This window comes from Ictidomys tridecemlineatus, chromosome 10, assembly GCF_052094955.1.
Source record: "Ictidomys tridecemlineatus isolate mIctTri1 chromosome 10, mIctTri1.hap1, whole genome shotgun sequence".
In the NCBI taxonomy this organism is placed as follows: domain Eukaryota; kingdom Metazoa; phylum Chordata; class Mammalia; order Rodentia; family Sciuridae; genus Ictidomys; species Ictidomys tridecemlineatus.
In genome coordinates this window covers 10,492,323-10,780,680 of record NC_135486.1, presented here as the reverse complement: position 1 = coordinate 10,780,680, position 288,358 = coordinate 10,492,323, and the positions used below count along the sequence as shown (strand labels likewise).

At 44.1% G+C, this 288,358-nt stretch overlaps 1 long non-coding RNA gene across 1 annotated transcript; it reads left to right on the top strand.

Annotated features, from left to right (window-relative positions):
- The first annotated feature begins 74,690 nt into the window (after positions 1 to 74,690).
- Positions 74,691 to 253,544, top strand: LOC120887389 (uncharacterized). The gene is made up of 3 exons (XR_005730624.2): positions 74,691 to 75,062; positions 226,995 to 227,139; positions 253,283 to 253,544. It is a non-coding gene; the product is annotated as an uncharacterized LOC120887389 (long non-coding RNA).
- The last annotated feature ends 34,814 nt before the right edge of the window (positions 253,545 to 288,358 follow it).

Sequence of the window (288,358 nt, the reverse complement as noted above, 5' to 3'; positions counted from 1 at the left end):
GAGCTCTGCCCCGCCAGTCTCTGGGTTAATTCTGACTGTTGAGAAGGACAAGGGCCCATCTTCTCTGTTTTTGTTTCCCAGCATCAACCCTATTCCTGGCTCCCAGGCTCAGTGAGTGTGTCTCTGCTCGGCCAGGGGAGGCGCCTGCGATTCATCTTTTTCTCCTATTTGGCTAAGCCCTGAACAGCCAGAAAGGCTCCAGGTGTCAGTCATTCTGAATGCCTCTGGCTTGGTTCATGATTGGGATTCTGCCTCAGTTTCCCTGCTTAATATTCCGTGACCTGCTGAGGCCTGGAAACTCCAGCGACCAAGTTGATGAATGCCTTCAGAATGAGAGACAGTGTCACACACTGTGAGGACAGGGTGCAAAAACACCAGAAGACATGTCACTGGTCACACGTGTGGAGTGTCTGCAATAATTTAATATGCTGGCTAATCATTAATAGTTTAAAAGTGTGAAAATCATCTTGTATTACTTCAAAGGAAAAGATGATACTTATTCTAAATGTGACACTTTAGCAATCTCATTCTTTTAAAAAACGTGGGTCTTTGTAGTTGCCAAGGATTGCTTCTTCCTTTTCCTAGTTGACAATAGCTGTTTTAACATTCATTACATTTTTATGTTATAAAATCCACATGAGGCAAAACTTGGCACTGGTTAAGGAGATAGTGGGGTCCAGAGTCCCTAATTTGATCCTCAGGGGCTGTTGCCGGCTCACCCCAGCCTCCTCCTCTCTCCCCTTTCACCTTCTCTTCCCAGAGACCTCTTCCCTTCTGTTTCCAGGAGATTTCCACATCCTCCTCCATCTTGGACTTCCTCCCCTGTCCCTGGCTCCTCCTGTCCCCTGTTCTTCTTTCCCATCTTTCACTTGGTCCCCTGCTCACACCCACATCCTTGTGCATCAGCTGTGTGTGGCTAACAGTGATTTTTGAGAGCTGCCTTAGAAAGCTAGCCACAAACGTCCTCCTGATTGTATGATTGAAACCACTCATTTTCAAATTTGGGAGATATGGAAAGTAGGACGAATCCGAGGACCACACCTGACTGTGGAGGAGGGTCCAGATCACAGGCCTCCGACGGCAATGTGGCTGCTTTGCTTAGCCTGTCTGAGCCTTGGCGTTCTCCTGTGTGAAATGGACATGACCATGTGGGCTATGAGCATCTCGCCTATGTTACATGTCAAATGTTTACGCACTGTACTTAGTATACGGTGTCTGGCAAGTAATAAGTACATGACACTTGGTAGCTATTTTTATTATGATAACCCTCATAACATGGCAACCATGATAATAACCACTGTACCATTTTCAAACTGCTGTTTATAATTTCTATTAAAAATGGTTACAAATGCCAGACAACATTCTTTCTTTCTTTTTTTTTTTTTTTGTGTGGTGCTGGGGATTGAACCAAGGGCCTTGTGCATGCGAGGCAAGCACTCTACCAACTAAGCCATATCCTCTGCCCCCAAACAACATTCTTACAAGAAAAATTTGGATCCTTTCTACTATCAATCTGGGACTGCTTTTTCTTCCCAGGGCGGACTTGCCTTACCTCCTAGAAGGTCAAAGGAAGCGTCCACAGATGCCACCAGGAAATGGAGCAGACTCCTTTGTCTGTGCCTTGACAGTGTGTTGGGCAGCGGGTCACAATCACTTTGGTGCGAAACTGGCAGAGGTGGGCATGGAGGCAGCAGCAGATGCTGTTTATAACACCCATGCTCTCTGCTGAAGTCTCCTCCTATTTGTGACACGCACGAGCCGAGTGCATGCTACATTGTGTCACAGCGTGACACACTGATGGTAGAACAGTCTTTTGGTTTAGATGATGTGATGGAACCCTGTGGGCTGAGTATGGGCTTCTCCTCATCCCGTCCAACCTGCCACCCCATGTCACTAAGCTGGTTCACATCCCGTTAGGAGGAATTACCATGATCACTAATGGAGAGTTAGGGACAGTTCCAGTTTAAAGGCTTTCCTGGGCTGTGAGAGCTAGTGAGTAAATAACCATTTATCAGCCAGTCACTTAGAGGACGATGCACTGAATGATATTCTTGGGCTTCCAAAGACACAGAAGCCATATATCATAATGGAGCATAAAAGTTTTGTGTGAATAGGCTGTAAAACTGAACAACTGTTTGCCTTAGTGGAGGTTGTGTTTACATGCCCTCCAGCAGATACTTCAATGTGCCTGGGTCAGAGGCTGCTCATCACAGCTCAGGCAGGGCTCGGCGGAGAGGGACACACTGGGTAGATGCCAGATGCTGTGTGATTTCAGGGACCTGGGAAGGCCCCTCTGGCTCCCTCCAAAACTCATTTTACCTGATGGATGCTTAAAGTTTCTTGAATGGAAATTAAAGCTGAATTTCTATAAAAAATAGAGAATTCGATTTGCTAGATTCTGCATTGGGTGCAACATGAAATACTGCTTAATGCACAAAGAGCCAACATTGCTAGTGCCCCGGAACACTACCATATGCACAATCTCTTTTATTCTTAAATGTTCCAATAAGTTTAACCACTGCCCCCAATTATGAAGAGGACCTGAGACTTGGAGAAGTTAAATGACTCTTTTGACGGCATGCTCTGGTCACGGCAGGCTGGTATCCTGCGTCTCAGATGAGCTTCTTGTCTGTTATCATCCTAATTGTGCCGGAGCTGGCCTTGACTACCTGCAGGAGCCAGTATGGAAAAAAAGGAGAAGGGAACGGCAGGGTGGGCTCTGCAGTCTCCCTGTGCCATGCCCAGATGGGGAGGATCTCAGAACTCCCTGCCCATGCCTGGCCTGATCCTGCCCAAGGCTGCAGTGCCTGGGAGAGCTGCCCCCACCCAGCCCTTGCATTCCCTGCTGGGGTTGGAGTCCTGTTGTGACCCCCAGTCTCCTGGGCTGTAGTCCTGGAAACCTGCTGGCCCTGCGGGTCCTTCCCCAGGAAGCTGAGCTCTTTGTCCTCTGCTCTCCTCCCCAGCTGGACTGTTATTCCTCTGGAGGGACCTGCCCAGATTGGATGAAGATCGTCAGAGACTCATTATTGTTTCATTTATGGGAAATATTTTTTTTTTTAATTTTTTATTTTTTTTATTGGTTGTTCACAACATTACAAAGCTCTTGACATATCATATTTCATACATTAGATTGAAGTGGGTTATGAACTCCCAATTTTACCCCAAATGCAGATTGCAGAATCACGTCGGTTGCACATCCACAATTTTACATAATGCCCAATTAGTAATTGTTGTATTCTGCTACCTTTCCTATCCCCTACTATCCCCCCTCCCCTCCCCTCCCATCTTCTCTCTCTACCCCATCTACTGTAATTCATTACTCTCCTTGTTTATTTTCCCATTCCCCTCACAACCTCTTATATGTAATTTTGTGTAGCAATGAGGGTCTCCCTTCATTTCCATGCAATTTCTATGGGAAATATTTTTATTGAGAACCTACTATATATATATGACACCATCCAGGGTTGATCCCCTGTGGCTGTGGAGGTGACCCTAAGGAAACATGGCTGTGTCTCACACCTGCTTTGTGCTGTCCTCTACTTGACAAGATGCTTTAAAACTAGGCCTTGGTTCCCTACAGTTCTCTGCCATTGGTCAACCAACGGGAACTAATAGCTTAGTGGGGGAACTGAATGGTTGGGGACATAACATGGGGATTTCTGAACAGTCCCAAGGTCTGGATGGCCCTGGCTCCAGGTGAGTCAGTGAGCAAGTGACTCTGCTGAGTGACAGCCCATGAGCCAAGAAGTGGGTTGATTTATAGGAAAGGGTTACAAAGAATGACCTTCAGAGTCCTTGCCTAATGACATTACCTCCACAAGCTACCATGCTTAGTTTCACATGTATCAGTGGCAATACCTGAATGGATTTTATTTGAACTTCTACCCTATTTATTTCCCTGCAAGCTACATTTCTGAAATCATCCTTTCTGAATGACAACTCAATCAGTTCCATAACGTGCAGTTTTACACAATAGGAACCTCTTCCCGAGTCCCCCAGAATACTCGTAATTGTTGGCTGCTTTTTGGAAGAGCCTGTGTGTTTCAAAGCCAAACTGTTGTGATCTCTGGGCTCCAAGGAGGTTGGACACTGTGAGATGGACATGATCCTGACTTGGGGCTGAGACTCTCCTCTTTGCCTTCGTTCTGCACCCGCATCTCTCGTTTGTCACGCGGACCTGCCAGTCCTCCTTCAATCTCCCATCAGTTCAGCTGTGGTGAGGAATCATCAGCTTGATCAGCTTCATTTTAGAAGCTTTCTGAAATGCTGGGATTTTTTTTTTTTTTACTTTGTTTCTCAGGCTTTTGGAATTCTGCCAAGGTAAATGAAGGTGAAACGAACATGTATATTTTGGTTTTATTTTGCAGGGCTCACTAAAGTGATGGACAGGATAGTATTACTGGAAGAATTAAGCAGGGGTGGGGGGGTGATGGGCCGCACACATTAGTTGATCCACAGAGTCTGTGGGTAATGAACTGGAAAAAAAAAACCCTTCTGATTGAAAATTTGAATCATTAAAAGCTTTGAAACCAACAGCTTCTTTTAGAATTTCACTCTTCTATGATTTGCTTAGAGTCAGGGCTGCAGTGGTCTAAGCCACAAGCCAGATTGTCAATCAAAATGAACAGCGTTTGCTGGTGGCCTCGGTTGTTTCAGAGATTCTATTAAACACTTTAAAGAGCTGCACTAACTCTTTCAGGGCACTGGAGTGGTCATCATGGTACAGTACTCCCCGGACTTTCATTGATTTAGAATTTGCATTTCTCATTATTTGCAAATGACCCTCCAGGTTCAAAGTTGTATTATAATTTGTATTTTTACTGAAGCATGAATTAGAATCGTACTTGCCGGCTGGCATGCTGGAGTGTCGTGGCGGGTTGGACAGCTAGTGAGGGAGTCTGACACTCTGCCCCCGATCACCAAAGAAAAAAATGTTTTTACTTGTTGCAAATGTATAATATGGGGGGGAAATTATGTGACATAGTGGTTATTTGTGAATTGAGGGGATTCATAAAGGTCGTAGATAGAATTACTCACGAGTTCCAGGCTGTACCCGAGGTATATCTTATTGTAATGAAATCCAGCACAGTGATGCCTTTCTTATCTGAGGATGACTTATCTGACCATTAAGAAATGAGTTATTTTGTAATCAGCATGTAAAGAAAAAGTGCTGCTGGGTAGACAGTGTAGACGCACTCACATTTATCCACGGGCTCTCATGCACTTGGCCCAGAGGTGATCTGCTTCAGTGCTATCCGGAATCACCTTCCCCCCTTTCTTTAGTTGGGACCTGGGGTGCAAGCTGAAGCCATCACCCCAAGGAGCTCACACCTCTGCCTGCTTACGGCTTCTCCCGCGTGCTAGTCTACTTGAGTATTTTCCCTCCGCATGTGCCATCCCTCTGCCTCTTCTCCCCCATGCACTCTAATGTATTTAGAATGCGCCACCAAAATGTACGGCTTTTAAGTTTATAGGAACGTCAGTTTATTTTTCTTTACTCTTTTCACTTGGCACACTTTTCAGGATCTATCCACCTTGGTGGATGTGTGTCTGGTGACTCCTGCTGAGTTGTGTTCCAGAGTGCTCATGCACATTTCCCTTATACCCCCAGGTGGGGACCCTTGTGGTTTACGGGCTTTGCTGCCACGGATACTGCTGTAAGGACCATTCTTTCTGTGCTCCTCTGGGGTCCTGGTGTGTGTGTCTGGGCGTTAGCCCTGGAGTAGGACCACAGGTGGGGGGTTGGCCATGTGCTTGGTCCAGGCTGCTCCCCAGAATGAGCCTTTTTTCTCTTGAGGAGGGTGCTGGGTGTCCCTATTTCTCTACACTCTTGTCAATGCATCCCCCCCCCATGAATGTAAAGATATGTCTTTGATCTTATTTAGCATATTTCTGGTTATAAAGGTTATTTTTATACATTATTCGGGTTTCTCTCCTGGGACCTGCCTTGTCCACATCACATTTGGGTTTCTTTCTCTTGATTAGAATTTCATGTATATTTGAGACTTTCATTTTTGTTCTTTTTGGTTGACACGAGTTTCTTGTGTCTTTTATTGAAGAGAAAGTCTCATGTGACAAATGTCTTACTTGGGTATAATTTTAGTTTACAGGAAATTTCAGATTCACAGAGTTCCCTTCCGCAGGCTTCCCCTAATTGCTATCATCTTACATAACTGGGTATGTTCGTCGGGCCGGATGCACGGATGGGGTAAAACACCATCAACTAAAGCACAGATGTGCTCAGAACGCGGTAGCGCTCCCCTGGATGTCCTTGTGCTATCTTCGTCCCCATCCGTGATGCTCCCCTGCATTTGGTTGCCGTATCACTTCCGTCTCTTTTGATCATGCCTGCTTCTCAGTCTTTGCTTTTGTTTTATGACCTTCTCAGTTTCTTAAAGTCCTGGTCACACATTTTATAGCATGTCCTTCAATTGTGTTTGTTGAATGTTTTTTTCTGCTTAGACTGGGCTTCTGCATGCTTTTAGAAAAAGCCACCAAAGCAAAGGGTGCTTCTCATCAAAGAGTACCTAATAGTAACAAAATTCATCACAGCCGTGCTAACCTTGAACACTCGATTAAGGTGGTATTTGCTAAGCTTCCCATGCTTAAAGTTTTTTTCTTTTTTTCCTTTTCATGCTCTATTTTTTTTTTTTTTAACCACGAATCACTAGATTGAGTCCACACTCAAGGGGAGAGGACTTAAGCTTACCTTCTGGACAGACAAATGTCTACATATATTATTTGGAGTTTTATTGGGAAGAAGAAATCCTTAATTTTTATGTAATCAAATGCAATTTTTTATCTTATAGCCTGTGATTTTGATGTCTCATTTTTTTTAAAACATAATACCTTTATTTTATTTTTATGTGGTGCTGAGCATCAAACCTAGTGCCTCACATGGGCTAGGCAAGCGCTCCATCACTGAGCTATTACCCCAGCTCTGGGATTTCTTAAGAACACTTTTTCCTCTCTAAAGGTCAAAAAGGTGTTCTCTTTCTATGTTATACACACACACACACACACACACACACACACACACACACACACACACACACACTATCCAACCATTAGTATCTGTTTTTGACTTACTGGAGATTGAACCCAGGTGTACCCTACAACTGAGCTACATCCCCAGCCCTTTTTATTTATTTATTTTTTTTCTACTACCTTTCCTATCCCCTACTATCCCCCCTCCCCTCCCCTCCCATCTTCTCTCTCTACCCCATCTACTGTAATTCATTACTCTCCTTGTTTATTTTCCCATTCCCCTCACAACCTCTTATATGTAATTTTGTATAGCAATGAGGGTCTTCCTTCATTTCCATGCAATTTCCCTTTACTCTTCCTTTCCCTCCCATCTCATGACTCTGTTTAATGTTAGTCTTTTCTTCCTGCTCCCAGCCCTTTTTATTTTGAGTCAGGGTTTCACTAAGTTGTCTAGGCTAACATTGAACTTGTGATACTCTTGCCTTAGTCTTCTGAGTAGCTGGAATTATAGGCATGCACCATGGTGTCTAGCTCCATTCATCTTTAATTCTTAAGATTCTAAATTACCTGGATTTTACCTTTGTATAAGATGCAGAAGACCCAAATTAAAATTATCTCCAGAATTTTAAAACCCAGTTTCCTAGAATAATCCTGCCCCTCTGATTTATCAGCTATCTCATATACCCAGCTTATAATATGGAACACTTTCTGACCTCCATTTCTTTTTCCCACTGGTCTTTTACTATGCTATCATGCAGCACGATAGACCTAGGCTCTGGCTTTCTCGTTTCTGACAGAGTGAGTGAAGTCAGTGAAATGGTGCCCACCTGCTCCAAAGAGCTCCACATCCGAATCTCTAGCACCTAGAAATGTTTGCTCACTTGGAAAAGGGGTCTTTATAGATGTAATTAAAGCCCTTGAGATGCAATTATGCTGGATTAACTGGGTAAGCTTTGAGTGAAATGCCAAGTGTCCTTATAGGGAGAAAGAAGAGCAGGCGCCACGGACACACAGGAAAGAAGGTTATGGGGAGGCGGAGGCCAGGATCGGAGGGTTTGTAGTCATAACACAAGAAGGTCAGGAAATGCCAGCAGCCCACGGGAGCTGCAAGAGGCAAGACATGACTTCTTCCCCAGAACTTGCGGAGGGAATGTGACTCCTCCGTGTGCGGGTCTAGCCTCCAGAAGGGTGACAGTATGAATTTTTGTTGCTTTAGCCACCTAGTGTGTGACAGTTTCTTACAGCAGCCCCAAAACTACGGTCAGTGACTGCTTCTGCTCCTTCTTTTTCAAGATTATCTCTGTTATTCATGGACATTTATTCTTCTCTACTTATTTTAGAAACAGTTTGATGAGATGTTAAAAATTCCTGCTGAAATTTTACTTATAATTTCATTTAAAAAGTTTACTTATTTATTGGTACTGAGAATTGAACTCAGAGGCACTCAACCGCTGAGCCACATCCCCAGCCCTATTTTGTATTTTATTTAGAGACCAGGGTCTCACTGAGTTGCTTAATGTCTTATTTTTGCTGAGGCTGGCTTTGAACTCTTATCTCAGCTTCCTATCTCAGCCTCCCGAGCCACTGGGATTACAGGTGTGCACCACCATGCCTGGCTCATTATATTTATAAATTACTTTGGGGGAGAATTTATATCCATACAATGTTAAGCCATCTCATCCATGAGCATTGGGCTTTTATCCATTAATCATAACTTATGTGATTTTTTAGGTTTTAAGATTTTCCCTATAAAATTATCATGCATTCTTTGTGATTTGCAATCAATGACAATCTTGCTCTTCTCTTGAAGTATCTGTCTCTCATTGCATTGCCTAAGACATTGAGGACTATGAAAAATGATTGCAGAAGTAGTGAACATTTTTTGTCTTATTTTGGATGCATTAAAATGAGGCTTCTTTTGGGCCTTTCAGTAGATCTCCTTAACTGACTTAGGAAATTTCCTTTTTGTTTCTGGTTTTCTGAATTATGTTTTTAAAGCTGAAAAGAAGACTGAACTTTCTTGTACGTGTGTGTGTTGTTTTTTTGTACCTTAGCAGGTATACTAAGGTAAATAACATTTTATTTTAAAATTCTTTATTAATGTCTACATTCAATTCTGATCTAGGGACCAATGACCCCCTTCTATGGTTGTAAACATTATTTTAGAGTCCAAGCCAATTGTCTTAATGTTCCACAATCTGGATTTTTCTGATTGTTTCCTTGTGGGGATCGTCAAAGTTATGTTATTACCAAAGCATTACATGAGGAGGTGCATAATATCAGTTTGTCCCCTTATTAGTAATTTAGGTGGAATGCACTATATCTTTTTGTTATAAAGGTGTATTGTTTTCCCACCTTGAAGTCAATGAGCAATTTCCATTTTTATATCTGTTTGATGTTACTTTAAGACTATAAATATGGTTTCTTTCTCTTGTTATTTATTTATTTCACCTGGTAATGGGGATTGAACCCAGGGGTGCTTCACCCCTGTGCTACGTGTCCAGTCATTTTTTATTTATTTTTTATTTTAAGACAGGGTTTTGCTAAGATGCTGAGGCTGGCCTTGAACTTTGGTCCTCTTGTCTTAGCTCCCAGAGCAGGTGGGGTTATCGGCATGTGTGGGCCACCACCCGGACATAAGTATTGTTTCCTTGTAACTTTTTCCCCAGTGGTTTTGTTGTACATTAATGATTCTTTCCTGAAGAATTACACTGATGGCTTTAGATGGTGATGTTTTTTCTTCTGTTGCATTTACTGCATTTGTTAGTAGTGTTCTATTAATGAGAGCTCTTTCTCTCCTTTTTTGAATGATATAGTGGAGACAAGCATCCTTTTTATATGCTCGAGTCAATAGCTTTTGAAAGGTGTAATTAAAATTTTTAACTGTAATGGTTGACTTACTTCTCCCTTAGTTTGTTAGTTATTGTCTTATGTTCATTTTAAGCTGTATTTGTATTTACGATCATGACATATTTGTGCCTCAGTGGCCTCATGCATAAAATGGTGATAATAGCAAAACCTGTATCATTGAGATGTGAGGATTAAAGGAATGAATAGATGAGAAGGTCTTAGATTAGGACTAGACGGGTGCCTAGCCCTCAGTAAATGTAAATGATTTCTTTTGGTAATACTATTTTCATATATTTTAGAGCCTTTACTTCTTTTACCAATATGTAGTATCTCTTTGTCCTTTGTTGTGTCTTGTACTGTGATTTCTAATTGTCTGAGATGCAGATTGCTACTCCAGTTCTCTTTGGTTCATAATTGCCTGGAATATTTTAAAAAATATTTTCTGCTTTCGGAAAACTCATGTTTAAAACATAGCCCTTATAATTTTTTTATTCCTTGGTGATTATATTCTTCAATCTAGAAGTCTCTTCTTTTGTTCACTGAATTTAATCCATTTACATTTTAAATTACCATTACATTAGTATTTGTTCTTACTAGTTTAATACATGTTTTCCTTTTACCATAATTTTTGTCACTTACCCCTTCTTACCTTGCTTTGGATACTCACTGAGATCTTTAGTCACTTTTTGCATATTTCATGCCAACCATCTGGACTAAGATCTCTTCTTTTGGAGGTAAGGAATGTTTCAATGATGGGTTCTGTGCAGCAAATATTCTCAAGGCTTCTATGCCCATGGATAGCTTTATTTTACCTTCACACTTAAATGATAATTTAGTTAGCTATAAAATTCCAGGTTAAATCGATTTTTCTACAGTTTAGAACATAGTCATCTATGAATTCTTTTTTTTTAAAATTTTCTTTTTTAGTTGTTATTGGACACATACCATTATTTTCTTATTTATTTTTATTTGGTGCTGAGGATTGAACCCAGGGCCTCATATGTGCTAGGTGAGTGCTCTGCCACTGAGTTACAACCCTAGTCCTATGAGTTCTTATATACATTATTACTATTGGGAAGTTGGATGTTAATTTCATTTTCTTTTCTTTATAGGCTGTTTCTTTTTTCCTTTGTGGAAGCTCTTTGAATTTTCTCTTTAATTTTATGAATCATAATTTTACTATAATATTTAGTATTTTTTCTTATTGAATTTATTTGCTACTGTATGAGGCCTTTAATTTAAGGGCTCATGTCTTTAATTATTGGAAAATTATGGTTATTATTTTACTGAATATCATTACCCCTTTGGAGTTTGTAGTAATGTAGATTCCAGTAATATGGATGTTTATGTTTATTCTCCATGTCTCTTATATAAACTAGATATAATACACATATAGTTTATAACTATAAACTATAATAAATTATGTAAATTATAATTATAATTCTATAATTATAAGTGGATTTTGTGTGTATGTATGTGTGGTATGTATGTGTGTGTGTGTATGTGTGTGTGTGTGTGTGTGTGTGTGTGTGTATGTATGTTTCCCTGTCTGCCCTTTTAGTCCAGTATTATATGTCATGGGAAAAATGATTTTATTTTATTTCTTGAACTTGACATCTTGTTCATTTTTCCTAAAGCTCAAATGCTCTTGGGTTGTTCTCTATCTCAGCTGATCACATGTTTCTAGGGGGAGATAGTAAATCTGTGTTACCTATGTGTGTGTTATCTCAGGGTGAAGTGTTTCTGGTGTTATATTCACTTAGAGTTTCTTTAATTTGGAGGACTTTGAAAAATTACACATGTTTCTATGGTTATATGGCTTGGTAGCATTGGTAAACTGAAAGAGACAGAGGATCTTCTGGGGACAAGCTCATGCCACAGAAGCAAGAAATGGTGATGATATCTTAAAAGGCAAGGAGGGGTCCCAACAATATGCATAACCACAGACATGAATATAGAAAGCAAAATGCCCAATAGGCTGCAGTTCCCCCTGCGGTCAGTATGACATAGAATTTAGGAGGCATTTTTAAAATTAATAATGTCATCAAAGAAGAGTTAAGTATAGCATTCAAAAATTATGCTGGTATATATAGCATAAATGGACATACAGTGTTTAATAAAGATTACTATATAGTGATCTTAAATAAAATACTTATATTTTATCAGGAAAGCATCAATTATCTGAAAATTACTTATATGTTTTAACTTAATCTTGATAATTCTAGACAAATGAATTGAATGAAAAACAACAACAACAACAAAACAGATTTTTAAACATTACCTAAAAGGTTTAAATTAGTTTTCTATTGAGTTCAATATGGTTTAAAAAGACCTTTTAAAATCATTTATTGCCACAATAATGTCGTGTAACAAACCATCCCAAACCTAGTGCCTTAAAACAATAACCAAGAGACAGGGTAGTCGGGTAGTCAGGTGACATGGGATGAGTGGAGAACTGTGACCATCTGTAATCTATGTACCATACTCTCAAAGGGTAAGTAACCAGTTCTACTTGGCATAGTAAATTTCTGGTTGGAAATAGATGAAGGAAGTGGCAGGTGTGGAATCAGGGACTCCCTAATCATGAGATAAACATCCATGGCTTAGAGATGGGTGGGGTGAGAGGAAGCTATTTGTGACAGAGGGCCTCATAGCTTCTGAGGTCTTCAAAGTTGGTAAGGTTTGGTGAGGATTTATTTCAAAGAGTAAACTTTTGGGCAAAGATCACAATCCCCAGTAGGTACAAGCTGTTATTCCATGGAACTGACCACCAACTTGATTACCAATTCGTCAACAAATAGTTGCTAAGTAATTACCATAGACCAAGTACCAGCTTGGGGGAATATCAAGAATAAGACAGTTTGCCTTCAAGATACTTTCCATCTATTAGCAAGATATGCTATTTCCAAAAAAGTGAGCCAGTCATACAAGTCATAAAATATAACAGACATGAAAAAGTGACCCATAAAGTTTGCAATAGAACATTTAGTTCTGTAAGAGAATTTTAAAAAATATGAATATGTCTTAAAATATGAATTTTTAAAAATATGAATATTACAATGAATCCAAAGAAGGAGATTCACTTTTCCTAACTAGGCCACCAAAGTACTTAAATTCCCCAAAGGAAGGGATGTTTCTATTAAAATTTGTTCACAAGGGGCACCCTACTAAGTGAATTTCCAAGAGAATTGAAAGAACTATTATGAATTTGGAAATAACTTCCACAAATCTGACTGTGTGAAACTGTGAGAAATGCCGACAGGTTGCCAGATCTTCTCTCCGTGAGTCTCCCCACCTGCAAGCTCCTAGTAGCCAAACTAACTCTGTGCGTGTGTTGACATGAGAATCAGCTGATCGAAACCATTGCAGAGCACTGTGAAAATCTCAAGGGCTGTGGAACGAGGTCAGTAATGGACATTGGCTATTTTCCAGTTGCTCCTGAAAGGGAGGAGGAGGTTGATGACGTGGAGTGATCACTTAACCTGCTAATCAGGCAGCTGGTGGGGTGCCTGGTGGAAAACAGAAGAAGAAACATTGTCCGAGACAAAGATAAGGGAAGCAGGAGAAAGAGATGCCATGTTTCTCAACAGGGACACTGGTGGCATTTTGGACAGGATTGTCCAGCTCTTGGGATGTTGGCACCACTGGCCCTTGTGGAACTAAATGCTGTACCCTACTTCCCCCAACTTTGAGCAAAGAACAACAACCCCTGTAACAAGTGCCAACTCACTTCCATCAACTCACTTCCACATCCTATGTCCCCTCTGGTTGAAAAATTACCGAGAAAGGGAGCCAAGAGCCCTTAGTAGCTGGAGTTGAACGGCACCAGAGGTTGAAGATGCAAAGGGGTAACTGAAGGGTCTAATTGGAAAGACCCTTGAGTAGGTTTCTGCACGTCGATGGGTTTTTCACAGGGGTTTTAGATGATTATTTTGAACGTTTGCTTTCAGTTCGTCAGCCTTCAGGGACTCCCTGTGGTTTACAAATGTAATCACGGTTCCTAGGCTTGACACTCACCTGTCTTCCCAAACTCATTTCCAATTCCTCAGTCTCCTTTTCCTTCTGGGGACTTTCCTGGTTCCAGTTGAGAGAGCCAGACCAAAGAAACTGGAATGATCTGGAATGACCAAGATGGGAAATGGAGCTGCAGGAAACAGAATTGTCACGGAGACCTTCAGATGGGATGGGCTCCAGCGCATAGCACCCTGGGGATCTGAAGTGGGACGTGTTGGCAGGAGCGTCCCCACATTGCGGCCGTTCGGTGTCTCTCTGCTGTTTTTGGACTTGAGATTACCTCTCCAGTGTTCTTTGGATCACAGTTCTCCTATCTGGACAATGGACATTTGTCCAGTACCTGCATCTTTTATTCTGTGTGTATTCCCCACCTCTTCAGCCGGGTTTTCTTAGCAGGTGGTCATTTCTGGGACACCAGACTGCAGTAGTAGATGCTTCAGTGGAGGACAGGGTCTGTCACAATGTGAAAAAATTTCCACAAAAACCTGCCAGAGGGGTCTTTACCTCCTTTCACCAACAAGAAGCAGTCTCAGAAATATTAAATAACTTGCCCACATTATATAGCATTAATCAATCTCTGAGCTGGGATTTGAACCCAGTTCTCATGGATTCTAAAGCCTATCTTTTTAACCTGTCCCCAAGGCCCCGCCTATGTAATGCATTTTGCTTTTTTGTCTCCCCACCCCTCATTTTCTTTCTTTTTTTAGTAAGCAGCCTCAAGAGGATTGAACCTAGAGGCAGTCTACCACCGAGCATCATCCACAGCCTTTCTTATTTTTTATTTTGAGACAGGGTCTTACTAAGCTCTTGAGGTTGGCCTTGAACTTGCCATTTTTCTTCCTCAGCCTGCTGAGTAGCTGGAATTACAGGCGTGTGCTGCCAGTCCTAGCTTTTCTTTTCTAAAAAATAGAACTCCTATCTGAATCACTGGAGAGACTGTGAGCTTATCCAGTGGATTACACAGTGGAAACACTTTCTCACGATCTAGGGGGGACATCAGAATCATATGGATTGTGATATTCCTGGTTAAAAAAAATTAGTGCAAGTTTATTTGTAATCCCCAGGGGTCTGCACTGGGTCTGTCTCAAATTCTGTCTTTCCTTTCCTAACGTTTTCACATGCCTAGGGAATCATTGTGGGCACAGAGCCCAGAGCACCTGCTGTATGTCTGGAAAGGGCAGTCACGGGGCAGTCCTGGGATGCACCACCAGCTGCTGAGGCTGGACAGTGGGGCCCCTGCAAGCAGTGAGGCCAGGGGTGCCCCTGCCGCCAAGGACACTGTAGAGCACCGCTCCAGCTCACAGAACTCTCTCTCTCCCCATTGCTTCAGTTGGGCAATGATGAAATCCAGACGTATTTTAAGTGGGTTATTCTGGAGCCAGGTACCTAGTGGATGGGGTTGGGAGAGAGGCTAAAAGATAAGGCACTGCAGGGATGGAGACAGCGTGACAGACACGGGGCTGAAATTAGACAATGGAGATGGAAGCTAGGAACAGATGGCATAAAGACACTCCAGAGAGAGTAACAGGACTCACTGGATAGGGAGCCGTGATGGAGGGCGCCGTGAACAGGGAAGTCAGACGTGGAAACTCATTTGGGGAGAAAAAGTTCAATTTAAAACAGTTTTAGCATTTTGGATTTTTTTGAGTATTTTCCCAAGGACCAAGTGGTAAACGTTTCCACTGTGGACACGATCCCATCTCTTGCCTGCCAGAGATGCTGTCATGTGGGAAAAGTGAGTCTCTTACCTCTCTATTCAGGACTCCTGAAGACAAGACAAGCCTTCTGTTCCCAGTGATCTCAGGGCCCCGGGATGAAGCCAGCCTCAGGATAATAAATCAGGTAATTATCTCCATCCTTCCTATGACAATAATGGTGTCGAGGCAGGCAAAAATTCATCAGAGGCAGCTTCACAAGTCCCCAGGGAGACTCGGGATGAAGGAGCCGATTGTCAGAATTGCCTCTGCAGCATCACACCCGGGCTCCGCGGTGACGGCCGAGGGCCACATTGTGCCTCCAGAGGAGAGGATCGTGGAGATGAAAGGAAGAAAGACACCTCCATCCTAAGCCTGGTACCCCCCAAGTCTGCGTGGATGGTCTGGATCAGTAATTAGAAGCATAGTGCAATAAATATTGAAAGAAGCTTCTGTAAACATTCTAGAGGACAATGAAATTAGAAATAATAAGCAGATGGGCTTTTATTCAAAGCAAATCATGCCAGATGGACCCAGTACCTTTTTTTTTTTTTGATAAAAGTACAAAGTTGGTAGATGAAGGGAAAATGGCATGCTTGATGTCATATGTTTGAAGATTGTTAAAACATTTGAGTCTTCCAAGAAGTCTGATTTTGCAGAATTGGCTCAGAATGCCTGGAATAGAAGCACATTACCTGGCCAAAAAAAAAAAAAGTTGGATAAAGTGCTGCTAATTGGGCAAAAAGAAAATGTTCCAGAACCCTGAGCTGTCCCACAACCTCAGAAGGACTTCCAAGGGGCTATAGAGCTTTGGATCCTGAAGGGACTTAGAAATCATGAGTTGCAGCCCCCTCATTTAAGGCTGAGCAATCTCAGTTGCCAGAAGACAGTGATTTCACCAAGCCAGGGCTAGGACAAGGGCTACTGGACACTTAGTTATGCAGCACGAGTGCCAGGCCTTCTCTCCAGGGTGTTTCTGTTTTCTGGGAAGGAAAGCAATGTGGTCAGGTCCAACCAGAAAAGGAGCCTAACTCAGGATGCAAACAGAGCCCGAGACCCAGATCATGTCTCCTAAGGAGGCCAGCCTCGGACAAAGTGGAGGTAGAGGCTGGGAACGACTGGAAGCTTCGCCCCAGGCCGCACCCCTGAGGTCCCCGTTTAGATTTGGAGCCACTTTCAATGACATGAAGCCATTCTTGCTGTGAAACACACATCACCCCTTTTGTAGGTGTGAAATGGCAAACCGACAGGGATTCGGTGACCTGCTGGTTGAGGTCCTAGATCAAGCATGGCCAGCACAGGCAGGCCTCTGCTCGGGCCTGGGGTCACCTTTGCCTCACCTGGTTTTTGCTTTTGATAACATTCTGGTATAGTTCCAGACTCCCCGGCCTTCCCTCCCTCCTTGGGCTGGACCAGTCATTGTCCCCGACACTAGGCCTTCCTAACGCCTCAGCCTCGTCCTGGCAGGAACCCTCCTGACCTTCTCCCATTCCTTCCACTCTTCCTCAAAGCACATGGCCTCCTGGCCTGTTCCTACCAAGCTCTGTGCTTGCCATTTCACCCTCAAAATCAGCTCATCTCCCAAGGCTGTTTCCTCATTTAAAAACCCCAAATCAGGCCCCACGCCTGGTCTGTGACATACAGTGACAAATCACATGTTGAACACCAGCTGGTCCATGCTGAAAGGGAAGTAGATGTTGGGAATGTATCTATGAAAAGGAATTCAGGTTGGGCCCTTTCTTCAAGGCATCTCCCAGTGGCTCTTGCTTCCTGATGCAGAATAATTAATCGCCCCCAGACCCATGCCTGAGCACCCTCACTCAACCCAGAGGACAGCTGGGATCCAGTCTTTTGAATGGGAGCAGGTTGAACTTGAAGGTGGATTGTTAATAAACGACTTTGTTCCTTTCACACATCACTTTCCCCTGTCATCGTGTTAAAGAGTGTTTGCAACAGGCAGGTCTTTTGGAAAGAGAAGTCTTTGAGGTGTAGGAAAATATTAAAGTCCATCTGCCTTTCTTTCTACTGCCAAAAACCAGCAACTCATTGGTTGAGGCTTTCTGCTCTGGGTGACCCATGAAATAACCGGTTAAATAAAACCTGTTTGAATTTATTTTTGCCTCTTTTTTTCTTTCTGTATCAAACCTCAATGCATCCATATTGGGAAACACTCTGTTTTGCCACTCAATGACTGTAGTATTGCTTTTTTCTCTTACTTACCTTCCACGGAAGGAGCACAGCCACTAAAGAGATTCTCAATTTTCCTCCCCAGGAAATGTGAGCCATGGGGACGAGCGGCATCTGGAAGTGACCAGATTTGTATTTTTGTCCCCCTTCTGCCTCTTGGGGGCCTCAGGCAAGTGTCTTAACCTCTCTGGGCTCCAGCTGGTCCTGGCTCTGTTAATTCCATACACCAAGACTTCCCTGAAGGCAGGAAATATAGCTTATCTTTCTGTCACTTGACATAACAGGAACAAATTTTGTAAATATTTGTGAATCATAACTCTAAGTGTTGCTGAAACATTGTCATATACGTAGGCACATCTATCACTAAGAAATATCACTTAATAGAGAGCCAAATGTGTGTGCTACATTACTTCACCTAATCAGCATAACTCTGCAATGGCAGCATTATAACAACTACTTTGTAGACAAGGAAACTGAGTTAAGAAAGATAAGTGATTCAGCTCTCTCTATTTTTTTTTTTTATTGTGGGGGTGGTTTACTAAGGATTGAACTCAGAGCCTCGTGCATGCAAGACAAGTGCTCGACCGCTGAGCTACATCCCCAGCACTTTGTATTATATTTTGAGACAGGGTCTTTCTAAGTTGCTGAGGCTGGCCTTGAACTTGTCATCCTCCTGTCTCAGCTGCCGAGTAGCTGGGATGACGGGGTTGAACCGTAGCACTCAGCTGAGTGATTCACCTCTTTGCTAGCTGGTAGCAAAGTCAGGATTTGAACTTCAGCTGACTGTCTCTATTCCATTAATCTGCACTCAGGATCTGTGCTCCTTATGTAATAACAAAACCTAATTGTCATAAAAGGCTCTCTGACTTTCTAAAGGTATTGCCAAGAGGATTCTTTGTCCTAAGCAGAGTAAGAAGAGGCCACAGATTCCAAGACGGAAGCTCCAATGAGCGCTGATGGGCAAGGGGCAAAATCTTTTCTGGGACTAACTCTCTGGTGCTCCTTGCTCTCCTAGCCCCTGGCCTTGTTGACCTTGGCTGATGGGCTCTTTCAGGGTTTTCTGACTCTTGGGTAGAGAGGCTCCATTTTTTCTTACCCAGCTAGAGACTTCAAGTAGGCACAGATGTTGAATCCCTGAAGTGCCACACATCGTGTTGGCTTTGAGGGTGCCCCATCAACAAGGTGAGCCTTTTCCTCTTCTCGCTGTCTGGCAGGGGACAGAGCTGCACAAGCCCACACGTCACCTTCCCTGGCCTTGGAAGCTGAGGGACTCGGGCTATAGGAAGTGGCCTGGGAAGGGGACCAGATAAACCAGGCCTCAGAGGCTACAGGGAGCATTTTAGATTTAGAGACTGAATTTTGCAGTTTTCCCTTCTGATCCAGAGCTTGAATGTACCAGAAAAAAAAAATACATCCTCCTCCCGTCCCTCTGGTGTCCTTCAATAAGGCCACTCACTGTGCTCATTGTCTGGCTGTAATATCAGGCACGCCAGATCCTGCCCCGGCCCTACCGCCAGCAGTTGCTGGGGTCCAGGCCTCCTGTGGCTGGCTCCTGAATGAGGTCACTGTAGTACTTTAGAAACTGAAGGACTGTGTGCTGCACTTGCTTTATATAGAATCCAGCCTCAAAACAAGCCACGTTGTATCTGGGAGCCACCAGTGTGTTTATCTGCCATATATTTTTACTGAGTATCAACAGGGCATTTAGACAGTTGGGTAGGCTGTGTTGCTCCCTCAGTTTCTGTTGTTTATTCAAATAAGAACACCCCATGTGGCTTTTAGTTACTTAAGTTTCCTGTTAATCTTCCCATGGTTAATGGTGAGCAAATGCTATATATTTTTTTCCTCTTAAATCTTTCATTGCAATCCCCAGTTGAACAACTGATCTCCTCCCTCCTCCCTCCCTTCCTTTTTTGCACTCTCTCTTTCTCCCCCCACCCGCCCTGTCTCATATGCATTTTTGATAGGTTTGATCAATGTCTCTAGAGAAAGAATAGATTACTTTTTTTTTTTTTACCCCATAATTAGCATTCCTGCAGAGGGAGGCAGGAGCCCATGCAAGGTGGCCTGAGACACTGGCTTCAGTCTGGTTTGTGGCCCCAGACCTGAGCAGACCAGAAGTTATGGGCAGTCTCACATCAATCCTTAGGTCAGTCCTGTTACTATTTTTGCAGTGAAAGAGAGCAATCCTTCTATTTTCCCCAATGCTAGGAGAGCTCTCTCCAAATGTTCTATCCATTGTCCCCAAAGCAAAACTATTCCTTACATGGTGAAATGTGGCATGCACAACCTTTTCTGGCTTTCCTTGTCATTTTCCCCTCTGGGTTTTGCAAAGTGACTCTGAAACCAGCTTCTGCTGAGGTGCGTATGCCCAAGGGATACTCTTTTACCCTAAGTAACAACTCCTCTAAGAACCCAACAGCTTCTTTTTGCAGAGCTATGTATTGTTATTTGGGACTGGTGGACCATCAGTCATTTCTACCAGGAACAGAAATGCTCCTCAGGGCCCGCCGTGTGATGGGACGGGGCTTACACTTCCACACTTCACTTAGGCACATGAGGACCTGGTTTTGCTGAGTCTTGTTTTTGCAGGTCCTCCTGGAGACAAAGCTGAAAGAAGCTCTGGCAACGGAGAAAAGCTTGTTCCAATGCAGCCCGTCATAGGACATTTTCCACCAAATTACATTAGCATATAAAACTTGGATTATTGGTTTCTTCTTTACTTGTTGTGGTTTCTGGGCAAAAATCCAGTTTATGGAAACACAGCGAATATATGCACCTTGAAGTGGAGAGTAGTTGATGACTCTCTGGAATTTAGAGGCTGGGGACATGATCCAGGAAGGAAGTATGAGTGGACAGCTGAATTTTCTCCACCCAGCACCCTTGGTAGGCTTCACTCAAGCCTGTTATGGTGTAGACCTCCCTTTCCTCACCCTGACTGGAGAGGCAGGCAAGCACAGAGGACCACCTGTGGGGACAAGAGGGTACCTTGCTGTCAGTAGTGGGTGGCACTGTACAGACACTGTTAGAGTCTGTAAACAAGTCTGGATGGCGCCTGGCATTTTGCAGAGGGAGTGGTTTGTGAAGTAACGCCAGCCAGCCATTAAGTGTGGAGATTCCTTATTGGTTGACTGCTGTATCTATTTTATGTTAATTAAGATAAGCTGTGTGGAATGTATATATACCACTCCTGTCCTACAATAAATGGCTCCTACTCCTGCTGTATCAATCTACACAAGTTGCTTATCACCCCCTGGTTATTTTGCTGCAGCCGGCCTGCAGCAAGACACAACCTCCCATGAGACATGGTGTCCTCATTTTGAGATGAGGAAATTGAGGCTTAGTGAAGCTAAGGGACTTGTTCCAGGTTGCCTAGAAGAAAGCACAAGATAAGTGGCTATTTGCTTTGGAAACCAGTTTGACATTTCCTCAAAAGGTTACACACAGAGTTCCATAGGAGCCAGCCATTCTACTCTTAGAGATATATGCACGAGAATTTGCCTACACAAAAATTTGTAGGCAGATGTTTCTAGGAGTATTATTCAGGATGACCCCAAAGCAGAAACAACCCTGTATTCATCATCAAAAAAAATGGATAAATAAAATGAAGACTGTACACTCAATAGAATATTAGTCATTAGTAAAACAAAAAGAATACTGATACATGCTAAGCCTGGATGGCTTTGAAATCATTATGCTAAGTAAGAAGTGAGTCACAAAGACCACACGTGTTGATTCTGTTATATGAAGTGTCCAGAATATATAGAAAATAGATTAGTGGTTGCCAGGGGCTGGGAGCAAATGGATTAATGTTTAACAGATAACAAGGTTTATTTTTTGGGTGATGAAAAACCTCCCAGAATTGATTCCAAGTTTGATTTTAAATTGGTTCTAAAATTGATTATGATAATAGTTGTCCAACTCCGAATATGCTAAGATTTATTGAGCTGTATATTTTAAATGGGGTGCATGGTACAGTCTATGAATTGCATCTAAATAAAGGTATTTTAAAAGTTAGTGGCTGCTGGCCACTGCTCATATGGAGGGAGGTACTGACCACTCAGACTGGGTTAGCAGGCGATATGTTCTTGTTGACAGAAACCCAAATTGCAGCAGCAGAAACAGCAGCTGCAGCAGCAGCATGTAACTTTTATCAGGTGCTTATTAAATGCCGGGTGCTGTGCTATGTACTTTATGTACATTATCTAATTTAATCATCACACTAACCCAGGAGCTCAGTGGTGCTGTTTAGTCTTATTTTCTAGAAGAGGAAACTGAGATTTAGAGAGCCTTGGTAACCGCAGTGCTATAGCTGCAAAACCTGGGGAGCAGCTGTGTTTATTTGTCTAAGTCCCAGCATCGTATAGTGGAGGCTGGGGAGTAGGACTTTTAGCTAGAAGGCCTGGGTTTGGATCATAATTCTGCTGCATGGGTCTGTGTAAATGCAAGCAAGTTGTCCAAACCCTGTGCCCCAGCTTCCTCATCCGTGTAATGGGCAAGGAGTATCCAACTCCAAGGGTCCAACAAAGATTAGGCATAGTTAGCAAAAGCCCCAGAACAATGCATGATGCAGGAGTGCTCACCACAGGTACGCTGTTGCTAGGGACCATCTCTGTGGGAGGTGGCGGTGCAGGACCGATTGTGGGCCAGCTACAGCCAGAGGGAGACAGATTACAGACATAACTGAATCAGGGAACATGGTGAACGCAGGCAGGAGGCAGAGCGCAGGCGGAGGGAGCAATATTCCTGAGGCCACCGTGCGGTCCTGGATCTTAGGTCTTCACAGCAGCAGGATTTTCCTCTTTCCCTCAAAGATTCAGGCACACGTAAGAATTATGAAACTGGTTGGAGAGTTTCATGATTGTGTTCTTCCTGACAGCTTGGTAAAAATTAAACACTTGAAAGGGCAGCGCAGAGAGAGTGGAGGAATTCTTTTATTTGAGCATCTTGAATATTTAACAGTAGTTAGGTCCTTGGGCTATTATAACAGAAACTTGATCAGGAGATGAAAAGTCACAAGAGGGGAGTGCAAGGGGCGTGCTCACACGCGGGCGGGTGGGGGCTATGTTCTCCATTCTGGTTACTCTGAACCTCAGGAAGACGTCGGTGGTCAGCTAGCTGTCGACGCACATGAACCCGCAGGCCAGTGTGTCTGGGTATGTGTGTGACACTTGCAGGTGGATGTTCTGTTATGTCATATAGAATGTATATAAAGGTTGAGCAAGGGAGGGAATCCAAAACAGAAACCAGGCCTCCAAGTGTGACGAGCAGAGGACAGCATGAAATAGATGGCGAAGCTGGCTCCTGTTCCCGGCGTGGTGTCTGTCCCCTCTCGGTGTTCAGCAAATATTTGTTCAACTTGACGGTGTTTGTTCTAGTTGGTACATTAAGGATGACCTCGAATGCCCTTCGGATTCTAGCTTTCAGTCTACCTTCTTAGAGTTTGATCACGAAAGTCACTGAAAAGTGAGACCACCTTTTCCAGGACTTAACTCCGAGCTTTACCTATCCTGGTAGAGAATGACCTGGGGGACGTGGAATGTGACCCAAGAGCCCACCCTGGCTGCACACAGAATTACCCAGGGAGCTTCTGAAACTCACGGTGGCCAGGCTGCAACTCACCCCTGACTGATGAGGCCAGAATCTTGGGGTAGGCCTGCTGGTGACTGTGACAGGATCCAGGGGTGAGACCCACTGGACTAAGGCATTTGTCGATGGGAGGGCTGGTAGCATCTGCCAGAAACTTCAGGATACAATTGCCTGGAGGTAAACCTCAGATGTCACCTGAGCACGTGCAGAAACGTGTCCTTCATCCTTTTAGATTCCCAAGGCCATTCTCTGAATGGCCTCTCCAGTGCAGGGCTGAAGATGTCCCAGGCCAGGGCAGGGTGGGTAGCTGGCAGGATGGCTGCTGAGTGGGCTGCTGATCCCTCATGTTTGGAACAGGCTTTGCCCTCTCAGATATTTAACTTCTATAATTTAGAAATTTCCCATAGCCTGAGGCGACCTATCAGGGCAGGGCATTGGAGCCCCCAGGCCTCACCTCACTGAAGACGCTGGGCTGGGCCAGCAGAGGACGCTGTGGCCTATTGCACAGGCTGCCAGGTTCTCCTGAGACCGGGCTCCCCTGCGGTGCTGGCCACAGCCCACCCCAGGCTCTGCGGCTCCCCAGCAGGGCTGTTAAGGTGATCAAAGAGTCTCTGGAGAGTTTGTGGAGTGTGACTGTGACCACGGGAGCATATTTTATTTTGCCCTGAACAGAACTGCTGAGGGAGGGAGGGCTCTGTTCTCTTTCCAACAGGAAGAGGGTATCCGTCAGCCAAATAGCTCTGAGCACTCTTCCAGTTAGTGAGCGGCATCCTGCAAAAATGCACCTCCAGTGTCTAAGCAGCCGTCTCCTTGGAGATCCAAGCTTGCTCTCAGTGAAAGATGTTGGGGGTCCTGTGCTGAGTTTGGAGACCAGGGGAGAAGCAGGACTCAGGAGGTGCCCATCTGCATGCTCCTTGAGTCAGGAGGGTCTGACCATCCACACGATTCTCCTCTAACCCGCCCAGGCTCCTCCTGCCTCCTCCTGCCTCCTCCCCAGGGAGGGATCGTCTCCCCCAACCCCGACCCCTTCCCCTCCGTCCCTTTGTCCTGCCTCCCTCCCTCAGTCCCACCTCAGCCCCACACGAGTGATAGAATCTTGCACTCAGGCTTATTTATTATTGACCAGCTTCTTTATCTCAGGTAGTATGTCACCGGCAGTCAAGACGGTAGCTCCTGATGGTAGTTTCACAGATTTAAGATGAAGAAACAGGATCCATAGAGTTCCCGAGTCACAGACGTCTGATAGCCGGGCAGAGAAGAAGGGGAAAAAAAATGCCACGAGACTCTTGGAGAGTGGAATTTTACTCACTGGAGCTGGCTTGGACCTTAGATATGAAACATTTGATTTATAGTTTCTATTTCACTCTGATAGAAAACTCTGCTTACCCTTATTGGAAGGTCGAATGTGTGGAGTTCTTTAGCTAAGGTAGCTGCTAAATTTATTTCACATTCAAGGGAAGGGGCTCTTGTTATTCACCGTGTTCTCATTTTAATTATGATTTTCCTGGCATCATTTTTAACAGGAATAACCTCAGGCCTGTGAGGAATGATCTCCCCCAATCAGTTCTCAACCCCCCTCTCCCCAACGAGCCGCTCGAGCTGTGGCCACACAGATGAAATGAAATGGAGAAGTGAGCAATTACAGGTGAATCTGAGCAGTGTGGAGTCAGCAGTCAATTAGAATAGTTCAATTACAAAACCCCTCTTCCTTTCTTCCTTTTTCTCTCTATGATTGCAACCTTAACCCTTCCTGCTCCTTCGGCACTTCGTGGAGGCTTGCTTTCTTGTCCTTCTGCTCCTGCGGACCCCAGCCTCTGTACAGGGGGTTTATCACTTCTGCTGGCTTGGTCCTCATCACCAGTCCCTTGGGGAAAGGCCTAGATTCCTCCTCCCCCAGTTGTGGGCTTGGGATATGGTGCCACCTCATGTTGGGCTCACCCCTGGCTCTCACAGTCCTCCTCAGAGCACCTGCACCTGCCCCCATCCCCCTGGTCCTCCAGGCTGGGCTTCTGCTGAGCCTCAGTCTGAGGTTCTCTGCACTTACCCTCTGGCTCCCGGGGTCCATATTCCTATGGAGATGCTGTTTACTCTTTCCAGCAACTGATGCCTGATCCCAGATGAGTTTGGTGAGCCCATTCTAGGTCCAGGTCTCACAGAGGGCCAGCCAGCCCAACAGGCCTCCAAGCACAGCTGTGCTCCCACCAAGAGGGTCTCCAAGAACTTCCCCTTCACCACAGTGTCCAGCACTGGTCTGGGTCTTGACTGGGATCTTCAGTCCCATGTTTGCCGAGTCCCCACTTCCAGCTGTACTGAAGTGCCTGGGAGAGGCCTCACACTTCTCTCCTCTGGCTGGGCATATGAGCTGCTGCACCAGACATTCCTTCTTGTATTCATTCACTCAACACTTGTTTATTAAGCACTCACTATGTGCCAGACACCCTGCTAGCCACCAGGGACTTAGAGTTAAACAATATGCACACTTCATACGCTTAAGGAAAAGGTGATCATCTGCAAGTGCTGCTGCAGCAAGATACCACAGACTTAATGGCTTAACCACAGAAAATTTTCTCACAGTTTTGGAAGGTAGAAGGCCAACATGAAGTTTCTGGCAGGATTGGTTCCTTCTGGTGAAGGATCTGTTGCAGGCCCCTCTCTTAGACCTGTCAATGACCTTTGGTCTCTTCACATCACCTTCTCACTGTGTGTGAATATGTCCGCATCCAAGTGTCCCCCTCTTACAGGGACATGAGCTACTGGATCAGGGACCCACCCTCCCCGAGTGTGACCTCATCTAAGTGTGACCTCATCTCATCCTTGCTAATTTTATCTGCCGTGACCTAGTTTCAAATAAAGTCACAACCTAGGTACTGGGGGTTAGAACTTCAGCATTCTGAGGGACACAGCTCAACCCCAGCAGTATGGCCCATGTTAGCAGGGAGTAACATTAGTGAGAGGTGCATGTGGATGCTGGAGACCTAGTGCCAGGCACAGCTCACTTACCTTCACTTTTCAGGGCAGACACAGCCTAAGCTAATATTTTCCAAGCCAGAACTGTATTCCAGAGACTATTGACCATCCAGTGATTTATAGGCAGCGACACAATCCTGTGTAGAAACTGAGGCACAGAGAGGTTAAATAAATAGCCTGCAGCCATCTGGTAAGGGGCATAGGAGCAGCTCAGGTGCATATTGTGGAAACTGAATCACTTACACCTTCTACTCCCACATCTTTGCAATACTAGGCTTTGTCCATGGAGACCTCCCGAGGCCCAGTTCATGTGGATTACTAGGTGGGGAAGCTCTCTGAGTGGGGCAATGCAGCCGTCGGACATCTCTGAGCGTCTTAGTCCCCACTGTTGCCACCTCCACTCCATGCGCCCCTAGGACAGGCGCCGTGTGTGCAGGTTTCTATCGCCTTCATGTGCGGATACACTCGTCTCATTGAGTCGCTAACTTACTGTCCTTTTCACTAGAGGGTAAGCCCGGTGGAGGCAGGGCTGGTGTGGTCCTCCTCGGGGCACACTGCCCGCGACCAGCTTCCTGCCTGTCCCACAGAAGTGTTCCAGAAAGACCTCCTGGTAGATAGATTGTGCTACAGATAAAGCAGATCTCTTGGAGGTTTTCTCAGGAGTGAGGTTTTAATTTTTAAAAAAGCCCGAGGCACAAAATGGCTGTAGGGAATCATACATTCCACAGACGAGTGAAGCACGAGGCATTTAAAGCACCATGGCTGGTCCCCCCACTGCAGAGGACACTGATGACCTAGCTGTGTTCACCAAGGTTGTACTACAGCATTTGTTGGTCATTACCACCCTAAGCGGTGCCCAGAACCCTCGCACAGCTCTAGCAGCAGAGCTCAGGCTTTGGTCTCATTGGCAGCATTGACACCCCCCGCCCCCCCCCCAGGGCCATCAGTGTTTCCTTCTGCACCAGCAGCCCCCTTCCTCCACCTGGCTGAGGGGCTGGCACTTTTCGGGACTGCTCAGGTGACGGTGGAGGGTGGAGTTGGAGTGGAAGTCCTGTGCTATGTTGATACTGGGCGTCCTGACTGTAGAAAGGGGTGATTCCTGCCCTTTCTGCCTTGGAGACGTGACTTACAGGTCCAGTTAAGATGACTCACAGGGAGGTGCCTTAGACCATCCTGAGCCAGAAAGATCACCTGGAAGCAGCATGGTGGCGCAGGGCGGGAGCGTTGGCATCTCACAGACCTGGGCTCAAGTCCCAATCCTATTTTTTAGCTGTGACTTTAGTTATTTAAAAATTTCTGTGCATCAGCTATGTCATCTGTGAAATGGAGAGAATAATGCCAACCTTGCACGGCTCTAGGAGTTCAGGGACACTTGGACCATGTGGCTGCACTAGTAATATTTTTGTCACTCCTTTTACTTTGTCACTTAATTAGATGATATTGTCATATTAGTTTTCTATTCTATAACAACTTCAGTGGCTCAAATCAACACAAATTGATTATCTCATAGGTCCATCGGTCTGCAGTCCAGTGCTTGGCGGGTTCCTCTGCCTGAGTCTCACAAGATTGAAATCAAGCTTCCCAGATTGGCAGGCACTGGGGGATCACCAGCTTCAGGGCTCATTCAGCCTGTGGGTGGAGCTGAGTTCCATGTGGTTGCAGCGCTGTAGGTGGAGGCTGGGGGTTGTTCTGAGCATCTGGAGGTCACCCACCTTGCCTGGCTCCTGGTTCCCTTTCTCCATCTTCAAAGCCAGAAATGCCAGTTTGTTTCCTATAAATGTGATATGCTTGGAAGGTCTGCTCTGTCTCTGTCTTGTGCTGCTTCTAGCTCTTTGTCCCCTTTCCTGTTTTTGAGGTCCCCATAATGACTTGGGTGCATGTGGATAATGCAGGGCTGTGTCTCAATATCTGGTACCTTAATTTCATCTGCAACTCCCCTTTGTTATATAGGCATGTTGTGCCCATGTAACCCACTCACAGGTTCTAGGGATGTAAATGTTGGCATCTTTGGGGTAGCATTACTCTCTCTGCTGTGGCTAAATGTCAAAATCCTTCTTTTCTATATGTATTGACCATGTTTCCTCAACACAATCTAATATTCAAAATATTCAGCTTTAAGGCTCAGCATAGGGTAAGCACTCAACCAATATTAATTTTTGTTGTTGATAAGCAGATGACAATAAGTCTCCTGTTTTCTTCACAGGTCCTGGCAAACCACCTGGATGAGGGATTCTTCGTTTACTGTTCATTTTAAATTCTGTCCAGCAAGCCTTTCCTATCCCAACCTGTCCTTGACCGGGCTAGGTCAGTGCCAGTCTGCTGTGTTTCTGTATTGTAGCACTTATTCATTCAGTTATCCATGTCTGTTTTCTTCCAGCTCTGCTAACAGGCCCTGAGGTTTTTGAGTATAGAAGCTGATGCTTTCTCTGATAGTTTCTGGTATACAGTACATGCCCAATAAATGTTTATTGAAAAAAAAACCCAGAAAATCTATTACCCACTTAAAAATAATTGATCAAACAATTGCTGATTGGAGTGCATCTCTTAAAAAACATGAACACTGGAACAGTTCTCTAGGAAGGAAAGAATAAAAAGCATGTATATCAATGCCATTCTTCTAAGAGGATTGTCTTTACCCAGAGGCTTCTTGAAAAATAAATATCCTTTGGGTCTGTGAGTTGTCCAGGCCCAGATCTTGTGGAGGAAGGCAGGTGTGAAATAGTTTCAGACTCCTTGTAACTATTGTACTTAGAATTCACGAAATGATTTCGTCCCCTTCTTTCTCTGAATGCATCAGGGGAGAAATAAACACTATTGAAATAAAGCTACATCAGCTTGGCTTACTTCTCATTTGCTTATTTACTGGGACTTATTATATCTAACAGCAAAATTGGGCCCCAGTGTTATTCCTCCTGGAAATTCACAAGTAGCTCTTCCTTCTGCTTCTTGGTTGCTGTTGGTGTTATTTCCCTTGCATGGTGAATACTCATTTTCTATTCATTTTGTGAAGCGTCCTTAACGACACTGCAAGTAGTTAGTGGTCAATAACGATCAAATAAGAGCAATGTTCACAGGGCAGTGAGCATGCCATTGCTGTGTGCGTGTTTTCTGTAATTCTCCAATCTTCTCTCTTTCACTTTGTCACCCTGCCCATGTGACTCCATCAGCCAGGAGGCCAAGCTCCTCTTGCCTGTTCCAGGATCCCTTAACAGCTGTTTTGAGCTTGGCTGGTCCTTTCGCAATAATTGCTCCCACTCAGGGACTTTGGTCTTTTGATATTTATTTTTAGATTCAATATAGGCTCCATTATTTTAAAGGAACAGTTTTATTATCTGAAACAAACAACCACAAATGAAAAATTGAAGCCAAATCACAGGCCTCAGGACCCAGATGAGGAATAAAGAAAAATTGTTTATAGCCATAAATGCTTTCTTTGCAGTTTTCCTTCTGTCCGTTGGGCTGGGACACATTTCCTACCATCCCAGACCATTGATTAGACATCAGATTATGTGGAATGTTATAACTGTGCTGCCCTCGAATGGAAGTCAGGGAATGCCAAATTTCCTTTGGATTTGGTGCTCCATTTTGGAATCATAATCCAGCTCAGGTCTGGGGCTGACGTGTCCCACTGAAGGATTTCCATGCCACCAGTTCTTAAAGGTTACCCCTGATTGATTGGCTTCCCCTGCGCAGTCACTTTCAATTCAGCAAATACTTATTGGGCACAGAGCGTGTCCGGCATTGCCCAAAGTGCCTGAGAGATGCAGACATGCCTAAAATAGTTTTTATCTCAAGAACCGTATGACTTAGAACCTGAGACAGACTTACACACAAATAAGTAGAAAGAAAGCTGACTCCATGAAGTGCCGAGGCCCCCAGTGCTGTGTGCACAGGAAAACTCTCAGGAGAATTAGGATTTAGTGATGGACCAATGGTTGGCTCATCTCCTGGCATATGGTGGCTACTCCATGCGTGCGACAGGCATGATTCGGGGAAGGTGATGTAATTAGAATGAGGTGTCTAGAGGGTTGTTCAAGAAGGGATGAAGCTAAGGTCTCATTGGCACCTTCTGCCCCTACTCACAATCTGAGTGTTCCTAAAACCAAGGGGGTGACCAGCTATGGCACAATCAGGAGCAATGCTCACAGAGTGCCCATCATCAATCAGCAGATGGCTAGGCTGCACTGTAGCAGGGCTGTGTGAGCCTGGGTATGCACATGTGGTGGCCCTGCTTGTAGGCACTAGGGACCCGTTTATAGCAGCCACCTCTGTTTCATGCCTATCCTAGTGTTCTTGCTCCATTGTGACCCTCTAAAGAAATTCACTCCTCCACTGAGTTCCAAGCTCAGAGGTGGGTTCGCAAGGACTTCCGATGCCATCCGTGACTACCCCCCTTCTCCTCTCCAAGCACTCCCCTTCCTTTCTCCAACTCAGACAAGCTGCTACTAGATTCTACTCCCAGCTACATGCCTTCCCACTGCTTTTCTCTCTGCTTGGCATGACCCTGACAAGCCTGGTTTGCACCCCAGGTTCTTACCCTTTAAGCCTTGGCTCAAAGGTCAATCCCTTGGAAAGCGTCCCTGGCCTTTGCAGACTGTGAAACATTCCGCTGAATCTCCACGACACGGGTCCTTTGTGGTCCTAGTACTTAACATTCCCCAACTGTTTGGTTCTACTTCTCTCCCCCGAGGTCAAATTCTGTGTCCTATTAGATACTTTTGCCCCAGCAGCCTAACATACTGCCTGGGACATAGCTAACGTCTAATGAATAATTTTTACATTAAAATAAAATAGCGGATTTTGTAAAGAACTCGAAGGAAGATATAATGGAATATTTTTTATCTGTTACATATAAATTTCTTTTTAAAAAAAAAAAAAACTTATTTATTTATTTTTAGGTGTAGATGGATACAACACACTGCCTTTATTTTTATGTGGTGCTGAGAATGGAACCCGGGTCCCGCCGTGCTAGGCGAGCGCTCTACTGCTGAGCCACAATCCCAGCCCTTCCCTAGTTTACCAAGGTAAACTAGGCGTATTTTACGCAACCTGCACTAGTGGATTTTAAGAAGTGGCAAAGGAGAGATGAGGTCAAGCAGACAGAGCAGGGATGGTGGAAACACGTGGTCATAACGGGTCCTGTGAAATGTCCCATGGAAAGAAGTCTGTGCTGAGTAATCTCGGGAAGTGGCTCACTCTTGCTATTCACTTCTTGTTCATTCACCCTTCATTTAACAGTCTATTTTAATGCCATTGTTCCAGGCTCTGGAGCTGCAGCCGTGAGCTACACAGTCACAGTTTCCACCTGTGTGGGGCTGACGCTCTCGTGTGGAACACAGGAAAGAACCCACACTGGATGGTATTTTAGCGATGAGGGTTAATGCTCTGGGGGAAGTTAAAATGGAAGAGCCCACCGTAGGTAGGGAGGCAGTGTGGGAATTTTGAATGGGAGGGCAGGGAGTTCTCACGAAAGCTTTCATTTGAGGGAAGACCTGAAAGTCAGAGAGGGAGGGAGGCAGATCTCTGGCTCAAGCAATACAGAAAGAGGGGTCTGCAAATACACCGTGGGTTAGAGGAGCCAAGGACAGGCCAGTGTGTTCGCAGCCCCGTGAGGGAGGCCGAGAAGGTGGAAGGCGGATGTAGAGCTCTCTCGGAGGGGCAATAGTGAGGCTGCTGGGTCATCGTCAGGACTTTGGCTTCCGTTCTGAGCCGACGGGGAAGCCATGGCAGGGTTTTGAAAGGAGGAATGCTGTTGCCTGATAAAGTAAATGAAGTTTTAACTCTAGGTGTTGGGTGCAGAATGGAGTCTGCAGGAGGGCAGAGCAGAGACGCAGCTAGAGGGCTCTTTGAACAGTCCCAGCAAGGGGTAGAAGCAGCTGAGACTAGGGTGGGAGAGTGGGGTTGGCAGAAGGGGTCAACTTCTGGATCTATTTGAGTGTCAAGCTGATAGGATTTGCTGATGGATTAAACAGGAGGTGTGGGGAAAACTATAGAAGAATCAAGACCAGCTTAAAGATTTTTGGCCTGGGTAACTGGAAGGAAGAAGTTGCCACTAATTAAGAAGGAGAGCCAGGCATGGAGGGGCTGGCGGGATGTCCAGTTAAGTTTCCCAGGTTTGTTAGCCTTCTGGTGGAGATTGTGCCCAGGCAGTCAGGTGACCTAAGGAGAGGTGTGGGCTGGAGACATAGACCCAGGAGCTGTTGGTTTAGAAACTGTATTCAAAGCCAGAGATGGGTGAGCTGACCCAGAGTTCAAGTGTAGGCAAGGAAGAGACAAGAGCTAGGACTGAGCTTGAGATTCATTTAGTTACGTTCTCAAATTCTCAGTTCTGACCATCCCTGAAGAACAGACACAGGCATAAGGTGGCTTTCCCCTGGTTTATTGGACTATGGAACTCATGTCTCCCCACCTAACTGTGGAACTGATGTCCCACTGAACAGTTTGGAGAAGGCCCCTCAAAGTCTTTGGAGATGGATGAAGGAAGAAAGCTTCTCATTCTTTGCCCAAATTTTATCCTCCAGGTGATGAGAGATCCTTGAGGGATGTTAAGAGAAGTGACAGGATTGTATGCTTTGGTGTTGGGATGTGTGTGTGTGTGTGTGTGTGTGTGTGTGTGTGTGTGTGTAGGGGGTGGGAGGGTGTTGAAGGAATAATACAAGGGAGGGGTGCTTGCAGTAGCCCAGGTAGGTGATGATGAAACCCTAAACAGTCACTGAGACCAGAGAGAGAAGATCAGGTCAAATGAATATTTAGGAGGTTTAGAATCTAAGATCTGATGACCAGTTACCTACAGTGGGTGATTAAAAAAGTTCTCTGATGACCTGGGGTTCTGGCTGGGTCAGACTTTCTGTAATTACCTGCGTCCCTTGGAGAGGTCTGTCAGCACAAGCCACAAACCAACATTCCGTGTCATTAGCTTTTATTTTAACTCTGTTCAATTTATATTTTAACAAACACGTGAATTGATTTAATGCTCAGACTATGTTGTCTTCCATTTTTGTTATCCATAATTATATTAGTTTTTTTATCAATACAAAAATATTTTAAAATGGTGCTTACTAGAGTGAGCTTAATGAACTGCTTGTATAGGGAGTTAGGGTGGTATTTTCTTTAACGTTAATAGTCAGGTCGGAATTGGTATGGTCTAAGCATTGATGTGCAGAGTACCAGATTTAAAAAGAAAACAATTATGCTGGCTAGAAAATTTTCCCTAGTGAGTGCTTTCAGGACCTTGGATACATGCTTGGGCCTTTTCTTCAACAAGGAGAAGAGATGGGAGAAATTTCCAACATTATTTGTTTTTTCTGTTTTGAATGCTGGTTGAGAAATTCTAGAATTCTTCTGGATTTGCCAGGGGGCCTGAGAAGAGAGCTTATTTCTTTATTTTAGCTATGGCAGTCACTCAGGTTTTTACCTTTTCAAATAACTTCTTGCCTGCATTAGTGGTGTCTGCAGAACAGCTGGTTCCACACATAGAATTGAGAAGCAGAACCAAGTTGTTTAGGGTTTCGGGGATGATGCGTGATATCATTTCTTTACGGCTAATGTAGCCCAGAGGAAAGACCTTCAGTATGACATCTAATGAATTCTTAAGAAAAAAACCAACATTGTTTTGATAGTAAATATTATGGCTCTGTTTACAGATATCTCGTTCTCCTTGCTAGATGCACAGTAAGATTGCACTTCTTTATCTGCATTATGTGAAGTTGGACAGGTGACTGACTTTGAGCAGTGAACTGATAGTATAAATGCCATGTGTCACCTCTGGATGAGGGTCATGAGAAGCCAGGATATAATTTCCCATGTTTTCTGTCCCTGTCATGGTGATGAGTGACACTGTGTTAGTTTTTGTTGCCTGGTGAGGTGATGTGGGCCTGAGTCCCTGCTGGCTTCCAGTGGACCTGCAGAATGAGTAGGAGATAAACCTTTATTGTTTTAAGCCACCTAAGCTTTGAGATTTGTTAGAAATCCATTCTGATTAATATACCTTTAATCATTTGTTTACATATTTTAAAAACACTGCTTATGTTTTCTATAATATGTTCATTGTGGAGAATTTTGGAAAACATGAAAAAAAAATCCATTGAAATCACCTACATAGAAATAATCTGTTCAGGGCTGGGTTGTAGCTCAGTGGTAGAGTGCTTGCCTGGCATATGTGAGGCACTGGGTTCAATTCTCAGCACTGCATATAAGTGAATAAATAAAAAATAAAGGTCCATCAACAACTAAAGAAAGAAAGAAAAAAAAAAAGAAACAATCTGTTCAAGTTTTGATGTGTCACTCTTTTTCTCCCAATTTAAAAAATTGGGATCACATTTCACATATGATACTACTTTTTTCACTTCCTATGACAACAAAAATCTTAAAATATATAAACTCACTGTATAATATGACTTGGTAAGGGAATGTTGAAATTCATTTTTTATAATTATATTATATTATTTATAACAAAGTCTTTTTAAAAAATTTTTTATACTTTCCTGTGTTGTAAATAACATCCCAGCGAAAGCTTTGCACCCAAGTCTTTGTTAGAATTGCTGCTCTTGACCTCCACGGGTATGCATGTTTGTAAGACTTTCGCTATGTGCTGCCAAGAGAAAGCTTCTACCAGCTGGCATTGCTGCCCTGAGAGGTGGGTCATCTCACCACCCTGTTAAGTTTAAGAATTCCTCTTAATCCCCAGTAACTTGATAGGTGAAATGCTGTCTTGTTTTGTATTTGCATTTCTTTGATTACAAGGATGTCGAGCATTTATTTCATATGTTTATGAGTCATTTGCATTTTTTCTTCTGGGAGTTGTCTAAATGGATTCTCAAACCCCCCAAACACCAACTGTTAAACAGAAAGCAACACAGCAAGCGGCCGGGTGGTGCTGTTGCCCTGGAGCCTGCACGGGGGGCTGTGAAGTGTGAGGGGGTGCAGGCTCCTCTTTCCCTCTCATCCTCCTTGTTTTGATTATTTTCTCTCCAGTCACTCCAGCCACAGCCCACATCTCTTCTGAGCCTTGGTCTCCCTCTAGGCATTTTCTTGCTCTGGCCTGTAGTCACAGCTAAACCTAAAATTGAGAGAGAAAGACCCAAATGTGATCAAAGTCAGTTTTGCATGCAGGGCATCACTGCACAAAAAAACAGGAAGCATCTCCCCCGCGGGCCCCTCCCACTCAGGGATGCTCCCCTGGCGGCTGTGGAGGGGCCCCGTGTCCTCTCCTCGGGGTCCACTCTGGCCTGGGGCTGGAACCAGCCTTCCTTCTCTTGCTCCTGGAAGCCTTCTTGTTTATTTCACAGACATGGCGTTACCCTCTGTTGCCTGCTTGGTGTTTCTAAGAGAGGAGAAGAAAGAATCTAAATTTCCCCAAAGTAAGCATGACTTTTAGCTCGTGTAAGATAAAAGACAGATTGAAATGGAGCCGGAGGGACCTGCACTTCACCCTCCATCTTCGTCGGAGCTGGAACTCACATTGGCATGTCAGGCAGCAGCTGGCGGGCTCTTTTATCATCATTAATTGTCCGTGGAGTTGTCACAAGGAGAGACCGGAATTCAGGTTTAATTACATCTGTATCATCTCGGATGAAGTTCAGGAGAGTCTGGTGGTGCAAAACAGGAGTGGGCCGGAGAAGTGCCAAGGATACTCTGTGAAGCAGAGCCCCTGTGTGTCCCTGGGGGGAAGAGGGAACTCACTGGATCCCCAGGGAAGGAAGGCTCCTCAAGCCTCCTGGGATTGGATGATGGGCAAGGAGGCTGCAGGAGGCACCATAGCTGGGTGAGGGCCATGGGGTTTCTGTGGGGCAGGTGTAGCACACCTTAGCAGGAAATGCGTGAAGATTCATCCTGGGGAAACTGTTTTTTTTTTTTTTTTTCCCACCGTGAATGAACAGTAACCTACTGCCAGACAGGGAGCAAGGAAATGTCTAGTCTTAGATCAACAATAGCACTCCTACCCCTGCTTTCTTTATGAAATATGTCTCTTTCGATGGTCTCTGACTTAGATCTGGTACAGAGTGAGGCTTAAGTGATAATAAGGCTGGCTTTGGTTAAAACTAGAACTTAAATACAGCTTAATAGAAAGGCAAGGGGCAGGTGGCAGGGGAGCTGGCGGTTCAATAGCTCATTGTTTCATGAAAATCAGCCAATAAGTGCTAAGTGCCATCACCACACTCATGACAATGACCCTCTGCTCAGCTAAGCCCACAGGTCTCCTTCTGGTCTCTTATCAGGCCTCAGGGACCTCTCTATCTGCTTCCTGTCCTTTTATTATCGACCAACACCTGAACTTGGCACTTCAGAAGAGGCTTTGGCCCCACGCTCCATTTCCCCATTAGGGCATGGATCGAGTGCTTAAGATTGTTAACCACTGGCTTCATCTTAACTCTCACTTCCTAAAAGAAAATCTGAAACCATTCCATGAGCATCTCTTGTGGAATTAAGTGTTTTAAAAGAAGCCTATAGATTGGCTGTCTGGCTCTCTGCTTTTCAAAAGGGTAATTTCAATGCTACTCCTATATCTCAGGAAGAGCAATTTATTTTAGTCCTTAGGTCCTCTTTCAGCCTTTTTAAAAAAAGTACAAAATCCTAAGTCATATGAATGCAAACTGGAAATCCTAAAAATAAGTGTATGGTATGTGTATGTGTCTCTGTGTGTATTATGCACAATAAAAGAGGTTTGCACACATTCTAAATCTCCAGTAAAACTTTTCTCAATCTGAAGTTTGTGGCCTTTGGTATTAGGCCTCTCATTCAAACCACAAAACTAATCTTTGCTCTGATTTTTATGGTCAGGAACAAAACTCACAGGGGTACGTTTGGGAAAAAAAGAAGAAATCAAATTCAGAGCTCTCAGAATTTATAATATAGGCCAACTCAAAATAGATATATAAGAGGATTAAAATGCAGTACAAGAAGATTGGTATCCCAAAGCTCACATGTGGTTCTAAGTTTCTTGAAGCCAGAGCCTCTATCTTTGCACTTCTGTCCAACAATACTAGGAACAGGGAAGATGCTCAGTAAACATGTACTCAATGTGTGAAGCACTCACTGAGTGTGTTAAAGAGCTTTCAAGTTTCCATATGCCCTGATGGGCTAAGCATGTTAGCTAAAGTGTGAGCAGAGGAGGAAGGGGTTGCTGTCTGCCAACGTCCTGAGCTATGTGTGAGCTCATTCCAGCTGAGGGAGCCCATCAGAGCTGCCCTGAGCTGCAGTCAATCCAGGCTCAGCCCCGAGCCTCAGGCAGAGGCTGGCTGCTGGCATAGCTTTGCAGGTCTCTGCGTGGAGAGTCAGGGAGTAGCTTCTTCATTCTGTCTTCCCCTGACCTCCTAAGTCCACTCTGTGGGGCTAGTGAAGTCCTTCTGTCCCCAGATGAAGCACAGACATGCCCTGTGAATTTTCTGTCTGTACCCGCGTGATACCAACACTGGTCACTCCAACGCACACATCACCATCTTAGAATGCGAATGAAGATATCTAGCTTCATGTTCTAGCTAAAACTGGCTTTGTGTTAAAATAATAATAAAAAATAATTGTTCCTTTCTCCTGTTTTGGTTTATTCTAGGCTGGAGACCATGGTCAGGGAAAGGGTGTTCAGCCTCTCCTCTGTGTTCACCAGCCCTCTAGCCCTCCTTCCACATCCTCCCCACCCCTGGGTCTGATTGGGGAGGCTACACATCCTGGTTTCTTAGGAAGCTCCCCCTGCTGGTTGCCAGGGCCTGGTTGTTCATAGTTTCACTTTGTATCAGACAGGGTTCTCACATTTTATACATGTGCAATATATAGTAACATAATATATGTTACATAATTTATATTACATATGTATTAGAGAAAGAGAGAGAGATCGAGGTTGATTCATTTTAAGAAATTGTTGTTGTTTGTAGGATCTGGCAAATCTGAATTTGTAGGTCTGACTGGCGGATAAAAACTCAGGCAGGGTTTGTGTGTTGTTAACGTCTTAAGGCAGAAGTTCTTACCTGGGAAGCCTTGGTTTTAGCTTCTAAGATTGTCAACTAATTGGATGAGGCCTAACCACATCATTCTGGTTAATCATCTTTTCTCAAAGTTGACTGCTGGTCAATGTGAATCACATCTGCAGAATACCTTCACGGCAACGTCTAGGTGAATGTTTGACCAAACAGCAGCCCTGTAGCCTAGCCAAGTGACCTGCAAGATGACCCATCAAGCCTTTTCCCTCCTGAAAGTATCCATGAAAATCAATGAGGTGGCTACCCCCAGCCAGTTCTAACCCCTTGCTAGGGGGCACAGGACAGAGTTGAGGTGGGGAGAGTGGAGACTGACATCTAGAGGGCACTTCAGGGCACCCGGCACTGTGCTTGCAGGTGTTAAATCTGTCCTTGCTCTGAGAGGCATGCTTTGGTTCTGAGGAGGTGTCACCCCCTCCTGTAACACTGAGGATCTTTGATTTTTATTCCCAACAGGTCGAGTGCATCTCTGTTCTGGTGGTGCAGAGACGTACCTGAGAGTAAGAATTTGCTTTCATTCTGCCACCAGCCCAGCTGGGAAGCCCATATCTCCTGCCTTTTAGATTTTCCATATGGGAGTCAGGTGTGTGCACAAGAATCACAAATTAGGCCCCAGACCTGCTGAGGAGTTCTTTTGAAATCTCTTCCCTGAGGTGTGAGGTGAGGGCAAAATCCCACCTTGATACTGACTTGGGAGGGAGGTAGGGCAGGCTCAGAATGCAGACAAGTCTTACCACAGGCTCTTTCCAACAAAAGAAAAAAAGAAAACACATAAAACGCCAGCCCCAAATTGCCTAATTATTTCTTAGTTTTGTAAACTTACATCCTGGATATGAATAGGTCTTTTTTTGTTCAACCTCATCTGAGATTTTGCACCACAGAAACTATCTGGATTTCAGCCTAAATTCCATCTTAATATTCTGTACTTTCACCCAGATATCCATATTGGTGTTACTTACCATTATTAGTCCATTCATCTGTAAATATCAGTCAAAGAAAAAGTGAATTGGGGGGTTATGCCTCATGTTGACCCTGTGTGCCTCCTTTTTCAATTCAGTACCATCCTGGGTGCTCATTATTACCTCATTTTGTGAGAAAGCGACAGGGTGGGGGTATCTGCTTGGAGGTGGTGAGGAGAGGGGCACAGTATTATTCTTCTAGAGTGTGCTTCAGATGGGCCCACTTATTCCTCTGAGTTTGACCCTGGGTCTCATATCCAGCGGGCTCTCTGGATGCTCTTTAAATGAAGCAGGAGAATGAACACTACTGTTGGCATCACCCTTTGCTACAAAGGCATTTAAAATAAGGCCCGAGGAAATTAGAACGTCAAATAATCCTACTGCTCTTATAATACCTGGATATTGAATATGTATTAAAAGGTAAGCAGGCTTGAAATTTGAAATAGAAAGAAAATGTCCCTTTAAGTCACTAAGGAGTGTTAGGAGCTCTAAGCCTTTGAAAAAAAGTTAGAAGTTTGAAGCATTTATAACCCAGAGGAACTTGGGTTGCTTTTATAAATATGTCAAGCTTAGGGGAATAACATTAATAAGGGTCTATTCAGAGGTCCCTTTAGGGAGGTGACCAGAGGATAATTAAAGCATCTGCGTTCATGGCAAATCTGGAATTCTGTCTCTAGGAAAATGGTTACCACAGACCACGTTCACAGACAACCAAGAGGAAAATGAGCATAAAAAACTGAATAGAAGAGGAAAGAACTCACAAAATATATATGTGAAATGGTGAAGAGAGCAGATTGGAGGGTGGGAGAGAAGGACTGCGTCTTAATCCTGGTGACGTGATGGCCCGGGTGCCCTTTGGATGCATGTGGAACTTTTTACTACCTGAATTTCCTCTCCTGTGAATTGGTAGCTATTACACAGAGTAGTTGTAGAATGCCAGCTGTCCTTGACATAGAGTATGTGCTCGATAAATATCAGCTATCATTATTAAATTTAGCTACTTCCCCTTAGAAGTCTGATAAGAAGATGAACATTTCAAACAAAGAGTTATGAGTCACAACCAATGGATTCTAGGTATCTCAGAGGAAGAGAGTCATTCAGATTTTATATTGATGTGGATTTGATTAAGTAGGCACAAAGAATTGACTGTTTTAGACATAAAAGGGACAAATGTTCTAAGAAAGTGTTTAAATCCACAGAGGGGGTGATTTCTAGTTTTATTTTATTTATTTTTTGGTTAGTGTTTTTGTTTCAATCTCTCTCTCTCTCTCTCTCTGTATCTCTCCAATCTCTCTCTCTCTCTCTCTCTCTCTCTCTCTCTCTCTCTCTCTCTCTCTCTTTTTCCAGATTAGAGAAAAAAATCCCACAAAGGCTATTTCACGTTCTGATCATTTGGTTTCATATTGGTTTTTAGATATGCATATTATGAATTTGATTCTTTAGTCATGACGACATGGCTCATATTCATTAGGCTAACCATATGCTGTAATCAACAGCCCAAGTCTCAATAGTTTAACTGGAGAGAAGTCCACTTCCTGCAGAGGCCATGGCCTCTCTTCCAGGGGTGATATGGAGACATAGGCCCGTTTTACCATGTTTACCTGGGCCCCTTGGGTTGACAATTTTCCCACGATGAGCTAAGATACAGAATGGATAAGTACACGGGGTGTTTTATACTTGACTTGGAAGTGACAATTATCATTTCTTCTTTTACTTTTTTGGCTAGAACCAGACTGTAAGGATAGATAGGAAGTGTGGTGTTCCTGAATCCCTGAGATGGGAAAAAAGGACTGGAGGGCGTCTTCTCAGGCTGGCAGATGACTGGTGTTGATGGGGAATTCAAGGACAGTTTTCATATCAGGAATAGATAGAATGGTTGCAATAAGGCATATTGGGATACCTTGGCCAGTAGATCTAGGCAAACACTTACTTCAAAGTATGAGTCTCTGCTCATCTGCACAGCAGTGAGAAACTCTGGTGGCTCCTGACCTACTGGTAGGCAGAACTCAGTTTTGTTCCCTTAGGTCAAGAAGCTGAGGCAGTGGTAATGACGTTCTGCTTGCTTGATATTCCCACAACATCAGACCCGTCCCAGTAAATCCCAGGGGCCATTAAAACCCCTTTCCTCTGGCTGATCTCATTTAACTTGATGTTAACTTGAAGTAATTTCCCTTAACATGTTTCGATTTTCACATTTAAGTCTGGATCATCAAAAGAGGCCTTGCCCTGTCCTCACTCATGGATTCAGACACCAATTCTCAACCATCTATTATGAAAACACAGTAAAAATAGGTTTTGGCAATGTCTTCAGATAGTAAGGTGGCTTTACAAAGAGAGAGAAACTGTTAGTGCATGAAAAATGCATTCAACAATAACAATTTGTAGAAGCATAAAGCAGTGTCCTAAAGCAGTAATCACCCCAGATGCCTGCCAGCTTCTCCCGTGAGTAATCGGCCCCATGGAAGGATGGACGCATAGGGCAGAGGGCTCAAGTCTACTCTCTCAAAGTTTTTGGGTGCTAATTGGGTGGTGTTGTATGATTACATTCAAGACTGGGTTGTCGATGACCCTTAACTCCTTGTTGTGTTCTTTCTCCATCTCGGGCAGCAAGTAAGTTGGACCAGGTGGACAGGAGCGTTCATTTCAGCTCTCAGAGTCTGTCGTTTGTCCTTTCTGCTCCTTCACCCCCAGCTTAAGGAATGGCTTTGCCTGTTTCTTCTTCCTCTCTCCTCCCCTTGTTGTGGGCCCAACAAGAAAGAAAAGCTATTTAATTTTAATGTTATCTGAAGTCAGATGTGATTATGAAGACAAATCTTCTGGAAAAAAAAAAAAGGGTCTGCCTGCCAAAGCCAAATCCTGTCGGGCTGGCAGTCAGCTCAAGCACCAAGCTGACATATTAGTTGTGCTCTTGGAGGCTTTCATAAAGCTAATAGTTATGTTTCAAGAGGGCACGATGTGACCTGGGGTGTTTCCAAATGCTTAAGAGTAACAAGCTGTAAGAAAACAGGAGTTATTTGAATGCATGAGTTTTAAAAGTCATCTTCTGGTTTTTGCATGTGAGGATGAGTATCAGACGGGTCAATGCTATCAAAGGGTCAGATTGTTAAAAGTACAGATTTCTGGACTTCACCTCAGACTTTCTAAGTTCAAATTCCTGAGTAGAATCCAATACTCTCAATTTCTGACTACCTCTCCAGTTTGAGAGCTCATCAAAAGTGTGGCTACTATTAGATAAATTAGTCAAATCACAGAGGTTTCTTTATTTGTAGAAGGAGACTATCCACATTTGCTCTGTTTGCCACACAGAGCTGCTGTACAAATAGAAGGAAATAATTTGCCACCAAGCCCTTTGCTGAATGAAAACACCTCTGCAAACATAAGCCTATGTTGTTATTGTCAGGGGCAACTAAGGCACAGACAGAAGCAGAGGTTTGCTTTTGAATTTTCTTGAGAATGGCTCAGGTCCCCTTTCTCTTGGGAGGGGAGCATGGGCATGGAGTATTTGAGTGTGATGTGTTTATTCTGGACTCCCTACTTTAGTTGAGCTTATGTCAGCTGCAGCTCCAAAGTGCATGTGGAGTTAACTAGAAGCAAGTTGCTATTTGTGCACTTACAGATTTTAAAGGAGACAAGCCTAGTGTTCTCTGCTGTTGATCAGGGACACAAACAAAGCTATTAGCTCTAGGTCCAGGGAAAGGGGGAAAAAAATCACTTTTCATATTGTGCAACCAACCCTAAATCAGGTCAATCTCTCCTTCATTGCTGGCTAATATCCAAGTCACAGTGAAAAGCTGTTGTTTTTGTTTAGAATGGATTTTTGCAGAGTTTATAAACCAACTCTCCTTGAAATTTTCATTAGGAGGATCATACAGTTCACCTCTTGTCCTGCCCTTTATCCTTCTGCTGGAAGAGTTGAGTGACTTTGAAAATTCTCACTAGTTTAATTGATTAGAAAGGAGAGTTGTTATTTTTGAAAGTCACCTTCCGAGAGGCAGAAACGAGACTGACATCCAGTCAAGACTCTGTGACCTTGGTTTATGCAGCACAGGGAATGATGAGAACGTGACCGTCATTACAGCTTTGAACGTGTGAGGGAGGGGAGGGAATGGTCATTTGGTAACTCAGTAATGACACTTTACTGGGCACACAAGACCTTGATGTCACTTTATTTATAGGTGAGGAAACTGAGGCTCAGAGTTTTCCATGATAGTAATGGGCAATGGAGCCAGGACCATTTCTGTTTAGCAAACACTTTACGATGGAAACCATCTATGACTGCTCAGATGTCTACAGGCAGCATCAGTTGGCAGGTTAGGGGGGCAGCTCTGCATACCCTTGGCAAATTTTGGTTAAACTTGCTCATGCATCTGAAGTCAGTTGGCTGTTGGTTGCTTTGTGTGAGTGTGAATGTGTGTGTAGTGTGTGCATGACCGACTGGTTTAGGAGAGCCCCACTCATGTGTTTGACAGTTGGTGGATTGCTGGCTAGAATGATGGGGTGTGGCAGGTTGTGCTTCCCAAAGATAACTATCATGGTTTATTTATTGCACATATTCAATGTGACTCTGACAGATTTCATCTATATGTCCCTTTCCTTGAATCTGGGAAGGTCTTGGTGACTTCTGTGACTAGTAGAAAATGGTGGAAGTAATGCTGGGCCAATTTCCAGACTGAGCCTAGAGAACCTGGCAGCCCCTTTTTCTTCCTTATCTGTTGGTACGGACCACAGGGCTGTGTGGAAGCTGAGATACCACGTGGAGAGGCCATATACAGATGTCCAGCCAGTGTCCTAGCTGAGGTCCGACTGTTCACCATATGCTTGAGTAGGTGGGGGGGGGGTCTTCAGATGACTCCACCTGTAAGATTCAAGTTGTTCCCAGATGTTGAGTCACCCCCAGCCTTTGAGTTTTCTCAGCAGGGGCCAGGTGAGCAGAGAGGAGCTGTCCCCGCCAGGCCCTGCCCAAATTGCTGATTTGTAGACAGAATAAATGATCATTTGAGGTGGTTTGTGTATAACAATAGGTAACTGGGATCGAGGATTATTGAGCCATGAGTCTCACATCGCTCATCAGGCTAGACTGGACTGGGCTCATTTGCATGGTAGTTAGCAGTGTTGAGAGAGAGAGAGAGAGAGAGAGAGAGAGAGAGAGAGAGAGAGAGAGAGAGAGGCATAGGCCCAAAACTGGCATACTGTCATTTCGACTCAATTCTGTGGTGCTCCTGTGCAGACAGCTCACAAGGCCAGCCCCATTTCAAGAGGAGGGGAACGAGACTCCCTTTGGATGGAGGGAGCTGAAAGGCACTTTGAAAAGAGCTTGGATAAAGACAGAAATGAAGCCTTGGGGTCTTCCTTGTAACCTGCTGCCACCTTCTAAGGGTTATAGACAATTCAGATCCTTAAGAAAGGTGAAGAGACACTTTAAAAACCCCAGAAAGCTGAAGGCCTCTGTTTCATATGCCAACACACAGAAGGTCATACCTGCTGGTCGACAAGCACAAGCACAGAGGATGTCACTGTGTAAGGGTTTTCGACTGTCCCAGGACTGCCGCTAAGGCCTGTGCTAGACCCCAGATCGTGACCTCCACCTCCGAAGACGGGTCATGCAGGGAGGCGCAGGAACAGCTTCGCTCAGGGGCAAACAGCGTACTTGGTAATGGCTTGACTGTGGGGATGCTTCAGTCACCACCTTGCTGGGCTGACAGAAGTGTCCTCTGGGCTGGGGTGGAGAGGGTGAAGGTTCTTTGGACCTCTAGATTAGACTAGCCGAACCAGATTCACGCCAGAGCTAGTCACATCAACACGTAGGCCTCAAGTACCTACTAAGCGCCAGTCACTGTTGAGGCAGCAGGAAGCTCGGAGCAGCTATAGGGCTGGGCCTTTCTTCAGAGAGGCTCTTGTAAGTCAGCAGACCAGTTCTGTCCAGCGTGCTAAGTACTCTACTATCATATCAAGGGGACATGCTCAGGGAGCACTGGAGAGGGACAGTGGGCATAGCTGTGGGTTTAGGGAAGTCTCCTGGAAGGAATTACCTAAGAGAAGGGCCCAGGCATCAGACAGGGAACAGCACTCACAAAGAGCTGCCAGCCCGCAGGACCCCAGAGCCAGGTGTGTGTAGGAGAAAAAGCAGGGAATGAACCACAAGGGAGAGAGGAGCCCGGGGGAGAGGTTTTAGAAACCAGGAGCATGGAGAGAGGACTACAGGGAAGACGGACGGGGAGCTACAAAGAAGGGGTTGTGATGATCAGGCAGCAGTGATGAGGACCCAGGCCCAGACAGGAGTCGTGGATGGGATTGGAGGACATTTGAAGGATGTCCTGTCTTCTGGACTGGAATCAGTGGTGGAGGAGTCCAGGGTGACACCCAGAGTTTGAACAATGGGTGGCTGGGGCTGCCACTGTCTGAGAGAAGGATCAAAGGAAGACGAGCAGGCTGGGGTTGGGGTGGCTTCGGAGGTGCAGTATTGGAGGGGTCCATGAGACTGTAGTCTGACAACACATACCCTGAAGTCTTCAGGCTGTTCCCTGGGTCGTTACAGGTCCCGCTTTCTCCCTGTCTTTGCCTGTTTTCTTCCCTGCCTCCCATATCCCTGTAAACACCAAACTCCCAAACCAAAGCAGTGAGGGATGCATTGGATGAGGTTTCTGTGTCCAGATGGAGCATCGCTCCTGTCTGTCACCTCCTAGGTTACTCTGGATCCTCCTTTCAAGGATCCGCACCATGTGTGTGCTGTGGGACCTGTTTTCACAAACATCATAGCCCAGGAAGTGAGCCCACCCCACGCTCCTGTCACACACATCCAAGAGAGTGGAACATGAGTTGTCGCTGCCGGTGTCTGTCCCCAGACCTGAAAGCTATCGTACAGTTCTCCAGTTGCAATGAAGGAATGTTCCTTCTTATGGCTTTACACAGGTTTATAATTTACAAATTAAAACTCTAATCTGAATTTTGCAACCATCCTCCAAGGTCCGTGGGAAAGATACTACGAATTCCATTTTATTGATAGAGGAATTGAGACTCAGAAAGTGCCTGACGTATTTACCACAGTGGACATGGAACGTGAGCCCAGGTCCCCAAGTCCAGTGTTCCCCCTGTTCCAATATCTTGGCCTCCTTGGGCAGGAATAGCCAAGAAACAGGCACACTTCACACTTCCTCTAAGCAAGCATGATAGGATCGTGCAGAGGCACATCAGGCACGATATGATCTGGTGAGGGTGATATCAGCGTCCCTGAGAGATGAGCCTTTGCCGTTTGTATCCTGGTTGATTTTCAGGTCAGAGGCTTTGTGTGGTTGTCACATTTGTCTGCTGTGCCCTTCACTGAGGCCTGGTGAGGGTGGAACTGCTACTGTTCTTTCAGGAGCCCTGATTTTTCTATGATAGTTTTCTACTTCTATGCATAAGTATTTTTCCTGTCCCTTCACATTTATTTTGTGTGTGGGAGGACTTGGTAGTTCACCTGCCTGGTAGGTAGTAGGCACTCACCCAAGTCATGTTTGGGAGGGGATGTTTTAAAGGGCATCTTACAAACATTTGCTGACCACCTCAATGTCCCCAGGGATAAGATGGGAATGATATTACTCAATGATCAGCTCCTTATGGAAGCAAGAGTACACTGTGTTCTCTCTTTATTAGATCCCCTGGAGCTGATGGAAACATAATTATAAATGACTTTAGAAGGTATAAATAAAGAATGTTCAATATAAAAAAAGAAAAATAACATATATAGGTAAAAGTTTTAGAAAAATGGTTCCCAAGAGGGGTTCTTGAATAAGTGCTAGGCCATATACAAGTCACCTGAAAGATATAACACCATGTTCCCATGAGTGAGTGGACACATCGTCCTGGGAATGAGTGGCATTGGTTTTATTCATTCTGGGGAGAGATCCTCTGCCTTTTAGGAAATAGTCGGGCTCCTTGTCCTGCCCAGGATTCCCTCAGAGCCTTGGAGGTTGAGGGCCCCTGAGCAGATGGTGGTAGGACATGATTGCTGAGCCAGGAGTCAGAGAGCCAAGACCTGGGTCTTCTTCAGCCATGGGCTTGTTTTATGATCTCCTCCCAGTGTTTCCTCTTTTGAGTAGGGCTGACCAGGATCCCTGAGAGCAGCCTGGTGAGGGAGGGTCCTCTTGGATACCTGGAGGAGGGATGCAGAAAGAGGCAGGGCGACTTGGAAGCCTTAGCAGCTGCTGTGCACAGGACCCTCAGGGATGGAGGCACCTGGAGGGGGTTCCCAGCCACCTCCCCTGAAGTGCCTTCGGGTTGACATGGAGCTGGGAAACAGCAGAGGGCAGGACTGTGGCTCCTCAGAGTCCAGGGCCCCTGACAGCAGGGGCTCTGGCCTTTAGAAGTCCCAAGCCACATACTCTCCAAGAGAGTGGTTGGTGTTTCTGTGCTGTGGGCTCCATTTTAGCTTGATCTGAATCAGTTTAGAAACTCCTGGTTTGTGGGGAGGCGGGAGAGCTGCAAAAACAGCTTCCAAACTGTGGCAGGAGAAGTCTGTAGGTTCGGGTCCCATTGTGGACCGAGTGACACGAGACCAGCCAGTTTGCTGCCCAGAGGTAGTTTCTACATCTGCAAGGCTGGACTTGAATAGTTGTATATGTAAAATTCCCACCTTCGTGTTTGGCTGCAGTCAGAATCACAGCAGCAGTTATGATATTATTATCATGGTTGTCTAATCCATAGCATCCCACGAACTGAGGTGAAGTTGAGGCAAAATACCTGCCCCGCCACCTCCAGGCTCCAAAACAGAACTGGCTTTCTGACTTTCCCTAATGCGCACCCGCCCCCCACCCCTACCTCCACCCCCTGTCCCCACTGCTCACTCTCACTACTGGATGCCACTTGACAGTTCCTTGAGGGCGCTGACAATTCTTGTCACCTTGATAAATACACTCCCCTGCTCTGGTTGCGCCCTGCTGGCCTGTCCACAATGCTCCCAGACTTAGCTATTGTCACTCATCCCTTCTACATCCTTCCCTAGGCTCCAAGGTTAAAGCAATACAGATGGTGGAATGGCCGATACACAGACAGAAGCCTTTTGTGCCAGTTGTAGATGGTTTTAATAACAACAGCATAACACTCACCCATGAGAACATCTGGTATGGGTTTGGGTAATTCCCCTCATCATTTCGTTTAATCCTTATTGTAATTCTTTTGAATCTGAGGCCATGTTCATTTACCAAACCTTGACCAGGCACGGAGGTTGATCCTCCTGCCCTTCCCATGCACCATTCGTTCTGGAGGATTCCTAAGGCCCAGCGTTTCAGAGTCATTTCTACATTTAGAGTCACCCCAAACAGTATGTCTCATTATCTGATAATCTCCCTTGGTTACCTTTTTATATCCGTCAACATCCCACAGAGTACTGGACAATTTATGAATATTTTATGAATAACAACACGAGTCCCCACAGCTGCCCAGTGGTTCTCCGTTCCCCGAGTTCCTCTCTGATCTTCAGTAGCCGCAGTCAGGCCTAGCAGCAGGGACTGCAGAGAAGGTCAGCTTGGGAAAGAGGTTCCCTTGGGTACAGACCCCAAGACCTGCCTGGGCCTGGCCTCCTGGGCCTTAGGCTCCTTCCTTAAAGCTCAGGCAGTGGGGCACCCTCTGACCTGGCCATGCTCATGTACAGTACCCACGAGAATGGTCAAAGAGGAGGTGTTTACGTGGGTGTTGGTGGGAATTGGCAAGTTGTGCTACAGGTAGATGACCCATCATCCCAGTTTACCTGGGCCACAGGGGTTTCCTGGGACACAGGAATGTTGGTGCTAACACCAGGACGGTCCCAGGCAAAGAGGATGGTTGGCCACCTTGGTTGTGGGAGGGGGTCACACTTATTCAGTCATCGTTTTGGGAGGCGATGTACTGCTTTGGTTAATAGTTTCGGGGTTGGAGTCCGAGCTGGTTCGAAGCCCAGGTCCACCACGTTCTATGAGATCTGGCGCTAGACAGATGCTGCACCTCGGTTTCCTCATCTATAAATTGGTGAGGTTACTCCATAGGGTTGCTGTAGGGTTGTTTGCGGAGATTAAAGGACACACCAAATGTAAAGACCCTGACGTGTAGCCTCCGATAGCCATTGTGCTATTTTCTCCCCTGGGAGCAGAGCCCCATCCCCGGGCACACAGTCTTAAATCTGTTCTACCCAGGATGCCCTGGTGTCAGCATTTGGTACAGAGGGCCATCTGCATGGCTGTATGACCCCTTCCTGTGGAGTGTTTGTTAACTGTCTGGAGGGTTTTGTGCCAGACCAAGAGCCTGAGGGTGGGGCAGGGCTGCCCAGATCCACATCTTTCCCATGGACAGAGTCTGTGTTCTGAGCACCAACCGTGATCAATGTCCCAGCTGGAGAGCAGAGTTTGAGGTGTCACCAGGCAGAGGACCCAGGTCTCCATGAATTCCCTCCTTGCAGAAGGAGCGTGCAGGGAGAAGACGAGGTGGGCAGTGTGACTCTGGCAGCTGGCAAACATTAGGGCCAGTCCCCCCAGGCACACCAGGCCAGTTTTGTTATGTGATAGTCCCACTGCTTATGTAAGGTACCCCCACCCCCACAGGCACCGCCTGCCGGTCCAGCCATCCTCTAGAAGGCAAGGGTAGGGCTTGCCTTCCCAATTCCTGGTCTCCCTCCTCATCTTCGTGAGATGGTGCGAAGTTGCAGACCTCCTCCAGTTTCCTCTGGGCCTCTCTCGGCCTCAGTTCTGGGCCATGCCTGGCTTTTCTTTCCTTCGCTTGGAGGAGTGGGGACCCTGCTTTGTAGGATAACAAATAGAACTGTCAAACCCATCAGTGCTGCCGCCTGCAAAGATAAATGGGGCGACACGTGGAGCAACCTCCGTGGATCCCGGGGCCCCAGCAGGAACTGACATTGTGACAGATGGGGGACAAGTGACGCTGACACAATCAGGTCGTGTGAATGTCGAGAGGGTGAGGATGGTGTCTGCTCCCTGTTGGCTTCCTCCTCCCTCTCTGCCGTGGACACACTGTTGTTGCTGGGGATCTTGAAGAGAGAGCAGGCGGGTCTCTGTTCCTCCCCAGACCATGTGAATCCTCCTGTCAGTGGCACAGGGCGAGGAAGCAGGCTTCCTGCAGAGTGCCCTGCTGTCTTGGGTGACAGCTGAGTTAATTTGCAAAGAAAGCTCTTCCAGGGCAAAGAACCAGAGCAAAATATGTCTTTACCTTGCCCCTCGCCTTCCCCAGGCCTGCACTCCTTGCACTTGGTGAGTCTTCCCATGTACCCAGTAGGCTCACCCCATCTCGGGCTCCCACCAGAACCCCTCTCAGGCCTTGTCTACCAGCATCGCGCTAGATCTTTCCTCTTCTTCCTTCTATACCATAATGCACCCATTTCCATGGGGGATCTGTAGGGCATCCTATCAATGAACCCCAATTTCTCCCTCTTGCTGAAGAGTGCCATCCTGACCCCATTCCCCAGCATGGACGAGGCAGGGCATGTTGAAGCCCCTGACTGAGATGTCCTGCAAGATTGGAATCTCCACTCCAATTGGATCCAAATGCTTTGGAGTATTTAAGGGCACACATTCTGGGTGGTAACAGTTCACTTTCAATTTCCTTTTCATTCTGCCTGAAGTGAAGCTTTCATTTGAACAGATGCAGTTCTGAGCTGGAGCTTCACTGGGCCCATGCCTTCAAAAGCCCAATGTTGCTAATGGGCTGCCAGGGACCCCAAACAGTCAGTCCACTTCATTAAACATGCAGCAAGGATGCACTCTCTCTAAAGCAATGTGCTGACCTCTAGGAGTTAGACAAAGCCAGGGAGTGGCTGCAAAGACAAATCAGACGTGGCCTGTTGCATTTGGGAACTCACAACTTAGAGAGGCATGTGAATGAGTGACTTTAAGAGCAGGTCAACCACGAGAAAGAATTAAAGCAGCAGTGTAAGAACAGGAGGAGGAAGACTAATCCTCAATTGAGAGGAACAAGGACTTCCTTTAGGAAGAGATGGAATTCAGCAGGTCCTTGAAGGAGGCATGGGGCTTTAGTCAGATTAGAATTGTGGGGGAATTGTAGAGGAAGAAGAGTGTACAAATTCAGACAGATGGGAGGTGCAGCGGGTACTCGAGTCTGGCCTTAGATATGACTAGGGCACATGGGGAATGTGTGAGAGAGGGTGGGGGAGAGAGAGAGAGAGGGAGAGACAGAGAGAACATTATATGGTTGGGAGAAAAGGCTGGGCGCAGACTTAGGAGTTTAAATTTCCTTTTGGGTTCAGCTCTTGGTGAGGGGACAGAATGGCTCTTCACCAGCCATTTCATCTTTCATTTCAGAACTCTCAATATAATTGGATTCTGCCCTCTATGATGAATAAGGAACTACATAATCAATCACACAGTGCTCTTTGATTTCTCAAAAAACCCGGGGGTGATAGGCAACCAGGGAAGAAAGCCCAGGAAGGAGGAGCCAGCATAGCTGTCTTTGAGAAGAATGAATGAGTTGGTGTCAATTATTTAACCCCTTTTAGCCTCCACCTCCCTGTCTTTAATAGGAATGACATATGATACCTGGCCTAGAATGGAGCTGAGGTTACTCCCCCTGTTGGTCGTTGAGAGAAAATACATGGAAAGTGTTTAGCATAAACCTCTCACACCTGCTGGCTATTATCATGATTATCCCCTAACTCCTGATCCATTTTAGCAGACAAACACTCTCAGACAGTATTAATGGGTAACTGTATGAAAGGAACACGTGGTTTGTCCGCAGGAATGATGCAGCCAGAGGATGCTCAAAGTCTGGATGATGAGGGGACTTAACAAGATCAATACCACTTTTGGAAAAGATTATATGGCATACTAGGCAGCAAATAGACCATTGAAACTGGATTTGGAAAGCACTTATGGAGTCTATTAGAGATGGTTAAACACATGAACACAGAGAAAAATAAATAGCGCATTACACACACGCAGCTCACTAGCACTGGTTTTCTTTGCATGTGTCTCTCCTTCTTCCTGTTCCATTCCCATTTTCAGGATAAGGTAAGTAGGACTGACCTGATAACTCTTTCGGGAAAACTCTACCCAGTATTATGTGTTGCTGTGTAGATCTGGCCTATTTGGAGAAAATGAGATTTCAGGAGTTGAAGAGGCAGAGAGATGCCTCCAACTATAACAGGCAGTAGTTGAGTTTTCTCTGATTAACAAACTGATAGGTTTCTGCAAATAACCCAAACATTTTGGTTAGTTTCTTTTTTTTTTTTTAAGGTTACTAGTGAGCAATTTAGTGCACTGGAGCAGTAATTCTGTGATCCCTAGTGGCTTGAAATAATTAGATTATTTTGTGTAATGAATAAATGAGAAGTTAACTCACTGGCATGGATCAATGTGGTAACATGATTTATTTCTCGTAAAGGTGATTGCTCCAGAGTCTCGACCCTACAAATAATTGTTCTGACTTCCTCCCCTTTCTCATTTATAATATGTTTTGGGTCATTTTGTGAGAGAGTCTGCCTAGTGGGGTGGGAAGAGCATATGGGCTTTGGGATCAGCCAAATCTTGATTCAATTTTTACTAGGGATGTGACCTTGGGCAAATCACTTAACACGCCAGATCCTGCTTCCTCACCAGGAAAGGGTGGAAATATCACTTACCTTTTATGGGAGGCACATGAATTAAATCAGTTATGGACAGGAGAGGACCTAACACAGCTTCTAGCCACCTCAGAAACCCAGATAAACAGGAAGGTTCCTCCTCCTCTGTCTCCTTCCCGCCATAGCCATATTATTTTAAAATGATGAATGTTCATAGCAAGGAAAAATAGCACATTCATTAGTTCTGGTTTTACTTACTTGTTAGGTTAAAAAGAAACTCTGCCTTGATGAAGTGCTTTAATGAAAATGTTTACTGAGGATAGGTTTTGGGTGTCGTGAATGATGCTTGAAATCTAAATATTGTTGTGGAGATCTATCTCAGCATCGTGCTGTAAGTTGTGTAATGTTTAAGGCAAAACCTTTCTCTTCAAACACAGCAATGATTATCTTCATATGTGAAGTTCAAACAGAATCTTGATTGGGAAATTGGCTTTGCTTTCTCTTCCTTCATTAGTAGTTTGTACAGTGGACATTATGCCACACTTAGGTCAAGTGCAAGTGTGAAAAGGAAATCAATAGTCCCCAGCATTTGAAAGTTGGAGGATCATTACATCTTGGTCAGTTGGTGATTGAAGCAGATTTTACTTTTCTTAAGTTTGCTGGTTTGGGATCTAGCCGATTGCCCAGCGCACAGTGGGTCCAAATTAATTCAGCAGGGTGGGATAGGCATGTGTGCTCTTGGTTCCTGCAGGAATATCACAGCATTGGAGTTCTTGTTACGATTTGTGCCAAGCCTCAAATCTGTATATCACTTATCCACTGAATTGAACAAATTGAAAGTGATCGCATTTAGGGACTATTTAGGCAGGAGGTTGGTGCTTCCTCCTCCTTAATAACATCCTGAGAGTTAGCGGGGTTCTCTGATGTTCCTCAAATCCATCCTAGCTCCCTTTGCACAAATGAACTCAGTTGGAGCTCGGGTTTATTGACGTTTGAATGAGTATATTTGGCTCACTGTGGTGTCTATCTAAATGAACACTGCCTTGACGCACTGAAACTTAATGATTTAGTCTGCATCCAGGTGAGAGAGGGGACTGTGGTGGCACGTGGGTGAGGAGGAGGACATATGGAACACATGTCTTCCAGCCCAAACCCGAGCGAACTGAATTGACTCCTTGAATATATCATAGAAGGTTATCCTGACCTTGGGATAGGGAACTTGGGGAATGTCGTACTGAACAAAGAGAAGCACAGAGATAGCTGGTGGTGGGGGTGGGGGAATCAGGAAGAATGGCCAGAAGAGGTTCCTGACGCGGCCCTGTCAGGGTTTTCCTACAATTTCAGCTTCTTTTAGGAGACAAAAGACAAAACTCATTTTGGCTTTGAGGATCAAGGTCAGAATTTCCAAGGTCAGATCATGGAACCCAGTGTTCCTTCTTCAACTCCCTCGGCCATCATGGCAAACTCCTTCCTTGACCCCACGTCTTCCACAGTCACTGTCCCGTTTCTTACTTCAAAAGAGCTGTCTAGACACATTATTTCCAGGTCTTCTCAATCTCTCCTCAAGCTCTTCGTGTCAAGCCTCTGACCCTATCCATCGATTGAGTTCCATTTTGTCAGGATTACCAATGACATGCTACTAAATCCAATGGCCGGTTCTCTAGTCTTACGTTGTTTGAACTCTCAACAACTTGGGGCAGTGTTGACTATTTCCTCCTCCTTGAAGTAGTTTTTTTTTTTTCTTGTTTTCCATAACATTTTTCTTTTCTCTCTCCTCTTGGACCTCACTGATTGTACCTCTCCAGTCTCCTTGGTTCTCTCCTTCTACTCAACCTCTAATTCTTCTTGGACTCACTACTTACATTTTTGTCTCTCCAAAGTCTCCTCTTGGCCAATCTACATAAGTTCCATAGATTTAAATGTATCTTCCTCACTGATGCTTCCAATATAATATCTTCAATCTCAGCCTGAGTTCTAGATTTGTGAGTCTAATTGCTGTTTGATGTTGCTGCTTGTAGACATTTCAAAGCAAGGGGGCAAGGTAGCCTGGGTGCCTTTTTCCACCTCCTCTCCCACCCCTCAGCATCATCTCCATCAGAAGATCCTACTAACTCAGATTTGACAATACACTTCACTATCCTTAGTCCTTTGATATATTCCATCTGGAGGTAAAACCACCTCCTGGTTGGTCTTTTCTTTTGTTTTTACCATACAATACTGTTGTGGTACATGGAGCAGTAACTTTCTTGCACGAACCCTCTCCAGTTTTTCAAAATTGGTGCATATCAATGATAAAGAATGGTAGGTTTCATTGGGGCATATTTACACATATATAAAAACACAGTTGGTTAATTTCATTTTTAGTATCACCCTTTCTTTCCTCCCTCCCCCAACCCCCTTTCTCTAAAGTCATGGTTATCTTGCTGATTTCTTGGCATTCCTTTCTCCCCTGTTTTATCCCTCTACTACCACATGGAGAAAACATGATCGTTTTCAATCTGAGTCTGACTTACTTTGCTCAAAATTATGATCTCCAGTTCTATCCATTTTCCTGCAGATGACATAATTTTATTCTACTTTATTGCTGAATAAAACTATATTATGTACATATACCATATTTTCCCTCTTTTTTTCTTTTGTGGGGCTGAGGACCAAGCCTTCCACACGCTAGGTAAGTGTTCTGCCACTGATCTATATCCCCAGTTTCCCCATTTTCTTTATCCACTCATCTGTCAGTAGATTCCTAGGTTATGACTTTGCTATGGTGAATTGTGCTGTGATAAACATGAGCATACATGTTATCTCTAAAGTATGCTAATTTAAATTCTTTTAGGTAAATACCGAGGAGTGGTGGTATTACTGGATCATGTGGTGGTTCCATTTTTAGCATAAAGAGGAAACTCTTCACTGATTTTCATAGTAACTGTACTCATTTACATTCCCATTTACAGTGGATAAGACCCCCCTCCAATCCTCACCAACACTTATTGTTATTCGTATTTTTGATGACTATCATTCTAACTGGAGGGAGAGAATCTCAGTGTAGTTTTGATTTGCATTGTCCTGATGACTAAAGATGTTGAACATATTTTTTTTTCATATGGTTGTTGGTAATTTTCTTTTGAGAGGTATCTGTTCAGTTTATTGGCCCATTTATTGAATTGGGTTATTTGATTTCATAATGTTGAATTTTTGAGTTCTTTATGCATTCTGGATATTAATCCTCTGTCAGAAGAGTAACTGGCAAAGACCCTCTCCCTTGTGTCAGTTGTCTCTGAAATTGGTTTCTTGTGCTGTGCAGAGGCTTTTTAATTTGATGCCATCCCACTTATTGATCCTTTTTCTTATTTCCTGAGCTATAGGGGTCTATTCAGGAAGTTTTTGCCTGTGCCTGTAAGTTTAAGTTTTTTTCCCTATTTTTTTTTTCTTACAATAGTTGCAAAGTTTCTGGTCTTATACTTAGGTCTTTCATTCATTTTGAGTGGACTTTTGTATAGAGTGAGGAATAGGGATCAAGTTTCATTCTTCTATATATAGCTATGCAATTTTCTCAGCAGTACTTGATAAAGAGGCTGTCTTTTTTCCAATGTGTGCTTTTGGCACTTTTGTCAAGAATCAGATGATTGTAGGCATGTGGTTTTGTTTCTGTGTCTTCTCGTCTGTTCCATAGGTCTACATTATTATTATTATTATTTTTAATGCCTGTACCATGCTCTTCTATTACTATGACTCTGTAGTAAAATTTGAAATCAGGTATTGAGGTGTCTTCAGCCTTGCTCAAGATGGCTTTGGCTATTTTTGGATCTGTGGTTCTTTCATCTGAATGTTAGTATTGTTTTTTTCTGGGTCTGTGGAGAATATCACTGGTATTTGGTAGAGACGTCTTTGAATCTGTAGATCCCTTTTTTGGTAATCTGCCCGTTCTGACACTAACAGGAATCCTGCCTGTCCATGAACACGGGAGACCTTCCAACTGTTCACCTGGAGTAAAGTCCAAGCGCTTCCCGGGCTTCCCTGGACTTACTTGCTCTGGGCCTTCTTACTGCCCCACCTTTTCTGAACACACTGCCCTCCTCTTTCTCCGTGTTCTGGTCAGGCCAGTCTTCTTTCCATCCTTTGACCATGCTGTGCTTCCTTGCATACCCAGGGGTTTTCATGTGGGTCCCTTTTGCCTGGACTGGTCATTTCATCTCCAACTTAATGTCACTCTCCCAGCCCCCACCATGAACACATCCTGTCAATTCACACCCCGCAACATTCCTTGCTGTGTCCACTACCATGGGCTAGGCCAGCACCACGTGCTTTCCGTGGATCAACAGATGAAGTTCTCACATCACCTATACAAGACAGGAACTGTAAGACCACAGTTTAACAGAGGAGAAAACCCACAATCTGCCCATTCCCCTTTTACATGACAACTTCCTTTTTTTTTTTTTTAGGTTTTTACTTCTGTATAACTCCTCACAGATGCTCTCCTTGACTCCTCGACCTCTAACATGTTAATTTCATCCTCATCCTCCTGTTAACACGTTCATGACTGTATAGCTTGTGATTTCCTTGTTCACTTGTGCTTTTGTCACTGTGGATTGGGATCAGGTCTCTCTCATTCGCTGCTGTAACCCCCATGACTCTTCACAGCACCTTACCCTTAAACCCCTGTTGAACGAGGGAATGGGGGAATGAATGGAACCTTCCGTAGAACTTAGGGAGAGGGAGGGGAAGGGGTGAGAGGGTACTGGGGACACTCAGTGAATCATAGATGGGGTGTCCACATCCACACCACTTGCTCCACCCCATTCTAGTCCTTCTGAAACAACAGAATGATCATAAAAAGTTAAATAAAAAAGAGTGTGAAATTGCTTAAGATGAAGACTGTTTACTTGTATTTATTTCTGTGACCATAACCTGGGCCCCCACATAACAAATACCCCTGGGGCACCTACTGAATGGCAGAAATGGTCTAGACCAACTGAGGAGGCAGAGTCAGGGTTGAGCAGGTGGAGGTGGGGGGGATCACCTTACCTGCACCAGCCTCTCTGGATGGGATTTGGGGAGCCACTGCAGTGGACGGTCACTCCAGGAGTCAGGCTGGGCCCTGAAGGCCAACCTGGGGAGTATCCATGTGTATCATGGAGAGAGAAATTCCACCAAAAATCTTTGCACAAGTAGTTTGGGGATTACTGAGCATCATAAACCCTCAATATAGGACAACTGTTAAATCTGTGGCTTAAGGGCTTTCCTATGATGCCCTCGGCTTGCTTTAAGGGAAGTCACATGAAATGTAGCTTCTCTGTGCCACTACCCTCCACGAGGACCCACAGTTTCAGCATCAGTAAAGTTATGCTAGATAAAGCTAGTGTATGATTACCTTGTAGCTCATTGCATTTTTACCTTTAGATAGGTCCAAAAGGAATCTGGACATCACATTTAAGCTACTTATGTAATTGTTCAAGTCTTTTCATCTTGCATTTCTCTATTTTATTACTTCTGAACTTCCTATTACTCTTAGGTGTTGAGTTTTTCTTTATTTTAATGTTTTTCTTTTTATTTTTAGTATTCTATATTTTAGGGATTTTATAATTTCCCCCTAAATACTTTTTGATATTTTTTCCCCTAAATACTTTTGATTATGCACACAAGAAAGGTTTCATAGACTTAGAAATATTTTTAGGTGTTCTATTTTTGTTTTTTTCTAGTGAGAAGGTGACAGTATTTTTTCTTTTTTTTTTTTTTGACGTGGAATTGGTATTGGTGTATGGATAGTAGGTTGTCCATTTTTCTCTAAGCCAACTCCCTTTAGAGTCATTTGGTCCTCAGGAGGACTAAGTCAGATTAATGGAGGGGAAAGACTGGTATAGCAATGATCCTGCCTCAAATTTCATGAGGCCTGATGTGGAGAGTATTAAGAGTTCCTGGAGAGTTGCCGTCCAACCTTAAAAAATCATTAAGTGACTATAGGGGGAGGCTACATCCCAGCTTGACTCTCCGAATGCTGAATGGGCACCTGCTCAGAGGCTGACGCACCTGAGTGTGAGCACTTCATTTTCTTTTATCATTTCCCACCCCTACCTTTTCCCGTTTCAAGGGAAGATTAAGTTATATGCAGAGTGGTGGTTCTCAAATGTAGTCTAGTGATTGTTGGGGGTGTTTTAAGACCTTTCAGGGGCCCATGAGATCAAAACTAGTCTCAAAACTAAGGCTAAGCAAGGCACAGTGCTGCACACCTATCAGCCAGTAACCAGGGAGTTGGGGCAGGATTGCAAGTTCCAGGCCAACCTGACAAAACCACATCTCAAAATAAAATAAAAAGGGCTGGGGACACAACCCAGTGGTAAAGTGCTTGCTTAGCATGCCTGAGACACTGGATTCATTTACCAGTGCTACAAAAAACAAAAACACTAAGATGTTCTTTGCTTTATTCACTCCTCTGTCTCCTGGTGTACAGAGGAGCTTTCCAGAGGCGACACAATGTGTGCTACCACAGAGTGAATATGAAGCAGATATTTTTAAAATGTTAGAAATGACATTCTTTTTTATCAAAATTACTTTTATTTTGAAAAAATATGCTTTAAAAAGTAAAAAAATGGATTATTTATTTAACATGTGGTGCGATGATAATAGTTATATTTGAATAAATATATATTTTAAATAGTCCTCATTTGAAATTTTCATCAGGATGGATATTGTTAGTATTGCCAGTTCTTATGGAAAATGAAAAAGAGACGGGATTAAATGACCCTTTTTTTGTAATGTTCAAGAACATGAAGAGGTCCTGAGAACAAACTGCTTGACCAACCTCTTTTGCTTTGTGCAGGGGTGGTCACTGAATTAAAGGTACAGCCTACCAGGTGCTATTGGAAGAGAAGGTGGAGTTGTGTGGGGTCAGTTCACCCTGGACTGAAGGCTCTCCGAGGGCAGAGGCTGTTACTTCCCGCAGCCAGCGTCGTCTCCCCCAGTGTCCAGCATTATATTCAACACTTGAGAATAACTTGGTAAAATTTGGGAATTGAATAAACTGACATTCAGAATACAACCTACCTTGGTGGACAGAGCATTGACGTGGCATAGAGGGCCTAATTAGGGGCACTCCTACCATCTGCGGTCTGGGCCAGCTTTCATCCGCTCAGTTTTCAGCCCATTCGTTTATTCGCAGATATTTATTGAGTGCCTATTATGCACCAGGTGCTATGTCAGGCCTGACTCAAAGTCATATTCCTTCTCCCATTGTCTCATCTCTGAAAAAGAAGCTTGATAACCCATGAATGCCCTTCCAGAAGAGTCGTCTTCTGGGTAACTCAAAACCTCCTCTCTGTCTCTTTTGGATGCACTAACATAAGAAGAAAGGTAGCTTTCCTCGGGCAAGAAGCATGGCTGCTGTAAGTGCTCCTGCAGACCCTTAAGTGGCAGATGGCCGACTGCTTTGGCATTTTACAGATTGAAATGGTCAAGTTCATAAATGAAAAACGTCTAAAGCACGCAATCAGCTAGCTCAATCATATTTCTTGGGTTTACTCAGTAATAGACTTCAACTGAATAATCTCAATAAAGGGAACTGGGAACCCTACCAGTGTCTCTCCCCTCAGAGAAAGATGAGGCTGAAAGGTCTTCGGTGAGACATCTGAGAGATTCCACGCAGCGTATGCAAGTTAGGAAACTATTCACTGCTCTAAATGGGCCACGGCTCTGAAAGAATGAATCTCCTTCTCCTTTAGTCGTTTGTCTGCAGCTTCCATTCTGGTTGGTGAAATCTGAACATTAAAGCTCCATGTGCCTGCATCCTGGAGGCCTGTATGGCTAGATGCCCGCCAGGATTAGTTTTCTGCAGCTTAGGTTGCAGTATCAAGCAACCCCCGAAGCTCAGTGGCTTACAACAAAAAGTTAATTTCTTACAACAAAAGTTAATTTCCTGATCACATTTTGGTTTGGTTGTGGGTTATGAGGGCACCTTTCCTGCTCACATATCTTTTTTTTTTCCTTTAAGAATCAAAGTGGAAAAAGCAGCCAACATCTGGGATAATGAAAACGAAAGAGACACATTTTTGAACAATACCAATACCGTGACTTTTATGCATAATGCGACCTATTGTCCCTTTGGTTCGCATTCAGTTGGCCAAAGCAAGTCACATGAAGTCCAAGGTCAACAGGGAAGGGACAATACTCCTTTCACAAGGAGGTTTTGTAAATGGCCTGGCAATGGTCAGGGACGTCTATTTCTCTTACGGGGAGAGTAAACAGTTGGGAATGAGAATGCCATCGATCTCACTGTTCTTTCTTTGCAAGATGTTATATAAATGGATAGCTTTTCTTTTTTTTACCCGTTTCATTTTACTCTGTGATAGCTAAGAAGGAAAGTGGGTATTCCTTGACTTCATGAACTTAAAAGAGATGCTTATGGCTTGCTGGAGCACAGTTCTGGGTCATTTCTCAGCATCAAAGATGTGTTTTGGTCTTTTCTGCAATGGAATTAGAAAAATGTAGGAAAATGATAGAAAACAACTCTTTTCAGACACATACCCTCCCTGAAGACGGTTTTCCTCCTTGTCCCTGACATCTCATAGAAGGGAGGCAGTGAGCAAAAGGTCTGGCGAGTAAGAACTCTCTCCTTTATCCGGGTGCATTCCTGGGAGCCTCTCCTGTCCTGTCTCTGAGCCCTGCCATTGAACTCTAGAAACAAAGATTGGAGGAAATGGCCCAGAAATGCAAAATGTACTCATTATCCCCCACCCCCAACTCTCTCATCTCTCTGCTTCTGCTGTAATTCAGGCCATTAACACTTTGCACCTGGACTGTTACAATTGTTTTCTAATTGGTTTCTCTGCTTTCATATTTAAACCCCGATAATCTATTCTCCACTTGAGGAATCCTTCTAAAGCATAAACTAAATCATGTTACCATTCTGTAAAAAATTATCCCCCATTCCCTACCTCTTTGAGCCACAGTTTAATTACCTGAAAAGTGGGATAATATCCGCTTTGTGGGCATGGGTATGAGGATCAAAGGAAATGGCAGATCCGAAGTGCCTGAGGCAATATCTCAATAAACGGCAGCTAATAATTATCTTGATGAAATTCAGAGTCCTTTCTCAGGACCTCCTAGGCCCTCCAGATCTGGTGGCCAATGTCATCAGCTACATTTGCTACCTGTCCCCACTGCTATAGCTCTGCCAAGCCGCACTCAGCCCCCTGACTAGCCACCTCCTCTGCAGCTCCAAGCACTGCCTGTGTGCTCATGTCTGGATGCTTTTCCTTGCCCACTCCACCTGGCTTCCCTGCTTAGAATGAAGAAGTGATTCAAAAGTTGCACCGTGTTGCTGCTCCCGACCCCTCTGGGAGAATTACTGCTGAGTCAGGCCACTTCTGCTTCTGTATGGCCCTGTCTTGATTTTGTTTGTCTTTTCTGCTGGTCTGTGATACCCTTGAGTGGGGAAAAGACTGTCTTAATGATCTCTCCATATGGACCACAGTGCCTGGCAGGTAATAGGTGCTCAACGAAGCTTTTTCAATGAGAGAATGAATGAATGAATGAATGAATGAATGAATGAATGAATATGCTCAATAGTTAAAACAAATGAGAGTCTGTAGGAAAGAACTTAATAAAAGAGAGATTATGATTAAACAAAGGACACTCTAATATAAGAGGATTTGAGGCTTGGACTGAGGAAAAAAAGAGAGCAGGTCCATATCTTGTGTTGTGAGGGGTCTACACAGCTTCGGGTAAAAGTGACTGTAGTACATATGTCTTTAGGAAGGTAAGTTCATCATGAAAGAAGTTCTGAGTTAAAAAGTTAAAAAGCTACACATGGGCTTTTTCTTGACATAGTAAGTAGGTCCTCTGTAGATGGGATCCTTAGTATCCTAAATCTTGAGGTGTCCTGCTGTTCCTAGGGTTAGCCAGCCTCCTTGGGCTGAGTAGGCAAGCAAGGGTGAGATTAAACAAGTAATCCCATTTGCTTGCCGTACACATCACTGTTTAGCTAGAAAAAATTAAATTCCTATTCAACCTCTCAGCGTGTTGAATAAATGCTTTGGGGCCATAGAACCATGAGTGAGGCAGCACAGAGCAAAGCCCTTCCGGGAGTGACATATTTATTAACCTCACTGAGTCAGCAAGCTCTGCTGCACCCGGGGTGCTGGTTGGGGACCAGGCAGGCGGCAGCACAGAGAACCTGGTAAGCAGGCTCACCTCTCCTTGCTCCGGTGACACAGGACACAGTGCCACACAGAGGACGCTGCTCCGGTGTCACTCTCAGGCAGGCCGGGTTCGAATGCTGCTTCTGTCACTCTGAAGGCTTGTGAAGATGGAGTTGTCACTCATGACCAAAGCTTCCATTCCTGTTTCCCCCACAGCTGCCACTTACGGAGAACCTTTTCTGTACTGCGCAATGGGGTGCCTCTGCTTGAACCAGGCTCTTCATTACATCACTTTTATTGTGGCAAAATACACAATAATGTGGAATTTACTCTTTCAACCGTTTTAAGTGTCCAATTCAGTGCTGCTCCATAGTCTCACTCTGATCTTGTCACATCTTATTTAGTTTTACATCATCCCTCGGAGGATGGCCTTATCATCTGCCTTTCACAGCTAGGTAAACTGAGGCTCTGGGAAGTAAGTTGTGATGACTCTTTTAAGTGAGACCCCAGGACACGTTGGGTACTAAGTACATGGGTGCTGGGGTTATTACTTTTCTTCAGGCTTCAGGCCAGGAGGTCTTATCAGTGTTGTGTAGGTCTTATTAGTCCTTAGGAAGGGAAAGGAGGGTGGGAGCTCTGGAGCAGGGATCCCTGCACCAGGCCAGGGAGGCAGGGAGAGCTCCCTAGACTGGCCCCTGGGCACAGGCCCTGGCCTTAGCATTCATGGCTCAGGGCTGACCCTTCCCAACCAGAGCCCCGGGCAAGGAAATGAGTTAAGCCTGTCTTCAGACACGTTTGTATTGATTCTGTCAGTTTCTTGCTGCTTGCTGACAGGAGATAGATGGCTCATAACGCAGCTGGGCACAGCACATTACGTCCCCGTCTCGGGGCTCTTAAATCATTTCGAAATTTTAAATTCCCTAATCAATATTTTATCCGCAGCCCAAGACAGTGAATGGGCCGGCTTATCTCAGGGGTGTGTGCTCATGCCCTGGGACCTCAAGGCCAGCCCAATCTGGAGGGGACAGCAGGCTGTGTCCTCCCTGGGGTCTGTCATTTATGTCTGGCCAGGACCAGAATGGGCCTTGGAAGTCACATGGTCCCAGTGTACCCCTTTCAGATCTCAGCCTAAAATGTCTCTTGTTCAGAGAGGCCTTCCCTGCCTGCCCCCCCAGACAGTCTACACTGCCCATCAGGATGGGAGCTCCTTTTGAGCCAGGACCTTCATCCCAAGTGGACAGTTAAGTGATGAACAAATATCGGCTGAATGAGAGAAGGGAATTAGGGGGTTTTGAGAAGAGGACTGCATCGAGGAGAGTGGAGAGGAAGAGGAAATGATAGATCAGCTCCACCAGAGGGCCAGTGGCCCTTGGGTTAGTGGGTCCTGGGCTAACTCCCTACCCACTAGAGTCGTGGCCCCCTGTCTGGGCAGCTCTGACGGCTGCACTGTTCTTCCCTGTTTGGAGATGAAATCTGACCCCTTATAGCTTCTACCCTTTGGTCTTCAAATCCTGTGGCCCCCTGGAAGCCATGCTCCATCAGCAGGAAGGCCTGGAGGCACAGGAGCTCCCCGTTCCCCCTCCTGGGCCAAATGCACTGCAGAAACCAGAGGGAAGAGCTGTGGGGATCTAACGGCACACCGCGTGGCGAGTTTTGCTGTCGGAGTTAGCTTGCTTTTCTAAGGAAACATGCAGGGAATTCTGGGTCAGCATTCTTGAAATCTTCCCAGAGAGAAAGGAGGTTTTGCCAAGAGCAGAGCAGAGAAGCCAAGTACTTGGCTGTTTCCCATTTTGAGGGCTGTGTTATAGACGCAGGGGCGACGATAATGCTCTCTTACGCATCCCCACTGCTTTACACATTGCAGAGCATCTAAGCGATGCTCACCTCACTCTTGTATCTAGGTTAGCTGTTACTACCTCCAGAGAATAAGGGACTTGCCTAAGACCATTCTGCTTGCAAGAGCTCAACACCCTTGTTCCTCCTCAGATGCTGTGTTCACACACCATGGGTGACTTCAGGCTTATCTGTGATTATATAGAGCAGTGCTTCTCAAACCTGTGTGTGCATAAAAACCATCTGGAACTTTGTTAAGACACAGATTCTCAGAGATTGTCATCCCCCAGTTCTGAGGCAGGAGTCCCTAAAACTTGCAGATCTAACAAGCTTTTGGGTGATGCTAATGCTGTTTCTCATGGGTCCTGCTGGGGGCCGAGGCTGGTGGTAGAACACTGGCTGTCTCTGAACCCTGGTAGGTAGCAGGTCAAGCATGTGGTGAAGCTGCTGCAGGCAGTGTCTTATTTGGTCTTGCCACCCATCATGAGATGACTACATCTATTTTTCCTTTTTAGGTTCAGAGGTGTTAAGTGGTTTGCCCAAAGTCCCTCATTTGGTAAGTGGCTGAGTCTGACTTTAGCTGGACTTCAGCAACAGATTGAACCCCAAGGACACGGGGTTTGTATAAGGAAGAGAGATTGCTGGCTAACAGGGTCTTCTGTGCTTACTGTCCACTGGGCACTATGATGAAATCGGATGTCCCTTGGGTTTGGAAAGAGCCTCCTCCTCTGCCTAGGAGTCTCAGGGATCCTGGAAGCTGGGTGCACCCTCTACTGCCTAGTTCATGAGGCATCAGAGCCCACCCACAGGATCACTGAAACTTCGGCCGGCTTTCAAATGCCCTGGCCCAGGCCAGAGCAGCCGGGGGAAACTTGCAGAACGGTCAGGTTCACCGAGGGACCCAACTAGAGCATTTGTTGGGTGCTCTTCAAGTTTTCCTGCTTTTTCATGTTTGAAGAGGATGAGAGGCATTAAACTCCCCCAATTAATATATTAGCCGCTTCACGAACTCCTCCCACAGGTCTTTGCATTTAGAAAAGGATTAAGAGCGAAGACAACTGTGAAACAACGGACTTCATTTCAAAATGCTGAGGATGTGACAGTGTCGGCAGGCAGGAGAGAGGACTTGGGACGGGGCCTTCCCGTCTTTCCCCTCACAGCCCTGAGTACAGCCTAAGTAAAGACAGGCTTCCCCTGGGCGCGAGGCTTCATGGAGGGCGGAGACTGCATCTGTTCTCTCTTAGAGTTGCGCCAAATCAAGGCAGGCAGTGGGTTTTCACTTAGGTACGTCTCAGATGTGCAGGCACATGACATCGTTTTTCTAGAATCATAACTAGTGCCATGTTTGCTGTTGTAGAAAGACTTAATCTTGACATTTAAAGGCAGCTCAGTGAAATTTAGGCCTAATTTGCAGTCTTTCTTCAATGATATTTAAACAACAAAAACTCGGTCATTTTAAAATTCAAACTTCCTATCAGGACCATTGTCCCCTGGCGTGTGACGGTCTGTGTCTTGGCGGACCTCCGGCGTGCAAAGGCTCGTCTCTGTCCTTGCTTCTTGTTGCAATGGTTGCCAAGTGTCTGCTGTGAGTGTAGCATGTGCTCTGTCCTCTGGGGTCTGTCCCTGCAACTTTGCCCACTGCCCAGCCAGATCATGAACTGACTCAGTTCTTGCTACCCCCAGTGCTCCCCTGAAATGTCTAGAGGGAAACCTGTGTGTGTGTTGGTAGTGCACCCCCTCCCTAGAGTTGAGGATCACCTGAGGAGAGAAGGGTCCTTTCTCCCCACTTGGTGTTCTGGAAGGAGACCCCTGGATAGGCACTGGGAAGGGGCAGGCTGGGTCCTTTCAGGACACTTGGTCCCTGGAACCCTCTTCTCTGCCATCTCCTGAGCTTCTCCTCCTCCAGTAGAAATATGCTGCTCCCCCGCCATGTCTTCTGCTCTGCCCACCCTGAGGGGTGTGGAAAGACTCTCTTTTTCTCAGATGCCTGGCACTTGCACTAAAAAGCCAGGGCTTTCAAAATTATTGTTTTTCTTGTGAATTTAAAAAGTCAAACTTGAATGTCAAACCCATTGCTTCTTAGAAAACGAATTCCTGTTTTCCCTCCCGCCCCACCACCCCAAAGCTGTGGATAACTCGGAGGATGAAGGGCTGGTGGCAAACAGGCTACTGAATTGCCAGGGATGGAAATGACAGTCCTGCTTCATTTCTAAGTATTTTTTTCTTACAGACTATTTTATTTTATGGTTTATTCTTCATTTTATTCAGCAATTACATTGTTCAAGGCAAAGTATTAGAACATGTTTCCTGTGCAAGGGAGCAACATTTATTAAATCGAGGATGCCTACAAATTTCCCTTTTCCCATCAAAAATAATCTTGTCATCTAGCTCAATTTTGTTTCTCCTTTTCCTTCCAGAGAAAAAGAATTCTTATTTGTTATTATTATTTGTTGAGGGGTCAGGCTAATCTGTATCATAAACTGTTGAGAAAGGGAGCAGGAGGATTTGGAGCAAAGAAACTGTCCCCCCTCCACTTCTCCCCCTTCCCCACCTTTCCCTTCCCCCTCTCCTCCTCTTCCCCCTCCCCTCCCCTCCTCGGCCTTCTCTTCCCTTCCCTCTCTTTTCTAGGGATTTTCATCAAGATTTCGGGTTCTTTTCTTCATGCCCTGCTGTGGGGGACACTGGGCACTGGCCCCGCTGATGGCAACACGGTTCCTCTGTCCCACTGGGCCATCGTTCCGCTCACTCACAGCTCCTTCTAGAATGTCCTGGGTAAGGAGCCACAGTCAGGCTGGAATTTAGGCTGCCCTATGTTAAGCACTGAGGTCCCAGGTGATCCCGGCAATGCACCCAAACCTCAGGGAGGTGGAGAGGAACGGGAGCCCAGGCAGTCAGGGCTGAGTGGTGAGTGGTGTCACCTGGCAGGTGCTCGAGGCCCTGGCTGCCCTGGAGGCTGCCCGCAGGAGGAGCCATGGGAGGCACTGAAGCCGGGGCGCTGGTGTGTGGGTGGTCTGAGGAGGATGCTGTTCAGGGGCGAGGTGAGTAGAACTGACGGACGGTTCTCAACAAGGGAACTCGGGTCCGGAGCCAGGAAAAGGAATCAGGATCAGGTGGAGATGGGGCCTTGTTCCTGGAGGGACAGTGGAGGTGGGGAGGGAAGGGAGGCCGGGCAGGGAGAGGGGGAGCAGAGCACCAGGCTCCATCTGGGTTCTGGGGGGGACTCTGCGTTTTCATGAGGACACCCCAGCCTGCCTGGGAGTTGAGGTGCTCTGCCTTCTCGCCCCGCCGGCTGTCCACTCCGTCCCTCCTCTCCTTGATCCTTCTCTGACGGCTGGACACCGCAGGCTTTGTCTTGTGGCGCCAGTGCGCTGCTCTGTGAGGACAGGAGGCGGGTGCTCAGAAGTCTCATTAGCTTTGCTCGGCACGTCGGTGTGGCACTTGAAGTTTTTCAAAGGAATGGCTGATGAGGGGAGGGTTGCTGTGAAGGAGCCAGGCAGCCTTTCCTTGGTGACACTCTGTCCCCAAAGATCTGGCGCTGGGTTCTGTATCTGCCGCTCCCCAACTGTGCCCATTGGATTCAGATCACTGTGAGCCTGTCATTCTCCCTGAGCACACACAGAGCCCAGCGCAGCCCCCCTACACCCCCCACAACGGGAGGTGATTATTCCCCTTGCCTGCATGTTCCTAGCGTCCACGAGCCGGGAACGGGAGAGAAAGGTACTCGGTGGCTGTTGAGTGTTGTGGCTGGTTGCTGATGGACAGGAGCATCGTTCCAACAGTTGCTTTTTATTTAGCACCTTCTGTAAGCCAGGCACTGTGCCAGCTTTCATGATTCCCATTTTGCAGATGATGAAATTGATTTGGGGGAAACAAATGACTTGCTCAAAGCCACATGGTTAGTAAGTGGCTGAGCTGGGATATAAGTCCACATGATTACATGTTTCCGGAGAAAGGGCCAAAGGGCCATAAGTCAGCCTGCTTCCCGCTAAAGTTGATGCTTTTCCCACATTGCCTCCTATTCAGACTCGGGGTTCCTAATTTCTCTTGGTCAGAGGGTCAGATTTGCCCAGTGTCCAATCTTTTGCAAAGTTTTAGTGTAGTGGCTCTTAAATTTTGGCACACAGCAGAATCAATGGGAGGTCTTGTTAAAATACAGATCCGCTGAACCTGATTAATATGTTCAATTAATGCACATTAGTAAAACAAAACACAAAAAGCATCCCAAAAGCTACCCATCCGGCAGTGCTGGAGTGGGGCTGCAGCATTTACACTACTCGCAAGTTTCCAGCTGCTGCTGGCACAGGCTGCGCACCGAGGACCACTGCCCAGCGAAGCAGGGGCGGGTCGGCAGGAAGCTCCCGTGGCTCCGTCCCCTCAGCCCATGACTGCTGCCGGGCAGTGCTGCTGTCACACCTGTGCTCATCGATTGCTCCCTGGACATTGTTTCTCAGGCTACTTGTACCTGTTCCAGTTCATCGTCTCCCTTTCTCTAGGCAAAGTTTAGGGGAGGTCCCCTTTAAACTCACAAGGGTGGTCACCTGTTACTCAGTAACATAGGTCAAGCCTGGAATTGGAATGCATGTTTATTTGTGGCCATTTTCCAGGAACCAGTAATCTAGTTTAGAGAATTAAAGAGCTCGGGGCATCCTAGATGGCTCATCTGAAGTTTGAGATTGGCAAAAATCTCATAAATGGATGAACTTTGCATCTCCACCCGGGACATCCAATGTAAATGGGAGGATTGTGAGGGGTCCTATCTGCATAGAAACCCACTGGGCACTGTGGCAGGTACATGAGCTCTGCTGCTAAGAGCATGGGCTATGGGGGTGGGTAGAGCTGGTTACGAATCCTGACCCTGTTCTTTGATGGCTGAGGGTCTGTGTGCATATTATTTAACCTTGTCCTGAGCCTCGTTTTCCCCCAGAATAAGGAGGATGTAAAAAATATTTAACCAACAGATATGGCCCGAGCATCTAGTCATCATAATGGAGAGAGGCCAAATCAGAAGGAAGGCCAGCTGTAAGCAAGCCAGAATCGCTGTGGACTGCTGGCTGGCGTCTCCAAGTATGTCAAGGTCGCATCTGTGGTTTGTCTCTGTGCAGGGGAAATGTGTTTTCCAAGTAAGGTGGAGGGGTGAGTGTGTGTGTGTGTGTGTGTGTGTGTGAGTGTGTGTGTATGTGTGTGTGTATGAGAGAGAGAGAGAGAGAGAGAGAGAGAGAGAGAGAGAGAGAGCGCACTCATGGGTGTGTGTGTGTGTGTGTGTATGTGGTATGTGTGTGTGTATGAGAGAGAGAGAGAGAGAGATATTGAGAGAGAGCACTCATGTGTGTATATCTGTGTGTGTGTGTATGAGAGAGAGAGAGAGAGAGAGAACACTCGTGTGTGTATCTGTGTGTGTGTGTATGAGAGAGAGAGAGAGAGAGAGAGAGAGCACTCGTGTGTGTATCTGTGTGTGTGTGTATGAGAGAGAGAGAGAGAGAGAGAGAGAGAGAGAGAACACTCGTGTGTGTATCTGTGTGTGTGTGTATGAGAGAGAGAGAGAGAGAGAGAGAGAGAGAGAGAACACTCGTGTGTGTATCTGTGTGTGTGTATGAGAGAGAGAGAGAGAGAGAGAGAGAGAGAGAGAGAGCACTCGTGTGTGTATCTGTGTGTGTGTGTATGAGAGAGAGAGAGAGAGAGAGAGAGAGAGCACTCGTGTGTGTATCTGTGTGTGTGTGTATGAGAGAGAGAGAGCGCGCGCGCGCACTCGTGTGTGTGTGTGTGTGTGTGTGTGTGTGTGTGTGTGTGTGTACTCAGAACAGCTGAAAGCTTTCCTGGGATGGAGCCACACATCCGGGGTCAGGAGGGAAGCCTCGGAAGGAAGCCTTCCATCACGGCCAGGTTGGCCTGCCACACCCTCTCTGACAGCCTGGATGCCGTTGGATGTGGAATCAAGACTGAAGAGAGAAGGACTCGTTGGTTGGCTTTTCCTGCTTTCTATCTTTGGGGAGAAACAAGACCAGAAGCCTATGGTTGCCTGAAACCTCCAAAAGTACAGAAGATTGTGCAAAGTCCTTTCAACTCACATAGCAGGGAGGACCTGAACACCCGGTGCACACTTTACAACTTTTGGCCCCCGAGTTAGTCCTGATAGGAAGTTTGCACTGAACTCCAAGACAGATGAGTTACGTGTCATTCTGGAAAAGTAAGTCAAAGAAAAGTATCGCCATGCCAGGCAAGTTCTGTCTGGGGCCTCACAAGAGAGATCCAGGCTTGTGGGGAGGAGTGTACCCTCAGTGCAGGCGGACAGCCTGGGTGGCTACAGAGCCTGGTCCAGGGCTGGTAACCTGGAGGGTGAGAGGGTCAGAGTCTGGGAGGGTGAAGCAGGGTGGCTATGGGCAGATGCACATCCCAACATTCTCTCCAAGGTCAAGTGTGACTTTCAACACCTCCTTCAGGAAAGCATGGCTGCCATGAAAGAGTATGTGAAAGTGTGTCTTAGACCACTTTGGCTGCTATAACAAAAATGTCATTCTGGGTGTCTGATAAACAGAAGTAAGTTCTCTCATAGTTTTGGCATGATGTCTAAGACTGAGGCTCAGGCAGATTTGGTGTCTGGTGAGTGTCTGTTGCCTATAGATGGCCCCTTCTCGTGTATCTTCACATGTGGAAGGGGTGAGCTCATTCTCTGGGGTCTTTTTAATAAGGATATTAATTTAATTCACTGGGAGGAGCCTCCCATGAGGAAGCCTCCCCTCCTGAGTAACTGCCCAAAGTCCCTACCTCTAACACCATCACCTTGGGGGTGAGGATTTCAGACTCTGAATTATGGGGGGACACTTGCATTCAGATGGACAGGGAGCTTCTTTACTTCAGCTCTAGGGAAAGCCAGTGATTCAGGCTCTGTACCCCCTGGAGGACCTGGGGGTGGTGCAGGGACCAGCCTTGGGGCAGGTTTGGAGGCAGACCTTCTGTCCTGGTGCACTTCTGAGCTGCCAGAGCCCAGACACCATCACTGACACACTGGTGGACTCTCTGGTGCCTCCCTTGGTTACTGCAGACCCTACAGTCCTCATTTCGACTGGTGCTATTTTACAAGGTGGCTGTTCCCTCCTTCCCTCCACCCTCTTGGCTTTTGAATAATGTGATGCTGTCCTTTGATGGTCCTCTTTCCCCAAACGTGTCTCCTTTGCAGTTCTTTGCTCCACCTGCATCTTTACCTTTGGTTCCCACTCTCATTCTCACCCCAGGTAACCAGACACTTTGATTCAGTAGCTCCAGGTCTCTACTGCCAGCCAAGAACTCTTTCCTAAATATTTGAATGGCCTCTGGATATTTTCATTTCAATTTCTGCCTGGACTATTGCACTGACCTCCTAACTTGGGTCTAGCTCCAGGCTCACATTTCCTTGCTGCCCAGATTTCTTTTCTAAATGACCCTTTAGCTCATATCATATCCCTGGGCAGTTTCCGCAACTCGCCTACATCCGCCCGACACCACCTAGTGGGGTTTGGAAGAGCCTTGCTCCCGGGCCCTGATTCCTCTCCGGGTGGGTTTCTGGCTCCTCTTTTACCCTGATCTCACCCCCTGGCCTCTCTGGACTTGTATCAATGTCCCAGATACACAGTGTGCTGTCACTCCCCCCACGGCAGCACGTGCATAGCAGGTGTGATGCTCACCACATGTCGTGCCGCTTGTTATTCTGTCTGTGGACTCCCTGAGGGCGGGGGTGGTGTCCTGTTCAGCTGTATCCCCGATGGATGCCTACAGATGGAATGAATCACGTCTGGGGACCCTTTCTTTAAGGTGATCGTAGTCCAAAGAACTTCAATCCAGGCACCAGAAACTTGGAGCTCTGGTTACGCTGACTGTGTTAAGCTTGGCACTGGGATCCAACCTGACTGTGTTCACCTCTCAGGGCCTTAGTTGCCTTCTCTGTGAAACGAGGGCATGACCACCACCGTGGGGCTTTCCCTCCCACACCTCCACCTCCGTCTCCTTCCCTAAATTCCGGATCCTTCCTTCATGGTGGCCTTAAGCACCCTCAGCCTTGATCCTGCTTTTCTTATCTCCTCTCTCACATTACCTTTCTTTATTTCGCCAGCAAAGGCAAGGCCACACTCTTCACTCAGCAAAAGCAGTATTTGTTGACATTTGGAGGGAAAAAAAATGAAGAGAAAAGTCAAAGATCCTTCAACATCTTGGTGTTTGAATATTTAAAGGCTGCGAATGTTGGAAATGCTGACAGGTGCCTTGTCAGGCTTCATTCTGATCCCTAGGCCCATTATTTACTCTCTAAAAGAGAAAGTCGCTCACTTCAAGGGGCCTTCTACAGAACAGATTAGTGATTCAACTCTCCTGCTGCCCTCTCTTCCTCCTGGACAAGTGTTTTCAGACCAGGGCCTCAGGGCCTGGGAGAGGGGTGGGAAGAGAATGAGTTGGGACAATGACTAAGGAGAAGGGCCCAGGGCTCTGGGACCCCTCTGGTTTTTTATCCTGGGATTCTGCATAAGATTTCACTGGAAAAAAAAAATCAGTCAGCAATGCTAACAAATGCATGAAAGCATCTGTCTGCTGGCCTGGAGTTAGAGCTTGTCTTGGTGTGCAGCCCTGGTGGGTTGTACTCACTCTGTGGCTGGAGTTTTGTCAATAAAAAGAATAGAAATTATTAATGCTTCCTGTCCTTACTCTCAGCCAAATTATTTTTGAGGAGCAGGGTTCCTGAACTGGCCTCCTTCCCATTTCTCCCTGGCCACAGGCTGGGTCTTGGCGGGGCGTCAAATGCCTTGGCAAAGGCTGGGGCAGAGCTGTTGGTGGCATTGCCACAGATGTGACATGGCTGTGGAGCCTACTTCTTTGTCTCAGGGCCTGGGCACTGGCTATGAGGCCATGCCTAGCAGGCAGGGGTGGTGTCTCTGCTGGCTCTGAACACCCCTGCCTTCCCACCCCCAGACCCACCAGATTCTCACTGTTTTCCCAGAGGCCCTGCTGGCCAGCGCCTTGGAAACAGGACACTCTCCGCTGGGAGGCTGCAGAACAGAGGAAGGCTGAGCATGGAGCAGAGGTGGGGGAAGCCTGTAGGGTGGCAGCCCTGGGTCTCGGTCCTGGCTGTGTGGCTCGGCCAGCTCTTAGGGAACTCTGTGTGCCTGACCCCGTGTAAGTCCCAAGGCAGGGAAAAAGGAACTTGTGTTCTTGTTGGGGAGAAAAAAAAATAACTTGTTTGGGTAGCAAAATAGTTCTCTTACTCCAAAACAAGACAGGGAGGGACCCAGGATTGGCAGGGGCACGGGACATGGGGTCCTTTACCCTCCAGGAAGAGTAGGAGGGCACAAAGACCTCTGGAAGAGTACTTAGCTCACCATTAGAGTAACAGGAGAAATCTGGGTCTTTTTGATTGCCCTGGTGATGGGTTTTGGCAGGAAACTAACCCTTGCTGTTTGGGATGTGTCCGTCGTGTTTAGTATTTGGGGAGAGAGTGACTGCAAACTGGAATGTGGAACTTGAAGTCCTTCTTCCTCCACATGGACCCTCAGGCCCCAGGTACATCCCCAACAGCAGAGATCGGGGGTGGAGTCGACCCACCTTGACCCATCGCCGGCGGCAGAGTCTGAGCAAGTTACAAGACCCCAGGTGGATATGGTGAAGGGGGTGGGTTCCGAGAGTAGAGGCATGGGGGGCCCAGAAGCAACGGGAACCTCAGGGAGGGATTCAGAGAGATGGATCTGGAGGAAAAGCAGCTTTGTGGAAGAGTGCGGAGTCCTCCAGGAGACCCCAGGGAGCATCCACGGGCAAACAGCTGGTGTCTTGGAGGCCCAACCTCAGAGAAGCGAGGGGATCTTGAGGCAACTGGGAATGCCTCGAGGACAGGCAGGGTTTGAGCCATGCCTGGAAGGAGCAGAAGGTTTCCGGGGACAGGTGCAGGGGACTGGTGAGGACATTTCCTGTGGAGACGGATGGGCCAGTTTTCACGTCCAGCCTCCCCGCAGCCTCCTGTCTGGTGGATGACCCCTCTTCTCCAACTGGGGCTGCTAAGCCCATAAATTTCACTGTGAACCACAGGGGCCAGGGACCCTCTTCCCACCAGCAGGACTGGGGCATTTATTCAAAATCGGGACTGGCCTTTTCTGGGGTCTGGCGGCAACAGCGGGCCTCACTCAGCCTCGAGAGCGGAAGCAGCGGAAGGCATATTTCACATTTCCAATTATGACACAATCTGGTCTGTGTGGAAGTGGGAGCCTGTTGACTTTAACAGCCCAGCTGTTCCTGTCTTCCGGACAGCAGTCGAAATATCTTCCGAGCAGGGGGACGAACAGTCTGAAGTTCTAATGGGAGCGCCGGGGGACGCCGCAGCAGAGCAGTGTGTTATGGTAATGTGGCTCTGGGGACCTGCGTGTTCCCTCCCCACACGGTGCAGACGGGAACCGCTGAGCACGCCCGTGTCGGGAAGGATGTCCTAAATGTCACTGTTCTGTGACAGGAGTACGTCCGTATCTCTTAAGTTGTCTTAAGGCCTATGTGACGGGAGTGTCATTTATCGGGTGTCCCACTGCCTCCCTCCCCTTTCCCTTCCCACTCTTAGCCTCCTGATGAGGAAAAATATGCAGGACTTTTCCTGATCATGGCAGCCTTCGCTCAGCCTGCTCTCCCCAGACCCTCAGCCCTTGTCATGGTTGGGATGGGGAGTGTTCCCCAAAGTCTCCTGTGTTGAGGGCGCCGTTCCCCCAACAGAGGTGGGGAGGGGTTGGATCACGAGGGCTCTGGGCTGGTCAGTGGTGAATCCACTGATAGCTGCGTGGACTACTGGGGGGTGGTGGAAACTCGGGCCTGTGGGGCATGGTTAGAGGAAGTAGGTCACTGGGGGCATCTTGGCCTTTGGAATTACACCTCGTCTCTGGCCCTTTCCTCTCCTTCTCCTTCCCAGTTGCATGAACTGAGCAGCTTCCCTCTGCCACTCCCTTCTGCCATGGTGTTTCTGCTTTGGAACTGGCCAACCGTGGACTGAAATCTCTGAAACCATAAGCCCAAATCAAGTTTTCCTCTTTTAAGTTGTTTTTCTAAGGTATTTGTTGTAATGACAAGAGCCGACCACACAGTCCCTTCCCCTGTCTCCCTCTGATTCCCTGTGAGGGGCTTTGTCTTGCACCAGGAAGGGGCAGGGCCTTCTAACCACCAAGGTTTTAAGATGTGGTTCCTGAGCCCACTTTCGGCTTCTGGGTTTCTAACTTCTGCTTACATTGTAATGCTTCACCTTTTCCTCCCCACCTTTCAAACCCCATCACTACTTCCCAGCCTTGTGGAAGAGATGGTTTCACAGAGCAGTGGAAAAAATGGAAATGCAATAGAAAATCTGATGCACCCTCTTCTAACACTACTGTGTGGTCAAAACGGCTCACTCGGTTGAGGCCCAGTCCTTTCTCTGGTTAACAGCTCAGCTGGTAGAGCAACTCTGGCTTCCCCACCAGAGTCAAACCAGTAGTCAAACCTCACATCTGATGTTTTGCCATAGTTCAGTCCCCATAAACAGACACAAACAGAATTTTGAGAAATGAAAACCAGCCTCATGCAAGCCGTCAACTTTCAAGTACTTTGCACATGGCAGTTGTGTGTCTAGGATTGTGGATGCAAAGGTTCTCCATCGAAATTTCAAAGTTTTTATTCTTGTGCCAGAAAGCCCGCCATTTTAGCAACTTCATTCTATTTGCAATATAGCCTCTTTTACTTGGAAGTGGTTTAAAAAGACATTGTCAGCTTATGTGTCCCAATTTTTAGCATCTGAAGATATCACCACAGTAATCATACCTGCATTCCCAGGATGCTGCCATTTGGTAAAACCATTGATCAAACTTCCAGACAAATTACACACAGGGAGATCATGCCATTTCTCCACTGTAACCCACATATTGGCCTAAATGGCTTCTACCTCCTTTGCCCCAAGGATTCTTGACTATTTCATGCTTGGAAATGAACCTTTACTGTAATTGAAGGTATTCAAAGAATTAGCTGCAGGCTCTGAATAGGATTCCCAGAGAGGAGCTCAAAAGTGCTCTGAATGGGGGCAGCATTGCAAAAGGAGACTATGTCCCAAAGGGTCCACTTGAAGGACATGGTCATTAGGTTGGGGGCAGAGGAGGCCTCTTCCCCTGGCTTTACCCACATGTGTGGAGGGCTGTGCTTCAGAATAACAGGGCTGGCTATTCTCTATCCTCTCCTTTACTCAGAGGGCAATAGTAACTGAACCCTGAAAGGCCTGGGCACAGGTGGCTCAGCCCCTCCTTGGCTCTACTTATCCACTAACCAGCCTGCAGATCTCCTGGCATGAACATTGGGAAGGTCTGTGCTGGGGGGTCTGATTAATTTTAAGATAATGCATTAGTGAATCCTCCTGGTCACAGATTTAAAACCTCATGGCAATGACACTGGTGATATTTTCAATTCTATCTATATGAGTCCTCAAGTGTCTCATTTGATTTTAATCTCCAGTTGAAGAATAAAGAGGTGCTATTTATTAGCCCTCTGAAACTCCATCAACTATGCTCATTTGGATGTATAAATTTCTGTTCTCTTTGCTATGCGGCCAGCTTCCTTGCTTTACAGTGGTGCCTGATGGAGTAAAACATAAGGAGACACAAGAGAGGAAATCTTTCTTGGTCCCATCCCTTTACTTGATTAACTTTAAAAATTCCTCTAGAAAATATGGGAAGAAATAGTTAAAAGGCCCATTTCCTGTGTGTGGAACTGGCCCTTTGCAAATGAGGGAGATTTTTCATGATGGGTTATTTGTAGATAGGATGAAAACAATTTTGAGGCAGTTCTTATTTCTCCCTAGATTTTAAACTCCACAAGGGCAGGGCCAATGTGACTTCTTCTTTCACTGTGGGGTGTGTTGCAGTTTCTCTTTGTCCTCTCGTTGGGCTCAGGCGTGGTTGTATTCTGAAGACAGATCCCAGAGTCTGCCAGTCAGCTGGGCCAGTGTCCCTGCTGAACCCTGGGAGGAGCCTCTTGTCTTCCTGGTCTCCATGGGTCCTTCTCGCCCCAGGAGGAGAGGGGACTCAGCTGACTTTTTCCTGGGGGTTGAGGAGAGCAGGACCTTCACTTAGGACCAACAGAAGTCCCCTCTCACTGGGATGTGCAGCCTGGGGAGAGGGTGTCCATCAAGCTTTGCTAGATTCTATAGGATCTGACCCAGGCTTCCTGTAGTCCCCAGGATGTCCCACCTGCTGCTTCCCCCAGATTCACCTTGGTGTCTAGAGATGTCAACAGCGACTTTGTTCAGAAAATCAAGATACATATGGAAGTAAAAGGGAGAATTTTGTGGTCAAGCCATCATTTTTTCAAGAATCCTCTTGACTATAGACTATCCCAACCAGGTATCAGGTCCTGGTCTGCCCCTAAGAAACAAGGTTCATCATGGTTTACAGATCACCTTGTAATCCCCAGGATGCTGGAGAACATCACACCCTTAGTGGGGGTAAAGAAAAATTCTGGCCCTCAGCCAGGGCTGATTTGAGTCCATAGAGAGTAGAATCGGGCCTCATCCGAACCTGGTAACTGATCCAGGCTTCTTCCTTGAAGTGGCCTCGCAATCCCCTCTTACCTAGTCCAGGTGCATTTCTCTGTGGACTTTCTCAAACCTCTGTGTTTCTCATTTCCCAGCCTCTGAGCCATCTGGTCTCTGGACTTGGGTTTGAATCTCATGTCTTCCTGGTCCCTGTGATTTTTGTCCCTCTAGATCTTATCTCTACAGAACCCAAACCCAGCCAGGGGGCCTGGGCTAGGGACCTAGATTGGGGCCAGCTGTGCCCTCTCTGGATGATAGAATTCCAACAGTGGCTTTGATGTCTAAGGTGACAGAACCTGGGAGTTTTGCCTAAATAATAAATAACCTGGGAGTTTTGCCTGGGATGGTGGCTCAGCAGGAGAGCGCTCGCCTAGCATGTGCGAGGTGTTGGGTTTGAGCCTAAGCATCACATAAAAATAAATAAAATCAAGTACTGAGTCCAACTACTATTAGTAGTCCTTTCTTATTAGCAGGCCTGGAACTGAGGGGCTACATCCAGTGACCACATTTCCAGGGTGGGTTTGGAGATAATGGTCTTTGGAAACCCCTCGGCATCTCCAGCATGTTGGCAGCTTTCATGAAGTTCACATCGACTTCTCGAAACTAAGTTCATTTTATTTTTATTTTGAGAGCAGAACAATGAGCCATAAAACATGATGTGCGGAAAAAGAAGTAGGATTGTCAAACAAATTGGAGACAACTTCTGTAAGATTCCTTTCTGACCTACTGTCCTTGTGTATATTCATGCAAAAATTAGGCCAAAAGAGGCTTAAATAGGGGAAAGGATCTTAGTAGTAGAGAAGGATTCCTCTTGATGTTTAATATTCTCCCTCCTCAAATACTAAAACCAGACCCCTTGGTCTAGGGGTTTAATTCCTGTTTCTAGGACACAGAAGGAAATCCAGAGTTTTACAGCTACAAGAAAATTAGAAGGGATTTGATTAAAAAACTCATTTTATACACAGGTAACTAATCAGTGAGGTCAGATGGTGGCAGGGAAAGGAGGCTGGAGGAGTGGGAGAAATGGGTCCCCCTGTTCCTGCTCTCGGGTTGATACCCAGGAGGGTGCTTGTGGAGGCTGAGAGCAGGGGAATTCTGGGAATTTGTTAAAGCATGGTGTGGCACTTTGAAATGTCAAGCTTAGGTCAGCTCGCCGAGCAGAATTCACACCTAGGTGTTCACTCGTTTCCTCCGGATTCTGCAATATAAGGTGTGTAAGTTATGTATTTAAAATAGTATCCAAAAACCTCACAGAAGCAGTTATGAAATATTTTGTTTTACTGGCAATGGGACAAAAAATAATTGGGCATTAAATCAAGGAAATGGGGAAAGGGAGCAGCAAATCACAGGAAATGGTGGAAAATTAGGTCTTAGTGGAGAGAAATATGTAGATATGAACTGCCTGATGTTTCAGGGAAAGAATTATGGCCCATTAAATCTCCTCTTTAACCCTTTCAACACAAGTGGTGCTTGTGCGGCTGCCAGTTGGGGGAAGACGGCCACTCTTCCGGGGGCCTTGGCTTTTCCCTGTCCCATATGGTCAGAACTGGGACAATATGGGACAGATCCATGCTCTGCCCAAAAGGAAATGCAAATGGACTAGGTAAGAGGGGATTGCGAGGCCTCCTCAAGGAAGAAGCCTGGATCAGTTACCAGGTTAAGATGAGGCCCGATTCTACTATCTATGGATTGAAATTCTGGAGGGCCAGATTTTTTTTTTTTTTTTTTTACCCCCATGAAGGGTGGAAATGTTTTCCAGCATCCTGGGGATTGCAAGGTGATCGCCAAATCATGGGGTCACATCCTCCTTCCTCCTGTCTCCAGCTGGGCAGAGGGTGACAGAGGGTGGCAGCTTAGACCAAGGGAAAAACAGAAAGACCCTTCTCTGGAGGCCACCGAGGCCCTGCTGACGTGCCACCTGGCTTCATTAATTCATGCCGAAAGCGCCCATTGTTATCTGTCTGCGAGATACATAATTCCTATAAATTATAAATTAAAAAATAAATAATAAACACCTTTTTAATTGCCTCTCCTCTTTTTTCCCTTGTCAATTAAAGTGAACTTGCAAAAGCTGCTTAACACAGAAAAGCTACACAGGCATCAACTCTTGTTAGATGTGGCACAAGCCGTTACACTGACTTTCCCAGAGCTGCGAGGATTAATCACAGATAATCATCACAAAAAGGATCACACCCATATAAATAATATAAAAATAGCAAAATGCCCAAAACCGAACTACAGAGAATGAAGAAAAACCACTTAAAAATGAATAGCTCTGAATTACTCTGAGGGAGTATGGGGGACAGAGAGGAGAAGAATAGATTCTTGATTTTGAAAGAGCCTAGAGGTTTGGGACCAGAGAAGCAGTCACCTGACTGGCGCTGGGTGTAGGTGGTCTTTCAATCCCCATCCTCCATATTTGTTGGAAACAGCCTTTACCTCTTATTGACCTGTGAATTAGGTTATTAAATCTTACTAGAGACAGGTAATATGTACAGCTTCTGGGAATGGTGCTAGGAGAAAGGACTCAAAGCTTTAAGAGTTCAAGTTAGACACAAGAAAGAATTTTTTTTTTTTTTTTAAGCGAAGGCCAAATTGGACTGAGGAAATCATGGATCTGTTTGCACAGAAATCTTTAAAAGGAAAATCAGTTCTCTTCCATGACTTAGGTGAGGTCTGGGGTGGTGGGAGGGATAAGAGAGCATCTCTGATGTCCCCATGTCCTGGATTCCGTTATGTCTTGTTCTGGGGCCACATGGCAGCACTTAGGTCCTTATGGAACAGCTGTGGAATACTGCCTGCGAGAATCTTTGGGCAGAGCATGGTGAGTAAAACCCACATGTGATCTGGGCTGTCACAGTTGGGAAGAGAGGAGGTAGCACCAAGGGGCTGCAGGGAGAGAGCCCAGCAAGTGGGTAGGCCACCTGAGAGCAAGGATGTCACGTTCCCTGTTGCTGTTGCTGGGAGGCAGCGGGGCCTGACTAGGGCTGGGTCCTACGGGGCCAGAAGCTCCATGAAGTGCCAGGGAGGGTCTTTATTCACCTGTCTTGAGGCTGTGCCCCCCTCTTGCTGAGGTTTCACTTCACAGGCTCCAGCTTTAAGCTCGCCACATGCAGGACTGCCCTTCTTGAAGAAAAAGTATTTGTCTTTCCACCATGACCTCAAGGATTCAAAAAGAGGTGGGACCTGGGGCCACCGGGTTCGCCACCTCTGAAGCGTCAAAGTACTGACCTCATTGTGCTTAGAACCAGGTGCGCAGGGGGACACCCTTTGAATATCGCTCTCAATTATTTGAGGCTATCATTCCTATTTCCCCGTGTAGCAAATGCAACGCAGTCGGGGTGCAATCTCAGCAAGCTAAATATCCCTCCCGAGGTCTGGAACTCTTCCCTCCAGGCCACGGATGGGAATCATGCTTCTACTCTGAAGGAACCCACTCGGCGTGTGAGTTTGCAGGGCTGTGGAATCATCGTCTTCCCTTGGCCCTTGAAAGTTGAAATTGACAAAGGAGAAGGCTTTGCCCCTGCATCCTGCTTCCACGCACCTGCAAGGTTGGTGGTCGTGCTGTGGGTACAGAGTTTCAGAGCTTCCCTGCAGCACAGATTGGGGAGTAGCTGCTGTGCCCACGGAGCTGAGCCCCAGCAGAGCTCACAGTGGGTTCTGTGATCACCCTGTGCTCTGAGCAGCACAGAGCGGGCATCTCCAGCTCTTCTGCGGGTGGTTTTCCATTTTAACCTTCAGGTGGTTCTTCTCTTCCTCCTTCAAGTCTCCTGCTTTGCTGTGCTTTGGAGCTGTGCGGCTGTCAGCCCCGAAGACGGTAAGGCGAGGCATCTGTGGGCTAATGAACAGCTGCGGGGAGATGATTAATGCTCTCTCACCTTCCTCAGCCTCCACCGCCTCTCCATGGCAGCGGTAACACCTGCGCTCCCAGCAGCCGAGCTGTAAACCCCCTTCCCTGGGCTTCGCCAAACAACTGTCAGATGAGCCGGTGCCCACGTTAAGGGCAAAACCTACAAAATGCTACAAAAGACTAGCTGTGTTATTCCCAGGTCCCAGATGTTGAGTGTTCCCAGGAAAGGACCTTAAAGAACTCGGCGGGGGACGCACCTAGTCCTGCGGGTTTGGAGGGAGGTGAGGGGAGGGTGGGGACACTAGGAGCAGTGAGAGATGCTGTTGAACCCAGGCATTTGAACCAGCTCAGACTGCTTTGTCAATCACCAGAGGGAGGCGGGACAATCTCAGATTTCTTGGTTTCACGGGGCAATATTCAAAAGAATGACTTGAATAGCGAGGCATCATTCAGAGGGGCCAACACTTGGTTTAGTCTTTCTACCTTGGACTGGCTGCTACCCTACCCATCCTCATATTCCCTCATGATCCTGCTCCAACTACCAACCTGATATTTATTAAGTTCCTGCCTTAGGTCCTAGGTGCTTTTGATAATTTTGCACAGGAAGGGTGTTCGAGGTGTCTGTTTTCTGTTATGATAACGGAATACCTGAAACTGGGCAATTCACAAAGAATAGAGGTTGATTTTGTTGATGCTTCTGAAGGCTGAGAAGTTCAGAGCATCTGCTGGGCTTCTGCTGTGGGCAGCTGGCGGACTCAACTCCTGGCAGAGTACGGAAGGGCAAGTGGGCGCCCGTGGAAGAGGCAGGACACCAGTGGGCCTCACTGGATAAGACCTGCGCTCGAGGCAACGAACTTAGAATTGTGAGAAAGAGAACTTGCTCCCCCGGAAAGGCCTTCGCTCCTCTTAACAACCTCGTCCCCTTTCAAAGGCCGCGCACCTCCCAGTGCTGTCACTCAAATTTCAAAATGGCTTTCAGAGCCGGCAAACCACAGCCAAGGGGGTGGCTAACATGGCCTCAATAACCACGTTCATTTTTCCTGGTTTGTGAATGCTAATTCGTCTGTGTAAGACTTTAGCCCCAACTGCATTCGTAAGATCTCGGCCTCTTTGAAGTCTTGCCCTGGTTGCCCCACCATTCAGATATTTCTGGCTACTCCAAGGGGGTTTTATCATCAATGATCAAGGACGGCCCTTTCATCTGTGTCGTCCAGGGCGGGCCTCCTGTTGATGTCTTTTACTCACAGACCCTGGAGGGAGGGTGCTGGCTCCTGATGAGGTGCTGTCTTCTGAGGCTCCCCATGCAAACCCTCCAGACAGCGCATCAGATCCTACTTCGTCCTCTGTTCCTCGAGTATTAGCATGTTCCTGTATTATGAACATGTATGAACATGTATTAGCATGTTCCTGTGAAAACAGCTCCTTCACTTCTGCTGAGGCCCCTGCTGGTATGTGCCAAAGCCCAGCTGGAAATCTGGCTCCTGGGCTCCTCCCTATTCCCTTGCTTCCCTGTTTCTGTCCTTCTGGGTGCTCAGCCTCTGTCCAGGTGCATGGCTTCCTTCTCAGGCATGTTCACCATGGAACTGTCTGGAAGGTTTGGTGGGCGTGCCGGGAATCCCACTCAGGCCCCTTTGGCCTTAGCCAAGGTCACCAGCATCAGGTAATAAAAGTAATGTCAAGTCTCAAATTGCCTTGCCCAGGGGACATTTACTGGTGTCCTGTAGGAGATAATGTGTCATTATGCAAATGTGGTCCAATAAGTTTGAATCAGAGCAGGAAAAGACTCTTTTACCAAACAGTTTCTAAAACTTTCTTTTCCCAGAGGGAAACTGAGCCTTCTCAAGCAATCTGCTGGGTGGAAGAATCAGAGACATTGAGGTCAGGATGGGGCTTGGCGTCCCGTGGTGACAGAGGCACGAGCACAATTTGCAGAGCAAACAGAGTACTGTCTTCCTAGAAATCGAGAGTGAGATCTTAAAGACCACTCCATTCCAGCCCCGACCAAACCACAAGGGCCCACCCCTTGGGACCTATAGAAGAAGGTCCAACCAGTGACTCTCATAAAGGAGGCCCAGAGGGTCGTCAGAATCTACTGCCTCTCCAAGAACGTGTCTTCAGTTGTCACTCATCCTTTCTTCAAACCTCCATAAATTCCTAAATTAAAAATCTCTTTAAATATGGCAAAAAATAGGGTCACGTGGCCAGAGGGGATGCAGCCTGACACAGGTTAGCCTCCGGTGCCTCGAGGCTAAACCATTACCTCGTAAAGAAGTTTCATTGGTTTTGAAGGTAACAGGTTTTCTCCTTCCATGATCTGACTTTATTTTCTTCCTTCATCCATGGATTCCACGCAACTTGAGGCGGCAGGAGAGCTCCTCATGATAACTGGCCCTGGGAAAATGGGCCAGTGTCAAATGAGACCACAGAAGAGATCACAAAGCCGGACTTGTCAGGACTCTGTGAGGGATGGGAATAAGGAGGGCTTCTGAGTGGAGGTGGGTCTTAAGCACTCAGGGCACGTTAATGGGGGAAAGGGATTCTCAGCACAACTTGTATAAAAACGTGGCAGCTCAGACAGAGTGGTGTGCCTGAAGAACTGTGGGTCATTGACTAGAGCACCAGCATTTAATGTGAGTGGATCAGGGCTGATTTATGAATCTAAGAAAGAAAGAAGACAGATCATGGAGGTCCTTGTTGGTTAAGGAGACCAGAGCTTGCCCGGAAAGCCATGGGAAACCACCGATAGATTTTAGGCCTGGGATTGGCAGGATCAGAGTTGCTTCTGAGCATGCTCACTTGAGCTCCAAGTTTAATAGCAGCTGTATCATTGAATGTTAGAGCTAAGGTAGGACTCCGTCAGTACTGGAGACTCAGATGAGGGTCTTTATTTCCTGGTTTCATCCTAGTTTTCCAAGGAGCACAGAAGAGCAGCACTGTCCCACTCATTGCAGGCCATGAGTGGACTCCCACACCATCTTACAGGATTGGTACCTCTGAGAGTGACCAAGTCTCAGGTCACATGCTCAGACCTGTTCAAACATGGAGAGCTTTGGCTGTGCTCATTTTTGGCTGAGTGGATAAAGTCGAGAGTTGTTTTCATCTTGGCAGAAGACGATGTGTTGACTGAAGTCACCACTCTGGGTGAGAAGATCAGGTGGCTGCAGGTTGGCTAAGCAACTTTCCCGGTTGGCCAAGTAATAACTGTTCTTGGCCTTATGATTCCAAGAGCTTTTATTACCTAGCGCACCATTATTTGGACAGAAATCATACTTTTTCCACACTGTTATTTTAGAAGTTGATGTATTCTTCTTTTGCTCTACTTGCCCCGAGATGTTTTTCTAAAGTCAAGCAGAAGAAAACCTACCCTGGCTGCTGAAAAGCAGACGCCTGCTATTCACAATGCAATTACCATGACAAGTATTTCTAATTGCCACTTCCCTTTCTCCCAGCCCTCCTTTTCTCCAGACACTGTGAATTTCTGGTAATCTTGGGTTATTATCACACTGAGCTGCTAACCTGAGTCTTGACACTCTTCCTGGAGACCCATGTCAGAGATAATTACAGCTGAAGGGAGGTGATTCTTTCTCCGTTATTAGCGGTTGCTGGTGTTGGTACCTGGCATTGATTAGCAGTTTGGAACAAGGCAGGCCTTGGGCTCTGGAGCAAGTTTAGTTTCTCGTGTGCCTTGGAGGATACCACCCATTGTTCTTCTCCACTCCCTGCCTCCTCTGCCCTGGTGTCTGTCTGTGTGTTGTGAAAGTTTCCTTTCACACACCAGTGATTTATTTACTTCTAATGTTATTTCTCTACAAACCATTTGTAGGTCCTCTGGATGAGGTAGAGAGAATCCGCTCCCTGGAGTTGCATGCTGGTGTGGTGGTGGGAATACGGAAAGTGGAGACAGGACCAGCCAGCACTAGTGACCTGGTCTTTGCCAACTGAAGTACAAGAGGACAGGAGGAGACCAGGCTGCGTCCAGCAGGAAGGAGAGCAAGGCCGAGCTTGCTGCTTCCAGCAAACCTGCTTTGTTTTCTTTCGGAGATCCCTGACCCTGCTCTTTAGCCACACAGCCTGGGCTTGCTGGGCAGGGGTTGGGGGGGAGTGACGGGGATCTGGAGGGGACCCACTCAGCTGCTGCCAACACCTGCTCTGGAGGGTGGGTGTGATGGCACGTCCTCTGCTCAGCAGCTCCTCATGAAATGTCAGCCCTCCTCTGAGGAGGATCTCTTGCCTGTGACTGTGTCAAGTCACAAGAACTCCGGGAAAGCAGTGTGAACGCCGAGAAGCTCCTCATCAGAGCGCCCAGGTTCGCTTTCTTATTTCTGTATTGAGTGAGTGGAGCAGGAGAATGTTGGTGAATTAGCTCCTGTCTCTCCTGGTCTGTTTACTCATTCTGAGGCTCCGTTAAAGCCGGGATCTCAGTGCCCAAGTGTACGTTAGGCACTCCCGTGCTGCATTGTGGGTGGCCTTATTCAGACTCTCCACGCTCCTTTCCCGGGGCGGATGTATCCCCCTCCACTCTGACTCCAGACTCTGAAGGCACCTGCCCTAGAGTCCCCTCAGGAATTAGATTTACTGTCCTAGGGGCTGAGAGGCCCTTGGAAGTCTATGCCCTCAACCTTACGTGATGCATAGTTCATTATTCAATGAACATGTGTTCGAATACTTGTCGGGTGTGGTGGCACAGCCTGTAATCCCAGAGGCTTGGGAGGCTGAGTCAGGAGGATCCTGAGTTCAAAGCCAGCCTCAGCAATGGCGAGGCACTAAGCAACTTAGTGAGACCCTGTCTCTAAATAAAATACAAAATAGGGCTGGGGTTGTGGCTCAGCAGTCAAGTGCCCTGGAGTTCAATCCTGGTACCACCCCCCTCCAAAAATAAATACTGCGGGCGGATTGTCCAGGCATCAGGGTATTTATTGAGAATCTATTATATTCCAGGAGCTCACACTACATTATCGGAGTGACTTTGTTGTGCAGAGTTATTAATATGGAGGTCTGTTTGGAGTCTCAGTTCTGACAACTGGCACACGTGTGACTCTAGGCATGTCCACCAACTTCTCCAAGCCTTGAGGGACTTCCCTGTGAACTGGGATCACAGTGATTTCCATTCAGCCAGATTGTTGATAGAAACAAATGACTCGATGCAGATTAAGTGCTTGTGCCGCCACATCATAAAATTTCTGTTGTCAGTTTTCATTTCCTCTTCACGTGGGCCCTGAAAAGTAGGTTTGATTGTCTCACCATTCTGTGTAGAGAATCCCAAATGGTACAGATTTTGGAGAATTTATATCCTAGATTTTAGAACTTTAAATCAATACAAGTTACTGTTTCACAGTTGAGGCGACTGGGGGTTGGAGAAGTTCTGGAGTCAGGACCCCAGCCCACACCGCTGGTGCCCAGCCAGGTCTCCCGTGTCACTTCACGGGCCCCTTCACCTGCACTGCATCTTCATGGCGGTGAAAGAGGAAACACACCGTCTGCGGGCTACTGAGGTCAGGACCAGCCCTCCCTGACGTGAAGGTCGACTGTACCATACAGTTCCTATTTTCCGGACCATTTTCATCTCTCTCTCTGCACTTCGGGTCTTTTCATCCTCATTAACACCTTGATCAGAAGGGAAATGGAAAGGAAAAGATGATTTAAGCCACTTACGCTTTCTCCTTATTACTAGCTCTTTTAAAAGATTTGGTGGATGGGAAGACTGGCTTTTAGCTACAGTGGGATTTTTGATTATAGCCATGGATTTAAACTAGCTGCATTTTTTTTTTGTTACTGTAGATAAATTTGTCAATTGTTTGAGCACAGTGGGCTTGTGGCCCCAGAGACCCTCTGTCCCCCACCCAGCCACCACAGCCCTTGTGACTCTGCGCCCTCCCACTTGTCCCCCCAGTGCCCCATTACCGACCTTCCATGGGGCTTCTCACAGCACATCCGAGCAGAGAGCATGCTCTCTCCCAGTGCACCGAGCCTTGGGCACGTTGGTTAAGGCCATCACCCTGCGGTGTGACAGGAGCCCCTGGGTGGTGGCTGTGAGCTGACTTCAACTGGAAAAATACAAAGTTGGAGATGAAAACATGTCAGGTAGTCCCTTTTGTTCTTGTGTTTTGGAGCCTCGTTCTCTTTCTGGCTGGAGAGTGCTTTCCTCTGCCTGAGCTCCTCTGCGGTTTCCTGGCTGCTTGTGGTCTCACCTGCATTCAGCCATGGCCCTGGCTGCTCTTGGCAGAGGTGGCCTCCGAGCCCAGCTACTATTAACCTTGTCAAGGGGACCTCCTCCTCCTGGTTTTTAATCTTGGAAGTGTCAGCAGAATACAGTCCTCCTACCGCAGTGCCCTTGTGGCCTGTTTTACTTCTTAAGCACTCTGCCCAGTTTATCAGGGACCCTGGACACCTTCTTCTGTCTGTTGTTACCTAAAGGCTTTCTCCTGCGGCCTGACTCCTGGCCACCCAGGAAGGAGCTGAAGCTGGACGGTGGATGTGATAGTGGGCAGCTACTTGGGAAGTGGGGAGGGCAGCTCCCCTGAATGGCCTCAATATCCTTATCTGTAAAAGCTTGGGGCTGTCCTAAGTGACATTTATGGCTCCTTTGGGCAATAACTTTCTATGATTTCATAAATACTTGTTTTAGGAAGTTCCTCTTTAGGTTCATAAAACCAAATGACTATGCAGGAAAATTGGTAACTGGTATGTAGCCTGATGATTTCATCAATCATGATTTCAAATTCTCTATCCCATTTCCCCCCAATACAGCCTTCTATTAAAAGTCCTAGCAGTATTGTGAAAAGAAATGGGAGACCATCAGTGGAAGCTCTAGGGAGAAAAAAAAAAAAGAAAAGAAAAGAAAAAAGAAAAGAAAGCTGTTTATTACCAACCCAAGGCATCCCTTCCTGTCTGATGTAACAAAAGTTAGCTTATTTACATTTAGAAGCTCAAGGCAATGCTCCCCTCTTGCCTGTGTTCTGCGCAGGTGGTGGAAATGGGGTTCCCCTTGGTGGAATATGCTAAGAAATAAAAGTTAAGAAAAATAGAACAATGAAAAAACCACAAGTCACAGAAAATATTTTCAGAAAGCGAGGGCTGGATGGTCTAGCGGATTGAGCTTCTATACTAAAAAGCAAAATGGAGCCCGTGCTGCTTTATTTATATTGGGGAACATCAAAGGCTTTCCATAGAATGTTCTTCACCAAAAAAGGTTATGGGGGGCTGTCCATTTCCCAGTGGGTTACACCCATCTCTGGAGCTACTGTGAAGGATCTTCCTAGAGCAGAGATAAAGGTCATGTGCCCTGGGCAATCGACCCTGGGAGAGCCATGGATAGTTCCCAAGGTTAAAATCTTCCTGGCTGCAGTACTGAGAGAAGACCCTCAAGTAACTCATGGTGGCTTCCTGCACTCCCCCAGAATCTAGGGATACTCTTGGCATGCTGTGTGCTTGGAGTTGTAAGCAATTGTTTTTGTAGTTAGAATTGTTAAATTCTGACTCAGAGCCTGCTGGGTCTCACTGTACTGTTTGAAGGGTTTTGGTAACATTGGAATTATTTCTTCATAAGGAAGATCAAGCTGAGAAGATGTTATGGGCTGGAGAAGAAAGTGTCCCAGACAGCGTTAGGGGCCCTGGGTTTGAGTCCCGGCTCTGTTGTACCTGACAATCAGCACCTTAGGGTGGAGTTTTGTCCCTGACACTCAGGGTAGCACCTGGACTGAATCCCTGGGTCTGAGATAACTAATGCATAGGTATTTAGCAATATGTAAAATGATTAAACAAACTGGATGAATTTGGGCACCTTGTTTAACTTCTCCATATTTTTTTTCCCATTAACTCAGAAAATTGAGGGATTGGCTCTGGGTGAGATGCAGGACAGAAGTGTCCCTGCTTTGAGGGGTGGGTAGTATGGAAGGGGAACTGGACCTTACTGTTTGCATCCCTAAGGATATGGAGAACTCCCAGGAGTGGCCAGGGAAAGACTTCCCAACAGGGGAACTTCCTGTAGGGACCCCCTCTTCCTCTCTGTTTATTTCCGCAACACCACTCTCAACTCCCAACAGGTGGAATTCATTCTGCTGAGAAAGCCTGAGCCTTCATTTCTTTGGAAATCCTCTGCAAACAACAATTTGAGACTGAACAGGGCTCTGCACTTAAAAGAATATTTAAGAAACTTCTGTGAACACAGTGGACCCAAGCTGGGGTATTACAACCTGTGGATTCTGAAGGTAGCCCCCTTCCCTCCTGCCTCACTCCTTCTTCTTTAAGGAAATTGAAGTCTTTTTATTTTATTCTGTCTCCCACTCCCACCAGGATCACATTTTCAACAATCTGAGAAAGAGAACATTTGCAAGCAGGGAGATGAGGGAGGTGGGTTGGTAGCCAGAACTGGAGCTTTTCTAGTTGAGCCTTGGGGAAGAGAAAAAGGGGGAGACAGTGCTGTCCTTCAGGAGGCAGGGAGGGAGATGTGCTGAGCGGCGGGGGGCCGGGGCCTCAGGGCTGCTGGGTCTCACTGTGTGCAGACATGGGGTCTCCTGGGAGCAGGGACCTGAGGCCAGTGCCCTCTTTATTGGGGAAGGAGTGGAGAACACTCTCTGGTGAGCAGGGACAGTCCTTCTACACGATGTGGGACCATGCATCGTATAAATGCATCCACAGCTTCCCCCTCAGAACCATTTAAGTCACTCTGTATGTCGAGAACCATAAATGCACTGGAAAGAAGAAGTTAACAAACAGACCCCTCTTCAATTCCGGGAGACAGCCATGCTATATAAGCTTAACAAATATATTTTAAACTCTGCTGGGTTTCTGATTGCAAAAGTCATGCTTGTTCATGGTGGAAAATACAAAGGAGTGTGTAGAAGGAAATAAACTGGAGACCTCAGAGATGGCGCCCGAGCCGGCTGTTGGGCCTGTAGGTCCCACACATGCTTCTAACAGACAGGATTACAATACCTACGTGGTTTCTTAACTCGCTTTTTTGCTTAACAATAAATTCTGAACATTTCTGTATGTCTTTAAACATTTGCCTTCGACCTGGGCTTTGATGCGTGCTGTTCACCCTTGGCTTCTTCGTGGCCACTGATACCGTGGGGAAGCTTGGGCAGAAGTTTGCTCTTCTTCATCTGGAAGGTACCTCTGGTTGCTGCGTGCAGCTGCTTCACCCCATCCCAGATGCAGCTGATGCTCTTGATCACAGTCATTTCAAGACCTTGCTTGCATTTGCATTCCCCCACCCCGCGATTTTTAGTTTTTTTTCTTTTTAATTTTTTTTTTGTGTGCCAGAGCTTGAACCCAGGGATATTTACCATGGAGCCACACCCCCAATCAATTTTTATTTTTTATTTTGAGACAGGGTCTCACTGAGTTGCTTAGGGCCTTGCTAAGTGGCTGATGCTGGCTTTGAACTTGTCATCCTCCTGGCCCCAGCCTCCCTAACTGCTGGGATTACAGGGTGCACCACAATGCCCAGCTTACCACCCAGATTTTCACGCTCCTGTTCACGTCCCTTGTTCAAGGAATTCTTTCCCCTTGGTGGACTCTGATAAGACCATCCTTTCTGAATTCTCCCCTCCTGCCTCTCACCAGTGTTTTACACATTGCTGGCATATTAATGGTAAGGGAAGCCATGATCATCTCCCTTCCCTTTTTAAAAACACTTTGTTTCTCCCCGCTGTCCGCCATGCATGTCCAGGCCTACAGGGACTTTGTCATATGACATCATTTCCCATACAGTGGAGAAGATTGAACTCTTTTCTATCTGTTTTTCCACCAAATGCAATAGATCACAATCTTCTATTGACCCGGCCTCTCTGTTCTCTCCCCAGCTCCTCCTGCCCTCTGACTCTTTGCCCCTGACTTAGCTCACATCCTCTTGTTTAATTCTGTATCTGAATTACTACAAGGGTCTTGTCCCAGGCTTTCCCCAGGTTCAGTCCCCCCCATTCTACATTGCTGTTCATGCTCCCTACAGAATGATCTTCTAGAATGAAATAGGACTGTGTTTCCCTAGAGCTCTGGGGGAGTCTTAATTTCTTAGCGTAGCTCAGAGGCTCTTCCTGGTGCAGGCCTGCCTCGGTCTGCTTCTCACCTCCTGGTGTGGAGCTTGAGTGGCACAAAGTGCCTCATTCCTCCTGGTGCCCACGAGGGCTCCCCAGTCTCGTACACGTCGCATCTCCATCTTTTACTTCTTCCCCGCCCCCCTCCCTGAGCCTCTGCCCCCGTCCTGGTTTCAAAGCCCATCAAACCCTTCAACAGCTCCTCCTTCTCCCCTGTATCCTGCCTCCAATCACACTGCATTATGATTGCTCTTTCTCTCGTCTGTATGGTGAGGACCCTGGAGGTCCTGTGAAGGCTGTCTTCATTTTTCCCCAATGCTCAGTACAGGGGGTATGATGGGTTTATTCAATGATTTTTTTGTAAAATATGATGAATGATTAAGTGTGTTAATATTATGTAGTAATGTATCAGAGATTCAGACACTGGAAGAAGGGGCCGGAGGATGCTTACGGTCCCTCATTAGCATCACAGGCAGAAGAAGTTTGATCAGGAGTTAGCTGTGTCTAACGAGCAGTTCCCATGATGCTCTGCCTTCCTGCTCTGCATGTGCCCGGGGCGGTGGGGTGGGCGTATTGTACACCCCCTGTTTCTTAGAAGCCTCTGATCAGGGCTTCTTTAGGCTCCTGTGTTTGCATTGTGGCTGAGGCACTGTGCTATCCATCTCATGGTAGATCCTAGAGAGGTGACCCTTTGCCTGGGAGCCCAAATAAGAGTTGTGACTATCTCAGAGCCACTTTGACCTTGGCCCAAGATCTGACAGTGATGATACTGGCAATGATGATAATGATGATATTGGAAAAAAACAAGAGTTTTTGGTTTGTCAAGACTTGGCTGGGGATATGGGTGAGGCCTTTATTCCTTAATGGTTACAGGGTATATCCCTTGTCCATGAGAAGCTGGGCACGTGTCTGGTCTGAGTTACCTCTGAGGGCCTCCCTACTCTCCTTCAAGGCTCACTCCTTGCAGACATTAGATCAGGCTGCCCTTCTTGGCAGTCCTCCTGTGGCTTCCTGTTTAGATCTGAGGTCTCCCGAGGCCCACCAGGGCCTGGCTCTGCCTCACTTCACGCTCCTCCCCCTCTCTCCCCAGTACTGGCCTCCTTCCAGCTGCCCCAGACTCTCTTGGTTCCTGAGCGCCCCGATGGCTTCCTCACTGCAGCGCTGTCCCTGTGCTGTCCTTGCTGCCTGGGACTCTGCCCTGACTCTTTGCAGGATTGACGGCTTCTTTTGCCCAAGTCTTGTGTGGGGAGGGTTAGGCTTCCCTTGGCAGAGAGACCTCCGCTGTGGGCCGCCACTGCCCGCTTCTCATTTTCTTCCTGGTGTTTCTCACCAGCCCTAGTTATGAATTTGTCTTTTGGCGTATGCGTTTATTGCTACTCTTCAGCTCTAAGCTCTTGATACCAAAATCTTGGTCCTTGTCCTCAGTGCCAATCCAATAATGAGTTCAAGGTGTTGAGAAAAGGGGAAAAAGAAGTTTTATTGCTTTGCTATCAGAGGAAGATGGCAACAGACTCGTGTCACAGAGGCTGCCATTCTAACTGCCAGGGGACAGAGGGCCTTATAAGGAGGACTACAAGGGCCATTGTCCAGACATTATACGTAGATATAATTAATGTCCAACTTCACCCTGTAGAGAGCTGTTTTCCTGTTACCGGGTTGGGGATTTCTTGGATGAGCAATAAGAGGAGGACAGAGAACTCAGCCTGAGGTGGGAGGAATGGGCAATCTTGTTTTCCCTAGAGTTAGGGAGGGAAAGAGGGCAGAGAAAGAAAGAAAAAATGTCAATTTTAAAATAGGCTTCCAGGGGTTGAGCATCGAGGTTCACATTCAAATTATAAAGTGGACCCTGTTCCATGAAAGGGTCCCGTGATCCTCTGGCTGAATGACCTTGGGCCAATGATGTGAGCACGTCACCCCGAGGCCTCACCTGAGAATGGGATCGCTGAGAGGGTTGGAGGACAGCAACCCGGGGGACTGCTAGAGCCGCGCCTGGCGCTTAGTGAATGACCTGCCTCGTCATCGCCATCCGTGTTCTCTGAGAGCAGGGTCCTGTGCCTACCACACTGCACGTACTCGCCAACCAGCTGTTTTCTTGAGAGCTATCATCATGTGCCAGGTCCTGTGCTGATCACTCACCATGGACTAATTTATCTAGGCCTCCTGCAGAGAGGTACAGAGAGTACCCAATTCACTCAAGGTCCCACAGCTAGTTAATGATGCAGTTAGGATCCAACCCATTCAGACTGGCTTCAGAGTCCATGGTCTTTGCTACTTTTCGAGGCTAAGAGCAACTGTTGACGGAAATGTAAGTGAGAAGATTCCTCTGGAGCCTCCTGATGGACCTTTCTGGAAAGCATCCCCTGTGTAGCATTATCAACTCTCTGGATCCATCTAGAGGGGATGGATGTCCTCTCTACATCCATCTTGGATGTCCCCCACGTCTCCTCTTTGGAAGGAAAGTGGCTTCTCTGCCCCACTGAAGGCAGGAGGACAAGCCCCAGCCCCCAGGGTGGCCTGATGCTCTGGAGGCAGGGTCCTCCAGGCTGTATCAGGAGCAGGTTCAGACAAATCATCTGTGTGTGCAGGGCCGCACCTGCTGCCTACCAACATCCTGTTATAAGGAATTCACTCTGGGTTGATTCTTCCTTTCTTTTCCTTGACAAAAGGCAAGAACCATGTGGGGAGGAAACCTTCACTCTGAAAGGAATTGTTACGTGCAAAGCCGGTCTTACTGTTCCGCTGATCGATTCAGAGGGCCTAGAGCCTGGAAGCAGGGGTGGGGTCTCTGAAGTCCCAGGTTCCCTAGTGCTCCTGCTCGGAGCCTCTGATCTGAGGTGTGGGAGGTTCTGAAGAGATAGTGTGCAGGACAGATGCAGAGCACACCCAGGGCCATATTTCCATTTCCAGCACCTGCTTCTGTTTTGTGAACAGAGTGCATTGAGGGCCCGTGGGACTTCCTTTGAGCATCCCTCCATATGAGCCCTGAGTTTGACGCTTTGCCTGCAGGAGCTGATCTCCTTCTCTCCTGCGTCATCCCTCTAGATAAATCTGTACGTATCAGGTACGTAGGCAGAGACTCCTGAATGGGGCCCTCAGTGCCTCTGAGATGATCCTGAGCAAGGCTCCACTGCAGGCAAGGATGTTAGAAAGAGAGGAGGTGACATGAACCAGGGCACAGGATCAGGGGGTTGTGTGTGTGATCAGGAAAAGTGAGCTTTTGCATTTGACTGGTGCTAGGATACCATAGTGAGATGTGCAGGTGATTATCCTGGTGTTCCATGTCTATATTTTATTAATTCTTTGCCTCTCTCGTCCTTGCTCTCTGCCCCGGAGGCTGACTTCTATGGATGGATCACAGGCTCTTGCCCTGAGGTTTCCTGATAGAGGCCCAGCACCGACCTGAGTAAGGAGAGTTGTGCTCTCCATGCCCCTCCATCCCCAGCTGGCTAAGGCTCTGGCAGAGGCCACAGTCCTTTGGTCACATGGCTCGGCTGTCGGAGGCTCACCTTCTTCCAGCTCCTGTTCTCATATAGATCTAATCCCTGCTCCTTCAGGCCTGGGAGCAGTTAGTTGGAGCTTCTCATTGGTTTTTGTTCCCGTGAGATTTGCTTTCCATTACTGACTTTCTGAACCTGACTTCCACTCCTATGAATAGTCCTCTGGGTGAGTTCTGTGCCCTTGAACCCTGTGGTGTGGGTGTATCACTTCCCGCTGGAACCCTCACCAATATAAACCAGGGAGACTAGAATAGAAAGTTCAGACACACCTAGATTTTGGAGAAAATGGAGGATTACGCTCAAGTATTGATATACTTTCTAAATAAAGAAACTTGGAAATCATTAAATCTTTTTGAATACAATAAGGACTTGAGCAGAGGTATTGGCCATGGTCCAGACAGGGCAGTGCGTGCAGAAGATGGTGGAGAACAGATGGAATGGCAACCTCCTGGAGGAGCAAGATGGGAGAAAGAGCCTTTGGGTCTACACTTCCAGAACCTCTCCAGAACCAGCTTCACTGAGAGCATAAGGGGCCAGAGCAGATATGGGAAGGGTGAGGAGTGGCTATTACATTTGGCTTCATGGTAAGTTGAACGTATCTCCATCTTTCCTCTATAAATTGTGGTCTTGGCTGTCTGCCTCGGAGGGGCTGCTGTAGTATCGCACAGTTCATCCATCAGCCCCAAGCCCGTCATAGCCCAGGAAACCTCGCGTGGAGAAGCTGCCCTCGGTGGGGTGGGCCTCCTAGCATCATCCAGCGGAGGAGTGCTGGCACCTTGGAGAGCTCCCCCACAGGCACCATCTAGGTTCAGGGATAACAATGAGGTCTCAGATCTTTTTTATAGATGTGCTTTTTATTTAGAAATGGGTGGAGGCAGCACAACACACCTTGTGAGGAGAACTTGAGGAAGAGAGGGCTACTGGATCCCGAGAAGAAAACTGAAGGGAGAGAGAGGTCCATTCCACATGGTGCAGGAGGGAGGGCGGACCTGGGAGCGCTGGGTGGAGGCGTCAGGGAGGCAGAAAGAAGACCCTGGAGGACTCATGTGCCCCTGGGTGGGATGGGCCCCCTCCAGAACGGTGGGTGGGGTGCCTGGACCTGAAGGGAACAGAGCCGAAGCCCAGTGCTCGCTGGTCACCTACTCTGCCCAATAGACGTTCTCTATTGTACTGTAGATTTCCTCTGTTCCGGCCCAGTGATTCTGTGCTTTTCCTACCCCCTAAGCACAGAGGCTGAAACCAGCAGCTGACTGTTCGTGGCTTTTCATTACAGGTGTGTTCTGGAGGACTGGACAGGGCAGAGAGCAAACAAAAACTCTTCCGTGGGTCAGAAGTTGAATAACCTTATTTGCTCCTGTTCGTCCACTCTGGTTATCTTTGTCTCCTTTAAATAATGGCCCAGTTCCTTTCAATTCAGATTAACAGTGTGAGTTTGATTGGTCAGCCATGTGGGGAATATGTAGAAGAGAGAACAAATGTGCTTTGATTCCCTAGTGGTTGCACTAGCTGCGAAGTTTCAAAGGCTTCTTTTTAAATCTCAATTGAAGATGGGATAAAGGCTGTGTGCGGCGATGAAAGTGTGTCTGGAACGCAGAGAAGGGACAGGTGAGGAATTCCTTAGGTGGGGCCAGAGAAGATTCTCTCTTTGGGGCAAAGTGGGTGAGAAGGATACAGGCCTACCTAGAACCCCAGGAGGTCAGAGGTTTTCTCACCACCGTCTTCCACTTCTAAGTCCTTTAAAATATTTATAAACTGGTGTCTAGAGTATGAAGGGACTTTGGTGCATTATCTCAGGTGGCAACTAACATGCTTCCCATTGATCAGATGAGGAAACTGAGCCCGAGGGAGGGCGAGTTTCCCACTGAAGGCCATGCAGATGATAGACCTAGTCTCATAGTCTTTCTGGCTCAACTCATGATGCTGAGAGTCTAAGTTTCAGTCTAACTCTCACTGTGTTCTTGTCATAGGGCAGACACTGGGCTAAGCATCGGTCCAAGAGTTAGCTCATTCAAATCATGCAGCAATTTCCACTTTCCAGCTGTGGAAACAGGTTACTCCCTTCTGTCTCTACCAAAGCAGAGAGTGCAGTTTTAGCCTCCAGGTTGTCACAGGCTTACCTTATCCCTAACACCAGCATGAAGACAATGTCAGCATTATCCAGCTCAGGTGGATGCAACACATCTGAGGTCCACCCTCTGCTTGCCAAGCATCTCCACTTGGAGAAACTGGAGGTTCCATTTCTCAAGCTAAGCTCACCATCTTCTTCCTCAAACCCATCCTCCTCCTGCATTCTGTGTCTGTCCTGGCCAGTGACATCGCTCAGGCCTGACCCACACACCTTGGCGCTGAAGACTTCTAGGTTCAACTTGGTAACAATCGTGTGTATTGGGTTACACTACTGTGCTTGGGTTCAAACCCATATTAACTAGGCTCTGGCAGTAAATATCCACCAACCCTTTTCCTTTCCTACAGATTGTCTCTAGTTGTGTATTTTAAAATGTAAATCTTATCCAATTATTCTCTTTCTCCAAAAGTTTCATGGGCTTCTCATCATAGTCATTCCATATACGCTGACTGAATAACTACTAAGAGCTCCAGACTCTTCTAGGTGCTAAGCATCCCAGAGTGGACTAGGCAGTTCAAAGCCCTCTCCATTTGCATCTTGGAAAGTTCTTCAGCCTTGCAGAGCCATCCACAATTAGACGACAATCCTTCTGGCCTTTATTTTTCCTTTTCCACCTCCTGCAGGTAATGTCGACATTCCATGTCACCCAGTCATGCTGAGCAATTCCTGGTCCTTTCAGACTTGTGCCTAGTTTGGTGGTTACTAAACTCTGGGATTCCTGTGGCCCAGCTCAATTCCGTCACTCTCTGGCTCCTTTCTAGACCCCACCCCTCCTCCGCTCCCTCTTGTTAGAATGAATCTCCCCGTTGCCTACACTGTGGGTGCTGTGCTTTTTCCATGTGTGCTGATCCTCCTAGTCTGTGTTATTTATATAATGGGACGACTTCCTCCCTAGACTAAGATCCTTGAGCAGAGAAACCGTAGTTATCCGGGTTTGGACTCATAGCACTCTGCTCACCCCTGGCACCGAGTAGGAGCCCAATACGTATCAGCCACGTTGAAATGGCTAGATGTGAAAGTTCTGCCGTCAGAGTCCCTTACAGAGCTCACCTACCCAGATAAACAAGCCTTGCCCACTGGTGTCCAGGATCAGGAAAGCACCTTTAAGCCTCCAGGTGGCAGTGTTACTGTGCTCAAAGTGAGGGAATCCTGAGGCAAACTGGGAAATGCATCAAGCCCTTAAGGCACCTGCCTCCTGTCTTCTCCCTCCCTCCCTCCCGCCCTTCCTTCTTCCTTTCTTATCTCCCTCCCCTTATCCCACTCTCTTTCTCCTTCCATCTTGGCTTTAGTTCCTCCATTAAATCTCTTCACTGATTTTTTCAAAACCCAGGGGTCGTTGAGGTTGGAGGAAAACATGCGGGCCTCCTGGAGACCGGCCTCCTCCCTGCCCTGCCCCTAGAACTTCACATTTTAATATTCCTGTTACAGGCCATTCCCATTTCGGAGGTCTGGGTGGATCTGCTCTTCGGGGATGGGGAGGTGGGAAGCATCTGTTTTGGAAGCAGCTGAGGAAATCATTCAAAATGGCCTTGTCACACACTTCCGACGGGTCTGCGCCCCTACCCCTGTGTCCCTGTCCTGGGCCACCCATCATGGTGTCAGGGGCAGAGCTGAAGAGCTCTCGTCCACTAGGTTTCGGAAGGCCCGAGGCTGTCTCAACACAAGATGTTCCAGTTCAACTTGGGGCTGAGGAGGACCAGCAGCATTTCCAGGGAGCCCAAGTCAGAGGTGGAGTCAGATGGCAGGAGGGAGGTGGCCTTGGGAGCCCGAAGAGCTCCAGAGGGTGGAGGAATTCAACTGCTTTGCTCCTTCCACCAATTCCAAACCTCCATCTGCCTGTTTTCCCATAGTGCCTCAGGCTCTAGCAATCCAGCACTTCCAGGGTGGGGGTGGGAGGCGGAGAGGGGATGGGCAATTTAAGCATGAAAAATGTCATTTTGCCTCAGAGCAAACTGCCTTTCTGTGGCCTGGCTCCTTTTGTGTGGTTTGGATTTAGGCATATCTGGAAGATCATTTGCCCAGTACTAATAGGAAGGCTCACTGTGCTCATTTGTTAGGAGACGTAATGGGACTTCCTCTTGCTGCGAGAACAGCAGCTCCCCAGTGCCACTGATTTCTATTTTTCTGTCACCAAGAAGAACTCTCTCCCTTTCTCTCTCAGACACAACGTGCAAGTGCGCACACACACACACACACATACACACACACACACACACACACACACACGAGCTCATAGATTTCCACTTGTAAATTTTTCTTTGAGACAATCAAAATCTGCTCCCTTTCCTCGAAATCCCCTCCTCTCTTCTCTTCCTGCCTTCGGTGCAAGGTCGTTTGGTCTGGAGGAGAGGCCTTACACTGGTGTAAGCATTCTTCCTGCTCTTTCCTGATGCCAAATCCCTCACTATCTCTTCTCCCTCAGCATGAGGCTGCCTCTTCCTCTCCTTTCCCCTTCAGAGAGCGTGGGTTTATTGCTTGTAACTTTGGGGGACCGTCCATTTATTGTTCAGTATTTGATTTCCACGATTGTTTATTGCTTTGAAAAAAAAAAACAACCTCAGGTACAAGTTTAAAAGAGGTTTGCAGTTTTACTTGAGTTTTCTGTCTCCTTTCAAAATTGTGTCTGTTCCTTTTTTTAAAAAAAAAATATTTTTTGATTCTATCTCAGATTCTGTGGTGGGTGCCACAGTCTCTGCCCTCCCTTGGGTGTTTGGAGGCCCATGCATGAGGTACCAAAGTCTCCAGAAATGGTGGCTCTCCTGCCTTTTGGTGAGTGGGCCTCTTCTCTCTGCGTCCCTGAAGTCCAGGGAGAAGGAATGGAAGGCCCTGTCCAATGGGTCTGCCATGTGGCCTAAGTTGCCGTAGCTCCCTTAAGCTCCTTGGACCACAGGATGTTTTTCTTTCTTTTTCTTGCCTTCTCAGATGGTTTCCCAAATTTGTTTCAAACTACCATGTTCCTAGGGTGTGGCTGGCACCCTTTGTAACTTCCTCCTTCGTTTCCCTCCTTCTGGTAGGATTTGCTGCAGTTTGAGCAGGTTTTAGGGCCTCAGGCCCTCTGGAAGGGGGGGGGCACTCATGGCTGCCCCTTGTGAAGGAACCCGGGCCTGCCTGCGGTGCTTCCCTCTGCCCAAAGCATTTTTAGCAATTTTCTAAGAAATTGGCTACCACGGCTAAAGAAACTGTTCAGGAGAAGAGGTGGTGGCCCCTAAGGGCACCCGACAGCCTGAGGTGTGGCTGTGGAAATACCTACGCCTTAGTGACGGAGAGCGTGGGTTTCTGAGCTGGTCAGACGTGGGTTCCGGTCCCCAGGCAGCACTGTGTGGTATTGGGAAGTTGCTTCTTCACAATGAGGCCTCTTGTCTTTGTATAAGGTTGGGCTTTTCATAGCACCTCAAAGAATTACTCTGAGGCTCACACGAGATGATGCAGGCAAAGTTGTTAACACGGTGCCTGGAACATGCAGGGTGCTCAGGGAATGTCATGGGTGATGATGATGATGACGTGGCCTGGCTGGTAGGAGCGTGGAGCCCGTCGGTATACTCGGTCATCTGCCACTCAGGCAGCCGTCCACGGCCACTCAGCTGTGAACAGCAGCGGGCTGGGTTGGAAGGTGGGGCCTCCTGAACCTGACCAAGTGTTCATTCCCCCACATCTGCAAGCCTCAGCTTCCATCCTGGTCCACCGCGGGCGCTGGGGGCCATGGACTGCTCAGGACAGCCTAGCCTGTCATGCAAGAAGAGCTTATCGATCCACAGATCCTAGACTCAGTGATCCCATGTGTCAGAGGGGAACTCTGGTGACGGTTCTTGCCCAGCCTGGCTGCTCGGTTAGAAAGGCAGCTGAGAGGTTTCTGGTGGGGTCTGCTGCTTGCTGAAGGAGTGGGAGGAAATGTGTGGGTAGATTTATTTCTCAAATAATCCTCCCCAGAAACCTGTGTTGGCTGTCTTTGTAGAACAAATGGATCCTGTCAGTGTTATTGACTTGACCTTTTCCCCCTCTCCCGGTGGTGGACGGTGTCCAGTGTCCCTGCCGCCCACACTCGTGGGTGGGGGAGATAATTTAGAGCCATTTCTAGGAAACCTGTGCTCTTCCCTTTGGCATTTTGCAGAAAGAAAAACATTTTGACAAGAACACAAAATTAACCAGGTCGTAACACCCTAGATTCTGGGCCTGTGGCACACAGGAGCACGTGGAGAACAGTTTGGGGACACAGCTCTGAATGGAAAGTGCTCCTGGAGGATTTCTCTTTGCTGGGAATCCAGTTGACTGGTTGCATTTCCAGGGGTTTTTGTTTGGTTTAGAAAGGAGAACATTCTGATTTTTCCTCTTTCTGTAATGAGGGAAGAGTGGGGACTCAGAGAACCTCTCTTTCGGTCTGATAGGTGGGTTGCTATGATCCCAGTTACTATGGAGGGGAGGGGAGGGGAGGGGAGGGGAGGAGGACCCAGGAGTAAAGGCCCGAGAGCATAGTCAATTTGCAAAAGAATAACCTTTTTATTGTTTTACTTTCTTATTATAAAATTACACATGCTAATTGGAGAAAGATCAGGAAATCAGATAAACAAAATCAAGACGGACTAAACCACTACAATGCCGAGAGCTTACAGATATTTTATCTTTTCAGAACTTGCATGGCCACGTTTTGGAGTCAGAGGACAGAAGTGGTACAAGTCCCTCTCCACCACCAATTAACAATGAAATGAGGCAGCATTGTGTCAATAGAAGGGCAATAATGGGAATATGTTGTATATATAGACTTTGTTCTATTTACAAAACATGTTTAAATACATTAACTTATTTAATCTTACAATGACTTTCTGATTTGGGTTTCTACTGTCCTCATTTCATATTTAAATAATCCCTAGTAGCTCTGAGAGGTATAGTATAGTGACTTCCTCCATTTAAGCAACAGGCAAGTGGCAGGGTACTTGGATGGAAGTCTTTGATTTCTGAACTAAAATGACGTCTCCTAGACTCCAGTTACCTCATCCATTTTTGGAAGCCCTGTGTATCCACCAGTTGGTAAAATCATGCATTCCTAGCCTCAGTGGCTCAGGGCGCCTGTGCTTTCCGGGATGGGTCTGCAGACTGCAGTTAGAGGATCCAGTCTGGGCTCACTGGGGAGGCCCTGCTTCAGGCTTCAGGCTCCCTGGACGTGGTCGAAGCTGCATCTTCATTTCAGGCCTGGTCCACATGCTTATTTTGAGGATTAGATTGAAGGAATGCTCCGCTCATGACAGATCACAGGAATACAAGACCCAAGGTAAACTGCCTAAACACATCCAAAGCCCTTGTTCCTGCTATCCCTGGTGACATTCCTTTGGCCAAAGGAAGTCACCTGGACAATCCCATGTCATTAGGAAGGATGATCTGGCCTCTGAGTCACTTTTATCCTACCTGGAAAATATATTTTATCACAACCAGGTGTCTTTGTGGTAACTTTGTGTTTTCTATTGTACAACTTTGAAGACCTTTGAACGTGGCATCAATCTACATCAAATTTAAAGGGTAGGATCTTGAAATCATCTCAAATTCCAATATGGCTTTATTGACAATTCACCTATTTAATTAAAGAGACAAGTGATTTGCTTTTCAACCTCCTAACACAGAATGTTGAACACAGGTAGAGTAATTGCCATGAATCTTCCTCTTTGAAGAAGGAAGGGTGGGCACATGGTGGTCACTACAGTACTTCAGAAATCCTGCTGTGCAACTACAGCCAGGTGTATTTATGCTGAGGGTATACAGATTCTTTTACTAACTGGCACCTATTATGGGTCAGAAAGCAATTATTTTAGCTTTTGTAGGCTATCTTGTTACAACTTTTCAACAATCATGTGCAAAGGTGAGGTGCTGGCTGTGTGCTGATGTAACTTTACTTACTAAAAAGGTGTCAACAAGGTGTGGCTGTGGGCTGCAGTCTGCTGACCTCTGGATGAGGCCCTCATTCTGCTCCTGGGAGTGACCCTTCAGTCCAGTGTTCACTGTGTCTTTCGACTGCAATCTCCAGGGGGTCCTTCCTTTTCCATCTTCCACCGTGTTCCATGCGTGGTCACCTCTGACAAGGACGTTAGAGAATGAGTAAATTACAAGCCTGTTTTCTGATTTTAGAAATTTTCTGCTTTTAGAAATCAGCCCAGCTGATCCACATAACAGTCAAAGCTTTGGCTGGTGTCCTGTCCACTCACATTCCACCGGCCCAAGTGCTTTTATACCTCAACAATTACAGTCTCAGGTTGTTAGCATTTTACTAATATAGGTGCTTCAAAAGGTTTCACTGATTTCAGTGAATTCCATGCACCAGAAGGTACATCTGTGAAGCATTTTGAGATCTCTCTCTCTCTCTCTCTCTCTCTCTCAACTTAATATTGGCTACTCTGGGTAGCTCGGGCCTCTGAAGTCCTACATGCATTTTGTGTTTTTAGGAGCATTTGTTCAGTTGAAAAGAATGGCTAGGTATCACATCAGTCCTTTGCGAAATTGTAACAAAGGATGTGACAGCCACACCCTTGATTTAATCCTTGTCTTGAGACTGATAAAATAAGGTGAAAAATAGATTCACTTTTCAGACATGCAAGACCTGGAATTTTGGGGCTTTCTATATTTGCTCTCATTCTGCTGGCAAATTGGTCAGCTCTTTTTTAAACTCCACTTTGCCTTGTAATACCTTATTCTGCTAGTTACCACTAGATTACACAATCAATATTCTGCCTTGACACTTTCTTGTCGGATGCTTCGAGTTCATTAGGCATATTTTCTGTCTTCCAAATCATTACGGATGAGTTTTGCCAAGTACTTCTTCTTGCAATAACTCAGGATGACGTAGTTCCAGCCTTCCATTAATGTTTCCTTACCATCTGCTGTCCGCTCCCAAACCACAGTCACATGTATTAGATTTTCATGATGGCAGAACCCCACTTCTGATACCAGTTTCTGTGTTCAGCTAACAATTGCTTCAATAATACTATATAATAAATAGAAATGTCCCCAAACTCAGTGACCCAGAATAAGAAACCCTTTGCTGACATCCCCAGGTGTGCTGGTGTGTCTTTGCCATGGATTCTGCAAATGGCCCAGTTTTAGGTAGTGCAGTGACTAGGTTAGCTTCAGGCTGGGCTCCATATGGGTTTGCTTGCAGCCTTGGCTGAAAAGTCCAGCAGCTACGTGGGGATAAGCTCTTCTTGTTTTGCATCACCGAGCACAAGGAGCCCAGCTGATCCACGTAACAGTCAAAGCTTTGGCTGGTGTCCTGTCCACTCACATTCCACTGGGCAATGCAGATTACATGACTGAGCTCCACATCCCTGGAGCAGGGGAGTATGCACTGTCCATAGTCGTCCAGGAGAAGGGGAGGTAATTTTTGATGAGTAAGAATTCAAATAATCATACTGGGATTCATTTTCAAGATATCAATGTCAAAAAGAGAGGGAAAAGAGATGAACATTTATCAGATGCCTTGCTCAAGCCGTCTGGTTACTGGTTGATTCCTCATGGCTATTCTGTGACCAGGTTTCTGCCAGAGGGGTCCAGGAGATGTGTGCTCTTTCTGGACTGTGCCTTAAAAGACATGGGCGTGTTCTCTCATTGCTCTCTCCCCTCCTGCTGGCTGGGATGGGACTGTGGGAGCTGAGTCACTTGGATCCCTTAAATGGAAGCCACATTTTGGTGAGGGCAGGCTACCTACACAGTCAGCCCCTATCATGGGAGGAAAAACTTTTATCTTGTTTAAGTCTGTTTTTTCTTAGCCTCCTTGTTATAGCAGCTAAGACTACATGTAATGTTGATTCTAGGTGATTACACAGTGGAGGAAAAATGTTCTTGTTGAAACCATTGCATTTTTGTTGTGTCTGCATTAAAACAACTTAGTTTGCTCCATAACAAATAGGGATTGTAGTACTGCTATTCATGGTTCTTATAGGAGTTAAATAAGGTAATGTGAAAAAACCCAGAACCTGGTAAATGTTCTTACTAAGTGGCAGTTTTAATAAAAAATAATGTTATATTATTAATATGACTGATATATAAAGTATACTTAGACCATATATTTACATATACAGTGTATTAAATAAAGAAAATACAAGATATGAAATACAATTTATATTCAGTACAGAAAAGCCAGTCTACTGAACTGTCAACCTGAGTCCCCCAGGACTCTCCTCTTTCTTCTGACTCTGTCTCCCTCGGTGTCACGGTTACCTGTGTCATCTTCTTTTTCAGTTGTGGCCCCTTTAGTGTCCCTCAGTTTGTGCACAAATAGCCTTGAGAAGAGTGAAGAGTTCAGCTGTGGGTGAGCACCGCCGGGTCTTCAGGGAGATCTGCTGGGTGTGGCTGGGGTGTCCTTGTTTCCAAAGATACAGAGCAGGAGCACTGTGTATTTTGTCCCCTTAGCATCATGTAATTCTGGACTTTAAAAATGTAGCACAAAGTCTGCCAGATCCCTTTCAAGTGCATGCGTTTGGGTTAAGGGGAAGGGGAACAGGGAAGAGTTTCAAAGAAAATTCACCATTTCTGGAAAAAAAAACAGCCTTACATTTAATAACTTATGGACAGAAGAAGATCAATAATATTCTCTATGCATAGAAAGAATAGTGTGTTTTCATGTTTTCATATTCAGGGTTTATAGAGGTGTCATGAGACCGGCAAAAAGAGTAGCTCTAGTGCCTCAAAGAGGATCTGCCCTCTTCATTCCTACACTGAGCATTCACTGAGCAGCCTCTCAGGCCACACATCTTGCCATAGCACACAAATAAACGGGACACGGTTTCTCCCACGGAAACTCCCTGTCTAGGAGCTCCGGGAAGGCAGGGTGTGGACTGTTCCAGGGGGTGGACTCCAGAGTCAGTCTAAGGGGATTCAATCCCTGGCTTTGATACTTAGAGCTTTGGGACCTTGGGCCATTTACTTAACTGCTTTGTGCCTCAGTCACACTTTCTGTCCTATGCAGATAACAACAGTAGTATGCCTCACGGGGAGTCATAAGCATTAAGTTTGTTAAAACAGGTGAAGACCCACAACACTGCCTGGCACCTAGTAAATGCTGATTCTATCGGTATACATGGACCACCTCTATTAGCAAGGGAAGGACAACCTGTCTGCTTCGCTCACGGCTGCATCTTCAGCAGATGGACTCTCACCTGGAACCAGCAGGCATGCAACAGATATTTGCTGGATGAATGGATCATTGAATCCCATGACATTCAAGTTCAGTTCCTTAGACTCTCCCCAAGGGTAATTCTTACTGAGTGCTTACTATGCTCCAGACTCAATAGTAAGTGTTTTCATGCAATCTTTCATCGATTCTTCCACAGAATTTATCATCATCACATTTTACATATGCAGTAACTGGAGGCTCGGAGAGGTAAAGTAAGTGGGCTGAGGTTACACAGATGTTAACTGGCAGATTCAGGTTTGGACACAGAGCCTTCTTAGTCAGGTGCTTGTGCTTTTGAACCAGAGCCCTCTCCTGCCTCCTGAAGTCCCTGTAGATGACCATGTTGACGGGACCATGTGTACACGGAGACATACCAACTTGCATTTCCTTGCACGGGTGAAATCTGCAGCACGCACAGGGAGCTGGGCACCGTGGGAAAGAAAACACAGAGACCTGCACTTGGAGCCCTGGCTGCGCGCTTCCCGCGGTGCAGCAGCTGGGACGTGGAGAGCAGCTTTGGATCCGAGCTGAACGGCTCCTTGTGTCCTCTGCTCCCGTCTTCCTTCCTGTTCAGGAAACAGAAGGTGCATGGGTCTGTTCCATCCATTGTTTACCCAGGGTGGTGTTTCATCTCAGGGCCTCCTAAGTATTTGACAAAGAAAACATCTCATTAGTGCCTGGGAGGTTACGGGGTGGGCGGATGGTGCTGTTTTCTTCTCTTCCTGGATAGAAACATGAAGGTCTCAGACAGAGTGCAGAAGCTTTCATCCTGAGGACTCCAGCAAGCAAGTCTGATGTCTCTCCCTGCTTCCTCCTTTAGTCTTTGTTAAATGTAGAAAAAATCTTCTCCAGCCTCCCGTGGGCATGCGGGAGCTGTGAAGTCACTATTTACATGCAGAACAGCCCTAAAGGGACAAGAGAGAGAAGGTTCCTAGTACCCTGCAGCAGCCCTCAGTCCTGGATGCAAAGCGGGTGTGTGTGTGTGTGTGTGTGTGTGTGTGTGTGTGTGTGTGTGTGTGTGAGTGATAGGGTCTGCAGGTGACCCAGCTGCTTTGGTCCGAAGCACATGTCATGCAGCGTCAGAGGCTAGTTCAATCTACGTCTTCCCTCCTGGAGAACCAGCAGTTAAAAGAACCGTCACCCAGTTGGTTAATATGCCTCGTTGGATGGAAAATAATGATAATCATAGTAATATCAGTGGTTGTGAAAACAATAGATGATATTTCCTGGAAGCCCCTTATCCAGAGGTGCCTCATCTCCTTCAGTCGTGAGAACAATTTTATGAGGTTTTCATGTAACAAAAATTAAGCACCTGCTTTCTGCTTCATTGTTTGAGGTGCTCGGGACAGATCTGTGAGACAAATCTCAGCAGAACAATGGGAAACACACAGGTGACATAGTGAACGAGTCCTGTAGAATGCTCGAGGGGGATGAGTGCCATGGAGAAGGGAGAGTGGGGACAGGGGACACGGAGCAAGCAGAGGAAACTGGGTGGTCACCAAGGAGGTGATGTTGGGTCAAAGGCTTGGCAGGGAGAGGTGTGGAGAGCTGAGGCAAGGCCAGGCAGGAAGGCCTGAGGTGGGAGCATCCAGCTGGGTGGAGCGCCAGGGGTGAGAGGTAGCAGAGGGAATTGGGGAAGGGGACTAGAAGAAGTCAGAGAGGTGATGGACAGGGCAGATCACAAACAGGCATGTACCAAGGCACCACTGAAGGGTTCTGAGCAAAAGAACTGATAAGATCTGACTCATGCTGTGCATGGTGGTGCACGCCTGTAATCCTAGTGGCTCAGGAGGCTGGGGCAGGAGGATCACAAGTTCAAGACCAGTCTCAGCAAGTTAGTGAGGCCCTAAGCAACTTAGCCAGGGCCTGTCTTAAAATGAAAAAATAAAAAAGCTGGGGATATGGCCCAGTGGTTAACTCTGGGGGTTCAATCCCTGTTACCCCCTACCAAAGAAAAAACCAATCTGGCTCATTCTGACTGCTGTAGTAGGGTAGTAGCATTTATTCTATTTTATAGCTGAGGAAATGGATTTTGAAGGGGTTGGTAATTGTCCAAGGTGACAGAGCCTGTTTGGCGGATAGAGCAGGGCTATCTCTCATGTCCACCTAACTTCAAATCCCAGGTCTGCAATGACTGCACAATATCGTCTACATTTTATGCTCAAAGCCACGCTTCCCACAAACAGGTCATTGTCATCTGTTCCTCATGCCTCTTGCCTCTGCTCATCTGCTTCTCCTCTCCCTGCTCCACCGTGCTGGGATGTGGTGATTTTTGTTCAATTTTGTAGAAAGCTTTAATCTCCTGCTATCAATACATCCCCTTGCCTGGTTGCTTGTTTGAGGATTCATCTCGTCGCAGGAGAGAATTCCTCAAGAGTCTCTGTCCCCGGTCACCACACAGGAGTGGTGCCTGGAGATGGTGCTTCAGTTCTGTGGCCACTTGGGGACTGCAAGAAGGGTCTCAGGCTTTGGACATCCTTCACTTCCTCCTCAGTGGCCCGGGGAGTCGATGGCAGAGGGATCATCGCCACTCAGTGGGAAATTGGGAGTTTATTTCATTCCTTTTCCTGGAACTAGCACTTGTGCCTCAGTAGGGGCCCCTTTAATGAATCAATTAGGGAGGGTATTATTATGGGAAGCTGTTTTCAGCCCAATTAAGACCTTTCGACGTGTCAGTTTCTATAATAAAAGTGAGTTAAGCCTCAATTTTTCTTTATTAGGGTGTTTATTAGAAGATTGAAATGTTCATTAGATGGAGTGAGGTGATGCATTCATCTTTTGCTCATCAGAAGCACAGTGGAACCTCTGTTGTACCCAGGTTTAATGTGGTGGCTTTTCTTTCTTTTTTATTTTGTACACAGAGTTGAGTTCTGACCCTGCTTTGGCTGCAGGTAAAAAATACATTTGTGGGGCCACAACGCAGGGTAGGAAATTTTCTTCTTTGCATCAGGAGACCAATGAAGAGTTGGCTGTGTCTCTTGCTTCGGAGTGAGAGAGGGTGTCGATGATGCTCAGAACTTTGCTGAAGCAGATTATGAAGGTTGGGGAGATGGAAGCTTATGGCCCATCCCATGGTTAGCCCAGGGATTCAAATCACTGATTTTTGAAAATTATAATTTTTTTTTACCATGAAAGTATGTATAGATATATAGAAAAGTATAAGTAGTAAATTATTAACACCTGTATCTTCTTTTCCCAGCCTTATCAAATTTTAACATTCTCCCCATATTTACTTCCATGCTTTTTATTAATACAACATTATGGATCTGGTTGAAGCCTCTCATTACCTGACTTCATTACCAAGTCCTCCCTACTCCCATTCCCAAAAGTTTATGACCTTTATAAATTTGATATTTATCATGTTTATCACCCCCCCTTACATCTCTTATGACATTAATCTACATATTGTGTGGGTGTGTGTGCATGACAACATACTCTTTTTCTTTCTTCCAAACTCTATATAAATATTTGTGTCTTGTTTTTATTTTTCTGCATCTTGCTTTCATTCATGCCATATTGTGTTTTGTAAATTTATTCCTCTTGGCATACTTAGGTTCAATACTTTTTCCTTGTTGTGTGGTATTTCATTCTATTCATATTTACCTCAATTAATTTATCCATTATCCCCTTGATGAACATGTTTCCATTTTTTTTCCTGATCACAAACAATTCTGCAGTGCACATTCCTGTATATCTCTCCTGGTGTGCAATTGCCAGGATTTCTCTAAGTTAGGATTTCTCACACTTAAAAAAAATTAGAAATGCATTTTACATTGCAACTTCTGCATGTATGTGAGCAGTGCCCCACACATATACCCAAATCCTATGAAGAAAAGTTTCATGAAATGATACTTCTATGTCCAAGGAGCACTCTGATTTATATTCTGATAACCTTACTCATTCTGTTCTTTTCTATCCTATTATTTTTATTTCTTTTCATATTCTATTTTTTTAACTTAAAAATTCTGGTTGTGGCTCACTAAATTGATTCTTATGACCAAAGAAAGGGTCACAACATGCAGTTTGAAAAACATTGTTCTGTGGCATATTACTAAAAAGTGAGAATTTGGGTCATTTTGAAATTTGTTGGAAATTGACAAATGGCTTCTAAGTACTTTACCCTTTATTTTTAGTGTTTTTTTTGGGGGGTGGGGACAATGGGATATTTTATTCTTGGTTTGTGTATTTTAAGAAATAATGGGTTATTCAAGACAAATTCCAGTATGATATATTTTGACTTATTTTGTATTTTTATCATCCTTTTTTCTTGATTCTTTTTTACCCTTTTGCTTTCTGTTGATGGATAAATTTTCTATAGTCTCTCCATCAATTTCTTAAATTGATGGAGAGACTTTAGAAGATAAAGACCATAGAGCTGTTTCCCCTGTAGATTAACTTTTCTTGCTGAAGCTACATCCCTTTTGCATCTTTGGGTAAGGATATAAATGTGATATACTCTTTGTCTTTTTGTGATGGAAAATTATCTTTGTTTGGTACAATTCTAGGTTGGTATTTATTTTTCTTTAGCATTTTAAAGACATAACTCCATTGTCACCTGTCTTCTATATTTCTGGTGAGAAGTCTGCTGTCATTCTAAGTTTCATTCCTTTGTAGATAATTTGGTTTTCTTTCTGGTAACTCTTAAGTTTATTTCTTCTTGATGTTCTGAAGATTTACTGTGAGGTTAAGATGTGGATTTGTCTTTATTTTCCTGCTTAGTAGTCATAGGTTGGTCTTGATTTGATGATTATTGTATTATTACATTTGGGGAAATTCTTAGTTCTTATATCTTCTTTTATTTATTTATTTTCCTGGAACATCTGTCATTCTGTTCAAAAACCTCTATGTTTGTTAGCTGTTTTTTAATTTATGTTCTCTATGTTTATTAGCTGTTTTTTAATTTATATTTTCTCTGTAATACATTCTAAAAGAATTTCTCAGTAAAATTTTTTTAAATGTTCATTGTAGATTTATTCAGCTAGTTGAGATTTAAATTCAATGATAGCTCTTATTTGTAATGTTTTGAATGGTAATTTTTCATTTCCATGTGATTTCTGTAGTCTCATAAATTTTGTATTTTTTTAAATGGAAGTTTTGGCTTTATTAGCCTCTCTGTGTTTTCTAAATATTATTCTCTTATAGTCTGGGATTTTGTTGAACGTTTTTCTTAGCAGAAATATTTCTTTGTGTGCTATGGAATTTTGGTGTGCTGGCTAAATATTGTTATTTTCATATTTATCTCTCCCTCCCCTCCTCCTTTTACACTTTTTTTTGTGTGTCCAATGGTTTTGTTCTTTTCTCCAAGTTGCCCCTGGTACCCTAGATTTCAACTATTTGTATTACTTGTTCCTAAGAGACCTAGTGATAGCACTGATGGAGTCTCCAAACCATGAGCTTCTGAATTCAGTTTCTGAGCATGTGTCTTGGGTCTTCTAGCTACTTGGCCTACAGCCTGCTAAAAGTTATGGCCCAGGAAGGTTGCAGATCAGGGAAGTATCCAGACTAAAGGCAATAAGCACTCCTCTGTTCCTTGCTCTAGATGGCCAACTTCCTAAACAGAATTTATTTATTTATTATTATTTTTTATTTAGATCCAGAATCCAGTAAGCTGCAGCTCCAGCCCCACTTACCATTTTGTAATTTATTGTATTTCTGGTCTGTAAAAACCTTTATGTTGTTGTGAGCCTTACTTCTGACTTTTTTTAACACTTTATGTTTTATCTCTTATTGCCAAGTTCTTGGAGCAGAGAGTGCTACAGGTGTAAATTCCCTGTGCACTCTTTACCAGGAGTGATTTGCTTTTAATGTCTCTCTCTCTTCTCTCTTTTCCTGAGTCAGTTTTCCAGAAAAGCTTCTGATGTCCATTTCTTCTTCTCTCATCACATATAAGAGCCAGATCTATTTTTACATTAGTCTCAATGCTTTAATCCAATGTTCATCCTCTTTTGTGGAACTCTGGTGTGGGCCATATGCCACTTCTGAAAGTTCTGGCCTGAGAACTTTAGGGTTGTACTGAGTTGTCTAGATTGGTTTCAGCATATGAGTTCTGGGCTTTCACCTAGGTCTGAATCTCCAGAAGTTCTATAGCTGGCTCTGAGATCTTGGGTAAGTTACATGAGTTGTATGCCTTAGTTTCCTCATGGGTAAAATAGAGATACTAATTGAACTGATCTTGAAAAGTTTATTATAAGGATTAAATGAAATAGTGCCTATGAAGTGCTTAGTTGTTTCTTGACATGATAAGCACTTAATAAATTGTGAATATAATAATTATTCTTACATTTACAGATAACCCTGGACACAATCCATCAGGATGAAAAGGTTGCTAGGGAATTAACATGAATAAAAGACAGGGGAGAGCAAGAGCTCCAACAGAGTGAGGAAAATTTAAGAAAGAGACTAGAAAGGAATGAAGAATGTCCTCTGATGCATTTGTCTCCTAAATCTATTATGGCTTTAATAACTGCCCTACAGTGAATGGCTTTTGCATATTCTAAGAATTAATGGCAAAAAGATGACCTTCTAGTTTTAGTGGACCAAACCCTGAAGCTTCAATGCAATGGCAGCAGGGGTGCAGTGGAAAGAACACTGTTCTTGGTAAGAGAAGAACAGGGTTGGGTCTTGGCTCTGCCTCCTTGGGTTACTTGCACCACTTTTTTGAACTTCTGATTTCCTCCTGTGTAAAATGTGAGTGGTAGCCCTGCCGCCCAGGTGAGGTGAAGCGAGGTAATGTGTATGCAAATGCACGACATGTAACAGATGTTGAGTTTTTTAAAAAGAGAAAATCAGAGGGATTTGATGATAAATTTGCCCAAAACACTGTCTCCTTGGATCTTCACTCAACCCCCTCACGTGTAACCTGGCCGGCTGGCTCCCAGGCGCTTCCCAGCCTTCAGGATTTCTCAGGCAGGAAGCCATAAGGGACAGATTGTGACGTGGTAAAGGACTTCTGTGGCAAAGGTGGCAGAGCCCATCGCACACCAGCGCGGTATCTACCGCTCTCAGGAAAAAGGACTTTCTGAAAGGGCCCAAGGGTTTTGTGTTTTTGAACAGGGGCGTGCTAGCTGCTTGAGACTTGGGCTCTGAGTGCTTGGTGGTGGGGCCTGTGGCCAATCTTACTTTTTCTTTCTTTGATGCTTTTCTTCCTTGATGCCAAACTGTCCTTGGAGACTTTTCAGTCATGTTCCTTACCAAAGTCTTCTCCATTCCCTCTCATAGTCTCTTCCACCCTGGCTCCCCCCAGGCTTTCTCTCAAGGCTCCTCTGATTTACCTTGCACTGGACACATGGCCTGAGGAGAAGGATGGAGTTGGGTTGTTTCTCTTCAGCACCCAGTAAGGGGACCCTTGTGTGGCCATTGAGTATGAAGAGCATCAAGTCCTTATTGTAATCTTTTCCCCTTTCCACTTACCTCCTGATCCAAGTTGGTACCCACTGGGATCTGCCTGTCTGGCTTTTAAAAACCTGTTCTTTCCAATGAGGGTTCTATGGTCCTAACTCAACTCTGATTCTTGCTCTATCTTAAAACATTTCAACACAAACTCTAACTGTATAAAGGATATGCTATATCACATTTTTTTAAGGGGGGCTACATAGTATCAACGCAACTCAAACTTTGGGCACAAAGTGTGGACAGGGTGTTTTAAGGGAGGAGGGTTGAAGACATTACTGCAGAGATGTGTCACCATTCGAGAGAGAAATTGTCTGAGTGGTTCCCAAACTGCGTGCATGTCAGAATGTTCTAGGCCGCGTGTTTCAGCTTCAGCTTCTTGGTTTCCACCCCAGACTTGATGAACTAGTATTTCTAGGGATGAAATCTGGTCACCTGGGTTCATAGTGTGGGACACTGAGCAGGACACAAGTGATTCTGGTGCAGCCTGTGGGTGGGGGATGCTGGACTCCATGTACCTCATGTCTATTGTGGAATTGCTCCACGTGGAGAATGTCACAGGACCTTAGATGCCAGTGAATATTTGAAACCTGGTAGTTTTTGCCCTCTTCTATTTCTGCTGAGTGGGGGATGAGTTGATTCTTGTAAAGTCTTGCTATCTCTCTGAAAGATTTTAATTCCCTAATTCATTAAAAACTATCCCAAAGCCAAATAAACAAAGCCAAAGGTGGACGGCTCATGAGCGTAACTGGGCTCTTGCCTCAGCAGAAATGGGGAGAAGGTTATTTGTTGAGGAGAAGGGAAATGGATGATGAACTCATTTCCCACGTTCGAGCAGTTTTTCTCAACCTGGCTGAATATTAGAACCACTTACCAGAGCAACTAGGTCAAGTATCTGGAGGTGGGGCTCAGGCGCTGGCATTTTTTTAAAAAGTGCACCCGGTGATTCCAATATGTGACTGGACGGAGAGCTACTGTTACAGAAGGAACTGTCTCAGGGGGAGGCAGAGAGGTGGCTGTCAGAGCCCCCGGGAACTTCCTGGCTAAGAATAGCAGGTCCTTTCTCAATGAAACAATCCAGAGGTCGCTTGTTCTCTGCGCCTTTGAGGAGCCTGGGCAGCACTGAGGAGGAGAGGGAGCGAGGGAGGACACGATCTGCACTTTAATTTGGAAGAAAGCTAGAAATGCCGGGAGAGCGCTTTCTGGTGTCCTAAAGTGAGTCCCTGTCCTCCTTCCCACCCTGCCCCCAAACTACTAGGTTGATATCCCTTTAGTTTAACCTTAACCTCAAAGAAGCCAAAATACAGCAAAAATATTTATAAAAATAACACTGTGGAGTGAAGCAGGCAGACAGTCGGGGATCTTATCTTTTCAGGGTAAACAAAAAAGGGAAAATTTTAAAAAGTGTGGGAGGCGGGGCTAAGGATAGGGTCACCCGGTCCTCAAACTCCCACAGCATCTCTGGCTGGCACCGCGAAGCCAAGCATTTAGAGCTTGAAGACCCGAATTTAACACCAGAATTTTTACCCTCTTTTTGTCTTAAAATGCCTAAGTCTTTTAAAATATATGTCTAAAATATACTATATGTTTGTGCAAAACAGATTTATCATTCAGAGACCCTTTTTAATAAGCCCAAGCATTTGGGGCCCTCCCTCCCTGCCCCTCCCTGGACCCTGCCCCTCCCTGCCACCTTCCTTTCCTTGGTTTTTGGAGTGTCATCCTAGTTAGCAGTGGCACTGTGCAGAGTAGAGGGCTCTAAGCCGAAGGAGTCTGGATCCAGAAGATGCCCCTCAGAAAGCCACGTTGTCATGCTGAGGAAGAGTCTCCAAACCTCCCCTGGGGTCAGGCCTTCTCTCTGTTTGGAACTATAATTTCTATTAATGTCCTCTTCCATAGGGACTGGAGTTGAGAATCCGACTTCAGGTCCTTAGTTCCAAGTCTCTGCCTCCGCTCCTAAAGTACTTCTCATCTGATTCCACTACACTCACCTATTGGAGCTGCTGACCCCATTTCTTCAAAAGGAAGCAGAGGGGCTGGGGATGTGGCTCAAGTGGTAGCGCGCTCGCCTGGCATGCGTGTGGCCCGGGTTCGATCCCCAGCACCACATACCAACAAAGATGTTGTGTCCGCCGAAAACTAAAAAATAAATATTAAAAAATTCTCTCTCTCTCTCTCTCTCTCTTTAAAAAAAAATACAAAAGGAAGCAGAAAGGGCTGTCTAGCTTCACTTCCTGGCCCAGCACCAGTCTTCACTCCTGGGATTTTATGAGTCTCCATGACAGTAGTGGCACCAGGGGCAGCTCGTAGGACCCTCTTCCCCATGAACTCCAGCTAAGCCACAGCCACGTGAAGCAGTTGCGGGTTCTGCCGGGGCGGCTTGGGCACGAGCCTTCCAGCCTAGATGTCTAAGTTGAAAGAAGCCATTCGTCCAACCCCACGCCCCTGCCATGTAGACACTCTGGAGTTTCTTCGTCCCCCTCCATCCTCTCTCTCTCCCCACGAACTCCATGGTACGGAGTCTCAGGCAGGCAGTTTGTCCTGGTTCAATGCTGCCTGCTGTCGTAGTACGTCTTTTGCACACGGAGGGCGGAGGGCTGAACTCACCACTTCTGTTTCAGGCCAAGTGCCAGGAGTCCTGGCCACGTGTGCCAGGTGGACCCCCCAGCTCTGCCTCCTTTGCTCCTCCTTTCTATTTGTCCTGCTCTACCAGAGCGTCCTGCTGTGAGACACTCACTGCTACCAATGCTGTTTCCACTCCAGTTTGAGCTGAGCTTTGACTTGAGGAACATAAGACCTAACTGAGGAGAAGACGTTAGTTCCTCCGAGTCACTGTCTCACGTCCAACGCTGTGACATCAGGAGGCTCCTGCTGGGTTGTTCTTTCTTGAAGACGCTGAGGGATGGAGGGTGAGCGTGCTCACGAGGTTCCATGGGTTTGGGGAAAGCTTTAAAGACCAATCAGAAATCACAGAAGGCCCAAGCAGAAGTGCCCAGAAACACTGAAGGCGACCACGGAAGCCTCCCCTCTGAACTGGAGTCCCCGAGTGGGTCTGGGGGAGAGGGCTGCTCTGGCAGGTTGGGACAGGAGCCGTGATGCTAATGAAGTGTGAACTGCTGCCTGGAGCAGAGCCTTCCGGCGCCACGCCACCGTCTCGCCGTCTTTCCTACCCGTTTATTTATTTATATTGTTAATTAACGGAAATTTCAACTCCCATGAGATCAGGAGGAGTCAGCCTTGGGCCTTCAGGGCCACTGGAGAAGGGCAGAGCTCCTCCCTCCACTTGTGGATTCTAGTCAATGACCTGGACAGAGGGAGGGAAAAGCCAAAGAGAGCTGAGGCACTTGGTCACTGAGCCACTGACCTCTGGGCGCCTTTGAGTTTCCTTCTCTGGTATCTTGGAGAAAGTCCTTCTTGGGCTTGGGCAGCCCGGGTTTGAATCCTCTCTGCAGATGCAAACTTGGGCACACTTACTAAGCTTCCTGTGTCTCAGGCTCCTCTGTTGAAGAAGGCAGTCGATCCTACTTCAGAGGGGGTCGGGGGTCTTAATGAGGTGACAGTGAAGCGCTGTGGGCGGGGCAGGGCCTGGGCTCAGTGAGTGCTCCCTGGACGTCAGCTGCCCCCATCAGCACCAGGAGCCCCCAGTGCCCACATGGTGCTGCTGCTCTCAGGTGTCTTAAGCAGCCCCATGGAAGTTCCTTCAGAAACGTCCGGACTCCTCCCTGTGCTGAGTTCTGGCACCGGGGCTGTGCATGGAGCTCACGTGGGAGTTTGAATGCACAGTCTCCAGTCGGAAATTGATTGGCCTCACTTATGAAGCCTGAGAAGCTCTGCATGGTCAGAGCCCAGGACTCCGATGTTGACCTGGAATTTGGGTACAGCCAAAGGTCCCCCATGCGTTGCGGTGTGGTAGAGCCATGCTCGGAGGGAGGCTGCAGAGGGCCCCCAGGGCCTGAGCCCCAGGGACTGGAGCTTCACTCAGCTCCTGACCTCTGGGTGTGACTCCCAGCTCTACAGCTTATTGGCCGTGGGACCAGGAGTGAGTATGTAAGCTTCCTGGGCCCCAGTTTCTTCACTAAACATGTGGCTGGCAATGACAGTGCTCGGCCAGACTGGGGAGAGGGTGGCAGGAGACGACGTGAAGTGATCACGGTGCCTGGCAGGTTCCCAGGAGTGTGGCTGCTATTGTTCTCTGTGCTTTATCCATCCTTGTGTTTTCCATACCCACCACCAGGTCTGCTCACAGGAAGGGCTCAATAAACACTTGTTAAATAATCCAAAGAATATGAGGCTTGGATAACCACTTACCTTTTGGGGCCTGGCGTTCCTAATGGAGGGGGTTCTACTAGGTGGCTTTGAATGCCGCTTCCAGATCAAAACACAGGGATTCAGTGCCAGGCTCCTAATGCCTGCGGGGCCTGGGCCCTCCGGGTCCCTTGGGTTTACTGTTTCACCTGAAGAAACTTCCCTCTCTCATTCTTGGGAGGATAACAACATGATGCTAGAGAACAAAGTAATGAAGGTCCTGGTACCAGGGATTGAACTCAGGGGCACGTGACCACTGAGCCACATCCCCAGCCCTAGTTTGTATTTCATTTAGAGACAGGGTCTCACTGAGTTGCTTAGCTCCTTGCCGTTGCTGAGACTGGCTCTGAACTTGTGATCCTCCTGCCTCAGGCTCTCGAGCTGCTGGGATTACAGGTGTGCACCACTGTGCCTGGCTCAAGAGAAAAATTTAAACTGCTACGTTTGGGTCTTAAATTACCAGCACCTTTCTGAGCAAGAAGAATCTACTAGTTATCTTGGATATGCTTCTAAAGAGAAGGGGTAATTCAAAAGATGAGCAGGGCAGGAATCTGTATTAAGAAAGAGCTGGAACGCAATTGGGAAGTATTGTTATTCTTCTAATAAGTCTGTGCTCCCGCCTCACCTTGACTGCCTCATTCACCTTGCCGCTCACCTAATCTCAGATAGGACACGGCAGAAATAGGAAAGGTCCCTGGGAGGGCAAAGCAGATGGGTATGGGGGGAGGGGTGACTCCAGCACCAAGAAAAATGAAATCTTTCTTCCCAAAAGGAGCGAAGGAAAGGGGTGAGCGCTGTCCAAGGTGGCGAGGGTAATGAATGGGGAGCAGCGAGCGATTGCAGGCTCCCTCTTGCCCTTTCCCCGAATGGGAGAAAGAGGCAGCACTTGACAAAATTAAAAGGGAACAAATTTAGAACTGATGAAAGGAAATGCTTTCTGCACAATGTATAATTAACCTAAGAAGGAACCTAACCTTCTCGCTATTAACTGAGGCAAGCGGTTAGCTGGGCTTTCAGGCGGTTGGAAGAATAACAGCCACTTGGGCAGTTACCCCGATGAAGGCTGCAGTTCCCGAGGAGATTCATCCTCTGCTGTAAGACATCAAGTGGTCGTCAGCTTGAGAAAAGGCACATCCCCCGGGATCTGCAAAAAAAAAAGTGGAAGTGAGATTGGGCATTTAGACAGGACGTTAGCCCTGTACGAGGCCATAGGAATGATCCAGGCACACTGGGAGACTTGGCTGTGGTAGCACAACCACTCAGTGGAAGAAGAGCCCAGCAGCTCTCAGATACTGCCCTTCCCTTCCAACAGGAGGCCCTCTGGAAAGCTTAGGGGGTTCAAAGGGCTGCTGCCTCTTGCATCTGCCTAGGTCTCCATCCCCTTCTGTGGTCACCGCAGGGTCCCTGGGCAGTTGCTTCCCCTGCAGGGTATGGTGGTAGCCCAGGTGTGGAGGACAACATGACGGGGTGGTCTGGGGAGCTGCTGGTGTGTGTGGTCTGGGCAGGAATTCTGGCCACTTTATGTCCATGTGATCTCAAGTCTCCCCCAAAGAGCAAGGCAAGAGCACAGAAGAGAGTGGAAGAAGCTTGTTGAGAAAAGGAGGTCTGTATTGCTGGGTTAATTGCCATCTTCATTATATTTGAGGTGTATGACCTTGAGCACCTTATTTAACCTCTTTGAATATCACTTTCATTTTCTCACTTCTACCTTCTTTAAGGACATGGGAACATTAAATGAGAATACTGAAAAGCATCTAGCATGCAACAGCGCACAGTAACCACTCAAAAATTAGGACCTAAAAATTATTATTAAAACCAGAATTAGCGTGAGAAGACCTATTAGAGGAAAACCTGGCTTTAATCTTTTAGATTTATTATCTATTATTCTTTCATTCTCTTGACAAATACATTTTGAAAGCATAATATATACCACATCAGGTCTAGAATATATGATAATGAATGAAATATGGCCCTTGTTCTCCTGAATTTCACAATTAAATGAAAAGAGACAATCATGCAAAAAAGGGGGAAAAGAACCATCCAGTAACCCAGCAGTGCACGTGATACATTTTGTATCAGAGGGGGTGTCTATAAAGTATGGCGGACTCTTAGAAGGAGTGTTGGTTTATTTAGCAAATATTTAATAAGAAACAGCATGTTAAGCTCTGTAATGGGCATTCATAAATTATTTCCTTGTCAAGTAAATCCCACTCTTAGGAAAAGTGACATGTTGGAAAGGCATTTTGTAATACAGGGTATCCCAGAGAATATTCCAAGAATCTGAGCTTGCACTGACAGTGTAATCAAACATAGTTCCAAGTGAACACTAGTTACTACCAGGGAATATTTTGAATCACTCAAAAGCAGTTAAACATATTTCTTATTTTCTTGTGAAATATTCTGGTCAAGAAACTCTAGAAAATGATCAAGAAAGACTCTGGAAGAAAGCCAGGAATCTTTGGAAATGTTGTAGGACTCTGGCTCTTTCTCCTTTGAGGACGTACCCAGACCCGACCAAACACACCAAGCAGGTGGCATGCTGTCAGATACCTTGTGTTTCCCAGAAAATTTATTCATTTTACTGTAATTATTTATTTGATATAAAATTTGAAGTCATTTTCTAGTTTTGGTTTAAAAATATCTATAATGGTTGATTTGGGGGCAGACATATCTATACTCAGGGATGCTCATGAGTTGAGAAAATCTTAAATTTTTTTTAGTAAATATTAAACCGAACAATTAAGGAGGCCGACATTATGTTGCATCTTATAGGCATCCAATTAAATACTTAACGAATTCAATTTGACTCTTCTCCTACTTGGAGTCAGGTTTGGGAGGCACTTTGGAGCTCTGTAGGCCTTTGAAAGCTCCTGGCCTGGAGGTCTCTTGCTTCAGGACATAAGGGCCCTGAAAAGCAGCAAGCTTCTCCTCTGACATGTGTCCCCAACCTCTGAGGCTCCCAGAGGCTGACTTGATGAGGTGTCCCCTGAAGAGACTTTAGTAATGTCCACTTCAGAGAAGGTCGGTGCCAGGGCTGGGTGTCAGCTGAGTAGACCATGGGAATTGTTGGTGGGACCGTCCCCAGCCCTCAAAGGAAACTTGGTTCTCCACTCTCATCTCACCTGCCTTTCTTCTGGTCTTCTGCCTTTCTACTTCTTGTCATCCGCTCTTCTGTCTTCTCTCCAGCCTGTGGCTTTGTCCATCAGTGGCAGCCCTGAGAAGTCACTGGCTCCTCTAGACCCGGCCCATTCTGTGGTTCCACTGAGGACATTTCTGACCTCGGTGAAAGTTCAAGGAAGGAGGGTGGGACACACTCAGCACTTGCGTCAATCAAGACCGTTGTGTGGACGTTTTGATGAAAACTGGAAACAAGGCGCTGGGCACGTAGGTGTTTCTTTACAGAACGAATGTCCTAGGGTTTTAGAGCTGCCAATGTGAAGTGAGCTGCTGAACTTTTGGCTTTGGTTATAAGTGCTGGGCGGGGAGAGTGCTGGAATCTCCTTGTTAGGCGTGCTGTGCTCTCTTGTAATTGCTTCTGTGCAGAGCACCCTCCTTCCCCTGTCTGCCAGGTGGCTGCAGTCTTCACATCTCAGCTGCAAGCCACCCCCTCTAAGTCTCCCTTGACCTCCCAGGGTGATCTGAATGCTCCTTCTTTTGTGCTCCCACTGATCTTAACAGAGCTCACATTTGCATTAAAGCCATGTCCATCTTTGGGTGGAGGGTTTTAGTGGCACACCTGCTCACCTTCATCTCCATTTCCTTATCTCTGAGAATAGCCCAGGGCACTTGGTAGTGTCCAAAGGAATGAGATAACTGGTTGGAAGGAAGATCCTTCATTATGCACTGATTTCGGGTCCTTTTCCATTTTTGTTTGGCCAAGACCACTAAGTCTGCATGCTCAGTCCATTTCTAAGAAATCATGATGAACAGTGGTGACATGCCCTGTAACATCTTTTCCTCCAAATGTCCCCAAATCACAAGTCATGAGCTTCAGGATCTACCACCACAGATATTATAAAAACTGGGATAAAGAAGCAAAGAGAAATAAATACCTGTGATGGCAAAAGTGAAACAAATCAATATCACTTCTCAGTGGCCAGAGAAGTTTAATAGGCTTAGATCACCGCCAGATTGTTAAAAAAAAAATGTGTTTAGTAGGCAGTGAGGGGAAATTTTACCTGCAGCACAGTTCTTCTCATCTTAGAATGGCATTAGAAGTTGAATACGAGTCCACAAGCATGGGATTCAATTCTGAAGTTGGTGGCTTTGCTTCCTAGGCCTAGACAGTGTGAGCTGCTCGCAGTCGCTGGCTACCTTCACCTGAGGTTGGAGAGGCCTCTTCAGCTCTCATGCTGTGTGGTTGGCCCCAGAAGTCCGAGTCCTTCAATGCATCATCTTATTACCATTGTCTGATTGGAACATGACTGAGGTCTTCTGACATCCTTGCATACCTTTCCACTCTCCATTTCAGACTCCTTTTGAGCTCCTGGCATTTCCTGACAAGTTTTCTGCTCAGACTTCACTCTGCTATTTGGACTGTCCCAGGATGTACCCCGTGTGCTCCGCCCATAACCCTCTGTATATGTCTGTCAGAAGTTTCCTCTCCTCTGCTTTGTACACATGACTGTTCTTCAAGGCTCAACTCGATAGTCACTTGAACCTTAATTGCCTGGAGGAACTTATTTATCCTTAATGTTTTCCCCCTTGACTATCTACATTTAAAAATTAGCACATGTTGTACATATTAATAGAGTTCAGTGTGATGTTTCCATACATGTATACAGCAAGCACTGATCATATCTAATCATCCTCCCCTCCCCTTGCATTCTCCCTGGGCCCTAATGGGCTGGCAGCCTGAGACACAGGAAAGTTGATAGTGCAGAGAATATCTTAGGCAGTTTGCTGGCTCCAGGAAGCTCCCCCCACCCTATTAAGGCTTTCAACTGACTGATTGAATCCTACCCATGGATTATGGAAAGTAATCTACTTATTCAAAGTTCACCAATTTAAATGTTATTCTCACCCAAAACACCTTCCAAATTGATGTATAAAATTAACCATTCCACCCTCTGTCAAATCAGAACCCATGCTCATTTTCTTAAATGGTATATAATCTACAAATACAGAGAATAACAAAGTCGTACTTCTGCCTAAAATTAAACAACTATTCTGCATATAAGTGTAAACACAGCAACTCTTTTCCGAGGAGAGGGTGCAGTGTCCTTGGATGGGTCCTTAGGGAATATCCTGTACTGAAATATGGACAAGTGAAGTGACTTGTCCAGGTCACTCTGTATGTGAGTGCAAGGGTCATATTTCAGCCCTGAGAGTCTCTCTCCATGGACCAACCTCTAAATGTGTCTCTTCCCTGACTCAATTGTGATCTCTGTAAGGATGGTGACTATGACTTGTCATGGTCACTTCCCCCTGCCCCAGCTTCTTGTACAATGTTGGTATTAAGTAAATTTTTATGACTAGAATGAACACCAGCTCATTCATCTTTCAGGCTCTATCATGGTGACTGGCCCTGAGGGCTCAGAGCTCAGGACTCCTGGGGTTGACATTACTTCTAACCTCTCAGTGCAGAGGATGGGAGGAAAGAACCTGGATTTTGCCATGAAACAAACTCATATCCTTTACTTCTGTCTGTGTGAACTTGGGCCTCAAACTTTCCATCTGAAAAGGGGGAATATCCTGTACTGAAATCTTCTTCCAAGGATTATTATTAAGGCCAACAGAATAATGTGTATACATCATTGAGCTCTGAGCCTGGCGTACTCCAATTGCTCAAAATAGACTGTTTATTGTTATTTGATGCTCTCCTTCTGAACGTTGGCAGCACAACATCTCTTTTTATTTGCATTAGGTATCACTCCCCAAATATCACAGTATATCATTTACCTTCTGATTACCCTCTGGAGTAGGGGGACTTCACGTGCCTTCTAAGTCTGAATTCCTATGCAGGGCTGAGAGTGATTGTTCATCATGGTTGTTCAAGGCTTAAATGAATCGATATTAGCTGACCCAAGAGAGGTCTGTGCTCTCAGATCACCTTCATGACACCATGAAAGTCTGAGGCAGGTTTCAGCTAATGGCATGGGAAGTTCTATCTACACCACTGTTCTAGGGAGTCTTGGGTTGGGTGACCATGGTTTAGGTGGATGAAAACAGAATAAAAATATATCCCTTAGCATCTGAACCTTTGATTACATGCCTTTGAACTTCTGTCATCCATTTCTTTTTTCTTATAAGATGAATCATAGTAGCATAAATGCCGAACAAAAATACTTAAAAATCCTGAATGGACCTTAATTCTCAAAGACTAAAAGTCCAAGTTGGAGCAACCAGAGTTCCAAAGGAATGTAGACCATAACACAAAGAGAACGGTCTGGGTGAGGGCATAGGAGTAATGGGGGAAACCTTCAGTAAGATGGTCAGGAAGGAGACATTTGGGCAGAGACCTGGACCATGTGAAAACTGAGCCACACAAATCCAGAGGGAGGATTAGCAAAGGCAAAGTTCCTGAGAAGCAGCTGAGGACAGTGTGACAGGAGTCCAGCAAGGAAAGGGAGGAGGGTTGGCAGGAGGGGGCCAGGAGCTGGGTTGGCAGATCATCTACAACTCCCCAGGCTCTGGAAGGACCATGGACTGTATCACAAATAAGATGGAGAGCTACTGGGGAGTTTGAGCAGAAGGAAGGCACGATATGGTTTATATAGAAATATGTATCATACTCTTCCGGAATCTCTCTTAGGTTGCTTTGTGGCATGTGTAGGATCTGCATGAAAATAGTAAATATGAAGTTGTTCAGATGAGAGTTACGGTAGTTAGGAAGAGGTGGAGGTGATGAGAGGTTGTTTATTTTGAAATTAAGATAGAACCCATCCAAATTCCCATGGCATCTAAGTGTTTGGAGTGGGTTACAGGATAAAAACAGAAGACTTTATTTTATATTTTTTCCTGGAGCAACTGATTGAATGATTCAACTCAATGAATGGAAAGGATTTGGAGAGGAAAAATGTTTGGCGAGAAATTGTGTAAATCAATCAACTTTTGATATGTTAAATTTAGATAACCCAGTGGAGATACATACTGAGTAGGAAGTTGGATAGAGCAGCCTAAAGTTTCTGGGCAGAGCTACCAATATACATTGTTTTGCAATTATCAGAAAAAAAATGTTTAAAGCCATAGGAGTAGATGAAATTATCTAGGGAGTGAGAAAGAAAAGAGAGGAGAGACTAAACCTTAGACCAGGGACACCCAAATATTTAGAGGTTGGGAAGAGGAGGGGCCAGCAAAGGAAACTGAGAAGTGGCAATGACATTGGGGGAAAGCAAGAATGGGGCCCTCCTGAAGTCAAGTTCAAAGTCCAAGTTCAGGAGGGAGTGATCTGAGAAGCATGTCTCTAGGAGGTCAAGTAAGGTGAGCACTGAGAATCAACTTTGGGGATATAAACAAGAATGCTCACAAGAGCTCTGCTTATTTTTAGAAAAATATTGGAAGCATCCCCAAGTGATCTCTATCAGCAGGAGGACAGGTAAATTGTAGTATGTTTGTACAATGCAGTCTATTCATCTGAAAAAATGAAGGAGCTACAGCTAGGGCCACATGGAAGAGTCGCATAAACATGATAGTGAGTGAAACCGTTGAAGAAGAATATGCACAATTGAACACCATTTGCAGAGCTTTAAAGCATGCAAAATAAACCTTTATTGGTGAGAGGAATCTGCATAATAAAAAATGTAAAGAAACACATGAAAATGAAAATAATGCTAAATTCAGCATACCAGTTACTTTAAGATTGGAGGAGAGGAAGCAATTTGGGAGGGGAACAGGAGGCATTGGATAGTACTGGTAACATTTCGCTTTTTAAACATGATGGTCGTGTACACAGATCATCCCTGAATTATTTGTACTTTAAGTGATCTAAGTATAGCCTAAGAAATTCTAAATGAAAAGAAAGACAATAACTTAGCCATCAAGTTTCTCAGTGTGGAAGTCATTTGTGACTTTGACAAAAGCAGTTTCAGTGAAGTATATGCTGGGAAAGAATATTGAGGTGGGTTAGAGAGAGAGGGAGGAGGAAGGTGAAACAGATGGATCAAGACAACTCTAGAGAAGTTCAGGGATAAATGGCGCAGCAGCATGCAGAGGAGGCTGGAGAGCAATGAGGGGTGGGGGAAGACTTGATTGACAGAGTGACTCCAAATGTAAAGCTCACCAAGGCCCGGTAATGTACAAAATTAAAATATAGTTTGTGTTTAATGATTTATCTTCAGCAGAGAGTCCAAACCCCCTAATTTCCTTTCAGTGCCTTGGTGTTTGACTCTTGGTATTCATTAGCATCTTCACCAGAGGAGGAAGGGCTCAAATCAGGCCCTTTGGATGCTGGTAAAAGTAATTTAGCAAAAGCTTCGGTTGGGGAGGAGCTGGAAACAACTCATTTAAATGAGGTTTGGGATTTCTTCTGGATTAATAAAGATAGGGCTTTGAATAAAAACACCACGCAGAATCCGTAAATCATTTCAGGTGTTTTAGAGTGTACGGCCTCTGGAATCAGGGAGGTAGTTTAAATGATGTGCAAAAGCCATTTATATCCATAACGTTCAAGAAAACTTTTTGAAGAAATTAGAATTGGGGAAGCTTTCCATGTAATTGTTGTTCTGTGCATGAGATCCATTACTATTAGGGAATTGGCACTGGGTTTTTGGTTTTCCTAGTAGCTGGTGTGGATTTATAAGGATTCCTTCACTCTTTTTCCTGGAGCCCATTTAGACCAAGGATATCCATTAGCAAGGTAATAATTAAAATATATAAACATACTATATACAATAATCAGAGGCTCTGCTGTGTTCTATGCCCTGATCTGGGTCTTAGGGAACATTTCCTCAAATTCTTGCAATGTCCACGTGAAGTAGGCTTTATTGCCCCCATGTTACCGACGAGGAAGTCGAAGTCGAAAAGAATTGCAGAGAAAGTAAGTTCTAGAACCGGGTCTGGAACACAGATGTCTAATCAACCCTCTCCACTTTTTGGTTCAGCCCTAGGAGTGCTTTATAGCCCTGAGTACAGAGTCACTTTAAATCCCATCCATGCAACTGTAATTTCTGACAAAAAAAAAAAAAAGTCCACCTCCTCCTTGCTTTCTGTTTGTGTTGCTGCTGCCCCAGGAGACGAGATGGTTAGGAGAGGCCATCGTGGGCAATATGGCAGGATGCCAGTGGGAAGTTTTGAAGATCTGCAGTGAATTGGGAATAAAATGGTGGTGGCACGTTTTGAGGCCTTTTACTTTGTAGAACACCCTGTGTTTTAAAAACATCCAATGACTGCTGTTGTTCTGTATTATTTAAATGAGCAAGTGTCCTAGTTTCAGGAGGAAGAAAAAAAATTTTTTTTTATCAAATTTACTGCACATCTGTTTAAAGAATGTGACAACAGTGTGCATAAATCTCCAATCAAAATATTACAGAACAAGCCAATTTTATGATATTAAAAATGTATGGTCAGACACAATGTGCTGAAAATGTAAAATGGACACGTGGTGCCTTTTCTGTTCAGCTTATATTGGACTGTTTAGCCCCAAATTAAATCTCATGCAAAAATATATCAGACAGAAATGGAGTTAAACTTGGATTGAAACAATTAAACTGATGTTATAAAAGTGTGTCTGTATAATATGCCAACATTGCAAATATATTTTTATAGCAATAGAATTTTTGTAGTGTCTTAAATAGATTTTGAAATGTTCAAATTATATATGCCATCACATGTGATGATGTTTTATGGATACTGGATAATATCCTAATATAGAAAAATTTAAAAACTCCTTTAGTAGAAAATATTCAAATGTTTTGTAAGCAACAAGGAATCTTGCTTTGGAGGATTTCTAGTGTGAACTGGTAATTTTTTTTTTCTTCTGGGCAAATCAGCATGTCAACAAAAGTCCAGCCAGACTTTTATATCAGCAGGCTGATGTTTTTAGGTTTTGGAAGAGATCACCATGATCCACTTTCCTGGGATGTCACCATTACCATCACCATGACACCTGCACTGGGATTCGTGACTACTTTCTGGTTACAAGTGCCCTATGAGGAATCTTCCTTACCTAATTTGTTTCTTGAAGGGTCCCTATGAGATGATTGTTATTAGTCCCATTTCATAGATGGAGACTCTTTCCCTTGAGCAGCCTGCACAGCGTAGCACTTGACAGTTTCTAGTCTTATCCCAGCTGTACCATGTTGGAGAATTCTCACAGCAGCTCTGCCATAAATGAGTCAGATGAGCTATGGCATTCAGAAAAGCACATGGCTCTCTCAAGGTCATGGTGGTGGAACTGGGCTTTGGATTTCTGATGGGTTTTTCATCAAACTGTACAGAAAACTTCACTGGGAAGCAAAATGCATTCATTGCTTGGGCCTGAGACGGAACTCCAGCGGGGCTATGGGTAACGGAGAGTGAGAGTGAAAAGGAATTCACAGACACCTTATTTTTTTGAGGTTTTCTTTGCCAGCCAATTTCTATGGCCTTATATTTGGTTCTGGGGAAGAAAGAGACTGCAGGCAGAAACTCAAACTACAGATTTCACATAACCTTTGTGAGATGTTGGGACATTGGGGATGTCTAGAAGCTCTCTTTGAGGATCATAAATTTGGATCATGGTCCCAGGGGCTGTGTGGATGAAGGGAAGTCCGTCCTCTTGAGTGACTTGTCTTCAGCTCTGCATGGCATCAGCAGAGGGCGTCTTGGGGTGAGCCTATGCATGAGAAATGGCTTTATTACCAGTACCAGGTGTCTGGCATCTTCTGGGTACAAATTGTAGGGGACATTGCTGACAGGACTGGAGCAGGAGAAGGGGACAGAACATTAGCTGCAGTAAGGAGGGAGAAGTTCCCTGGATTCTTCCAGAAAGAACTGGAAAGGCACTGGAAGGCCTGGTCCTAAGCTAGAGATAGTAGGTGTTATAACTCTAATTCAAAGTCAAATCTCTGATACATTTCACAATGGAGATACAAATACACACACACATACTTACCTTTGGAGTGTAGAGACTAGGATGGATATTGGAGATGGAAGGAATGAAGGAAAAGTATGGGGTGTTGCTAAATGGTTGGGAAGTGAGATCAAGGAGACTAGAGGACCCTAAAAATTGACAAGAACAGAGTGCGATAAGTACAGAGAGATGAGCTGAAGGAGGCTCTGGAATGTATGTCTTGGTGGGTGAAGTTGCTTCAAAAGGCAAGAAACATTACTTGAAGATTAGAGACTAGTGTGGTAGGGCGACCAGAGGCCAACTTTAAGAAAAATGGTTAGAAAGTGAGGCACTTGTACTTTTAGGGTGGAAGGAAATTTGGAATATAAAGAGACAGACCAGGAGTTTTTGACAACTCAGGGATACCCCATTTAGACCAGGATAGAGGTTTCTGAAAATAAAGGGCTGACTGATTGGTAAAGACTCATATAGCATACCAGCCAAAGAGAATTAAACAAGGGCTGGTGGCATATGGAATGGATATGGAGCTGGGCGAGGGAGTGGGACGGGTTGGAGAGGACCATGGCCTGGGAATCCCAGTGAAGACAGAGAACTGGGAGAATGGGTGTGACTGGAGGGGAGACTGGAAGGACGGGGTGTTGTGTGGCGAGACAGCTCGCTCTTGGACATGAAACGGTTCTGGTGAACACCAGGGATCTGGGCAGAGAAGCCCTTTGGAGTTGAGAAAGCCTTGGGATGGTGGCAGAATGACGTCCATGAGGACAGGGGATGACGCAGGGAAGGGACCTGGTGTGGCAATGGAAGTGGATGGACAGATGGTCCGAGCTGGAGGCAAGGAGGTGATGGACTGACTTCTAGTTCTGAAGGACACAAGTTGACGTGACCTTTCCCTCGAGATGGCTGCAGGGGGGAGGCACGTTCTCAGGAGAAGCACTTGGAGACGCAGTGAAGAAGGGGAGGGTGGAAGTCCGGAATGGAGACTTTGGAGAGCAAAGGGAAAGGATTTAGTAGAAGAAGTGAGTCCCAGAAAGTGGAGAAGAGACACCAAGTGTTTGGGAATAAAGAAAAAGAAGGAGGAGCCACAGCAGGGCCTCAACTCAGGCAGGTGGAGTTCCCTGGCTCCATACTTGCCACGCTCAGAGGTCCTGACAGATTCCTTAAGGGGATCTGCGGCTTGGCCCCATGGGACTCAACTGCAGGCTGAAAGTGAGGCTGGGTCTTTGGGTGGCGATGGCAGGCGGGGCTCCTGTGTGCTGCTGAGCTCTGGGTGTTCAAAGCTGGGTGGCCGCAGGCTCTGAGCTTTTGAGGCTGGGTAACAGGCTTTGAGAGGTGTGTATGTGGGTGGGCTCTGCGGGATGATTGTGCTAAAGCCTGTGTCATCTCTGCTCCTAAAGCTCTTCCCGTGATTCCACATCCCTTTTATTCCTCAATGGAGGTTCTTTAACACAGTTCACAGGACCCTCCAACATGGGGCTCCGTCTCCCTCCTCAGGCTTCTCTCCTGGTACTTTCTGAGAAGCCTATAATTTCCTAAAAAGATTTCTGCAGCTTCTGACCAGAACACTTCTTTTTCTGTACACCTTCCTCTCTCCTCCACTTAGCAATGGCTGTACAGCCTGAGCTTTGAAGGTTTGTCTCAGTCAACCCCTCTACCAGGAGATCTCTTTGGATCCCCTGATGTTGGACTAGACATGCCACATCCCTCAGGAAACCTTTTCAGTATCGATACCCTCTTCTGTCAATATTCTTATTACCTCTGTCATTAAACTTGCCATATAATGCAGTGTTTTTTATTTTAATTTTTAATAGTAGTAGATGGACAGCATGCCCTTTATTTGTCTAGTTTTTTGTGCGGTGCTGAGGATTGAACCCAGTGCTTCACACATGCTAGGCAAGCACTCTGCCACTGAGCTACGGCCCCATCCCATGCAGTGTTGTTTTTATAGAAAGTCAGCCAACAGCCCCCGATTCTGAGAAGCTTTGGGGCAGGACTCATGTCTTATTCACCATAACGTCCTCAGCCTCGTTCATAATGTGGGCACTCAGAGAACTCTCGATAAGTATTCAGAGAATGATGGAGATAACAGGAACTGAATTAGTTCAGCGCTGTAGGGGAGTGGAATGAAGGAAGAGATTCCAGGGGCCTGATGGTAGAGAATTGACAAGAGAGAGCAAGTTTATTAATGCGTTGTGCCTGGTGCACGGGAATGCGCACATTTGTGAGTTTAGTGGGTAGAGAAGAGAAAGACTCAAAGCCTGCCTTAGGGTTTGAACCCAGGTCACTGGAAAGATTGTGGTATCATTAGCAGAAACAGGGAAGATACATGGCGTTATAACATTGGAAGCTAAAAGGATGATTCAGGATTGAGGCTCAGGTAAGACACGTAGATGTCAAAGAAGCAATTGAAAATGGTAGCCTAGGGTGGAAGGTGGTAAGTTAGAAGAAATGAAAATCAAGGGAGAGAGAAGCAAAAGAAAGTGCTCCAAGACTGTAATGGAAGAACAATTACTGGAGAGTTGGTCCTTTTCCTACAGGCGTTTAGTAGAAGAGAATTATTATTGTTATTATCCTTTTTATTCTTCTTAATAACAGGAACACCACAGATTTGTTAAGGCTTAATTTTTTTTAAACATTAAAGCACAGTAATCTCTATTCTCTCCACTCAGCCTCCCAGTACTTCTAGGAAGTAGGAAGAGTAAATGTTATTTCCATTTTGCAGATGAGAATGAGGCCCAGCCTGTTTCCAACCTCAGCAGGGGCCGGACAGACACAGGAGTGGTTCTTGCAACTGCCAGATGTTACTCTTTACACTGCACTTCCCTCTACCTCTGGGACAGTGAGGGACACGCCCTGACCAAGAGACGAGGTGCTCACCATGTGTGGAAGGCTTCCCTTTTACTATGGTTTTCACAATATACCCCGTTGTAAGTTCAGCCCACGTTGCCTGTGGTTCTCAGTCTCTGCAGCCCTTGACACGGACAGAAGTCACTCTGGCAATCTGCCACTCCAGTGGCATGTGGCCATTTATAACTGCAAGGTTACAATTTGGCCAACAGCTTCACAATTTCATCCTTGAGTTCCTTCAGACCCTTGGGCGGGTGCCATCTACTCCCGGTGATTTATTTGTTTCTAAAATTGTCAATTAGGTCTAAAGCATCTAGTGTTTTCCCACATTTTCTTTTCCCCTTAATTCCTATGTTCCAAAAGACAATTGGATGCTAGGAAAGTCTTCAGTGTATTTCTGAGTAAGCACTTCATGTGGAGTTGGGGTTTATGTAGGATCAAGATGGAATTTATATCAGCTAAAGACTCAGGAAATTTGTCTGCTATAGTTTATACCCAGATAGGAAGTGGGGTGAAATATTTCTCTGCTCTGATTAAGAGTGTGGTCGAGGTTGTGGAGTGAATAGAAATAACAGTGTCTCACTTATGGGCAATATTTACTCCTCTCGACTTCTGGGCCCTGGAAATTGTGACAGTTATCCCCATCTTTTACTGAAACTATTAGGGAAAAAAAAAGCCAAAAATTAATCTCCAAAATATTAAACCCGAATGGCTGGCATCTTTTTACTCCTGTGGAAATTTCCTATGACAGCTGTAACAATTTTAGGACCCAATCCTAGGATTCCTTCTTGATTCTTCTTTTCTTCCACTTCCTCTTATGTCGATGATGACCATGTGATTTTTCTGTTTTAGTTTTTTAACATGATGAGTCGCATTGATTTTTTTTTTTTTTAAAGTTAAGCTAACGTGGCATTTCAGAGAAAAATTCTATTTGGTCATGATATATTATCTTTTCTATATTTTGTGGATTTGTTAAAATGTCGTTTAGAAATTCAGCATCTAGCTTAATGAGGAGTATTGGTGTGTAGTTTTGTTTTCTAGGAATATCTTTGGCTGCTTTCACTAAAAGGATGGTCTTGGCTCACAGCCTCTGGTGAGCAGTATTTCCTCTGTCATTTTTTTTTTGGAGGAGTTTGTTTAGAATCGACATTCTTTCTTTCTTTTTGTTTGTTAGACTTTACCTGTGGAACTATTTGGGTCTGGAATTTTCTTTGAGGAAAGATTTTGAAGTATAAAAGCTTATTCAGGTTATAGATTTATTGTTAAGTGAGATTGATTTGGCTTTCAACAAATTCATCCACTTCATCTATCCCAACTCTTAGGATAGAGTTGCTCATAATATTTCCTTATCATATTCTCAATTGCTGTATAATCTGTAATGATGTCACCTCTCTTACTTAGGGTTGGCAATTAGTGTTTTATCTCTTTTTTTTTCCTGCCCCCCTGATCAATCTTGCTAGAGGTTTATCAATTTTACTGATCTTTTCAAAGAAGCTTTGGTTTCCTTGCTTATATCTATTGTTTTCTATTATTGACTCCCATTCTGATATTTATAATTTCCTTTCTTTGGCTGATCTTGGGCTTAATTAAGTTTGAAAGTGAGGTCATTGATTTGAGACTTTTTTCCTAATATAGTTGTTTAGTGCTATATTTATCCTCTTAGCATTGTTTTAACAGCATTGCACAAATTTGACTTTTTTTCATTTTTGATCGGTCCAAAACTCTTTCTAATTTCCCATTGATTTCTTATTTGCCCCATGAGTTCTTTAGGATGGTATTTCTTAGTATCCAAATGTTTGGAAATACTTCCCATATATCTTCCTGTTATTGGTTTGTAATTTAATTTTATTGTGGTCAGAGAACATATTTAGTATGACTTGAATCATATAAAATTTGGTGAGATTTTTTTTTAATACCCCAAAATACTTTTTTCAATTCAGAGGGATTCATCTTTGGAGATCACATCTGGAATGGTCGGCCAACAGTGCACTTGCTAGCAATTACCTGCTTTCTGGTGGGCAACATCCAAATAGGCTGCCCCTCATAACCCCCCTGCCTCCTGCCCTCATCTTCCCAACCTTTATGTCCCTCCACACACAGGGGACTCTGGAGAGCAAGCATGAAATTCACTTGCTTTATTTGATAGAGTGGGAGGGAGGAGCGTGGAGTAGGCTGAATGAAGTCAGAAGAGAGAGAGAAGGAGTGCAAATAAAGTAGTAATCCAAGGAAGGCTGAGATGGGGCTATAAAGAGATATTTTATTTTGTGGCTCATAAATGGACTGTGAAGGCAATTGCAAGAATGTTTTGAGCAATGGAAGCGTTCCTGGATGGAGAGTGTGGCCCTGGAGATTACTTTGAGTGACAACGCTCATTTGGATGTATGAGCCCCAGAGTGCTTCAGAAAAAAATTAATCATTATTTTTAGTTGGATATGTGACCATTTTTGTGAACATTCCAAACTCAGTGCAGGACAAGCAGGAAGCGATTTTTCTTTTTTCTGATCACTGCCTTGGACCATATTTTGTCAAAATAACTTTCCTGTCTTATGGTCTCATGGGACATTTTCTCAGAGCTTTCTGATCACCTTCAGTTATTGAAAGTCCAGGGCAATCTTATTTAATTTCTAGTCCCAGTTCTGGGATGGCTATGATCCATATGGAGGATCCTCAAAAAATTACGGCTGTCTGCAGCAGGAAAGGGCAGTCCCTCCTTTCTCGTTTGCATGTTGGAAAGAGGGACAGAGATGAACAGATGGACAAGTATCTCAAATTCAGCTGCCGCTTACCATCCTACTCTGCCAGGTGAGGTACCTTTGGCAAGGTCAGGGTCCCCAGGGCTCCTTTGACCAAGAGCCTTGCATAAAGGGATGATGAGCACCACGTTTCCCAGGGGACATTTGCTTTTGCAGTTTTGATGATCTGCCCTTTACTAGAAGTGGCTTGGGGAACTTTCAAGATGTTTCCTTCTGATCCACAGGGACCTCTCACATTCTCAAAAAAAAAAAGGGGGATGTTCTTCAATCAACAAAACTCTTACCCTCTCTCTGCCTTGCTCTCTCTCTCTCTCCCAATCATTTTTCACTCAAACAGACATCACATCTGTTACCTAAGCAGATATTTAACAGGGAAGGGAGATCATTCTGGGTACTTTTCTGGCATCTTTGTCTATAAGGAGAATTCTCTTTGAGCCCCCACATTTGGCTTGGAGGATGACAAGGATCTCTTCGGAGGGAAGGAGAAAATCGCTCTACTCTGTCCTTTAAGGTGGCAGTCAGGAAGCAGTAGGTCTTATTGTGGTAACAAAAGGCCCCTAAATCTCAGGGGCTAAAACAATGAAAAAAAAGTTCTTTGTTGTTATTTGAACATTGCTAGTTGGTAGGAGGCTCTGCTCACTGTTGCCAGCATGGAAGTCAGTCTTGGAATGGGCCAGGCACGACTGACAGAAGAGCCGTCACTATCTGAGTGACAGCACCAATGATCACCAGGCTTAGTCTCCATCCCGTGTCTCCAGGGTCTCCCTCTGGCCTGCTCCCTCATGTCCCTGTCTTCTGCCCACAGGGACAGTCCCAAGGGGGGTGAAACATGAGGTTAGAGGAGGCAGTGGCTAGGAGAGGCAGAATCATTTCTTTTCCATTTTTTTATTTTTGTGCACTTAAAATATGTAGAATAATGCAGACTGATGAGCGGGGTTTATGGTGGCACATTCATACATGCAAATAACATACTTTGACCCTATGTACCCCCTGCTTACCCTTCCTTACTCCCTCCTTTGAACCCCAGAGGGGAATTCCTCTTTTCTAACAGTCTCCCTGCTACTTTCATGTGCTCTTTTCTTCCCTCCTAGATTTCAAGTGAGAGAAAACGGGTGATGCCTACCTTTCTGAATTTGGCTTATTTTTCCTTAACATTGTGATCTCTTTTATTTATTTACTTATTTTAATTAGTTACACATGTCAGTACAATGACCTTGACATATAATACATTGGAATCAGATGGGATATAATTTCTCATTTTTCTGAGTGTACAGGTTGCAGAATCACACTAGTCATGTAGTCACATATATACACCCGCAGTAATAAGAGTGTCTGTTTCATTCTACATTGTGATCTCCATTTCCATCCTTTTTCCTTCAAAGGACACGATTTCTCTTTATGGCTTAATAATAATCCATTATATACCACATTTTCTTTATCCACTAATTTTTTGACAGCACCTATGTTGATTCTATAACTATTGTGAATTGTGCCACAATAAACATGGATATGCAGGTACCTTTATATTATGCTGACTTTAATTCCTTCAGGTATATACCCAGGAGTGATATACCTGCATCATATGGTAGATCTAGTTTAATTTTGGGGGGATCCTCCATATGGATGCCCATAGTGGCTGTACTAATTTTCACTCCCACCAACAGTATTTAGGGGGCCCTCCCCCTGCCCACATCCTCACTAGCACTTTTTGTTTTTGTATTCCTGATGATAGCAATTCCTACTGGGGAGACATGGAACAAGGAAGGCAGAATCTTACCCCACCCACTGTTACAGTCATCCACGCCACACACATTCGCATACATAGGAATGACTCCTGTTCCTGCAGAGTAAAGTTCAAGACCAGTGGTAGGGATGGAAAACCCAGAGTCCAACTCCACCCTGTGCATATTTGAATACAGGCTCCATTATACATCACAGTTATTTTAAGAAAACTTTTATGAAAAATAATATGGCAGAAGATAAAAAGTTGAACTTTGGTATAAGTAAGATTGGTGTACACATGTTAAGACTCTGGTATGTTCCATGTAGTATAAGGGTCAATGTGAGTCCAAGGGCTGAGGTGAAGCTGTACAACTGGATGAAATGACAGTTTAAGAAAACAGAAATCATTTTGCTTTAAAAATAAAATACCTGAACAGCAAATACTATGACCGAAACATCAATACTTGTGGTGGGGAAATTTCTATTGAGATGAGTTAGTAAGCAGCTGGTAAGCAATCCTTGAGCCTTTTAAAATTCCACCACCTCAATAAGGGTGCTTTTCCACTAATTTGTTGTTGTTAAAATAAAGCCATTAAGCTACTTCTCCCTGCGGGATGTCTCCTCCTCTTTGATGTTTTTGTTCCTGGAAGTTCTGAATATTCCCAGACCACTGCAGCCACCCCCCCTCCTCCCCCTTGGAACCAGTGCATACAGGGTCCTGACCAGGCATTCTGTCCGTCCCTGAATCTCAGCAGCTGAGCTGGATGGAGCCTTGGAGGCTGGAGCCTCTCTGTGCCTCATACTCTGCAGATATCTTTGTACATCTTGCAGATATGAAAGCCAGTGAAGGACAAGAGGGGTCTACTGGCAGGTATAGGATTGTAATAAAAGACCTTTGATTTTACTCACTGATGCAGACTTAGTTAGAAGTGACATATTTCAGTGGTATTGTCGAATTTGGTGGGGGAGGGCAGCATTATGGTGGCTTTGGAATCTGGGTCTCAGCCGCATGGATTTAAGCTTCTGGGCTGCACAAGTCAGTTTAGATAGATGGATGCGGGGAGGAGAAACGGAACAAACCTCAGTCCTTTCCAATTCCTACATTACAGTGTTTCAGCAAATATTTTGCAAAAGGATTTTCTGGATGAACCTCAAACTGCAGGAGGTTCAGTTTGGTGGCTTGAAGAGCAAATTCTTTTCTTTCTTTCTTTCTTTCTTCTTCTTCTTCTTCTTCTTTTTTTTTTTTTTTAAGAAATGAACCTTGCTTCAGTTGACATTTAAACCTCTACTCTCTTCTCTCTTTTACGAGCCTGTCACCTGCCCCATTTGATTTGGTCAGACATACTTCCCAGAAGAAGAAAAAGGATATTTATGGAATCCTGGCATTTGTCATTTTTTGCTTATATAAAAATTCTATTAATATAACCCCGAACCCTGACCAGCTTTTGCCTCTCCTGTGGATCTGGCAGGTCTTATAGAAGCAGCAATTAGATACTAGAAGAGTTTAAACAAGAATGACTCTGTCTGAGGGTTTTTTCCTGCTCTGTCCTCTTCTTGACTGGAGTCTGTATCCCACAAGCCCAAGGATTGTGTCAGCGCGTTTGATCCTTTATTCCTTTCATTGTTCACAAAAGCACCTTTGACTTTTTCAGCCCGTCTCTTTGGAACTGTGAAGACAGTCTGCATGACGGACTCTTAGTGCCCTCCCTTGGTCATCTCTGGGGTCTGGGCCAGGGGTCAGCCACTCCCTCCTTTGGCCTATGACCTGTTTGGCAAGTAGAGTTGCCTGGAACCCAGATATGGTCATCCTTCCACCTTGTCTACGGCTCCCTGTTACAGTGAGGAGGAAGCCTAGGCATTTAGTAACTTTGGAGGCAAAGAAAAAGTTTGCCAGCCCCCAGCCGGGTGCTGAGAGGATAATGAAAACAGTTGCAAGAGCACCTTCTTGGGACCTTCTTCTTGCTTCTCTCTTCCTCCTCCTCCGCTCCATCTCCTTTTCTGTCCTTCCCACCCCCATGGCTGAGGGTTTTCAGGAGGAAGGTGTGGAGGTAACATGCTCCTTATTCAACAATATTATTATCATGAGTTTGAGAAGGGCTTCCTTATTTTCTCACTGATCTCCATATCCAATCTCCACTCTCCCCCTCCCCACAGGTCATCACCTACTTTAAAGACGTCTATCCTTTTTATACACTTTTAAAACAAAATGTATGTTTTTGCTTTGTGTTCATGTAGTTTGAGTTTTTGAAAGACTGTATTTTACATCTCATAAAACACAGTCTTTGTATCACGTATAACAATGACTTTTTCCACTAACAACTGCGCTCTAAGATGTCTTCCTGTCCGGGTGTGTGCTATCTATTATCTGCATGCCGCATCCTCTGCATTTGCTAATTTACTGACCAAGACCAGGCCACCAGTACAGCCTCCTGGGTTTTCACCTGCCTGAGTCCAGGAGCTGCACTGGCAGAGGCTACAGATACCCATCGGCAGTGCACATCTTGAATGTGGCCAGTTTGGGAACTGGGTGGAAATTTCTTTAAGATATTTAATCTAGGAACCAACTTTGAGTGTGCATGTAGTTTGTGTCACTCAATTTCCCAGCCACATTGGTCTATAGCCCACCCGTGGGGAATATGGTCCCTGTCCCAATTCTCGGCATTATCCAGTTTTCAAATTCTTGCCAGTCTAATTAATGTAGAGTGAAATCTCAATGTTATTTTAATTTGCATTTTTTCTGACTGCTGATGAGGTGAGTGTCTCTTGATAAGCTCCTCAGGGCTTGGATTTCCTATTTTAGGAAACTGACTGTTTATATTAGTTGCCCACTTTCCTAATGGAGAGGCTCTCTTCTTGATGTTAATTTGTACTTTTATTAATTTCTTGTATTTTGAAACATTGAAAAGATCTTTCTTTTAATTAAAATAGTCCATAGTGTTGTTCAATGCACAGAAATGCCAAATTTTGTTGTCATGGTTGCCATTGAGTCAATGTTTTAGGATTAATGTTTAAAATTGTTACTGGGGAAGTTCAAAACCTCTACTCCACAAACAGAATCTAGGTTTCTTCTATGTGGTGGTAATTAGGATTCAGTTATTTTTCTCTACTGAGTCAATTTCTGCCCAAATGACTAAATGATCCTCTTTCCTCATTGATTTATAGTACTACTTTATTGTCTTTTAGGTTCTTATAATATCTTAGATCTCTGATAATCCCTTCGGTCTATTTATTGGTTTTTTCCTGTTAATTCCACGGAGGACTTAAAACAAACACACAAACAAACTTACACCTTACAAAAATGTTTTGCAGGGTAAATTCCTTTTTTAAAATCTTCTTTTCTAGTGAGAAATTATTTGTTGGTAGAGATAGTTTTTATGTGCATGTTGGAGTACATTTATCATGTTTCACAGAAATTTGACTTAAATTTTTAATTCAGTTGCTTTAATTTAAATATTAATTAGAAGATAATCAACATCTTCAGATGATTAAATCATCTCATCCAAGAGCACAGAATTTCTTCGTTTATTAATCGCATCTGTTTTTCTATGTTCTTTATTAGAGCCTTACATTCTCCTTGGAGAGGTCCTTGTGAACTTTTGGTGACATCAGCTTCTGGAAACTTTGGTGTTTGTTGACATTGTAGTTGGTATTTTCCTCCCTCCAATGACATTTCTTCTTAGGTTTTGCTAACATAGATATTTTAATTTTTTTAGATTGATCTCATGTATAGGAATTGTCTTAGTTCTTCTACATAGAATATCACATTCTCCTAGAAGATAATTTAATAATCTTTCCTTCAACCCACGTTTCTCCTTCAGTATTTATGTTACAAGGAAAGTATTCCTTGTAACATTGGCCTCTTGTACTAAGTTGATATAAAAGTGACGAGTGAATGCTTCATCCATCCTGGTGTTAAAACTCATCAATTGCCCTTTCTATACCAATCGATATTGTTCAATATTTTAATAATTTATACATAATTATTATATAAGTTTTCTTCATCCTGAATGTGGGAAATTATGCTGTTGGGATTTTTGTTTTGTTTCATGGTATTAGGGATGGAACTCAGGGGTACATACCATTTCAACTACATCCCCATCCCTTTAAAAAAATGTTTGTTTTTTTTTTTAGATGGTTTCTTAGGCTGTTCTTGAACTTGTGATCCTCCTGCCTCAGCTCTTTTTTTTTCATATTTTCATTTTTTATTGATTGTTCAAAACATTACAGAGCTCATGATATATCATCTTTCATACATTTGACTCAATTGGGTTTTGAACTCCCATTTTTACCCCAAATACAAATTGCAGAATCACATCGGTTACACACTCACATTTTTACATATGGCATATTAGTGACTGTTGTATTCTGCTACCTTTCCTATCCCCTACTATCCCCGCTCCCCTCCCCTCCCCTCCCATCTTCCCTCTCTACCTCCTCTGCCCTAAAAAACAAATGCCAAATGTCTTCTTTGATATAAAGAGAGCCACTAAGAACAGAACAGGAAGGAAGAGCATGAGGAAAAGACTAACAGTAAACTAAGACGAATCGGGGGAGAGAAAGGGAGAGAGAAGGGAAAGCATATGGAAATGGTAGGAGACCTTCAATGATACTGCCTCAGCTCTTGAGTCACTGGGATTAGAGGTGTGTGCCACTGTGCCTGGCTACTGCTGGGTAACTTGAGCTTGGAGACACACACACACACACCACACACACACACACACACACACACACACCTATTGTTGAGGCTGTTATCTACGGTTGTGTATAGTAACTTTGGCTCTAAGTCAATAAGTGAAATGGCTACAGGCTTTTCTTATACTGTATTTATCTGATTTCAAACTCAAGATTGTATTTTTCTCATAAAATGACCTGGGTGGCTTTCCCTTTATTTATTTATTTTTTTAAGAACAAAGTTTAAAAATTGGAATTCACCATTTCCTGAAAATTTCAAATTTACCCCATAAACAACCTGGCTAGTTTGCAGGGGTGGGGTGGTGGTGGTGGTGGCGTCAGGAGAGTCATTGAATGTTCTTCTTAGCTCTTTAAAATATTTGATTAGCCACTTTAAGCTTCTCAGATCCTTTTAATTTTGGCATTTTAAATTTTGTTTTCGGTTCGTGTTCATTTTGTTTCAAAAGCTGTTACTTCTCTTAATTCATTCATTTCTCCTTCCCTCCCATTCTCCCTTCCTGGGAAGGGCACACAGTTTTTCTCTGTTTTTCCTGATGAGTCTTTTCGGAGGTCTTTGTATTTTATTTTTATTAGAAAACAAACACAACGTCTTTTCCGTGTGTTCATCTATGTGGCTATTCTTGCCGGTGTTCTCTATTTCCTTATTTTCTGCTCTTACTAATATTTTTCTCTTACTTTTAATTTCTTTGGGTTTGCTCCAAGGCTCTTTTTTTTTCTAATTTCTTTAGGGGCATGCTTAGTTAATATGTTTCTAACTTTTCATGTTTCCTGATAATTTATTTAAAACTATAAATTTTTCTCTAGGCGCAGCTTTACTAATGTCCCACAGATTTTGACAGGTGGTGTTTTAATTACCATTCATCCCTAAATGTTTCTAAATTTCCTCTATTTCGTGTTTAATCCAAGATCTGTTTAATAAAATGTGATTTCATTTCCAAATATGTTATGGATGCCATCCTTTTTAAAAGATAATTTATAATTCTATCTGGTTATTATTGGAGAACATGGTCTGCTTGATATTGTTCTTTGGTTACTTATGGAGATTGCTTTAATGACCTGATATGTGGTTTGTTTTTGTAATAAAGTTGAACTAAAAACTGAGTTCTCTTTTTACTGGGGGCAGAATTCCCCCACATTTATATACTTGCTTAAAGCTTCCTGATTATGTTATGTAGGTTTTGATATCTATGTTTTCTTCTGCTTGATATACTAGTTTGTAATGAATTTTCTATAATTACAATTGTTCATTAATCTCTTTTGTGCTGCAGTTTCGATCACTGCTGCTTCTGGGCTGGAGGCAGTACCAGAACCCTATGTTGTAGGCTGGACCATCTTTGTTTACTTGCCCCTACTATGAATAATTGACCTTCTCCTTTGTTTCTTTTCAAGAATTTTAGCTTAAATTAGTCTTACCTGGATAATTAAGATTCAGTACCACAATTTTTTGTCCATATTTTATTAATACATCGTTTCCTTTTAAAAAAATATTTTTAGTTGTAGATGGACACAATACCTTTATTTATGTATTTTTATGTGGTGCTGAGGATCGAACCCAGTGCCTCACACGTGGGAGGCAAGTGCTCTACCACTGAGCTACAGCCCATCAAGACCTCTTTTCTATGCTCATATGTCTAATACATATTTTACTAATAAACCTGTTCTCTCCTTTTATTTCTAACAATCCTCTGTGGGTTTTCTTTTCTTTGTGGTACTGGGATCAAATATGTTTTTAAGCATGTATCTCATAGTCCATATGGTTGGAATAGAATAATCAATTCTGCCTTTAATGAGTTGGATTAATTTATTTTTATTCTAATTTCTGTTGTTAGAACTCAGCTCTCTTATCTGATTAATTTTTTCCCCATATTCTGTTTGTTCGCCCTCCATTCCTGCTTTTCCTTGTCTATGGTGATATTCTCCTAATTTTGATTTTGGGACGCTGCCCTTCAGACACAGAGTTGTATTAATTTAATCCGACTGAGTTTCAGATCAGCTGGTCTTCCTTCCTTCTTTCCCTTCCTCTGTCCTTCCCTCCTCTCTTTCTCTTTGTTTTCCTCGTAAGAAGACAAATATATTGCACACTCTCATTTCTTAGTCACCTCCTCTGGTTGTATTAATTTTCTCTTGGAATTTTAGTTTTTGATAACTACAAATACCTTTTCCTTTCTTTTTTTTTTAATCTTAGCTCTTTCTTTTTACAAGAAAGCCAAAAAATAAAAAAACAAAATACCTGACCAACTTTAATTTCAGTATCCCTTGCAGTATTTGGTGGATTTATTTTCCTTTTCCAGTCCTTGCTGTGGGTCTTTGATGGAAACCTTGTGCAGTCCGGTATGCCTAAGAATCTTTAATGATCCCCTCAAAGTGACAAGTGACAATATGATCTATTTAATTCTAGGTTAAAAGTTCTTTCAATTCTTCAAAAGTATCATTTCTACTACTTTTCCCTGTTGTTACCGAGAAGTCTCATATTAATCTGATTCTTGTCTCTTGTTCTTTGTAAATGATTTCTTCTTTCTCTCTGGAAGCCTTAAAATTCATCTTTGTCCCCCCCACACCTGCCGTCTCTGAAGCATCAAGGTGTGTGTGGTGTGTGGACTTCTTTTTGGTGCACGGGGTTCTTCTGATCTAAGTCAGGCTGATGAATCCCTCTGGAAAGTTTCTCCTCCATCTTCACCGCCTTCTCCACCGCTTTCGGGGATTCCTCTCACCTGGTGGTGGGACTGCTACTTTTGCTCTCCTTTCCTGGGGTCCTGATCTCAGGCTCTCTATCTCTTTATTTTTTCCTGCAGTGTTTTCACGCTGATCTCTCAGCTCGCTGACTATTTTCTATCCTTCCTACGAAGGACCTTGTCTTTTCAAATTTTAATTATTAAACTTTCTTCTATGATTTTCTTATATATTTCTTTAAATTTGTTCTTGTTCTCATTTTATACTGAAACATTGATCTTCAAAAGTATTATGTATCACAATTTCAACTCTTGGCCTTTCTCTTGGAATTTCTTTCCTTTTCAAATTCTGTTTGAGATAGCAGAGTGGTGTGCTTTGGATCTCGGGATCAGCCAATAAATAAATAAATAAATAAGCAAGCAAGCAAGCAAATAAATAAATAAATGAAAGCAGCCACCCCCCCCCCCAAACAAACAACAACAATTATAACAAAAAACCCAATCTAGGAAAAAAAAAAACACAACACATTAGCACCTCAGTGCCTTTGTGTGTTAAAAATTATGCATTCATTTTTACTTAATGAAAAAGCTTAGAGCAGTTAAGCAAAACATCAAATAGAAAGTAAAAGATACACAAAACTTAACTTCAAAACATAAAATAAGGTTGCCAGATAAAATACAATATGTTCAGTTAAATTTGAATTTCAGATAACAACATTTTTTTTTTCTGAGTGTAATTATGTCCTAAGCAATGTCTTCCTTTTCCTCCAGGGTTCATGGGCTCTCTTTAGCTTTTCCCTGGAGTATGCATGCCTCAGGGCCCATTGCCACATCTCACTGAGTGACCTGAGCAGCTAATCTAGAGCTCAGTTTGCTTATCTGTGAAAAGGGAATAATAATAGTAGCCACCTCATACCTTGTTAAGATCATTTGCAATAAGGTGCATAAAACACCTAGCACAATGCTGGCTTCAATAACGGGTGCCGGATGACATCAGTTCTCTTGCCCCTTTCAAAAGAGTTACTTTGCTATCTCCTGAAAATTAATGTCAAGAACTGAAAGGTTTTCTGGTAAGAGAATCACTACCAATCAATGTTTTTTTTTTTTTTTTTTTTTTTTTGGAACTTCTACAAGGTGTCACAGCACAAAGAAAACAGAAAATGGCACATGTGTATGACATGGGAAGAACAATACGTTTATGTGATTATTTAAGAATTGTGGATAACCATTTTGGGGCAACTCAGGAGACTGGACACACTTCAAGCACACATGTGCAGAGGGACAGTGAGCTCTAAGTTCTGTTTCTCTTGGCCTCTGGGTCTTCCTTCATGCACTCACCAATGGTAAGGTAAGATGTACTCTTCTAAAATCCCTCATAATTTCATCTAGTGCTGGTTTAGATGTATCAACTAACAGAGTTCCATGTTATCTCTTTGAATAATTAATTGTCAATGGAGGTTGACTAGAGTAATATTTTTCCATGTGTATCCAAAAGATTCTAATTGGTGCAGACATTCTGGTTCTGGCATATTAACTGGGTTTTGCAGCACAAGCTGTTTTGGGGTTTTATCACACAAGTTAGCATCCTTACTCATACTCATTATAATAGCTCCACAGAGCTTCTCCAGTACCAAAGCCCTAATTTAGTAGTAACCAGGACCATTTCTTTAGTGTTATCCCTGTTACTGATGTTTTATAAAAATCAATCATTTCATCCTTTATAGGAACCATGAAAGATAGATACATAATTCCAATAATTCAGGTGGAGAAACTGAGGCTCAGAGAGGCTAATTTTCTGAGCCAAAGTCAGGTAAGTAGTACACTGCAGAGCTAGAATTTGAACCTTTCTACACTGATGCTGGTACTTTCCTGCCTTCTGCTACAACCACAGCTGTTCCTACATGGCTCTAACAAAGTTACAGGAGGAGAAAGCCTTATGTATCCTAAATCTCTCCTTTATTTTAACCATTGTAAAGGGCTCACTTATACAAGTTATCAAGGACATAGGTATGGCTAAGAGGTCAGCATCAACCTAACTCATTTCACTTGTGATCCAAAATCATACTGCAAATCTGTTCTCCTGAGAGATGGAAAGCTGGTGGACTATTGCATTTTTTTGGTTTCTTTCTGAGAAATAATTAAATTTGTCTATAGCTCCTTAACAGTTTCTCTTGTCCTGGTGCTGATGCCGTGAGCTGGGGCAGGGTCTAGCCAGGGGAAGCAGGTCTGTCTATGCTTTTTTGTTGTTTTAAGTTGTTCTGTTAGCTATATATGCCAGCAGAATGCATTTTGACACATTGTACACAAGTGGAGCACAATTTCTTATTCCTCTGGCTGTACATGGTGCAGAATCACACCAGTGGTGCAATTATACATGCACATAGGGTAATAATCATACATGTACATTGGGTAATTAGCAGTGAAAGCAGTTGATAGCTTGGGACAGTAGGCTCCTTGCTGAACATCACTGCCAGTACTGCCTCCGGGGAGTAGGTAGGTGGCATGGGGTGCTGGCTCAGGCCATCTCTTGGTTGGAGGGTGCTGGTACAAATGATGACAAGGGCTTTTCTATTTCTTATTACCAATAGTTTTAAAAAGATAAGTGCAGGAGAGAGAGGGAGTGGGGGGAGAGAGAGAGAGAGAGAAGGAGGGAGGGAGGGAGAGGGAGACACCCCATAAATGAGAGAATTGGACAATATAGGCTGGTGGTCCCAGGGAGGCTGGTGCCCTCTGTGCCTGCCTTTTGCCTCTGGAGGAAGTCACTCTCTTGTGAGGTTCAGAACCTCCCTAGGACTGAGGAGTGCAGTACATATTCCTGAAAGTCACAGTGACGGGTGGAATGCTGCCAAACATCCCACACCACTCATCCATCATCCTGTGTAACAGGCTGCTGCTGTGCGAGGTTCCCATGGGCCAGCTTGTGCCAGGCAGCGCCTCGGCATCTCTGGCTTCCTTCAGGAGCTGGTTCTTTTTCCTTGACTGACCTTGGGACAGTGTGGTGGAAGGTTTTGGAGAAGTGGATCAACTTCCTCAGATGGACCTGCCTAGTGTTTTATTTTCTGCTCCATATCCACAGTAAGCTCTTCAGTTACCTAATAACTCTTTAAGGTAGGCACGATTTCTCCAATTTTACGGAAAACACAAGCCGCACCCAGGGAGTTTTATCAATTCCCTAAGACCTCAGAACCTGTGAGTGATGGGGCTTCTCATCTTGGACTTCTTGTGACCTTTCAGTGACACTGATTCCCTTCAGCTGTGCTGTTCACCCCAGTTGAGAGGACAACCCCTCCCTAACCTTTTAGAAATTCGAACAATCATAATGATGAACAAGGATGAGGATCATCCCGGGAAGAATGAATAAACCTTCCCCTGGAAGCTCTTGGATTTTGTTTGAATTTCATCTTGTCTGATTTACAGAAATTAATGAGCTACTAGATCTGGACCTGGTGTGCCTTGATAAAAAGACTTATTTTTAGTGCCTTAGCATTTAAAAGGATCTGTTATAATTTCATGCTTAAATAACACTAAATAAGCGCCTATGTTTGTCTAGCATAATTGGAAGAAGCAAAGGAAAAAGGGAAGCGGTTACTTCCAAACGAATGGCATGAATGCATCTTGGGAGCAATTTGAAGATAGAGAACCCCCACATAAAACAAACGCCCAGAGACTCATTATCCTTGGAGAGCATCTCCCACAGGCCACAGATGGCTTCTGAGGACACGAAGACACATGCAGCCAGGCTGGAGATGAGTGGGTGGTCGAAGGGGTTAGAAGCCAGGGGCAGGATCGCGCATTTAGCAAGGGCAGATATCCATCACGTGGCCAGCTTGCCTGGGGAAGGGGAGAAGACACACAAGTGAATGTCCCTCTCTTCCTGGACTCTAGCAGAGATGATTTGTTGACAAGTCCCTTTGCCTTTAACGTCTCCATCTGTAGGGCTTCTGAGACCACCTGTCACTCTACCCAAGGCAATGGGGAAAGTCTGGCTGAAATAAAGAAGAGTGGGGGAGGCAACAGACTAAGAAATGGTAAAAGGAGCCATCACCCCAGACCTCAGGCTCACTCCAGACCCACTAAGTCTCTTTCTGGTCCAACTCTCTAGGCCACGCCCCTTCAGTAACCACGCCCCCAGGACCACGCCCCTCTCCCCTCTCAACCTGCCGCGGCCCCAGCTCCAGCCGCCGCTTTCTCCTAAGGTAAAATTTTGCTCTCTGTGCATTTGCATTTCTGCTGACTGCAAGGATCAGTTTAATTTCATGGGTGTCATTTCCTTCAAGAAATCTCTGTCTGAGCAGCGGCCCATCGAATCCCCGATAAAACATATTTTCCTACGGTAATGATTTTATGGGCCCATAAGTCATGAATTTATTATGATCTCAGCCCCTGCTGCTGATTGCTGTAAAATGCAAAGTAATTAACAGCGAGCGGTAGCAGTTATTCCCACCTGGTAACGTGTTCCTTCGTTCGTTGATGGGTTTGATTAAAGTAATGACTAAAGAGTGAAGCCCGGCTGTAAAATATTAGCATGATTAATGCTGTATCCTAAATAAGAAACAAAACTAACAGGTACAGTCTGAGAAATTAACACACACACACACACACACACACACACAAAACAACAACAACCCATACACAATCCTTCCTCTCCCCTCACTCCCACCTCCCTTAAGCAATTGTTCTGGCTCTTTTCGGGCATGTCTTCCTTCCCATTAAATAATATATGGATTCCAAGGCCAGGGGCTGGCAAGCAGAGCGCATCACGCAGTTCTCCTAACATCTGAAGTGTTGGGGTTTTTTTTTTCCTTGCCTCTTGGATTTTCCGAAGGGAGTTGGGTGTGGGTATACTTTAAGCCAGAGCCTGCACAGCTGCTGAAGGGCTGCCTCCTACCTCTATCCCCCCAGGTCCTTGTGGTACCACCAACTAAGGGGAAGATGGACAAGGGTGAGGGGGATTGGCCTCTTTGCTGCCCTTTGACCAGCTTGAGCCAGGAGAAGGCTGTGAGGTTAGGTAAAGGGTTCCTAGGGCCACACCAACCAGAGGGACAGGAATGAAGTTGACAACTTTTCAACATTAGGAATAGCTCTGCCCCCTTATTGCACTGGCCTGGGGTAGATGAGAACCCAACAAATGCCTATTGAGGTGCCCAAACAGCCTTCCTGGTGCTGTGAAGAGTCTGAGCTTCTGGAAGCCCCATCTTCCCTGGAAGACCAGGTAGGAGGCTCGTGGCAGAGCAGGCTTGGAGGCAGGTCTGCGTGGAGCCATGGAATGCCAGAGTCATGCTGTCTCAGCTCTGAGAGCACCCCAACCTGTGTTCCAAAGGGCCACGCCCCTGGCCCCTGTATTAGCTCAGGTCTCCTGCAGCAGCGTTGAGCTGGAGCAGTGTCCAGCTGAGGGGGTCCTGGAAGGATAGTGGGTGTATGCCCTTGACCTTCTCCAGTGTTGGTGAAGTTAAATTCACAATTACTTTTGTAGGTTGGGACATAAAGAGCCAGAGGACAGTCAGGATATACAGAGGCTGTTTGTGAAACAGAATCCTCTAGTGGTTGGGCTCTGAAAAGATAGGAAGGCCTTCCTGACGGACAGGTTTGGCCAAGCACCATGAGACCAGAGCTACAGGAATCCAAGAGTCCATTTCATGAACTCATCATTGGAGGCCTTCTGTATGCCAGGTGCAGGAATACAGTCTCTGCCCTTAAGACTTCTCAGAGTAGAAACTTGGCTAAAGGCAAAGGAGACAAAGAAGACCTCATTGGCAAAGGGCAGGAGTAAAAGGAGAAATGAGCCTTTAGACGGGGACTCTTGGCCACAGTGGCCTTGGGGTGTGAGGGAGGTGCTAGAGAGAGTGCCACAGGGTGCCCGTGGGAGGCAGAGGTCATGTCGGGTTCTTCCTGCATGCCCTTGAATGTGGAAGGGGAGACCATTTCCTTTGGCGACAGCTGGGCATGGTCCGGGTTATAGTTGTGGATAGCAGGGAGAGCAGACCTCTGAAGTCTCGACTCTTTTTGCTTAAGAAGAGCTCATAGCATTTAGGAAATGTAAGATCCCTACAGAGGAGGCGGTGAGGAGCAGGCCTCGAGGGCCTTGTTTTTAAAGATTCAAGGACCTAAGTCTGGAGAAAGAAACGACTGCTCTGAGCCTGCTGTCAGTAAATGGCAGAGGTGAGGTCGGACCCGCGTCTTCCCCATTAGCCAGCCAGTGCCCATTGGCTTAATGGATTGTGCTTCACACGCCAAGTTCCTGGAGGCCAGGCTTCCAAACCCATAGGGCCACCTGCTGTGTTTGGGTCGACACCAACGTGCCCGTACCATGACTGTGCTACCTGTCCAGGACTGCTACTTGCGCCATCCTGGGAAAGCCCGCGGCGGCGTAAAAGCATTGGTTTTTCTCCTACAGCAAACAGACAGCTGCTTCCCCAGTGGAAGGTCTCCCTGGGCTTCTTGATTGAGGATGCAGCAGGTGAGGCTGTGGGTCAGGTGAGAGGAGAAAGACCTATAAATATACATTTTAATCTCCTCTTCCCCTCCGTTCTTAATCACTTAAAAAGAATCACCCTCGTTGCCTGATGCTTCAGAAAAACCAGAATCAGCCTGCGCCTGCCCTCTCTCCTCCCGCAGGGCTTGCCCCTCACGGTGGATGAAGGCAAGGGGATTGGGATGGAGGTGCTGGCGCCAGCAAGATAAACTCGGAGCCGTCCCTCTCCCCGCCGCTGAGCAGGTCAAGAAATGATTGCGTTGGGCGTGAAGGATTTATGTGTGCCGTGAGTCAGTCAGAGTGTCGGGGTAAATCAAGGCTGACGTTTTTAGCATCTGGGAAAAAAAAGCAATTGCATTTTATGTCTACATTTTGCTCGGCTAATCAAGGTGCGGAAGAGGCAGTCTGCCTGGGGAAACTTCTCCAGTGCTTGTTATTTAGGTGGGGCTTGGCTTTCCCCATAGAAACATGGAGTGAGCCTGTGAAGGATTCAGTTTAGAGTCAAGAAGAAAGCAGAAGGCCCTGGCTGTCACACTTGATTTGGGGGATGCGTTGGCAGAATATCCCCATCGCTGAAGAGGGCTTCCTGGGGACAAGCCTCATCTGAGCAGTCCAAGGACGGCTGGTAGGGGAGGCTCCGCCAGCCGTCTGTGTCAGAGAATTTCTTCTCTCCACCAACCTCCAGCAGGGCCCAGGATATAACAAAACCACCTGGGAAAAACTAGTTTGATGCTCTTGACTAAATTGGCCCGCTACTAATTGTCTACCCGTTGGTCCTTAGTGAAATAACTAAGTAGATTCCTTAAAACTGTTGAACCAGTAGATGAATATTGACATAGTTCAAGATCAAGCCACAGTTAATGTGTGCAAGGGGAAAAGGAAAATGAATAAATTAGTAATATTTCTTTTTTTGCTTTCTATTTCCAAGGCTAATTATTGGTTTATCTAAATGCTTTGCTTTAGTAAATGAGAATGTATTTAGATTTCAAAAGTCATCCTTGGCACCAGGGACTAGGTTCAGCAAATAATACTTTTCATGTGTTAACGGGTAGTAATCATGATAGCTAATTTGGGGAGGGGAGGAGATTTACTGCATAATGTGCTTTATGTACTCAGCTCATAAATCTCCAGTGCCCTGGGAGCTACTTATGATCCCTGTTTTATTGACAGGGAAACTGAGGCTTCTCCAGGTTGACTAATAAACCTGAGGTTCCATTCGGCTCTTCCTGGCTGGTGAGGGCTGGAGAAGCTCTTTGAACTGAGGAAGTTCTGCCTCCACAGCCTTCATCCCTAACTTCTATGCATGCTGCTTCAGATTTGATCAAAGCAGAGAAGCACAGTTTTTCTAGTAACATTGGGAATAAGAGATCTAAAAAAAACCCAGAATTTTATGAATGTCTAAATTTTCCTTTTTATGGCCATGAAAAAAGTTTGGGAACTAGCTTCAGTTCCTGAAAGCGTGTGCTTATGATAATAGCAAAAATAGCTGAAACACATATTTGCCATGTGCCAGGCCATGTGCTAAGCTCTTTCTATTTACTCATAGACTTCCCATAGCCCTAAAAAAGTGGGCTTGTTATGATCCCACGTTCCAGGTGAAGAAACTGAGGCCTTGAGACATGTAGAAACTTTCATGTGTACTAAGAACTGACATCCAGGTTTGGAAGCCAGGCATATGGACATCAGAGCCCACAGGCGTAGGTACTCTGCCAGACACCAATAGTAATGGCTTTGCCTGGTCCTCAAAACACATTTTTGGTGACATAATAGGATTGGCCTGGTTAGTTCTTCACCTGCCTTGGTGCATGCCCTCAAATTATTGCTTTGTGATGTTTGACTTAAGAAACTTCCAAGTTTTCTTTCAAGAAATTTAAACATTCTTCCTTTTGTAGTGCACATTTCGTTTAAAAGGAATGGGGAAGATGAAAATGCTATGTAAGATTTATTTCAATCCACGCTTCCCTGTCCAGGGCCTTAAGTTCCCTAGAATTTCTTTAAGGTGGTAGTGGGGACCTTACAGTTATGTTCAGTATATCAAAAAAGCCAAACTAAAATTGATTTACTGATAATAAGGCATCAGAGGGTAACTCAAATACCAAGTTCATGGAATTATATTAGCTCAGTGAGGTAATGCAGATTATTGCATACTGATTGTTCTTTTATGAATAAAGAGAGGGGAATGGAATATTCCTAATACAGATTGTCAATTAGGCAAAATATATCTTAAAAATATGAAATCTTACAGTGAAAAGAATAAAGGGGGTCCTTGGGGACAAGAGTATCTAGGAGCCCCTGACATAAACGTTTTTTTCTTTTTGCTGATGTTCCTTGGTTATTTGTTGGAAATGTTAGCGAAATATCTTTCAAAGCCCAATGATATAATTTATGTAAAGTGTTATGCAAATACTAGTTTTTGTTATTAATATTAACGGCAATAGTTATGGTAATGATCTTGCCAAGCTGAGCCTGTGATACCAGGAAGCAATTGTATCAAGAACTTGAATTTTAAACCTTTATTTCCTGAGGTTTATCTCCCAGATTTGTCCTCTTGGCCAAGCCCCGTAGTCACACAGGTGTGCCGTGAAACACCGTGTCTTCTATGTGCACGCCATGACTATACAGTAAGCGTGTCACATGTGTGTGTGCGGTGTACCCTCATGCCATGATGGGTGTTAAGTCGCCCCCCCACCTTGTACAGCTGCATATTACAAAGCCCTTTGTTCAGAAAACTTGTTTGAAAGGGTGATGAAGCATTTGGGTTGAGGTGTGGGTTTTTACTCCCACACTTTTTGCTATTAATTAGACAAACCTCACCACCAAATCCTCCTCTCTTGCTTCTGTGGAAGATGAAGGGTCTGTGAGAAGCCAGATTTGAAAGTCTGGCTGTCACTGTTTTGGGCCTGTGCCTACCCACACAAGGTGGTTTGAAGGTCGTGCAGGGGTTGTGAAATGGATGCTTCCAGGTACCCCCAACGAGTACACCAACATCAAAAGTGGATTTGACTTCATTCTTTCCTCCTTTGTAACCAGCTTTCTGGATGCACTTTGGAGGCAGTCTGAGTAACACTATTAATTGGACAGAGATTAGCACATAATCAAATCACACCTGTCTAAAAAAAAAAATCAGAGCCCTCTTGATTAAAATAGCATAAAGTGTAAATTGATCCATAGCAACCCTACTCTCTACTCCTGGTTTAAAAAAATATCAAGTAGAGTGAGATGGGCACCCTCTCTAATCTTTAATTGTTATCAATCACTTCTTATTCTGCTTCAATATTTCCTTTATCTCATTTCAAAGAGACCCTTCACTCTCCTGGCTCTCTGGAGTTTACAAAGCACCTCCTGCTTCCTCCCTTCCTGTCCTGCTGCTGCTTTCCCAGGTCTCCCTCCGTAGCTCACACATATCACAAGGAACCCTGAGGCCTCCTGAGGTCCCTCGCAGGGCCATTTCCCACTCCAGAGCTCTCCTCTGCTTCTCTTTTACATAAAGCTATCTTTCTTCTCAGGTGAGCCTTGGATTCTGTTGTTCTCTTCCCAGCATCGGAGGGGGCAGGGCATCCCTCCCCATCACCTGTGTGCACACCTGAGCAGGCGTGCTCTAACCCCTGATGGCCCCTCTCCAATCTTTGTTATGTCATGGCTTCCTTGCTCGGAAGATTATTGTTTATGATTCAGGTTGACAGACTAGGCCTCTTCTGCCACATTAGTTTTCATAGACTGCTTAAGAATTTGCCAGCGAGTTAAAAACATTTCCATCCCTCCTCTTTTTTCTATTGCTTAAGTCATGAAAATGGCAGTGTGCAGGGGTTTTCTCAGAAGGGGGAAGCACAATGGTGGCCCTCTGGGGGCCATGGGAGGTTGCTTACTGGGGCAGGTATCAGTTGGGTGAGGACATGAATTGATATGAGTTAGCCAAGTTAGCGTTTTTCCCCCCAAGGCCGTCTCTGCAGATTTGGGGATCTAGAAAATAATCGGGGTACAAGGACAAGCAAGGATGTGCTAAGGGAGCTGCCTGCCCACTTCCTGTCTGGCCAAAGGAGTCTGGTTAGGCTCTGCGGTTTGACCCCAGTCCAAATCTGGGCTTCCTAAATTTATTACCTGTGTGATTTCTGAGTCTCAGTTTCCAAATCTTTAAAAGGGAAATGATGCTACCTACCTCAATGGGATATGCTGAAAAGGAAGAGATTATGTGTTTCAAACGGCCTGCAGAGCCCACGGTAGGTCCATGTGCTATGACAGAGCCCAAGAACGGTGGATATCCTATGTAAACCTGAAATTGTCCACACAGTCACGCCTCAACTGAATTCTGAACATGGATGGAAATAGAAGTGCTAAGACTGCTAGAAACGAACTTCTAATAAAACAATCTTTACCATAAGCTAAGCCTCACACTTAAGGCCATGGGCAGTAGACACCCAGGGGACTTTGCCCATCAGGTGGCAGTGTGACAAGAGGTATGGAGTCATCTCAGATTAGCTTTATAGCCTTTAGGCTGTGCCTCTGGTGAGAAAAGGACACCACTCAAATACTTAGAAGCTGGGAGAAGGGAATAGAGAAGAAGTCTCTAGAAAGAGCTGAGAATCAGAAAAAGATTTGAAAAAAAATCAGAACAAACCCAGAAGGGCAACTTCAAAGGACATCAAAGTTCAAAGGTCTAAAGATTTAAACCTGGGAATAAAAGAAAGATGCAAACTTGGGGAGAACAGAAGTAAGAATCAAAAAAGGCTACCTGCTGGAACTTGGGTTAAAATCAAGATGGTAACAGGAGTACATGGAAAGCCCAAGATTAGCATGTGCTACCAGATGCAGATGTGTAGGGGTGTGTCTGTGCACACGTGGGGGTACATGTGACGCCTGTCCTCTAAACAAAGATGTTTCCTCCAAATGTGCTCTGGGTCCTGTGCTTTCTGACCACAGCAAGGTCTTCCATTTTTTTCTCTTCAGCCTCATTGATCTCTCTCTTTCCTACTGCATTATTCCTGGCCCTTTAAACACATGTGTTTTGACCCCTTGTCCCCCTCCTTTGCCCTGAGTTGACTTGAGGTCACTGACAACCTGTCCCTGGCCCCATCCAGGGACAACTTGCAGCCTTCATCTTTATCCGCCTCCCAGCCTCCCAGGCTGATTCCCGTTCTTCTCCGCCTGGTTCTCTCCTGGCTCCTGTGGCTTCTCCCATTTCTTGGCCAGCCTCTTCCCCACGGGCTGCCTGCCTTAGGCTCCTTGCCAGGGTCTGAGTGTAGCTGTGCTCCAGGGCTTAGCTCTGGGACTTCCTTCTCTACCTGCACCTACTCAGTGATCTCCTCTATCCCTGCGGCTTTCAGTACCCTCTTTATGCTGGTGGCTTGCAGATTTGTGTCATGTGCTCCAGAGATTTCCCTTGAGACTCGGGTTCGCATACTCCACCGGCTACTGACATCATCTTAGGAGAAACACCTGCAGACAGCATTTCCCATCTTCCTCTCAAGCCTGTTCCTTTCCAGAATATCCCATCTTCCTAACTGACGTCACCATGGATGCGGGGGTCAAGCCTCCAGCCCTCAATTCATGAGCAAGTCCTGCCATATGTATCACATCCATTTATTCCTTTTTTTTTTTCAGTGAACGGTTACAGTGGATTCTTCTCTGTGGTAATTATGTTCTCTAACGTTTCTGGGAACACTGATTTAGTGAATACTGAACCGCCGCTCTTAGGGAAAATACAAGTTAGTTTCCTGCCAGCCTCTGTTCACAACACTTCTGTCAACTAATCAATACCTTTTACATGTGTTTCTGTTGAAAGGACATCTTCTTTAATAAATGTTGTGGATTATTAACAGGGAGCTCGCAGCCAGCAGTGGGAGAGCTCATGCCTGGGTGACTCGGACCTAACGCTGTGTTCTCTCCGTCAGACCTTCCACAACCTCCCTGCACTTGGCGATCCTACACAGCACGTCGGCACTGTGCATGGGGCTGTTTTAGAGGGCAAAAGTGCACACACACAGAAGCCTGGAAATGTGGGGAAGGTGGCACCGAGTACAGCATGACAAGGACGCCTGTTTGCAGGGTGACACCTGTTAACCCGAAGGCAGAGCACGCTCTGGGACTGTCATCAACATTTCCACCAGGTGGTGAAAGTGTCCCAAACATTGATCTTTTCGGGTTACAAGTAAATTTTAGTGAGTAAGTGAATTCACCAATACAGAGACTGTGAATAATGAGAAGCAAATGTATTAAAGTTTACATACAGACCCTGCGTGGGGACCAGGCACACAGGTCCCCTCCCCCCCAGGATATGCTCTGTGTCACACCTGGGGATATCTCAAATCCATCTGCCTTTCTCAGATCCTTCCCCCAATACCCTACTTCTTACCGCTGGCGGTAGTTACTTTTGGTGTCAACTGGCCAGGGTTAAGGAATGCCTGGAACATGGTAGAGAAGGACTCGGGCATGTGTGGGGGTGTTTCCAGAATTCCCAGTTATCCTTGGAGGACTGAGAAGACAAGGTCCCTCTTCAGTGGGGGCAGGAGCCCTCCCCTTGCTGAGGGCCTGGATGGCACACAGAAGGCAGAGGAAAGGCGATGTGTTCTCTGTCCTCGCTGGGAAGCCTCTCTTCTCCCCCTCGTGGACTCCAGGACTTAACCGGTGGTCAGGCCTTTGGCCTCAAGCTAAGAGCCACACTGTTGGCTTCCCTGGTTCCGAGGTTTTTGAACTTGAACTCAGTGACACTGTGGACATCCCAGGTCTCTAGCCTGCAGATGGCGAGTGGTGGGCCGTCTCTGCCTTTGTGACTGCATAAGCCAGTTTCCCCCCAACATCCCTCTCCGTGTCTGTTGACCTGTCTCTCTGTCCTGCTAGTTCTGTCTCTCTAGGGAACTCTTGGTGTGTTCATGTCACCTGCTTCCTATTCCTATCCTCTGGAGTCCCCTACTTCCAATCTTGCCTTCTTCCAATCCGTTCTCCTCATATGACCAGATTAGTTCCTTCAAATAGAGAATGAGTCATGGCACTTTCTGCTGTTTGTTCTTCAATGAATTCCCACTCAAACATTGGCTTCAGTCTCGTAGGCCTCTGCAACCTGGTCTTGAACCACTGTCCACTCTGCTCCCTCTACACTTGTGTCCTTTCACCTTTGCATGTGCTCTCCCACTGCCCAGAGCACTTGGGAACCATCTGTGAATCCTCAGCTCTGACATAAAACTGACCTCTCCAGGGAACCGCCCCTGAACACCAAGCACTGCTTTAATCCCTGTAAAAAAGCTGCCTTGTTTGTTTCTATCTTATAGATCTATTTATAATACTTACAGTTTAAATATCAGGTGTCCCCCAAAAGCTCCTGTGAGAGACAATGCAAGAGCTTTGAGAGGTGACATGATTGGCTCATGAGAGCCTTAACCTAATTATTGGATTAATCCACTGAAATGGATTATATGGGAGGTAACTGTAGGCAGGCAGGATGTGGCAGGAGAAGGTGGGTCACTGAGGTATCACTTTGGGGCTTGTAGTTTGCTCCTGGTGGGCAGAGCTCTCGCTGCTTCCCCTCTTTGCCCTTCCCCCATGATGGTCTTCTTCACCTGGGGCCCAGAGCTATGGCTCGGGCCAGCATCTATGCACCAAGACCTCTGAACCATGAGTCAGAGTGAACTTATCCTCCTCTGTGTTGCTCTTGTCAGGTCTTTTAGTCACGTCTATGCAAAAGCTGACTTAGGAAATCAGAGGACTTATGAAATGGCATTATTTTTGCATTTTTAGTGGTTGTTATAAGGTCTACATTACACTTCCTTAACTTTTCACGCTCAACTACAAATTAGTTTTAAACCACTTCATTTAAAACGTAGCTGCCTTTTGTGTGTATAGCCTTATTTACTCCCCCAACTCCAGTTAGGCCGTTTGAGCTATGGTTGTCATATGTATAAAATCTGCATAAACCTTATGATACAATGTTATAATTTTCCTTTAAGTAGCAATATATATTTTATAGAAATTAAAGATATTTTATATTTACTCACAGATTTTTGCTATTTCCAATGTTCTTCACTCTTATGAAATATGAATTTTCATCTAATATCATTTTCTTTAAGGCACATTTGTTAATTGTGTAAACCTGACAATTCACATTTTTAAGAAAGCCTAATTTGGCATCATTTTTGAAAGATCATTTTTCTGGATATAGAATCTGAATTAATATTTTTTGGAGCATTTTAAAGATAATGTTCTGCAATCTTTTGACTTTCAAGTTCTCTGACATTAAGAAGTTCACATGTATGGTAATTCTTACATTTTGTTCCCATGTAGCTAGTGTGTTGTTTTTATCTTTACAAACCAGAGTTGTGTTCATAATTGTTTTAATTTGGGCTGCCTGAGACTCTTGATGTTAATTATGTTAATTATCACATTTGGAAAATTTGGGGTCATTATTATTTTTCAAATATCTTTGCTCTTCACTCTTCTTCTCTTATTCTGGTGCTCTAATTGTGTTTATGTTACGTCTTTTGATATTGTCCCATAGTTCTGAGGTCCTACAACTTTTACAAAACTTCCTTGCAATATTTAGATTCAATAATCCCTGCTGACCTATCCTCAAGTTTTCTTGGCCCTCTGCCTGTCATCTCTATTCTCCTGTTAAAACTATTACTTAAGTTATAAGTGTCAGATATTGTACTTTTTATTTCTAGAATTTCATTTCTAGAATTTTTTTATTTCTAGAATTATTTTCTAGAATAAAAACTTTAAAAAAGTTTTTCTGCTAAGATTTCCTTTTATTCACTTTGTGTGTATTATACTCTTGTCAAAGAACATTGTTGTCTTAATAAATACATCAAAATATTTTCTGCCAAATCCAACATCTGGGTCCATTTGTTGTCTGTCTTTGTTGTTGATGATCTGTTCTCTTGGGATTTCAAATTTTTGCTTCTTTGAATGTCAAATAATTTTGAATTTATTTTCAGTGTTATGGCTTTTTTTTCTTTTTGAAACACTGGATTCAGTTATTTATCTCTGAAGAATGTTGACTTTTTATTAGAAAAAATTTTTCCTAGAAAATTACTTTGGTTGGATTTATTTATTTATTTAGTTGTGGGTGGACATATTGCTTTTATTTTTATTTATTTATGTTTATGTAGTGCTGAGAATGGAACCCAGTGCCTCACCCGTGCTAGGAGTGCGCTCTACCACTGAGCCACAACCCCTGCCCCATTTTGGTTGGATTTAAACTTTAAATCCTGTCCTGGTTTAAAGCTGAAATCCCAGTGTAGTTCTTTTATCCTTAACACCTTTAGAGTCTCTTTGGTACTTTCGAGGATGAGCCAAAGCGGGAGAAATGGGTAGGAGGCATAGGACAGAGTTTATACATAGAATTTGGAGCTGCATCTCTCTCCCACCCCAACCCCTTTCTTTTCTTTCTCCCTTTAATCCTATTTCCATTGACTGTTGATGCACCAGGCTCTGGTGTCCTCTGGTCCTTTGGGCCAAGAAGACTAGGGGTTTCTTCCTTCTCTTTTGGGCTCATTTTAATGTAAACCATCCTATAAAATTCTTCTAATAGATTCTTAAAGTTATAAAAATGGACAAATCATTCTGCAGTTTCCTTCTATGAAGTTTTGAATCTTCCTGCTTTTGTTTTTCGCCCTTTGGAGACTTTAGTTTTTGTTCTCTTCCTTTTTGGATTTTTTGGAGAGTTTATAGTTGTAATTTAGGGGAGGTTTAATACAACAGGAACATGCCATTTACTGGGTCGTGTTGGAAGTGACATTCTAAGCCTACTTGTACTTGTGGACAAGATCCGCATGCAACATGTGTCTCTTGGAACAGATGGAAATGAAGGACAAAACCAGGAGTTGAGGTTTGGTGGGATTACCCCTGAGGGACAGAAGAAGGTTTGCCTGGTACCACATTACCAGCCTTCAAGCTGGGCATTTTATAGAGATTAATGAAGAGGAACATGCCTCTGATATGTAGGTCTGGTGACCACTGGGATTGAAAGATAGAAAATGTTTGGGCTTAGAAGTGAAGCAGGTCAGCTCCGTGCTACAACTTACTAGGTCTCTAGCAATTGCTATAAGCTATCTAAACCTCCCCACTGGACAAATTAATGTAAGGAACTACCATTCAGGGTGTGGAGAGGATTCAATAGGATGAAGTGCTGAGAGGCCCTGGCAACTGCAAGGTGCTCAGCTTGTTTTCACCCTCTTCTTTGTTCTTTGGGAAATGACCCACTCTGTCTTGCAGTAGCCATGTGAGCTTGGGGAGGCTGAAGGTAAGCCAGGACCACGCGTGCTGTTTTAAAGGGGGTCTTGTGACTTCACGGAATTCTAGAGTAAATTTTAATGAAATTTATTTATTTATTTATTTAAATAAAAGATCTACTATAGTACAGTAGATAAGCATAAACTTTGGGCTCAGAGAGACCTGAATTTAGGACCCAGGTTTTCCAGTTACACACACTGTAACTTGGGTCAATCATTCTCCCTGAGCCTCAGTTTTCTATTTATGAATCACGAACAATGAAACCTGCCTCCTTGGGTTTTATGAAGTTGACCTGAGATCACACACATACAGCTCCTAAAGCATCCAGCAGGAAATAGAACATAGGAGACCTTCAGCACTGTCAATTGTCATTATTGTTATTTACTTAATAAGAATGGGGTCTAACAAGACCACGGAAGGAAAGTTTCCCAGGAAGGAGATGGAGCCAGATGAAGGGGCAGGTGGGGTAGGAGCAAGTCTGTTTTCCTGGGTGGGGAGGAAAGGAGAGTGGGCACATATTGGTAGTGGAGATAAACCCCCCATGGGAGAGAAGTTGCCATGGGAAACCCTGGTGGAGTTTTGCCCGTGGAGTGAGTGGACTTCCTGAGTTCTTGAGCAAAGTCAGCCCCCTTTCATGCCATGCCCCTGCTTCTCTGTTCTATAACATCTTCCTGGCACCCCTGCCTCACAGGCGAGGATGAGCACAGAGGGATGGCAGGCCAGTCTGACCTTCTACCTTCCTGTGTTCCCACCGGCTCCTTTACCAGCTGACAACAGAAAAACTCAGCCCCCACCATGGATCTCTGTCTCCTGTTTCTTTCTTACCAGACGCCACTGACATCCCTCAGTGACAGCATCTGGCTGAACTCTTCCCTCTCCCTCTGTCAGTCCTTCTTGGTGATTCCACTGTCACTGGTCACTTGGTTCAGAGCACAGTGGTTCTGTGCCTCAGGGACAGTGGCTTCCCCACTGTTTCCTCATCTCCAACCTTCCTCAATTCCTTCCCTCCCAATCCCGCTCACTCCAGTCGCAGGGATCTTTCCAAGATGCAGGTCCGATTCCGATGGCCCCAGGTGAAAGCTCACACTCCTCTCTCGGGCAGCAAAAGTCTTGGCTCTGGCCTGGATGAGCCTCAGGACTCCCTTCTCATCAGGCCACCCTTCACTTGAAGACCCAACTGAAAAGCAGTCTGCTTGTCCTTGTCCCCGATGGTCCATCGTCTGGAGCACTCTCCCTGCCTCTCTCACCCCACTTGGCCTGTCTTTCCTTGCAAGTTTTTAACACGGGCATGACTTCCACAGGGAATTCTCGGACCTTTCAAAACCTGGACACAGTTTCCCTGGGTGTGCACTCACATCCCGAGTGGCTCCTGTCATGTAGTCCTTGGTCACCATCACAGTGCTTTGTCTCATCTGGAACAGTCGGTATGCTCCGAGCTCTGTGAAGGCTGGGTCAGGTCTGCCTCTTGCACTCCTACACGCCCAACTCCTAGCCACAAACGGGGGGCTGATACGTACGTGTGAAACAGGTGAGTTTAAAGAGTTACTCAAAAGTAAGTCCTGCTTTTCTTTTTGAGTAAAAATTTGTTGATCATTTAGAGAAGAACCAATGAGGTTGCTTTGTCCTGGAAGGTCACGGACATTCCTCCAACACCCTGTGTGCTTTTTAGGGGTAAGGTGAAGATGACAAGGTTTAAATGTGGTGTCCCCCAAAAGCTTACGTGTGAGACAATGAGAGACAGTTTGCAGGAGAAATGAGTGGGTTCTAGCCTTAACCTAATCAATGAATTGATCCCTGGTGGGATTAATTGAGTGGTAACTGGAGGCAGGTGGGGTGTGGCTGGAGGAGGTGGGTCACTGGGAGCATGGAATGGGGTATATATTTGGTATCTGGAGAGTAGTGTCTCTCTCTCTGCTTCCTGATTATCATGTGAGCTGGGTCCTCTGCCACAGTCTTCTGCCATGATGTTCAGTCTCACCTTGACCCCCAAGGAATGGAACTGGCCTTTTATGGACTAAGACTTCTGAAACCGTGAGCCCTCAAACTTTTCCTCCTCTACAATTGTTCTGGTTGGGTCATTTAGTCATAGCAGGGAAATAACCGAGTAAAACACTCAACCAGGAAAAAATGGTTGTTGGGAAGGACCGCCTTGTAAGATTAACTCTGCTAGTCTGTGAGGGTCCAACCTTGCAGACCAAAGATGATTTTTGAGGAAATGAGAGGCCCAGCAGCTCCTCATGGGCTTATCTGATGGGCCTGAGGGCGACAGTCTGAGAGAAGCGGGCTCTTGGTGGACAGGGTGACCCTTCTCTGTCTCTAGGTAACTGAGCCAGGAGTGTGTTGTTAAGCCTGGGAACAAGCCGGCAGCCCGCTCCTCTGTTCCTGTGTGACGAACTGGGCCCTCGGGCTCCTGACAGGCTGCCAGCGTGGGCTTCATCGCTAGTGTCTGAAAGCCGCCCTGCTCTGGGAGAAGAGAAAACAGCAGCCCATCTGCATGGAGGACAGGCCCAGTGGGAAGACAGGAGTTGGGACAGAAAACTTTATTCTGTCACCTGGTGTAAAATCACAGGAACTAGATGAAAGCAAATGTCTCTGGTTCTCCTGTGCTCTGTAGAGCTGGCCTAACCATGGCAACAAAATCATGGGTTTTTACAGCACCTTTCTTCCCCAGGGCACAGGGCTCTGTCTATTAACAGGCTTTCATTCTGGTCTCACTCACAGATTTTGTATCACTAGGGTCTTTTTTATTATTATGGTACATGAAAAAATAGGTTAGAAAATGTTCTTGGCATGCACAGATGGGGCATGTGTGTGTCCATTAAATTCAACCATTAAACATTAGGTGGACTGGGAGGTCGTGTCCTGAAAAGAAGGGAGCTACAGAAATGAGAGAAAACCTGCACAAATCGTTACAATTCAGGTAGGAATGGATGGGAAATGAGGGCCAGGCGGTGCATTGGAAAGGGTGGATAACTGGGAGAGAGTGTTTCTCTCTTGCCCCCAAAGGAAACTCTTCTCTCCTTAAAAGTCGTCACCAAATAAGTAAGCCTGAAACATGAAAAACGGACTCAGAATGAGGCTGTCAAACTGACGGGACCTTTTCTCTGGGGTCCTTGAAACTGAAACTAGGCCAACAATGATGAGCTTGTTCCCATTTGGACTTCTGTGGCAGTGCTATTTACAATAGTGGGAAGCAAGACGCAATGACAGCAATGAACATTCGTAATGTTTCAAGGAAACTCTTCACTGAAGAGAGAGAAACAAATCAACATACCAGTAAATGCAAATACATATCTAGGCACAGAGCTAAGGAGGATTGTTGGGAATGGCTTGAAGTTATGGTATTGGAATGCAGATGGTCATTAAATTCTTTGAGGAATATCCATCCAGATGAGAGTTCTATTGCAGTCTAAATCGGGGTGGATGACTTTGGCCTTTAGCCAAATGGAGTCACATTTGCCCTCTCTGACAACCCAATGAAAAAACTGGTTCCCTTATGTGGACCATTGGTTTATTAAGACCTTAGTTATCAGAGAAAGGGTCATCATCCCTGAGAGATGGAAAACAAAAGGTACGATTCCCATGATTTCCCCGCTGTGCTACCAAGAGAGAGGGTCCAGACCATGACACAGACAGAGGAACCCAGGAAAACATTGGTGACCTCCCTCATTTGAGGACACAGAGCCATGAGGCCAACATGGCTGGTGTTTACAGAGGAGCGTTCTGAGGAGAGAGCTTCATGGGCAGAGAACTCTGGAGACTGAGAGTCCCTGGGAGTCTCCACCTGGGTACTGACCCGCCCATGCCTGCAAGGACTCTACCTGGGATGGGCCAAGAATCACTGAAAGGATAAAAGGGAACAATCTCCAATGCTAACACAAAACTGTTTTCTGTTCCCACTCCGTCAGAGTGGAAAACTTCACAATTCACGAGGCATCAAGGGTGAGTGTTTACAAGAGTCCTGCCTCAGTAATGGGTTGAAAATGGCCCCAGAATAAGCACCATTGTCGCTCTGTCTAGAAAAGCTTAAAAGCATGGTGAGAAAGGACCAAACAGTTTCCAAGTAAATTATAGTAAAGCAAATCAAAACTCAAAAATATTGATAAAAACACAAAGTTATCCTGCACTCAGTATGACAAAATTCACAGTATCTGGCATCCAATAACAAATTGCCATGCATGGAAAGAAGCAAGAAGGCTTATGATCCATGATAAGAAAAATCAACCAGGAGTGGTACAGGTGACAACACTGTTTGACAGGGATATCCCATTCGTTCAAGAACCTAGAGAAAGAGTGGAGCATATTAAGGAAAATATAAAAAGGAACTTATGTAAATGAAAACTAATTTCTAAGATGTAAATCATACTGGAAAAATTAGACATATTCGACAATGCAGAATAAAGAGTTATAGAACATGAAGATAGAGTAGAAATTATCTAAAATGAAATGCACATGGAAAAAAAAAGACTGTGAAAAAAATGGAGAATCAGATCAGCGATGGAATACTTCAGTTGCCCCAGATACATATGATCATGGTCCCTCAAGAGAAGGAAATACAAAAAATATTTAAAATCAAAATGGCTAAACATTGTTCAAACTTGATGAAAACTATAAATCCACAATTCTGGACTCAGAGATGCTCCAGAAATATGAAGAAAACCAAAGCAAAGCACATAATAACCAAGTTTCCTAATACCCCATGATAGGAAAACACAGCCAGAGGAAAAGATCCATCACATGTAGAGGAACAGCATTAGGAGTGACAATCAGTTTCCCATCACAAACAATGAAAGAGAAGAGGGGAGGCAACATTTGAAGGATGACAGACAACTGTCAACATAGAATTAAGATACCTAGTGAAAATGTTTTGAAAGTTCAGATTAAATAAATGTTTTTCAGACTTTTTCAAAAATTGAAAACAGCTGTTACCTAGGGAAGGAAGTAAGAAAGGAAGTCCTTTGAACATAAGAAAATGCTCTCAGATGGAAATATTGATCTATATAAACAAATGAAGAGCACTGGAGATGGCAACTATTGGGAAAATATATATATAAAAAAATTAAACAGTCATTTTAATCTGTTTTTAAATTGACTGTTTAAAGCAAACAAACAAAAAATCTCAAAACTAAAGACAAAACAATAGATATAGGAGTTCATAACATAAATAGAAGCAAAATGTATGAAATAATGTCACAAGGCCAGACAAGGTGAACTGAAAGTCTATGGTTGTTAGTTTCTTGTGTTGTAGATGACGTGGTATTATACCACAGGAAGTTAGACTCTGATGAGGTCAAGATATAGATTATAAACTTTAGAGCCATTACAAAATTAGTGCTACAAAGAATTCTAGCTTAAAAAACCATAATGTGAAATCATAAAGAACTCCCAAGTAACCCCAAAGTAGGGGTGGTGAATATTAATGTTATCTGAATTGTGAGAGTTTCATGAGTACACATGTAATACAGAGCTTATCAAGTTGTACCCTTTAGTACAATGTACTTGTGATTGTGTCAATTTTACCTTAATAAAGCTGTTAAAGATAAGGTGGGTCTAACTATTCGTCATACTTAAATATTTACTTTTGAACAATAAAGCGTTTCATAGTTTGCTTTAATGTGACAGAAATAAAAATACACAATTTTGGAGAATTAAAATCACAGGAGTGTGGTATTAATAAGTGCTAGAAGGCATCTCAGAAGCACTTTTGAGTCCTCTTCCTCATTTCACTAACATGGGAATAGAAAGCCCAAATAAATAATGCGAGTTACCCTAATTTATCACCAATCATCCAACATGGGGTAAACAAAAGAAGTTGAGCCACTTCAGCAAGATGGGCAAGTAGCAAATAGAGTTGCCTGCCACTCATCCCCTCACTCCCAAAAAGGGACCACAGCAAAGAATAGACAACCATGTCTGACCACAGCGATTGAGGAAGAATGTTGGAGAGTAGCAGGGAAATGGGAAGGCCCCTGTGGGGTGCAGAAACCCAAGGTAGCACCACGGAGAGGAGAGGGAGCTGTCCTGCCTCCCCAGCATCCTCTCTCCCACTTGGATTGGCTTGGAGCCAAGCTGGACTTCTCCTTGTGGGAAGAGGAAAGCTGGAGACCCCCAGTAGTTCCCATTGCTGCTGCTGCTGACTGTACATGAGATTTATCCAGTTCTCAAAGGCTCCAAACACAGTTTAGAGAATAGCCCAGAGTTTACAAGTCTATGTTGCCTGAGTAGGAGCCACAGTATACATGCTACCTTCTGCGACTTGAGCTGCTACAGTGCAGCACCAACTTTAAACTGGATCCAGTTAGAGGGTGTCCTGCCCTAGGGGTTAGTATCCATGGTATAGCTCCATTCTTAAGACTCGGCCATCATTCCACCATTCTCACATGAGTGGCTGCAGCATCAACCATGTCCCTAGCTGCTTATAGCTTAGGCTCAGGAGATAGGCCAAGACCCTGACATCTAAACCGGTGTGGTCCTCCATCCCACAGGGAACAGATGGACTTGCACAGAGGGAAGCTGACACACAGTTGGTGGCCATACATGTCCAGGTGTACCTGTTCCTGACCCAACAGCCAGTTAAGCTTTGTCCTTGTCCCCTTAAAGAGCCTGTTACAGAGCTATCTGGCCTGCTGTGTCCATCTACACCTGAGTCCAGCCTGACAACTAGCCAGATGGCAGCTTCGTACCTCACCAGCGGGCCTGACACATCCCCAAGTGCACACCCCTGGCTTGCCAGCTGGCCAAGCAGCAGCTCTCACTTCCCAGTGAGCCTGATGCAAACTGGCCAGCCCACAACACCCATGTGCACCTGTGCCTGGCCCAACAGCCAACCAGATGGCGGGCCCCCCCCCATCCTTGGTAGGATGCATAGCTGGCCAGCCTGAAGTGCCCATGTGTCCTTAGCTCAGCCCAATAACTTTCCAGGTGGCAGCCACACAGTTGATAAGCCCATGACACCATTTTGTACCCTAGTCCAGCCCAACAGTCATCCTAGGAAATTCATTATAATTAAACTATCAAAAGTCAGATTTATAAAAGCAGCCAGAAAAAAATGTCAAGCCACATGTAAAGGAATTTCCACTCAACTAATAGACTTCTCAGTAAAAACCTTGTAGGTGAGAATGGGATGATATAGTCAGAATGTTGAAAGAAAAAAATACCAGCCAAGAATACTATACCCAGCCAAGCTATCTTTCAGAAATGAAGTTTTTTTCAGCTGAGCAAAAACATCTCTCAAAAACCCAAAACCATACAAACAAAATGGTATTCAACATTCCTAGACTAGCCATATAAGAAATGTTTAAGAACTCTTACATCTAGAAGTGAAATGATAGTAACTACTATAATGAAGATTCATGAAAGTATAAAACTCACTGGTAAAATAGATACACAAATGAGATCTTTGTGTATTCAAGAGATTAGGGCTCTATCTGATATGCATGTGGCAAAAATTTGCTCCCAAAATGTAGGCTCTCTCTTGACCTCACTGATTATCTCTTTTGCCTAGAAGAAGCTTTTTAGTTTGAATCTAATCCATTTATTGATTCTTGATTTTATTTCTTGTGCTTTAGAAATTTTGTTAAGGAAATTGGGGCCTAATCCAATGTGATGAAGATTTGGGCCTACTTTTTCCTCTATTATGCACAGGGTCTCTGGTCTAATTCCTAAGTCCCTGATGCACTTTGAGTTGAGTTTTATGCATGGTGAGAGATCAGGGTGTAGTTTCACTTTGCTGCATATGGATTTCCAGTTTTCCCAGCACCATTCATTAAGGAAGCTATCTTTTTCTCCAATGCATGTTTTTGGCACCTTTGTCCAGTATGAGATAACTGTATTTATGTGAAAGAGAGGGACAAAAAAATCGAACCTCTTCACTATAGAAAATGCCAAACCACAAAGATTTACAATAAGGAAGAAATGAAAAGAGATATACAAAATAACCAGAAAGCAACAAAATGAAAAGAGTACATTATTACTATCAATGTAAACAAATTACATCCTCCAATTAAAAGATATAGACTGAATGGATAAAAACAAGACCCAACTATATGCTACCTATAAGAAACTTCTCTGGTAAAGGCATATAAAGACTGAAAGTGAAAGAATGGAAAAAGATATTTCATCCAAATGGAAACCAAAAGTAAGCAGGAGTAGCTATATTTATATCAGATAACAAATTAAGGGCTGTAGTTGGAACTCAGTGGTAGAGTGCTTGCCCCACATGTGTGAAGCACTGGGATTGATTCTTAGCACCACATAAAAATAAATAATATTTTGGAGAGTAGCAGGGAAGTGTAAAGATTCCTGTGGAGTGAAAAATAAAAAAAATATAAAGGTATTATATTCACCTACAACTAAAAAAATTTTTAAAAATAGACTTTAAAGATTTTTTTAAAAAAGACAGGTCATTGTATCATGATAAAAGGATCAATGCAGCAAGAAGACATATTGTAAATATATATGCACCCAAAATTGGGCCACCCAAATATATTAAGCAAATATTAGATATAAAGGGAGACAGATTCCAATATAATAATAGTTGGGACTTCAGTGCTCTACTTTTATCAATATATTATATATTCAGAAAAATCAACAAAGAAACATCTCATTTTAACTGTAATTGTAGACCAAATGGACCTGAGAGACATTTATAGTCCACTTCATCCAATAGTTGCAGAATCACATTTTCTGTATCTGGAACATTCTCTAGGATACACCATATGACAGGTTATAAAACAAGTCCAACCAAATTAGAGGAATTAAAACCATATCATGTATGTTCTGTGATGACAATAGAATGAAATTAGAAATCAGTAACATAAGGAACTTTAGAAATTGCAGAAATGACATGTAAATCAAAGAACATGTTCCTGAATGGGTCAATAAAGCAATAAAAATGGAAATTTAAAAATTTCTTAAGCAATGAAGGAAGCACAACAAACCTGTGGAATACAGCAAAATTAATAAAGAGAGGAAAATTTAAAGCAATAATGCTTATGTAAAAAAAAACAGTTTTCAAATATTCTCGTAACTACTTAGAAAATCAAGATCAAATCGAAAACTAGTAGAAGGAAAGAAATAATAAAGATCAGAGTAGAAATAAATGGAATTGAGACAAATAATATAAAAGATCAACAAAATAAAAACTTTCAAAAAGATAAAATTGACAAACATATAGATTAAGAATAAAAGAAGACCCAAATAAATAAACCTAGAGGCGAAAAAAGGAGATGTTACAATTGATATCATGGAAATGCAAATGATCATCTGAGACTTATGAGCAGCTATGTGCCAACAAAGTGAAAATCAATAAGAAATGGAAAAATTCCTGGACATATATAACCTACCAATATTGAATCATGAAGACATGAAATCCTAAATAGATCAATCATGAATAATAAAATTGAATCCATAATAAAATGTCTACTATAGATGTAAGGCCTAGAATGGCTGGTTTTATTCTACCAATATTTTAAAGAAAAACTAATAACAATTATTTTCAACCATTAAAAAAAACTGGGGTGGTGCACACCTATAATCCCAGTGGTTTGGGAGGTTAAAGCAGAAGGATTGCAAGTTTGAGACTAGCCTTAGTAATATAGTGAGACCCTGTCTCAAAATAAAAATAAAAAAATAGAGCTGAGATGTGGTAGATAACCCCTGAATTCAATCCCCAGTACCAATAAAAAAAAGTCGGGGAAAGGGAAGGAATTTACCCCAATGCATTCTATAATGTTTGGTATATTCTGATACCAAACCAGTCAAGGACACAACAAAAAATATCATAAACCAACAGCCCTGATGAAGATAGATGTCAAAATTCTCAACAAACCAAAATCCAATAGCACAACAAAAAGTCTATACACCATCATCAAGTGGGATTCTTCCCAGTGATGTGAGGATGGTTCAAATCACTAAATGTGATACATGCATCAGAATAAAGACAAAACCAAGTCATCATCTCACTAGATGAAGAAAAGTATTTAATGAAATTCATCATCCCTTCATGATACAAATTCTTGACAAGTTACATACAGAAGAAGTATACCTCAATACATTTAAGGTCATACATGAAAACCATAACCAATATCACACTGAATGGGGGAAAATTAGAAATGTTTCTTCTAAGATTTGAAGCAGGCCAAAATGATGCTTTCGTCACTCTTATTCAATAGTCCTGGAAGTCCTAGCCAGAATGATTGGACAACAAAAGAAAGTAAGAGGGCATCCAAACAGTCAAGGAGAAAGTCAAACTATCCTTGTGTATACACATGATCTTATACACAGAAAACTAAAAACCAAAAACTGTTAGAATTCATAAATGAGTTCAATGAAGTTGCAATATACAAGATCAACATACAAAAATCCATAGCATTCTTATACATTAATAACACACTAGTTGAAAAAGAAATCAAAAAAGCAATTCCATTAACAACAGATTCAGAAAAAACAAACAAAACAACAACAACATATCTAGGGATAGATTTAACCATGGAAGTGTAAGAACTCTACAATGAAAACTGTAAAACACTGATAAAAGAAACTTAAAACACACATACACACACCCCATATTCATGGACTGAAAGAATGGGTATTACTAAAATGTCCATACCACCAAAGGGATTGACAGAGTCAATTCAATCTCTATCAAAAATGCAATGACATTCTTCATAGAAATAGTGTAAACAATCCTAAAATTTGTATGGAATCACAAAAAGACTTCGAATAGTCAAAGCAACAATTAACAAAAAATCAGAGACATCCCAAAACCTGACTTCAAAATAAACTACAGAGCTACAGTAACCAAATCAGCATGGGACTGGCATAAAAACATACATATAGATCAATGAAATAGAGAACTCAGAAATAAATCCTCATGTCCACAGCCAGTCGATTTAGATAAAAGCACCAAGAACATACATTGGAGAAAAGATAGTTTTTTCAAAAGATGATACAGAGGAATGAAATGAGACCCTTATCTCTTACCATTAACAAAAATCAACTCAAAATGGATTAAAGACATAAATGTAAGACCTGAAACTATGCAACTCCTGGAAAAGATAGGGGAAATGCTTCAGGACATTGGTCTGGGTAAAGGTGTTTTGGATATGATCCCCAAAGCCTGGGCAACAAAAGCAAAAAATGATAAATCGGGACTGTATCAAACTAAAAAGTTTTTGCACTGCAAAGAAAAACATCAACAGAGTTAATATACAAACTACATAAAGGGAGAAAACATTTGCAAACCATTCACCTAATAAGGGATTAATATTTCCCAAATACATAATGAACACAAAGGCAAAAACCTAAATCATCTGATTAGAAAATGGGCAGATGATCTGAACGAATGGCCCTCAAAAGAGCATAAAGAGAAAAGAATGATTTAAAATGTTCATCCGAGGCCAGGCACGGTGGTGCACACCTGTAATCCCAGCAGCTTGGGAGGCTGAGACAGGAGGATTGAGAGTTCAAAGCCAGCCTCAGCAATGGCGAGGCACTAAGCAACACAGTGAGACCCTGTCTCTAAATAAAATACAAACTAGGGCTGGGGATGTGTCTCAGGGGTCGAGTGTCCCTGGGTTGAATCCCTGGTACCCACCCCCCCAAAAAATGTTCATCAGAGAAATGTATATCAAAATCACAAAGATATCATTTCACCCAACCAGAATGACTACATTAAAAAGGAAAAAATAATAGATGCTGGCAAGAATGTGGAGAAAGGGAACTCACAGCCATTATGGAAGACAATGTGGAGATTCCTCAAAAAAGTAGAAATGCAACTACTTCACGGTCCAGCAACTCCACTGCTGGACTTGTATCCAAAGGAAATGAAATGGGTACGTTAGAGACAGTGGCACTCCCCTGTGCCAAGAGAAGGAACCAAGTTGTCCATTAATGGAAGAATGGATAAAGAAAATGTGGTATATACAAAATGGGATATTATTCAGCCCTTCAAAATGAAATCTTGTCATGAGAAGCAACACAGATAGGCCTGAAGGATAGCATTTAAGTGAAATAAGCTAGGCACAGAAAGACAAATGCCACATGTTCTCACGTATCTGCGGAGGTTGAAAACATTGATCTCAGAAGCAGAACAGGAATAGTGGTTACCGCATGGTGGGAGGGATGGGGATGGATGGAGAGAGGATGGTTGACTGGTACAGGGTACAAATGGATAGAGGAATAGCTTGTAATGCTCTATAGCCCAGTAGGGCTACTTGACGATTCACTGAATACTTCAAAATAGCTAGTAGAGAAGAGTTTGAATGTTCCCAACACAAAGATGATAAATCTTTGAGGTGACAGATATGCCAGTTACTCTGATCTGATCCTTACCCATTCCATGCATAAAATAAGATACTAAACAGGCTCCATAAATATGTGCAATTATTATGTCAATTAAAATTAAAATAGGCAAAAAAGTCATTTCTTAATTGTTTATTTTTCTGTGAAACTTCCTGGGTGCAGATGGAAATGGGTTGTTGGTACAACCGTGTCCATCTCAGTGAGTCCCCAGGGAGGGAGAGGATGGTGTCTAGACTGAGACGCTGGAAAATGGAGCAGAGTGGAATGGTACCAGAGCATCTAGGAATGGCGATGGCTGAATCACGGGGTTAATCCCTGGCAGCCTCCTTGTTACTGGTGATCATCGTCATCTTGAATGCTTTAAGTAAGCTGTGGCTTCAAAGACCTAGGGTATTCAACTTCAAAAATAAAAAAAAAAGCACATTTGGGCGATAAATAATCTAATAAATATGGTGCAGAGGGAAGAAGTATTAAAATCTATAACTGGATGGAATTTTGAACATCTGAATAGACACTATAATTAAAGCACAGTGGATTACAATTGCTCTGGAAAAGAAGATTGGAGATTGCTTGCTCTTTGCAAAGTGGATTTACAAAGGGTGGCTTAAAAACCTCTGTGCAAAGCAGAATCTGACTTGGAAAGGAAAGGGACAGGCAGACTCGGATGAGAAGGTGCAGCTCAGGGTAGGGCAGCTACCTTGAGTTTATTTACCTTGTCTGAGTTTATTTTCTTCATTCCTCTTATTAAGAGCAGAGTGAACTAGTGGGAGCCAACAAGAACGAGAAAGGGCTTCCTGAAGAGTCCAAAACCGTGGAGACGGGGGAAAGGGAGGCCGCTGGTGGGTGAAGATGATTACAAGATTAAAGTCGGCTTTGAAGTTTGCTGAGGTGCAGCTACAGTCCCTCTTGCCCTCTCTGCCAGCTCTGCTTTAATAAGAGAAATGAAGGAAATAAACTCAGACAATTAAAAGGCAACAAAGACTCCTCCAAAGGAGCTTTTGATAAAAAAAAAAAAAAAGGAAGGAAACACATTTCAACTGTAACTTTCGACTAAGAAAATAGCGCTGCTAATCACAGCTGTAAGGCCGCAGGGGATGGAGCTTGCCTTGGGTTTTGCTGTTTTTGTGGAATTTAGGGAAATAAACTAGGCAAAAGATCAGCCTTTGGAAAAGCTGAAAACACCTAATAAAGGTCTGATGTCAATAATTAGCAGAATAATGTCATGGTTTTAGACATAAAAAAAATCTATAGGTAGAATAAACATTACTAACCTGAATGTGTAGGTATTCAAATTGAATTATTCAGGTCATGCTTTAATTCTTTTGAACAATTTTTTTTTAAAAATGGACTCTATGGCATGAGCAGGGGGAGTAAAGTGATCTGTCAAAATGTCCTTTTATAATAAAGCTATGGAAATAAATCCTGGTTGTTATTTTCCAGGTTAGGATTAGGAACTCTAAGGCATTTGGACACTAAGCCCCAAACTGTCTGCACATGTTAGGCATCTACAGTCCTCATTATTAGGGGTCGGTGAATCTCACCTGCCCCAAAGCTCCCTCACTGTCTCCTAGGCAGCTTGACGCTCTCCTCACGTGCCCCTCTGTGACATGAAACTTCCTCTCTGCTTGCTGTATTACCTGTGAGGGGTAAAATACATTGCCCTTAAATACAACTTAATAGAGGGATTGATTTAGATTGATTTTTGTAAAGAATGAGATATAAAGGCTTACGGAAATAATAAGACCTAACATTTATTGAGCGTCAGTGATTCACATAAGATTCCCTCATTAATCCTCTGGACCATCCTTTGAAAAAAGGTACTAATGTCATGCAGTTTTGATGATGAGTAAACACAGCCCCAAAGTTAGACAGTCGCCCGTGACCAATTAGCTAGTGAAGAGTGGGGCTGGTGTTTAGAAGATTCAGGGGGACGGAGGTTACAGAAAGGGAGGGACACTAAAGACCAAGCCAACCAACTGAAGGAAAGCCACCCACCTCTTAGAGGAGCGTCCTCTGCTTCCCTAGGCTGGGGTAGAGATCTTTATGTTCCCATTTTATGGGAAGATCATGGATATCTAAGATTCTGTGATTCTACATTCTAGAAAAAGCAGGGGTCTAGGGAAATGAGTCAGAAGATGTCTATATTTTGATTGGGACAGTGAGTTAAGAGGCTAGGGTGAGGTCCCTCCCTTCAGAAAGCCTGGGAAGCCCAGGGCAGCTCCAAGCTCCACTTGGAGGCCTGGTTCCTGTTACCCATTCTGAGTTCTCTGCCTTGTTCTAAACGAAACCTGCTCCCACAGGCCAGTGTGTATGTGATCATCATCCACTTGACCTAGAGCACACGAGGCGAAGGCTGTGTTTGTTTGTCACCTGTCATCTTGCTGGCCCAGAGATGAAGCAGGTTATGGATATTTGTGTAAGGGTTAAGAATAGGCTTGTGTACACAAGACTGGGGATGGCAGCTGGTGGCAGTCTGTCTGGGCACCAAATAACCAAGCCGCCACAAAGCCTTGTGGATTCAAACAGCAACTCTTTATTCCCGAACTCTCACCGGCACTCTACACACAATTCCCAGGAATACACTCCCTCCACTGGGCTCCCTGAGCCAATTCTCTCTCAACCCCTGCGAGAACTCAACGGGAACTCCAAAGTAGCAGGCACCAGAGGCAGCAGAATCTGCCCTAATCCCGGAGCCACCCTATTCCCAGCAGGCTCCATCCTAATCCCTGGAACCGCCCGATTCCCAGAGCAGGGTCACCTTTCAACCATTCCCTCTAGCAAAATGCCAGGCGCCATTCCGACTACACTGTGGCTCTCAACAGCAGCTGGTGGTAAGTGGGTATGAAGAGGGGGCTTGAGGGGACACATGACTGTAACCTCAAGGCTCACGTCCTCTGCTTTCAGTAGCCTAGCAAGAAGCTGGATGGTCTGAGTTGGCCACTGGGAGGGTGGGTTGACAGCATCAGCTCTCTCTGTGGTCGTGTGGTCAATTAGAGGTGCCTCAGCTCATTTTTCCATAAATATTTAGAATATCAGGGAGCAGGTTCTTTCTACTGCCTTTCCGTGGTGTACCCAGTGGTGCCCAACCCAGGCACTCTCCCCAGGAGGGCGAAAGATGGGAACCTGTGCGCTCTGCCACTCTGCCCAGCAGCCCCTTATTTTATATTTGCCCCGTATCCATAGGTCCTCTTTGTAGGCTGCAAAGTCGTGAACCAGGCGAAGGGTGCTGCGAAGGGACTGAGTCCAGAGAGGCAGCCTGGAAACATGGTCAGTGAGTAATCAGAAGGCAGACCCTAGGTCACCTCTAGGAAAACAGGAGTGCAGCAGGAACCTCGATTGAAGCCTGAGAGCAACAGTAGTTTGGAAAGACATGAGCAGGTGGTGATTTGAGGGTAAGAAGGACCTGGAACAGCAAGCAATCCCTTAGTCTCTGGTATGCATGCACTGACCCATCAGGAAGGCCTGGCCTTGTCCAGGGCTGGTGCAGACATCGGCAGGCAGGGCACTTTGGCCACAGCTGAGTGTATTTACTAAGTATGGGGCAGAGGATGGGGAAGTGCATGTCTGCACAAGGTCCCAGAATGAGGCCAAACCAGGGTCAATCAAGCTGAAGCTGCCAGGAAATCCAGAAGAGGTCAGCCCTGATGGTGGGCTGGGAAGGGCCTGCACAGGGTAAACAGGACTCTGCGATCCATTTCACAAGGTCAGAGACAGAGAATAGGAGGTCGGCTAATGAAAGATTAAAAGTTCAGCAAATTTCTGAGGTTCAAGCCACATCAGTCATAAGACACTGAGGAGAGATGAATTAAATAAGGGTCCCTTGCTGGATGCGGCGGATTCTGGGTTCCTCCTGAAAACCCAGTTGTTGTTGAGTCAGTGTTTAGGGAAACTCTCTGGGTCTGGAGACAGGAAGGGGAGACACCACCCTCATTCACCTTGACAAACTGGGGTCTAGGTTTCAGGGAGGGCTTAGCCTTTCTGTGGGGGTTCCGTTAGGATATGTATTTCTGGGGCCCATTGGGGGCCAGATGCTGGGGGAGTGGTGTTAGTCATCCCGTAGGAACTCAGCTGCAGCCTTCCCCTAAATACCTACAGATAGATACCTTCAAGGACCCGGTCACACAAGCCCCAAGAAAAGTAATAACGTGGATTATTGATTCATTGATTGATTGATTCAATGAATGTTTATTAAAATCCTCAAGGCTCTGGATACAGTGGTGAGCTAGGTAGGTGCCATCCCTGCCCTCCAAGTGCGTTATAGGGAAGTAGCAAGTCAGGAAATTAGCAGTTGTAGTGCCTGTGATCAGTAGGACAGGGGTGTTTATGGGTGCTGTGGGACCTTAGGCAAGAGGTGTCTAACCCCTACCTGGGAGGGCCAGGGAAGGCTCTAGGATGGGGTCAGTCCTGCCTTTTGGAAGTCGTCTTAGTGGCCTCTGTCCCTCACTCATTCTGGCTCTGGATCCTCTACCACTTTCTAAATGAAACTTCCTTCCATAAACACAGGGAAGTCTGTTCTCCTACAACATTTACCTGAAACACACAAATGTGTTATTGCCAAGGCTTAATGCATTTGCAACCCTTTTATCTCTAATTGTGGAAAGAAAGATTATTTCCTGTTCAAAGGAATTTTAGGCTTCAGAAAATGGATATAATGGGTACTTTCCCTATTACTTTTTTTTTTTTTTTTAAATTGCAAACAGGCGAGTGTTCTGCATGGAAAGTGAGCACAGGAGGTGTGATTAGGAAGGACTTATGCAGACCAATTTCTCAATACAGCCTAACACATCATCAAAATTAAAAGACAAATCCCAAACTGGAAGAAATAGTTGCAGCACATGTAACAGTTAGAAGGATTTTTCTCCTCATTACATAAAGACCATTTAAAAATCATTAAGGAAAAAGATCAACAACATACAGAAATATGGACAAAGGACTTGAAATGACAATGTAGTCCTATTAGAGTCTGTTTACTTGCACAACATGTACATGAAGAAAGTTCAGAATTGTTATGGAAAATTTACAAGAAAGTTAATCTGACACATTGTAGTGATAGACATATTATTATTGTGTTGCATGATAATTAGACTTAATTTGCATAAAGCCTGTAATTAGTATTACTTTTAGCTAGCCAAAGTTTCAGTTCTTTTTCTCACTTTTAAAGTTTCTTGGTAACTATAATTATTGTCAAAGATGTCAGTTTCCTCTCGACGTGTGCTGTCGCGCACGCGCACAGGCACACTCCTGCATGCAGGGGAGTCAAAAATGTCCTCCATCAGGTTCCTACAACTGTGCGGTCACCACCCTCTGGCCTGTCTTGTGACTGAGGCTCCCTCGGTGATAACTTGGTCTCTTCCTGCCTCTGCAGCTCATGTGTTGCTGAGCCTTGGGAGGCTTTGATCCCTTTCTGTCCTGTCACGTTCACAGAGGTCCCTCTGCAAACATCTTCTGTGCTTGGAGGGATGGGACAGTCTTCCAAGGGAGAAAGTGGTGGCTGTGTGTGAGGCTCTAGGTGAAGGGCACAAACGCATCAGTGATGTGGCTCAGGGGAAGAGAGGATGAGGCAGAAGATTGTGTAGCACCAGTCTAGGGATGGGGAAGGATCCCAGAAGCCCAAGAGCAGGTGGAAGGCTCCATTCCTCTGCTCCAAGCCCAGGCACCTCCACGCAAGAAGCCAGGACTTCCTCTCCTGAAACTAGTGCAGAATGATCGTCTGAAGAAGAGCCCAGCACTTTCCCCTGAGTTAGCCCAGTGAGCAAAAGATGGGAACAATCCCAATCCACAGTCATCTCGGATTCACATCTTCTCCTCTGACCTCTGTCTCTCGCACCTTCTTGAAGCAGCATCCCCTGGACTCACCATGACTTAGTGTGGTTTGTAGGGACCCTGGGAGGCTCCTTTCCACCTCTACCCTGCACCTTGCTTAGCTGATGCATGAAATTCCTTTCATGGGAGATAAAATCCTTAATTCCACAATTAAAGATAAGAGGCTTAAAAATTGTCCGGGGGAACTAATGCATTGTTACGAAGGTGTTTTTTGTCCAATTGTAACAGTCTTGACATTATGGGATTCTCTTCTGTTTGATGGAATCGAGAGAAGCCGTGAGAAGGCAGAGGGACCTCAGGACCACGGCCAGGCGGGCCTCACTGGAAAGCTACTGTCCAGGGAGGCTGAGTGACTTTTCAAGGGCCTGGAAGAAGTGGAAATGCTGAGGCCCAGGGTTCCTCTGGCTCTAACGTGCAGACGACGTGGCTGAGCCGAGCCTGGGAAGCAGGTGAGCAGCAGCAGTGATGGTACACCACACTTCCCAAGAAGCCGCTGTCCCCTGAGCCTCTCCAGAACCTCAGAACCATTTACTCCTTCCGGGGACACCTGGGAACTCCTCCTGTCACGAAGTCACAAGGTTGTCAGAATCTAGTTCTGCTTTTTGGCTCTTCTCAGCTGAATCCCAGGCTCCTGCCTTGTCTTCTGTAGCCGGCTGCGAGGGTGTGGGCATAGAGATCTTGAGAGGGGAACCAGCTGTTCTTCATAACCACCAAGACCAGCTTTTTCTATGACGGATATTGTCATCCATACAGCTCCCTCTTTATTTTATGGCCCACTCAATGTTTTATAGTCCTGTAATTAATAGGGGCTGACACACACACTGTCTGGGTATGTGTGAGGACATGCCCATTCTCTTATTGCAGTCTGTGCAATCGTTTGTACCAACATTATTAAATAGAAGTGACCAGACCTAAGATACAGGAATTGGAGAGTTGAAAAAGTTAATGAGAGGGTCATAAAGAAGCTGCTAGACTGTTTGCAAACATTGCTTCACACTGATGTTCTTTGGATACTTGGAACCTACATGAGTCTCTGGAGAGAAAAGAGGATATTGCATGCACAGATAGTTAATTTATTGTTTTTCTCTCCAAGGAGTAAGTAATATACACACAAAACCACAAGGTTATAGGATTGTATTACCTTTTAGCTTTGGCCAAGTAAAATTTTAATTTTCTAACTAGATATAACAGACACTATTACTCTGAGGTTGGGGAAGGACTACTGTAAAAATCTTCACATAGGAGATTTGTTCTGGGCTTTAATGGCTCCAGGGGGCTGGATGATCCGACTGGGGGTGCTGCTGTGGATGAAGTGTGAGCTCCTCTCAGAAGCAGACAGTCAGATTTACAGTGATACCTGACAGTGAACTTTCTACCTTCCAGTAGTAGATCCTGGCTTACTTCCCTCTCTAGATTTTCATGCCCAGACCCTTACCTCACATTTACTGTTCCAAAGGCCTATAGATCAATGCTTGATTTCTTCCTGGCATCCATGTTCTGCAGGACCCAGGTCAGCTGGCCCTAGCTATAAGGGTGATGGTGCTAATGACTATTGTATGTGTCTAAAGCTGGTTAGACTAAACCATGCTGCAGCAAAAAATCATCTCAGGAACTCAGGGACTTAACAAATGTTTACTTCTCACTTCTGCAAATGTCCAGGAAGTTGTCCACCAAACATGGGCTCATCACTTCGGGCTGCTCAGCCTTTGGGCCCTGGCACCTCAACTCACAGCCAGCAAACTCTTCACCAAAGGGAAAGTGGGAAGCTGGAGAATCTCACTGCGACGTTTTAGACTCAGTTGGAAAGATTATGTTATTTCATTTCACGTATCGGTGACCAGAACTAGTCACAAGGTTCTGCTGACTTCCTAGTGGTTATTATCGTAATCTTCCATGTGCCCTGAAATGGAAAGATAACTCTTTCCATCTGCTATAATTTTGAAAACAAATGAGATGTGCTGTTTATATTATTATCAATCCCTATTTTTGCCCATTAGGACACTGGGATTCAGGCAAGGAAGTTGAGCCACTGGGTCAATATTCAAAACCAGTCTGTTGAACTCCCACTCATGTGCTGTTTGATTTTTACTCAGTTTTAAAGGGTTGAGTTAAGCATGACATTAGCACTATAACTTCAAAACAAATCCTTTCTTTTTGATTTTACTTATTTCTTCCCTCTGTCTCCATTACTCAGGCTCAGCTATCCTCCCCATCCCTCCTTCATGAACTACTCAAATCCACTCAATACCTGAATTTTTTGTTTCTCTTGTTCTTATAAAATGCATGTTCATTTGAATGGTCAATGCTATTTCAACCATGTTGTGCTCTCTCTTAAACAGCACTGATGGTGTCTGGCAAAGCCTCATGAAGACATTGAAGGAGTGAGAGACACAATAATTGAGTATCTGATCACTTTATGCTGCTCAGGGAGGACCCTCATTCCAAGGTTCCTTGCAATAGGGGTGTTTGTGTGTGTGTGTGTGTGTGTGTGTGTGTGTGTCCCTTTTAATAATGTGCCCAATTGCTTCAACCCCCTGCTTTGCCTCTGCCAGCCACAGTTTACCCTTGGGGCAGTTAGTGAACGTATCAGGGCCTCAGTTTTACTATCTATGAAATGAAGCCATGGAGCGCTTCCTTGTGTCACCAGGGTATGTCCTGATGTTTAATTACTTTCAAAGTCAACCTGAAAAGAGGCCCATGATTTCCTTGGAGGATAGGGCTTCGCAGACATAAACTCTTATCATCCTTATTTTCTTTGTGACATGTTTATAGCCTGCGGGACTCACTGGGTACCTGTCACTTACCTTCCTCTTGATGGTTCCCCCAGCGCTTTATGTCATTGCCTCTCACCATGGAAAGAGGATATGAAATCACGGTCCTGAGGGATGGGGCCGCCAGTTGCTTCCTCCAGGATGCCATAGGTGGGGGGCTATGTCTGCAGGCCCAGGCATGGTCTCCTTGGGGTCCTCTGGTCTCCATTCTTTAATTAGCACCTGCTGTGGACCCCTGTATTAGGATGTGAATGCCTTCCTCGGTAAGGAAGATAAGGGGTTCATTCTCCTTCCCCCTCTTTACCACCGGGGATATCTGTTGCCCTCTCTCACCCACTCCACAGCACGGATGGCTGGATGGTAAGCGTCCTGCGAGCAGGGCTCTGTGGGATTCATTGTCCACTTCTCAGTGCGCGGACAGCGCCGGGATCACAGGGGACACTCTTGCTGCATGGCTGGCGGCTGGGAGATGCTCCTGATCTCTGCCTCTTAGGTGTGTCCGTACCATGAATGTGTCTCTGAGCTCTGCACGCACTGAGTAGAGGGTGTGTTGAAAAGGAGCACCCACTTCTCACCTTTGAGGACTCCTGTAGTTAGGGAGGCGAGGTCAGTGCCGGAGATGGAACTCGGCCGTGTCCTACCCTCCCCAGTGCTTCTCATTATAGTCATTGTGCTGTGCCTTCTGAAATCCCCTGAGCACTCTGTGTAGGCAGGCTATTTTTCTTTATTCTCTTTCTTAAATTGAGACTCTGCTCTAGCAGTTAACGGCTGTGGTATTTCACCTGAGTTGTCTGGCACCCAGTGGTGTGGTGAAGTGGTCCCTGTGTTGAGCTTATCGATATCCATTTGGCCCATTTTGTCCCCTGGACTGGCTCTTTGTCAGCCTGCCCCAACTCTTCTCTCACCCTGTAAGTCATTTTAATCGGAGGTGCTCTGCAGATGAGCGGCCTACAGCGCATGCCAGATAAATTAATATGAGGATGCTAAGACTGTTCCATTTGTCTGGGGATTTGCCATGATTTACTTTTTATGGGTAAAGTTTTATTCAACTCTTAACAGTGAAACATAAAACTGTGGCAATTGTAATAAAATCTATAAAAGCACAGAGGGTAGTCTCGGGTAAAATGTTCCCTTGGGGGATGGTGACACCTCTGGGAACAAATTGAGGAAAGCTGTAGTAAATCATGCTCGAAGGTCCTTCTAGGATTTTGAGGGGTCCAAGGCCAGGTCCTTGAGCCAGCAGAGTGTAGAACTTTGGTTCCCGATCTTCAGTCAACCTGAAAATGTGAAACTGAGTATTTACCAAGGGCCAAAAAGAGAAAGAGGAAGTTGTTTCTAGCCCTTTCCCAACTATGAAGCAGGTTGGGTACCTCAGCGAGGATGTGCAGTAGGACATAGCAAAATTAGATTAGGATAATTTGAGGACATTATTATTAAAAGGACTATTTTAAAAGATATGGGCATATGTCACACCATATGTCACGATGCAGAGTACTGATCATCTGATGCAGGGACAGAAAGGCTTCTTTAAGTGGGAGGAGACAGCCAAAGATGGGTCAGTGCCAGATCTCAGCCATGCAGAAGGGCACAGGACACCCCTTCAAGCTTCTGTATGGCTCTAGCGATGCCCAGGGCCACTGGAAGCTCTTGATATACAAAATCAGTTACATAGTTTTTGCCTCCTGCCTGGCTTTCTGAATGAGTCAGGGCAGGGGAAAGAAACAAGAATCCTGAGACAGACTCCAAACCTAAGGGTAAGAATCCTTTGATATTGCAATAGTCATTAGTCAAGGTATCACAAACTGGACCATTAATTGAAGGTCTTACCTTTTTACTTAGTTTAGACTTTAGGATTCTAAAACTTTCTTATGTGATTTTTTTTTTAAAAAAAATCTTTTGTTTTGTTACCAGAGATTGAACTGAGCCAGTTCAATCCAGTTAGTCCTTTTTAAGTATTTTATTAGAGACATAGTCTTGCTAAGTTGCTGAGGCAACTTCAAATTCACGTCTCAGATTCCCAAACTGCTGGGATTCTGATTTAGAGTTAGGGTTAGGGATGTTTGGGGGGACATAGAAGGTATTTATGATGTTATTTCTTACATGAATCATATTTTTTTTTGAGAAAGTCCATGATGCTATCAGGAGTAGTGGAACATTTAAGATGTAGGATCTACATGGAGGAGGTTAGGTCTTTGGGTATGTGCCCTTGAAAGTTATATTGGAAACCTGACCCCTTTTCTCTGTTTTTTTTTTTTCCCCCTTTCCATGACCTGAGCAGCTTCCTCTGCCATGTATTTCCTCCACAGGCCCCAAAGCAGTGAGGCCAGGCCAATTGACCATGGACTGAAACATTTAAAACCCGAGTCAAAGGAGAAACCTTTCTTCTTTTGAACTTGGTTATCTCAGGCATTTTGTTTCATAACAGAAAGCTGATGTTAATGTCAGATGACACATGTACACAAGCCATTCTTATATATTTGTTTATTTATTTATGAAGTCTGTTGGTGAGTGTTAAGTTAACCATGCCCCTCAGATCGTGGTCCATGCTTATCACTGGTTCATATGAGGTTACTAACTCATTCATTCATTTCTTTTTACCCTTTTTCTTTCTGTTTCAGTGGACAACTCCTCTCATTCTTAATATATATCCTCTTGTTTGAATGTATTATCTTAAAATGTAAGTTATTATTTTATATTTTCAACCAATGTAAAATATATTCTATATGCTTACCAACACTGCATTTTTGATCCATCCAGTTAGTCTATGTACATATAGACTGTGCTTCGAACTTATCCCATGAAATGTATTCACTTAGGGAAGAAAATCATATTGATGATAATAATTACTTAATGAATATTATAGGAATGGCTTTTGCTACTTTTGGACTATCCAAACTTTCACTGATGGGCAATGACCTTTCCCTGCTCACCATCTCAATCCACACTTTAGTAGTGATATCCTTGCCCAGTGCCAAGGTTGTAGGGGTCCCACAACTTCTCAAACACCTGACATTAACCAGTTTCCTAATTCTTTCCACTTTAATTGGTGTAAAGTGACATCTCATTGTTGCTTTAATTTGCAGTCCTGTGATTACTAATTTTGAGTGTTTCATCACATACTTCACAGCCAATTGATTTTTTTTTCTTCTGAGAATTGTATGTTTTTATCCTTTGCCCATCTTCAAAGTTGTGTTTCTGTTTAATTTTTTGAAATATTGACTTGTAGGAATTCCTTGTATATTTCATATATTTCAGATGGAATTTTTGGGGGGATGGGGGAAAGGGGGACTAGACATTGTAAATACATACCCCTATTCTGTTTTTTACTTTATTAACTTTGTGATGTCCTTTGGGGAATGGAACATATTTAATTTATATGTACACCTTTTTAATTTTTGGTTTTATGACTTCTGCTCTGAAAGTTTTGGTGTTCTTCATGTGGAAGCCACATAGATATTCTCCTGCGGTTTCACTTGCCTTTACCTTAGGCCTTTACTCTGCATTTTCCAGCTCTGTGCGAGGTGGTAAGTGGACACCCAGCTTTATTTTTCTCCACGTAATGGGCAGTTTTCCCCTCCATACTCATAGACCCCATTCTTTCACTTTGACTCGGGGCCACTTCTGTCTGCACCCCCCTCATGCCCACAGGCTCTCCCTCTAGACTCCCGCTGTCCTCAGCAGCAGTACTGTCCTGTGGTCCACTTAGTCCCCATCCTTGTCCTCACTGTCACTCCAGTACTGCCCTTTCCCACTCTGACCCGTGTCACGGCACATACTTTAATGTATATTCTCCCACCTGTCCCTCCATTTCAAAGTAAGATGAAAACATGGCGCTTTCCCCACGGACACCAGGCTGCGGATTACTGACTCCAGTGCAATATTGATTTATAGTTTTTCTTTTCATGAAACACATAAGTGTTGGGCAAACGTTTCGACAAACACCTCTTTCTGTGTAACGCACACCCTTCTCAAGAGAGAACACATCCCCACTACCTCGGAAGCATTTTATCATCTTTCCCAGGCAATTCTTTTTTTTTTTATTTTTAAAATTTTTTAAATTTTATTTTTTCCTATTTTTTAATAGGAAAACTCCCTGATTCTATCTTTGAAACTTATTTTTCAAGGTTGACTTAAGTATTTGTGGATCTTTACTTTTACATATAAAATTTCAAATGACTTTACTAAATTCCTCTCAATTCTAACTGATATTTTGAATGAGATTACATTGAATTTATAGATCAATTTGGGGGAACATCTGAGGCCTTTATGATATTAAACTCCTATCGATTTTTATAAACCAATGTTGTCCTCGCCCGACTTGCTGAATTTTCTTTTTCATCTGTCTGTAAATAATGAGTTTTCTCTCTTTCTTGGAAAATTTTAATTCTCTTATTTTTTCTTTTCCTGGAGCATTAGCCAGTACTATATTTAAATAGTGGTAGAGCTAATGAGACTTCCTATTTTTGTTTCCAATTTTATAGGGAAAGCATTAGCATCCTTTGTTAAATATAATATTGCTAAAGGTTTTTGTGATATTGCCTTATGAAAAGTTAAGGAAGTTAACTGTGTTCCTGGCTGGATAAGAATGATTTTTTTAAAAATAACAACTAAGGGGGCTGAGGATGTGGCTCAAGCCGTATCGCGCTCACCTGGCATGCGTGCGGCCGGGATTCGATCCTCAGAACCTCATACCAACAAAGATGTGCCTGCTGAAAACTAAAAAATAAATATTAAAAAAAAATTTTTCTCTCTCTCTCTTAAAAAAAAAACAACTAAGTAGGTGTTGAATCTTATCAAACAGTAGTATTTCTGCATCAACAGCAAGGATCATATTTTTATCCTTAAGTCCAATACTATTGAAAATTTCATTTTATGGATTTATCTGATTTTTGAAACTACTGTTTTAATACTGGAATAGCTTACACAAGGTCATTTTTTGTTTGCAAAAATAAAATTAAAAAAATTACAGGGAATAACACAACCATCTCTTGTGTACCCACCATCTCACTTTAATGATGGTCCATTGTGTATCACTGCTCCCTCTTCACAACCCCACACAGGATTGTGGGCAGCAAACTCCAGATATTTATCACTTCATCACAAAAATACATCACTATCTCTCCAAGATAAAATATTTAAAACCACAGGATCACCATACCACTATGATACATTTATGTTTAATTATGTCAACAAAATTTTATTTAGAAGTTTCAATTTATAACATGATGTGGGCTTGTCATTTTAACTTCTTGTATTATATATATATATATATATATAATATATATATATATATATATATATAGTTTTAAAGTAAAATGATTATCTTTGTCCTGGTTTGACTTTCCTTTTCTCCTGGAAAATGGATGTAGTTTAGGAAATGGAAAATCTGTGAAATTTCATCACCTCTAAATCAATTCAAACTTAATTGTTTTAAATTTTTTTGAAGGGAGGTCTATAATTCAGATTCCATACCTAAAAGAGTCATTGGTCCACTCATTTCCTATACTTCTTCTTGCATTAATTTTGACCTTCATATTTTCTATTTCTTCTTAGGTCTTAAGTCACAATATTCTTTTGAATCTTTGTTCTATTTATAGCTGCTTGCTGTATTTCCCCTATATTTCATTTATTTGTACATTTCCTTTGTCTTTTGAGGTGAGTTTTTTCCAGGGTTTTTTTTCAAACCTATTCAAAAGAATCGGACTGAAGGATGAATAATACACTTCACTAAGGCATTTATCTACTTTAGCTTTTCCCCCGACTTGCAGCATCTCTGCTTTTTTTCTTATTTGAATTTATTATGAGAGAATAAATTTAGGGTGAATTTTCGCACATCAAATCTCTTGAAAGCTTTTATGTTTTTATCATGTTCTCATATTTGAAAAATAACAAAATTCTAGGCCTGAAATTATTTTTCCTTCAATAATTCAAAATTACTCTGTCTTATCTTTTTAAAAGAAATTGCCATTATCATCTTGCTCTCATTGTTCTTGAATATTTTGGAATTACCCTGATACATGCTACTTCATAGATCTTTTTCCCTCCCAGTTTTGAAGTTCTAATATTTTTTTCTGAGGTTTATAGTATTTTAAAATTTTATTACAAATTAATAGGTGTGACATTCTCCGTATCCCTCTTATGTCCTCTGAGAGCTTTTCATTCTGAAAAATAAGTCTATTTTCATTAGTTTTGGAAAAATCTATCTTCATTATTGCTTTAAATACTTTCTCCTTTCCATTTCCTATCCCATTTCTTCTGGAATCCTGTGATCTGGATACCAGTGCTTCTGTTTTTGTCTTCCAAGTCTGTTAACAGTAAATTCTTCTTTAATTTACTTTCTCTTTATTCTTTTCTGATGCTTTTAGCAAAAGTTTCTTAATCTGATCCTCCAATTCATGAAGTTTTTCTTTAGCTCTATTCCATCCTATTATTCATGCTATGTATTGTGTTCTTCATTTCAACTATGCATTTTTTTTTAAATCTGTCACTTGGTTCTTTTTGAGATTTATTATTCCTGCTTTACTTTACTGATTTTTTCCTGAATCTCCTTAAAGCAAAGTTGTTACACCAATATTATATATTTTATTTCCATTTGATTGAACGGTTCTGGTTGAAGTAGTAGATGATTCTGAGTTTCTCGCTGTCTTTATTAGACCTTATTTGGACTTGTATGTGCACACTCTTCGGTAGATGTCAACTTCTCTTCTTGATAATATTTGTTGAGGAAGGCCAAATGTAAGATCTTAACCCATTGAGAGATTAAGAAGACAAGGAGAAGCGCTGAGCCCCAGAGTATAAACCCATATACATCATAAAAATATTTTGTATAGTTCCCTGAACTGCCTCTTGCCAGGCAACATCCCTGGTCAGAGTTTCTACTTTCAATTAAATTCTTCAGGAGAAGCAGCACAGGGCTGAGTCAGTCTTCACAGACAGCGATTCTGTTAGGAGTGGGACTTCAGACGATTCAGTGGCAGGAAGAAAGGGCCAAGGACACCACTCCAAATTGGGCAGGTGGTCCTTACTCTTGGGATGAGGGGAGCAGACACTGCCATCCTCCTCCACCTCCAAGCTGTGCACCCAGGTGTGAGGCTCGCCCTGTCTGAGGCAGGGTGCCTTTCCTGATGCACTGTGTGGCCGTACGTTCAGTGATGGCCTTCCAAGGGCACCTGGTCACCTGCACCTGCATTCAGCATCTCCTCACCCCAGCGTGCATCTGGACGCCTTTGACTTTATTTTGCCGGCCCCAGTGGTCAGGACTAGAAGGACTTCTGTGGGGAAGAGGCTGGTGACTTTGACTCAAAACAATGAGTGGAAAGCCTGGAGGAGCCGTGGAGAGCTTTCCTCTGCTCCACCTTCCCCCTGCTACCTCTCGAGCTTTGTCTCAGGATAACCAGTGCAAGAAACCATCCAGTCTCCCCAAGAGATTCACATGCATTTTTATTAGCTCCTCCCCAGATCCATATTTCTTTTCTCTCTCTTCATATTCTTTAGGGTGAAATTTGAGGAAAAGGTCAGCAGGTTGTCATCTTCACAGGACCAGAAGCCTAAATTAAAACATTACTTTATGTGACTATTATTTTGAAAAATTTTAACAGTTTTCTTAAGATTTTAAGGCAACTGAAAGAGAACAAAGATGTCTCCAAATGTGGGCTGGCTGGGCATCGTGCAGGAAGAGGTGGAGTGGGGTAAGATAAAAGGACACCACCTGTCCAGATGATAGGTCTCAGAAGACCATGACTCCACCCCTGTCCAATCAATTATCCACTCTAACATCAGGTTTCCTTGCCTGTGAATTGGAAATAATGACACTCTCTCTTACATGGCTGTTGTGCTGATCAAATGAGATAATATCTACGGAAGGCTCTCTGTACACCACTACACACCAGAGGAGAGAGGCAGCAATATTTAACATGAACCAAAGAGCATTTGAAATGATGTTAACTCTCCTGAGACAGGATGTTCTTTGGCTGGGAAAGCAGTAATCCCTCCCCTCGGTGACCTCAGTGAATTTCAGACAGATCTTCAAAGCCGATCAGGTGTCTGCAGGGTAGAGTGGTGAAAATGTTCCAAGTTCTCTGACCTCCCTCTGCTGGAGAGAAGGTTGGCATCAAGGACGGAAGCTTTCAATTGCATTGAACATAGCCTGGACAGGTTCCAAGTGGGTAATTACTTTATGCTCACTTACAATTTCCCCTTCAGCTTCGTAGGGATAGAGCCTCCCTCGCTTCCTGGACTAACGGGGCTCTTCGGTGTTGCTAGGCATATGTTGAACAGCTGCCCCAGTCACCCACCTCGGCAGACGCCGCGTTTTAGTAATGAAGTCAGGGCTCACATTGGGCAAGGTGGCAACACATTTCTTTGATTAGTGTGCAGGACAAATGTGCCTCTCTTGGAAGGGAAGGGAGGACATTCAACATGTTTTTCCTTGTTCCCATCAGAGACAGGAATGAAGTGAGCAGATTGCTTTGAGGGCTGGCTTTGAGGGGTGCTCTGATGGGAATCTAATTGAGAAAAATATGTTAATTTTATCAGATCAATAATCACAGCAGTTATTGTTTGTTTATGAAAAATACATACTCTTAAAAAGTGAAGTAGAAAACAAAGTCTGGTCAATGAATTGTGTCTGAATTGTGTCCTTTGCAGAATGCGATAAGCTGAGTATGTGTATTTGTAGGAAAACCTCCAACAAGGTGGGGCCTGGGAATGAGGGGTTTCCCATAACTTCAGATCAGAAATTTATTTCTCAGGGTCTCATATGTACTGGTCTATCTGCCCCTCTCCCACCCTCTGTCCCAATAGATAAGGGAGGATTTTGCTCTAGGTGCTGAACTTTGCTGAGTATTAGTTCCTTTCATTTGTAAAGCTGTGATGATATTGGTGTCTTACCTCATAGGACTCCTGTGAGGAATAAAGGAGATAATATTCCTGGCATATGGAAAGGGATTCATAAATATGATAATTATCACTGTTGTTATTACTTATCTTTCAGGTCCCAACTTTAAAATCACTGTCTTCCAGTTGCTTCTGCCCTATTCCAACATCAGGTTGGGTGGATGACTTTGTTTCCACACAGCCCTCTAGGGTCTCTGTAAAAGAAATATTTTGGGGGAAATATTTGCCATATTTTCTACATTATTTTAATTGTTCTTCATGGGCAAATTATTTTCCCATTTTACTAATATAGGAACTTAGGTATAGAGAATTCACATAACTCTTGTGTTTGGATTTTGAATGTAGATAATTTTACTCCAAAGTTCATATTTTTTAACTGTAACACTTATCTTGTTTAATGGTAATCGTTTATGTAGTTGTCTCCTCTCTGCTACACCGTAAGATCCTCCTGGCACCAGCTCTTCTCCTTTCTAAAATCACCACCAAAATTACATTGTGGTCTCCCTCCGTACGATGCCCACAAATTTCCTACCTTTGGACTTGCCAGTTTCATCCTCACCAGGAGCGTCTTTCTCTGTGTTCTTGACCTCTAGCCTAATCTCTATTTCAAGACCTGTTTGCATCAACATTGCCCTTGCTGACAACCTAAATTTACTCTCATCCTCTGACTGTCTGCCATACCATGTGCATCCGTCAAAAATTTTGATCACAAGCAATAGAGACAGTCTTTGACAATTTGAAGCAGAAAGGGCAAACACGAGTAGGATCTGAAGGGCTCTCTTATTTAATGAAAACATCAGGATCAGGCTTAGGAAAGGAGAAGGAACCAAGGCTTCTACTGCAAACTCTATCAACCCCCAATGCCTTGTCTTGGGTTCAGAATTTAAAGCCTGGAGCCTGAATGACTTAGCAGAGGTCTTAATGCCTGCTTCCTGGGCTGGGGGTAAGGGAAGAGCTGGGGTCAGTCTCCCTTCCCTTCTGCAATGGAGGATGGTAGTGGAAGGCAGACATCAGGAACCGCCATGTTCCAGGCCACATGCACACAGGTGGAAGGATATGTCTGTCTTCACAGGGAGAGAGACTGGCGGCTGGACAGACGCAGATTCACACTTGCCACCACGTGCATTCCAGTTGCCAACTCTGGATCACCCTCAGTCTGTGGAATGCTCTAGTCCCCAAGTTCTCAAAGTCAGAAAGTCTCTCAAAATACTCTCCCAGCCCACGAAAATACCACACAGCTTTCCTTGTGTCTTTGTCTCCTTTTTATTTCTGCACCACAGCCCCCTTTTAAGGCTTGTCTGCTCTGAGCCGAGCACAGGCCTTAAAAATTAGGGGCAAAGAGCTGGGCATGGTAATGCACGCCTGTAATCCCAGCTAGTCAGGAGGCTGAGGCAGGAGGATTGCAATTCCAGTCTAGCCTGGGGAATTTATCAAGAACCTGTCTCAGGAAAGAAAAAAAAAAAAAGGCTGAGGCTGAGGCTGAGGCTGGGTCTTGGTGGTTGAACATGCTTAGCTATATGCTCCAGGCCATGAGGCCGTGGGTTCAATCCCTGGCACTCCAGATGAAGTGGGGTCAGAGAATGCCTATGAACAGTCACAGTGATCCATCTAGCATGCTCTCTGGGCTCTAGGCAAGTGCACCACCCTGGGTTTGCTCATCTAAAGACATTTTTCCAAGCGTGCCCCGTGTCCTGGGTCCCCGAGATATTCACCTCCTCCTCTGCTCCTCCCACTGGGAGGACTACTTTTACTTCCCTTAAGGCATTTGCCTCTTTTTCTACTCCCTCTGACTCCTCTCATTTTTAAAAATTTGCCCCCGTTCCTTTCCAACACCTCTCTTTTCAGGAATGCCTGGGCAACAACCTATTTCTGGCCGGTGGCCTTCACCTCTGCATGCAGCTCTGTGGACCCAGGCCCATTCCAGAGTCTTATGTGGCTTCTGGCCAACAGCTGTCCTGAGGTTCCTCATCCAAATCCATTTGGATTGTACCCTGAGCCCAGACATTGCCACTATTGATTCAGTCATTTTAGAGTTTTCAGAATTCATGCTGATTGTGACAGAAGCGATTAATGTAACATGGCCTCTGTGCCTAATTAGAGCCAGAGATCCAAGATTTGTCATATTCTTAAATCACAGTCACTTCTCTGTCCTCAGTTCTAAAAAGTGGCCTACTCTGTCTCTTCCATAAAACCTATCTTCGGGCTGCACCTTGATTCTGGTGGAAGACTTTTGACTTATTCCTTCGGTGCCAGTCCTGCTTTGGTAATACCCTTTCAGGATTAGAAGCTTATCTTTTGTTTGAGTTCTGACATTGACCTTGAGCCCAGCTGGCTGTGACACAATTTTCTGGTGCTGCCTCTGTGTCTGTTGATGACAAAGACCAAACAGACATTTAAAATGCTCGAGGAAGGAGTGACAGTGCTGATAAGAACATAACCAAGCAGGCTTCGATGTTGGGTAATGATTCCCAACTGCACCAAGTTAGACTCCGAGACCTCTCTGCGTGGCGGTGTGTTCTCCCCAGCTCTGGTTACAGGCCTCCCTACTCAGCCTGGTCTGGGCCTTGTGGACAAGGGCTCAACATTTCTTCCATGTTCCCCGAGGTCTGACCCCAAACTCCATGGGATCCCATTTCTCTTTCTCGCCCCTACTGCTCTACTATAGGAAGCTCCTGAACACGCCTCTGCCTTCATTGTAAGTGTTCTTCTTTAGCCTCCCGGGGAGACACGAGCTGCGTCCCAGTGGCAGGTTTAGTCTGGTGCCCTAGATAACTGCCTTGTCATGCCGATGACAAGGTCATCTGACAGAGACCATATTCCAAGAGAGGTCATGCACACATATTTGCTCTTCTAAACCTGCTCCACTCTCAGGTCCCCTCCTGGGGTAGTCACCCTCTTTCCTCAGCAAACGGTCTTGCTTTGTGCTTTGCTGAGACCATAGGAGCCACGGTCAGTTTTTCCTTCCCTACCTCTTCCTCAAAGTCTCTGCCTTCATTCTCCCGCTATCTGAGAGGAGGGGAGCAGTCCCCATCCCCTGGGCTCATTCTTGGCCTGAAGAAGCAGCGCTGGTCCCCAGCTCCTCTTTCAGAATGACGTTCTATCAGGCGTTCTGCTTTTCCTGGGCATTTTTAATCTCTTTCTCCCTCTCTATGGGATCCTTCCCATCTGCAGTTTGATCTATTGCCTCTGAAGGAATGGTCCTCTGTTTTCTTCTTGCCAAATGCCTTGAGTGTGTGGGCCCCACCCACACGCTCTGCTGCCTTCCCACTATTTCACTCCAAATGCCCCGAAGTCTGGATTCTATTGTTACCAGATTCTGAAGTGTCTTTCTCAAAGTTAACTTGGTAATTGCCAAACATAGAGTTTAGTCCTCAGATTTTGTATCCTTTGTCCTGTCAACAACATTGGTCCTGTTAAAATAGTTGATCCTCCCTTTCTTGGTTGAAACTATTTTCATTTTTTTATGATTATCTCACTTTTTATTGAACATTTGAAGTACCTTTTATCTTTTCCTGTTTCCATATTCTCTCTGGCTCATTAGAAGTTCCTTGAGGCCAGCAGCTGTATGTCATAGATAGATATGCATTATCATTCCAAGAGCAAATTGCATAAGCTATGTACTTAATAGATGTATAACAAGTATTTTCTAAATGAAGAAGTAACACTATTTAGAGTGATTCACTTATTTAGTCAGAGTCCTTCTTGTGCCCAGTCTATAGATTCCGTTAAATGCTGTGATGCAAAGATTAACAAGATCTGCATAATTCCTGCTTCCAGAGAACTTTCAGTCAGTGGGGAATATACACAAGCAAATATGCAATTATATCACAAAATGATAAGTGCTGTGACGGGAAAGCACTTCACTGGAGGGTGGGGTCAGGAAAGGGAAGAAAGAAGAAGCAAGTGTTATTGCAAAGGGAGCATCATGTTCAAAGGTCAGAGAACATGATGCTCTTGGTGGGCTGATGGAAAGAAAATCAGAGCCTCAGACCCAGAGAGCGAAGGAGATGAAGCAGACAGTTAGGTGGACTGTGTCCAGATTGAAACAGACATCTGACTCCTTCCCCATCTTGAAGTAGTTTGCTACTGTTTACTCTTTAATCTGTGCAATGTTTTGTGGCAACTGTGTAACCGACAGGGAAACTGAGGTCTGCAGAAGGGAACTGCACGAAGCGGACAGCAAACTGGAGACGGATCACCTCCCAGTGCCCGTTCCTTTCTAATTTACTGTCTTAGCAACAAGAACAAACTGGGCAAGATATAAAACCATAATTAAACCATTAGGGAGTTAAAGATGCAGAGAACCCTGAATGAGTTATATTCAAGGAAGAAGGGAGCGTTTGGCTGTGTGCATCACTGGAGCAAGGGTGGGAGGGAAGAATCCACCATAAAGGAGGGTAGAGGGACAAGGAGCTCATTTTCCATGAATTTGATGACTGCGTAGGTCCTCTTGATGGCCTGCCTAGCTACAGGAAATGTCAGTACTTCCCGTCACTCTACCTCAAGTCTCTAGTACATACACAGGGAGAGAATGTTAAAACTGGACAAAAGCGAAGAGGAAATTAAAAGTAGTGTTTTCCCTAGTGAAAGGCAGGGGTCTTCTGCAGCGTGGCGGCTGGCTGGCGGCTGGCTGGCGGCTGGAGATGAGCAGAGCTAAATGGCCCTCAGCTGGATGTGCAGGGCCTTCCTCAGTACAAGGCAATGTCCCACTGGAGGTGGCATTACACCAGGAGGATCTCCAGAAACCCAAGGCAAGGTGACTCTTCAACACATGCACTAAAGGCATTTCCTGATGGCGGGGGCAAGAGCAGTGAAGGTAGGCTAGTTCCTCTACACATCTCAGGACCATACGGAATCCATTGCGGCAAGCCCTCCCCAAACTGGAGAGGAGACAGTGGGGTGAGGAGACTCTCCTAAGATACAGATAGTTAAGGCTACAGGGAAGAGAGAACTCCTCCGTGGCCCCCAAACCCATGGCCAGGCTGCAGAGCAGAGACTCATGGTTCAGAAAGTTGGTGACTGAGATATAAAGCGTAAAACGATTTCCAGAGCATCCTTCATGCTTACAGCACCCAAAGAGATGCTCTAATCCCATCCTCAAAATATTTAAAACCAATTGCAAACTGGATCTAATTAAAGCTGCAACAATGTCTGGTGCCATATAGATTTAGTGGAAACAACCTCTTATAACAGAGGTCTGACAGAAGAGATGCACTATGTACCAGAAGTACATATTAAAGTCCCATTTTTTTCCACATGTGTCCGGCACAGTGAAGAATTATGGGACATGTAAAGAGGCAAGAACACATAGCAGGTAATCATGAGAAAAAGAGTCCATAGAAATAGACCCTCATGTGGCAATATGTTGAAATCATCAAAAAAAATCATCAAAAACACTTTAAAAGGATTATGAAAACTTATCAATGGGTCTAGTACAAAAGGTGAACAGCATGCAGGAATATGTGGGGAATTGCAGAGGTTTTTCTTCTGGAATGTAGGCTGTGTTCTCTGAGGCGTCCCTTTTACTCCCTGGGAAATGGTGTGATTTTTCAAGAGTAGCTTTCTAAGCCTTCTTTATGTTCATAGAAGTTTTATGTACTTGTTCTGTGCATTTTAATATAAATGGGTGGTGATTTTATTAGTAAAATGTATTTTTAAAATTTCATGAGTTTTTTATGAATCTCATTGACAATGCACTCCATGATACTTCTGCAAAGTTCTTTGAGACAGATTTTTTCCCAGTTTGAGTGCTGCCAAGTCATGGTGCTTTGCAACAATGCCTATAAGGTCCTATGAAGATTTTTGTTTGTTTAGCTCAAAAAACATATGAGATGTGATAAATATTTCTCAAGTCTTAACAAGAGCTCTTATAGCTACAACATAATTTGATCTTTACCTAGAGGCCACATCGTACTGGCAGTGCCCTGAATTTGGCTTTCACCTTTAGTCCATTCTTAGCAAAAGAACCTTTAGCCAATTAGAAAAAAACTGGGAATTAAAAGGTATCAGCAGAATAAGTACCTCTGGTCACTGAATGGCCCAGAAGCAACAACAACCTAGTATCTGTAAGCTAGTATCTAGTATGGGTCCTGCAAACACTATTCACAACTCAAAGGAACCAGGGCTACTTGGTGAAGTTGATTCCAAGCTTAGAGCAACAAATGCACAAGATGATTTTGAGCATCATGTTGTCAGTAAACTGGCAAATTATCAAATATCAAAGGGACTAATGGGTCACATTGTCAAGAATGTGGAGAACTTAGAGTCCTTGCACATAGCTGGTGGGAATGTAAACGTTTCAACTGCCGTGAGAAACAGTTTGGCAATCCTTCAAAAAGTTAAATGTAGAATTGATATATGACCCAGCAATTCTGCTCCTAAGTACTTATACAAAAGAGTCTAAAATAGGAAATGAAACAGATACGTGTATGAGAATGTTCACTGCAGTACTAACCAAAAGTACTAACTGTCCATGGACAGATGAATGTATAGGCAAAATGTGGTATACACAGACAATGAAACATTATTCTGTGCAAAAGGAGTAAACATAGATGGTTCATGAAATAATAAAGATGAACTTTGAAAACATTATGCTATGTGAGTTGCAACTACAAAAGAAGACTAATATTATATGGTTACACTGATATGAAATATCTAGAACAGATAAATTTATAAAAATATAATGTAGATTAGGAGTTATCCAGAAGTTGGGGAAGGGACGAAGAATTATTATTTAATGGGTATGGGATGATGTTTGGAGTGATAAAAAAGCTTTGGAAATAGATAATGGTGATGGTTGCCCAATATTTATGAACATAATTGATACCATTGAATTATGTACCTTAATGGCTAAAATGGCAAATTTTACATTTATGTATTTTATCATAATACAAAATATTTTTAAAAACTAATGGGTCATGTCAAATAATAATTAAGGAACTCTCACTTGCTTACCTTGGGAAAAAATTATTAGAAACAATATCTTTACACACACGCGCGTGCACACACACACACACAGAGATTAACAACTATATTTAGCAGAAACACATCAAATATTAAAAAAAAAGATTGATCTCCACTGGGCATTTCTAGGGCCTGACTTATTATTCTGAATATTGAGAAATAATGGGAAAGAATTAATGAACTATCTTTCCTTTTGTGTAGTAACTACATTTTTTTTTAAATTTTTTATTTTTTTTATTGGTTGTTCATAACATTACAAAGCTCTTGACATATCATATTTCATACATTAGATTGAAGTGGGTTATGAACTCCCAGTTTTACCCCAAATGCAGATTGCAGAATCACGTCGGTTACACATCCACAATTTTACATAATGCCCAATTAGTAATTATTGTATTCTGCTACCTTTCCTATCCCCTACTATCCCCCCTCCCCTCCCCTCCCATCTTCTCTCTCTACCCCATCTACTGTAATTCATTACTCTCCTTGTTTATTTTCCCATTCCCTAGTAACTATATTTAAGAAAATAAATGGTTGATAAGGCTTAGTCCTTCTTTTCAGAATTGCCATTCAAAGCTGCAAAGGTAATAGATTTAGAAGACAAACACTTGCAACTCCTATTGAGATAATGGGTCAACAGTCGATGAACAATTTATTAGGTGAATGGTTAATGAGAAGAGTCATAATGAAAGGATCTATTTATTATGGTTTGGATCTAGAATGTTCTCTCAAGTCTCAGGTGTTGAAGGCTTGTTCCCCAAGGCAGCAGTGTTCAGGGGTGGAGCTTTCGGAAAGTGATTGGGTCATGAGAGTTCAGACCTCACCAGTAGGTTACTCCACTGATAGCTGCATGCAGTAATGGGAAGTGGTGGAAACTGCCATCTGTGGGCATGGCTGGAGGAAGTAGGTCACCTGGAGTATACTCTCAGGCCCATTTCCTCCTCTCTCTGCTTCCTGTTCTAGGTAGAGCAGTTTTTCTCAGCCACACCCCCCACCATGATGTTCTGCTTCCCCTTGGGCTCAGAGCAATGGAGCTTATTGAACATGGACTCAAACCTCCACAATCATGAGAAAAAAATAAATCTTTCCTCCTCTGAGTTGTTTTTCTCAGGCATTTTGGTCACAGTGGCAAAAAGCTGACTGACACACTGCTTAATACTATTGATCCCATTGACCAATCTTAGCATCACTAGAAACACGACACCCAAACATCACGTTTATCAGGATATTATGCAGTTAAGAAATGCATAGAATGGTTAAGAATGGCTTTCACTTTAAGAATAACTTCCACTTAAACAATTTAACTTGAACCTAATCAAACCTCCAGTTTTAGCTTCCAGTTTATAGGAAACATGGAGGATAGAAGAACAGTTAAATTCCACCATGAGGAAGCAGTCATCCAAGTTCAGAGTACAGGGCATCTCAGAGAACAAACAACCCAATCTTCTCATTGCCTGGAAAGTAGGTTAGAAGAGGAAAAAGGAGGGAAGAGTATCACAAAATAAAACAGAAACCAAATGCAACGTTTAGATCCTGAATAGAACAACCAATTGTAAACTGGCGTACTTGAGCTAATCAGGGAAATTTGAAAGTGTTTTCATTATTCAATGGAATTAATAAACACTAATTCTTGTTTGGTTTAATAATGGCATGGTAGTTACTGATGTATAGAAAAATAGGTAAGATAATGTTCTTATTAAAGATGAGTATAAGAGAATTTGGGGGCAGACTGGTCTGATGGCTTGGTTTTACTTTAAAATATTCCAGGAAAAACAAACTGCAAATTTGGGGAGACAGAGGAAATAAGATTGGTAAAATATTGATGATAGTTGAGAAAGAATGATGCATTTGTTGGAATTCATTACCTTATTCTACCTGTGAGTGTTTAAACATAAGAAATTTTTTTTCCACATGCCTTTCTTGAAAAAGAAAATACAACCTGCAAGTAAGACACAGGTAATTTGTAGAGGTCTCAGCACAAGGCACAGCAGGAAGGAACAGCAACACAGAAAAGCTCTGCTTGCGAACACAGAAATATTTTGAGCAGTGGCTTTGAGGAGTTGAGATCAGGTAGGATTAAAAGACACGGCCTGCCTGCAGACAGTTGGATCCTATCAGCGAGGGACTTCATGTTCCCTTTGTGCTCTGGCCTGCCAGTTCCTTCTTTGTGCCAACATCTTCGTCTCTCCCAGGCTGGAGGCTGATTCTTCATTCAGTGAGTTAATTTTAAATGAAATGAAAACCCAAGTCATAATGTTTGGTTCACTTCACAGGCAACAGGCGCTGTCTGCCTCATTAATGATTAACATGGCAGCTGGTAATGTCTTGCAGCTGGTTGACCAGTTTAATGATGCCAAAATTTGGCTACATCCTCCTCCTGCTCTGACCAATGAAGGCATCAGTTTTGCTCACAGTGCCTTGAGCTTGGTGCTTAGTGAATAAGAACAGAGATTATCAGGAAGAAGGAATAATCTTAACTTGTACTGGTGCCAACTCAAGTGCAAAGGCTATAATTATTTTGTTGGGTCTGACTCAGAGACTGCAAGACCCAGGATGCATTTACCTGATGTTCAAAGAGAATGTTAGGAACCCTATGTGGTAAGACTAAGACTCAGAAAGAGTTAAGGGGCCGCTGCACTAGAGACTTCTCTGAAAGAAGATCTCAGAGGTGCTAGGTAGCCAGGAAAAGAATTTAGAATGTTTTTCTTTCCTAGAGATACATACAGGACCCAGAATTGAAGGTTAAAAGTAAAATAGTTTTGAAATCCAATCATCAAAATGCTTGAAACCTCCATGATGCTGTGGTATTAATATGAAGCTTAAGATCTGGGAAGACTTGAACTCAGCAGGATGAGTAAGGAATCCCTCTTTTTTTTTTTTTTTAACCATGGCCAATCATGGCATTGAAGGGCAGGGAGAATGGAATGAAGATGAATGAACAGATAGGCTATGAAGTCAGTGTGATAGTAGAAGCAAATGTGAGTCCATTTTGTTTTGTGACTCTATTCTGTAAAACAACCATGCCAAGTAGAAGGGTCATGATTGGGGCAAGATGTTCTTTTTCTTTGCTATAGAAACCTTTAAGAACATGGAACTACCTAATGGGACATTGTTCCTGTAACTAGGGTAATGGGGCTCTGTTTCTGTAACTGGGGTGACTGGGCTAACTGTGATTGGTTAGGCTTCCCGCCGCTTGACTGCACTCTCTTGCTTCTGTAACCTGGCTTGCTTGCATTGGCTAGACCCCTGAACATCCCTTTTGTGGTTTTAAGGCTTATAAGGAGCGCCCTTGCAATTGTTTGGGGCTGATCAGGGGAACAGCTTTATGTTCTGGTCAGCTACCACCAGTGTGCTTCAATTATACGTGAATGGTCTGGAAGTCAGTTTATGGAACCCTGGGATGAAGCTTTAACTATAACATCAGCACCCTGAGTTGAAATGTTAGCTCCTCTGTGTGATTCTGGACAAGTTTCTTAACCTCTTGACATTAAATTTTCTCATGTATAAAATATAGCATAAAAAAGATCAAATAATTATTCTAAAAATGGTAGCTATTGTAGAAGGGAGCGAGGAACCAGAGACAGAGACCAGGGAGAGATACATGCGGGAGTTTATTTGTCAGAGCTGACAACTCAAGGTCATCTCTCTATAGGAGAGAGAGGCAAAACAGGCTTGAGTTCTGGGACTTTGACGGGGGAAGCTCAGGAAGCACAGTGAGCCCAGTCCTAATGCAGCGGTTAAGGGTTGGGTTGCTATGAGGGAGTGGCGAGCCTTTCTCCGAAATGCCCTTGGGTGAAAAGTGAAAACTTTTCCTCAAAATGGCCATCCAGATGCTCAGCAAGGACCTTATAATTATTATTTGGAAAGTCTCAGATATCAGCTTTGATTGTTTTTGTTGGTTATAAAGAGTTTATGCATATCTCATCTGTTATTTATTGGGGAAAAATCCTCTGTGATATTGATATTGCCATTTTGCTATTATAGGTAAGGAAACCAAGGCTCAGAATCTGCCTGGGTTATTGCCAAGAAATGGCAGAGTTGGGACCAAGTCAGTTCTTCTGACATCTGTCTACTGAACCTCAGTGTCCCAGGTCACCAATTCCTGGGCCTCGACTGCTCTCAGTTTTCTCTTTGCCCTGTAGCATCCCCGAGGTTCCTGCCCAGCTCTCCTGGATAGCTTTGCAGAGTAGTGTAATTGACCACAGTGTGGACTGGCTTGCCAACAGAAGGTACCTCAAAAAGTAAGAACAGAGCTTCAACATGGGACCCTCTCTGTCCTGGCGGCTGACTTCCCTGAGGTCCCAATTAAGAAGACACTGTTGATATTCTAGGCTGTGAAGGCTGATTTTCAGTTGGTACTTGTACTTCATTTGCTTTTACCTGATGCAGGCTGTGCCTGGTCTGTGACCCGAGTTATTCATTTTTTAGCACCAGAGGCTGCAAGGACAGCAGAGAAGATTGTTAGGAATTATGCACCCCCCCCCACCAGCCTCCGTTCACAGGGACACAGAGACACGTGCACAGGCACATATGTGAGCTTCAGCACCCCCCTCCTGTTGGAATAAGCCTCCGCGGTGCCAGAACAGACACTATTTCACTTGGAAGAAGTGTTCCATTTCTACCCTTCTAAAACCTTGTCAGAGTAAGAAAAACAGAAGCTGTGACTTTTCAATGCCATCTGGTAAGTTAGATTGAGCATCGGCACCGCGGCGCGTGTCTGTTGTGCGGAAACAGGACGCTCTAGGATGGAAGAGCTGGCGCTCCCGCGGGGCTCGCAGGAAAGGAGGCGTTCCCGAGGTCTGCCTTGCTGGGAGGGATGCCAGCAATTAGCCACCCTTCCCTCCACTATCGTCCTTCCCTTTCCGACGCCCTCCTCCCGGGTGAGACATCCACATGCCACAGTCTCAGGCCACCCGCCCCAGGGCCTGGCAGAGCTGGAGCTGGGTTGATGAGGAGTTTAGCCATCTCCGTGCATGACAGTGTGGGGTCATAAAGGCCAACTCCTCTCTCCAACCTCGGACAATTTCCCTTTGTTTTCGCAGCACAGTGGAGCCCAGCTAGCTGCCAGGAGACAGGTTATCCAGGTGAAAACTAAGGAAGCGGCCGCCTCCCAGGCTGCTTTCCACAGCAGGCAGGGCTGACTGGAGAGTGAGCAGGTCCCCAGCCTAGGAAGAGGCAGCAACGTCTGCCAGGTGCCGTTGAGAAGGTGACAGTGGGTGTTTACTTCACTTGGTGCTGGGGAGAGGAGACCTTGGTGCTGGGGAAGGAGAAGAGAGGAGTTTGATTCTGCTCCCTCTCCATGCCCGGCCCACAGTGTGTCTGTGTCCCTCCTCTGGCTTGATCGTGGGTGGGCCAGTGACTAATTCTAGAGCACTGTTTTATGACACCCTGACACCTAGCCTGAGAGCTGCGGCTGAACCACAGGACCTAATCCATCCCTGCCAAGAGAGTGGCAGTGTAGTGGCTTAGTCATGTGTGGACTCAGGCAGTGGACTACATTTCCCAGAACTCCCCTCCCCATGAGTTTCCTGTTAGGGTTAGCACAAGCAAGATTCTTGTGTGAGATTTGGAGGGTGACAGTGAAGCTGCAGCCGTTGAGTAGCTCACAGATGTTGTTGCTGATCTGCTGATCACCTTGTCAGCTCGAAGCAGCTGCTGGGCCTGCATTCCCTCTACCTTCTACTGGTTCTTCCATCTTCTCTGTTAGGCCACTGTGTTTGTTGCCATGTGGCTTCTAGAGGACAGCCACCAAGGGTAGAGGCAACGTGGATTGCCAGACTATTGTGGTGGGCTGTGGGTTCTCCCTTAGATATTAGATATCCCCCCAAAACTCATATGCGAGTCGATGCAAGAAGGTTTAGAGGTGAAATGATTGGGCCATGAGACTCTTAACCTGATCAGTGCATTAGTCTCCCAGTAGGGATTAACTGAGTGGTGGCTGTAGGTGGGTAGGGTGTAGCTGGAGGAGGTGCCTCACCGGGGCCTACCTTTGGGGTATATATTTGGTGAGCTGAGCTTAGTCTCTCTGCTTCCTGATTGTCATGTTCACAGCTGCTTCCCTCTGTCACACACTTCCCCCATGATGTTCTGCCTCATGTCAGGCCCCAGGGAATGAAGTTGGCCATTGGATTGAGACCTCTCAAACTGTGAGCTCCAGAATAAACGTTTCCTCCTTAAAATCGTTCTTGTCAGCTCTTTTGGTTGCAGCAGTAACAAAACTGACTAAAACTCCCTTCTTTCTCCACCTTTCTGATGATCTGGCCCATAGCCTTCAAGCTGTATTATCGGTGCAAAGGCTGTTTAGCCAGGTCTCACAACTGCAGAAAGTCAAACCCTTGTCATAAAGTTACTCATCGGTGTGTCTGTCTATCTACCTCTCCACCAGACTTCCTGTCTGTCTATCTGTGTACCAAAATCTCCTGCTGGTTCTGCTCTTCTTGCTGAACTCTGATTGATACAGATTGAGATAGAATTGTGAGCCCTTGGAGTCCCAGAGGGCTGAATCCCCTTAAGACCACTGCCTGGGGACTCAGGATGGAGCACTCAAGACCAGATTCACTCAAACATTTCCTAAGTTCAGTTCTGGGAAATGATCTCCGCCTTTCCACATTTCCCACACATAGGAAGTCATGTTTCTTCTCAGGTAAATGTATTAGCATTGCAAAGTCCTTTTGCAGCTACCGTCAAGTGTCCCCCTACGGTATACATTTTCTTCCTTCTCATCCATGCTTTTCCTTTTGCACTCAAATCGTTGGGAAATTTGAACCTGACAGGTCCTGCATCATCCTGAGCCTCACAGACCAGCTTCTCTGTGGGAGCCAGGTAGTGGGAGACTTCAAGGGCCCAGATGGGGAGGCAGTGCACAGACCTTGAGAGCCACCCCTCCAGTGTGGGACAGATTAGGGGGGAGCATAATTTCCTTTCTCTTATTGCCATGTGGGAGCATCCCAGAGCTGTCACTCAGTCAAGATCAGAGAAAATTCCAAACAAGAAGCCTGCTTGGGGTTTCATACCTTCTACATGGTTGCTGTATTATGAAAACTGTTGGTTTCTACACACGTACTGTCTATACCATCTCAATTTTTAGACTCTTAATTATATGCATATAATTTCTGGAATAATAATTTTGCCTCTTTCTAATTTTTTGACTTTGTAATTTTTCTTTTTCTTTTTTAATTGTGCTAGCACTTTCCATTACAATAAATTATATAAGAAAAGTTAAAAAAACAAAAAGGAGCCAGCTCCGTCTAGCTGCTCCTCTCTGCCCAGTTGGCTGCTGCGAGCTCACTGGGAGATTGAGGTTGACACTCCCTTCTCCTGTTCCAGGGAGACAGCAACTGGGTGCCTCCTACTCCCATCAAAAATGATAGAGCCTGGAAACACTAGCGCTTCTGACTAATTTGCCCCAAGTCCCTTGTCATAGGTTGTAGAGTGTGTTTTACATTTCGAGGTTTGATGTGAAACTGGATGCCTCCTGGTAATTTCTCAGCACAAAATAATGACAGCTTGAATGAAATCCAGTGGTTACTATTTTTTTGAAGCAACCCTTAGTTATTGTTTTGCACCAGCTCATTACTTCCCCTAGTTGGAACTGGTAGCAGAAACAGAAGGGGTGAAATACCACCAAGGGGACCATTCTTTCAGTGTTCGTAGCAGGTGTCTCCATTAGGTTTTTCCTAAGAGTCACATCCAGGTGTATCAAATTAGTTAAGAGGGCCATGGGTTCATTTGCATGTGATCCGCACATGGTTTCTGAGTACTTAGATAAACAGTGCTGGCACTTTTCAGGAGATTCCTGGTTTAAATTTTGTTATTTCACACCAGAATCTCTGCGATTGCACACCTGGAAGACATTTCTTACGTGAGGAAAAAAGAAGAGAGGTACGTGCAAGATTCCATGCTGTTGTGCTCTGGGGTCTGTTAAAGTAGAGGACTTAGGGTGGGAAGGGAAGCTGTGAGTATTGGGAAACTAACAGATGAATAATGATGAAAGCGCTGCTGCTGCTGTTGGTGACATTGATGACAATAAGAACCATTTGGGTCTGACATACGGTGAAGCCCCTCTGTGACCTCCCAGGTCCAAATGCACTCAGGATTCATCCATTCAATCTCTACATAAATGTAAATGCTGGTTTAATTCCCTGTTCTACCATCTAGGTGGGGAAAGAAGTAAAGACTGTTCATGCCAAGTATTGCAGAGTAAAATAACACTCTGTATTCAAAGGATACTTTTAGTATCCTTTAGGGAAAATGCAATCATTCTGCCCCCAGCCCCCAAGGAAAAAACAAAACCCACTCACCTGTCCTCATTCTTCCCACCATTCCTCTTTGCTGCCATTGGCTCCTGAGCTGTTAGGAGGTTTATTTTCCTTGCCAACAGCCTGCAGGCTTAAAAACACAAGCGCGGTCTTTCCTTTGGCTGAGTTAAAAGAACATCTCCATCTGATTTCCTTAGGGACTTGATACAGTTTTCTCTGACTTTTTCTTCTCCTCTCCCCACCTCTGCCTCTGTCTTCTCTCTGCATCTGTCTTCCCTTTCCTTGGATTCCCCTCCCTTCTCCCTCCTGCATTCTGCACAAGATGACAGGGAACTCATCCGGAGCAGAGGTGGTGGGGTAGCAACCGCAGAGGGACAGCAAGGCTGAGGGAGATCCCGGATGCACCGGGTGGCAGGAGGTGGTGTATGTCATGCTAAGGAAGCTGGAGGCCTGTAACGATGGCCACAAAATCCTGTGATTACACAGTCCATAAAACCTGCCCTGCTGCAGCTGGATCCCATGCCAGGAGGATTAAGTGAGTTTTGTTAAGACCCTTAAAGGAACAGTGAGTGGCAGCAGCTCCTGGGGCGGTAGGAGATTTGTTGGAGTAAAGCGAGACTGCGCTGCCTGGCTTGGCTGGAGAGAGGAGAGGACCAATTATCCAGATCTGCATGAAGGCCTGGGCATGGGAAGAACAGGAAACTAGGATGCCAGGCTGCGGTAGGATTAATTGGCTGGTCTTTCAGTTTGAGAGTGAAGCAGGCTTTGTAGCAGACCCTAGGGAGCCTACAAAACAACCATTTATATTTTTCTGTTTGACTTGCATTTATTGTTCTTGCTCAAAGTGCTTTCTATACCCCACAGTACTCACTTATCTGGTGTGTTTTCCCACCCTGGAGCTGATGACAGGTGTGGTGCATGCCAGGCGTTCTGGATGAGCCTTTAAGAACCGGTGTTCAGTCCCTGTGAATTCATCTCTAATCCAGGGCATCCTTATATCTTTGCAGAGGGTAGAAATGTTTGGTGAACTCATTTTATTGATGGGCAAAATCACCAAGAGCAAAAGGGACATTTGTACCTCCTCACTAGTACTGGCCCCTTTCAAGGTCTGGAAGTTTGGGCTGGGTGGATGTGTTCATGGTGGTCACCGCCACTGCTAAGCACAGTTGTCACTGCTGACTTCCCCAATATAGGAAGCACTTCCAGGAATATTTCTGCCACCCAGTTTGCTGACTCATCCATCTCCAAAGTTTAGGGCTGGATGTCATATCATGACACATGGCGTCCTGTGGCACGTGGCACTAGATTGATGTGGTTAGTAGAGAAGAAGCGTGGCTTGGAATATACAGTTAGAAGCTGGTCTACGGGAGAGTCTTTTAAACCTAGAAAGAAACTTGTCAACAGTCCTAAAAGTTTACATGACATTGCTATTACAAATTACAGAGCTGAATATTTTTAAAATTATCAATAACAAAAGCGAATACTCATCAGTTATGCTGGAGGAAACACGAGATTATCTTTCTCTTCTCTCCATAGAAATTGCTATAAAATCATCGCCATAGAAAGAGGTGATTATATGTTAGTAGTGTATGAATAAAGAAGCCCAGTAGGGTTGCGCCAGGCAATCAGTAAAGGGGTTAGGATATTTAACATAGTTTTGATGTGTTGGCTTTAAAATGTATGGTTCATTGTGATTTGTTTTCTCATTCTAAACAAACATTTGCTTTTATATCTAATTTTGATTAGCTTTGTGTTCTCTTCTCAGGGGAATTCTGGGTTGTATAAGCACCAGACTCCATACTTCTCAATCTGCCCCATGTGTTCAGGTTGTCCCTGGGGATCCTGGCTCCTGGTGGCTCTCTCATGTCCCAGAACAGGCTTTGTCTGCCCGACTGAAAGTCTGGTGCTCAGGCCACAGGCAGATCCCATGGATGACCCTGTGGCTCATTTGCCAGCTCTTCATGCACAGAACTGAATCCCCGACACTAGCTGGTCTTCCTCAGGCTTCCCCTACTCCCCATTAAAAGTTCAACCCTGTGAGATTTAATGGAGAGGTCCTTGGGATAATTGTATTGTAGTTAAAAATTGGATACTACCTAATTGTGTGAATTTAACCAAGTCAGTGTATCTTTTTTGACCCCAATTTATTCATCTCTCATCTGGGCATAATTATGACTGTCCATTCTCTCTTATAGGGTTATCGTGGGTACTAGTGGGATTAAAGGAGAGGTTAAAGTTCTGTGAGAAGTACAGAGTACTTTGCTAATAGAAGGGATTATGTTTTAGTTATAAAGTCAAAGCACCTGTCTTTCAAACCTGAGATCCTAGGTACTTAGAATTCCAAGGGAGGTAATATTTTCTGCATTTGTCCTTCTGACAATCAGAGCCACTTTGTGCACAAGGCATGGCACCTTGACTGTGGCATGTGTGATGGGGCAAGCAACCGTATCTCTTAGATGTTGGAGGTTATTAGAGGGTTTGGTGTATAAGAAGAGGCTTAATTCAATTCCTATCCTTAGGGGCTGCTCCTTAGAGATGACTCCCTCCCTGTGCATGGAACCCTCTGATGTTTCTAATTGACTTGAAAGTATCTTGTCTCTCCTTGGAAATGTCACTAGCCCTTTTCAAGTGCACTTCCAGGCAATCAGGATCAATACATGGCTAGGTTAAGCGTATTAGATCGTGATTGACAGCTCAAATGAGTGTATGCCTCAGCTGCTGTAGCCTTAGTTCCTAGCTGAGGACCTGCTGAAGCCCATCATACCTATGAGCAGGTATCAATGACCTGGACAGCAAGGCCTTGAGATAGAAACAGTGACTATCAAAGCGGCTCTCCAGTTTAACTTGGTGATAGGGGTTGGAGTTCAAGTTCATTTACAATTAAACAGCTCTTTGCTGGGCACCTATTTTGTCCCAGATGTTGTTGTACTGAGTGGGATATACTGAAGTCAAGCATGTCCTTCCCTGAGACAAGCATATAGAATAGTGGGGGTTAAACACGCATGCGACTTACTCATGTCAACTGGGCTGTGGCTGTGGCAACAGTAGAAAAAGTTTCTAAAAGCTAAGGAGGGAGACTTGGGGTCCTACTATTTGGTCTTTGGTTTTCTTTATTGAACAGAGAGAAAATCTTTATTGAAAACAGTCTTACCTTTAGAAAAGTTAACCCTGACTGCATCTCTGTCCATAAACGACTCCCTGTTTCTTTTCTTTAATCATGGGGTACTCATTTCCCATAATGTGTTGGCACCACACTTGCCCTTGCCCAGAGAGAGAAGTGGTCACTCCCTGACTTCAGGGACAGCAGGTCTGGTATTTGGGTCTTCACATTGGCCGCGACACTCCTGGCTCTCTGAGGTAGGGGGTGCCCCAGAGGGCAGGGTGTGAGGCTCATCTAGAGCCCCCTTTCCACTCAGCTCTAAAGAGGCCACTTATTACAGTCAATGTTAAGGGCTGTGTCTATGGACATGGGCCACCATGGCCTGACCCACGTGGGTACAAACCTAGGCTTCCTCTGCTGTGGCCCAATCACGGGGCAAACTGGAGCCTCCTGCAGTATCCTGCTGTTTGTGGGGCTTTTGTCCTTAGGAATTAAGGGGCAGTAGGTGCATGAACGGAGACATGAAGACGCCATCCTATGGAGAGGAGACAGGGCGGAGTGGCGCTTCACCTAGATTCTGGTCCCATCTCAGCCACAGCGAACAGTCTGTTTCCTCTAGTCTAATCCAGGTCAATCCTGGGCTCTGCCCTCCCGGGTTCTTCCCACACATTTTCAACAGCTTGTGGGATTTGTGTGTGTGTGTTTTGGGACAGTGTTGTGTTTGGCTGCAGGTCACAGCCTGGACTCTTCCTGGATGGATCAGGAGCTAAGTGGGTAACAACAGTGAGCCTGAGACAGGCTCCCCCTGCTTGTTCCCAGGGCCTACCTTCCTGCCTCTCCTTCCTTCCTGCCTCCGCACTCCATTCTGATTCCTCCAGTCTCCCCTCGGCGGGCTGTGGGTCTGGCCTGCTCCAGCAGCTCTACCCATTACTACCTGAAGGAACTCTGTGTCCTACGGGGCCTCTAGTTTCTCTGATGCCTGAATTGTCTGTGGGTTTATGCCCCAAAGTTAATCTTTCCATGTGGAGTATGGACAGGGGACATCTAGAGATGGGAGATCCTGAATGACATGTAGAAAAAGGGACACTTGAATAGGGACTAAAGGAACTAATTTGCTGTGCACCCTTAGGCATGGTCCTTTCGCGTAGCATACCCCCAATAAATCCTGTTACTAGTGTCGGTGGTAGTAGTAATGATATTGTCATTGTTGTTTATTATTTCATTTTCATTATTTAACACCAATTATCCTATCTTTGCAAGAGAAATGGACCAAGAGCAGTGCTTCTTGAATTTTAATATGCGTGTGGATCATGCTAAAATGAAGATTTTTGTCCAGAAGCTCTGAACTTCTGAATTTAAATAAAAATTTTCAAATGTTGCTGATGTTCATGATCCATGGAGCACAGTTTGAGTAATGAAGGCCTCAAGGAGACCTCTAAAAAGTCCTCTAGGGGACCTCCAAGAGGGTGGCAGACGAGACCTAGAGTCTAGAGGGAAAAGAATCTCCGATGGGAATGTTTGGATTCCAGGCACCTCTGGAGTCAGGAACACAGACCGGGAACAATGCTACTGGGGACCTTGTAAAGTGCCTAAGATGAACACCTGATTTCTAGGGAGGTAGCAGGAAAACTGACCACATGGAAAGGTCAGAAAGATTGTTTTCATCAGTATTAGAAAAGAGGAAACTTTGTCATCTTCTGGGTGGGTCACAGCAGGTCTAGCGAGGAGGACCTGAATCTGTGAGTTTATAGAAAGAAAAGGGAAGGTCCTGGGAGTGGGTGAGAGGAGCGTCCTTTCCAGCCCACATTTGGTGGGATCTTTTTGGTCTCTTTGAGCTCTTGTTGTCAGGGGTGATGGGCTCCAGCAGAAATGTCCTCGCGGGAGCTTCCTAACAGCAGTGCCAGGAGCAATGGGGAGCTTCCTTAGGCACAGACGTCATCTCACTTAATCTGCACAAGGATTCTAAGTAGGCATTGCTTTATTGCAAGACCCTTCTCACCACCCAACATTCTCATGTTTTGCCTGTTTATTTTGTTCTTTTGTCTCTCCAAAGAACTGCAGGCTTCAGGCAAATTTGTTCATCTGTCCCCACCCTCTAGAATGGCACCTCATCTGTAGGAGTTGTTCAATATGGACTTGTCAATCAAGTGAGTGGATGGAGGAGAAGAAAAAAAAAGGGTTGAGTAACTTGCCCTGGGTTATCCAGATAGTGAGCGCTATAGTCAAAACCTGAGTCCCGTGTACTTCTCTTGCAAGATTTTATCCATTCTGTGTGCGGTGTTCTGCATCCTGCTGCTTACGTCACAGCTTCATTGCTGTAGTGTTAGTTTGCAAAATTCTAGGTGTGGAGTCATTGGCTGGTGAATCCCAGAGTCGTGGGCCTGTGGGTACTACCTGGGTAACTGAGCTTTAGTTGTCAATGACCTCAGGGAGATCACAATAGAGCTGGCTGAGAAACCAGTCCCCGGCATCCCAGGTTGTTTGTGCTTCTGGATAAGGGGAAGGAAGATGCTTCTAGAGAGTAAACATCCTGCTACACCAGGCTCGAGGTTAGCAGGCCAGCTCAGAGGGAGGTTTTCTGTATAATGCCACATCATCTTTTCGTCAGTGATGATTGTTACTTGCTCAGCCCCAGTAGAGAAGCTACTCATCCATTGTTCTTTTGGGGATCCCACAGAAAGCCCTATTAGACACATTGGTGCTGGTAGAGCAGGAGTCTCCAGGGGGAGTCACAAGCAGAAAATATCCTGGTTTCTGTACATGAGACCACAGCTGGGCACCAAAGGTGGTCCTTCTGCTGACCAATATATACATCTTTAGATATCATAAGAGCCTCAGGATAGGAACTTTGACAGACCACTAGAAAACAAAATCAACAATTTGCCAAAACTGAGCTCTTGATGCAGATTGAACTTCTTGGCATCTCCTGACACCAATGAGATACACACACAGTGCTGGGTAACCTCTAGTAACCTCTGTTAAGCAAGGTGGTCAACTCCTGCTGTGTCACTAGGCCAAGGAGCCACAGGACCGCAGCTGTACATCCCCTCTCACCCAAGCTCACAGGTATAAAATTGCAAGTGACTACCCCTTGCCATTGGACACATTCCCAAATGCCCTTGGGAATAACCAGGCCCAGTGGGCATGAAGCCATAAATGAGATCATGATTGATGAAAATAAATTGTGCTGTGCCTCGAGATAGTTATTACTGGGAAAGGAAGGAGGAAAGCGATGCTATTTTGTGCCAGCAAACTGGAACTTTCTATTTTGTTTTTTTTTTTTTTTTTTAAAATAGCTTATTCTGAGATGGAAGTCTCAACTAATGAAAAGTCAACATCAGAGGATCACCTAGACTTTCATCATATAATCAAGACAGGACATCTTCTAATTGGGTTCAGCGTGTATCTACCGTGGCCCCAAATGAAATGCTCAACTTTTTAATGGTTTTATCCAATGAAAAGTAAGACCTATAATGTCCCTTAAACTAAAAGCCCTTCAAATTATCCTTTGTGAAACATTTGTTTTTGCATCGAATGGATTTTGTAAGTTGAGAGGAAGGACTTTGCAATTCACATAACCCCGTCTAACACAGAGTTTCCTAAGACTTCATGTATGAATGAAGGGGTTAATTTTTAGGACCCTTTTCCAAAGTGTTGTAAATGAGGAAATAAGACCAAAGAAAGCAATTTCTTCCAAATTCAGCATGATGGGTAGCTCCTACCTTACCTTCAGCTCATGAGTTCATTTTTGTAACAAAGGGCTGAGGAATTTTCTACCAGAGGTCCATACATCACAACAATCTCCAAACCCAAATGAGGACCCAGCTCCATCAGGAATAACGAATGTCCAAGCTGTTGCAGACCATAATTTATTCCTGTTCCCAGAGTTCATCACATGATCCGCCACCACTGCTCATATTCTGAAAATAATTTCTCTAGATGTCCACGGGCTTCCAGCTCTCATCACCCAGAACAGTAAAGAATAGTCACATCCCCTCACATAATTCATCCCGCTGTCCACAAATCTCTCCAGGTCTCCACAAACAAAGCAGAAGGCAAAATGCAGAATACAATTGTTCATCAGTGCATGGGCATGTCTCCAAGAGCATAATAGAAAAATGTGAATAAAGGAGAAAATTGTGGGCTTGGGACTTTTAGCCAGTGGCTTTGATTTTACTCTTGCCTCACTTAAAAAAAAAGTGGGCTTTTGGCTGCAGATAGATTCCCCTGGTTCCCAATGTGAAATCCCCATTGTAGCTCATCAAACGCAGACTGCTCAGACTTTGGTATGTATCAGTTGTCTTGGGAAACATCACAAGAGGACATAAAGGAGACCCAGTATCCTGTGTCAGGCCAGAAACAGGATGGACAGTTGAGACGCTATAAGACGAGCCTGTCTAACAATCAGATCCAGGCACGGCTTCCTGAGAGTCCCTGGTGTTTGTGTTCAGTGCCAAAATGATAAGAAAGAGTCGAGAGGCCCAGCGATGGAACCTCACAGCCTGAATCAAGGCGATGGCATGTTTCCTTGCAATGACTCTCAGATAAATACTGTGTTAGGAAAAAAACTAGACAGGGAAATTGGTAGTGAAACATTTGCCACAAGTCTCATTAAACTCAATAAAGCAGGTTCCATGGAGGAAACCAGCTCATGTGCTCTTCTTTTGGGGAAGTCAATCAAATGCAGCCAGGGGATGTCAGAGAAATACAGTCATGGTTTGGGCACTTGTTCAGCACCGTTCACTCACTCACTGAGTTCCTGCCTGTCCAGTCCCTCCTATCACTTGAAGACAGTTATGTGTCATGACTAAGAGGTGACCATTGACTTTTACCTCCCCACCCTTCCTTCACAACTCCATCTTTCCAGGGCTCCCTCCTCATCCTTTTCTTCCGTGATTCTGTCTTGTGCTAGCATCTTCCAAGTATCATTTTGTAATTATTTACCCACTTTTTCCTCCCATATTTGACGATAACATAGTTATCTTTTTAAAAAATACGTTTATTTTACTTATTTATTTTTATATGGTGCCTCACATGTGCTAGGCAAGCACTTTACCACAGAGCCACAGCCCCAGTCCAGCATAGTCAGCTTTGCAACTATGTTCAATACACTGGTGATCATGTAGCGGGGCTTCATGTAAATTTATTGAATGAATATATTTGTAATTGAGAGAAAATCCATTTTCAAATATTCTGTGAAAAACATGTAACACACATTTAGTTAGTCTTTAAGGTATCTTTTATAAATTGGAATCTACATGTGACTCATTATCCCTCGGTTTGTTTTTGATTATAAACTTGCTGATTTTAGGCATAGTTTTAAATATTGTTTTCTTCCATTCATATTTCTAGTGGAGTACTAACAATATGTTGAATTTGAATTGAATTAAATTTAATTAAGAACAATTCTCCCCTTGGAGACAAACGTTTTTTCTCCCTCTGAGTTTCACTCATTCTTTTTTTCTTTCTTTTTTTTTGGTCCTGGGGATTGAACCCAGGGGAGCTTAACCACTGAGCCATAGCCCTAGCCCTTTAGAGTATTTTATTTAGAGACGAGTCTCGCTGAGTTGCTTAGCACCTTGCTATGCTGAGGCTGGCTTTGCACTCATTCTTTTCGTGGTGTTTGGAATACTCCCTTGTCCCCTGAAATGGACTGTTGGCTAAATTATGCTCTTTGCTGAACAATCATAACTTATTCTTACTAAAGTATTGCATTTCCCTTTGGTAAGGTGCTTCCATAAAATTCTAAAGTTCTGCAGGCCTTCCAGGTTGGACATGTCTTGACTGAGGAATGGCAGCAAGTGAGGCACTGTGCGTACGACTTGAATAATTAACGTGTACAACCAACCGAGGCGGAGGATTCGTTTTGTACCCAGTTATCTGCTGGCCTGCCCCATGCTTGACTTTCTTGCATGAAGCCCCGTGCTGGGTGCTCTAGAGGCAGTGAGGCCTGGGCTCAGGGAGACCATGCATCTTCCTCAGCCAAGGTCAGTGGACTCTTCATCATCCTGCTCCGATGTGTCCTAAGGCTTCTTTCTTCTTCTTTTACTTCGGATGCCCTAAAAGAAATGGAAAAAAAAATTAAAAAGTCTTCATCTCCCTTCTCTGTGATGGAGTGGTCCTTCTGCATGCTCTCTGAAATTAAGGGGCTATCGATGCACCTCAAAGCACTGGCTGCTGTGTTTTTATGATGGGGGGGGATTAATTTCTTATCTGTGGTGTTGGACCATCCATTTCCCCAGAAGCCGGCCTCAGAGAGAGCCTGTCGTTCTCCCGACTCTGTGCTCCTGGTTACCTTCTCCTATTCCTTTCTCTTTTTATCTTTCTCTCCCTTTCTCTTTGCCTTTGTGGTCAGCTAGGGCTCACATGGTTGGCCAGTGGTAGTAATGTGAGAACCTCAGGTCTTACTCCAGGATTCCCAGCTCTGTCTCCTCCCCAATCTCTGAAATATCATTTTGGATTTTATTTTCCAACAGACTGGAGTGGATGGTGTTTTGAGGATGGGAGGAGATGCCCAAGGTTAGCTTTTGGGAAAGTGCTTGGTTTTGCCAGTATTACTGGTCCTCCCTGCTATTGTGACCTTGGGGCCCTGGTGTGTAAGGGCTTTCCAGCCCTGAAGCCTTAGCTGTGGAGTAGGAGAAGGAGGTGCAGGGTAGGGACAAACAGCCACAGAGCTGTATCCAGTGTTGTATTCCAGCTCATTTCCCATGGGATATTCCAAGGTAATATAACATGATTATTTTACTCAACTTTTATGTCTTTCATGGTGTATTCAGATCTCACTTCTTTTTTGCCTAAAAAGAACCAAATAATATCCAGCATTGGTGTGATGCTTGCACTGCTCAGAACACTTCCATGTATTCTATTTCAAAACAGCCTGTAAGGTAGGAAGGGCTGAGAAAATTTATGATCACTGTCTGCACACTTCCTTCACCCTGTGTCCACTTTCTATAGCTATATATAACACAGAACATCAAAATTAAGTAAACTTTTGGGCTAGTTTTTGCCATTCTGTTCCACAGGTGGGAAAACTGACACCCAGGGAGTTGAAATACCTTGTTTTAAGTTCCTGGATAAAAGTGGAAGAATTCAATTCTCAAGATTATACTCCCTACCCATATCATTTTTTAAAAAAAAAAAATTAACCTCTTTGAGACAAATGTACATTTGCATGTACTTGTAAGAAAACAATACCGAGAGATTTACTGTACCCTTTACCTTGTTTTCTGAAACTATAGTGCAACAACTCAACTAGGGTATTGACCTTGATGCAGTCAAGATGCAGAGCACCCCATCAACCTAAGGATTCCACTAATCCCAACCAAAGGAATCCACTAATCTGTTCTTTCCAGTCCTATCATTCTGTCATTTTAAGAATGTTATAGCCAGACCCAGTGGTGCATGCATGAGATCCCAGCCACTTGGGAGGCTGAGGCAGGAGGATCACAAGTTCTGAGACCAGCCTCAGAAGCTTATTGAGGTCCTGTCTCAAAATAAAAAATAGGGCTAAAGAGCAGAGTGCCCCTGAGGTCTGAAGTACTGGGGAAAAAAAAAAAAGACAAGCATTCAGCATGGTTCCCTGAAGGTCCACACATTCGGATTGCAGCACCATGGCCAGCTTGTTCCCTTATTGCTGAGAGGTGCTCCGTGGTGTGGCTGTATCTCCCCAGTTTGTCTAGCCATTCACCCACTGAAGGACATTTGGGTTGTTTCTAGTTTATTTATATTACAAATAAAGCTGTTATAAACATTTATGTAGGTTTTCATGTGAGCATATGTTGTCGTTTCTCTGGGATAAATGCCCAGGAGTGCAATTTCTGGGTTGAGTGTGAGTTGCATGTTGAGTTTTTTAAGGAAGTACCAAGCCGTTTCCCAGAGCGCCTGCACCATCTTGCATTCCAGCCAGCAACGCTCCATGATCCGGTCCTTTCCTCGCCAGCCTTTGGTGTTGTCACTGTTTTTAATGTTAGTCACACTGAGACGTGTGGAAGGAGCTCCTTGTGGTTTTCATATGCATTTATCTTGTGAACATCTCAGGAGCATATTTATCATGTTTTTCCTCTGTAATAAAATGCCTCTTATATCTTTTCCCTGTTACTTAACTTTATTTATTTATTTTACTCTTGAATTAAGAGTTCTTTGCATATTCTAGATAGAGCATATTCTAGATAGAATATGCTCTCCGTACCGGATAGGTGGTGCGCACTTGTTTTCTCCCAGTACGATTTGTCTTTTTATTCTCTTAACAGGGAATTTCAAAGAGGATAGACTTTTCATTTTGATGCTGTCCAATTTATCAATTTTTTCTTGCACATATTGTGTTTGGCTGTTCAGTCTAAGAATTCTTCACCTAACCCTACATTCTAAAGATGCCCCTATATTGTTTTGTAAAGTTTTGTGTGAAGACTTTATAGTTTGTCATTTTACATTTAAGTCTGTGAATTAAATACTTTGAGTATTTACCTATGATCTAAGTATTTTGATTAACTTTTGTATAAGTTACAAGATTCTTTTGTTGGATTTTTTTATGTCAATGGATGCTCAATCGATCTAGCAAGGTTTGTTAAAAAGACTGATTCTTCTTTTTAACAAACATTGGATTAATTTTGTACTTTTGTTAAAAATAAGTTGTACATGTTTGTGTGGGCATATATCTGGGTCTTCTATTATGTTCATTGACCTATTTGTTTCTGTTCTGCACTGAGACTGCACAGTCTTGATAGTATAGTTGGAAACTGAGTCTTAGAATGAGTTAGAATGATTCCTTTCATTCTATTCTTATTCAGAAAATTTTTTAGCTATTCTTATTCCTACACCTTTTCACATAAATTTTACAATAAACTTGTCTATAAGTAAAAAAAATTGCTGAGAGTTTAATAGATGCAAGAGTAATAATGGAATTTAAAAATTCTAATTTTACAACCTCTAATGAGATAATGATTGTCAATCAATGCACCATCTATGACTTGAAAGATTAATATTAATGTTAAAATGCAGGGATCCATTTTATACCACCGATCCCATTCAACCTTTATATCTATTTAGGAAAGATAGTCCATCTTTTCTAAGTCTACTCTTTTAACCCATGAGCACAGTATATCTTTCCATTTACTTAGATCTTTGATTTCTTTTATCAACATTTTTCAGTTTTTATTATATAAATCTAATACATGTTTTGTTAATTTTTTGAGTGTCTATATATAGTATTGTGTTCTTAATTTTTATGTATACATGTTAAATGTTAGTATATAGAAATATAATTTGTATTTTTGTGTTTATCTGTATTTTCTAATCTTGCTGAATTCATTTATTAGTTCTATGAGTTAAAAAAATTAATACTTCTTGGGATTTTTATTTGTAGACAATCCTATCATTTACAAGTAGAGATGGTTTTGTTTCATTTTTTTTACTAATCTGATTTAAGTTCAATTTTTTAAAAGTAAAAATCATTCATAGATTATATTATATATGCTTTTTTATTGTATCATATAATCAGACAAATGTCTGGGATCTCATATTTAGTGGTGTTAAAGCTGATCAATGGGATCAGTGGAATAAAATGAATTCCTGCATTATAAAATTCCCCATTAATCTTTCATGTCATAGATTGTGCATTGATTGACAATTCATTATCTCATTAGGGATTGCAAAATTAGAATTTTTAAAATTTCATCGCTACCTTGCATCTATTAACACATTCTGTAAGGAGGGGGCAATCCTTGTCAACCACGAGTTTCCCTGAGTGTAGTTCATACAGGAAGGGAAGGATAATTTCTTAATTCTGTTGTGCCCTTGAAATGTCCAGTGGTGACCAATGGTTTTTCAGTATTGGTTTGAAGCCACAAGTTTCTATATTGTATGTGTTGGAATTAAATATGGTTTTATTCTTTTCATAATGGTCATTTTTTTTCAATATAAGCCAGTGGAAGTTGCTTTAGGTTGGTTTTGCTGTTCTTTGTCAAAACTCATTAGTTTTTAAAAATTATTTCTATTGTGGTAAAATATATGTAATATAAATTTTGCTATTTTAAAATATTTTAAGTGTACAATTCAGTGGCATTAGTTACATATGAAATATTGTGCAACCATTATCACTATGTTTCAAACAATGTTTGTCACCCCACACAGTCAGTAACTCCCCATCTTCCTCTGACCCCCACTTCTGCTGTCCTCTAACATACTTCTGTTTATCAATCTGTGTAGTGTAGATATTTCATACAGGAGAATCACAACCATATTTGTCCTTTTATATCTGTTTAGTTCACTTTGCATGTATTCAAGGTTCATCAATGTTATACTGTGAGTTCATTCTTTGTCTCTGGCTGAATGATATTCCACTGTATATGTGTATCACATTTTGTTTATCTGTTGTTGGACACTTTGGGACACTGCTATGAGTAATGTTGCTGTAAATATCGGTACTCACATATCTGTTTGACTCCCTACTTTCAATTACTTTGGGTACATACCTAGGAATGGAATTGCTGAGCCAAATGATAATTCTACAACATTTTAGGGACCACCAAACTGTTTTCCGTGGTGGCCTCAATATTTTACATTCCCACAGGAAATCCCAAAGACTCCTATTTTTACACCCTCTCACCAACAATTGTTGGTTTTCACTTTTCAAAAATTATAGTAATGCTAATACATATAAAATAGTATATTTTTGTGGCTTGATTTGAATTTCCCTAATGAATAGTGATGTTGAGCATCCTTTTATTTGCTTATTTGCCATTTTTACATATTTTTAGAGACATGTCAAGTGTCTCAAATTCTTTGACCATTTTTAAACAGGATTGAATTATTTTTTTGATGATGAGTTGCAGGAGTTGTTAATATATTCTGGACCTTGACCCTTGTCATATACATGAATTAGCAAAATAGTCTCACATTCTGTGAAAGGTTGCTTTCAGAAACTTTCTTCATAATGTCCTTCGATGCTGGGCACGGTGGTACATGCCTGTAATCTCCTCTGTTCAGAAGGTGGATGTGGGAGGATGGTAAGTTCGAGGCCAGTGACTTAGTGAGACCCTGTCTCAAAATAAAAAATAAATAGGACTGGGGATGTGGCTTAGTGGCAGAGCACCCTTGGGTTCGATCTCAAGTGCCAAAAAAATAATAATGTTCTTTGATGCATATAATTTGTAAAATTTTTCATGAAGGCCAACTTACCTACTTTTTTTGCTCCTCATACTTTTAGTGTCATACCTAGGAGTCATTGATTAATCTATGTTCATGAAGAATTTCCCTGTTTCTTCTAAGGACTTAAGATTTTAATTCTGATATTTCATACGTTCAGCAATTTTGAGTCAATTTTTGTGTATGGTATGAGGTAATATGTCAAGATTCATGCTTTGCCTTTTAGAGTTCACCATCAATTGAAGAGATGTTTTTCCTTATTGGATGATTTGGGCAGTCTTGCCAAAATAAATTGTTTATAGATTATAGGTTTATTTCTGGACTCTCAGTTCTATTCTATTGCTTTATAGGTCTTTCCATATGCCAGAACAACACTGTTTGGATTACTGTAGCTTTGTAATGAGTTTTAAAATCAGAAGTATGAGTATTCTTAACTTTGTTCTTCTCTTTCAAGATTGTTTGACCCTTTGCAATTCCTTGTAATTTTGTATGAATTTGAAGCCAGGGTTTTTCCATTTCTACAAAACGTCTGTTGCTGTTTTGACAAGGATGTGTTGAACAATATTAAATATTCTAATAAATGACCTTGAGAGAGATTTTTCTGCTAATTTGGGTTTTCTTTAAATTCTGACAGCAATGCTTTGTAGTTTTCGGTGTACCAATCTTTCACTGTCCTGAAATTTATTCCTAGGTATTTTATTCTTTTGGATACTCTTGCAGTATGATTCATTTTTAAGTTTCTTTTTTGGATTGTTTAATTGCTTGTGTATAAAAACACAACAGATTTTTCTGTGTTGATTTTGAAACAAATGAGAATAGGAAGTGTATTTTTCCCATTGATAATAACATCTTAATTTAGGTATCCAGGATTCGGGTGCTCTCTAAATGTTCGTGAATGAATTGGATTAAAACATTCAATCATAGGCATTTTGTGTTTGTTTGTATCCTGCAATTTTTCTGAATTATTTTATTGGCTCTAGTAGCTTTGTTTTTGACTCTTTGGAATGTTCTGTATGTAAGATCATGAATTATAATATATAGGAAATACCATTTATTTTTACTTTCCAATTTGGGTACCCTTTGCTTGCTTTTCTTACCTATTTGTTCTGGCTAGAACTTCTGTATAATATTGAATAGACATGGTGAAACTGGCTACTCTTTGCTGTGCAGAAAAGTTACTTAATAATAACCCAATTAATAAATGGGCAGATGCTTCTTAAAAGAAGTATAAATGGCCAACAACTATATGAAAAAATATTCAACATGTTTAGCTATCAGGGAAATGCAAATTAAAACTACACTGAGAGTCCATCTTACTCTAGGTAGAGATGCAGCCATCAAGAATACAAATAATAAATGCTGTCAAAGATGCAGGAGAGAAAAGGACCTTCTATAATGTTGGTAGGAATGTGAATTTGTACAGCCACTATGGTGATCAGTAGGGAGTTTCCTCAAGAAGCTAAAAATAGAACTACCATATGATCCAGCTCTACCACTCCTTGGTATTTATCCAGAGGAACTAAAGCCAGCATACTTTAGAGAGAGCATGCGTACCCATGTTTATCCCAGCACAATTCACCATAGCCAAGGGATGGAATCAGCCTAGGTGTCCGTCATCAGATGAGCGGATAAAGAAAGTGCGATACATATACACGACGGAGTTTTATTCAGTCATAAAGTCGAATGAAATTGTGTCATTTGCAGGAAAAAGGGATGGAACTGGAGACCATAATATTGAGTGAAATAAGCCAGACTCAGGGAGAAAAATATATTTCTCTTCATATGTGGAAGCCAGAGGGGAAAAAGGCAGGACAAAAAGGGACATTATGAAAGTAGAAGGGTGATCCTTAAGATAGAGGGGATGAGGGGGGAGGAGGGTAAGCAGGGGAGTAGTGGGGAGTGAAATTGATCAAATTATGTTTTTACCTGAGTGTGAAATTGCCGTGATGAGACTCACTGTTCCCTATAGTGGAGATGCACCAATCAGAAAGAAAGAAGGAAAAACGGGTGGGGGGGAGGGGGGAGGGGGGGAGACATCCTGAACTTTGGGGCAAAGCTTTGCCTTTTCTTATTGAATATGACATTAGCTGCAGGGTTCCCCCCGCCCAATCCCTATGTTTGTTTCACTGAGGGAATTTCTTTATATTGCTAGTTTCTGAATATTTTATCATGAAAGGGTGAATTGTGTCAAATGCTTTTTATGCATCTATTGAAATTACGTGTTTCCTCACCCTGTTTTCTGAATGTGGAGCTCTACATGCTTGATTTCCTGTGTTGAACCACTGTTGCATCCTGTGATAAACACACTTGTAATTTAGCTAAGTTAGGATGTATTGTTTAGCTTCTTAAATATGCAGCTTTCTCTCTTTTGCCTAATTTGTAAAGTTTTTGGTTATTATTTCTCTCTGTATTTCTCAGTCCTTCCCTCCTTCACCTCTTCTTCTGGGACTCCAATCACATGGATTCTAGGTATCTTGTTATAGTGGACAGTTCCCTTAGTCTATTCTTTTTTCTTTTCAGTCTTATTTTCTCTCTGCTTGTATGACATAATTTCTTTTTTTTCCTACTTTCCATTTCATTGATTCTTTCCTCTGCTTCATCCATTATGTAGTTGAAATTTTAAACTTAACTATGTTCTCAAACTTTCTGTTGGTTCTTCTTTGTATCTTCTATTTATTTATTTACATTTCCCATTTCTTTTAAGCATGTTTGTAATTTCCCACTGAAGCACTTTTATGATGATGACTTTAAGATCTTTAAGAGGTGCTGGGGCTGGGGCTGGGGCTGGGGCTGGGGCTCACTGGTAGAGTACTTGCGGGCACACCCGAGGCCCTGGGTTCAATTCCCAGGACTGCAGTAAATAAATAAATATGTTTAGCCAGATAATTCCAACATCTCTGTTATCTCAACGGTGGCATCTATTAATTACCCTTTTCATTTTATTCGGCTTGAGATCTTTCTGTTTCTTGGTTTGTGAGTTTTTTAATTTAAACCTGGACCTTTGGGGCATCATGCTCTGTGACTCGAGATCTCATTTAAATCCTGGTTTTAGTTGATTTCCTGCCATGGCCTGTGGAGGAGGAGGGGTTCATTAACTCATGACTGCCATGTGCTCCTCATTCAGTCTCAAGGGACCCCTGATGGGGAGGCCCCCGTCAAGGCTGGGGAGGGAAGGGCGTTCTGGCTCACTTCTGAGCCTCCTCTGCTGTGAAAAGCAGGAGGCCTGGCCTCTACTTCTCGTGGGGCCTCTGACACCACGTGTGGCCTTGTAACCCCTGGGCGGTGGCGAAGGTCTTGAGTCTCCACAAGGCCCTGACCCGCTCCAGTAGGGAAGGGCAGGGCTTTTTGGGTGCCCTTGGTGGCTCTGTAAGCCCAGGCTCCTCACAACATCTCCATGGACACTGTAGACCAACGGGGGGGCGGGGGGGGACTCTACCAACCAATCAGGGGGGACGGACATCCGGCCCTGCCCGCTCTGGCTCCCTGCCCCAGGTGAGGCACCCCTCTGCAGCCCGCCCCGGCTTTGCACTTGGCCTTCGCTGGCATGTGGGGCCGCAGCTTGAGCTGCTGTATGTGGCAGGGAACTGTGATTGTTCCCCTCCTCGGCAGGCTCCCCTCTCCTTGGTCTTTTAGAGCTGATTTTCTCTGCGCTTGGGGGCATTTCCAGGTGGCCCTGTTCTTCTGCTCCACGTCTGGCACACGTGGGGCCCAAAGGAGATGCTGGTGAAACTCACCAGCATCTCCTTCCTTCATCCTGAGTTCCCTCACCAGGCCACTTTCTTTTCTGTGCCTTTTGGAGTTTTCGTCTGTTTATTTTATATGTGATTTCTAGGATGTTTAGATGTATTTATTAGGAGGGATAAGTTAAAGCACATTTATCTTCTAAGAACTTTTCATATAACTGTAGCAAAACTGAAATCTTCCGAGTTCTTTAAAGTATGATCCTCATTTACTTCTTTTCCAGGCTAGTAGCTCCTTATTAAATACCTGGATCAGTGTTTTTAAAACTACAGGCTGTGACCCATTAGTGAGTCATAAAATCAATGTGATAGGTCATGACCAACATTAAAAATGAAATAGAATGTAATAGACTTGAAAATAAAATAAAGTATATTGTATATAGTAAAGGTAAGAATTGTCGCATTTCATTTTTGATTGTGTGTGTGTGAGAGAGAGGGGGGAGGGAGGGCGGGAGAGAGAGAAAGAGAGAAGGAGAATGAATTCTGGTTGCAAGGTGAAAGCGTTAACTGTGGGTTACAGCTGGCACAGTTTGAAACCCACTCGCCTCGATGGTGGAGAACAGCGAGAAGGAGAGGTGATGAGTTATTTCAACTGGTTTTGATGGGAGTCATTGCTGCCCCATTTCCCACCCCACAAGGTATGAGGGGAATGGGGCACCCATTTCGTTTCGTTGGGCGAGGGGAATGTGTGTCAGCTAGGAGTGTGTTAGACCTCGGTGTGTGTCATGCTGAGTGCTTTCCCCAGCTAGACTGGCTTTCCTCCCTGAGTTGGGGGGTTCTTGCCTGTGGGTTTAACGGGGAGGGCTCAGTGTTATTTGTGGCTGAACCTTGACACCCTGAATCTGAGGGATCTCTTCCAGTCCCTGACCTTGGCACCCAATGGGTTCTTACAGGGAATGTTTGGAGGACACTCCTTTGCCCCACAGACATTTTTCCCCCCAAGTAAATTGTCTCAGGATGAGTAAGTGGATCCATGCCATCCTTACTTCAGTCCCAAATGCTTTCACCTGAGTTAAAATGGAGGTCTCTCTTTGTACCTGTGGCCATTGAGTAAGGAAGAGAGGGAGCTGGTGGAGCAGCGCACAGCTCCGAGGGGGAGTCCATGGTGGTTTTCTTGGGTGGGGAGGAACATAAGGTGCTCCCAGCAGAACAGCAGCAAGTTGAACATCAGGACCTGATTACAGGGAAGTGAGCCCTGGAGGGGTGGTGGGCATAACCGCATACACCAGGCAAATCTGAAATGGCCAGAAACTCTGCCAACCTGTTAGGACTTCTCCATATCACTGCACCTTAGGAGACTTCATGTAACTCATTATCTCATGCCGGATGGGTTGTGTATATCCTGGAGATTATATATATTTTTATGTGTGTGTGTGTATACCTCTTTGGGCCCAGGCTCAGTGCTAGGCACTTTTGCATGGGTACTGTATTGACTCTTTAGAATAACTTGGTGAACAAGTATTGCTGGCCCCATTTCACAGATGAGAAAGATGAGGTTCAGAGAAGTCAAAGGGATTTGTCCAAACCTCTTAGTGTGCAAGGGACAGAGTCAGGGTTTACATGGAGATAAACTGAGGCCAGGTCAAACATCCCTCCCATCCTGCTACAGTTGCTTTGTGAAATGAGACCATGAGAGAGAGAGAGAGAACAACCTAAGAGGCCCAACAATAAGAGGCCCTACTCTTTTTCAAGGTCTGCAGGACCCACTGTTGATGTATAGTCCTAGGAAAAGGTTTTATGACAGAATTCTTTCTCTGCAGTCTGACTATTTAGAAAGAATGTGTCTTCTTCCCTAAAACAGATTTTATTGGCTAAAAAGAGATCGCTGTGAAATCTACCAAAGCATAAAACAAAATGTGAAATACGACAGGGGGCATAAGCTGCTTCATCTAACACCTAGGGGTGCTCTTTCAGGAACCGCTGTAGATTAAATAAAGGAGCATGCATTGGAAACTGTTTAAGCCCTTAAACAAATATTTGGGACAGTGATGCCATTATGGAAACTTACTGCCAGTGATAAAAGAACCAGTAGAGATAAATTCTGGCTAATAAAATCCTGTCATGTTATCAATGAAGTAGAACATACTTTGAATAAGAGGTTCATGATGCAGGACGCATTCCAGCAACCTCTTCTTCAACATCTGGGCGAGGTGGCTTGGTCTAAACCCAAACACTGCCTGCTGCCATCATTTCTCTTCTCCCTCAGTGTTAAGCCACCAAACAAAACCCAACAGACACCTCAACAGTCCTACCCCAGCATCAAAAATAGCAAAGTGATTACTGAGCAGATAAATAGGGGCAGAGCCGGGGTGGAAAGTGCATACCGAGCAGCACAGGTAGGAACCTCAATAATTGACTGTGTGCTGGCTCTGAGAGGGGATAAAGGAGTCTTTGGGGACAGTATTTTATAAGGCAACACAATTGCCTGAATCAGCTGGACTGGCTTTCTTAGCTGAGTTGGGGGTTCTGGAAAGATCTGAACTTCTAAATAAGGTGCACTATTCACTGTGCAGTGGTTTAATTAAAAATGAAAAAACTGTATACTGTAACCTTATAGGAAAAAATGCTTTAAAAATTCTAATGCCACCTGGATCATTACTGCAAAGAAGAACTCAGAATCTAATTACCAGCAGGGTGTTTACATACGTTATCACAGGAACTTGGAGAGCAAATGGAGATAGACCTAGGCACTTCTTATTTAACCTGCAGTCAGTCTTGTCGTTCCGGTTTCTCAGATGCAAATACAATGTCATTATAGAGGTAACTCAATTTACACAGATGTATTCCTGAAAACCAGATGTGCTGTATGAAAACCAAATTGTTGTGGATCAAATTATGTTTATATCCTAAGGGAACTTGTTATTTAAGCATCTGTGGAGCTGGCAATGACTGAAAAGATTGGCATTTATAGGCCAACCTGTTACCCCACTCAGCCTGTCTGCATTGCCAGGGTCACGTCAAGCTATGCTGTTGGGAGAAAACAAGTCAGTGACTTAATATAACCAAGATATTTCATTTCTTGTCCTTATCAGCACCTGATGCTTGTCGGCCTGCCCTCCTATGTGAATGTCTGCCAGGAACCCGGGGACTCAGAGACCCAGTGTCCTTCTTGCAACTCCAATACATTCTGTGTCACATGACCTCAAATAGATCTACGGAGGCAGGAAAGACAAGAAGGTGAGTGCCTGGAAAATTGAGAACCGTTTGGTGAACACAGTCTGCCACCCTACCCTTCATCATGGTGTAGTTTCATTTGTGGGTTTTGGAAGCATCAATGAGACTTAATGGGAAATGAGACTTAATTTCAGAGGTCTTGGTATATCACACATTCAGTAGTGCTTTTTTTGTGCACAAATATAAAGGTAATTTCTAAAAAGATGTATTGGCCATCAGATTAGGAACTAGAAGAAGAAAATCTGTTGATAGGATTGCAGGCCCTCAAAAGGAATCCTGGCCCAACAGAGAGGTCTCTGTGCCATATCATTGGTCCAATATCCAATGCTTGTTTTCTGGTTTCCTTGGCTTTGACTACCTAGTAATTGTGATGGTTGATTTTAAATGTCAATTCAACTGGGTTAATGAACAGATAGCGGTAAAATATCATATCTAGGTGTGTCTGTTAGAGTGTTTCTGGAAAAGATTAGCATTAGAATCAGTTGACCCAGTAAAGAAGACCTGGCTCTGGGACTTTGACCAGCTGCTTCCTAGCCTCTCAGGTCTTTGGCTCAGATTGACCTCCTCCCAGCTTCCCTGGTCCTCCAGCCTTTGGATGTTTCATGGTTGGATTCCTCTGCCTCCATCATTGTTTGAGCCAAGTCCCATTATAAATTCCTTCTTGCATGTCTCTATGCAGTCATGCAGCCCTTGAGAATTGGATTTTATCTGAGAAATGTGTCATTAGGCAATTGTGTCTTGCAAGTGTCATAGAGTATATTTAAGTGAAGAGGGCTGTGCTATCACTAGACCACGTAATGTTATGGGACCTCCATTGTATATGCCGTCTCTTGTTGACTAAAACATTGTGACTGTGGATTTATTGGTTCTGTTTCTTGGGAGATTCCTGACCAATATGATAATCTCTGGGATGTGGTCTCAAGTTAGTCCTCCGACTCTGGTCCTCTTATTTGTGTTTGGCCTCTGTATGTTTGACTTTGTCTTTGTCCTCCAACCAGCCCTGACCCTTGCTTCATTACACATCCTTCCTTCAGTAACTTGCTCACGTGACCTTCCAGTGTCTGGCCATTGTCTGTATTCTGTCCGTATCATGACTCCTGGGTGGCCTATGCTGCCACATTTCCTAAAGCTTGCTCCATGACACTTCAGCGACTCCCCCCATTCTCCCCCATGATCTGTCTTCTCTGTCTACTGATCATCTCTCTAAGTACACAGATATTCCATTGTTTATTTCAGCTTGAAATGAAGAAAGAAAACCTCTCTTGGCCCCAATTCTCATTATAGTTAACTCTCTATTACCTCCTTCTCATTACACAAAATGTTTTAATTCTTTAACCACTTTAATTTCTCTCCTCCTAGCCTTACCTGAATGTACTCCGATCAGGTCTTTAGTCCTTCTGTTCTGCTGAAACTGTGCCTTCCAAGGTCACCCTTGATTTTCGTGTTGCTTAGTAATGGTTATTCTCAGTCTTCATCTTGCAATCTTGAAGCAATCTTTGAGGCAGAGTTGATGATTTTCTTCTCTCAAGTTTTTTCCTCTTGGTTTCCAAGACACCATACCTAGCTGGGTTTCCTCCTACCTTTCCAAGTGCTGCTTCTCAATCTCCCTCTTTGCCCCCACACTTTCTGGCTTCTCCAATTTTTTTTTCTCCCTCATTCATATCTGAGTACCCAGAACTGAGCCCTTGTTCCTCTTTATTTCTACTTATAGTTAGTTACTCAATATTGAATCTAGTCCAGAGTCAAGTCTTCAAATAACACCTCTCTGCTGAGATCATCCAGAGTCATTTCTCCAACCTGGTTGTCTTCCCTGACCCAGACAAGCATATACTATGGCTTCCCTAAGATCTCCACTTGGAGGTCTGATGGGGATTGTGAACTGTATCTCCAAAATTAGGCTCTAGATCTCTCCCCAAATCAGCTTCTCTTATACCTTGCTTCATTTCAGTTAATGCAACTTCATTCTCTAAATTTCTAGGATAATTCAAAAACAAAAAAAGAAACTTTTGATATAACCTTAATTTCTCTTTCTCTTCTGACCCTCATCTGATCCATCAGCAAATCTTGAAAAATTCTTCAAATGTTTGACCACGCCTCACCATCCTCATTGTGTCTTATGTGTATTATTCTATAACTTCCTAACTTTGTCTTGTCTGTATCCATCCCTACCCCAGCCTATTCTTATCAGAGCCACCAGAGAAAACTGTGAAAGTGTACAACAGATCCTGCTGCTCCTCTGCCTCTCCCGCTCACTGGCCTTCATCTCCTCCGGCTGAACCCCAAAGCCGACATGCTCACCTACAGGGCTCTGCGTGACCTGGCTCTTGGTTACTTCTCTTCCCACCCTGTTCTCACTCTGGCCACATTGCCACACTGCTGTTCTGTAACATACCAGGCCGTCTTCCTGTACTAGGTGTTGACCTCGTTTCCTCTGCCAGGCCCAGCTGGTTACGTGGAACCATTCTTCCTTTCCTTCAGAACTTTGGTCTAAAGGACCACCTCAGTGGGGCCTTCCCTGATCATCTTACGTAAAATTGCAGCTTTCCTTCTGATATTTCTTTTCCTTTAGCATGATTTTTTTTCTCCTTACCATGATCATTTTAAAACATATCTTATTATTAAACATACCTTAACTGTTTTATTTTCCTCACCAGAATAGAAGGTCCACAAGGGTAAAATATTGGAATAATTTGCTTACAAGTATATGTCGTATGGAGAGACGAATGCCTGACATACAATAAGTGCTCAACAAACATTTGCTGAATGAAAAAAAAAAAGTGTGGGGGTCACCCCCAAAGATAACTTGAAATTCTGTAATTTAGCACAGTGTTCACATTTTTCCATAGAAACGATGGTATTGGAGGTAGGTAAGACCTAGAACATTCTCTACAATTTTATGAAAGTTATAGAGTATGTCTGAAATGGAGGGGATCAGTTAGGTATCATACAATGTCTCCTACGTTGCTGTGGCTTGTGAGAGACACTTGGAAATGATGGAAAACAATAATAAATTATGAGGGTTGAAAAGAGGAAATACAGAATTCAATGGAAATATAGAGAAAGGAGCAGTGAGTTGGTGATCAGAGTAAATTTTACAGAAGTAATATTGTAATTGGGTCCCCAAGAAAGGCATGTATGTCCTGGAGAGGAAGGGGACATGTCCACAGGCAGAAGGAACAGCAAGTCAGAGGGCACAGGAAGGGACATTCAGGGTATTTTCTGGGAAGGAGGGCAACAGTCGTGAAAGAGGCAGGTGGGTCAAAGTTGTGCAAAATGCTGTGAACCATGTTAGGAGCTGGGATTTATCTCTTTGGTACAAAGAAAGGGTTTTTTAATTGAATCGACCCCTGAAGTAAACAGAAGCTCATTTCTACTCAGAGATTTTCTGAATGTTTTCTGACTTATCAATCGGGGTTTTCAAATTTTGTTTTCTGTGCAATTCCAAAATCGACTGAGCAGCTTCAAAGTTCAGGTTGTCCCTGGTCTCTGAAATCTGGCATGCTTCTAATTCACTGTGATAAACAATATGCTCCCTTCTTCTTTTATCTTCAGATTGTGTGACTTTTGAAGGTCCAAATTGGGACTTACTATGTTTTAACAAATTATTACCTTTATGATTTCCATATACAATGGGGCCAAGTACTGCCGTGTTATCTTTGGAGCCATGGCCACCTAATAAAGTGAAAGCTGACCTTTGGGAAGAGACTGGTGACCTGGTTGAAAGCCCAGAAGGTTTACTTACCAAGAATGCAGGTGCCCCAGTCCTGGGAGAGACAGGTAATGGAAAAGATGAGGGAATCAAATTCAAAGTTATCTTGAGCCTGAAACCTGACTGCTGGGTCCTTGCCAGGCATAAAAAAGGTTATATTTAGAAAAGATTAATGTCATGAGTTTACATTCAGAAATTTAATTTGGTGAGTCAAGATGGAGGAGGCCTGAGCTGGCAGCTAATGTGAGGCTTACTGAGCACCAGGCACTGTTCTTACGGCTCCCTCTGTGTTGAATCATCTCATTCTCACAATGCCCATGGGAGATAAGGACAATTATTTTTCTGACCTGAAGATGAGGAAACAGCACCGAAATTTCCCCCAATGTTGCACATGCATGAAGTGGTAGAGCTGGGGCTGGAACTGTCCTTGGTTACGTTTGTGTTATACTCCATGGCAACAATTCATGTGAAAAATATATATTTTTTCCTTAAGAATTTTAGAGCTTGTAGGAAACTGAGAGACCATGCTGTGCAGTGATTTTAATATGTGCTTCAAGGTTTCTTAGGGCATTATGTCCTCCTCAAAGAACAGTGAGGTGGGCAGCAAGTGGGCAGGGATCAAATGGGGAAGGACGCAGTTAGCACACTTCCAGGGGTTCCATTTTTCTCCTAGGGATCCGTATAAGGTATAAGGTCTCATTTGAAAACAGATCCCATATGATTTTATTTTTTTTTAATACTAGGGACTGAACCCATGACTGCTTTACCTCTGAGCTATATCCCCAGCTCTTTATATTTAAGACAGGGCCTCACTAAGTTGCTGAGGCTGGCCTTGAACTTGCAATCCTTCTGCCTCTGCTTCCTGAGTTTCTGGGATTACAGGTGTGTGCTACCACAAACTGGTGAATTCACATCATTTAAAAGTGTGAACACCATTGCTCCTGTGGCCTATGTGCTTGTAGTGTAGATGCTGATGTCACAGTTTATGGAATGAGTGGGATATGAGTGGCCCCAGGGAAGGGAGTCAGGATGTTGTGGGGTCAGCAAACTGTTTCTTTAGAGAATACCTGAATTGGTTAAGAGTATATAGCTCAGAAGGGAGATTTCAGGCAGAAACTTAATACTTACATTCAAATAGGAAGGGCTGTTATATCCAGGAAGGAAAAAATTTGGGCTCAAAAATGCTTTGGTCTAATGATAAACAGAAGAGGGGCCTATCAAGGGAATTTCAAAAATGGAAAAGGCATCTTGTGTGGCAGTGAGGTCACTGTCACCAGAAATATTCAAGTCAGCTGTGAACATTGTGGGGTACTATAGAAGGGGCTTTTCCACTGGCTGAAAGATCTGGAATTGGCTTCTGAGACCCCTTCAAGCTCTAATAATGTATGATGCTAAGGCATTTTCAGTCTAAAGGATAAGCCATTAAATCTTTTTACTCCATTTGGTGTTACAAATACCATTTTAGATTATATTCTTTATCCAAGGTCATTTACTGTCACCCTTTATATAAATCAATAGATGAGATGATTTAAGCTATTCCCGGATGATCCAACAATATATCAATCCTAAACATAGAGCACACATTGGATTTGGTTCCCAGATCAGAGTTTGAGGACCGAGAGCTATGAGGTCCCTAGAGGTTTTGTCATACAGATGACAAAAGGCACCATGTCTGCTCTGCCTTGCCTACCCCTTATAGGGACTTAGGGGATATCTTTCCCCTGTGGGCTCAGCCCTGTTTCCAAATCCAATATGAACAAGGGCAGGGCACCTTAAACAGTTTTGACTCATCTGGTGAGGCTTCAAATTTATCCAGTAGAGTGAAGAATAACTCATGAAGCACCAATTCTGTACTCAGCACCATGGGCGTTTTACAAACGGTACAAAACTAAGTCATGGGAGCAAGCTGATTGTATTCATCTTTCAGATGAGGGAGGGGAGCTCAGGGAAGTCATGTGATGGACCCCAGGTCACACAGCTGGTGAAGGGGGCAGTCTTCAGATTCAAACTCACAAATGCCTGACCCCAAAGCCTGTACTTTGCATTGCCATCAGGCCCCGCCTTTACCTGCCAGCCTCCCCTGCAGCACTTGGCCTGCCCACCAGGTGGACTCTTCTTGGAATGGGCGTCTCCTGTATCATGCCCCATCTCACAACTTCCTGTGGATCCTGGCTGTGGAACACCTGACCTGCGGTTGTGATTCACACAGGGTTTCCACCTTGAGCTAGAACAGATGATGGGACTTGCTCAAGGACGCAGTGAAGGAGAGAGCTGGAACCAGGCTCCTGAGTTGTAAGCCCCACGTGGTGCACTTCCCTCCCTCCATCATTCCTTGTCTCTACAGAGCTGCACAGGGGACACACATTTACTTTAAAACTCGGCGTCACAGACTAACAGAAGGTAAAGAAGCCAGTTGATGCACTTTGCTGGCACTGACTATTACTTCCATGGCGTCCGAGCATATTCTGAGCCTTAAGGTTCTGTGGTAAATCACAGTATTTTCCACTTTGTATGATCTCAGACTCTAGGGTCAAGCATTCCTCATTCATGAAAGATTTTGAAAAGTATCCTGGATCATTTGGTATATTCTATTATTATTATGTATTAGAACTCTCTTGTCTAATTAAGAAAAATATTTTTTTTCTTGTTTTGATGCCCCTAGGGACTGAATCCCAGGCTCTGAACAGGCTAGGCAAATGCTCTACCACTGAGCTAGTCCCAGCCCTTTTTATTTTATTTTGGGAAAGGATCTTGCTAAGTTACCCAGGCTGGCATTGAACTTGTAAACTTGTGATCCTCCTGCATCAGCCTCCCAACAAGCTGGGATTCCATTCATGCCCACCATGTCTCATGGTTTATTGTTTGCTAAATACAATCAAGGGTATTCTCTCACTTTCAAATTACCTATGTTTCTATGTTTAAAGTGAGTTAATTCTAGAAGTGTATAGGTGGGTAATATTGTTTTAATCTACTTTGCAAATCCCTGTCTTTTAATTGGTATATTTTAGAACTTTTATGTTTTAAGGTAATTCTTTGCATGTGAAGTCCTATATTTGTTCTTTTGTTGCTATATATTTTTTTGTTTCCTCTGTTTCTTGTTATTGGAGTATTCTGTAGCTGTCAATTAGGTCAAGGTGGTTGAGGCTGTAATTCAATTCTTCCTTAGGTTTTCATTTTGGGCTTTCTTCTTCATTTTTCTTTGCATTTCCATGTGAATTTTGGAATTCATAAAAGTCTTTGACAATCTGATATTTTAATTGAGATTGTATGAATCTACATGTAAACAGGGACCAACAGATATTTTCATCATAAGGAGTATTCTTACCAATGTTTATGGTCTAATTTTTTAATATAGTTCTCTTTATTATCTTTTATTTTTGTTTTCTCATTGCTCTGTGAAAGCATCATTCATGTTTTGATAGATTTATTTCTAGATACCTTGCATATTTTATGATATTTAAAATAAGATATTTAAAACTATTTTCTTTTTATTGCTGTTATATGGAAGTGTAATATTTGTATGTTGATTTTAGAGTAGCCATTGTGAATTTTTATTAATTCTAGTCTGTGAATTCATTTGGTTTTTTTATGTATAAATTGTGTCATTGGGGATAGTGACAGTTTTGTTTCTACCATTCCAATCTTTATGGCTTTTATTTTCTTTTATACTATCATACTGTGTAGGCTTTCCTTTTATTCTGAATAGGAAGTTTTTTTTTTTAATTAGGAAAACTTTTCCTGATTTTCAGAAAATTATTCTAACATAATCCCACTGAAGCAATGTTTCTAGAAGAATTCTGGTTAGAGATTGGTCAAATCCTTTAGGGTACAGATGACCAAGTTGAAGTTTAGAGGTACTATGTTTGTCTGGCCTTGTTTAGTTCCTAATGAGAATGTAAGGCATATTTTTCCCTGTGGGCTCAACCATGTTTCCAAATCCAATATGAGCAAGGGAAGGACATCTAATAACAGTTTTTGACTCATTTGGTGAGGCTTAAAATTTATTGAGTACAATTCATTAACTACCAACTCTGTACCAAGCACTGCTATGGGTATTTTACAAACAACATGAAAGTTGTGTGGGCAATATTAATTGATTTAGGAAGTCTTCTATTTCTACTCTAAGATTTTTATAGTGAATGCTGAATGTTGAATTTTGTTAAAAGCTTTTTTGTGTTTATTGAGATGATCAGATGGCTTTTCTCTTATAAGCTGTTAATGTGGTGGTTACATTAAAACACAGTATAATGTTAGGACTATTGTTGTAGTCTTAAAATAAACACAATCATTTGGTAAATATATGTATTATTAAAAATGCACAGGTGGTTTTAATATGCAGTATCTATACTTTCTCTACTATTTTTGGAAATATATTTATCAATGAAATTGATCTCAATTTCCTTTTCTCATATTGTTCATGTCTATTTTCAGAATTAAATTCACACTTATCTACCAAAATTAACTCTGAGAGTCTACTATATGTTAGAATTTGTAGGATCAGGGATATAGTACAGAATGAAACAAATAAAAATAATTGACCTTATGCACCTTACATTTTATTGTTCCTTGTATATTAGAATTTGTCTATAAAACAGTTTGGGACTAGAGTTTTCGTTGTGGAATATTTAAAACTTGTGAGTCCAATACTTTTTATGGTAATTATTTTTCTGTTTTTTTGAGCCAGTTTTCATGAGTTCTGTTTATCCAGAAATTTGTTAATTTTCTCAACGTTTTAAAATAGTTGGTATCAACCAGTTAATAATAATTTATATATTTTATTCCACTGCTGTGTTAGGACCTGTGTCTCTTTTTTCTTTTCAATACTAATTTGTATCTTGTGTTTTGTCATTTTTCTATCACTTGGACAAAATATCTGAGATAAATAACTTAAAGTAGGAAAGATTTATTTTGGCTCCCAGTTTCTGAGGTTTTCGTCCATGGCCAATTGGCCCCCTTGTTTCTGAGCCTGTGGTGAAGCAGAACATCATGATGGTGGGTGGGGTGGGGTGGGGCGTGACAGAGCAAGTGGCTTACCTTCTGGTTGTCAGGAAGGAGGGGGTGGGGGTGGTGGGAGAGGCCAGGGAAGACAAGGAGAACATGATGTACTCTTCAGGACATGCCTCCTTTGAAAACTAGGCATCACCTCCACAGTATCCACCAATTTCAAACAGTCCATTCAATTATGAATCCATTGATGGTTTAATTCATACATAATATTAAAGCCCTTATGATTCAATCCATCCCAAAAGCTCTGCTGCATCGGGACCCACACATTCAATACATAGGCCTTCGGGGAACCTTCCTGATCCAAACTGTAATATTGCACCACTTGCCCAAAGGCTCATGCCCTTCTCACAATGCAAAATGCAATCAGTTCATTTTCAAAAAGTCCCCATAGTCTTAGCAGTTCTAGAATTGCTCCGAAGTCCAAGTCTAATGTCTTTTCTGACTCAAGGCAAACTATTAGCTGTGAGTCCCTGCAGAAATAAAATACCAAGTTATATACTTTTAATATATAACCTCACAGGTTAAATGTTCCCATCCCAAAAGGAAGAAATAGGTTAATACCAAAAAAGAATCTGACCAAAGAAGACCGAAAAACAGGGCCAACGCTGAATTCTGTAGTTCTGCATTCAGAATCCAGGGCATGCCCCAGTAGGGTAGAAGTTCCAAAGGTCTTAGATAATCCTGTTCCTGTAGCCTTGTCAGCAGTAGCCCACATGGTCACTTCTTAGACTGGCCCTGCCCATTGTCTTTGGCTTTCTTCAGAGATGTTACGTATTCCTAGCATTTCTAATTTCATGCAGTCTCCATTGCAGTTGAGCCTCATTCTCAGTTTCACATCTTGCACTCTTAGGGGCTGCCTTCAGGCATTCCAATATTTCCACACATTGCCCAAGCTCTTGAATCTTGGTGTAGGCTTCCATGATCCTGTAGCTTCTGCACTCTGCATTCATACAAGACCAACATCAAGTGGATGATCCCAAAGTCCACTGCTGGCCTGATCAGTAGCGGGGCCCACTTGGACTGAGGCTGCAGTGGCATGTGAGTTTCTCAGTGTCTGTGCATGGTGAAACGAATCTGAGGAAACAATTTCATAGGCAGCCTTGTGTGAGCAGAGCACCCCAGCACTCTGTATCAAAACAAAGTCTTTCCAATAATTTTATATTTTTATAGCCTTAAGTCTGTGAGAGGTGTGGTCTGGCCAATTCCTGAGATTCCCTCAAGGTAGCTTTCCTATTGCCATAGTGTAGAGTACTTGACTTCTTTATAATGATACTAATCTCTTTAGCAACCATATCTTTTTCAGCTCCAACTTTACACAGGCTTCTTTTCTGGCCAAACTGTAATTTTTATAAAATCTTTCTGCTCTGCTCGTTGCTCTGATATTCACAATAAATCTGGCTAATACAAACCAGCCATACCTATGCCACTTCCTGAATGATGTGCTGCCTTGAAATTTCCTCTATCAGATAAATCCATCCATTACCTTTAAATTCAGCCTCACACAAATTCTCAGGGCATGGAGGAAATGTAGACAAGTTCTTTGCCAGTATGTAACATGAATGTCCTCTGCTCCAATTCCCAATAGAGTCCTCATTCCCATATGAAATTTTGTTAGCACAGTCTTTACTGTCTGCATTCCTATTAGTATTCTGGTCTTCTGAGCTCACACCACAATCATCCATTAAGCTCCACTTACGATGTCCTAAGCCTTCTCTAGCCTGCTTCTTTAAATATTTCCAAACTCCTTCTGCAAACCAATTCCAAAGGTTTCATCAGGTAGAGTCACAGCAATGACCTCATTTCTTTTTTTTTTTACACATATAATTTTTTGTTTGTTTTTTAGTTGTAGATGAACATGATTCCTTTATTTTAATTATTTGTATGTGATGCTGAGGATTGAACACAGTGCCTCACACGTGCCAGGAAAGTACTCTACCGGTGAGCTACATTCCCAGCCCTGACCTCATTTCTTAACACCAGTTTTCTGTATTGTCAGATTTTTGTTGCTGTGATAAAATATCTGAGATAAACAACTTACAGGAGGAAGGATTTATTTTGGATCATTTTAGAGGTTTCAGTCCATGGCCAGTTGACGCCATTGTTTCTTGGCCTGTGATGATGCAGAACACCATGAGAAGGAGAAAAGCTGCTCACCTTGTGGTGACCAGAAAGAGTCAATAGGGAGAGGGGCTGGGACAAAGGACAAGATACATCCTTCCAGGGCATAACCCCAGTGTTCTATTTCTTATCTATATCTTCTTCCTTGTCTTGAACTTTGAACTTTTATTATTTTGATGCCATGGTTTAGGGAATATATTTTATACCTGCAATATATTTATATAGTTAAGATTTAGAAAATACAAAAAATTCTACAGTAAAAAATCTGTCTTATTTTTGTCTTCTTACTATTGTGTTATCCTCTAATAACTATTGTTATCAATTTTCTTTTCTTTATCTTTCTAGATAACTATGTACAATATTTAAGTAAACATAAGTATATATAAGTAAGACATTATAAATTGGAAAAATAATATACAGGCCTTAATTCTCCTATTTTCTTGCACTTATTAGTATATGAAGATTATTCCATATTTGTAAATAATAAATTTCTTCATTCTATTTTATAGATGCAAAATATAATCCCACATGGATGCATATAATTTATTTTACCAGTATTTTGTTGAAGGACATAAGATTATATCCATTTTGCTACTACAAACAACACTGAAATAAATAACTTTGTACATGAATCATTCTGCACATGTACAGAGATTTCTTAGAATACATTCCTAAGAACAAAATTATTTGATGCCATGGTTTAGAGAATATATTTTTTTTGTTCATTTGAGGTAGGCTATATGTCATCTGATATAAAATTCAAAAGAAACAAGGGAGTAATTGGGAAAGGGAAAGATAATTCTTTTTTATTGCCCTTTTACTGAGTTTCTCTTCCCAGAGGCAACCAATTCTGTTTCCAGAGATTCTGTGCATGTACAAGTATAGACGCATAGACAGGATAATTTCTCTTTTGTTGCAGATTGAGTTCCAGTCTTTGATTATCAGAAAGTTTCTGCTCATAGGTTGGTTAAAAGAGAATCACCAGGCTTAGCAAATCCATTTATTTTAGTATATATTCTTTCTTGTCTTTGTTTCCAGGCTCAGCCTTACATAGCATCCTTACGACATCATCAGCGCAGTGAGCTCTCACCATTGACTTGACTGTGCCCCTCTGTACACTTCAGGGAGAAGTAGAGGTGTTTTTATGGAATCTTGTACTTTCCTTGTCCTAACACTTTAAACATGGTCCAATTTGAATTGTTGGCCGTCACACAGATGCAGAGGAACCATTCTGGGCCATTTCATACCTAACTATCGATATCCATTTCTGAGGTGGCTGTATTAAAATTTCCCAATAACAGTAAATTTTCTTTCTTCTGGTTCTTCTTTCTCTTCCTTTCTCCCTCCCTCTCTTCCTCCTTTCTTTCCTTCTTTTTCTTTTTCTTTGTATATTTTAAACAATTTAATTGGGTATATTCAAATAAAAATTATTAGGTGTTTCTGGAGAAGTTATCATTTGCCATTAGGCAATCATTCTCTTTACCTTTAATAATGTCTTCACTTTAAAGTCTTTATTTACTTGATAATGAACATAGTTATACTATTCTTCTGTTGGTTAATATTTGCTTCTTTTACAGCTTTTCCACATTTTTACATTCAACCTTTTTTTTGTCTTCATGTTTCAGGTATATATCTTACAAACACCAGACAGCTTTTTAAAAAGTTCTGACAATCTATGCCTTTTAAATAGTCTTATTTTTACCTTTCTAATCACTGATATATTTAAATTTATTTTGACACTTTTGTCTTATGATTTTTCTTTGTTTTGCTTTTGCTGTTTTCTTTTTCCCTTTTATTTTTCTTTGAATTAGCTGAAGTATTTTTTTCCTTTCTACTAGTTTGGAAGATATTTATTCCTGTTTTCTTGTCTTGTCTTTGGTTTGGTTTGGTGGAAACCTTTGAAAATTTTAAAATGTGTATTTAACTGTATAAATTTAATATTTTTTCTTCCTTCTAAATCATGTGGGACCTTAGAATGGTTTAATTCCAGTCACCTCGGACCACCTTCCCCATGTTCCCGCTGTAGCTCTTCCCTATCAGTATCATAAACTAGGCACTTGGTAATTATTTTGTAGAGTCAGCTTTAGTTTCAATTTATCCATATGCTCATATTTTATTTCATCCATCCCTTCCTGTATGGAAGAGTTTAATTTTGCCATTTTCTTCCTTCTAAAAATAGATCCTTAAAAGTTTTCTTTGTAAGAGTCTGTTTCTCCACAGTTGTTTTAGAAATAACTTTCTCTAGTTCTTTAAACTACCATATAGTTCATTCCACATGACACACGTCTGATGATACCTGGCATCTGTTTTGTCATTGTCTTCATTGTTGTTCCCAGTGACTTCCACTATGGTGGCTTTTTAGAGTTTCATGATGTGTGTTGTGAATGCATATTTATGGAATACCCTCTGTAGGGGGTTTATGGAGCCTGAAGGCGAGGCTCGCCCACTCCCAGGAAGAGTTTGTGTTTGCTTTAATTGTTTTACAATATATATTTTTATCTTGATTTTCTCTTTTGAACTTTCCTACCCTTTTTGTTGTTATTGCTGTCATACATTGCTTAATGAAGGATGTGAAGGATGCGTTCTGAGATATGTCCTGTCAGGTGACTTTGTCCCTGTGAATGTCGCACAGTGTACCTACGAGGACCTGGATGGTACCGGTCATTCACTGGATGTAGTGGTTGATGGAATCAGGAGACACAGCAAACCCAGGACTATGCGGCTCCTGCCAGGGTAGCACAGCCTCCTGCTTTAGAGTTAACTTTGTTTTTTCGGTAAATAGTGAAACCGGTCTTGAAAATCAGGATCGGGTCCTGTCCCCTGGTGTTGAAGATGAAAACCCTGAGAAATGCCAAGGCTAGTGCCAAAAGTTTTATTTAAAGGATCAAACAGAGAGAGTGAGAGAGACTCCTCCAGGGAGGAGGGGGCCCAGAGCTGGTTCCCAAGGGAGTGGGGGTGTCTTTCCCCTTTTATAGATTCTAAGTTTCCTTCTTCTCATGTCCCCTCCTCCTCTTATCTTGCCCATGTGACCAAAAGGGCAGGAAGAGAGGGATTCAGAAGGTACCTCTCCCTATTTTCCATATCTGCCCAGAAAGGCAGGAAGAGAGCCACCCAGGGGCACTCATGACTCCCTGGAGGTGGTGACCTTGGCAACAGGTGAGGAGGAAGGGGAAGTGTTCTGGAGGCATTAGCATTCCATTTCCTTTTGAACTGGCCCCCATCTTCCTGACCCAATCATGCATTGTCTACACTGACTGTCCTTTAACCCTGTTCTCAATAGAAGCACACTCTGAAGTAATAAGGGTACATATAGTCATACAAAAACCAGTACCACAGCGGTTTATTATCATCATCAAGAAGTATGTCCTCTACACAACCGAACATGCTACACTTCTACGTGACTGGCCCTGCAGTGAGTGTTTCGCAGCATCACCGCAGATGTATAAGTGACATCCCTAGGTGATAGAAAGTTTTCAGTTCCATTAGAATCTATGGGACCACCATTGTAGATGCAACTCATTTTTGACTAAAACATCATTTTGTGTGTGTGACCATATTTGTTGAGAAAAAGAGAAGTGAGCAGCTGTTTGTAAGTCCTTGAGGCCCTTGAGAAGGTTCAGGTATGGAACGTTTCCTCTCCCAGGGTGCACAGGGTAGACCTTCAGGTGCTTTTGGCTCCTGTGCCCCCAGCTGCTCCTCTCCTCTGCTCTGAGAGTCGCAGCTCCCACTGTTTGCATTGTTTCAGAGGTTGGTTTGGCTTCTGGGGTGAGGTCTCAGGCACTCTGGGACTTCTGCCTGGCGATCTGGTGACCGCAGAGCTTCCTTTCCCTGTCTCATCATTAGTCATGTCTGTGGTGAGGGCTTAAGGTGAGAGATGGTCAAGATGGGCTGTCCATGTTGTTTTTATTTTTAATTAAAATTTTCCTCCCCCAAGTATTGCAGTGTTCCTATGCTTCTCCCAAACACTTCTGACCAGTGGTTTATTAATCAGCATTTTCTGGATAATTGCTTTTAAGGATCTTGAAGAACTGAAAAGCTGTGTCACTTCCTTGAATTTCATTCATCTCAGTCCAAATTTCTTATTAATTAACACACACACATGCTTGATTGTTTATAGCTGTTTGCTTTTTTTTGTGTGTGTGTGTGTGTGTGTGTGTGTGGTATCAGTGATTGAACCCAGGCCTATCTAACCACTTAGCAACATCCCCAGCCCTTTTTAAAAAGTTTTTTATTTAGACACAGGGTCTAAGTTGCTGAGACTGGCTTTGAACTTGTGATCTTCATGCCTCAGCCCCCATAAGCACCTGGGATTATAGGTGTGTACTACGCCACATGGCAGCTTATTTCTTTGCTTGTTTGTTTTGAGGGTAAATGAGTAGAATTTATTCAAGTGCAAAGAAAAGGAAGGGTTCTTACAGGGCAAGAGAAGACCCAATAGCAGGTTTGCTTATTTGACAATGAAAGATTAAAAAAATTTTTAAGGAATTATTATTGTGAATTTGAAAGAGACTTATGGAGTAAAAAATTCCCTTTGCCATATTTACAAGGAAATCAAATCCCCTTGCAATATTTAGAATCGATCAAAAATGAAGTAATCAGTTTGGAAACAAGAACTAGTGCAGAAAGCAAAGAATCAAAATTTGTGGATATTTCTTATTTTAATGTCGGTTTTCCCTCTTCCTGGGAGCCATCTTCCTCCTTTCTACTAACTACACAAAGTTGACAGTGGGCTGACCAATATCAGAGCATCCTGGTTTGCTTTGGCATGTATCTCTGAGGCAGAGATGACAGGATTTAACCCCAAATTCATACTTGTGTCCTTTTCCATTGTGGAGTTGTCACCATAGAAGAGATTTCCTTCTGATTTTATTTCTCTGCTTTTCAGCACCTGGAGAGGCCATGTGACAAGACCAGAGGAATAAAAACCAAGGAATGATATTATTTCAAAGCTAGGGATATTAAGAAAGTGTGGGAGTCTTATTTTTCCATTTGATAGGGTAGTACAAAAAGCCCTCGGACTCCAGGGGAATGACAAAGCCACAAGGAACTTGGATGTTTCAATCTCCAAATAGAGAAAGCAGCTCACCTACCAGGCTTGCCTGCATTGGAATCTACCTAAGTGGGAAAGCCACTTTGAAAGGTTGTTGAAATTTTGGGATTGGCTTGTTGTAGCTGCTGGCATTACCCTAATTTACATAATCTAGGTGTTCATTCTGAAAAGATGCAATCCTTTTTTTTTTTTTTTTTTTAAATTCTCTGGTCAGAAACACCAGGGGCTGATTCTAGATAGTTCGTGCTGCATGATTCTAAGAGCAAGGCTTCCTGTCATCTTTAGTGCTCATCTAATTCTGAATTATTGAATGCAGCTTCTTTGTGACATGTGGCTTTATATTGTGACATGTACCTTTTTAAGGTTTTGTTTATTTTTTATCTTGTTTCTTGGAAGATGGTTCACTAATATAATAATTGAGAAGGTGAATTTCTGTGTAATCGATGACATTTCTGTGTAACAGCATGCTATTTTCTTCTCTTGCTCTTAAGACATTTTACAAAGTGCTTTTAAAAAACCCCAGAACTTCTAGATGTTTTATGTCTGTTATATTTTTCTTTCCCTAAAGTTCCTTTTATTTAACTTTTCCTGGAGATGTGAAACATTGTCCAGTGCTGCCTTTTGAATCCTGCAATGTTTCCCTCCAAGGATTTTGATGAAGTGTGATGTTCTTCTCACTTTCTTCGCCGTTCTGAAGAGCAATCACGGTGGACCCCGAGCAGAGATCTCTCCATTCAGCAGCAGTTTGACATGACAGTGTGAGGACTGGGTAATCTATTGGTCATGTGTGGACTTTAGCTGGAATTGGATATAAGCAAAAAAAGTTTCATAGAACTTAATAGACTCCAGGTTTGAAAGTCAGAACGAGTCCAGAGGAAGAGGAACTGGGAACCTCACACCATTGTGTGTGGCAAAGGTCGAGGGCCGTTGGATTCTTTCTGCCACTCGGAACTCTGCAGCAGGCACTGCCCACATCAGGCGGAGCTAGAGATGAAAGGGAGAAAGATTAGGTAACGGCAGCCAGAAAATTTCTTTTATGCCTTTCCCCAGTGGCTGAGTAGGCTTGGGTTATTGTTCCTGGCACTGAGACTTAGCAGGTGCCAGCAGAGGAGAGTGAGAGACTCATCTGAGAATGACAGGGCATTGGTGGGACTTGGCACAAAGAGATTTAGGAGGCTAGTGGTTCTGCTGTGCCCTGGCAGTTGGTCTTGGCAGGTCTCTCTGGAGCAGCTGAAATGACCTGCGTATTCCCTAGAACCAGTGTAGTGGGGATCTGTGTTCTCCTGTGTCTCCAGGTTTCTGAAGGGTCCCTGGCTCTTCCATTTTAAAAGCTCGAGATGTTTGACTCATGAGTCTCTCCCATGGCTGCATTCCCCACTGGTTTGACCACTCACGGGGTTAATTAAAGCTGCAGAAACAGATAGTCCTTTTCGTTCTTCCTTACCGCTGGGCTGGGAGGCCACAGGCCAGTTTGAACACAAGCTTGGAGGCCCTGCCAGCTGGGATGGAATCAAACTTCCCGTGGCCTCAGGTGTGTTTACTTTTAGCCTGGTCCAAGGTTTCCTGGCCTGTGCTTGTAGGAAAGGCAAGAGGTTCTAAGTGGCCCTGACCCAGAGTCAGGTCCAGTCCTAGGAGGAATGAAGTACAAAAGATCAGCGACATCCTGATTGTTTTCTCTGAAACACGCAGGGGTGAAGGAGGGGCTAGCTGTCTCACATCTCCCCTGAAGCCCCCAGTGCAGCTGGATTTCCCCCTCCTCTGTAGCAAGGGAGCCTATTATTATTAGATCATACGGCTCCAGGCCATGTGACAAGCTGCTGTGGGCCAAATAATACAGTAAAGAAGAATGGAGAAGGAACTGCAGTTTCTTTTCTTTCATTCTCTTTGCAGAAAGGCTGCAAGTGTTATGCTAAAATCTGCCTATTAATTTGGGTATAAATAGCCCCTTTTCTCTAATCCAGATGCAGCCATGTGCCCCTCTGAACAGGGCTGGTGATTCTCTGTTGTGTCTTGGGAGTAATAAGAAGATTCTACTGGAAAGAATGCAGGCAAATCAGCCCAGCTGAGATTACATAAAAGGAGAAAGAAAATTGGAGAAAGAATGTAATAAACCTCGATATCTAGTTGAGTGTGATTTTTAACAAAAGGCTCTTGCATTTAGCTCAATGACTTAAGATCTTCAGATAGTAGCTAAATGCATTTTATTCAAACTTTTCCAGCCCTAGGCAGAAGCCATTTCAGTAAGCAAGGTAATTCTTCTGGAAAGACGTAAGCTGTTAAAATCTTAGGCTTACGGGTGGATTTCAGCTCCTTGGTGATTTACAGCAAGAACTTCAGAGGCTTGGGCCCTGCTAATGAGTGGCTGGCATCTTGTGGGGAAGTTCCACTTCCCAGATCTAGGAGAGAAGCCACTCATCTAGAAAGATCTGGTGGATTTTTTATTTATTCTTTTATTTTGACTATGCCACAGCTCCACTGTTCATGGATTCCGAAGCCTGTCAATTTATTTCGTGTTTATCTTAGCCCCTGCTTTGCTTCTCCAGTGGTACCCATAGCTCTTTGCCTCCTGCCCTTTGCTATTTTGACCTTGGAGAGGAGCATTTCCCAAACATGGTCTCATGGAGCTATAAGATGCTGCACAATGAAAGGCTTCATTGTCTACTTAGATTAAGAATCACTGCACAGCACACACCTCTCTTGAAAATCTGCAATGCACTTTTTAATAGGCACTGAAGGAAAGTCATTTACATTTATTTAAATGAATATATGTATAGTTATTCATTTAATATCAAAGTTTCTATTAGATTCCTAGGTATGACTAGGATTTAGAATTGGCTTTGGGAATTTCTACTATAATGTCATAAGCTGCAAATTTTATTTAGGCCACTTGACAGGCAAGTTATGGAGAAATGGCCATGGACCATCAAATCCTCTGAAAATGCTTCCTTTTGAAGGTAAATGATGATTACTGGCTAATCACGTATGTAGCAATGAAAGGAATCAAACATTCCGCCGTAAAGCAGACTGATTAGAATAAACTGGACTGGCTGCTGTCCACCGTGAAGAGGTGCTGAAAAGGGATACACTTGGCAGTATTAAAAATGGATCCCTGACAGAGCCCTTCAAAAGGCACTGCTAGAGCTTGCTGCTGGGATGCCTACATACCAATCTGTCCAGTGCAACTGCACCAGAGACAATATGGGGAAAAGGCACACACTGGACAGGGAATTGACAGACATAGGGTTTGATGTCACTGCTCCCAGTAATTGGATCTGGAGCCTGGGAAGCCATTTAATCTCTCTACGCCTTATTTGTCAAATAAGATGACTGAATGAGATGCACATGAATTCCAAGTTCTGAAAATCATAATCCATAATCACTCTCTAAGTAGGTCTTTATGTGACAGAGGCGAAATCAAACTGATGCTATTTGCCCTAGACCCCAGGAATTCTCTGGTTCCCTTTTAATACTTAAGAGATATGTTTCAGAACCATATGTGTTACACGAGTTGGCAAGAGTATTACATCCTGTGTTAGTAACAGACTCCAAGTTTGGGGAAGGAGAGAGTCCTGGAGACAGCACTGGTATAAACAGTTTGGAAATTTCAATTACTTCTTTTAAGATTCTTCTTCTTTCTTCTCCTTCCTCCTTCTGCCTCCTCTACCCCCTCTCCTCCTTCTTTTCCTTCACCTTCTCTGTCTTCTTTTTCTTCTCCTTCCTCTTCTCCTCCTCTTCTCCTCCTCCTCTTTTTAAAATGTTCTTTTTTTAGTTTTAGGTAGACACAATCCCTTTATTTTATTTTTATGTGGATCTGAGGATGGAACGCAGTGCTCATGCATGCTAGGCAAGCGCTCTACCACTGAGCCACAACCCCAGCCCCACTTCTTTTTTTTTTTTTTTTGTACCAGGGATGGAACCCAGGGACACTTAACACCTGAGTCACATCCCCAGCCCTTTTTATTTCTAATTTTGGAACAGAGTCTCACTAAGTTGCTGGAGCTGGCTTTGAACTCATGATCTTTCTGCCTCAATCTCCCAAACTGCTAGGATTACAGGTGTGTGCCAGCGTTCCCAGCAAGAAGTTTTTCCTTATAAAGAGACAGCTTACCAAACCTTAATAAATACCTATTTTCTAGGTTCTTTCCTAGGCATTTGGAGAGATCTGTTGTGGAGGGGAGGCAAAAGAGATGAGAATTCCCATCCTACTTTCCCAGAATTCATATTTTAGTGGAAAAGACAGATAAAATATGTTAGAAGCTGATCAGTACTCTGGATAATGACAAGGGTTGGGGCATGGGGAATAGTAACAATAAATACGGTAGCATAAGCCTCCTGAGAAAGGGACTTTGGGGCAAAGATCTGAAGGAAATGAAGGAGTGAATCTCCTGCTTATCTGGGAGAGAAAATGATGCAGGCAGAGGACACATCCAGGGCAGAGGAAGTGTGTGCCTGGCAGGTTCCAGGAAGAGCAAGGAACCTGTGACTCTGCAGTGGGTGGGTGAGCAGGAGCGGTGCAGAAGGGGGAGTCTGGGCTGTTGTGTCAGCCAAAGAAGAGCATTGCACCCACTTAGAGCAACACGGATGGCCAACAACAGCATAGCTGGGCCCAGACTTCTCCTTGTAGGAAATCTCCTACGAGACTCCCTGCCTAGCCTGAGATGTGCAGTTAGCACCTGCAAGTCAGAATACCCTCTCCCCACAAGAAAACATCCAGCTTTTGCATCTGTAACAGCTTCCCCTATAATTTATGCAATCTATGGTGAGTTTAAATGCTGACTCTATCATTATCTGAGTTTATTACCACTGCCATTTGCATATATTTGATGGGGTGAGGGGATGAGGCAGGAAACCTTTGGACAGATTCCAGCTTGAAAGTCTGCATGGCTCTCCTTGCCCTCACTTCTCCCCAACCTTCTGCCTTCCTTAGGGCCTGGCCCAAGGCCAGCCGCACATAAAACTATGAAATAGGTAGTGTTCTCGGTAGCCCTTTTGCCTGTCCTGTGTCTGCTCACTTCCTTATCCCCACTATGTATCTTACAGCATTCCTGACCTACAAGTACCAAGGACAGTATAATGAACCTGTCACCCTCCCCTCGCCCATGAACCAACACTGGTTCTCAACCAGGTACTGATAAATTTGCTCATATCAGCACAAGCCTGGTGGTTACCTCTTGCAGGATTGAGTTCTGCTTTTTTGATTTGGGGTACGGGAGTGTTGAGGAGAATTCTTAGTATTCCAAAATCCTAACAATTATTAAATGTGAGAGTCAATTACTCAGAGGGTCAACCCTGCTCCCTGCTTCCCCTCTCCGCCCCAGCTCAGCTCCACCTGGTTTCTCTAGCTCACCTGTCTGCACAGCGGTTTGCTGCCTTTTGTTGGCGGGGGTAGTGTTGGGAAATTTCTGTTGATAGTAAAATATATAGTGAAATGCTTGTGTGGACCTCTGAATTGCTACTGGGACCCAGAAAGCAGCCCAGGCCAAAGGGAAAGTGTAAAGAAATGTTGCCCAGTGGCCAACAACTTGGTTTATTTCACAAGTTTGTGTTTTCCACGTTGCTTGCATTTTGAAATAATGTGCACAGGTGCCCCCATTTGATTCAATTTCAGCCCTCATCATGATTTATAGTCCCATCTGATCACATCCACATCACTTTGCTATTTGCCCTTGTCTGCTGAGCTGCAGTCTATGATTGGGGAGCCAGAGCCAGACATTTTAAGAATTCAGTGTGAACAAACATGTCTCTGTCTCTCTTTCTTTCTCCCCCAAATCTAATGCAATCAACAATGAGCCTAATCTATATTTCTTTGAAAAGAGATGCTTCTAACCTACAGAGAATATTAAACTCAATGGAGAGATGGCAATTATTACAAGGGCAGAATCCTTGGAGGAGCTCAATTGAGGGAGAGGGAATTTTATGACCCACTTATGATCTTGTGTCCCCATGTTCTTGCCATCACTGTCACCAGCGCCATCATCAGCATCATCGTAACTTAACAAAACAACCACCAGTTACTGAATATTTATCATTCAGTCCATTATTCTGACATATTTAGTGAGAGTAGACTCTTTATTTCAACCACCTTCGGAATACAGATACTATCTTCCTTTTAAAGATTTTAGAACCACAGATTTTGAGAGGCTTAGAAACATGCCCAAGGTCCAAGCCCACCAAATAGCCAAAGTCTATATGATCAAAAATGGTAGATAGCTAAAATGCATATGCACAGGTAAAAAGAGATGTATAGGCAGTAATTTACCTGAGGCAGGATGCTGGAGGCCCCTTGTCTAGCAGAATACTGCACCAGATTACCAATGTTAGAAGCTGATCAGTACTCTGGTGGATAGCCAGATATCCACTGCTGGTGGACAGCCACGGTGGTCTCACTGGTGGCCCAGGAATGGAAGTTCAAATACTGTTGCCCACTGCAACTTGGTAGTGCAGTTGCCAAAGCAAACTTAATACAGTTAAGCACAGAAGAGACCAAGACTTCACTGTCACGGCTCCAGTAGAGCCTGGCTAGCAGGTCCCCCAGGCAGCTGGCACAGGACAACACGTGGGTATAGACTTGTCTCAGGCTGCAGTAAAAGGATCCAATCCCTCTCCTGTACAGTCTGAAATACTGAGAGGGGGTACACCTTAGGGCCACTGACTTACATGCTGAAGCAGAACAAAGAAACATATGTTGAACTTGAAGCTGGGAGAGATACCCCCATACAAGGCGATAAGCTTCGCACAGGCTGTGTGAGCTCTTTATCTCCCGGAGAGGAGGGACGCCAGCCCAAGGCCATTCTTACTCAGCTGACAGGGGGCTAAGGACCACCTGTAGGAGCCAGATTTTTCCAGCACTGTTTTGGTGGCAATATCTCCTGCTGCCTTCAGATGGGATTCTGCCACCTGTTAACCCTTCGGGAACATACCTGTGCTCTAATGAGACACCTCTATGTCACCCTTAGCCTGACTCTCCTCTCTCTTTGTTGGGGTCCTTTTCTCTGTCTTTGGTACCCAATAGTGACTTTTGACTGGCTGCTGGGGAGGTGCTTAGAGACGAGGGTTGCAAAGACTTCTTTGTTCATGAGTCTAAACTCCACCTCCTCTGGGAAGCCTCCCACCCAGCAAGCACAGCGCTTCCTCCTCCGTGTCTGTAATCGCATGGTTTCTAGTTTCATTAATGGTTCTGTTAATATTACTGATAGTAGGTGCGATGTGTTTGCGTAGACCTAACAGCTCTTAGCCCTTTGTTTCTAAGCCTTTAATATTTACTGAGCCTGTTTCCTTCCCAGTGGCCCTACATGGTAGGTACTATTACTATACACCCATTATTCAGAGGAGGAACTGAGGCACAGAGAGATCAGGAACTTGCTCAGGGTCATCCAGCTGGTAAGAGGCAGAGCCAAGATGATAGACTTGGGCAGTCTGGTGCCAGGATCTGGGCCTTAGTCACACCCCGTCTCGTGACTGTCCTTTGTTCACAGGGTTGTAACCTCAGAGGCAGGGTGCGAATCCTGCATGTGTCTTTGTCCTCAGCTCTGCATACTACCTGGCACACAACAGGCACTCAGCAATTGTCTGGCAAGGCAGTGAGTAAAAGATGCATGATCACCACGGAGTGACCAAGGGGCAGCTAGGGAACCCCAGGTTGGCCTCTTTAAGGCCCTTAATTGATGCCTGAAGCCTCATCTCAGGACAGAGGTGGTGGAGAGGGAGAGGGGAAGGGTTGCAGAAGAGGCCTTGTCTGACTCATTTTACCCTAATAACTTAGTGTGCATCTTCTTTGACACTTTCCTGCTTCTAGAAGAGGAAGGGAATTAGCGGAGGCTGACATCTATCCCGTAGACTTCTAGAAACCCACCTGTTTTTGCCTCCATATGGTTACATTGACCACCTCTGTTCTCTTAGTGTCCCCATTGTGGCACCTGTCACCCCTGACATGACAGTCTGTGTGTCTGTCTTCTTCCCTCTCTGCTGACCTGAGAGTTTTTTTTTTAATTTTTTTTTTTTGTGTGTGTGTGTGTAAATGACCTTGTTTGGTCAACTTGTACCTGACGTGGCCACAGGCCCTCACACCATGCTTCTGACCTGAAGGATGTGTGGCCATTGCCAGACCTGAGGTGCACATGGACCAAGAAGGCACAGGAAGGAAGTCACAGCCTTTGAAACAAAACAAGAGATGGATCTCTGGCTCCAGGAACCAAGAATCCTTTAGAAACTGGTTTCTCATCCTCTTCTCTCTCTTCCCCTCCAGCCCCTGTCACTTGATAAGTGGTGCAGACAGACTCCCCTCTCAGGGTCGGTTAGGAGAGGCGGAAAACGTGGTTGGCCTGAGTGGGGGCAGGGAGTTGGAGGAAACATAAAACAATAAAGATGATTTAATTTATATCTGATTGCAGCAACCAGCTGGCTGTGCCATCAATTATTGTACCCTCCGAGTTATTAAAGAGCACCTCTGTCATAGGCACCTTATTAGCTAGGGATTTATGGAGCCAGAGCCACAGAGGGAATGTTGATATTTCACTCACAGCCTCGCCCGTGGATGTCTGGCTTGTCTGTCTCTCAGCCCCATTTCCTCTTATCGTTCCTCATTCTAGGCCTTGAAGCTTCAGATCCAACTTTAAGGACATTGTGCTCCTACACTATGCATGTGGCCAATGATTCTGCTCATCGGTGCTTCCATCCATTGGTGTCTGTTTCAACACCCCTGGCTGTAAGACCTCTGCTTTCTAGGCAGAAAGTATCCTGGACGGATTCAAATATTTCTAGAGCTTTCTGTGTTATAAATCACCTCCTTTGATGGGGCCTCTGGTTTCAGTTGGCTTTTGAAGGGAGAAAGCTTATCATTGGATGTTCTTTTAGCTAACTGTCACATTGCAGCCAGCCCCGGAATCTGACTTCTTGGTTTCCTTGGCTTCTGATCCATCTTCCCCTCCTGTTCCATCCCCCAGCCTCCCTTAGGAAGACCTCCAGTTTCCTTACCCCAGTCTCCATGCTTAATTCAAATGAGTGAGATTCTCTGGGATGCCTTGACATTAAAGGCACATTTCTTTCTAACACAATTGAATGCTTTACTCATTCCTCGAAGCAATTTATTCCTAATTAGAACCAATTATTATGTGTGATGCCAGGAAATAAAAAACAAATTGCGTTTTTAAATTTAAAACCTGTGTAGGGCAAAGCGACGATATGGAGCCATCATGTCAATTTTTCCTTTGAAGATAACGTTTTTAAAGAACGAAAAGAGTTTCCACATGTTGATCCCTTGAAGTACCAAAGTGACAACACAGGCAGGAAGAGATGACACAAGAAAAGTGCCAATTTAGTTATTTACCCAGAAATGCAGAGTTAGGTGTTATTAATGAGCGGCGAGATCACACTTGACATTTTACAAAGTGACTTACAATCGCACCTGCACATGCGTGAGCACACACATGACCTGCTTGGAGCCGCAGTGACGGAAGAGACAGAACTGGGTCTCTTCTTCAGGGGCAGAATCTACTGGAACTAGTGCCTTGGAGAGGATGGAGTAGAAAAGTACAGGCATGAAGTGGCCCTCAGTTATGGCCGGAAGTGCCCAGGGGTTGAAATTAACATCCCTACTCAGTTCCTCTGTTGCAGAGAAATCGCATGCACTGCCGCTCTCCAAGAGATCTGGAGTGGTGTAGCCAGCACTTCCACTGTAGAGCTTCCAAAGTGGAGGTCCTGTTCATTCAGGAAATACTCACTGCCTCCTCTGTGCCAGGCCCTCTGCCTGCACTGGAAATGCAATGGGGAATGAGACCAAGTACCCACCCTTGTGGGTCTTTGTCAGGGAGACGGAATCCACGGCAACCACTGGCTGGAGATGAGGAGCAGCTGCTCTGTGTGGGAGGCGTTGGTCCCCGTGGTCCCCGCAGCTCCTGGCACTCACTCCAGCTGTCCTGAGCCTATGTACTCCTCTTATTTCAGTTCCCTGCCTGGCATCTGTGAGATTTTGAGTCTGTGCCTCCCGTGCCACAGCTTTACCATGGAAAAGTACGAACCTGCTGGCTCTCAACAGTGGGAGCAAGCCTGATTGCAGGCTTCCGAGCCCCATGCAGCCAACTAGGGTTGCCGGTGCTTGGAGGATAAAATAAATGAGGTTTCACCATCAGGACAGACTCAGCAGGGAAGAGTGCAGGTCACAACTGAGGGACGTCAGAGGTGCGGAAGTTGGGGGAGGAAGAAGGGCAACTTTAATCGGAGAGAGTGATTATGGAATCTAATTAGCTTCTCATTTTCATTTGCAGAAGGAACATTCAATTCACTTAAAGGCGCTCGACGGGTCCTTCTGCTCTCATCTGTACCCAGGGGAAAACAAATCCTGGTGTTATAAGGCATTTGGACAGCAGCATATCACAGCTAAGAGAGCACTAGGCTTACAGAGAGGAGCCCTGGGTCCCGGGCTTGGCTCTGCCTCTCAGAGCTTGGGACCCTGGCACATTGCCCTGCCCCTTGGGGACCCCTGGCCCATCTTCTAAATATGAAAATAAAATTAAATAATTTAAAAGATCTTTTGAACTCCATATACTGTATTTATTTTTTAAATCATATCTACACTCTGGCTTAATAAGGTATGCAGCTACCATTTTAGAATTACTCACCGTAGCTCTGCAGAGGAGCGTGCGAGCTTCGCAGTCAGACAAACATGAATTCTAGTGGTGACTGTACCCACTTACCTCTGGGTCACTTACTTAATAATCCCACTTTCTGATCTTCAATTTATAAAACCGAGTTAATAATAGGAGTATTTGTTTTATAGAATTGCCCGTGGATTAAATAGGCTAATGTATTCCAAGTCCACTGCATAGCATTTGGGACATGGAAAGATTCAATAAATATTTAGCTGTTATTAGGCAGTAGTCTTGTTTACTATAGAGTTTTAGATTAGGTTGGCTCTTTTCTCTCTGTTTTGAAAATAGATGGTGGGGGGGTGTCTCTTTTTTAAAAAAAAAAAACAACAAAAATGCCTGTGTGACATGCCTGGAGAAGTTTAATGGTGGGGAGCTAAGTAATGGAGTGAGACTGAGATAGCTCCACGGAAATAAAGCATTTAATGTGGGGATAAATGAAGTTGCCACCCAGAACTAACAGCCAGAGTCCTGGCTGGGCTGTAATTAATAAATACGAAGGCCAAGATTTATAAGGATATTTTAAGGAGTAACTGTGCTGCTTGGAGCTCTGGGTTTTACGCCTGGGCTGCAGTAAGATCAATGGGAAATCCATTAGGCCAAGATTTAATGGGTGGGAATGAGGCTTCCTCAGCTTTGGGTCTTGTGCATGGTGCCACCAGGGATGGCTGGGGCAAAGGCCATGGGATAAGTTGTTGAGCACTTGGAGACAGAGTACAAGGAATGATGGGAAACATCTCTTTCTCTGTGTTAGAAAATGCAGAAAAGAAACAGTGATTCCCAAATGTCTCGGGGGACCTTCTGTGAGCACTGGCTGGCAGGCCAGAGAAGTTTCCTTGTTTAAGAAGACTGTAGGGGATGGGCATAATAGCAGGTGCCTGAATCCCAGCAGTTCAGGAGGCTGAAGCAGGAGGATTGCAAGTTCAAAGCTAACCTCAGCAACTTAGCAAGGCCCTAAGCAACTGAGTGAGACCCTGTCTCCAAATAAAATAAGGAAGGGCTGGGGTTGTGGGTCAGTGATTAAGTGCCCTTAGGTTCAATCCCTGGTACCAAAAAAAAAAAAAAGACCTTGGGGGGCAGAACTTCACTGAGTGCTGCACATCCCATGCCAGGAGCTTGGTCTTCCTGCTTGTTTGGGCACCTGAGAAGGTGTGTCAGCAAACTGCAGACCTCTGCTGGTGGTTTTGGCCATCAACAGTGATATCTAGCACTGATCCAAAGTACATTCCACAGGGACCTGATATGGTAGAATTTGCTCTGTGACCTTCCTTATTTTCATCATCATCAGAGGTGGCTCAGGCTGTGGTGGGATTTGGGGATTAAAGGCCCAGGTGTGCATTCCATTCCTCCTTTGTACTGAAGGAGAACTGAAGGACCAGCCCGTGGAAGGCTGAGACCCCTGTCCTGGCCTTCTTTATAATAGGCCAGGGAGATGTCTAACTGAGGCTCACTGCAGAGAAGGTGATTTTTCCCTCTCCCCTTGGTCCACATTTAATGTTTTTATGCCATATTAGCTTTTTCCATGTTGTCCCTTATGCCTGAGGGTCCACTCCTGGTCCATCGCTAACTCTAGCTGCATAGAAACCTGGCACAGGGTATTCTCCTCTTCCACAGGTTGAATACCCCGATGACTCCATTTTCCTTGCTGGTACTATTTGTAGATGCTCAATCCTTTCCATGTCTTAGTTTACCCATCCTTTAATCCTGTTCTTTTCAAAACCTTCTTTGTGAAATATTTATCAGATATTTCTGAGTTTCAACTACAGATCTTTAGCTTTGTTTTCTGGATGTGATCGTGTCTTTCCTTCCTCATTGATGGTTTACTCTGGGTGCACAGTACCTGGTGTTGGTTCCTATCTTTCCATCCATCTGAAGAATATGCCCCATGTTTTTGTGTGGAATTTTATATTTTATTAATAACTGTAGAACGAGATGGTTTTCTCATTATTTGGGTGCTCCTGGGTATCAGGTACTATACCAAACACTGGGTACTTTATCTATGTCACGCTAACTTAAGCCCTTAACAGGTAAACTGAGGTTCAGAGAGTTTTAGTGGGCTGCCCAAGGTCACACAGTTACTAGGCATCATCGTGTGGACCAGGCTCCAGAGCTCATCTTCTCACTATCACACAACATTTCATAGTCGAGATCACGTTTGATCCTTATCAATGATTGATCCCAAGATAGCTGTCATTACCCCTATTTTACAGATGAAGGAAAACCACCACCAAGGAAGGGTGACTTGTCTAGTTCAATGAGAAAGCAGAAAGGAAAGCCTTGCATGCAGGTGTTTGCTTCAGTGTGCACATCCCAGTCCTCTGAGTCATGGACGCGGGGTGTTGAGGCTCCTGGCTGGTTTTCTCGTGTTCTGTGATCTGCAGTCTCCGGCACCCTGTGAGTTTCAGTTCCGTTTCCTCCGCCTGTTTTCCTCTTGTGGAGACTCTGCAGGTTCGGGCTACAGAGCTTTGCCTTCCCAGGAAGAGTCATGAAGAAAGCATGTCTTGGGCTAGAGAGAGAGCATCCAAACAGATGCCACCTCAGCCAGTGCTCTGTGTGAGGCCAAGAAGGCAAGTGAGAGGACTTGTTTTGCCAATAAGTGCATAGAACAGCTAATCCTATTACACGACTTGTAAAATCAAGTTATCATCTGTCTGAGAACTTAGGGAATTAATTACACAAAGATCCAGCCATGCACTTTGATAAACAGGTACCTATTACCCACCCACTAAACACCTAAGTAATTTTAGGTGCCACAGAGCAGAGGCACCAAGAAATGACCAGACCACGATAAATAGTTGCTGAGGATCCAGGAATAACCGAGACACAGGCCTGGCTTATCAACTCGTCATCTGTGAATGGTGGAGGGGCGCTGAGGGAGATGGATATGCCAAATGTTCTTGCATAATCTGAGCACTACCGAGTACCCAAAGTGCAAGTCAGCCTTTTAATCACTCTTCTCTCCCCAGTGCCTGGCAGAGGACATGACACCATGAGAGTGAATGAACAAAACCATAAAATAGAGAAGGTGAAAGATATCCTTGGGTAGGTGTGGAAAAGGGGGGTTAGGAAAAGCTCATGAAGATGAGGTGATATTTAAGCTGAGTCTCTAAAAATGAAGGGGAATTTATCTGGGGGAGAAGGTGGAGGACAGGGAGACTATTTAGACAGAATGTGTGGTTCTGAAAGAAAGAGGTGCATGGGAACTGTACTGGACAGGGAGCCGGGACTAGCTTAAGAGCTCAGGTGTCACACTGCAGAGCTGGGTAAGTGCATGTTGGGTCATGGGAGCCAGAGACCGTGCTACGTGGAGGAGTGGCCTGAGGTAGGTGTCCATGGGGTCACGGGCCAGGTGTACCTCACTGCAGATACCTGCAAAGAGCGAGGTGGGGGGACACCTTGGTGCATGAAGCGTGATGGATGAAGACGCTGTTTACTGAGATGGCAAATTTGGAATGAAGAGGAATTGGGAGGATGAGACCAAGGGAAAAGTAGAATATGGAGATCATGAATTTCAAATATATCATCTTCAATTTGAGAAGCCTTTGGGATATCCAGGTGGATGCATTCAGGAGACAAATAAAGGACTGGATTTTGGGAGAGAAGTGTGATTTAGGACTTTTTATGTAGAAGTTAACAGCATCGAAGAATCATGCACTGTATGAATGAAGTCACTTTTGCAGAGGACTTAGACAATGTCTTCCTGGAGCTAACCATCTCACAGACTGATAAAGCAGCCTAGATAATAAGTCCCCTTTGTATAGAAGCATCTTTTCTGGGAATACTGAAAGATCCATTTTTATCTCTTGACTCATTGGGGTGGAAACTCTTGAGAGTGTTTTTCACTTTAAAGGGAGCCTCTGATTCCTTCCCTTATTCTCACGAATATCGCTTACATCAACCCAACACCCTGGCAGGCACCTAGTATGTGAGTCACCGTATCAGATACTGCTGGGTTTACAAAAGGTCTGACCTCTCTCTTCGGGGAACTTCCAACATCTTAGAGAACCGTCATCAAGAGTGTGAATGACTACAGTGCTAGGTGGAATACAGGGCCATTTACACCAGCAACTTAAACATTGTAAGGGCTCAAAACATGGGACCATTAGTATGTTTGCAGAGGTCAGGAAATGCTCCATTGAAAAGGTAGTCTTGATTTATGATCAGCCAAGATCGTAGAGATTAGTGATAAAGGCAATAATACAATCAGAGTGACAGAGGGGATTAGGTTGGGCTGGTTTGTGGGGCAACGCTGGGCGACTCACCTGCAAAGATGGATTAAGGCCTTGAGTGCCAGGGCGGAGAGATTGTATTTGATTTCATAGTTCAGACGGCTCGAGCTCTTTTTCAACCATATTTCAGAGGTCAATACTAGGCCTTCCCCAATTTCAGAATAAATGAGTCTTAGAAGGGACTGTGATCCTCTTTCAAGGAGAAAGTTAATTGATTGGTATTACAGAGTCATCATAGATGGCCAACCCAAAATTGAAAATCCACTTCTGAAGACAGATACTGTTTGTTGAGAACAAAACTGCAGCCCGGATTCCCATTTCTTAGATCCAGATCTGTATTTTCTTAGCACATGATTCCCTTGAGGGGACTGCTCTAGTTTTTCTCGGGAGTCATTTGTTATCTTAAATATTGGCATCTTTGAGATAAGGGTTTTCTAAATCACATTTACAGAATGCTTGTAAACACTCCTCATGGTTAGAACAGCTCTCTTCATTGACCTTGTGCCATTGATGTGCTCCAAGCTACTTTGGGGCATAAAATTCCCTGAAGCTTTGCCATGGAAACCCACTCCCGAGTCATAATTCTTCCCTCCGCCTGGGCGTGGGCCTCCGACGTTTATGTGGCGGCTGGCATAACTAGTCCGACAGGATTTTCAGTAAAACCCGAGCTGCCATGGGGATACGATATTTCTTTTCCTAATTGCTCATAATTTCATCCTATTTCTTCTAACAGCAATTGAAGATGACATTACACTCCCTTTTATGTCAGTTGATGATGCATAATTCTCTCCTAGAACAGCCAACGACTGTATTTACTAACACATTAAAAAACATCGATGTGTATTCAGGCCAGAGCTGTTTTTACACCACTATTTTATGTGTGCATCAAATGGCGCAATGTTGGAAGGGGTTTCATTCTTAGGAAAAGCACCCCCCCACACACACACACACAGATAGAATGCATGCCTGAAAGCATGCGGATAGCCCGGCACATTGGTGACCCTCTGTGCATACCCAGGAGCCACTCCCCGGCCCTAGGTCCAGTTTTTGTCCTTCCCTGCCTTGCTTTGTTCTTGGAGACTGTCCACTGGAGGCTGCATTCTCTGGGTCCCTTGGCCTCTGGCCCTGGGTTGGGAGGCACCAGCAAGAGACTGGAAATGGAAGGAAAGGCAAATTGTGGGCTTCCTTGCTCCCCCCTTGCTTTAGTGTGATGTTTCTGAGACTAGCCACAGCCCGCGGTGAACATGGCTCTCGCTGGGTTCTGGTGATACCATTTCCTCTGCCGTCCCTTCTGCTCTGGGATTGTAATGGCTTTCAAATTGGCCAAGTCCTGGGTTCCTCAGCACCCTCGCCCATCCTTCTGTAGGTAACCCATTCACATCCGCTCGCACTTGAACCACGTGGATGAATCCATTTCCGAGTGGGATTCTGATGGGAACACCAGATTCTGCAGTTTCCGGAGAACTGATTTGGCAAATGGCTCTCTGTTCACCTTGGCCATAACCAACCTGGACCTTTGTTTCATGGCCATCAAGGGACCCACTATGGAAATATCACCAGAAATAATTAATCAGAGAAAAATTGAAGCTTACCTCTTTTTTTAAAAAAAAATGAGGCCAGAATATTTTAATTTAAATGGAGAGATTATATATTGTAGGTTTTATATGCATAGCTTATGGGAATACGGAGGACGATAGAGTCTCCAAGTGAGTAATGTCTTCAGCAATGGAAGAAAGGTCAGGGGAAGAAGCGGAGGGGATCAGTCCATGGGATTCAGAGGGCTTATAGTGAGAGGGAGAAAAGAGAGAGCAGGGCAGGTGGAAGGCTGAACACTGAATGCTTGTCCTACCTACCCTGGCTCCTCCTAAAGGATTGCTGCCACTGGTCTCTAGGATTAGGATGGATGGAATGTTGTAAAATTACAGAAGGTCACAATACCAAGTGACCTTCGGTAAGAAATGCAAAGCTTGCTCAGCATGAGGATTCCAGCAAGACCCAACTGCATCTCTCATTGCGAGGCCTTGGCCAAGTTATTGTGCCTCAATTTTACCATAGGTACATGGGGATAGCTGTAGGTATCTTAACTATTTCACAGCATTGCTGTGATTATAAAATTTAATTACATGGGTGAAAATACTTACCAGAATAAGGTCTTTGCTGATGTATTTTCTCATTAGTAGAAGTGAAGATTAAATGATTTTTTTCTTTATTGTGAAAAATATATGATTTTGAGGACAACTAAGCTTATTGCCTGAAGTTATTTGATGGGGCTCACTGGAACTCAGAATTCAGATATAATTTATCAAAAACATTTTGCCTGTTCATTGTCCTGTATAGAGGGGGATCATATGTATTTGTAGACTGGATTTATTCTATTTAGATTGGTTTGGACTCGATTAACATTTTAGTGATGTGATGAGATTAGACCAAAACATGTAGGGGACTTTTTCTCTAGCACCTTAGTTTCAGTTGGATCACAGCTAACCTAGTGGGTAGGTTCTCATGTTTAGAATAAAGACTGAGAGAGATGATTCCCGTGGGATCCCATAAAGGTTAATGATACAAGGTATCATTAAGGAACTTTTGTTGTGTCCAGTGACTCTAGAACAAATAATGGGGCGGTATGTAGAAAATTCTGAGTTTGGTAGAAATAGCAAGAGATGTTTAACAAAGAAAAATGATGGTAAGGGAGTCATCTCTTCCTGCCACACAAGAGTAGAGGGGTCTTCAACCACAAGAGAGACGCTTTACCGTCTTTGAGACACATGAATTCTGGCAACAGAAAAATCATCACTAACTGCATGACTTTGGAAATCCTTTGTAAATTATTTGTTCTTTTTAGATACGCATGACAGTAAAGTGTATTTTGGCATACTGTACATACATGGAGTATAACTAACTGCATGACTTTGGAAAGCCTTTTTAAATTATTCATTCTTTTTACATATATATGACAGTAAAGTGTATTTTGGCATACTGTACTTACATGGAGTATAACTTATTCTAATTAGGATTCTATTCTTGTGGTTGCACATGATGTGGAGTTACCCTGGGTGTGTATTCATACATGAACATAGGAAATTTATGTCCAATTAATTCTACACTCTTTCATATTCCCCTTCCCCTTCCCTTCATTCCCCTTTGTCTAATCCAATAGACTTCTATTTTTCCCCTCCTCATCCTCCCTTGTGGGATAGCATCCACATACCAGAAAGAACATTTGGCTTTTGGGTTTGGGGGACTGGCATATTTCACTTGCCATAATAGTCTCCAGTTCTATCCATTTACTGGCAAGTGCCAGAATTTCATTCTTCTTTATAGCTGAGTAATATTCCATTGTGTGTATGTACCACATTTTCTTTATCCATTCATCTGTTGAAGAGATCAGATGGTTCCATAGCTTGGCTGTTGTGAATTGAGTTGCTATAAACATTGATGTGGCTGTGTCATGGTAGTATGCTGATTTTAAGTCCTTTGGGTATAAACCAAGGAGTGGGACAACTGGATCAAATGGTGGTTCCATTCCAAGTATTCTAAGGAATCTCCAGACGGCTTGGAAAGCCTTATTGTAAAGCTCTCCAAGGCTCACTTCTCCCATTTGCAAAATGGGTGTAAGGTGCCAAGGGGCCGAGCATCCTGCGTGGCATAGAAAAATTGCTCAATAGCAATTCCTAATGAATAACCAACGTCAAGTCACCACCCTCTCCCAGGGTGTGTTTTAAAATTTGTTTTAATTTGTTTTAATTAGTTATATGTGACAGTAGATCAGCTGGGCCACACGATGCTAAGTGACAAACCCTGGAGAATCTGTGGCTGGACATGACCGAGATTTGTTCCTTGCCAGGACATGGTCTGACACCGGCTAGGCAGCTGTCCCTCAGGAGGACACTGAAGCATCAGAGGTTCCGTGTCATGTAGTCATGCCAATGGGGACTCGTGGTGTCAAAGGGAAGAGAAGGACGGCTGGAGATGCTGGCGTGACCTTCTCAGGGGCCAGGCCTGGGAGTGGCTTCTCTGTCTTCCATCTGCTTTTCATGGGTCCAAACCTAGTTGCATGACCTTTGACCTAACACCAGCTGAGGCAGGAAAATTCAGCTTTCTTCTGTCCCCAGTATTGATAGAATACTTCATTCTTTATGTTGGAGAGATTCTTGATTTTTTTATCTTACAGCACATGAGGACCTTGGTTTGTACACCCTTCAGCCTTTGGAAGGCATAAGCATGTTCTGACCTTCAGTGAGTGGTGACACTTAATGGGGCTGAGGCTTCCGGCTCTTTCTGCCCTGGCCCGGGACAATCAGCCGCAGCAGGAGTGGCTCTGGACCCGGAGCACACAGGGTGTTGTGAGCAGGTGCTTGACTACAGGAACCTGCCGGGAAGAGCAGGGATGTAAAGCTGCTCTGGCCTTTAGCCGGGGAAACCAGGGGCCCAGGAGACCCTCGGCGATAAAGGGGACGGGCCATAGTGACCTGGGGTTACCTCACTGTTATGAGAAGGGAAGTGACCTGTGACTGCACAAATGGTGCGACTCCACATCATGCACAACCAGAGAAATGAAAAGCTGGGCTTCATTTGTGTACAAAGAATTGAAATGCATTCTGCTGTCATGTGTGACTAATTAGGACAAATTTTAAAAAAGGGAGCTGTCATCTTGTCTCCTGAAGAGGGAGGCTGAAGGGCAACGTGCCCTCAGATTCATGACAGGGAAGGGGACTTCAGAGATGGTTCTTACAAGATCCAGGCGGAGCCTTCAACTTGACAAAAAGTTTGAAATTGTTCTGTCTTTTTAAAAGTATGTTGGTCCAACTATCTTTTGTAAGTTTTTAAAACCACTAATAACATTTATGTTTGAGATATTACAAGTGATAGATCCTAGATTTTATGTTTGATCTTGGTTTTTTTTTTTTTTTTGTAAAAAGCATGGGACATTTGGGTCCCCAGTCACCAGCCGAGGTCACTTCTATCTGTGTTTATGCTGATCCTCTTTTTTATACTGTGTCTCTTGGTTCCTTGATCTCTCAAGCCCCTAACTCCAGCATTTTCTCTTCCATGGCGCCTTCCCTGGGGGTCACTAATGGAATCCCCTCCACGTGGCATGAGTGGACATTTAATCCACATCACCTCCTAACACTTCTGGGTTTCTTTCTTGTTGTCGTTATCAAACTTCTGCAGGGCTCACGTCTGGTCCTCCAGCCTGAGGTCTAGAGGGGGAAGAGAGGGCCGGAGGAAGCACACTCCAGAGACAAGTGCAATTGTTGTCACTGTTCTGGACTCACTGAAAATAGAAGTAGACCTGCACTCCGACAGGAAGGAAGGTTTTCTCCCCAGAAATTGGAGAGAGAGCTCGTAGGGCAGTGCCAGCCGTCTACCTAAGTCCAATGTCTGTAGCGCCCGTGAGGCGCTGAATCCTATGGCTCTGGTCACTCCTCGGACAGCAGCTCCCTTTAGACTCGGAGCAGCAGTAGAGGAAACAACTGATCCATCACCCACAAGTTCAGACTCCTCTACTTTCACTTGGATTGAATAAAAACACATGGAACACCTGCTGCGTACCAGCAATGAGGCCACGGGAGCTGCCTTGGGCCCTAGAGAAAGGCACGATGGGAAACATCAGTAAAATCTCAGCGCACACAGTCCGGGGTGAGGCTCTGCATGCCAGGGCTTCAGGTTCTACTTGGTTTGGGTTAATGTTTCTGGAACATTCACTCCACAGAAGCCATGCTGAGCCTGTACATGTGTTATCTCAAACTGTACAATATCCCTACCCTTCTCCTTCATTCACTCAACAAATATGTATTAAGCACCTACTGTGTGCCTAAGTTCTGAGCCCAGAGAGTTTAACAAGGTCTATTATGGACCAAACTCTACCTCAAATAGACCCACAACCTGTAGCTGAGGTAGATAATAAGTGAAATAAACGAGTCAACTAAGCCGTGTGCTAGATGATGATAAGGTGAAGGAAACAGTAAGGCAGGGGAGAAGGAGGTGGCGGGAAGCCTCAGAGAGAAGGTGGACTTTGAGGCAAGACTGGCGGAGGCAGAGGAGTGGGCCATCTGAGTCTTGAGGAAAAGAGCAGCAGAGTGAGGGACAGAGGTGCCCAGAACAGGGGACACGGGAGGGTCACGTGGCCATGGCGGAGGGGTGGGGAGCAGCGCTCAGGGCTGCAGGACCAGGAAGGCCAGTGCACCCCGTGAGAGTGAGATGGGAGGTCCTTAGAGGGAACAGACGCAGGCCTGGGCTGGCTCACTCTGGCTGGTGGCTGGACTGTTGGACAGACAGGAAGTCCATGCAGTGACCCGCCAGGGAGCTGTGGCTTGACGAGGGTGCTAGCCGTGGGCGTGGTGAAGAGGGGCCAGATGCAGGGTGTGTTTTAGAGGGAAAGCCAACAGGAATTCCCCGCAGATTGGAAGCAGTACATACGGAAAAGATAAAATCAGGGCACTGTTCAGATCAATTGGAAAAACCGGATGTCAGTGAGTGAGATTAGGAAGAGGAAGGGAGGGATAGTAAACTCAGGGAGTCCTTTCTTGACGTGTTCCATTTTAGAGGCTGGTGGATATCCAAGGGCAGATGTGCGATGGGGGAGGTACACAACGGAGCTCAGGGAAGAGGGTCTCACTACGTATGTAAATTTTAGCATCTGCAGCATGTGCATGGCCTTTAAAGCCATGAGCCTAGAAAAGATCGCAGGGGAGATAGATAAGTTGGTTAAACAACTTACCCAAGATCATGTAGTGAGCCCGTAACAAGAGCAGGGACTCAGATCCTGGTCCAGCTGACCACCAGGCCTGTGCTCCCCACCAACACGGCACCCTGTCTTCTCTGATGGGGATGGTGAACAATCTCCCTGCATTTGACTGACTGGAGGGTGGGGGCTATGACAGAAGAGAACCATCCCCTGCAGTCCGGAGGAAGCCAGCCTTGAGAAGCCAGGACTTCCGCCCATTGTTTGACAACACTGAGTGCATTCGAAGACCATCTTGCATTTTTTTTTAAGTTTTAAAATAGATTACAACCCAAACTCTTCATCCCTCCCTGCATCCACGCACTCTGCCGTGTACCAGTCCAGCTTTGTCCACTACAGTTTCACCCGTGGTGAGACTTTTAACCAACGTGACTTGCTTGGCCAATGGGACCCTAGCAGGCATGGTATAAGGGAAGGATTGAGAAGCTCTTGAGTGAGTGGGGCTGCTCTCTGGTGCCTGTACCATTGTCATGAAAAAAAAAAACAAAAATAACCCCCCCCCCCAAAGCCTGGGCTAGCCTGCTGACTCAGAAGGAGATGAGCACCATGCAGACCAGAGCCGATCTGTGTCACCATGCAGACCAGAGCCGATCTGTGTCACGGAACCCTGCGTAGGTCCGTGCACCCCACGTGGCCATGGGAATAAAACCAGCTGAGATGAGGAGGACTACCCAGTCCAGTGGAGCTCAGCCCGCATCAGACAACCTGCAGCTCAGTGAGGACAGGTTACTGCCTTTAGCCACTGCCACTGGGTGCTTTGTTAGCAGCCTCCGCTCTGAACCTCAGAGAATCCCCCACAGACGCATGCCATGTGCGCCTCAGCAATTCTGTGAGGTGGAAATTAGCATGCCCTCTCATCCTCTGCCTAGAGCGGCCTCCTGACTTGATCTAAGGCGTACATCCAGGAGGTGAGAGCAAGAATGCAGGCAAAGAGCGGCTCAGTCTCCTGTCCCTCCTGGGTCCACCGCGTGCCTTCCCTGCCAAACAAAGAGCTGGAAGCCAGCTATTTGGGGAAGGAGTTTACCCTCGTGGGTCTCTGCCAGCAACAGTTCTCTTGTCAGTCTAGAGCTCCTGATTTGCATAACTAATTCTTGATATATTTTAGGGACTTGGTAAATACACACCAGCACATGCACACACCCCCTCACTGGGTGATCTGAATCCTGCTTTTCTCTCACGGCGCAGGTGAACCTGCTCAGGATAATGGCAGGATTGAGACACCATCTCCGCTCTCACCTCAAGGAGCAGCCTCTTGAAACCCTGTCCCTCAGCTTTGCTTGGCCTTTGCCTACCCATCCCACAGACTCCGAATCCAAGTCCAAAGAGATCCGTTTCCCAGAGCAGAGCGCCCCGAGTTCCAAGGAGACACTACGTGCAGAAACACAGCAATGGTCTTCTTGGTGATCCACCATCTCTGAACATTAAAGCCATCTTTGAACTTCTTGCCATGCAAAATGACTGACTCGTCGCCCAGGGAAGCCTTTATTTTTGTGTTCACAGGATGCTTCATATCAGAATATGATCCAGCCAAGGTTTTAGGCAAATGAAAAGTAGCTCCTCCTGACAAAAGACTAGTCTTAAAAATATATGTTTTAAAAAATTCTTTGTGGTACTGGGGGATTGAACCCAGGGGCACTCTACTGTTGAGCTACATCCCCAGCCCTTTCTATTTTTAGACGGAGTCTTGTTAGGTTGCCCAGGTTGACCTCATAATTGGGATCCTCCTGCTCAGCCTCCCAAGTGGCTGGGATTACAGGCATGGGCCACTGCTCCTGACCAAGCCTGGCCTTTTTATTAGTAAGAGAGGCTGTCGCCCTCTGTGGCCACAGCAGTGCTAACGAGGGGCATCTCCAGGGTCTGGAAGCAGCAGCCTGGCCCCCACCTCTTCAGCCTCGGTCCCCTCTTTCCTCCAGGGCAGAACTCTACCCCTGCCAACCAATCACGGTCTCCCGGACAACACGCCTGCTGCCTTTTCCTTTCAGTGTTCTTTCTTGGTCACCTCAATTAAACACCACTGTGTGCCCACACTGTTCTGGGTAATGAGTAAAAATAAGATAAATCATCACAGATCTCTTCCTTTAGCAACTGGGTGTAAGTAAATCGGGCTGGACGATACACAGGTAACACATCATTGGCATCAGGCATTAACAAGGGTGACAGAGACAGATAAACATACAGGTTGTTGTTTAGGGGGGGCAGAGCAGGGCAGGGGCGCCATGTTAAGTAGGGCAGCCAGGACTGCCCTCAGAAGATGTCACTTGAGCCCTGACCTGAAGGAGGCAAAGACAGCCATGCAGGTCTCTCGGAATGCCAGGAAGTCACCTGCCATGTCTGGGGCCCTCAGGAGGCTCCTGGAGATCCATCCAGAGTGAATGGGGCTTGGAGAGAAGCAGGAGAAGATGAGGTGGGAGAATCAATGGAGGGAGAAGCCGGAGAAGCGAGGTGATCTGACTTATCCTGACTGCTGTGTGGGCAGGAGTGTGGATGGGGCAAGCTCAAAGGCAAAGAAGCCAAAGCGAAGGCAGGTACAGTTATCCCGGTGGGGGTGATGGGATTTGGCCAGGAGGTAGTGATGGAGCCAGGGAGAGGTCCTCCGACTCTGGAGCGGGTGGGAGAGAATGAAGAGCCAGGGATCACCCAGAATGTATGGACCTGCCAATGACATCTTTCCATAGAAGGGAGACCAGTAGAGGAAGGGGACTCTCAGGAGAGACAGGGGAGGTATGGGATGAAGTGTTTCATGTGCTTGTACGACTATGTCACAGTGAATCCTGCTGTTATAATGCACCAATAATCATATTTAAAACAATGGCACCTTTCCTTCTCTAAGGCCTAACTGCAGTGACTGCCACTCTTTCAAAACCTTTGTTGGGCACTCTAGAAATTTCCCAGGCTCTCTGCTAAGCAGATATCATTTAAGGGCCATGTATCTAATACTGATGTGGAGAGTTTTCTTTTTTTTTTTTTTTTATGCTTCTACATCTAATCTTCCTGAGAGGTCTACAAACTGTGAACAGCTGAGACTGATATTTCTCAGTAGCTCCTGGAAGTTCAACCAACAGTATCTAGTACCAAGGGAACAGAAATCATCTTCTAATCATGAACTGTCCTGTGGTTGTAGAGGCGCCCTAGGGTCCTGCAGGCTCGGTTGCCAGGCTTGTCTCCAAGGGCACTTCCTACCTGCACTCTGGTGTGGCGCACACAGTATTAAAGAGGGAATGTTCCAACTGTGGCAAACAAAGAAAAGTGAAGACGAAACAAAAAGATGACTCCAAGCAAGGCTGCAGTGATTTTTACCTTCTGTTGGTTTTAGTACTCAGAATATTTAAACTCTGTTTACCTCAAAAGGGTTCCCTAACACTTAGGGACTCCCCACCACCACCCTTTTGTGATAGTTACCATTTATTATCCTGAAAATTGTGGAGAGGGAGGGTGGGGGGGGGGAGAGAGAGAGAGAGAGAGAGAGAGAGAGATATCTACCACCAGGTCTAAATAGATACCAAGGTGGATGGGCAAAGCTCCACTGGTTGAGGGACATGTGACTGCTCAGGAAGATCTGGTGATTAGTTGGTAAGTGGCCCTCAGGACTGCTGAGTCAGATCCAAGTCTCAAATTCGTGGCAAGTCGTAGGGGGAAAAATGGGACCAGCTTGTGAACTATATGGACAACATTTTTCCAGACCCCAGATTGAGATCCATGAGTAGGTTGTAGGATCCACTTAGTGGGGTGCTGCAGCATTGAAGAGTGGAATAAGATAGAACATAAAGTATCAAATGCCCCCGTGCAGTAATCATGGGGCTATTTTGTAGACGTTTTGTTTCACTTTGTATGCTTATGGGTGTGTGTTTGTGTGTTTCCTTTTGCCTTTCAAAAAAAAAAAAAAAGAAATCAAGATTATTTGAAGAGAGGTTAAGGTCTAATTTAAGGGAGGCACGAGTCCTGAGACTTCTGGGAGGTGGCAGGGCTCGGGGCCACACTCGCCCCTAAGTCTCTGGCAGGGAATGGCTTCTGTGGAGCGCACACACTCATAGCACACGCGTGACAGCAAATACGCACACCTTCCCTTGGAAAGCACCTCTTGCTCCCGCCACCCTCCGAGAGACGCCCCTAAGCTCCAGTGGGGTCTGGGAGCTCAGTGAATCCAAGGGTGAAATCCAAGAAAGGGTGGCCCTCACTTTCTCGGCCTGTCTCCCCGGAAGCGGCCTGCGGGCCTTCATGGAGGCCTTCCCCTTCCGCCCCACCAGGCCCTGCCATTCGCTGGAGCCACCAGGAGCCCTTGGCGAGCATGCGCCTCGACGCCTGGCGCACTGACTTCCCTTTAATTGAGGCATAATAATTAGAGCATTAGCACATTAGGAGCGTGAGACGGCGTGTTTGGCTTCTGTGATTAATTATCTGAGGATTGTAATAAGTTGTTAAGACATTAATTACGCGGCATGTTTACCGCTCCAGGTTGCACTGCCAGCACTGTGTCGCGGCAAGTTGTGACGGGTCTCAGGTCTCGGGCGCAGCGAGCCGAGGACGTAGCCTCCACGGAGGCGCGGGCCGTGGGCAAGGCACCGGAGCGTCCAGCCCCGCGCCAGGGCGGCTGAGTCCACCCTCTTCCCCCTGGTCACCTGTGGGCTCAGGATGTAGAAGAAGGAAATGTCCTTTCAATATAGATGAAGTGACACGCAACGCCCAGCTCCGCAAGTTCAGTGCTTTGCCAACACCTTAGACGATGCTGCTGCCCTACAAGGGCGAGTCTGCGGTGCAGGCAGGAGAGCTGCTGCAGGAGGGGAGAGGAGAAGGGGGCCAAGCCTGGGCGGGGGCCAAGCCTGGGCAGGGGCCGAGAGGGAGGGAGGAAGTGTCGGCTCAGAAACCTGGAGGGAGGGGCTTCGGTTCAGTTGCCACTCGCAGGTGTGGCTACCTGTGTTGGAAAGGCACCAGGCGGCCTCGTGTGCAGAAGTGATGGCAGCAAACAGCAGATGAGGACTTCCTATTGAGGGGGACCTGACTCTGAGCTCTGTGGGCAGAGCTCATCTGATCATTGTTTCAGGCTTTTTTTTTAAATTATAATTCATTTATTACTAGGGATTGCCAAACATTTTCTTTTTAGTTATTACTATGATCACTGTTCTTTTTAGATATACATACAGTAGCATGCATTTTGGCGTATTGTATGTACATGGAACATAACATATTCTCGGGTCCTATTCCTGTGGTTAGACATGATGTGGAGTGACCCAGTTGCATGTTCATATACAAGGATAGGAAAGCAATATCTGATTCATTCTACTGTCTTTCCTATTCCTCTCCCCACCTTTTGTTCCTCTTTGTGGACTTCCATTTCCCCCCTCCCCAGTCTCCCTTGTTGTGGGTTAGCCTCCACATGTAGAGAACATCTGGCCTTTAATATCTTGAGACTGGCTTATTTCGCTTAGCATGATAGTCTCCAGTTCCATACATTTACTAGCAAATGCCATAATTTCATTTTCTTTATGACTGAGTAATATTCCATTGAGTATATTTACTACAGTTTCTTTATCCATTCATCTGTTGAAGGACACCTAGATTGTTTCCATAGCTCAGCTATTGTGAATTGAGCTGCTATAAACATTGATTGCATCACTGTAGAATGCTAATTTTAAAGCCTTTGGGCATGAACCCAGGAGTGAGATAACTGGTTCAAATTAGCCTTCCTTGGGCTGTATTTATTTGATCGGAGACCAGGGAGAGAAGCCAAAGAGCTGAGGGAATACCATTTTGGCCTACTGTTGAATCAGCAAGGGTTAAAAATGCTAAAGCCAAACATTACAATTAGAATGACCTTCTGGGTTATAATCACAAATGATAATTTTTATTTTAAAAATTTGTTTATTCCAAAAGTATTCTTATTGCAAATCTTAGCAGTCAGATTTTAAAACTTTTATGAGCACCAGGTGTGGTGGTGCATGTCTGTAACTCCAGTGACATGGAAGGCTTTGGCGTAGGATGGTAAGGTTGAGGCCAGCCTGGGCAACTTGGCAAGACCCTGTCTCAAAGTAAAAAATAAAAAGGACCGGGAATGTAGCTCAGTGGTAGAATACCCTTAGATTCAATCCCCAGTACAAAAAAAAAAAAAAAAAGAAAAGAAAAAAATGACATTATGGGGCAGGAGCAATAAAGTCTCTGCCAGCCCCTCGCTCAGCCGCGAGCTCACCAGGTTTTACAACCATGCTCAGTCAAGGTGGGCAGAGGAGCAGGAGTCTTGGCCTGGAAGAAGGTAAGTAACTAAACAGCCAGTGCACTTCTTCAAGATTATTCTGTTCAAAGTTATAAATGCCAGATATTTTTAAAAAATCAGTAAAGGTCAGAAATATGATTTTGTCCCTTCTCAATAACTCTGCCTCAAATTGTCGTTTACATTGTAATAGACGTTTGTGGTTGCCGAAAGGGCACGTTACTTTCCCCCACATTGTCTAGGTGACATTTCCCCATCAACTCCCCATTCACTCTCCTGTTTCCCCATGTTTAGCAATTTGGAAGTTCTAATAGTTTTGTTCATAGAATTAACAGCTCGCTTCCATGATCACCATTAAGTTTTGTAGCATTTCGCTCTTGTGGTAACAAATGTAGATGTAAACTAACGGAGGGATAGAATTTCAACATATAAAGCACCTAAGAGTTTCACTCCAAGGTCCACATGGAATGCCTTTTTATATGTAAAAATAATCAGAAGTCAGTAATAATGCAAACGACCTGATTGTCTTACCCATGGGGTGGTACTGATAGATAAAATAGTGACCCAGATGAGACCACCATCATTGACGGCACAGAGGGTCAGGGACCCCGAAATGATATTGAAATTGACCTGCGCGATCTCACCTTCCAATGGCAGCGCAAATGGAAAAGCAGATTTGGGGCAAACAGCAAGGCTGAAGGGTGACAGAGGTGCGGCCCGATCTCACGTGTGAAACTGCAGCCTCACAGGGGGATTGCCAACACCAGGAGCTGGGAGCCAGGTTTCTCTAGGCCGGGTAGTGAAGGCCTCATTTACACGGGGAGAGCTGGTATCCAAGGCAACACAGGGAGTCAGGGAAGAATCCATCCCCAAGGTGCTCACTGTGGCCAACATCCTGCTGCATCCACAGGGGAGGAGTGGGGACTGGTGGGACTCAGGAAGAGCTGCAGAGGTGGGGGGAGGGAGGAGGGAGGAAGGGCCTTCTTCCTTTTTACCTCCTCCTGCCTCACTCCAGGAAGTTTTTTTCTCTGTTCCCTCTGAGAATCTTCCTTGTAAACTGGGGGTGAGTCTCTCTGTTTCTGTTGACATCAGAGTTTATAGGGGTCTGCCCTGCCAGGCTGGATCAGAGATCTTCCAGGCTGCAGAGCACACTGGGATGTCCAGGGGAAGGCCCTAAGGGCCTCAGGTCCTCTGCAGCACACGCTCCTTCGCTCCTTCTCGGCTCAGAGCTTGCCCCTGGCTCTCCTGTGCTCGCTGGCTACCTTCCTCTGCTCAGAGCACTAAGTGAAGTGCGCTTGGTTGTATCCCGCAAGACCACCACTGGAGCTCACAGGGTGGAAGTTAGCCTTATTAAATCCATTTCAAGTCTTCCACACACATCTGAGTACAGCCAACATGAAAAATTAATGCCTTTAATAATGGAACCCAGAATAACTGTGCTGTTATGACTAATTATAATTTATTGCAAGCTGGTGGTGTGTTAAGTGCTCTGAAGAACATAAAGGTAAGAAACAGACTTCTTGGAGTGGGTGAGTGGGGTGAATGACCCCTCCTCCTGTTAGGACCTGCACACTGATGCCGGGTTACAGAGCTGTCAGCAGGACTGCGTCCTCCTGGTTTCAGGCTAATCTGCCCCTTTCACAGAGGGGGAAGAAGAATTAGTCTTGGAACATTTAAAGGGGTGGTGATAACCAGTTCCTTCACCCGCTGTGAGGTCATAATCCTCATGGCTGGTAACAAATGGCATTCAATACTATTATTAGTTATATTTTCAGGTATGCATCAGTCTCTATACCCTAGGCAATAAGCCCATGAAATTTAGACTATTTTATATCTCCTGGTGACTGTCACAGTCCCTTAATTTGCCTTATGGTTAGAGCTCGTAAAATGGAATTGTGGGGCCTGGGGTTGTAGCTCAGTGGTAAAATGCTTGCCTGGCATGTGTGAGGCACTGGGTTCAATTCTCAGCATCACATATAAATAAATGAATAAAATAAAGGTCCATTAACATCTAAAAAATTTTAAAAAATAGAATTGTGTGTGTGTGTGTCTCTCTTAGCTCCTACCAAATTGTATACACTTTGAAGTTCTAGACAATATCTTATCTTTGTAGCCACTGTTCTTCGCAGTGTCCTGTCCTCCATAGCTATACAAATGTTACTTAATTTATTAGACTTTAAGCTACTTTAGCTTTTCTCATGACTCTGACAGTCTTACATATTAACTAGCTATGTGGTTCTCTATTCACTCATTCATTCACTCGTTCATCCAGCACTGGCTTTTCTTCAAGTGCCAGGGACACAGATGATCAAGTTCTGTGCCCTCTGGGATGTGCCCTCTGCTGGGGTGGACCAATAGTCAGGCACATGTGTGAACAGGCAGGACAACTTCAGGTCACCATAAGGGCTGTAGGTGCGTTCAAAGGAAAGGGTGAGTAGAGGGAGAGAAGCCAGGAAATTCTCTGATTCGGGGAGAGGCCTGCCCATTGCCTTTAGGTGCTCTGCGGGGGACGCTTGAGGCCAAGATATGTAGCCTGCTACATTTGTTCTAATTTATTCATTCATCCATTTCATAGAGCGTGGGGCTCTCATTTGAAGATTCAAAGATGGATATGGCATAATCTGTGCCCTTGAGGAATTTGTCACCTAGTGATAGAGTGTGAGAAGGAGACACATAATCACAGTGGATTCCAATGAGCTGCAGGTCAAGGATCCAGGATTAGAGCTGGCTTCCTATCTGCCCAGCTCCTGGCTCCTGGCCTTGGGCCCTCGGACACCATTTGTGGAACTACACTGAATGGAAAGAGTCAAATAGAAGTCATAGAAAGGAAGGAGGAAGTAGGCTGTGGGGGGTGGGGGGCAGAAGTCACTGCACAGCGGGAGCAGCTTCATGCTTTAAATAGGGCTCTGGTCAGGGGACAGACCCAGCCTCGCTGTCCATTTGAATCTGCTCCCTGCAGAATTAATCCCTGAAGTCTCTCAGGAAGCAGCAGGGAAGGATTACTTGCCTAAGAGACTTTCTGTTTTAGTGAGGTTTGTGCTTATAGCATATTTCTGAAAGGAAGAGCCAGGTTTTAGATCCTTCCTATTTCCCATAGAACCTGTTAGACACACACACACACACACACACACACACACGCACACACGCACACGCATACACACACACACGCACACATGCACACGCATACACACACACACACACTGTATATTAGCATATGTATTTGGCTGGTTGTTTTGAGGTCTAGAACCAGAGAAGAAAAAGGACTTGGGATTTCTAAAAGACTGTGCTCTCTGTCCCCTAAAAGAAGTGCCACAGAATGTCAAAAGACAGTTTAAAAGGAGAAATGCCGGGCTCTGCGTTCCTTCTGGTTATTGCATATAAATTGCTTCCCTGTCTGCGAGCTCAGGGTCCAAGGGGATCACAAGTGACTGGCTTAATGCTGTTGGTCCCTGTGCCATGGCCTGCATTGAGTTCTGCCCCAGAGGTGGGGGATTGTGTCTAGAGTACCGGGCGCAGGAGGTGGGCATTAATTAGGGCTAACAGCCTGTAATTGGAGCTGCCTTTATCCCTCCCTCCATTCTCTGAGCCAGAGACTGTCAGAAGGCTCGTTTTCACTGAAGCGTCATAATTAACGCCAAGCCTAATGTGAAAGGCAGATGAGGTTGGAACCCAAAATAGCTCGAGCTACCCAAGGGGGTGTGTGTGTGCAGAGCCGTGGGGAGCAGGCGGGGAAAGAGGAGGCGGTCGGTCAACTTGACCTCCAAATGTCTTCCTTTCCCAGAGGGAGTCTGGGGGTCAACACCGGGATTCCGCCCTCCTCTTCCAGGAGCGAGTTGTCTAAAATGCTGAAATATTCCTTGAGGGACTGGGATTTCAGAATCCGGGGCTCTGGAAGTTGCAGGAACCACACTGGCAAGTCTCAGAGTGCCTGCCTTTGCCTTTTCTTGTTCGGAAGAGATTTTCTTCCTCAGGAGGCTGATATCTTTTTGGGGTGGAAGCTCAGGACCTGGGAGGGTTGGTAAATGTAATAATGCCTGCAAAGCCCTCAGAGTACCTTGGAAGAAAATTCAAGGTATTTCTCTTATTACTGCTGGTCTTCCAATTCCCCTGAACTCTGAGAACCCATTTAAGTGATTACTTCATGAGGAGCCTAGTAGAAAAGCAAGACTAATATATTTCTCCACTTGGCAGCTCCCACACAGCCAAAGACCCTGGGTGCACTTACGATCACCATCATAATCTCACTCTTTCCCCCTCTGTTCTGCTTAGTACACAGCCAGCTAAACACCTGCGATTTATCTCCTAAGGAGACCGGATTCAGTGAACCTCGCAGCAGGGAGCTCGCAGCACCCCAGCACGCGTGCACAAATATGTGCTCAATTCTGTAACACCAGAGAACTGGGAGGGAGGAAGGATGGGGGTGCATCTGCCACATCCCAACTGCAGGTCCCCATTTCAGAGAGAAGAACAACAGGGAAAGAAAACTGAGCTATTGAATCAGCTCTTGGTTCTCTGAGGCTGACTTCTTTGAGCACAGTTATATGGAGTATTAAGACACAAAGTCATTGGCTTAATTTCCATCCTGAGCCATTTATTGAAAGAAGGTCCTTATATGTATGTGATTTTCCTCTTCCCAACAAGGGGAGGCCCCAGAGGAGTGTCGCATGGTGCTAGATGTAAAGAGAAAAAGGAGAGATTGCTAGCGGGACTGGGGATGATTGACAGGTTGAGGATACTGTGCAGGGTGTTCCTTGCCATGGTGACCTGCAGCCATTCAGCCTTCTCTGGTGAACATGGGGGGCAGCATCTTGGTATTCACAGTCAGTTGCAGATTCCTGAACGCTGGAGACGCCCACATGCACGAAACAGCTGCTTTGTCTCTGTAGATTGTTCTTACGCCCTCGTGTTTTGTTTTGCCGTCTCCTCGTTTTGAGCAGTCATCTACGGAGTCATTAAGTTGCTTCCTCACAAATTTTTCTGGATCATTTGGATTTTTGTTCTGATGCTTGGCCGTATTGGCATTTACAGCCCTGTTAGAATGAGTCTGAATTATTATAGAGCCATGGCTTTCTGATTGTCAAAGTCCCACTGACATTGAGTAATTATATCTGAGCTGAAACATTTGTGAGTGCAAATAGTCTGAGCCAAAGACCATCTGAGGGTTTTGTGGGGGAGAGTCCGTGGGTAGCCAGGAGCAGGACTGACCCTGGGTAACCTGGGCTGAGGGGATAAGGCCTCAGAGTGGGTGAAGCTTGCTGGCCCACACAGGCTGGTGTGGCCTGGCTGACCTGTCATGCGAGGGAACCTGGTGAGCTAGTGTTTCTCTGTTTGAATGTCGTATCTGCTTGCTGCCTAGTGTTATGGTTTTGAAGGTAACACCAAGGTTTTGAAGAAAAGATGATATTACTCTGTAGACACTGAACCCCAAAAGGCTGAAGAAAAAACTCCACGTTTTTGTACTTTGTTCATGAATAGTGAACAAAATAGTGGGCCAGTATTCTCCACTATTTATTTTTAACCAGCTTTCCTAAAATGTTTGACGTTAGAGAAAACTGACTGCTTTTACAGAAACCTCAAACTCCAAGTAACCAGACACCAGGAAAGACAGGTGGAAGCGATTAGCAGGTTTCTTTATCAACAAGCTAGTTGTGAAGACCATGCTGGGTTGTATGGGATAGAACACTGAAGGCTTGTGTTAAAATCTCAGTTCCACCCACTTATCAGAGAGAACATTCGACTTTTGGTTTGGGGGACTGACCGACTTTGCTTAGCGTGATATTTTTCAACTCCATTCATTTGCCTGCAAAGGCCATGATTTTATTCTCTTTTCATGCTGAGTAATATTCCATTGTGTATAGACGCACAGTTTCTTTATCCATTCATCTACTGAAGGGCATCTAGGTTGGTTCCACCATTTAATTATTGTGAATTGAGCTGCTATGAACATTGATGTGGCTGCATCACTATAGTATTGTGATTTTAAGTCCTTTGAGTATAGACTGAGGAGTGGGATAGCTGGGTCAAATGGTGGTTCCATTCCAGGTTTTCTATACTGCTTTCTGATTGGTTGCACCAATTTTCAGGCCAAATGTTCTCTCTGATAAGTGGAGGCTGATCCATAAAAGGGAGAGAAAAAAAATGGAGAAACTTTGGGCAAAGGGGAGGGAGGGAAGGGAGGGTACATGGGGGCAGGAAGGATGGTGGAATGAGATGGATATCATTACCCTAGGTACATGTATGACTGCATATATGGTGCGATGCTACATCGTGTACAACCATAGAAATGTAAAGTTGTGCTATAATTGTGTACAATGAACCAAAATGCATTCTGCTGTCATACCTAATTAAAATAAATAAATTAATTTTAAAAAATCTCAACTCCATTGAGTTGAACTACCTGTGTGTCCCTGGAAAAGACATATCTGCTCTCTATCCAGTTTCTTAATCTGTCAGGTAGGGAGAAGTCTTCACTAAGAAATTCTAGTTAATTTTGTATTGTTATCTTCAAGCTATTCAGATAGCTTCTCTCGTGGTTTCAAGAGGGCTGCTGCAGCTCTTACCATCACAATATCACACACTGACTTCTAAAGGCAAACAGAGGACCAAGTCTTTCAAATATTTTAAGATGTCATTGACTGTAAGATGTACTGTTATTTTATCACCATGAAAGAAAGAGATTATGGCTCAGTATTGATCATAAAATGCATCCTGAGCTATCTGAACAATGAAACACAATATACAATATATGTACTTAGTGTCTCTGGAAATGTCTCTAAGAACTTTTACCATACTGTTCCTCTGCCAGGAGACTTTCCATGTGCCAGCCCTGGAAACAACCCCGGAAAGTACTGCTGCATCTGCCCTGTCTTGCATAGTCCCCTGTTCTCCCGCCCGGGGGGCCTTGGGTGTCTCCCCAGTGCAGCTCCCTGTCTCCTCTGCAGTCCTCTCACCACCTCTGCAGCCAGGAGAGGCACAGGCCCTGGTCACTCCGACCAGGAAGCTTACCAAGGGGAGGCGGACCGTGGGAAGAAATGGGACAGGTTCCTTTTCTGCTTCCCCCGTGGTGGCCTGATGTGACACATTGGTCTCTGACATAGCTCGTGTCTGGGGACATCTCAGGTGGCTGAGTGACTTCCGTATCTGGAAATGGTGGGCAATCTGGAAGAGCGTCTCTGTCTCTTTTTTTTTTTTAAGTTTCCTTTATTACTGTCTCACTTCCTTCTCCCCTCACTCTCTGGGCCAGGGCATCACACCTCCGAACAACATATTTACACGTCACCCCTGCCTCAGGCCCTGCACTCCAAGACGCAGGCGGAAACCAACACCACCATCTCCCCCAGCCAGTCCACGTGATTCTAGTTACTCAGGGGACAGGTGGTTCTCAGGAGAAAACCAGATCTCTGCCAGTGTGGGAGAGAACTGACCTGGCTCTTGAGTGGACACTCCACCATGTTCGATGAATACCTGTCCTGCCTCCCTGGGCTGTCAGAAGAGTTCCTTTTTATTCGTTATATTTCATGTTGAGTTTTTCTTAATATCCTTCATCATGTAGGACTTCGGGAATGTTGCAGGTGTCCCCAGGTGGAACTTGAGGGTGAGGAAGGGGAGATGGAGGTCTCTGGGGCCTTCACTCTGTGCGGTCCTCCTCCGTCCGTGGCTCTCCTGCCCCTCTGCCTGTGCCGTCAGCTCTGACCAGGTGCTGGGTGCCAGGGAATGCTGGAATGGTCATCTGACCCCCAGGGGGCCACTTACCTGCAGGGGGAATGCGGACACCCCCCCCTGTATCTGGCTGCTCACCTGTACCAGGTGCTTTGGGCACAACCCTAGGTCCACTCCCTCCTTAGGTTTTGATTGATTCATTTGTTCCTTTTCGGTTTTGTCAGTCCCCATTTCTACAACAAAACACCAGCGACTTCCTTCCTACTCTCCTCAAGGGCAGCCTTGCCCCAGAGGTGTGGGCAGGTCACCCTGGCCTGGGGAACCAGAGAGGTGGCCGCCGTCATTGAAACCAGGGAAGGACCTGGACTCCTGGCCTGCGGTGGGCATGGAGAACCTGCTGGTCTCCAAGTCTTTGGGGTCCGTCTTCCTTTTCCTTACACAGTCGGACCTGGCCACAGAACCAAAGGTCCAGCTGCCTTCCTTATGACACTCTGCTTTCTCTGTCCCCTGTAGGTGAGCCTGGCAGGGTCTTGGCTGGTGTGACTCACCTCTATCTCTGGCTTCCAGGGGTCACTGCTGTTTCCGTCACACGGTTCAGCTGTATTCCGTGTTCTCCCAGGTCAAGGTTCCTCAGTGCCGGCAATGTGGACAGGCTGGGGCTTCACGCACGCCCACTCGGGTTCTGCTCGACGCATCCTCACTCTCCTTTAGCTCCTTTAGCGCTTTGCTTAGTAAGCCTCAGCTAAATACCCAGCTTCATTTTTTGCAAGTTCTACCTTCCCCCAAACAGAGGACAGCCAGGTTCTGTCCCACTGTGTCACAGGGTCACCCTCTGGAGTTCCCTGTAACATGCTGCTCATTTCTGAGACCACGCCAGAGACGCCTTGAGCACTCCTATTGTGGACGTGCTCGCAGTGATGCTTGTCTTGGCCAGGGGACGATCAGTGGCGGCCAGGACGTTACCTAGACATGGAGAAGGAGAGCCAAACCACTGGGGTTGGGAGAAAGTCAATATGAACATACACAGTGTTCACCGAAGATGCTCATCGTACGTGGGAGAGATGTTCTGGAAGACCTGGTGACTAATGCAATACAAATTTGATAATGATCATAAAAATTATCTTTTTAAACCCCTTTATTTATCTAGTATGTGCTTTTTCTCTTTAGTTGCCAAAATCAAGACTATCAGCTCTTCTAAAATGATGCCACACACTAGGTTTGAGGAAGGAGCTCAACAACCTCTGACAAAGAGAATATGGCTTGTCACAGCAGATGGTGGCAAATATTATGAGGTCAAAAACTATGAGCACTGGTGATGGAATATTTTTAAAATGCTTCCTCTGACCTTGAGTGAGAAACCAGGAGTCAGTGGGAGTCTCATCAGACTTTCTAAATTTTCCCGAGGACTTTCCATTTTGTATTTATAAGATCAACTCAAAGGGTCTTTTTATTTTCCAAGTGGCCATTTATTCATGGGTAGGTAAAATTCTAATGAATGACATTTCCTCTCCTCTTGCTCAGAAAGAAAGCATGCGGCTCCTCCCCCTCTCCTCCTCCCAGAATAGAGGAAGGACATTTAATTTGCATGTCACTTTCTTTTGCCAGAAGTCAGTAACCCCCAGTATTTTTAGCTCCTTTTGAAAGTCCATTAGTAACAGTGGCTTTTTCGAGACCTCTCCTGCTTTGTGCGCTGCCATCTGCATATTTCTGGCTTCTGTAAGAGTGACTGGGGCAGATCCTCTTCCCTCCACCTTCCCTGGGCCTGCGCTCTTCCTAGATTTCCTTGAGCTCTTACCATAGTTTTACTTTTTATTCAGCTCTTATTCTCACTTTTATCCTTTCTAAATATTAGAGTTCTTAAAACATGTTGATTCCAAATCGCCACCCCGCAGTCCAGCAGGTTCGGGGGCTCACACGTGTGTTCTTGTCCCCGGTGGTTGTGCGACCACCTCTGAGATGCAGGAGACAGCCTTGTAGGACATGCAGACTCTGTGGGCACATAAGGATGAAGGCTGTATTCAGAGGAGTTACAATTCTAGTTGACCGAGTAGGATTGCCTGATTTTTAAACCCAGGCATATTACACGGTAAAAACAACTTCTGTTGGAAATATCTTAATAGTTTATTTGTTGAACACTGGGTTACATATTGAGAAATTGAAATAAGACTAGATTTCATCACACAGAACAGGGTTTAACTTTGATGTTTTAGCTGAAAACATTTACTACATAAGCTGGAAAATCCATAGATGATTAGGCATTCAAGTAATGAGGGAAGGTCTTCCAGACAGTCTTGGAAAATATTTATTTCTCCTCTGCAATCATGCAACACTTAAAACAAAGTGAAACAAGATGAAATACTCTCTTGTGGAGCAGGAGTAGGCAATTTGATGAATTATACAGTCAGTCACCTGACCAGTTAGCCTGCATTGCAAATATTTGTGCAGCAGCAATTAAGAGGTAGATGTAGAAATAAAAAAGCAACGGAAGTAGAAAGATCTTGAACTTCAGCATCACCTGCTGGTGTAGACGCCTCGCAGGTTAATGGCTGGAAAGAGGGAGTTATCAATCCGTCCAGTCTCAGTAATCTAGGAATTTTCTTTGCAAGATGGTCTTTATTATTATATTCCAAGTATATGATGAATTTCCAGATTCATTGGCATGCAAATACGATGATGAAAACTTTTCCCCCAAGAGATGTTAATTTTAAAGAATTATTTGCTTTGTATTTTTGTGGCTGTTATTTCATCACTCTGTTCCCTTTTTGCAAAGTAAAATTTGCATGTGAGATTTATAAAACTGGAGCCTTAATTTCACTGAATTTGGCAAATGTACAACATCACAGTCAAGACAGAGAATATTTCCGTCAGCCGGAAAGTTCTCTCGTGCCAATTCTGGTCAATTTCCACATCTGGCTGGTAACCAGCAATCTGACTTCTATCACCATAGCATGGTCTCACCTGTTCTTGAACATCATAGAAGTGGAACCGCATACCAGGGGCTATTTTTGTCTTAAGGCAGTGTTTTAAGACTTGTCCACATTGGTCTATGTTACAGCACATCATTTGTTGTTGAAGGAGTGCTCCATTCTATGAATAAATGTCAATGTGTCTATTTACTCTCTTGCTCTAAACATTCATGTATTTTCTAATTTTCTGGTGTTATGAGCAAAGTACTATAAGTATTCTTGTACCACTCTTGTGTGTGTGTGTTTTCATTGAATTTATGTAGGTGGGAGTGGAAATGCTGGACACGGGGTGGCTGTGAGTTGCAACTGTAAGGAACCCTCACCCCTATTTTCAGAGTGACTATTTTACACTCCTAACAGCCCCAATGGATCTGAATTCCAGTGGCTCCACATTCTCAGTAACATTTGGTGGTATCTGTCTTTTAAATTTCTGCTCTTTCAGTTGGTTTGAAATGGAAAATGTCATCTTGTCATACTTATAACTAGCATTTCACTGACAAATAATGATTCCAAACATCTATTTATGTGCTCTGTGCTAGTTGTCTTATCTTGTATGCTCATATATATATATTTTGCAAAATGTCTGTTTATATCTGTCATCCTCTTTGCAAATGGGTTAATGCCATTTTATTATTAGTTTATAGAAGTTATTTATATATTCTGGATACAAATTCTTTGTACCATAAATATTTCAGGTATAATAGGTTGTGACATGTATTTTCAAATACTTCAAATATGTCAGATCATGACGTGCGTTTTCATTCTCTTAGCATTCCTTACATGATTCTTAGTAAGTACTTGTGATTTATTTTATCTTCTCTAAGAGAGCTTTGACAACTCTAAGTTTGGGAAGACATTCTACTATGCTTAGCTCTACAAGTAATTTAGGTTTTATATTTATATGTAGGATCATTCTTGAATTATATTTTTAAGTATATGTAAAGTAAGGGTTGAAACATAGATTTTCTACATGAGCCAGTTGGTCCAGTTGTGATTGTTGAAAATGTTCCTTTCCCCATTGGAATTATCTTGGCATTGTTGTCAAAATCAATTGATCTTGCGTATGTGGGTCTGTTTCTGAAATATGTTTCATGTCTATTCTGAACCCAACACATGAGACTGTCTTGTTTTCTACAATCTCATGAATAATTGTAAAATCAGTTGGTGCAAGTCCTTTCTTATAAAACCCACTAGTATATTGAATAAAATGTGTGAGAGTGGACACCCTTATCTTGTTAGAGAAATAGTTGGCAAATATTTGCTCGTATTCCATAGATTTTTCTTTGTTGATTCTTTCCTTTGCTGTGGGGAAGCTTCTTAATTTGCTATAATCTCATTTATCACTTTTTGCTTTTGAGTTCTTTTCCAGAAAATCATTGTACATATGTCTTGACGAAATCCCCCGATGTTTTCCTCTAGCAGTTTGGGTGTTTCGGGTTGTAGATGGAGATCTTTGATACATCCTGAGTAGATATGCTTACAGGGTGAGAGACAGGGGTCCACTTTTGGTCTTTTGTGCATGCATGCCCAATTTTCTCTTTACCACTTATTGAAGAGGCTGTCCTTTTCCCAGCGTGCAGTGTTGCCTTTGTTAATAATAAGTTGGCTACAGATGCATGGGTGTGTTTCTAGGGTCTTTGTTCTGCCCTGTTGGTCTTGTGTCTGTTTTTATGCCAACACCATGCTGTTTTGTTCACTGTGACTCTGTAGTATGTCTTGAAATTAGGTATTGGGGTGCCCCTTGCTTTGGTCTTCTGTTGAAGGTGATTCAAAATGGTTGTAGTGTGTCTTGTTCAAGATGGTTCAGGATGTTGTCTAGTCTTAAAATGTTTAAGAGAGTCTTGGCTATTGGGATGTTTTGTGCTTCCTTATGAATTTTAGAATTTTTATTCTGGTTCTGAAAATAAAATCAATGGTGTTTTGTTGGGGATTGCATTCAATCTGCAGATTGAAGTGGGTAGCATGGGCATTTAACATGTTAATTCTTCCAATCCACAAGATTGGATTCTGTGTTTTACAATTTCTGTCATCAGTGTCTTATAATTTTCATTGCAGAGGTCATTCATCTCCTTGGTTAAGTTTATTCCTAGATTTTTTTTGTCGCTATTGTGAATGGAATTGCTTTCATGATTTCTTCTCAGCAAATTGGTTATTGTATATAGAAAAGCTACTGATTTTTGTGTATTGATTTTATATCTTGTTGCTTTACTGAATTTGTTTATCAGTTTCAATAGTCTTTTGGTGCAACCTAGTTTTTTTTTTTTTTCAAAAATTAGAATCACATCATCTATGAACAGGAATATTTTTACTTCTCTGCTTCAATTTGTATGCCTTTTATTTCTTCTCTTGCCTGATTGCTTTGGCTAAAACTTCTAGTAGTATATTGAATAAGATGTGCGAGAGTGGACACCCTTATCTTGTTCCTAATCTTAGAGGAAATTCTTTCATCTTTTCCCTAGTCAGCATGATATTGGCTATGTGTTTATGATATATAGGCTTTCTTAGTTGAGATACGATACTTCTTTTTCTAATTCGTTCAAGGCTTTTATTGTGAAGGGGCATTGGATTTTATCAAATCTTTTTCTGAATCTATTGAGATGATCATATGATTTTTATCTTTAATTCTGTTAATGTCATACATCTTTTTTCTTTAATTTTTTTACTAATACATATTATTTATGCAGAATAGTGTATTTTACTGTGGCATATTTGTACATACATATACCTGTTTGATCAATTTAATTCCTTAGTACCTTTCATTGCCTGCCCTTTCTCCTTCCCCCCTCCCTTTCTGCTACCGTAATGGTCTCCTTTCTATTTTCATGAGATCTCCCTTCTATTCCCCCCACCTCTGTATATCTATTTTGTTTGACATAGTACTCCCAAATTCCATCTGTTTTCCTGCAAATGATATAATTTTATTCTCCTTTATGGCTGAATAACACTCTTCTGTGTTTAGATACTACATTTTCTTTATCCATTCATACTCCAATGGATATCTAAGCCAGTTCCATAATTTGGCTATTGTGATGTGTGCTGCTATAAACTTGGGAATGAATATATCTTCAAAGTATGCTGACTTTAATTCTTTTGGATAGACACCAAGGAGTTGTGTGGCTGGATAAGGTGGTAGCTCCATTTTTAGCTTCTTGAAGGAACCACAGTGACTGTATTAATAATTCACATTACCACCAACAGATGTCTAAGGGTTATCTTTTCCCTGTGTCTTCACAAGTATTTATTGTTATTTGTATTCTTGAAGGTTGCCATTCTTAATGGAGTAAAATAGTATCTCAACGTAGTTTTGATTTACATTTCCATGATGACTAGAGATGTCGAACCTGTTTTCATGTAACTGTTGGCTCTTTTGAGAACCGTTTAGTTCACTTGCCAATTTATTGAATAGGTTTTTTGCGGGGTAGTGTTGAGTTTATAGATTTTGGATAATAATCCTCTGTCGGGAGAGTAGCTGAAAAGGTTTTTCTCCCACTTTGTAAGTTCTGTCTCACACTTTGCTGCACAGAAGCCCTTTAGTTTGATGCCATTTCACTTATTGACTGAGGTGTAGGAGTCCTTCTGAGGAAGTCACTGCCTGTGCCTATGTGTGTTGAAGGGCTCCCCTGTGTTCTCGTCAAGCATGGCAAAGTTTCTGGGCTTATTCCTTGATTTTCCTGATTAATTATTGGTATGTAGGATGATATTGATTTTTTATGTTGATGCCGTGTTCTGCTACTTTGCTGAGTTTACTGATCAGCTCTAAAAAGTCTTGTGGTAGAACTTTAGGCTCTTCTAAGTAAAGTATCATAGAATCTGCAATGGAACAGTTTGACTTTTTTATTTCCAATTTGTATCCCTTTTATTTCCTTCTTTTGCCTAATTGCTCTGGCTAATCTTTCTAGGAAGATATTGAAAAGGAGCAGTGAGAGTGGACATTGGCCTTGTTCCTGATTTTGGAAGAAATGCTTTAGGTTTTTCCCCTTTGACAGTGATGTTGGCTTTGGGTTTGTCATCTGTAGCTTTTATGACATTGAGGTAAATTCCTTCTATCCCTAGTTTCTTCAGAGTTTTTCATCTTGAATGGGTGCTGAATGTTGTTGAGGGCTTAAAGGCTTTTTTGTGTCTATTGAGATGGTGATTTGATTTTTGCCTTTGATTCTCTTTAGGTCGTCTAAGATGTTTATTGATTTGCATATGTTGAACCATCTTTCATTCCTGGAATGAAACCTAAACTTGATCAAGGCACATAATCTCTTTACTGTGTTACTGAATCCAATTTGCTAATAGTTTATTAAGGATTTTTGCATGTGTGTTCTTCAAGGATCTTGGTCTGTAGTTTTCTTTCCTTGAATTGTCCTTGTCTGGTTTTGGTGTCTAGGTAAAACGGCTTCATAGAACGAGTTTGGAAGTTTTCCCTTGTTATGGATTGGATCTTTAACATCTCCCCCAGAAGCGCGTGTGTTAGCCAATATGGGAACGTTCAGAGGTAAAATGATCAGGTTATAAGAGCTGTATACTCAACGGTGAATGAACACCGGGGTGGTAACTCTGGAAAGGTTACCTACTTTTCCTAGTAGGTCACCGGAGGCATGGCCTAAAATAAATTATATATATCCATAAACTGCTTCTTCTTCTTCTTCTTCACCCCTCTCTCTCTTTCTCTGCTTTTTGGCTGCCATGAGTTGAGTCATTTCCCCCCACCATGATGTTTTCCGTCTACCATGATGTTCCGCTTCACATCATGCCCAAAGCAATGGAGTTGGCTGAACCTCTGAAACCACAAGTCCAAATAAACTTCCACCTCTAAGTTGTTATTGTCAGGCATATGGTCATAGCAACACAAAGGTGACTAAAGCATCTCTCCCTTTCTATTTCAGTCAAAAACTTGAGGAGCATTGGCATTAGTTCCATTAATTCTTCTCTAAAGTTCTGGCAGAATTCAGCTGTGAATCCATCTGGTCCATCTGGGATTTTCTTTGTTGGAAGGCTTTTTATTACTGCTTCAATCTCCTTGCTTATTATTAGTCTGTTTACATTTTCTGTATCCTTTAGTTAAATTTGGTATGTTGTATGTGTCTAGCAATGTATCCATTCTTCTAGATTTCCAATTTTTTTGTAAATTTTCCTTAATGATTCTTCAGATTTCCTTTGGTATATGCTGTAATATCTTTTTTTTTCATTTCCAATTTAATGAGTTTAGTTCCTCTTTCTCTTTATTTTGGTTAGTTTAACTAAGGGTACATTAATCTTGTTTATCTTTTCAAAGAACCAACTCTTTGTTTCATAGATCATTTGTATTGTTCTTTGATTCTCTTTCATTATTTCAACTCTTCATTATTTCTTTCCTTTTACTTATTTTAGAAATGTTTTTTTTTTCTCATTTTCTAAGACCGTAAGATGAATCATTAAGTTACTTACTTGGTATCTTTCTAATTTTTGAAATGTAGGCACTCAAAGCTAAAAACATTTCTTTTGGAATGATCTCCATTGTATCCCAGAGATTTGGGTGTGTTGTGTTTCTATTCTTGTTTGATTCTAAGAATTTGAAAATTTCTCCTCTGATTTTTTAATAACCCACTCATCATTCAAAAGTGTATTGTTCAGTCTCCCTATGTATGGTTTCTGTGGTAATTCTTGCAGTTGATTTCCAATTTCATTCCTCTTTAACCAGATAAAATGCAAGGAATTATTTCAACTTTTTTTTTTTTTTTGTATTTGCTAAGATTTGCCTTGTGATCTATTTTGGAGGATATTTCATGAGCAGCTGAAAAAAAGTGTGTTCAGCTCTTGTTGGATAAAATACTTTATGAAAGTGTGCTAAGTCCAGTTTTAACTCTATGGTATCTTCATTGATTTTATGTCTGGATGACCCATTAGTGAGAGGTTTATTAAAGTCACCTGGTATTATTGTACTGGGGGAGGGGAGGTATTTGAGTCTTTATGGGGGGTAGTGTTCTTTCTATGTAACTGGGTGCTCTGACCTTTGGGGCATAAATATTTGCTAATGTTATGTTTCTTGTTGGAGTGTTCCCTTTACCAATATATGTCACCTCGTTTGTTCTAATTTTGGCTTAAAGCCTGCTTTGTTAGATATGATAATAGGTACTCCTGTTGTCTTTGGTTTGCATTTGCATAGAATATCATTTTCTACCCTTTCATTTTTCTATTAGACTTGCTTTGTCTTGTATTTCCAACGTTTTTGTTTGTTCTTTGTTCCTTGTTCCCTTGTTGATTGAATGCTTTTTCATGTCCTGTATTTTCTCTTAGTTCATTCCTTAGATCTTCATTTAATTCATTGATTATTTTAACAATCAACTTTTAAAATTCTTTGTCGGGCATTTCACCCACTTTGATATCTGTGTATTCCGTTATTGAGAGTGGTCCATAAACTTTTGGAGGAGTTTTGTTGGTGTGTTTCTTCGTGTTTTTAGAGGTTCTATATTCTTGGCGCATCAGTTTTGATGGATTCCTTTTTCTCTATTATGTGAGGGTATTTGAGGTATCTCTTTACAATATGCCTTGAACTGGGGTATATCTTACCATCAAAATATTTAATCAGTGTCATCCAAGTGCCACGTTAAACCACCAGCACTACTCTGAGAGGAACAAGTCACCACCAGTAACAGTGGTAACTTAAGAGACAAGCATGTATTAACATACGTTTGAAAATTTATTGCAAATAATCTCTAGAGTTCTAATCAATGATAAACTTGGATAAAAATAATATCGTATAGAATGAAAAGTTAAGCATTACTGATAGTATACTTAATACTAAATCATATTGGAAGAACAAAAAAGAGGGGAAAAAAGAGAAGCAAAGAAAGGGTGGAGGAGGGAAGGGCTACAGAAGGTAAAATGAGGAGAGAAGGAAGAGGAGTGGAATATTAGGAAAGGGAT